General features: G+C 35.9%; 3 protein-coding genes across 5 annotated transcripts; 1 reads left to right on the forward strand and 2 right to left on the reverse strand.

Moving 5' to 3' along the window:
* Positions 1 to 53,577: 53,577 nt before the first annotated feature.
* On the reverse strand, positions 53,578 to 77,752 carry RpL29 (ribosomal protein L29). Its single transcript, XM_081742680.1, has 4 exons — positions 77,662 to 77,752; positions 69,510 to 69,568; positions 65,662 to 65,726; positions 53,578 to 53,832 (listed from the first exon to the last, which is right to left on the reverse strand). Exons 2-4 carry the CDS (start codon positions 69,544 to 69,546, stop codon positions 53,716 to 53,718), a joined length of 219 nt encoding a protein of 72 aa, XP_081598806.1. The 5' UTR covers positions 69,547 to 69,568; positions 77,662 to 77,752; the 3' UTR covers positions 53,578 to 53,715.
* Positions 77,753 to 77,905: 153 nt separating this feature from the next.
* LOC145673203 (tRNA (guanine-N(7)-)-methyltransferase) lies at positions 77,906 to 113,410 on the forward strand. Its single transcript, XM_081742679.1, has 6 exons — positions 77,906 to 78,175; positions 84,265 to 84,401; positions 90,421 to 90,605; positions 94,400 to 94,513; positions 103,857 to 103,958; positions 113,125 to 113,410. Exons 1-6 carry the CDS (start codon positions 78,084 to 78,086, stop codon positions 113,248 to 113,250), a joined length of 756 nt encoding a protein of 251 aa, XP_081598805.1. The 5' UTR covers positions 77,906 to 78,083; the 3' UTR covers positions 113,251 to 113,410.
* A 6,601-nt stretch (positions 113,411 to 120,011) lies between these two features.
* LOC145673205 (calcium-independent phospholipase A2-gamma-like) lies at positions 120,012 to 212,082 on the reverse strand. 3 transcript variants are annotated; one of them, XM_081742681.1, is made up of 9 exons: positions 211,786 to 212,082; positions 181,474 to 181,933; positions 175,938 to 176,075; positions 171,956 to 172,113; positions 166,368 to 166,486; positions 161,548 to 161,753; positions 159,819 to 160,010; positions 122,081 to 122,288; positions 120,012 to 120,563 (listed from the first exon to the last, which is right to left on the reverse strand). In XM_081742681.1, the coding sequence occupies exons 1-9, from the start codon at positions 211,887 to 211,889 to the stop codon at positions 120,301 to 120,303; spliced, it is 1,848 nt and encodes a 615-aa protein (XP_081598807.1). In that variant the 5' UTR covers positions 211,890 to 212,082; the 3' UTR covers positions 120,012 to 120,300. The 3 variants fall into 3 exon arrangements, with proteins under 3 accessions (XP_081598807.1, XP_081598810.1, XP_081598808.1); XM_081742684.1 differs by lacking the exon at positions 211,786 to 212,082 and adding an exon at positions 195,259 to 195,443; XM_081742682.1 differs by lacking the exons at positions 120,012 to 120,563; positions 122,081 to 122,288 and adding exons at positions 137,755 to 146,954; positions 151,892 to 152,099 and having other exon boundaries at positions 211,786 to 212,081.
* Positions 212,083 to 259,840: the final 47,758 nt, after the last annotated feature.

Raw genomic sequence — 259,840 nt, forward strand, 5'->3', positions numbered from 1 at the left:
TATATTAAAAATAAAATTTTAATAAATATTAAATTCATATATACACTGGTTGCCCAAAACTTCCGGGCCATGTTACATTATACGATGTCATACATAATGTATACGATGTATAAAGTAAAGCATGTACTACACAGGTATCACTTATTACGGCTGTGTGCTACATGCTTTACTTTCTTTTCTTAGTATTCTCTCTTCAGATACCGTTGTGGAGGTGGGGTCAGCGCGGAGGATTTATACCGACAAGGTGACCTCCCTTGTATGAGCTCAGACCTAATCCACTTTGATTCCCACAACAAAACATTTTCCTTTGAGATAATACATACACTAGATACATCTACATGAAAAGAAAGTACACTTAACCTAGTCCCTAGCCTAACTATCTAACTAACTTAAACTAAAACATATAAAATCACTTTATTCAACCGATTAATAATATAGCACACACCCTGCTTCTTACCGAGGACGTATGGGACGTCGACCATTCAGCTCTGCTTTTGTATATTGTTAAAACAAAAAAAAAAAGTCTTAAACTATGTGCTTAAAATTTCGAATTTCTGTTTTCTGGTGAAAGGAATTCAAAATACATAACGAACGTGTTGTTGTTGATGAGCATCTCCCATTACCAATAGCTACGCAAGCACCCTTATTATCAATGTGAGCCGAAACTTTGTATACATTTTGTCTCATCGTATTCAAACTACAGTGAAGGTGAGCACAAACCAGAGAATGGATTTAATTATGTAATACAGCAGTACGGAAAAATAATAAATTAAAAAAAAAGAATATATGAGATTACATATTCAAAATATAATTTTGGGGGTGAAATGTATGTTCTCGAGAGTACACACATTTCTTGGACTGTTGGTAACAAACATCCACACTGAAACTCCAAAAGAACAATTTTTACCCCCCCTTCATTGAACGAGTGTTTTACGTCACGTCGCAGATTTTGTACATTGTATAACTTAGGGAAAACTACGCAGCGTTTAGCACATTTTATAAAACATCACAACACTAAAAGAATAAGCCATGACGAAATCCGATAATATAGAAATTTTGCAGGTTAGTACGTCCGAAAACAACTACTTGGATTTTCTGCTTACACACTTATTCGTTTATTCCCTCCATGGAAAATAGAATACTAGTTCCTCTCCTACCTGATTAGTCCGGGTTTGGTATTTTTGAAGAAATAACTTACACCACCGCTATAACTGAGCGGTTTCTCGGTGTCCAAAAAAAAGTATGGGAATCCTCCTTCGAATCCGGGCGACTGATCTGCACCACCAAGATGGCTTACGTCAACCACTCACACCCTGACGTATGAATTTTGCTCTCACAACTGTAGCTTCATCGTCCATTGAGCACAGCAAAACACTCTCTGTATACACAGACTGCCCAAAGACATCAAAGGTATCAATTATTTTGTGTCGTAACCTTTAAATACTTCTGTTTTCACGTTTTTTTATGGACGGAGATTATCGTACGTCCATCACTAAACACCGCTTCCGGTAAAGACCATGACAATGGGAAGAAGATCCCTAATTGGAGGTTCATTGTGACGTAACTCTACGATGATAGGTGTATCTATCAAGATCAAAGAAGCCGAAAAATCTCAACCACACCTGTGATTGCGGAAGATCCAATCACAGATAATTTAGATTAAACAAAGGGATGCTTCAAGAAGCTACTATGGCTGACTTTACAAATGAAAAATTTTAAAGAAGATTTTTGAAATAAAAATTTTGAATTCTTTTGAAGATCCCCTAAGCCAAAAATATGAATGAAAATTGATTGGAAAGGATTAAATACGACCAGATATTACCTTATTTCCTAAAATAATATTATATTTTAGCTAAATATACAAATAATTGTTCAATGTAAAGATATTACTATATATTTCCCTCTAAATATACTAAAATCATTAGTTCAAGGAACTTAACGCAAATTTTGCGGTCTACTTCAAATCAAGTCATTGATTAATTATATATTAAAAATAAAATTTTAATAAATATTAAATTCATATATACACTGGTTGCCCAAAACTTCCGGGCCATGTTACATTATACGATGTCATACATAATGTATACGATGTATAAAGTAAAGCATGTACTACACAGGTATCACTTATTACGGCTGTGTGCTACATGCTTTACTTTCTTTTCTTAGTATTCTCTCTTCAGATACCGTTGTGGAGGTGGGGTCAGCGCGGAGGATTTATACCGACAAGGTGACCTCCCTTGTATGAGCTCAGACCTAATCCACTTTGATTCCCACAACAAAACATTTTCCTTTGAGATAATACATACACTAGATACATCTACATGAAAAGAAAGTACACTTAACCTAGTCCCTAGCCTAACTATCTAACTAACTTAAACTAAAACATATAAAATCACTTTATTCAACCGATTAATAATATAGCACACACCCTGCTTCTTACCGAGGACGTATGGGACGTCGACCATTCAGCTCTGCTTTTGTATATTGTTAAAACAAAAAAAAAAGTCTTAAACTATGTGCTTAAAATTTCGAATTTCTGTTTTCTGGTGAAAGGAATTCAAAATACATAACGAACGTGTTGTTGTTGACGAGCATCTCCCATTACCAATAGCTACGCAAGCACCCTTATTATCAATGTGAGCCGAAACTTTGTATACATTTTGTCTCATCGTATTCAAACTACAGTGAAGGTGAGCACAAACCAGAGAATGGATTTAATTATGTAATACAGCAGTACGGAAAAATAATAAATTAAAAAAAAAAGAATATATGAGATTACATATTCAAAATATAATTTTGGGGGTGAAATGTATGTTCTCGAGAGTACACACATTTCTTGGACTGTTGGTAACAAACATCCACACTGAAACTCCAAAAGAACAATTTTTACCCCCCCCTTCATTGAACGAGTGTTTTACGTCACGTCGCAGATTTTGTACATTGTATAACTTAGGGAAAACTACGCAGCGTTTAGCACATTTTATAAAACATCACAACACTAAAAGAATAAGCCATGACGAAATCCGATAATATAGAAATTTTGCAGGTTAGTACGTCCGAAAACAACTACTTGGATTTTCTGCTTACACACTTATTCGTTTATTCCCTCCATGGAAAATAGAATACTAGTTCCTCTCCTACCTGATTAGTCCGGGTTTGGTATTTTTGAAGAAATAACTTACACCACCGCTATAACTGAGCGGTTTCTCGGTGTCCAAAAAAAAGTATGGGAATCCTCCTTCGAATCCGGGCGACTGATCTGCACCACCAAGATGGCTTACGTCAACCACTCACACCCTGACGTATGAATTTTGCTCTCACAACTGTAGCTTCATCGTCCATTGAGCACAGCAAAACACTCTCTGTATACACAGACTGCCCAAAGACATCAAAGGTATCAATTATTTTGTGTCGTAACCTTTAAATACTTCTGTTTTCACGTTTTTTTATGGACGGAGATTATCGTACGTCCATCACTAAACACCGCTTCCGGTAAAGACCATGACAATGGGAAGAAGATCCCTAATTGGAGGTTCATTGTGACGTAACTCTACGATGATAGGTGTATCTATCAAGATCAAAGAAGCCGAAAAATCTCAACCACACCTGTGATTGCGGAAGATCCAATCACAGATAATTTAGATTAAACAAAGGGATGCTTCAAGAAGCTACTATGGCTGACTTTACAAATGAAAAATTTTAAAGAAGATTTTTGAAATAAAAATTTTGAATTCTTTTGAAGATCCCCTAAGCCAAAAATATGAATGGAAATTGATTGGAAAGGATTAAATACGACCAGATATTACCTTATTTCCTAAAATAATATTATATTTTAGCTAAATATACAAATAATTGTTCAATGTAAAGATATTACTATATATTTCCCTCTAAATATACTAAAATCATTAGTTCAAGGAACTTAACGCAAATTTTGCGGTCTACTTCAAATCAAGTCATTGATTAATTATATATTAAAAATAAAATTTTAATAAATATTAAATTCATATATACACTGGTTGCCCAAAACTTCCGGGCCATGTTACATTATACGATGTATAAGGTAACATCCTCCGGGAGCTTCGAAAAAAAAATCTAACTTAGAAGTCCTAAGTTAAGCTCCTTTTTTTTCTCTAACCTAACATTTTATTCATAAAATACACTAATGCAATGCAATCAATATAGAAAATGTTTTGAAAATTTTTTCAGAGACCTTAATCCTAACAAAGAATTTATAACTACACTAAGCGAACGAAAAGAAAATTGGACACAAAAATAGACTCAAAACAAACAAAAATTACCTTAATCAAAATTTAACCTACGATTCTCTTTTCTTTTTTTTTCTCGACTATGTTTTGTTTCTGTTCAACCTCCCAACAGCTCTCTCTTCTTTTCTTCAGAGCATCGAAATAATTTTAAGTTGTCGAAACTCTGCGTGCCAATATTTTCTCCTTTTAAACTTTGTAATCTCGCTGAATTTCTAGTTATAGCGGAAACAATGTATGGTCCCACATAGGTATCCATAAACTTGGCAAATATTTTCTTTGGTATCGATGACACGTGATGTGTTTTAACCATTACCAATGAGCCTTCAGTAATGGTATCCTGATGTTTCTGCTGTTTACGTTCTTTCTTGGGCACCGTCGCTGGACTAGATATGACGAGTTTCTTGTCTTCACTGACAGGAAGTGACTCTTTTGGCCAGATAAAGTTCTCCTTGAAGCTCTTGGACGCAGAGTAGCATAGGAAACGCTCTGCCGGTGTGCATCCAAGTGCATCACACCAGGAATGGTTACACAAATCTTGGGCGGCTTTTAGAAAGGTACTCCATTTGGATTGATTCTCGCTACAATAGAGGCGGAGAATGCGGTGGAGGTCACGATGTCTGCGTTCGATAATGCCATGGGAGGAAGGATGGTATGGCGTGGTAAGTATGTGCTTGATTCGATGTTTTTGACAAAATTCTCGCCAGACGCGCGACAAGAATTGCGGACCTTGGTCACTCACCAAATACTTAGGATAAGGTAGTTGATAGTAATATCTTCTCTCGAGGACAGCCACAGTCTCCCTCGTGTGAGCCGTCCTAAGGGGGAAGAAACACACGAAGCGACTGTAGACGTCCAAGATAGACAAGATATACTTATAACCCTGACTCCTAGGAAGGGGCCCGACCAGGTCGAGGCATTGTTTCTCGAAGGAAGCAGAGGCCTCAACATGGCAGGGTTCCTTTCTGATCACCCTGTACGAGTACTTAGTTCGTGCACAAGGAAGGCATTCTTGAATATACTTCGTAAAAGTCGCACGCATACTTTTCCAGTGAAACATGGCCTTAGCGAACGACAAACATCGCTTCACACCAAAATGGCCTTTGTTGTGAATCGCCGAAACAATATTTTCCACCAAGCTGGCAGGAATGACCAGCAGCCAAGCAGAATTTTGAGAGTTTCTAATATAAACTAAATGATTCTCCACACGTATCCTGTCATTGTCTCGAGAATCCTTCCAAATGGCGTGTAGCTTTCTACAATACGGATCTTTCCGCTGTTCTCGCCTCAGTTCCGTGACATCCAAGATGTCAGCGTCCTCCGCGGTCAAAAAATTTATAAAATGATCCTCTTCTGCCTCAGGAATTTCTGGGGGATAACGGCTCAATAGGTCAGCGATTTCATTGTCAGAGCCTTTGATGTGAACAAACTGCAGATCGAAACGTTGCAGTTTGAGCAGAAGACGAGTAGTTCGAGCATCAAGATTTCTCAAACTGAAAGCATATGTGACTGCAGCATTGTCACAGTGGACCGTAGTCCGTCGACCCAAAATGAAGTAGGAGAACTTCTCGCAGAGGAAAAGAACAGCTGCCAACTCTAACTGGAAAACTGACAAGGAGGCCTCATGCGGTTTTATTCGCCGACTCGCGTACGCAATAACCTCCGGGTCATCCTGTCCCGGGGGAAATTGAGCCACGTAGCCAGCCAATGACTCCGCAGAGGCATCACTGAACAAATGAAAATCCAACTTGAAATCAGGTTGAGCAAGAGCAGGGGGACTACTTAGAAGTTCTTTTAGATGATCGAACTTTTCTAATAACTCCGAAGAGTATTCTATCTTCCGGTCCTTCTTAAGAAGATCGTAAAACGGAGCAGTTAAACCTGCGAAGTTTGGAAAATGTCGCTTTCGCCATCCCACGAGGCCAAGAAATCTCCGTAGAGCCTTCTTAGTTCGTGGAAGGGGAAAGTGACGGATGGCCTCATTACTTTTAGGATTTATTTTTACAGAAGATCCTGAAACAAGATGACCAAGAAAAGGAATTTCGAATTTGAAGAAGTTGCATTTCCGAAAATTGAGAGAAAGATTAGCCGAACGAAGAGTGTTGAAGACCTTTTCTAAATGCTGGAAATGTTCGTCTATGGAAGATGAAAAACAAAGTACGTCGTCCAGGTAAACTATAAGAAAATTTTTGAAGGTTTCTAATCCAAAAAAGGTGTGCATGACAGACTGGAAAACCGCTGGTGATGATTTCAAACCCATTGTTAAACGAGTCATTTGATACTGACGTCCTTTGTAAACAAAACTAACATATTTGTAAGAGTCTGGATGGATCGGGACACTATGATATGACTGCGTACAGTCCAACGAGGTGAAAATGGTTGCACCACTGACTCGCGCGATTAGATCGGAGATCGGCTCGACCTGAATCTTTGGTGCAATCACACGCTCATTGATACCACGCAAATCAATCACGGGCCTTAGCTCTCCAGACGCCTTACGCACAATATGTACAGGGCATCTGTATGGTGAAGGACCTTCCACGATAATCCCAAGTTTTACCCACTTATCTAAGACCTCCTCAAACTCTTTTTGAAGATGAATGGGTACAGGATACAACTTTCCTACCACCGGGAGGTCGTCGGAAAGCTGTATTCTATACGGCTCGACCTGTATGATACGGGGATTCTCTGTGAAGAGACACCTGAATCGAACTAATAAAGAAAATAACCTCTCCTGAGAATCCGAATCGAGATCGGTTCTCTGAGAAACAAAGTTCCGAAGTTCCTCCTTCGTGACCGATGGCTGAAACAAAGAGTCGTCCTCTTTATCTGAAGTTAATTCGGCGACAGTAACCTGGCAACAATGCTGCTGTTCCATGTCAATAGAGATGGTCTGTCCCGAGTCTGACTGAAGCAAAATTTCTTTAGACTTACAATTTAAAGAAAGGTTATACCGAACGAAAAATGGGAATCCTAAAATACAGTGTGCTTTTAATTTCTGAACAACATAGACTGGGACTTCAAACACACAACCTTGGATAGTGAAGTTTAAGATCTGGAAACCTTTAACTTGGAATGATTCGTCTCCTGCGAAACCTTTAAAAGAGATATTAGTTTTCGGTCGAAGTTTGGCAGAAGGATAGATCTCTTTTATTCGTCTCCAAGCATCTCCCGAGAGCAAATTCGTATCCGCTCCAGAATCTAGGATACAAACCAAAGATAACTCTCCTACCGAACAAGTTAGAGTGGGTGAGGGATAGGATAAGAGAACACTCCTTTCCGCACTGGAGTCACACTCCCTCTCGTCTATCACGAAACGAACCGAGAACAGAGGCGTGCCCGATTTGTTTCCCCGAATTCCGGAAGTTACCAAAACATCTAATTTTGAATTTTGAGGTTCGAAATTGACTACTGGACAGGTTGATGCCAAACAAAAATTTTGATGTTCCGTTACCGAACTTTCTACTTTTCGGGGAGTCGAGGAACTCATATCGCAGTCCACAGTCTCCCCTAATGAGGGCTGCGACATGCATTTCCAGAACTATTCCCATTCGCTTCAGATGACTGCGCCATCGGCGGCATGAACGACGTATACGGCGGAGGCCAACCAGTGGACATAGCCATGTTCACCGCTGGGGAAGGAGTGGATGTGGGAGTCGCCACTCCTCCTCCAGGAGGCAAATTCGGCATGTATCCCGGATAGGCTTGCGCTCCCGGTATGTGGCTCGAACTCGGCGCGCACTGTTGGGATGCACCTCGATGACATCCAAAGTTCATTGCTCCCGATTGGTAGTTAGGGTTGGAAACATATGGAGCATTCTGGTTTCCGTTCCCCCAGTTTTGCCTTCGGTTGTTGAACCAGGGTCTTCTGGCCTGAAAGTTTCTTCTTCGACCTCGGTTCCCCAAGAATTGATTGCCATTTCCATTTTTCTTGGCATCCCCATTCTTCTTTACTTCGTCCTCCTCCGTCTGCGACGAAGTGTCTTTAGTCTGTTGCGCCTTTCCGTTCTTTTCGGTCTTTTTTCCTATCTTCGCCTGCCGAATGTGCAGACGCTTTAATTTCTTATCTGTTACTGGTTCCATAGGTTCCGGATGACCTTCTATTTCGGCTATCTTAACAATCAGATGCTGAATATTCTTGGGCTCCACGGCTCGCAACAATTTTGCATCTCCAGCTGGCAGACAATCTAGGACTATTTCAATGAGTTCTGTCTCATCTGGATGTTGTGCCACAGCATAGTATTCGGCTGACCTTCCAGGCAAAGTCAGTTAGCCGGTTATACTTGGACCGGTCAAATTTCATTCCTTGGATAAATTTCTTCTGCAGGCGTTCCATCCTGGCCGAGAAATAGTGCTCCTTAAATAGACGCACAAAGTCCGCATAACTGCTGATGTCTTTGCAGACCGTTTGGTACCAAGTCTTGGCCCCAGCCGACAAACAACACGGTACCAAAACCATGCGTTCGTATTCCGACGCAGAGATTATCTTAAACGCCTGTTCTAAACTTTCAAGAAAAGACCTGGCCAAACCATATTCTCCAGTGAAGTTTGGTAAGTGATTTAGTTCCGACAGCCTTAAATTTAACGCTCTATTTCCAGAACATCCCTCATACCTGCCGAGATTCAGGGGAGAGTTGCAGCCAATCACAGGGCTCTTTGCATTATTATAATTTTGTCCAAAATTCGAATAAGAGGTATAATTTGGGCCAAAAGGTAAGTTGCCTGGCATCGATACCACTGTGTGACTACATACTCCCTCCGGAATTCCAACAAACGAAGGAGTCCTGTCTGCGGCACTACTGGACACTACATGACTTAAGCTACATACATTGGAAGTCGAGACCGAAGCCTGAGACCACGTCAATAATGGGTTTAAAGTCCTAGAGGCAACCTGACCGCTCATGATATCCCCACAGGTGGGACTGGAATTGTTCGTGACCAACGAATGCGAATTTAAGTCAAACGGCCAGACATTCTTAGTGTGAACTCTGGTCGGCTGACAGACAGAGACTGTCACCGTTGGGACCGTACGAGTCTCCCCAACCGAAGAGACTGGTACATCCACTCGGGTGTCAGAGTCTGTTCCGTCAGAGTCAACCCCCTCACAACCAACAAAGTCACGTGACCGCTTGCGACCGACACGACCTGGTTTACTTTGCTCCTGATCCTTCACCAATGTTTGGATCTTAGCCTCGAGTACGTCATAAGATTTCTGGGTGCTCGACTCGAGATGCGATAGTTCTTTTGCGAGCTGATCACATCTGCGATTTTGCTTTTCTACTGACAACCGGAGATTCTCCTCAACGGTGTCTACCCGCGTTGTTATCGTATCCTGAAATTCCCCCACCGAAGTGTATAAATCGCGAACTTCATTCCGGAGGTCCGATACGTCCTTGTTTACATTTTCGACTCTTTCATTTACAATTTGCTCCATTTCCGACTTTAACAAATCAAATTTTTTATTCATCGCGTACAAATTATTATCTACCTTTTCAAATCTTTGGTTCATAATACTGTCAACCTTTTCAAATTTTTGGTCCATAATACTGTCAACCTTTTCAAATTTTTGGTCCATAATACTGTCAACCTTTTCAAATTTTTGGTCCAAAGATAAAGTTAAAGTTTGACTAAAACGTTCTAACATTTTCGCAAGGTCTGTCACGGATGCAGGGGAACCTGCAGTTCCGACACTCTCTCCACCGTTGTGTAAGAGTTTCTCTCCCGTGTCGTGCGTCGCGGTGTTCCGTTCACTTCCACTTTCCTGTGACTTGGAAAGCGATTGCACAGTCAGCTGTTTGGCCACACATGTTTTACAAAACCAGGGCTCACTACACTTATTCAATTCTTCTACCTGCTCGTCGGTTATACCATAGCAGTGTGCATGCACCCATCCAGAGCAACCGTCACAATAAACACTAAAGCCCTGTATTTCTTCACTACAACATACATATTCATCCGGACTACGGGATTCAGTACTCGACCTGCTACCAGCAGACATCTCCATTTCATATAAATTGTTTTCCCCAAGTTACACATATACAAACTCAAGAGTGACTACACATCGTTCAAGGAGTCGTTTGTCACAACAGTCCCCATTACATTACACTGCTCTTTCAATACGATTCACTTAGCACTCGCGAAAGATTGAAATAACAGATCCTGGCTGTGGAACGCCAATTTTACAAAAAAAAAAAGTCATATAAAATAAATAAATAAAATAAAATGTAAATAAATAAAATAAAATAATGATGATGATACTGATATTGTGTTTCTGTATGACGTTCACTTTCCTTAAGACTATGATTGCGTGAATGTGTCACTGATTGCTGAACGCGAACCCACCGGGCCCAGACGGGCAAGCTGTCAACACTCACTGACCCATCCACTACACCAATCATCTCCGGAAAGTAGAACTCAAATCGTCCCAAAATGTGAAGATTTCTAAGCCTCCCTCATTCTCACTCGCAGTCCAGCATCCCGATCCGCAGGTCATAGCCTGCATCCCATCAAGAGATAAGGTTGCAAACCACAACCCGACAGAACAAGACACTGACCCAAGAGTGAAACTGACGGTGAATGCTTCGAAAATCTAAATGTTTGTGTTTACTAACCCAGATAAAAAAAATTCTCGAATCAAATCTAAATCGCGCAACGGGATGGAATTTCGGAAAAAAAAAAAAACTGAATGCCAAAGTGAATTTAGTTGATCCTATTAACGAAGTGAAATTTCCTGGCAGGTCTGTGATTCCAACCCCGGTCACACTAAGTGAAATCGATTCTGTGAGTTTTCAAGACGCTCTATTTACTTTCGTTACGTACTGCTTTAAACACTTTACTTTCTGAGTACCAACAATACTATTGAAGTTACTTTACTACATAGTTTTAAATTAATTAGCTTTGCACCGGACAATGAAAGATTTTGTTTCGACTCGCACACTTTATTACACTAACTTTCTGTATGATAAGAAATAACAGGAGAATACATTTAAAAAAAATCGCAAAGGTTGGAAATTGAGGAAAATTCTTGACATAGCTGAATGGGTAAGTCCATCATTGCATTACATACTCTCTTCACATATCATGAACAATTCTACATACGTTTGGTTTAGTCAAAAAAAAAACATTTTGAAAATAAGGACATTTACTACCATCACCACATGAGCCTTGTACTACACAGGTATCACTTATTACGGCTGTGTGCTACATGCTTTACTTTCTTTTCTTAGTATTCTCTCTTCAGATACCGTTGTGGAGGTGGGGTCAGCGCGGAGGATTTATACCGACAAGGTGACCTCCCTTGTATGAGCTCAGACCTAATCCACTTTGATTCCCACAACAAAACATTTTCCTTTGAGATAATACATACACTAGATACATCTACATGAAAAGAAAGTACACTTAACCTAGTCCCTAGCCTAACTATCTAACTAACTTAAACTAAAACATATAAAATCACTTTATTCAACCGATTAATAATATAGCACACACCCTGCTTCTTACCGAGGACGTATGGGACGTCGACCATTCAGCTCTGCTTTTGTATATTGTTAAAACAAAAAAAAAAAGTCTTAAACTATGTGCTTAAAATTTCGAATTTCTGTTTTCTGGTGAAAGGAATTCAAAATACATAACGAACGTGTTGTTGTTGACGAGCATCTCCCATTACCAATAGCTACGCAAGCACCCTTATTATCAATGTGAGCCGAAACTTTGTATACATTTTGTCTCATCGTATTCAAACTACAGTGAAGGTGAGCACAAACCAGAGAATGGATTTAATTATGTAATACAGCAGTACGGAAAAATAATAAATTAAAAAAAAAGAATATATGAGATTACATATTCAAAATATAATTTTGGGGGTGAAATGTATGTTCTCGAGAGTACACACATTTCTTGGACTGTTGGTAACAAACATCCACACTGAAACTCCAAAAGAACAATTTTTACCCCCCTTCATTGAACGAGTGTTTTACGTCACGTCGCAGATTTTGTACATTGTATAACTTAGGGAAAACTACGCAGCGTTTAGCACATTTTATAAAACATCACAACACTAAAAGAATAAGCCATGACGAAATCCGATAATATAGAAATTTTGCAGGTTAGTACGTCCGAAAACAACTACTTGGATTTTCTGCTTACACACTTATTCGTTTATTCCCTCCATGGAAAATAGAATACTAGTTCCTCTCCTACCTGATTAGTCCGGGTTTGGTATTTTTGAAGAAATAACTTACACCACCGCTATAACTGAGCGGTTTCTCGGTGTCCAAAAAAAAGTATGGGAATCCTCCTTCGAATCCGGGCGACTGATCTGCACCACCAAGATGGCTTACGTCAACCACTCACACCCTGACGTATGAATTTTGCTCTCACAACTGTAGCTTCATCGTCCATTGAGCACAGCAAAACACTCTGTATACACAGACTGCCCAAAGACATCAAAGGTATCAATTATTTTGTGTCGTAACCTTTAAATACTTCTGTTTTCACGTTTTTTTATGGACGGAGATTATCGTACGTCCATCACTAAACACCGCTTCCGGTAAAGACCATGACAATGGGAAGAAGATCCCTAATTGGAGGTTCATTGTGACGTAACTCTACGATGATAGGTGTATCTATCAAGATCAAAGAAGCCGAAAAATCTCAACCACACCTGTGATTGCGGAAGATCCAATCACAGATAATTTAGATTAAACAAAGGGATGCTTCAAGAAGCTACTATGGCTGACTTTACAAATGAAAAATTTTAAAGAAGATTTTTGAAATAAAAATTTTGAATTCTTTTGAAGATCCCCTAAGCCAAAAATATGAATGAAAATTGATTGGAAAGGATTAAATACGACCAGATATTACCTTATTTCCTAAAATAATATTATATTTTAGCTAAATATACAAATAATTGTTCAATGTAAAGATATTACTATATATTTCCCTCTAAATATACTAAAATCATTAGTTCAAGGAACTTAACGCAAATTTTGCGGTCTACTTCAAATCAAGTCATTGATTAATTATATATTAAAAATAAAATTTTAATAAATATTAAATTCATATATACACTGGTTGCCCAAAACTTCCGGGCCATGTTACATTATACGATGTATAAGGTAACAGCTATGATGCCAATTAAATGATCACTGAAGTTATGATTAGTGCGGATAACGCAATAGAATGCGATTTTGCTTGAGAGCAACACTGCCCAATAAAGGATTAATGCTGATCCTACATCTCTCGAGTTTCAAAATTTGCTTTCCAGAACGTATGACATTGATAAACGTTGTTTTGCCTCATGTGGAAGTATATTGTGTTCATTGTGCATTGCTTAAGAGCCTGCCTTACTAAAAATAATACAAAATTTACCATTTTTTTTGCTCGTTTATTCGTAAGTGAAAGAAGATAATAAAATGCAACTTACCACAATCATAGATAATGTTATTCTACAACAGAAAGTATGAACCTAAGTTCAAAATCTATGGCGAAAAAGGACAGACAACTTCATATCAGTGATAGTGAGAAAGTGGACTTGATGAACATATTTTTAAGTTAAATCAAAAGTCGGTGGTGTAAATTCATCGCTTTTTGATCAGAAAACTAAAAAGTTTGGTGAGATCTGTCCACATTTCTTGCAAATGTGGTACTTTTATTTGATTTGTGCTTGTTAGTTGTTATATTTAGGTGTTGCTATGAGTTAGGCCTATCTTTATTGATATCAATTTCTAAGTTTATGAATAATTGTTCTTCATCATCAGAACTTGTTACAAACATGAATAGCACCTCGCCACTAACGATAGAGATAAATACATTTAATAATTCAAGCTCTCCTGAAATCATGGATATTATCAATGAAGTTGAAATGTCCAATAATGACATTCAACATCAGCAGGATGCGGAAACGGTAATCATGGATAAAGTAAATAAAGTTAATTCTAAGGACAACCCAATATATACAAAACATCAATATCATGTGGTTAGCCTCTATGGTACTGATCACTTTTCACCGTTCTTTGTATTTCTAAAGCTAACAACATGGAAATAGGAAGAAAACATATCATGACAATAAGCAGAAAACTATACTTAGCGGAAATCTCTGGTATCACTAAAATACAAACAATATGTAGAAACCTCCTCAAAATTTCATTTAACACTGCCATTGAGGCAAATCAATTTTTAACTCATCCAATTCATAAAACGCAACATTATTCATCATTCATACCTAATCACGCTTTCACCTAATCCACAGGCGTAATCAAAGATGTGAATGTAGACATTTCTACAGAAGATTTATTGGAAGATCTTGACTCTGGTACACCGATAACATCGTCGAGAAGAATTCTCCGTAAAGGAGTAAATGACACAAAGATACCTACTAAAACTATTATACTCACTTTCAATTCTCGACAGCTACCATCAGAAGTTAAACTTTATTTTCTCAAACTTCCAGTAGAACTATATATACCGGCCATCAAACAGTGCCTGGGTTGCTTAAAATAGGTCATACGATACGTTCGTGTAAAGCTAGGATCCAATTATGTATTAATTGTGGCCAAAAACATACCTCGAATGAATGCACCAACTCCCTTCAATGTTATCATTGTAAATCTAATCATAGAGCTAATTCTGATCAATGCCCGGAATGACTCCGACAAAAAAGAATTGTACAATCAATGGCTAATTTACATATATCCTTTAATGAAGCAAGGACCTTAACAACTCTTCCAAAACAACCTCATACTTCTACATGTTACGTCCCCTCGTACACTTTATAGTGAAATGCTTCGACAATCTCCTGTTGACAATGTATCTTCATCCCCTAACAAATTGATTACAAATCATTCCTCTCCTTCTTCTACTGGCTCCGAAAATCATATCCATTCAAATTTTGACCCCCTTCTTCTACTGCGGCTCCGCCTGAAAAAAGAGGAAAAGGCACTCATAATGAACACTTTCCGCTTTCTCAATCTAATTTAAACAGTAAAAGAAGTCACTTGTACCCTGCAACGGTGCCTTCTACCTCTACTCTTCCATCCTTGAAACATACTCCATCAAAATTTATATCTGATAACAAAGGTACCTTTCGCATAAAAGGTAAAACACATTTTCGCAATCTGTAGGCACAAACTAGTCTGACTGAAACCATACATTCTGTTGACAATTCCATTGTCGGTATTAATACTTTGGAATTTTCATCTGGCCCTATTAACAATCGTCAAAATCATAACTTTCTTACTGAAAAAGAACAACATGCTCAGGAAGAGAATCGGGAATTATCCCGTCTTAATGACAATCTCAACAATCAAATAAAAGCTATAAAACAACTCCTGACTACGGCCTCTCTTAGTTTCACTAATGAACCCAATCCTAAAATATTGGATAATTTAATCTAACAAGTTACTAGTATACTCAACACTAAATAACTTCTTAATGGCTTTACATTCTTTTGAAAATTTATTACTTCTTCAGCGGAACATGCAAAGTGCAAAAGGGAAGGGTTATGCACTGAATCATCTCATTAATTTATTTCACCCACATTTACTTATGTTACAGGAGACCTGCTCTAAACCTCATTTTATGTTACGTATTAAAAACTACCGGATCATCGAACAACTTCGTGAAGATGGGTATGGAGATATTGCCATTGGCATCCGTCATGACATCCCCTATACTGAACTTCCGATACATTTAACTCACACACCTCATACCGTCCAAGTTTTAGGACTACAAGAACAAAATTTTAATTTTGCCAACATTTATATTCCTTCTTCGGTTACTGTTCAAATAGATTCCTGGCAAGAATTATTTCATAATAATAATTTTGATGTCATAACCGGTGACACCAATACCCAAGGAATTTGGAGGGGTGGAGTCCGTACCAATTCAGCTGGTTGACAATTAATCAAAGCTTTATCAACAAGTGATTATCTTCTTCTAAACGATGGTACACCAACTCGCATCTCGTATAACTTAGCTAGGGCACCAGATATTTCACTCATCAAAACAACTCATTACATTTATTCCTCATGGAATGTTTTGTACGATGCTCTTGGAAGTGACCACTTTCCCACCCTAACGGAAGTATCAAGTTGTAAACTACCGAAATTGGTCACACTTCCCCTTTCAAATTGAAATTATCTCATATTACCACAGCTATACATTGGACTTCATATGGCGAGTTCATTACTTCTCATTTTCAAAACAATAAGTTGTTTTACAATTCCCTTTTAGACCAACAGAACGCAGCAAGAAATTTTGATAGTCTTCCTAAAATGAGAGTTTGTCATTCAAAACTTCAGTTAATATATTCTTCTAAATTATCGCCTACTCACCGTCCTTTAGCCAAACCTCCTTGGTGGACATTAGAATGCAAACAATGCATTAACCTCCGACAAAGAACCTGGAAAACTTTTCTGCACACCAAAGAAAAAGTACACTTTATAGAGTATAAAAAAGCGAATGCACTTACTAAAAGAATACTTCGTCAAACACAACGTCAACATTGGCAAGAGTTCTGTAACAACCTTTCATATCAAACTCCTAAAACTAAAATCTGGAAATTTATCAAACACTGTAAAAAAATCTCTTTCTTCTATACCAAGTAAAATACAGCTTTCTGGATATGCTTGGATCAAGGAATTTCATCAACAATTGAAACCGTCTTCTGTGAATAATAATCGCCTCGATCTAATAACACATTTTTCTTCCCGCTCACATTCTACATTAGAACAGCCGTTTACAATGGGAAAATTGATTTCAATTTCTAAAGTCATTAAAAGCAGATACATCTTCAGGTCTGGATAGAATACATTTTAAACATTTAACATCTCTTCCTCCAGAGGGAATTGCTGCATTGCTGAAATTATACAATTTAGTATGGAAAACTTCACAAATTCCATCTATGTGGAAACAAATTTTGATTACTCCTATACGAAAACCTAACAAACCCATTGGCAAAGCGATTAGATACAGACCGATAGCATTACTATCATGCTATTTAAAAACACTAGAACAGCTGATCCTCTCCCGCTTACAATGGTATCTGGAACACAACCAGCTCTTACCCCTCAATATGACTGGTTTTCGAAAACATATATCAATAATAGATGCTATCAGTCCACTCATATTAGACATATGGACTACTTTCCAACATCGTCAATATCTTATGGATGTAAGTATAGATCTTCAACAAGCATATGATTTAGTACAACTAGATATATTGATTCAAACAATGGCACATCTAAACATTCCGACCTCATATATTCGATTTGTGCACAATGTTCTTATAAACAGACAAATATATATTAAAATTAACAAGGCATATAGTACTTCTCGACAAACTTCTCTTGGCCTTTTACAAGGCAGCAAACTCAGCCCTACTCTTTTTAATATTTATATGGTGGACTTCAAGTGCTCTCACAGGAATTGTTTCTGCGTATCTATATGCCGACAACCTACTTATATGCTTAATCACAGAATTTGTATGGTGGACGAAAGAAGCTGGAGCATACGTTGGAAAAAATTTCAGCCTGCAAATTAATTGGACGGTTTGCAAATTAATTGGACCAAAATAAAATATGTTTCCCCCCCCAAAAAAAAAAACTAATAAATTTCAACCTCTACAACTTCCAAATTTTGAGCTCCATAGTACAACATGCATCAAATATTTAGGATTATATCTTGACTACAGATTAACTTGGAAAACTCATCTAACTCAAGTTATACAAGAGTGCAAGAAAGTACAGGACATTCTTCGCAGCTTAAGTTCGAAAAAAATGGGGCATTCATCCTCATACATTATACACCATTTTTCAACAATATATTGAAGCTAATATTCTCTACGGAAGTATTATTTACTCCACTACATCACCACAGTACTATATAGCTCTAGCAAAACTGCAGCATTCCACATTAAAAATCATACTTGCAAAACCTCGATTCTGTCCAAACAAAGTCATCTTGTAAGAAACAAGCACGCTCCCTTTACCTATAAATATGTTTAAACTGGCCTATAAATATCTTTTACTCAGACTCACTATTACTAATTCTCCGCTCTTCAAAAAATTGGACAACTTAGAAGTACAGAATAAACATAAGCTACCATATGGTTCCAAGCTACCATGGCTCTACAAAGCTTTTCTATTTTTAAAAGTCTTGCGCTCAAAAATTATCAAGTTTCCGTATCTACCGTGCTTCAGTTTTGTATATGAAACCAATACAACTACTATCAAACCTATTTTTCCGCCTTATGTTGATACTAAAAATAAACAGCTCTCTCAAAACTTAAATAAAAATATTTGGTATAGTTTTATAGATCGTTTTTCATCAAACATTATCTTTTTCTACACTGATGCATCAAAAGTCGAACATAAACCTGTTGGTGTGGCAGTTTTTATTCCACAACTCAAAATTATTAATCAATTGAAACTTCCAATTTCTACAACCATCTTTGAGGGCGAAGCCTTCGGTATACGGCATGCATTATTATTAATGCAACGTCACAATATCCAGCACGCATGTATATGTACAGATTCCTATAGTGTCTTGAATGCTCTTTCTTCTATTCATTGGAATATCAAATCTACTTGGATCTTACTTAACATCAAATCTATTTATCGCAAATTACTAGCCATGGGTCATACAATAGATTTCATTCACGTCCTCAGCCATATCAACATAAAATCAAACGAAATCGCTGATAACCTATCTAAAAAAGCAAGAGACACAGGAATTATCGACAATATCAAACTTCCCCCTCTAAATTTTAAATATCAGATGATATCTAAACATTGATCAGATGATTTCTGAGCAATCTTTCATTTGGAAAAACAAAAACCGAACAGGTCCTGGAACTTATTATTGGGAAATCAATCCCGCTTGCTCTACCACGTGGAATGCCCTGCATTCTTGGTCTAGATCCAAAATTATTCTATACTATAGACTTAGGTTCAATACAGCAATCACACCTTACCTCTTGTACAAAATTAGCAGGAATACTTCACCTTTATGTTGGTGTAATGAACAGGTAGGCACTTTGGATCATCTTCTCTTTCATTTCTCTCTCTTTTCTGAACATAGGACAATAATTATGAAAGTTTTACATCAACGCTATGGCTACGGCCCATTCTCAATTAAACAACTTTTGACAATAAACGATTTAAACATTTTGCACTACACCATTACCTTTTTCAAGATAATGGTCCTGCACTCTGAAGAACTATAGCATTTTTATCCGGAATCTAATGGTAAATATTATACTTTAACATATAATATATATATATATATATATATATATATATATATATATATATATATAGATAGATAGATAGATAGATAGATAGATAGATAGATAGATAGATAGATAGATAGATAGATAGATAGATAGATAGATAGATAGATAGATAGATAGATAGATAGATAGATAGATAGATAGATAGATAGATAATTTTTTAAAGTATCTTTTCTCCCGGTGAAAAAAATTAATCGCTTAGTTACACTTTACATAGACCTATATTCTTACAAACATAATATCAGATTTTATCACCAAACTGAACTAACTAACTAACTAACTCTATGGCCTGTGGAACCCGGAGGTTCAGTGCCGCGTTTACAAAAGCTCTCCACTGACTTCTATCCTTAGCTAATTGGATCCAGTTTCTACTTTGTATTCCTATCTCTGCGAGATCCATCATAATATTATCCTCTCATCTGCGCCTAGGTCTTCCTAATGGTCGTTTTCCTATGGGTCTACCAGTCAAGACTTTGAAAGCGTTTCTACTTTCTTCCATTCTAGCTACATGACCTGCCCACCTAAGCCTCCTAGACTTGACGACCCTAACAATGTTGGGTAAACCGTATAAACTATGTAGTTCCTCGTTATGAAGCTTTCGCCATTCCCCATTCTCGTTCCTCTTGGGTCCGAATATTCTTCTCAGGATCCTGTTCTCAAATACTTTCAGTCTATGTTCTTCCCTCAGAGTAAGCGACCATGTTTCGCAGCCATACAGAACAACAGGCATGATTATCGTTTTATATATTTTAAGCTTCAAATTCCTCGACAGAATTCGCGACGACAAGAGATTTTGAACCGAATAGTAACACGAATTCCCTGCTTTTAGTCGACATTTAATTTCTTCGTAAATATGATTTTCATCTGTTAATATTGATCCTAAATATTTGAAAGTATCCACTTTATCAAAAGTATTATTTAATATTTTAACGCCTCCACAATTTGCCGTATTACGGTCCCGACGCACTTCCGTGTATTTAGTTTTCTCTGCATTTACTTCTAAACCCATGTCTCTGCAAGCGTTTAATAATATCTCTGCATTTATTTCTACTGTTCTCCTATCATCCCCTATTAAATTTACATCATCAGCATATGCCATAAACTGGTGAATGCCGTTAAACTCTAGGCCCTGGTTGTTATCTTTTATTATCCTTATAGCATATTTCAGAACAAAAGTTAAATAATAATGACGACAACGCATCTCCTTGTTTCAGGCCATTTTCGACGTGGAAGCTCGTGGACAAAAATTTTCCTACCCGGACTTTACTTTGGGATTCACTTAAACATATCTTAATTAATCTAATTAGCTTTCTCGGTATTCCAAGCTCTGTAAGAACGTTGTATAATGTTTCTCTCCTAACCGAGTCGTAAGCCTTTCTAAAATCAATAAATAGTTGATGTACCGGGGTATTGTATTCCCACTTCTTTTCGAGTATTTGGCGAATGGTAAATATTTGGTCGATAGTTGATCTATTTCGTCTAAATCCGCACTGATAATCTCCAATAATTCCATCTGCGTATGGGGTCAATCTTGCTAACAGAATATTTGAAAGGATTTTATAGGATGTTGACAGAAGAGAAATGCCTCGATAATTATTACAGTCAGTTTTGTCGCCTTTCTTGTGAATTGGAACAATGATTGACTCTTTCCACTCTTGTGGCAATTCTTCCTTGTTCCAGATAAGGAGAATGAGTTTGTGTATCTTGTTACAGAATTTTTCGCCTCCAGCTAAAATTAACTCAGCCGGAATTTCATCTACACCCGGAGATTTGTGTTTCTTTAATTTCTTTATAGCGGCTTCCACTTCTATTCGATTGGGTTCTGGAATATACGGTTCTGCGGTGTGTATCTCCTTTTCTCCACGCACATTAGTTTTTGGCTGCGTGTTCAGCAAATCGTCAAAGAAATCTTTCCATTTATTTAAGAGGCTATCCGTATCAGTGAGAACTGTCCCGTCAGATTTCTTTAATATTGTCACGGTATGCCAAAATTCAGTAATATTTTTCATATCAAAATTCATTCATTTTATTAATTGGCTAAAAGAGGAAAAGTAAAGTATTGTTTATAAATTAACTTGTTGTGAGAAATTAATTAGGTTGCAGACAGACAGATTATAACATCAGATTACATACTGCTTATGATTGTTGTTTTCATGAAGTAACAGACACGAGTCTGCAAGTGTCACAAGAATATAAACAAATACTGAAGCAACAAGAAAAATGTAAACTCTGTATAAATTTGTGTTCACAATTACACATTATCAAAATTAGGTAAAATTGTAAAAATCGCAGACGTAAACTGTCTGGAGAATTTGGTCAATGAGAGAAAATGCAGAAACTGCGATTTCAGCACAGTTTCAGCACAGAGATGTATGAGCTGCAGAATTTGGTAAGAGAACAACAAATTCGTCATAATGAAAATTGACATAAAATGGTGATGTCGGACTGAATAGGGTTCAGTCGCAGGAGCTACGTTAGAAGATCAGTTCTTAGGATTATTGCTTGTCTCTGTAGAAGAACCACTTCGAGTTCCAGTGGAAATCCATCCACTGTGTGGGACATCGACGACGAACTCCGTGTCCAGGAGTTCGTATCCAGTTTACAACGAGGTATGTAGTAATGCATCTCTGTTACTCTCAAATTGACTGATTCGCCAACAGGTTTATTAATGTGATCTAACTATTTTACTTAAATCTACATCACAACATCCGACACCTAACTCTACTCAAACTATAAGACAATAAATGCATAATTTAAAGTTAAACGCTCATATTCTAATTTATTCAATCTCCTTCGCATATTAAGTATTGATAAAGTTGATATACGCTCCCGTAAGGAGGTTGAAATGGTGGAGGCGACCGTTGGTTCGAGTCTCGGGAGGCCTAGTATTTAAAATTTTAGTTACCCACCATTGAAATGGTGGAGGCGACCGTTGGTTCGATTCTCGGGAGGTCTAGTATTTTAAAATTTTAGTTACCCACTATTGAAATGGTGGAGGCGACCGTTGGTTCGATTCTCGGGAGATCTAGTATTTTAAAATTTTAGTTACCCACCATTGAAATGGTGGAGGCAGCCCTAGGAACGATAATAAGTTGTCATGGTGCAGATGCTTAGGGTTCGATTCCCGGCGAAAGTAATTTGTAAAGAATTCTAGTTAATAAATTACCTCTCAAAAAGTAAAGCGGTATATCCATGATACTAGGTTGTCATGGTCGAGATGCTGCGAGGCTTACGCCTTTGAAATGATCCCAGTGCAGTGTTAGTTAAACCATAGGTCGTTGGTTCGATCACCGTCAAGGTATTAAATTGTCGTACACATGCGTTAGGTTTAAATAATCAGGTAGTTACAAAAGAAATTAGATTAACCCACACCACCCACCCGGATTAGCATATCAATAGTGTATAAGAATTAGAGCAAGGTTAAAACATGTTATCGCTAATTAATAATCACAAGGAGCATTATCCGGTTTTGCAGGATGATGGCAAACCGGCCACAATGTTGTCGTCAAGTAGATACTATAAGCTAGATCCAGGGGTGCTTAGGAGCTTCACGGAGTATGGACCGACCTATAGTTCGGCCACAGAAGAAATATTTAGAGATAACATTCAAATTTGGAAAAAACAAAGGTGGTTCATGGTTAATTTTAAACAGAAAAATTTTGATGTGAAGAATGTTTTGGAATTAGGGTACCGAAGACACTTTCTGGCGGTAGTGTCAGGAGTGGTTGAAGTTTCATTAAGTTTGAAGAATGCAACGTTCTTTGCATTGAAGTCGGATGACCTGACATATGAAGTATGTGCAATTTTCAGAGAATGTGTAGATCAGACCAGGGTTGACACATGGTTGGAGCGTTTTAGGAACACTTTCGAGTGTTCCAATGCAATTGAAATTGCAGATCTGGTCGGAACTTTTGTTTCTTTGGAGAAAAGATCAAATATCGTAATATCTCGAGAGAATCGATTGTTGGATTTAGCGGCATTTGCTAGTTTCTTTTTAGAAAGGAATAAGAAGCGAAAAAGTAGATTTTAAGTTTAGTACAAGTGTAGATTAAGGATTTATTAGGATATGATTAGGATGTATATAGATTTTAGTAATTATAAGTTTTAATAGTATGGGAGTAGGTAGTATTTAAATAGTCTAGTAATATTATGAATAAATATAGTCATAGTAATTGTAAATAATAGGTTAATTAGTGTTAAGAATAGTTATAGCGATAAGTTAAGTCAAAGGGTTAAGGAGTTTTATATTAGTATTTTTAGTAATAATTGAATAGGTTAGTAATCGTTTATAGCACTAAAAATGAAGTTAAAAGAAGTAAATATTGTAATTTAATTTAACAAGTAAGGTGTATTTACGGCATAATAAACATAAATTATTAAATAAATGAGGAGTTAAATTTTTAAATAAGTATAAATAATGTGATAATGGAGAAGAACATAATTATGAGTAAAATGCTATCTAGGAAAATAAAAAGAAGAAAAAAAGAGGCAAGAAAGAATGAAATGAAAAAAATGAGTGATGAAATTAAGGTTTAGTGATTAGTTAGTTAAAATTTAGTAAAGATATTGACATAATTAGGCAAACATCTTGATAGAGAATGATCTAGGTAGGGAAGAAATCACATTTTCGTGATGTTGAATTGGGCGTTTACCAGACCTCTCACGAAAATTTTTATTTATAAATAACACATAAGTCTTCGGCGGCATTAAGGCGGTACAGATAAGGAAAGAGTTACCCACTTGTCGTTCTGCAAAGCGGTGAAATTTTTTTTGTGAATCTGACCTATTTAGTCAAGGATCTTGAGAGAGCAAAATTTTGAATTGTTTTATTGAAATTTAGGCATACTAGTAAAAGATAGAGTTTAAATATTAGGAAAATAGATGTTTAAGAAATAGAGAGAATAGTTTTTACTATCTAGCTTTAAGTTAGAATAGTTAAGATCTAGGAATAGGAAAAGTAGAAAAAAGAAATACTAATCACGAATACTTAATTCAGGAATGAGAGAATGAGAAGGAAAGAGGAGAAAAGGATAGATCTGGAAAGAGAAAGATGATAGAAAAATAGATAAGATAATATAGATATTGATAGCACATTTAATAGAAGATTAGAATAATGTATTTAATCAAGGATGTGACAGTCAAGATTATGATTAATTTTGAAGAATATTATAACTGAAAATGACGATTATTATATTATTATATTATTATAGTATTATATTATGATTATATTTTATTAATGTTAATAAGAAAAAGAACAAAGCTAGCTAAATAAATAAGTAAGCAAGAATATATACTAGTTGTAATAATGAAGAGTAAGCAATATAGAGAGCTATAGCTATATAAATAGAAATAAGAAATAAATGAAGTAAGCTTACTAAGAAATAATTTAGGGGAAAAATAAGACTTGGCTATATCCAGTCTACAGAGTGACCCTTAAGTGTTATAGAACATTCAGAGACGGATTGAAGAATCATGTTTATAGAAATGATCATAGATGTCGTTTCAAAGTTTAGGCCATTTGGCAAATTAATTATTATTTAGTATTATTAACATTACATTATATTATATTATATTATTAATTATTATTATATTATTAATTAAAACCCGAGAGTGACGATAACTTGAATAGTTTTATGTTGCAAGGCCAGCGACTAAAGACGTTGAAGTTAATGACCAAGAATTGAGAATTATAGAGTACGATATATGTGCTATTGATTATTGATATAACATCTAAATATAATAAATTATCAATTTTATTGATATACCCGATTTTGTCAAACTAAGTAAATAGATAGATAATAAAACATTTTGGAGTATGAAGAAGAGTGGAAATTTAAGTTAAATAATTTTTGAAAAATAAATAATAAATAGTAATAATAAGCATTCTAGGAAAACACCAAAAGTTAAATAAATAAGTTAAGTAGCTGTATTCAAAATGGTATTTATAGATGAATTGCGAGGAGGGCCACAATTTACCTTCAAAAGCCCAATCCCAGATTCGAGGAAATACGAGTCTGCATCGATCAAATCCCTAATCTATAAATATATTTTGTTTACAGTGAATAGTTATAAAATGATTAATATAATAGGAATAAATAAATAGGCGACGGCGACACATAAATAATAATAATAATAAAAACATTTTGATAAAATAAGACATTTGTCGAATTATAAATAAAGTATAGATTTAATAAAAAATAGCAAGTAATAGTAAAAATAAAGTTAGGTTACTTACCAATAACAAGTAGAGGATATTTATATAATGGTCAAGGATGAAAAAAAAGAAAAACACAGTAACACACGTAACATTATCACACAACACATAATTAAAAATGCACATTTTTTTAAATAAAATGATCACATTGATAACAGGTGAATTCATGATTTGAGTAATGAGATTGTATTATTGCATAAATCTTAGTGCAGTAAATCTTAAGATTAAACCGAGTGGACATGGTTTTACGTGGAACGATATGTGTTTGGAAAGGACGTTCTCAGACGTAGAACGGATGCATGAGTTGGTCAAGGTTGAGCGGAAACGAGAGAAGGAGAAAAAGAAAAAGTAATTTTTGCAAACGTCAAAAGTTTAATATAAAAGCGTTGACACAAAGTTGCCAACTCAGTAACTCAATTTAGGTCAAGTTTGTTGCAACAATGGTGCTATTTTAGTATTGGTGTATTGGTGTGTTTGGTGAAATCAATATAGAATAATAGTGAAAGTGCGTAAAATATATTATCGTGTGTGTGAATGTATAATTTAAATGTAAATACATCGTTATGAAGTTCCCTAAGAAAGGACTTAGGATGGAAACAATTGTTAACGTGTTGATAAATGTTGAAGGCAGTAAAGACTTCAAGTAGTTCTGTGTTACAACGGTAGATGGCAGGTAAATGCAGTGAACTGCTATCTAACATATGTTGATTGATATAATGAAAAGGACTAATTGGACTTTTGAAAAAAAACCGTGAGAATTATTAACCACAATTGTTTTTGGCTCAGACTAAACATTACAATTTTGGCCTTCAATTTTAAAATTTTATCTGTAATCTGTTATATGAATTAATAATTTGGAAATTTTTGTATACAGGGAGTTCTCCAAAAGCCGATCTTTTTCAAAATATCTAGTCGTCATCGGAGATGCCTCAGTTTAAAGTGGGGGCGTGTCACGGTATGCCAAAATTCAGTAATATTTTTCATATCAAAATTCATTCATTTTATTAATTGGCTAAAAGAGGAAAAGTAAAGTATTGTTTATAAATTAACTTGTTGTGAGAAATTAATTAGGTTGCAGACAGACAGATTATAACATCAGATTACATACTGCTTATGATTGTTGTTTTCATGAAGTAACAGACACGAGTCTGCAAGTGTCACAAGAATATAAACAAATACTGAAGCAACAAGAAAAATGTAAACTCTGTATAAATTTGTGTTCACAATTACACATTATCAAAATTAGGTAAAATTGTAAAAATCGCAGACGTAAACTGTCTGGAGAATTTGGTCAATGAGAGAAAATGCAGAAACTGCGATTTCAGCACAGTTTCAGCACAGAGATGTATGAGCTGCAGAATTTGGTAAGAGAACAACAAATTCGTCATAATGAAAATTGACATAAAATGGTGATGTCGGACTGAATAGGGTTCAGTCGCAGGAGCTACGTTAGAAGATCAGTTCTTAGGATTATTGCTTGTCTCTGTAGAAGAACCACTTCGAGTTCCAGTGGAAATCCATCCACTGTGTGGGACATCGACGACGAACTCCGTGTCCAGGAGTTCGTATCCAGTTTACAACGAGGTATGTAGTAATGCATCTCTGTTACTCTCAAATTGACTGATTCGCCAACAGGTTTATTAATGTGATCTAACTATTTTACTTAAATCTACATCACAACATCCGACACCTAACTCTACTCAAACTATAAGACAATAAATGCATAATTTAAAGTTAAACGCTCATATTCTAATTTATTCAATCTCCTTCGCATATTAAGTATTGATAAAGTTGATATACGCTCCCGTAAGGAGGTTGAAATGGTGGAGGCGACCGTTGGTTCGAGTCTCGGGAGGCCTAGTATTTAAAATTTTAGTTACCCACCATTGAAATGGTGGAGGCGACCGTTGGTTCGATTCTCGGGAGGTCTAGTATTTTAAAATTTTAGTTACCCACTATTGAAATGGTGGAGGCGACCGTTGGTTCGATTCTCGGGAGATCTAGTATTTTAAAATTTTAGTTACCCACCATTGAAATGGTGGAGGCAGCCCTAGGAACGATAATAAGTTGTCATGGTGCAGATGCTTAGGGTTCGATTCCCGGCGAAAGTAATTTGTAAAGAATTCTAGTTAATAAATTACCTCTCAAAAAGTAAAGCGGTATATCCATGATACTAGGTTGTCATGGTCGAGATGCTGCGAGGCTTACGCCTTTGAAATGATCCCAGTGCAGTGTTAGTTAAACCATAGGTCGTTGGTTCGATCACCGTCAAGGTATTAAATTGTCGTACACATGCGTTAGGTTTAAATAATCAGGTAGTTACAAAAGAAATTAGATTAACCCACACCACCCACCCGGATTAGCATATCAATAGTGTATAAGAATTAGAGCAAGGTTAAAACATGTTATCGCTAATTAATAATCACAAGGAGCATTATCCGGTTTTGCAGGATGATGGCAAACCGGCCACAATGTTGTCGTCAAGTAGATACTATAAGCTAGATCCAGGGGTGCTTAGGAGCTTCACGGAGTATGGACCGACCTATAGTTCGGCCACAGAAGAAATATTTAGAGATAACATTCAAATTTGGAAAAAACAAAGGTGGTTCATGGTTAATTTTAAACAGAAAAATTTTGATGTGAAGAATGTTTTGGAATTAGGGTACCGAAGACACTTTCTGGCGGTAGTGTCAGGAGTGGTTGAAGTTTCATTAAGTTTGAAGAATGCAACGTTCTTTGCGTTGAAGTCGGATGACCTGACATATGAAATATGTGCAATTTTCAGAGAATGTGTAGATCAGACCAGGGTTGACACATGGTTGGAGCGTTTTAGGAACACTTTCGAGTGTTCCAATGCAATTGAAATTGCAGATCTGGTCGGAACTTTTGTTTCTTTGGAGAAAAGATCAAATATCGTAATATCTCGAGAGAATCGATTGTTGGATTTAGCGGCATTTGCTAGTTTCTTTTTAGAAAGGAATAAGAAGCGAAAAAGTAGATTTTAAGTTTAGTACAAGTGTAGATTAAGGATTTATTAGGATATGATTAGGATGTATATAGATTTTAGTAATTATAAGTTTTAATAGTATGGGAGTAGGTAGTATTTAAATAGTCTAGTAATATTATGAATAAATATAGTCATAGTAATTGTAAATAATAGGTTAATTAGTGTTAAGAATAGTTATAGCGATAAGTTAAGTCAAAGGGTTAAGGAGTTTTATATTAGTATTTTTAGTAATAATTGAATAGGTTAGTAATCGTTTATAGCACTAAAAATGAAGTTAAAAGAAGTAAATATTGTAATTTAATTTAACAAGTAAGGTGTATTTACGGCATAATAAACATAAATTATTAAATAAATGAGGAGTTAAATTTTTAAATAAGTATAAATAATGTGATAATGGAGAAGAACATAATTATGAGTAAAATGCTATCTAGGAAAATAAAAAGAAGAAAAAAAGAGGCAAGAAAGAATGAAATGAAAAAAATGAGTGATGAAATTAAGGTTTAGTGATTAGTTAGTTAAAATTTAGTAAAGATATTGACATAATTAGGCAAACATCTTGATAGAGAATGATCTAGGTAGGGAAGAAATCACATTTTCGTGATGTTGAATTGGGCGTTTACCAGACCTCTCACGAAAATTTTTATTTATAAATAACACATAAGTCTTCGGCGGCATTAAGGCGGTACAGATAAGGAAAGAGTTACCCACTTGTCGTTCTGCAAAGCGGTGAAATTTTTTTTGTGAATCTGACCTATTTAGTCAAGGATCTTGAGAGAGCAAAATTTTGAATTGTTTTATTGAAATTTAGGCATACTAGTAAAAGATAGAGTTTAAATATTAGGAAAATAGATGTTTAAGAAATAGAGAGAATAGTTTTTACTATCTAGCTTTAAGTTAGAATAGTTAAGATCTAGGAATAGGAAAAGTAGAAAAAAGAAATACTAATCACGAATACTTAATTCAGGAATGAGAGAATGAGAAGGAAAGAGGAGAAAAGGATAGATCTGGAAAGAGAAAGATGATAGAAAAATAGATAAGATAATATAGATATTGATAGCACATTTAATAGAAGATTAGAATAATGTATTTAATCAAGGATGTGACAGTCAAGATTATGATTAATTTTGAAGAATATTATAACTGAAAATGACGATTATTATATTATTATATTATTATAGTATTATATTATGATTATATTTTATTAATGTTAATAAGAAAAAGAACAAAGCTAGCTAAATAAATAAGTAAGCAAGAATATATACTAGTTGTAATAATGAAGAGTAAGCAATATAGAGAGCTATAGCTATATAAATAGAAATAAGAAATAAATGAAGTAAGCTTACTAAGAAATAATTTAGGGGAAAAATAAGACTTGGCTATATCCAGTCTACAGAGTGACCCTTAAGTGTTATAGAACATTCAGAGACGGATTGAAGAATCATGTTTATAGAAATGATCATAGATGTCGTTTCAAAGTTTAGGCCATTTGGCAAATTAATTATTATTTAGTATTATTAACATTACATTATATTATATTATATTATTAATTATTATTATATTATTAATTAAAACCCGAGAGTGACGATAACTTGAATAGTTTTATGTTGCAAGGCCAGCGACTAAAGACGTTGAAGTTAATGACCAAGAATTGAGAATTATAGAGTACGATATATGTGCTATTGATTATTGATATAACATCTAAATATAATAAATTATCAATTTTATTGATATACCCGATTTTGTCAAACTAAGTAAATAGATAGATAATAAAACATTTTGGAGTATGAAGAAGAGTGGAAATTTAAGTTAAATAATTTTTGAAAAATAAATAATAAATAGTAATAATAAGCATTCTAGGAAAACACCAAAAGTTAAATAAATAAGTTAAGTAGCTGTATTCAAAATGGTATTTATAGATGAATTGCGAGGAGGGCCACAATTTACCTTCAAAAGCCCAATCCCAGATTCGAGGAAATACGAGTCTGCATCGATCAAATCCCTAATCTATAAATATATTTTGTTTACAGTGAATAGTTATAAAATGATTAATATAATAGGAATAAATAAATAGGCGACGGCGACACATAAATAATAATAATAATAAAAACATTTTGATAAAATAAGACATTTGTCGAATTATAAATAAAGTATAGATTTAATAAAAAATAGCAAGTAATAGTAAAAATAAAGTTAGGTTACTTACCAATAACAAGTAGAGGATATTTATATAATGGTCAAGGATGAAAAAAAAGAAAAACACAGTAACACACGTAACATTATCACACAACACATAATTAAAAATGCACATTTTTTTAAATAAAATGATCACATTGATAACAGGTGAATTCATGATTTGAGTAATGAGATTGTATTATTGCATAAATCTTAGTGCAGTAAATCTTAAGATTAAACCGAGTGGACATGGTTTTACGTGGAACGATATGTGTTTGGAAAGGACGTTCTCAGACGTAGAACGGATGCATGAGTTGGTCAAGGTTGAGCGGAAACGAGAGAAGGAGAAAAAGAAAAAGTAATTTTTGCAAACGTCAAAAGTTTAATATAAAAGCGTTGACACAAAGTTGCCAACTCAGTAACTCAATTTAGGTCAAGTTTGTTGCAACAATGGTGCTATTTTAGTATTGGTGTATTGGTGTGTTTGGTGAAATCAATATAGAATAATAGTGAAAGTGCGTAAAATATATTATCGTGTGTGTGAATGTATAATTTAAATGTAAATACATCGTTATGAAGTTCCCTAAGAAAGGACTTAGGATGGAAACAATTGTTAACGTGTTGATAAATGTTGAAGGCAGTAAAGACTTCAAGTAGTTCTGTGTTACAACGGTAGATGGCAGGTAAATGCAGTGAACTGCTATCTAACATATGTTGATTGATATAATGAAAAGGACTAATTGGACTTTTGAAAAAAAACCGTGAGAATTATTAACCACAATTGTTTTTGGCTCAGACTAAACATTACAATTTTGGCCTTCAATTTTAAAATTTTATCTGTAATCTGTTATATGAATTAATAATTTGGAAATTTTTGTATACAGGGAGTTCTCCAAAAGCCGATCTTTTTCAAAATATCTAGTCGTCATCGGAGATGCCTCAGTTTAAAGTGGGGGCGTGTCACGGTATGCCAAAATTCAGTAATATTTTTCATATCAAAATTCATTCATTTTATTAATTGGCTAAAAGAGGAAAAGTAAAGTATTGTTTATAAATTAACTTGTTGTGAGAAATTAATTAGGTTGCAGACAGACAGATTATAACATCAGATTACATACTGCTTATGATTGTTGTTTTCATGAAGTAACAGACACGAGTCTGCAAGTGTCACAAGAATATAAACAAATACTGAAGCAACAAGAAAAATGTAAACTCTGTATAAATTTGTGTTCACAATTACACATTATCAAAATTAGGTAAAATTGTAAAAATCGCAGACGTAAACTGTCTGGAGAATTTGGTCAATGAGAGAAAATGCAGAAACTGCGATTTCAGCACAGTTTCAGCACAGAGATGTATGAGATGCAGAATTTGGTAAGAGAACAACAAATTCGTCATAATGAAAATTGACATAAAAAGGTGATGTCGGACTGAATAGGGTTCAGTCGCAGGAGCTACGTTAGAAGATCAGTTCTTAGGATTATTGCTTGTCTCTGTAGAAGAACCACTTCGAGTTCCAGTGGAAATCCATCCACTGTGTGGGACATCGACGACGAACTCCGTGTCCAGGAGTTCGTATCCAGTTTACAACGAGGTATGTAGTAATGCATCTCTGTTACTCTCAAATTGACTGATTCGCCAACAGGTTTATTAATGTGATCTAACTATTTTACTTAAATCTACATCACAACATCCGACACCTAACTCTACTCAAACTATAAGACAATAAATGCATAATTTAAAGTTAAACGCTCATATTCTAATTTATTCAATCTCCTTCGCATATTAAGTATTGATAAAGTTGATATACGCTCCCGTAAGGAGGTTGAAAATATATAAGCACGAGGTTGATAGCCTTTCTTAAATTCGCTGATCCCCTTATACATGTCCCGAATATTTTTAGTTTTACTATTATCTTCAAGTTCCTTAATTTTAGCTTTCAAAAAATCCCGTTTCTTTGTTCTAAAAGTTTTGGAAGTTTCCCGCCTGATATCTGCGAAATTTTGTGTAGTTATTTCATTCGGATTTTGTAGCCACCGTAATTTTGCCTGTTTTCTCTTCTCTGCTAGTTTAATGCATTCTTGGTCGAACCATGGTTTGTTCCTAAGTATTTCCGCGTGTCCCAATTTTTCTATTGCTGAACTTTTAATGCTATCTAATTTCAATCCAAGTATCCTCAACACTAGTGCAGTCTGAATCATCTAAAACCGAGAAAGTATTCGAAACTTCAATCTGGTATTCCTCTCTTACCTGGCTCTCTTCTAATTTCTTTAAATTAAATCTCTCCGTTTTCGGACATTGAGTATTACCTTTATTCAACGATAATCTCTCCAGTATTATCGCTGCTACCAGGTAGTGATCAGTGTCACAATCAGCCCCTCTAAACGACCGGACGTCAATTATGCTAGATTGTCTACTAAAACGTGATCAATTTGATTATGTGTTTTTCCGTCTGGTGATGTCCAAGTGTATTTATGAACGTCGCGATGTGGGAATTTTGTACTCTTCACGATTAGGTTTTTGGATGTTGCAAAGTTCACGAGTCTAACACCGTTATCATTACTTTGCTTATGCAAACTTTCGTTCCCTATAATCGGTTTGAAAATATCCTCTCGTCCTACCTTCGCATTGAAATCCCCTAATAGAATCTTCATATGGTATCGCGGGAGTTGGTCAAATATCCGTTCCACTTCTTCGTAAAAACTATCTTTTATATCGTCACCCTTATCTTCAGTTGGAGCATGTACATTTAAAACAATAATATCACATCACCGTCCCTTAAGAGTAATAAAAGAAAGTGTCAGTAACAAATTCAACCCGTTTATTTGCTGGTAATATTCGTTTGTGAACGAAAAACCCTGTTCCTAACTGGTGATTTTTATTTCCTTCCCCGTAAAAGAACGTAAAATTTCCTGAATTCTCAGATCCATTTCCTTCCCACCTAACTTCCTGAACTCCTACTAAGTCCATCCTGTATTTCTCTAACTCAAGGCGGATTTTCATGTGTCCTTTACCTCCGTGAGTTGCGAGCGATTGTGCTAAACAGCCAATGAAATCACGCATCGGAGATGGCGCGCTACACTCGCGTCAGAGTAGAAATTTGTTCAATTCTGACGGAAGTAGCGCGCGTACAGTATTGTATTCACTGACTAACATGGCGGAAGTCGCAAACTTTCTATTTTACGCATGCGCATTAGCTAGGGAGTAGTAATTTGGCGCAATACACGCACGGATGTATGAAAACGAAAATAATTTACGGTGAATACTCTACATGTGATGCTTCCGTTCTAACGCGGGCATGAAAATCCGCCTTCACTCGTTACAGATTTTAACGCGCCTGCCCTATAAAGACTTCTAATATTCCATGTTCCAAATCTCATGTCCATTTTCTTTTGCTGATGTCGTGCCAAGTTATCAGTCCTTGTCCGAGGCTTTTGTGAATGTTTCTGAACAAGTACCTTTTTTTTTACAGGATGAGGGTGTTAGCCTTACCCAAACCCCCAAGCTGGAGGACCACTCCTAGTCGGCTGTCCGCGACTGCTTATTCAGTATATTCGCAGCTAACCTCTATATCTAGAGGCCTTCTCCTCGATCCGCAACCTGAGGACGCGCCATGCCGTGGTGACCACCAAACTGAACTGTTACTCAAATTCACTTTTTCAATTTTACCGAAAAAGGCCTAATAGCACACCTTTCAACTAACAATCATAATTTTACATCGTTTCCTATATTAAGGATGTGAGTGGAATAGACTTAAGTCTGCACTCTTCTATTTTTAACACCTTTTGTTAGGTGAAGTGGAAGTATGAACCCAAGGATCTTATAAAATAGAGGATCTGCCTTTACAACAAAATCTTGAAGCCATACGTCACAGTTTTGCAACTTCTACTCTGCCCACTTCGTCCAATAAGATCGCAACAATCATGGCGCAAACGAAAGTAGCCAATCAGACGATGATGAAAACGAGAACAGCCAATCAGACTTACCGGTGTTTGGTTGTTTTTTGGCTTTATTAATTTAATAGGATGAAGATACATATAGGCAGATCCTCTATTTTATAGCATCCTTGTATGAACCTGAGGAATTTTCTGTGTTGCCATCCATAGAAATTACAGTGTTGCCAGAATAACAATTCCCCCAAAATCCAATGTTAAGGCAGCGACTAGAGGAACGAACTCAACTGCATTTGATTACGTATCATGTTTTGGTTTGCTGTGAGCTACTTTTTAAATAACATTATTATTTAATTTTAATAACTGTATGTTGAAACTATTTTGTTTATTACGAACTAACTACAACTATTATTTAAAAAGTAGCTCACAGCAAACCAAAACAACATTATATGTAATCAAATGCAGTTGAATTAGTTCCTCTAGTCTCTGCCTTAACTTAGATTTTGGGGGAATTGTGATTCTGGCAACACTGTAATTTATATTGATGGCAACACTGAACATTCTTCAGGTTCATATTTTCTGTTGTAGAATAACATTATTTATGATTGTGGTAAGTTGCATTTTATTATCTCCTTTCAGTTATGAATAAACAAAGAAAAGAAAAATGGTAAATTTTGTATTATTATTATTATTATTAAGGCAGGCTCTTAACAACCAAGACGGATGATTTGGAATATAGTTTTTCTATTATGCATGTGTGTGTGTTGATGTATGTGTATGTGACATTCGCAGTTCATATGCCGGTACGTCTTTTGTATCAGCTGTTTTGGTTTTTAGTTAGATTCAATTGTATTGTGTCTGCTCTAATTCTGTAAATAACCTATAATTCCTGAATGAATTCTATACCATGGCTTCTGTAAATAACTTACAAAAAAATTGTCCAGCTTTCACCTATGGAAAAATTTGCAATTAAGGCTTAGACAAAACAAGCAAAGGGCAATTCAGGAGAGTGTTAAAAAAATCCGGTTTAAATTCACAGGACATCTTATGGCAGTAATGTTGTTTGCATTAGATATGTTTATACAATTTATTTTAAATTTTCCTAGATAAACTGTCAATAAAGTGTGTTCAATTTACATTTTTTTCATAACACTAATCTCTGCCACGAACTGTCTTCAGTCTATGCTTTAGAGGAATTCGGATCACTGTCAGTACTGGGTTTGCTAAAATGAATTTTTCGCAATGATCTAGAAAAATTATTTAGTGAATCTACAAAATCTACAAAGCTTCTAAAATTAATATTAACTGTGCATATGGCGTCAGCAAAATAAAAAATCTTTTTTTTTTTTTTTTTTTTTTTTTTTTTTACATCGAAAAGAATTAACCCTTTAAGGAATTGAATGTCCCAAGAAAGGTTATAACCATTGGTTATGCTTTCCAGCGAAAAAGACCTGACAATAAGAATACCAGAGTTCAACCAGCATGCATTAGGCAGATTTGCTCCAATCAAAGAGAGGAGAACGAACTTACTAATTAAATAAGGTGACTAATCGGATAAAATATTCTGCATTATTTTTTATTTTTTAAAACAGATTTTTATTTAATTTCACATTTCACATAGTATTTGCATCTAAAGTTATGCTGATTTGTCAATGAGTCCACTTAATATCTTCTGCCTCCGACCGTTCGTACTGCAACACCCGAAACCACAGTCCACCGGCCGCCACTGAATTTAACTATATTAAAGGAAGTGTCAACCACTTTTGTCTTGTTCACTTCTTTGTTTACTTCTATTTCTTTTACTTCCCTTTGTTTTTAACCAAAAAGATACACATAAATACACCCAGCGAACAATGGGTGTGTACCACTTGCGGCTTTGGCGGATAGGCCGGATAGGCACGGGCTTACCCAAAAACTTTTTTTTAAAATTCTTCTTATTAATGAATAAATTTGATAGTGTTGCAAACTCAACATAAAGTTATTTTTAATAGCACTACGCAGAGCCGGATTTAGGTTAAACGAGGTCCTAAAATATTTGAAGTAATGAGACCCTTCATACGTTCAACTTTACTTTGTCAATGACAAATTGTAGCAAGTTTTTGGACATGTCTGTCTGTGTGTTGAATAATGCTATATGTTGTCATGCAACCAGTCAATGCAGAACATAGGCACCTTATATACAGAGATAAGGAGACTACTAATATATTAGGGAGCAGGCTACCAGAAAGGGCTCCATTATTTACATCATAGGAGCTTACACAACAGAAAACATTGTTGCTGAACGTAAGTTTTATTTTATTTGTTTTTTGTTAGATTTTGGAAAAATACATCAGTGGCAGATTTAGCCTTAGGCCGGGGAGTCTAGGCCCCCGATTTTTTTGAGTGTCAAAAATAATTTCAGCTATTGTTTATATATTTTTAAAGTTTATAGTAAACTCATGATATTTTTCTATACCTATCATAGTCTCGGTTCTGGCTGGGCTCCCCTAGGTTTTAGATTCCAGATCCGCCTCTGATATACATCCTGTTTTTAGCTTTGCGTTTTTCGAGGCCCTAAACTCCAGCTAGTTTAGCTTATACCTAGATGAGGCATTTGCACTACGTCAGATTACACTGGTCAACATCGAAAATGCTTCGAAGATAAAAGTAACCAATTCTTACTAAGTTTAGGGTGCTGAAAACGAATATGAAATTAGTTTTTGAAGATTGATTTGGGTTTCAAAGAAATACGTTATCACTGGATGTGCTCCGGTGGGCAAATTAAGGGTTCGTGGCAACAGGAGCTGTCTGCTTATTTCAATAAACTTTCATTGTTTGACGGTTAGTTTCATTGATATTCTCTCCTCAGGAACACACGCAGGAGCGGGATCCTGTGGCTCAAAACCCCCGAAATTCCGACTCTTTTTTTTTGTAAATTAAGTATAATTTCAGGTGCAATTTTACAAATTTTAATTTAATCTAGCCTCAAATTATTTGGATCCCTCGAAAACCTTAGGACCCCTCCCGAAATAAATTCCTGCGTACGTTTCTGGTTATCTTTATTGCTCGCACTTCATCGCTGACAAAGAAACATCAACCACATCACGGTTTAGTTTGTATTGAATAGTTTGCCTGAGAAAATGTTGTATAAGGTTCTTTTGTAGGTATAATTACAATTTGCCATCCCGGACGTGGTCGTGGTGAGATATTGGGTGTGTGTGTGCTGTTATTATTATTATTATTATTATTATTATTATTATTAGTTATCGTTCTATGACTGTACTCAGCAAAAGCATGTCGCGTAAATGTGTTTACAGTTCAGAGCAAATTGTTGTTTATAACGAAGTGAAACGAAAAGTGGAATTTCACACCTATCATAATGAAACCCTATCACTTATACTTTTGCTGTAAAGTGGGAGATATGGACAAGAACTGGGCATTACATATTTCTTGTAATACTTGTTCTACAAACTTGCAGGACTGGCTATATGGAGAAAGGCTATGCTTGCCATTTGCAGTTCCAATGATATGGAGATAGCCGACAGATCATACTTTACACTACTATTTGTGAATAGCTCCTCCAATTAAACGTCTATCGAAAAAAAAAAAGAAAAAAATGGACTACTACTTAATCAAATATTGCTTGATATGTTCGTCACTGTGCCACATTCTGAAGAACTAAAGGTTTTTACATCCTCCCGTACCTTACTCCAGTGTTTCATCCGACGAAAAGCAAAAGGCGGACAAAGTCCACCCATGTTGCTAAATTCTGTTGCAAATTCATGGTCTTCCACCGACCGTGACTTCACAAAACCAACAGATCATTTTCTATTCGGCCAGGACTGGATTAACCCATCTGGAGGCCCGGGGCTAGAAAAATATTTGGCCGATGCTGACTTCACTGAATACATTTCTGCGAAAGTACAGCAGGAAAGGTAGGAATATGTTCCATATTTTTGGTCATATTTTAGTTTATGATAATGATTGTATCTTCATGATTCTTTTTAGATAGCGAGTTGAGACTTTGATCAAGAGTGGAAGCCCCTGTCCACCTGGAGGCTCGGGGCTATAGCCGCCTCAAGCCTTTCCCTTAATTCGGCCCTGTATTAGGTATATGATACTCAACCTGAATTAAATTACTTGTGGTTGTCAGAAAGTGGCGCAGAACTACTGGCATCCAGACTTAAGGAGTGGGGAGCTTATTCTGAAGATCGAAAAGTGTCCGTGTTTTGAACACATCAGAATCCCTTGGAACAGTATTTTCAGTGGAAAGTGACGTAGTATTTTGTAATATTGTAACTGGTCTTATGAGTAAATGTAGCATAGAAGATAATCCACATGAATGGCGGCTATTCATAGACGCATCAAAACTATTCTTCAAATATATTCTACGTAAACTTCCACAAATTGCTGAAACTAAAATCAGATCGGAAATTCTTATTGGCCCTCAAATTCGCTAACTCTTCAATGATCCTGAATTTGATGCAGTGTTAGAAGATACGGAGATTGCGTGAGATTCTTTCCGAAAAATGGTGACGAATGTGTTGAGAAACGAGCGGTCTCAGAACTAGAAGGAAGTAGTGGAGCACCTAATATCTTCTATCAAGCAATGGGGTGTAAAATGTTACTAAAAATGTGTATGTTGCACTCCCACATAGATTTCTTCCCAGAAAATTGAGGAGCAGCCATTGATGAACATGGGAAACATTTCTACGATGGAGAAACGATATTAGAGCCCCTGGAGCAAGTCTGCACTTGTCGATTGTTGTTGGATAATCTCTAGAGATGTTCCAGAACCACAATACAAGAGACAGGCAAAGGAGCGTCATTTGTAATATCCACGTAAATTGTGTTTTATCACTTTCATTTTATATAGTTTTAATTTCTTATTAACGCTTTTATATTCTGTGGAACAAACGCTGTGCCAAGAACACACACATAATCAATTATCATACCCAATAACCCATATGTCAAGTGATTTTTTGTCTCATATCTAGAAGGTCTAACGTTATAACAAAACACATTTTTCTCTATGTACGAACATCACTTTATACATTTTAATTTTATAACTCACTTTTCCCTGTATAAAATTCGGTATACCAAGCATGATTGAGAAATACTTTTCCCTCATAATTGTTGTAGATATTGCAATGAAACTTCGTACACGCATTGCATATGAACCACAGTAGCTTCAAGATATATTGTATTCTGGTACCCGTAGCTGGGGCCGCACCAGGACGCACTACATTTGATTAAAAAAAAAATGTTTGGATTGAAAATTCCCCATTTTACCCTTTTCTCGTACATCACACACACATACTCACATACACATTCTCGTCTTACAATTCGAAAGCCTGTTTTATTCTGAAGAGAATGACGTATAAGTAGGGACGTGAAGTTTTCGTTTTAATGATAACATCGAAAACTTGGAAAAGACAAAGTAAAGTATATAGATATACCTAAATATATGATAGAAGGTCGTTTCTGGTGTTTTTAAATCGCGAAATAACGCGAATTTGGTACTTTTTCAAAATAACACCGAAATACACTGCATAAATCGATAGATTCGCGAAATCGCCATGTTGACCGGTAATACTAATAAAATAACACAAGTTTCCTTTACAACAAAATGTGATTCACAAAAGACCATCAGTCCTGTTATTTTTAGACCGGTTGGTTAGTGAAAGTTTGCCCCTGAGATTTTGCTGCGTGTGCTCTTGAAGCAATGTCTTTGCCAGCTTCCAACGTTGATTCTGAAAGATATTTTTCAGGATACAACTCCGTAGTTACGATAAGGAGGCAAAACCTTAAAGAAGAAAATGTGGAAATATTGACTATTTTGTCCTCTGAAAAATAATAAATATTGAAGAAACTATAAATTCGCCATTAAGTGAAAATGCCTGTTGATGATATGAATTGCATTTTAAATAAGTATATTGTGATTGACTTTTTTGAAGTAAACAAAATGTTAAGAAACAGTATGCTATGAATTACGTTTCAGATAAGTATATTGTGAATTGATTTTTTTTTTGAAGTGAAGAAAATGTTAAGAAACACTGCAGTATGGTTTTTAGTCGATATATGTATTCAAATCATACATTAAATAAATCTAAATTTAGGAGGGATATCGAGCCATTTTTTTTTATCAGATGGTAAGTCCAAAAATATAATTTATTCTTTTAAATTTGAGATGCCAAAATTTAAAACTATTCGCTTAATTTTAAAATTATATTTTATTTTAATTAGCTTTCACAGACCACTTTCTCTATGTTTACAATATACTTGCTTATAACCCCCATTTGCTTGTATTAAATCGCGAAAGATAACACCGATTTTGAGCAAAAATAACACGAATTTCAGGGATAAAATAAAACGAAAATTTCACGTCCCTACGTATAAGTCATGATAATCAAATAGGGCTCTAAATAGCATTCTTTGGATTTTTTAATTTTATATCTCACTTTTTCCCTATAGTAATTTTAGTATTGTCAAGCAGAACTGAGAAATATCCCCCCTCACAAGTATTGTAGATATTACAATGAAACTTGGCACACGTATTATTTATAAACTGTAGTAGTTTTAAAAGTACAGTGGAGTTCCGGTAATCCGAACATCCGGTTAATCCGAACGGGAGGAAATTTTTTGTGGCGAAAATACACAGGTTTTGGAAATTAATAACTAAAAGGATGAAAATGGGTGCATGTTTTCGTAGATAACAAAGTAAACTTTCGTTAAATACAGTTTTTTCTTTAATACCTGTATTTAGGCCTTAAGCCACATTACGACAATTACACAAAGTTTGAAATAGAATACAGTGTACGTACTGTATGTACAACGTTGAAACTTATAGGTTTAGTACGAGTGAAATACAGTAATATAGTAGAATAAGTACTGTACTGTAACATAAAACTGAACGTACAACACTGGTAGTGTACAATACTACTAATATCTACCATGGTACCACAGTACTGTACTAGTATTACTTATTACAAGACATGAACTCACAAGTAAACTTACGTTTGGGTGAGTCGAGTTGCTGACTGAGACACATATGAGAAAGTAGTACTGAATGTGGTCAGTATTTCAGTGAAGTTGTAGGTGCGAAGCTCCAGGGGTTTAGGAGATACAGCTACCAGAACATAACATGGAAGTACAAAATAGTCTTCATACAGTTGGAGGTAAAAGCTCTATAAGACCTCTTGTAACGACAAAAGGTGAATAACAAATATATGGGTACACATTAGGACTAGGGGGAAGTCATATAGTAAGGGTATACCTAACGGCGCCCATCTTGAAATCCGCCATTTTGAATTAAGGTTAAGTTTTTAAAATAGGAATATGGTCATGTGATACATGATTTAAGGAGCAAATTTAATTACAAGAACAATGGCGACGTTAATTTTGATTTACGCGCAATTGATAAAAAGTTACAGGGAAATTAAATATTGTTGCAGCATATGTATTAGTCCTTTACCTCACCTTGTAAATTTTGTGTTGATGATAATAATTAAAGAAAAAGCAGGTGGATAAATATTAGGTCTATGGTAAGAGTAGCCTTGATGACGACAATGTTCAAATCCGCCATTTTGAATCAGACAAAAATTTTAAACAAAACGCATAACATTGACACCTTATTAATAGCAAATTTTACCATAAATCCAATGGTATAACCATTTTTGCTTTATCATTAACCAGCATTTGTTATCGCATAAACAAGTTACTAATTTAAGGAAAAATGACCAAAGTGGAATTGAGTCATAATTGAACTTGGGTCTTTCTTCCAGAAAAGTCCTCAATTAGTACAATCAATATGTAGTTCAGAAAAGAGTGCATGACTTGCACAAATGCTCTGCTCACAGTGAGCACACCTGACAAAGGCAATCGAGTTACACTTGACACATTTGTAGTTAACAATTCCGTCAAAGCAGTAGTCGTAAGGAGCGATCCATTTAATTTTGTGCTGGATAATGATAAAGCAAAAATGGTTATAACGTTGGAGTTATGGTAAAATTTGCTATTAATAAGATGTCACTGTTATGCGTTTTGTTTAAAACTTTTGTCTCATTCAAAGTGGCGGATTTGAACACGGCCGCCATCAAGGCTACTCTTACCATAGACCTAATATTTATCCACCTGCTTTTTATTTAAATATTATCATTAACACAAAATTTACAAGGTGGGGTAAAGAACTAATACATATGCTGCAACAATATTTAATTTTCCTGTAACTTTTTATCAATTGCGCGTAAATCAAAATTAACGTCACCATTGTTCTTGTGATTAAATTTGCTCCTTAAATCATGTATCACATGACCATATTCCTATTTTAAAAACTTAACCTTAATTCAAAATGGCAGATTTCAAGATGGCCGCCGTCAGGTATACCCTTACTATATGACTTCCCCCTAGTCCTAATATGTACCCATATATTTCTTATTCACCTTTTGTCGTTACAAGAGGTCTTACAGAGCTTTTACCTCCAACTGTATGAAGACTATTCTGTACTTCCATGTGATGTTCTGGTAGCTGTATCTCCTAAACCCCTGGAGCTTCGCACCTACAACTTCACTGAAATACTGACCACATTCAGTACTACTTTCTCATATGCGTCTCAGTCAGCAACTCGATTCACCCAAACGTAAGGTTTACTTGTCAGTTATTATCTTTTATCGCAGTGAAAAACTACGCGTCTATTGGACGACGCGTAGTTTTTTCCAACATTTTAACATTTTTCCAGTACAATACATATACTGCAGTCAGAAAACATGTTTTGAAATAATATAGGGCTACGCTATGTATTATCGTCCACTCGCTTCAAACCGCGATTTCACTGTTATTCCGGATAATCCGAACAATCACGTAATCCGAACAGGGTTCGTTCCCAATTAGTTCGGATTAGCGGGATTCCACTGTATATTATATTTGGGTACCTTTAGCCGGGGCAGTACCAGAGGGGTGCTACATTTGAAAAAAGGGATTTTTGGATGGAAAATTCCCAATTTTACCTTAAATTTCCCTCCTCTTATATATCATGTACACATTCGCATAGTACCATTTGCAAGCTTGGTTTATTCTTAAGCAAATGACATATAAACCACGATACTAGTAGTATTGGTCCCGTTATAGATAGCGGAGTCAGCATTTTTTTTTTTCAATTTGATTGATTGAGAGAGGTGACGTGACTTTAGGCCCCGCCTCGCGGAAAATTCAAATTTTAGGTCACGTGGTATGACGTCAAGAGTTACCTTGCGGGGAAATCCCTCACTCTGGATTTTTAAAATTCGTTCCCTTTTATGGGTATCCTCTTTGATGAGTATTTTGGTACCTCGATTCTGATTGGCTGATAGAGGTCACATGATTTTAGTCCCACTCATGCGGGAAGTTCAAATTTTCAGGTAACATGAGTACCCTTGTGGGAAATCCCTCACTCTGGATTTTTGAAATTCGTTTCCTTTTGCGGTTATCCTCTTTGATGAGTGCTTTGGTACCTTGATTCTGATTGGCTGATAGAGGTCACATGATTTTAGCCACGAGATTTTTGAAATTCGTTCCCTTTTACGGGTATCCTCTTTGACGAGTACTTTGGTACCTCGATTTTGATTGGCTGATAGAGGTTACATGATCTTAGCCCCACCCACGCGAGAACTTCAAAATTTCAGATCATGTGGTATGTCGTCATGGGATTGTGTGATCCATCGTTGACAGGGACTTTTGAATTTCGTTTTCCGTTTTATGGTTACCCTTTTTTAGGTACCATGATGATGTACTGAAGTTCCCTTTGAGGGCTCGGACCCCCACCTTAAATATTATCGTTTTCTTTTATGGGTAAGATGGTTACCTACTTTCTTACCTTGTTAGAGTACAGAAGGTCCCCTGGATGGCTCACCTTAAAGAGGAAGTGAAGTATAGATCCATCTTAAGTGCTCTCGTCTGGAGATTGAGTACAGTCTTGGAAGGGGTTGTTGTCTGTCATAGAGCAAAGGTGTATGAACGAACTTTAGCATAGGTCAAAAAGGTCGGGTGTCGGACATAAGCTCACCGGCAAAAAGCTCACCGGAAATAAACTCACCGGCAGTCTTATATTACAGGGGCAGACAAAAGCTTACCGATAGCAAACGTAAGCTCCCTTAAGGGACTTGTAATAAAATTAACCGAAGTCGATCTCGGCCGAAATGACGGTCCCAGCCTGGGTGTGCGGGCGGAAGGACACAACGGACCAGGATCCACACTAAGTGCTCTGAGTGGGTCCTGGACCTCAAGTCAGCACATACAGGACTGTGATATGGCATGGACACGAAACTGAGAACACTCACAGAATACTTCATGAATAACTATTAAATTAGGTCATATAAGAGTGGAAGTTATTAGTGAAGTGAAATGTTAGTGTAAATGTGTTCCGTGACCACAGGAGAGAACCAATCATACAGTGAAAAACCATAGTGATCTGTTTTGCTGTGAAAAGTGAAGAGGAGTGAAGTTTGATAAATAACCATACAGCATACGGGAGAGGAACCATTGTCATACGGTGAAAACCGAAGAAAGAAGATGAAGCAACACATTACTAAATAAAACTTAACTAAATAATATAACAATTTAAATAATTAATAAAGAAATATAAAATTAATTAAACAATATCATTAAACACTCATGTGGAATAACAAGAGAGAAAAAAGGATAAATAGTAACCTAACTAATAAATATATTAATACATGATAATAAATAATATAATAAACCATTAAACAAGAATAGGAAACCATAATTGCAATTTTAAAAAAATAAAAATTAGAAACTAGGTAACTAAAAAAACACAATAAGACTATAATCTTTTTTTTAAAAAAAAAAATCTTAATAATTAAGAAAAGAAATCAATCAGTAGGAACTAAATGGTTAAGAACTACAGGGAAATAAAATATAAAAATAAACAAATAACAGCAAAATAGAAGAGTAGATTAGTTAGATAATATAGATAGATAAGTAGATAAGAATTAATAAAAATAGAATGTATTATTTAAGTATTTTATATCGTATTCCATACTATTACAGTTGTTGGATCAGGAATTGAAATACTAAGTAGTATAGTTCAGGATAGGTGCAGATAGATTTAAGCTGAGTAGCACTTTGCAAGAAAATTGTTGTTATTTTTTTTCTCATAGTTTATTCTTGTTGTTCTTTGTTTGTTTTGTTCTTGTGCTGTGGTTCTTTTGTTCTTTCCTTTTTTCCTTTTCACCTTTTTCCTTTCAAACATGGATACCCAATAAAGATAAGAAAATAAATAAATGGCAATGATGATAACCCGTTCCGGTCAAAAGTTTCAGATGCCGGATCTGAAAGACGGGCCTGAACCAAAAAAAAGAAAAAAAAACAGTACAGAATACCGTTGTTGTATATGCGTTTTATCTTATTTGGAAATTACATTACAGATAATTGTTTCTTTCAATTCTATGGGACCCCCAAGAGAGTGGGGTCCTAAGCTATAGCTTGTTTAGCTTATACGTAAATCCGGCGCTGGGACATACCCTTTCACCAAAATTTCTTTCACCGTTATTTTTGTGCTGCAAAATTTCCTGCACCGGAAGTTCCAGCACATGGGAGGGGGTTACATTACTTCTTCAGTAAAAGAAGGTAGTATTCTTTTGTTTGTCCAAATTTGTTTTCAATTTATATTTTTATATTTAAAATCTGTTTCATTCATTTTTGTCACATTTTTAGTTTGGCATTTTTCCGCTGCTTATTTTTGGGTGGTCATAACTCCCAGGCATTTTTACACTCAGGTTGGTCTATTCTTTTCGCTTTATCTCGGGGACAGGAATCACCTTCCAACGATTACTGCATTAATTTATATATTCACGTTTCTATGGGCGCCCTTTCGGTAGACTTGTCTACCACCCTCGTTAGTATCCCAGCACGGGCCTGATGGACGGGGTACATGAACAGAATTGCCAGACACACTATACGTCAACTCCAGCATGCTATACGTTTGGGCCACTTCACCGCCCCATCCAGATACTGTTCTTAAAACGTTATGTGGAAGTAGTTGTCAGAGAAAAATATCCCTATATATATCACAGCAGACACGCAAATATACAAAGTTATAACGAAGATCAAGTGGTCTGATATTGAGCGCTGGCATCACCTTGTTATTGTACCAGGTATGATGCACACGCTGTCATTCATTGAATCCATTGGATATCTTATGAGAGGAAACGGTTTGGAGGATTTGCTACAGTCAGCATTTTTAGTTATTAGCAACATGCTTCCATGGGTGAGAGCAGTACAAGGATTGCGTCAGTTTGTGGATTGACATGTTAATCATCCGTGTTGTCATTACTCAGTTATTAGATCACAGAGAGAGGGTGACTGGTTAATTGAGCTGTACTGTCTAAAGCTTTTTTTTTTTTTTTTTTTTTTTTTTTTTTTTTTTTTGCAGCTGCACATTTCAACTATGCGAGATAAATGACGTGGCATATTATTGAGATGGAAAATACTACTCTCCTTTCTGAGATTAAAGACACTCTCTTAAAAGGACATTGTGTTTGGCACCACAGAGCTGGACCTTGGAATGGTGTTCATGTAGATTAGTTTGGAGACCAAACTAATATTACTTGTATAATGGGGAAGGTAAAAGGAGGTCTCATTAGAATGACTCTCCAGGTCAAGTTTCCGGATGGATTCTATCTCACTATATCTGCAATACCGTGTCCATTTCACTGGATCTGATGGAAGAGGATTCCAAAAATACTCATAAAGAGGAGGAAGCCAGCCGTATAGTTCTTGATCTATAAGAAAAGCTTTTCAACAATGCATTTATCCACTTAATCTGAAATTAATGATATTGTTAACAAATATTGGATAGATAGGTGACGTTAATGTAAATGTGTAACATGCCCTGGAGATTGGGGATAAAATGGTTTCAGATTTCAAAAATAATTTGCAGCATGGATTCTAACAGTCTAAGAAAAACCGTGAATACCCTTTCGTCATTGAAAAAAGAAAGTCAAACTTCGAAAGTAGGAAGAATATGATGTTTAAAAGTATGTAGCCGCTTATTAGTTGTCACAGAAGAGGCAAATGGATATCATATGTTCTCAATTTTGAACTATCTGCTTTACCATTTAGTCCTTTTGGTGAGTATGGGAACATGGAAAAAGGCGGTAAAAGTGATTTTTATGAAGAAACTAGCTGTACTGTCTTCCATATCTCCAGATGTTGAGTTAATTGATCGGAATGCGATGTTGTATCACATACAGTAGCCGTATATGATCAGTTCAGAAATCTCACTCATTATTGCTGTAGAGAACATATCAGTACTCTGCAGCTACCTCGTATCTCAAAAACAAAAAACAACTTAAAAAAAAAAAAAAAAAAAAAACGAAAAAGTTGGAGATTAGTTGAAAGACAGCGCTTTTTCTGATGGAGAAGTGAATTACGATAACAAATTGACTTCCTCATCATAAGACTTTTAACTAATCTCCAACTGTTTCAAACGTTTGTTGTTCTGTGATTTTTTTCTTTTTTTACATACGAGATAGCTGCAAAGTACCGTCCTGATGTCATTGTTGTTTGATAAATACACTGATCAGCCAGAACATTATGACCACCTACGTAATAGTCGGCATATCCACCTTTGGCACGGACAACAGCGGCGACGCGTCTTAGCATGAAAGCAATGAGGTCTTGGTATGTCGCTGGAGGGAGTTGACACCACATCTACATACACAGGTTACCTAATTCCCGTAAATTCCGAGGAGGATGATGTGCTCTGACGGCACGTTGAATCACATCCTAGAGGTGCTCGATTGGGTTCAGATCCGGCAAGTTGGGGAGCCAGCACATCAATTGAAACTCGCCACTGTGTTCCTCGAACTACTCCATCACATTCCTGGCCTTGTGACATGGCTCATTATCTTTTGAAAAATGTCACTGCTGTTGGGAAACAAAGCTATCATGAAAGGATGTACTCGGTCTGCAACGATATGCTTCGGTACCTTGCAGAAGCTCCACTGGACCATGGATGCCCACATGAACGTTTCCCAGAGCATAACTGAGCCGCCACAAAATTGTCTCCGTCCCGCAGTACAAATGTCAAGGAACTGTTCTCGAAGACGACGGATTCGCACCCTCCCATCGACATGATGATGAAGGTATCGGGATTCATCAGACTATGCAACACTCTGCCACTGCGCCAAGGTTCAGTGACAATGGTCACTAGTCCATTTCAGTCGTAGTTGCCGATGTCGTCGTGTTAACATTTTCACATGTATGGGTCGTCAGCTGCGGACGTCCATCGTTAGGTATGTTCGGTGCAATGTGTTCAGACACACTTGTACTCTGCCCAGCATTAAAGTCGGTTACTTCCGCGACAGTTCACCGCTTGTCCTGTTTTGCCAGTCTTACCAACCTACGACGTCCGACATCTGTAATGAGGCTGGGGTGCCCAATCCCTCGACATTTGGACGTCGTTTCACCTTGGTTTTTCCACTTGTTGAAGACACTCACCACAGCACTCCTCGAACACCCGACAAGGCATGCAGTTTCCGAAATTCTCAGGAAGAGCCTCCGGGCCATTACAATCTGCTCAGTTAAACTCAGATGGATTGTGCACCTTTCCCATTCTACACACTGCCAGCACGCTCACTGATACTACATGCACCGCACGTGTCTCTTGACTAGCAGGCATTCCACGTCAAGTGACGCTGCTATCGCCTGGATGGGTTTGTATCGAAAGTAGGTGGTCATACTGTTCTACTTGGTCAGTGTATAAACTACGGTCTATTAAGACTCATGAACGTAAGGGACACACATATTTCTCCTTTAGTTTGGTCCAATTTGTTTAAATATTTTGTTCACAGCGAATTGTTAAAGTACATTTTTAAATGAATACTTTTCCAAAATTTTGACGTCACTATATTGTTCCCACACCAGGATTGGTCACCAAACTGTCCGAAATCGTGGAAAAGTCTAACCACATGTATCCTGTCAAATATTGTCTTTTTACTGTGTACGGTTGCTGTATTACAGAAATTTTAACTCATCCATTAGCGTTTACTACGTAAATTAGGAGTGTGAAACAGTGATATCATATATGATGTAATATCGAAAACTGCCCAAGGATGTTAAGATGGCATCAATCGGAATCTGCAAAAGAGCATTCTATTTTATAATAAAAAGAAAAGAAAAGAACTTTATACCACATCTGTCCAACTACACGTCTAGAAATAGATCATACAGTCGAACATGATGCAAAGGAAGCATGTGACATTGTAAGTACGTAAATAAGAGAGAGTTTTGAATCTAAGTAAGTATCACGTGCGTTTTCAGTAAGGAATCCTCAGAACATTTCCACTTTGAAACATCCCTTCCCGGAAATTGACTCTGTTCCTATCCGATGCTGAACAAAGAAAAGCTCAAAGCCGAACTATCGGCCGCATACAGCAATGATGCTCTTTGCACAATTAATAGCACCAGTGATTTATTACTATTTTTGCGTGACAATGACTTAACAGATACATTTTCTGACAGTGAGGTGTCAAAACTAGTGGACATAGTGTTGACAATGCCTGTAGCTATAGCAGAATCGGAACGTTGTTGTAATACATTAAGAAGGGTGACAACTTGTCTAAGAAATTCGATGAACCAAGACAGACTCAATGCACTAACAATGTTGTCTACACAATAAAGACTATATTACCAAAATAAAGGAATTTCAACACAAAAGTGATCGAGAAATTCTCCAGACTTAAACATAGAAGAGCAGAGTATATGTACAGATAATTATGTGAATACCATTTATTACAGAAAATATTTTATGCTAAGTTGTTGCCCTATGACTATACTTAATGTGCTAGTATGATAAGTTTTTCTGACTGCAATTTCGACTTTTTTAAGCAATTCACTTAATAGTCAAATAATATCTTAGTAGTAGTAATCAAGTATTTGTCTTGAGGCTTTCCCCACCCATCGTTTGTTCCACGAGCTGACACTGTACTAAATGTCTTGAGACAAGAGTTTCTCAAATATCATTGGACCTTATGCAGAGTCATTTTGACGTATCATTAGCGTCATACTAGAGGCATGACTACTGCAGGAAACATGTTAGTCGAACTCTTTAGTATGGCACTAATCACGCGTCAGAATGACTCTGCATAAGACCTATTATGTTCAGTACATAATAGCAAAAAGAAGTGATGGAAACATCAAATTTTGACATTTTTAGTTAACTCTTTTAATTAAGGAATTAGTTTATAATACTTATTTATAAACTATTTGATATATGTAGATGATCAAAATCTACGAATAATTCAGTCATATATTGAAGAAAGTGAGTGATGTACTGTAATTAGATTTTTCCTATTTTATAAGTTTTGTAATTAGTATGTAAGGAAAATGCAAGAATAAAATGCGAATTTCTGCGTCATGAGATGGAATTTTATAACGTTTCTGACAAGTGGTGGGAGTGACCTCGAACGCTCAGAACGTAGGAAAAGTGCTTATTTATAAATCACTTATCGCCAAAACAGTCGTATAAGTCAGTTCCATGCATAACGCAGCTGTTGTTTGCTAGCGCAATTCGACTGTGGCATGCTGTATCTGCAGTAGGAGGCCTTCTTTTGAAGTGTAGTTGTGGATTAGAGTGTAAAGAATGTATGTTAGTATTGTAAGACAAAATAAAGCAAAAATTATATACATTTGTATCGTTTCGGGTCCTCGTCTGGAGACACGAAATGCTCTATGTGGCAACGTCGCAGCTAAAGAACCACAGAGAAGATTACCAATCCATCAGAAGATTGCATCGATTCTTTCCAGATGACAGTTAAGTCGATAGTGGTCGACACTAGCATCACTTATTAGTGTAGCAATCGATGTAACTGTTTGATGTATTTGTACGGCAATGCTAATGGTTCCAAGTTAATCCGACGTTGCCACATAGTGAAATTTTGATTCCTCATAGCGGCTGAAGGAGGTTATTCCATCATATAACATTTTCACTTTATTTTGACCTGTAGAATAGTGCTGTATGATCCGTAGGCGCCATTTTTAGAACACCCAATAATAAACGAAAGGATACAAACGGCTAAAACGTTATGTAGCGGGTAAATTTGAATCACAAATGTTTTACGAAGTAACAAACAATATTACATAGCTCTTGGCCCTGCCAGTTGGATTAGTAGCTAGTGCGTGCTCCTTTGGTGCACGTGGTCCCACGTTCGATTTCCAACGGAAGAATACTGAAGACGTACTTTCACAATCATTCCCCTCCTTTACCCTGAAGAGTATCATATAAATAGGACAAACTAAAAAAAAATCCTCGTTAGTGCATTGATTAGCACGCGTTCCTTGGTGCACAGGGTCCCAGATTTGATTTACGAATGAAAAACCTTGAAAAAGTTAAACGTGTTGTGGCGATTCGGATTCCACCTTAAACAGTAGACCCACGTCTTATATAGACTCGGTGCTGAAAAGAGACACTAAAACTTCAATAAATACATTTATCTTAATACTACTAATAATAATATACTACACAAGCTTTCCCGCAGCTCAAGTGGCTAGCACGCGTGCCTTTGATGAACAGGATCCTCCTTGTTCGATTCCCAGTTGGAGCCACATGCTCGGACTTCACATTATGCGTAGTGTCATGTCTCATATAGCCTTCGTGCTAAGAAGGGATATGAAACTCAAAATAAACTAAAAATGCACAAGTATCCTTAAACATCAAAGAGAAGAGGCGGGGAGGTCAAAAAACATGGTTAAAGATAATACTCTTGTAAAATACAATAACACAGCGTTCAATGCTGATTACGCCTGTAGATAACCACTGAAAATATAAATACTACGAAGTGCTATCATTAGAGAAATCCCCAAGTCTTTCCACACTGGTCATTGATATTGTATCAGCACCACAGTAAACTCGAATTCACAATTGAAGATTCGTCGAAAAGACTTAACTATAATATAAATAGAATGACTTTCTCTTAGAGAAAATTTTCTATCCTTGCAGGCATGGCGGTCCTCGAATGGGAAGTTCACATGCACTTAGGCATTACTTGTATGTAAAATGACGACGAGTTCTTATACTCATTCGCCACCTATAACTACATAATCTTTTCGACAGATGGCATGCGAAATCAAATAATGGTAGCAATAAACTGATGTAAAAATCGAAACCCTGAATGCGCGCTGCTATTCAGTGACCAAAATAACACTATTGGTTTCTCTCAAATATATTTTAACTCCAATACGCAAATAAACCATGTGTTGTGAATCTTCACCACAGTTTCGCGTAAAAAAGCTAATAATACTTCTAATGAGAATGAGAGAAAATATGTTTTCCAGATGAAGAAGTTGTTTTCCACTCAAATTTCTAACTGCTAATATAAAAGAATTCTGAATGGTAATTTGTGATTTACTATTAATGGAGTATGTACCGCAAATCCCGTCATGGCGTAGACACGTTTCTTGGGTTTTCACTGGTACAGATAATTACTCTCTTGATCAAATTACATACCCAAATATAATGGAATGTGCGTGTAGTACGATAAAGCAGGTTTCTTGAACATTTTTCCAAACCAATCTATGGCTTCTTTAACCGTAAGTCCCAGTGTTCTCTCTTGAACCCGGAAACAGCATATTTATCATTTAGAAAGGAAACAGCACAAAACTTCAGAAAATATTTTTTTTTTATAAGCTTTTACTAAACATAAGGCATTCAAATTACGAAAATGGAGTGAAAAATTCAGATCCTGTAGCAAATTAAACACATGACATACATAAAAAGTAAGTTTATTTCCTGTTTCAACTGTGACCAAACTCTTGTATTGACATTACTTATCACCATTCCATATTTGAAAGGCTTCACGTAAGAGAATGTTCACAGCCGATGAAGTTACTTCTTTTGTACAGATTTATTTCGCCGATTCTGATCCCTTTGCCTTTCGTTCTGCCGCCACTTTTAATTGTTTCTGAGGCTTCAGATTGTGTTTCTTCGCAAACCTTAAATTACGAAGGAACTTGGGATCTACCTGCAACGACAAACAGTAAATTAAATCTACTATTTATACACAATAAAGTTACACATGAAATTTGAGTTTTATATATATTCTTTATGTATTACTTAAGCTATTGAAATTTAACCAAAATATTGAGTATAACGAATGGCTCATAGGGCACATAACACTAACATTTACTACGACTTTTCTTTTGTTCAATATCTAGCGTAGACATTTAATGGGGAAAAGTATGCTGTTTCTTATTTCGGCACAACGCATCTGAAAATCTCTTTAAAATCATTTTGTTCATTTCTTTAAGGATTACTTATTATCTTGATTGATCGCGGCTCAAATCAGACAAGGATAAAAGTGAAATCGAACTCACTTGTACGTTTGTACGAAGCAAATTCCTATAGTCATTTCAATTTGTGCGGAACTTTTAGACAACCCCAACTAAGTATTGCTCTTAGCGCGAATCTTACAATTTCGGTTTATAGCAAACTCATCTATAACCTCTATTAGGGAAAAATGCTGCGTAACACCACGAATGTCTCATCTATCAGACACATGAATTAAACCTTTTTACTTATTTCGAAGTAGGTGTTAATTTATTACGCGATTACGGAAATCTAGCTAGCTGACATTTGAAGATAACATGTGGGGCATTAGAAGCCTGTTGCCAAAGGCTCTGCAACAACAATCAGCAATATGCGCGACAGGCTTGGAACGTTCAAGTTATAATTTTAATAGGTATAAACTAACAGTAATAAAATGACAGGATAATTCGTAGTGTATGATACTTGATATACCTGACAGGAGATTCAGCATTAAACTACCGGCAAACGTGCAGTAAGTGACTAAGTGCCTGGAATGAGCGTGAGAGAATTCTTCACTGATTGGCAACATTCCTGTCCTTCGTTCTGTTTACAGTACTTGTAACTATCTATCACCCTCACAATAGTATAGGTACCGTATTGAATGCTACAAATTGAAGATCCATATTGTTAGGGTACTAGTGGAAGATGCTAAAATCCCATAATAAGAATTAAGAGAAAGAGATCAATGCATGAGAAGTTACTTCTTATTGAAAACGAAAAGTTCATTCTGTGGTATTGAGAATAAAATTCAACTTCTTCGTCTCTATCTTAACTAGGTAAATCTGGTAATACTTTAGACGCTGTGTCAGTAGTCTTTTCTCCCTGTCATCCACGGTTCTGATAACAAAGAGGGAGAGCATTAAGGCTCTGAATCCTAATCACGTATATACAGGGTGTTCCATGAGAAAGGGGCAATACTTCGGAAAATTGTAGTATGGGTGATTCTAAGCAAAAAAGTTCATATGAGCATTGAGGGAAATTGGGAATAAGTGTTGCCATCCAATTCCCTTACATAATCTTAACTTTCCTCAATGACCCCCTTTTCAAATCCGCTATGTCACACCTCTATAGAATAATTACACGCTGAACAATACGCAACACAAAGTCAAAAATGGTTCACAATCTGTAGCTCTCAAACCGTTGAGATTACGGACCAACGTTCAATTGATCATTTTTGCTTTGAATCACCCATACTACCATTTCCCAAAATATTACTCCTTCCTCCTGGGACACCCTGTATACGAAGTGGCCGAACTTTTGTAGACTGCAAATTATGTATAAATTAGTGGTGGGTACAAAAACAGGATCTTCGTTTTTTTTTTTTTTTTTTTTTTTTGGAAAACCGAAAGTTTTCAAAAACACGGTTTTTCTCCAAAACCGGTTTCGGTCTTCAAAACCGATTTCAGTTTTTTTCGAAACTGGTTCTATTTCTAACCAGAATAGTTTCCTTGTTCTCCGGAATCCGATTCCGTTTCCACAGAAATAGTTTGTGTTTTCCAAAAGTTTTCACCGAAACTAGTTTTGGAGAAAACCGAAACCGGTTTCGGCGAAAAGGTCGAACCGGTTTTGGAGAAAGCCGAATTGTCGGTTTCTCGGATTTCGGTTTCTCTAGAAACCGGTTTTGCCCATCCCTAGTATAAATACTTATTTCTATTTAAAATTTATTTTATTAATTTTACTTCATATTTGTACGGAGTTGAGAGAGAACGATCTTCCTGACGGAGAGGCTTTCATACGTTCCTAATAGTTTTGATCAATTCTTGCATACTGAACAAGAAAACGAACTATTATTTTGAAATCATGAAAATTAAACGGGAGGTACTGATTGAATAGGGAAAGGAGAGAGCCCAAGCGGGAGACTTCCAGATCTTGTAACGTGAAATTTCGGTAATTATTTTCTTACAAGGTTATAATATGCATCAATAAAAGAGATCGTATATTGGCATGCAACGACTAATGTAAATATGTTGCAATTAAATGGTTTTAATATTTTTCGTACGAGTTCGCTTCTGGCAGCAAACTATTGTGTTACACCTTCGTGTCCTTATTTAGCCTGCCATCCAGTGGCAGAAGCCAACTGACACACTATGACACATCAATTGTATGGGTAAACTAACAAGGCATAGGGCGATGGAAATGTGCCTACTGCCGCTTGAAAACAGAAGTGGAATGGAAAAGGAATGTGGTTCAATTTCTTTTTAATTACAAGAAGGGTTTATTAAGACAATTCACATACAATTCCACCACAAAACTTCCACTTCGCAAAGAGCTCTGCTCTGAAGTTCACCAAGAAAAAACTTCACGTTATATACTAATATACTGTAGTGTAGCGCAGATCCTGAAAATGTAACCGCATGTTGTTTTTTAAAAAAAAAAATATTAAGTAAAACCTAGTGCACATGCTTCCTTTATGTATATTGTATGCTTCTCAACTTTTTATTTTTTGTAATTTTTATGTAACAAATAATGTATTTTCCAATATCACACTATCCTTGGAATGTACTAATTTCCAGCGGTGTATATGATACATAAGATTTGCATTTCTGGATTTCGAGATTGGATTTTTTTTTTTTTTTTTTTTTTTTAATACAGCAAGAAAGGTTAGCATTCTTGAAAAAACCTGTGTCTCAGTGATTAACACTTACGAGTGTTAAAATAGGCACATATTTACTTATCCACGCATAAACTATAATATTAAAATTTTACTTGTACAATGTTTGAATTAATAATTTTGGTCTATTTAGTATACGGATCATTCAGTCACGAATTAGCTGCAATTGCGTAACACACAAGTTATTTGCCATTCTAGGGTTCATCTATTTGTGCTATACTCAGAGAAGGAATAGTTTGTCGTAGCTCTCAAATGCGAACGAGAAAGACTACCATACTCCCAAAATATAAATTACTTATATTGCATCTCAATAGAGTAATTGTGCGAGTCGATGAACTGTAATACACTCTTGTCATTCGCATACGGAGAAATGTTGAACAATGCATGGCAGGCTTTAATAGCTACTAACTGACCTTCCGGAACAACTATCACAGCTGAAAAAACATCAACACGCACAAGCAGAATTTGAGCTGCTTGGAAAATCTATTGAACCGTATATTCACTTCCAATAACGACTTACACGCAACCAATGTATTTATTTCTTTCTGATATCTATTACTCCCCACATTTCTGACGCTATACAGGTACATGCTTCTTCAGAGAGAAGTGAAGGATAGGAATCAGCTTGATTAGATGTGTTTAACGTCCCTTCCAGCACTGAGCTATGAGACGTTGACCTACAACACAATGTGAGAATCCAAAGCGCATGAACTCTTTCTGGGAACTGAACCTGTGTCGAAATGCCTACGCTAAGAGATTTAGTTGTACGAGATTTCTTCTTTCAAAGCAACCAAATCCCTTTCGAAATATCGATCCTCTTCTTGCTTTAGATCCGAAGAAGCTACAACAAGCGAAATATCACCATGTTAAAAATAACAATGGGAATGCGCAGGTATATCTGAATATAATGAGAAAAAAATATTTCATTATATACTCTTAACTTATTTTATGCAACAGATACTAATTGTAATACTGATGAAGACAACTATAAAATAGGCTAAGTTGTGACTAGAACTCCGTCGTATCTAAATTGTTAAGGTTTTAATTTAGCACGAACCGGAATTGCTTCTCAGTGGGAGTACGTGTGATCCAGACATTGAAAAACATCTGGAATTTCCAGAAATATTTCTTGTTTCGAAGTTTAAAAGACCAGAAGTGAACTGTTTATTTTCAGCTTAACGCTCTATGTTCTGACTTAAAATTACCGACAGTCCATGCCTGCCAGTGAATCTACCTGGAAGCAGTGCTTCTTAAAAAATAACCACTTTTGCAGCGGATCGTTCGTAAACCCAACATTTTAACAGTTCGTTACATTATTTTAATACCTGCTTTTAATTGTGCTGCATTTTGCTTCAGTTTATATTTTATTTGAGGTATTTCATACTCAAGTTCTTAAGTAATTTTCTTACTATTTTGAACCATTACTTTGAATTCTGTAAGACACGATATCTCGTAAAACAAAGCTATCTTATGTTTCTATTAATATGAATTTCGACAGAAGAAAAAAGACTACTATTAAAAGTTTTGTTAATGAAAATAAGTGATTTTTTACTAAATGTGGAATTTGAACATTAAATATAGAAAGAAACAAATTAAGTATCTGTAATTAAAGCCTAAAGGAGATAAGACAAGTAATAAAATTTTACTACCAATTGAAAGCTCGAGTTTAGTAGAAGAACAATAGATAATGAAAATTATATGCTGCTGAATAGCTAATTTTGTCCTTTAGAACCAAATTCGATACAATCTGCCGCATGATAGCTAACCTAAGCAAATTTAATGTGATTTAATTACAGTAGAACTCCTCTAATCCGCGTCACCTTTGGGGCTGGGTGTATGGTCGGAACGCAAAAAAGATCAGATTATACAGAAAAATACGGATTTACAGTAAAATAAACAATCTCTGAACTCAAAAATGGCTGTATTGTCCTCTTGAGTAACAAGAATTTTAGGAGTGATATAAAAAAGATCAGAAGATTGCGATCTTGGCAAGAATGTTAAGAACATAAAAAGACATCAAAAAGATTTCTTGGCCAATGATTAGTTTTTGGATCAGGGGCCACAAAATTTTTGAACGGCACCTAAATCGAGTTTTCCTATTTCTTTACGGAATAAGCACACCATACTGAGTTAAGTGATAGTTTGGGTTTGGATACACAATATGTAGTTATCCAGATATAAGATCTACAAGAAAAATTTTGATTGAAATATACTGGATCTTTTGATCCAAAAACAAACGAACAGTAAGTACTAAAAACTGCACAGTACAGTGCAGAAAACCCACACAATGAAAGAAACGATATAAGAGATGACTGAGCACTACAGCGGATATGCGGTAACAGTAAGTATAAAGTCGCGACGGCAGTAATCGATAATGAGCACCGTGAGCCACCGACGAGTTGGGAAAGTTCGGCTCGAGCTCAGTCGGATCAATCGGAGTGGCGGACCAGCCACAAGGGCAGACGAGAGGGGCTCTATTGTAATTCAAAGTTTGAGCAAGATAGTTATGTACTTCTTTATGCACGTTAACTTCCTGCACGCATAAGCTGTTTGTCAGTATCTGTTAAAATGCACTCTCATGGTTCTGTATTTACTGTTGAAAGCTAATTACTTCTAACTGGTTGTAAGCAAGACGGGGAATACTCACCGTAGCAACGTAATATAATCAATACGCGATTAGAATGACAAAATATCAATTTGTGAAGTAAGACCATTATCAGATTTACGAAGTTGTGATATTCATGAATTTATGATAAATAAAAAACAGTACAATTGTGAAATAAATAATTCTGAAGCTCCATTAACTTGGAACGCCACCATCTCAAAATTCATTGTTTTATATCTCATCGTTTTGCACCCATTTTGCACCTTTTCGCACCTTGACTTAAACATTTTGTATCCTCACCGTTACTGAGAAATTCAAAATTCAAAATGGTGTTCCAAGTTAATGGTATTTCAGTCGCTAACTCGTTTTCAAGATTTAACAATACCATCATCATCTAGTAGTTTTCCACCGTTTTTCAAAAATTTTGTACCATCATCCTAACCGAGAAAATAACGTTTCAAAATTCAAAATTCAAAATTTGCCACAAAAGCATAATTTAATTTTCAACCTACGATAGGATAGAGTACGTTTTGCACCCTCCGAAAATACCAATATTTCATTTTGTACTCCCACAGTTACCGAGAAATTTAAAATTCAAAATGCCGAATTACCATTAACTTGGAACGCCACCATTTTGTACTGAAGAATTAAGAACATCAGCATCTTCTACGAGTTTTGCACTCTAAGAAAATGTCGATATTTCATTTTGTAACCTCACCGTTAATGAGAAATTTCGAATTACCATTACTTGGAACGCCACTTTTTTGTATTGAAGAATTAAGAACACCAGCGTCTTCTACGAGTTTTGCACCCTCAGAAAATGTCGACATTTCGTTATATACCCTCATAGTTAACGTCTTCTATGATTTTTACACCCTTAGAAGAGGTCGCTATTTCATTTTAAACCGTCACAGAAATTCAAAATTGAAAATGTCGTATTATCATTAACTTGGAATGCCAGGAACACATTTTGAAGAAGTAATAACAGCGGCGTTTCCAATGATTTCTGCTCCGTCAGAATATGCTGACATTTTGTTTGGTATCCTCACAGTTAACGACTAATCATAATTCAACATGCCAAAAGTGATGGTGAGTCTACAGTAAAATCTCATATTGCAGCAATAGGATAGTTTAGTAGTGAATAATAAATTAAACTAAACTGTACTAATAGGTAGTGCTTGGGGTACCTGATTCGATCCCAGCTCGCTCCAAGTGAACTTTTTGGTGGAGAAACACAGGTGTGTGAATTTTCTCGGTGTTCTTCCGTTTCCTCCCACTTTCTTCATTCCACCATTTCATTCATCATTTCATCATCATTGTCTCCTTTAACCTAACCGACATAACGTAGGACGTAAAACAAATATTTCATTTCAATTTTTTGCTAATACATAATCGTAGACACCTCCGAAAATATTTAATAATATGATACTTGAATATAATCTGTGACTAAATATACTGACGATGTACGTTATTTCTATATTAGTAGTAAATTGTTACATTAATGTGGAAATTTATAGTCAGAAATGGGAGGGGTAAAGTAATGAAACGATATAGGAAACATAATCAAAATGCTAATAATATATTATTATTTTTGTACAAATACATTACACTAACATTCCATACTCAGTAATAGTAAATAAAATAACACACAACTACTTTATTTTGGGTAACATTTGAACAAATTGCGAACAACATTCAATAGCTCTTGATTTGTTGCAGATAGTAAAACAAGGAATTTTAGCGTCCATTCAAGAATGAAGACAGTTTATTCGTGTTCCCACTTCCTTTGTAAAATAAGATTAAAAAAATGTGAGGAGAAAATTGCTGGAGAATTAAAAAAATGAAAAATATGCTAAAAATTATTGAAAAGGGAGCTAATGTGTTAACCTGACTAAAAAGTATGCAAAAGTGCAATACTATGTCTTCATTTTGCTTCACTTTCAGACACAAAACGCATACCTTGAACTCTTGCTATGGAAATATGCATACCCTTTGGGAAGATTTGCAACTTACAATAACTCATCACTTTGTATTATTTTTATTGAGACAATAACCCCTGTTTATTGCATGGGTGTATGGGAACCATAGCATACCACAACACTGACAAAATCGAAATTACACTCAAAGCTCTTAGTCCTTAATACACATCGAAGAGAGGTTAGGGTGACTTATTATGTAATAAATTTCCTTCTAAAAGTTATTTTTTATAACCGAAAAATAAACACAAGTAAACTTTTGTTCAAAGCCACGCATTGTTGGATTTACCGTAACTATTTGTTTTTGTCCTTAGCAGCCTAATTGTTAGTTCTAATTAACTGTGAGGGTACAAAATTGAATATCCAAATTAATTGAGGGTGCAAAACTCGTAGAAGACGCTGGTGTTCTTAATTCTTCAGTACAAAATAGTGGCGTTCCCAAGTCAATGGTAATTCGGCATTTTAAATTAAGAATTTCTCATTAACGGCGAGGGTACAAAATAAAATATCGACATTTTCTGAGGGTGAAAAACTCGTAGAAGACGCTGGTGGTCTTAATTCTTCAGTACAAAATAATGACGTTCCAAGTTAATGGTAATTCGGCATTTTAATTAGGAATTTCTCATTAACGGTGACGGTACAAAATGAAATATCGACATTTTCTGAGGGTGCAAAACTCGTAGAAGACGCTGGTGTTCTTAATTCTTCAGTACAAAAAAGTGACGTTTCAAGTTAATGGTAATTCGGCATTATGAATTCGGAATTTCTCATTAACGGCGAAGATACAAATTAAAATATCGACATTTTCTGAGGGTGCAAAACTCGTAGAAGACGCTGATGTTCTTAATTCTTCAGTACAAAATAGTGGCGTTCCAAGTTAATGGTAATTCGGCATTTTGAACTTTAAATTTCTCGGTAACTGTGGGAGTACAAAATGAAATATTGGTATTTTCGGAGGGTGCAAAACGTACTCTATCCTATCGTAGGTTGAAACTTAAATTATGCTTTTGTGGCAAATTTCGAATTTTGAAATGTTAATTTTCTCGGTTAGGGTGCTGGTACGAAATTTTTGAAAGAGGGTGCAAAACTACTAGATGATGATGGTATTGTTAAATCTTGGAAATGAGTTAGTGGCTGAAATACCATTAACTTGGAACACCATTTTGAATTTTGAATTTCTCAGTAATGGTGAGGATACAAAATTTTAAATCAAGGTGCAAAACGAGTGCAAAATGATGAGATATAAAACAATGAATTTTGGGATGGTGGCGTTCCAAGTTAATGGAGCTTAATTCTGAATGCTACGTACAATATAGATAATGAATGGTTAATTACTTAATGTTGTCAGTCGACGATTTGGCTACTACAAATCCTGGCGTTTTCTGACTTAATGAATGAATCTTGTTCCTGGGGTTTCTGTAGCTGCTACAACCGTCTATATTTTTATTTATTTATTTATAATAGGTTTCAGATACAGCACTAGGCCATTTTACACTGAAACATTTTAACAAAACGCATATTGCATGTGATTACTTTGTCAATGTTATGTCCTTTTATATTGCATGTTGTGCTTATGACTGGAAGTTCTCATCATTATTTAAAGTGAGTGCACGTATTTAGCTACTTAACTATATGCAAATAGCTTATATTAAACTGCCTACTGATAACAACTCAATAGACTCAATAATGAATAATAAAAGCAATTACCATGAAATATTTAGTGTAATTTGATATTTAGAAATTATAATGATATTGTCTTGTTAGGAATTTTAACTACTACTCCCAATATTGAAGTTTAATTTGACGTTTAGCTTTCAAGGAGGAGTCCCGGCGTTCTGACATGAGTCTTGTGATCTTCCTGCCGGCCCAATGAATTCCTTAATTCGTTTACAACTAGATTATAAACGCTGTGCTTAATCACAGGTCATCTTGGGCAAGTACAGAATGTTCGGAAAACTACATAACATTAGCCCAAAAGGAGTGGTTTGTTATTCTTTGATTTTAGGTTCATTCATTTAATTTATTCTTTAGGTATGGTCACCCTATTTTCAACACTTTTAACGAACTTTGTGCAACTGGGTTTAATGTGTTAATATATATGCACGCCAGTATTTACGCATGGACTATACAGGCCCGGATCTAGTGCGGTAAATTTCGTCATACTCAGGAGCACATTAAGCCAAGAATGTTTCGCAGACGAATATTGTACCATCTATCCATGTAGTATAGCAGTGATCCATCAGCGATGATGGACGGGGATATCTGCTTCGGATTCTGTGCTCCAGAACTGACCACGGATGTTCAATACTGTTAAGGTAAGAGGGTTGGGTGAGCCAGAGGGAAGCGATGTGGCCAATTAAGCTATGTCTCAACCGCTCCAGCAGTATGAATTGACATAGTACCTTGAATAATTGGATCAATGGTCACCGAAAATACCAACGTAATCATTGAGAGAAATGCGTTCTGTGATCTAACCACAGGACCCACAAAATCGGAAATAGTAGATCACAGCATGATAAAGTCACCGCTATATTTCACGGTAGAGAGAAGAGTGTTCGGAGCATAGTTTTCTGAGCGTCCAACGTACATAAAACTAGACTTATTGTTGGAAATAACGAAAGAAGAATTCCTATTATATTACGCATTTCCAATCACCAGCGATGCATTTTACATGTTCTTGGTACCATTTTCTTCGCGCTGAAGCATTATTAGATGTGACCAACAATTTGGAAACTACAACCTGATCCCGGATGTTCAGGTACGCAACTCATGTCGGACTGTGATTTTTTAAGGATTTAGATTACTGGCTTTCGGCATCTATGGCCATTTTGCCCGTCACGTTTGAGGGACGACGTCCCTCGGCGAGTACACCATTTGAAGAAAGGGAAGGAAGGAAGAGGCCTGGGACCTGTATGTTAGGTACAGTCCGCAGCAAAAAAACCTGCAACATGACCATGTAAGTTTATTGTGAAACTACGCCTAACAGCCCAGAGAATCAATATAACGTCTAAGTGGCACAAATCACGCCAGAGAAACCTCGGCGTCCTCCCCTGCACACTTATTTTGGAGCAAGAGAATTCGTCGTTTCACAATGAACTTACATGTTCATGTTGCAGGTTTTTTGCTGCGGACTGTACCATCTCAATATTTGCCTGCTATGAATAAGGAAAACCTTATTCAAGATGGCTGGCCTGAAAAAAAATTTTATGGTTCTTCGACCGAGTGGCCCCACCGGGATCGAACCCGGGACAGCTCTCACCGAAGGCGAGAGCGTTAGCGACTATGCTACGCGGGGCCACCGGACTGTGATTGTGTCAATAGTTTGTTCTAAGTGCTGATTTAAGTTCCGCAGTTCCTCCTCCAGTCTTACTACTATAGATATGCCAGATTGACTTGATCCCTAGTTTTCCATTGTAAGCGCTGCTATCGGCTGAAGGAATTCCACTCGCTTTCTCTCGCTTAGCAACAGCTGAACCCTTATTGGCTCAACGCGTGGGTGTGAGTGTTAGTTCGCATTTTTACCACGGCTCAACATTTTGGCAGCACAATAGGCGATCCTTGCCACTAAGCTTTCTTCCGTTTACTATTACTGTTCACTGAAAATTGACATGAGTTATCCTGGTCGTCATTAGCTTGGATAAAGTTCCTCACGACTGGCCATTTTAGATAAGCTTGGTCAACTAACAATTTGGTCTCGAAGTCAGGTCTCCCATTTTGTATCAGAACTGTATGTCTGCTTGAATACATATTACCATTGTACCTCTGAGCTCACTCGTGGATATATATGGTTAGCGTACGCGTCTTTGGCACAGGAATCCCCCTTCACCTGACATACATAAGCCCATCTGTGGATATATGATTAGCATACGCGTCTTCGGCGCAGAAAGCCCAGGTTCGATTTCTGCCGGGAGGTCACGTGGTTCGGATCCCATATTAAGCTAAAAATTTAAAATTCATTGTACGTCATAAAATCACTAACCCCTAAATAAATTCTCAATGCCGTCTCTGAATGACTCTCCTTAAAGTTGAGGCCAAACTTAATATCTTTCTCGAAGTTGGGACCGAAAACTGCAAATCGTGTCTTTTTTTCAACTTCATCACACAGAAAGTGGGGGGGGGGGGGGGGGGAATCACGAAAGTTGACACCTATCGACAAGTAATAGAGGATCCGAATGAATAATGCATTAAATGCTCTTCAGTGTCCCGCATCGCAAATAAAGCTTGCAGGTTCTGAAGCTAGTCGTCAAATGTTAGGTATTAAACGAATATAAATTTAAAAGCAAATGATCTTACCCCTCGTGTAGATTCATGACGGTAGCGCTTTGGCCTCTTGATTCCATTGCGATGTGCTTTCCTATCTGTTAAAATTAAAAAATAAAAAAATACTTTCAGCATGCTCAATAGCTAACATATTACTATGTGCATTATTAACGTTAAACATTCAGAAACGTATCACAACATGAAAAATCAAGGTGGTTTTAATACAGAATCACTTTTAATAATGACAACAATGAAAACAACACAATATATCTAATATATTAAATAATATTTAATATATTTTCGATACGCTCATCTGAAAATCTGAGTTTTCCATCCCACGGTGATGAGAATGAATTAAGAAAATAGGAACAACCCGAGAAAAGCCACGCACACGGCATTTGTCCACCACAAAGCCCACTCGGCGCACGCTGAGTTCGAATCAGGGACCCCATGTATTAGAGGTGAATGCTCTATCACTTATTCACTATCGGGAGCGCGGTAGCTCAGTGGTAGAGCGTTCACCTCCGGTGCTTGGGGTCCCTGCTTCGATCCCAGCTCGCGCCGTGTTGACTTTGTGGACAAACACCGTACTCGTGGGTTTTCTCGAGGTTCTCCCGTTTCCCTCCACTTTCTTCATTCCACCATTTTCATTCATATCTCATCGTCTCCTTTAGCCTACCCGGCAAACTCAAAGATTTCATTTCATTTTTCTTATTCACTACGGCCCTCTTATCTGAAGATACAACGTAACGACGTAATTACATCAACAAATCTGGACACTGGACTAGCATGAACAAGAATACTTATCTCCTTTGCCGCACAATTGCTTTAACTAAATTGTCTTCAACGACATACCAGTTATTCTGCTTTGGCGCTAGTCAGCGTCCAGGTTTTTCTCCGCAATCATTGAAAATAAACTATCTAAAGAATTATACTTAATTATTACTACAGAATCAAATTTCATTTCTTTCACATACACCCATTTTACATAAAAAATACATACGTGAAATAAATGTTCTCTATAAATTTATAAATTTGCATGTTGTTGTCTATGAAAGCAACCAGGAACTGCTTGCAATTTCTATTTAAGTTTCACAGCAACAACAGACGATGTTTATAAGAAACGATGTTTATTCACTTGCACTAGTCTTAGTATACATCTATCATAGTAACTGACGAAATTTTCAATGAAAACTTCCGTCTTTGTCAGCAATTCTTTCTTAAAACACCAACAGCAAATCTATTACATCACATGGCATCCATCGTTAAGGCATAAAAGTACACAAACAAAATCAGAACTTCACAAGAGCTTTTAAACACTGAAAGAAACGGTTTTGTTTTTTTACTTTTGTACATCAATGACGAGTACCATGTGATGTAACTTGCTGTTGATACTTTAAGAAAGATAAGCGCTGAGGAAGACCCGAGTTCCCACTGAAAATATCGGCAATTACGGGGTGACAGACGTATACCACGATTAGTCCAAGTGAATATCTGTAATCATGTGACAGTTTAGTTCCACGAACCAAAAACATATACACACGTCGGATGGAAGTTAGCAGTGAAATAAGAGGAATGACCTTACGAATAAGCAGTACAGAACAATACGGATAAAGGAGAAAATCCTTGTCCTCCAGGTTGGTAGTTGGGTGTAACGCTAACAATCTTAACTCGTAAAAAGAAAATTGTTGCAGATACCCTAAACCAGCCTCGGAATCGGAACGGCAAAGGATGAGGATAATAAAGAGGAAAAGGGATATAATATTAAGCACACGGAACACTAAAATTTTAAAGAAATCCCGGAAACAAAAAGTAATAAGACAAGAGTTGCATAAATACACAGTGAGCATCGCTGCATTATAGGAGGTAAGATGGTAAAGAAATACGGGCACCAAAAGCACATGATTTTTGTTGCGAAAGTCGCTACAACCACAACCAACTTCGCACCAATAAACGACAGAATGTGTAGCCTAAGAATAAGAGGGAGATTTTCCAATATGACAAATTCAGTGTGTACGCGCCAAAGGAAGAGGCAACTACGGATTTGAAAAAAAAAAAAATCCACACAAAATTAGAAGAAACAAGCAAAGTGCAAAGACATGCAGTTGCCATAACAATAGGAGACCTAAATTGAAAAATAGGGAATGCAGAAATCTACAGAAGCAAGTCAGGAAAAAAAAAAAAAAAAAAAAAAGCTACGCGATAACGGACTAAGTTTAATAGACTTTGCCAGTGGGAAGAATATGGTCATAAAGATCATTTAGCAATCTCAGAAGCACATACAAAAGGAACATGTCATAATAGATGAAAAACAATAAACCAGTCATAATAAAAATAGCAAGCTGTCAAGGGGCAATTGGAGATACGGATCACTTCCTAATTACGGCTACATACAAACACACACACACACACATACAAAAGCGAAAACCAAAGAACAATGAAAGAAAAGACAACATAGAAGGAATGAAAGAATTACTTGATAAACACAAAAGAATGTTAGAAAGCTGAATACAGAAAGGAAAATCGAGAGAAAGTGGCTTCGATGTGAAATGGAACATACCTAAATGCAGCACCAATAACACAGCGGAAGAAATCTAGGAAAGACGAAACGGAAGCAGAAAATTGAATGGTTCGACAAAGAACCTCAAGCAGTGAATAGAGAACGAATCGAAGTCAGAAACAGAATTAAAGACACGAACAAGACAGCGGTAAACGAAAACATGGAAAAGAGAAGAAAATGACAGGAGAAAAAAAAGTAAATCAAAACTGTTATGGGAGAACAAGGGAAATAAAGGAAGGATTCCAGCCAAGAGTAATGTTCTACGAAGATAAGCAACGGAACCTAATTGAGGACAAAGATAAGTCATTAGATATAAGAATACTTCTACAAACGATTAAATGGAGAAAATGAACGATGAAAGAAAAGGGGGACACAGAAAATTCCTCAAGAAAACTTAGAAGAAACCTTACCCCCATCACTACAAGAGGTACAGAAGTAAAAAGGCACGTGGCGAAGTTGTGGCACTGATCAAGATGTTTATTACAAGGTAAAATATTAAACTGTTCTGCGAGCGCCTGTGAGAATATGGTATTCTGAAGATAGTTGGATAACTAGGTGCTTTTGAACAAAACTACAAAATAGTACGTACAATTGCAAATACCGAAAAAACGAGGATTGGCGGAGACTCGAACACCAATCTCCTGATTCTCGGATGATTGCTCTAAACACTTCAGTTACCAGTTATTTACATATAACTACAGAGTGTCTACTGAGTTTCATTTTCAAAATTCCAGTATATTTCAAGTACATTCAGTATAACTATCAGCAAAATTTCACTACTCAATATAATGATTTTTTTAAAAGTTATTAAGGAATAATCACACTCTTGATGATTTTAGGCTTGTAATTGTTTCACCATTAAAAGAATATTTTATTTTTAATAAATTTAGTTAGCCTTCATTTTTTAAAATACAATGATTTTTAACAATTCTGAAGGGCCTCCCAACTCCCCTGAAAGCTCTCCACTCCACCCATTGCTTTAAATGTCTAATTACAATATGTATACAACTCTTGCTGTACAACCTCAATGGATACAAAATTGTTTCTAAGATTATTAAAACAATTACAAAACAGTATTGTTGACAAATTACCAGTTTCATGATTTTTCCAGTATGTGGACCAAAATTTCAGTATGTTTCCAGTATTTCCAGTATCAAAATTAAATTCCAGTATAATTCAAGTATTTCCAGTATCAGCAGACACCCTGAACTATCATTATATTGCACCTTGAAATATCTCAAGAGAGAAATACTGAAACAAATATTTTTCAAACACAAATATTGAAAGATTCACACTGCTTCACAGCTCACATTATACTTACTTTGATTATGATTTGTATGATTCTTCGACTTTGCCATTTTTCAAGATGCTATTAGTAACCTATAAGATAGAAAATAATATTAATACACAACTACAGTAATCAACAGAAACAAATATTCATCAATAAACAACTTTTACAACACCAGCTTTGCAATATTATTACAGATGAAAAAAATGCAGAACATTGTCATACCAAGTACATTACATTTCGTAGTTTAAAAGCTGCAAACACAATTTGTTAAGAAATTAGTCTTACCAATAGTGCTAATAACGGAAATTGCTTAAGGGGGCAGACTACTAAAACTGATACAAAAGCTAACCATTTTTCTTTTACTCGTTTTTCGTAAGTAAAAAGAGATAATGAAATGAAACTTACCACAATAATAATGTTATTCTACACCCGAAAATACGAATCGAAAGACTTTTCAGTGTTGCCATCCATAGAAAATGAAATAACATTTTTGAGCTTTACGTTCCATGGTTATGCCGGTTAGGCTAAAGGAGACGGTGATGATGAGAGATGAATGAAATGGTGGAATGAAGAAAGTGGGAGGAAACGGGAGAACCCCGAGAAAACCCACGCACACGGTGTTTGTCCACCACAAAGTTCACTTGGCAGGAGCACGGTTTGAACCCGAGACCCCAAGCACCAGAGGTGAACGCTCTACCACTGAGCCACCGCGGCCCCCTTGCCATCCATAGAAATTACAGTGTGACCAGAATATGAATTACCCAAAAATCTAAGTTAAGGCAGCGACTAGGAAAATGAACTCAACGGTAAGTGATGACTTATCATCTTGTCTTGGCTCCCTGTTAACTGCTTTTTAAATAATATTTGTATTTATTTTGTAATAAACAGAATGGTGTTTTTTAATAAAATTTCTACCCTTGAAAATCATTAATATTTGCTTTCGAAATTTTAACTGGAATCCCAATCAGAAACAGACCATTAGGAAGACCTAGGCATAAACGAGAGAACGATATTAACACATTCGCTCTTGTATCCGAACCTGGTGAGATTCGAATTGAAGTGTACAGACTAAAATCAAATCATACTAAATTATTATCTAACGGTGCATACAAAATTTCAGTTTTCTTATTTATAATATAGACGTAAAACCAATTTCAGCTGAGGGTGATTTAATTAAAAAAAAACTGGCACAAGCATTTCAATACTTTCGGTAACTGATGACAGTGGACATGTTAAGATGGATCTCACAGAAACAGAAATACAAAGCAAAAACTGGGTTCAGTTGGCAAAGGACAAGAGTTAATGAAGAGCTCTCATGATGCAGCATTAAACCTTCGATTTCCATTGGCTATAGAACGAGCCGCGGTGGCTCAGTGGTACAGCGTTCAACTCTGGTGCTTGGGGTCCCGGGTTCGATCCCAGCCCTCGCCAAGTGAATTTTGTGGTGGACAAACACCGTGTGCGTGGGTTTCCTCGGGGTTCTCCCGTTTCGTTCCACTTTCTTCATTCCACCATTACGTTCATTACTCATCATCACCGGCATAAACGCAGGGTTTGCCCAAGTGGACCCACCTGAAAAAACCCGCCTTAAAACCCATCTGGGTTTTTGAGCTTTTTGTTAGTATATTATTGGTACAACTAAGGTAATCACGTTGAAAGTTATTTTTATCAGATTTTGAACTTTCTTTGGGTGCATTAGATGCTTTCACTTTAAGGTAGACAACAACATTCACCATTATAAAGTTCTGAATAAACTGAATGAATGAATAAAAAAAAACTTCCCTTAGCTTGAGATAATTATAGACCAAATTAATGTGTGGATTATGCTTATACCCTATTTGAAGTAAAATAAGCAATTCTATATTTTAGAAAAATACTTTCCGTGAATAGTGTGCTTGCTGACGCGGCGCCGCCGAGAGACGTTATCCTTCATACGTTGACGGGTTTAAGGTCATAGGTGCCGTTACTAACAATAAATATGTAAATACATTAGTAAAACTATTAGTAATATTTCTTACCTTTAGTGGTAACAAAAGTATTCAGTAAAATTTGGGTTTCCAACAACAACAATTTGGTTTTCCAACAACAGTCATTTGTTGCTACCCTTCACATGAGCATTCTGTAGAATCAACACCAGAAATAGCATAAAAATTCTTGTCAAAATTAAGAAGCTTAATGCTCGGAGCTCCCAAGACTACGTAACGCTTACTATTTCAAGTGCTGAATTCAAACTTAAGTATTAATTGAAGTTTCGATGTACAGTAAAGCAAGCTGCATTTTCAGGGAAAATCTGTCGTGAAAGAAGTGTTCGGGAAATTCCCGCAATTGAATGCGCAAAGCATCGGAAGTGAATACTTCAACAATAAAACTATTTTACGCTGGAAGATATTTAATTTCATTTATTACATTATGAAACATTTATTTTATAAAATATGAATTATAGGCCTATCTGTTAATTGTAATAAATTAATTTTCGGAATAGAATGGGGTTGGTTTTTCACAATCCGGAAATATTGCTGTTATTTTGCTTAAAGCCGGTGACCGGTGCAAACTTCTTACCATCCCATTTATGACCGTTTTTTCAAACTTGTATCTAGTTCAAAGTGTAGATTTAAAAAGTAACTTTCATTCTGTAAATCCAAAACTCACCTTTCACCATCTATCAACCATTAATTGTAATAAATTAATTTTCGGAATAGAATGGGGTTGGTTTTTCACAATCCGGAAATATTGCTGTTATTTTGCTTAAAGCCGGTGACCGGTGCAAACTTCTTACCATCCCATTTATGACCGTTTTTTCAAACTTGCATCTAGTTCAAAGTGTAGATTTAAAAAGTAACTTTCATTCTGTAAATCCAAAACTCACCTTTCACCATCTATCAACCATTAATATATTTTGTTCATCTGCTTACATAATTTTGAAGTAATGACAGGGACTGTATCACGGAAAATTTGAAATTTATTTGAAGGAACTTTATACATTTATTGAGAAAAAAAAAAAAAAAAAAAAAAAAAAAGACGACTTCTTAAAGCAATTTCCTGTAGTTGAAGTGTAAATTTAAAGAATAAATTTCATTTTCCAAATCCAAAATTGTCAAGTAAAGATTAATTTATTCATTTGTTTCGATAATTTTAAAGAAGTGGTGATAAATACAAAAAAATGATCAATGCCGATTTCAGTTTCTCATTTATAGTAAGGATGGCCAATTCTGGAATTCGGAAAATTTTGGCCATTCCTAATTTATAGCATTAAGCTTATTATTGAATGTACTAATAATATGCACAATACAGGTGATAATGCACTTTTGTTCACGATAGTATTTTCCTTCCCATGGGGGAGGGGGTCCGAACACTTAGACCTATATCATAGGGAATTTTGCGGGGGTGCGGTTTTTCTACTTTCCATAGTTGACAAACACTACAAAGAACCGTCTTGCAACAAGTGCTCGGGAAATTCCCGTAATTGAACGCACAAAGCATCGAAAGTGAACTTCAACAATAAAACCATTTATTTTACGTTGAAAAATATTTATTTCATGTAAGACATTTTGATGAATTATGTCTTTGTTTCAAATCAATATAGCTATTTGGTATTCATATTTGCCGAACGTCACTCAGGCTCCTGGGATGATCTACATTTGTTCCTTTGTCTGCCTGTACTACACAGTGTTCAACTTTCGGTCTTTTAAATTTTCAGGATACAAACTGGAGACACTCTAAATTTTCTGCATAGATTTTGGCGGCATACGAACGTAAAATTACAAAATGGCTCTTTAAAAAAAATAGCGGATATCCACGCTACAAAGGGCAGTTTTCGGTCTTTCAAGTTGAAATTTTCAGAGTAAAAGCACGAGAGACTAATTTAGCTGTATATATATTTTGGCGGCATAAAATTTAAAAATGGCGGCCATTATTCAAAATAGCGTGTATCCATGCTACAGGGTACAGTTTTCGGACTTTTTAAGTTCAAATTTTAAGGGTAGAAGCACGAGACATTCTGAATTTGCTGTATAGATTTTTTCGGGTATCCAATAAAAAAATTCAAAATGGCGGCCATTTTTTCAAAACAGCAGAGAATAGAAAAATGTTGCAAGTTGTGACAATGACAATCTTGAAATGTAAATCATATTTTAACATTTTTACCCCAAAGACATTGAAATATTTCGAAAAACCCAATTAAACCCGATAAAACCCAATTAAACCCGAAAATACCCGAAAAAACCCACATGGGCCCAGGTGGGTTGGGTTTTTTCAAAAATACCCGGGTTTTTTCGAACCCTGCATAAACGTGGGACGTAAAATTCAAATATTTCATTTCATTTTTCCCTTTCCTTCCCTTCTAGGACAACTATAAAAAAATCGCTGAAACACGTGTTTACTTATTTTAAATGAAACGTCTAAACAATTAAATGAAAACTAAGTTTTACGTCCCATGGTTATGCAGGCTAGGCTAAAGACGACTGTGATGGTGAGAAATAAAGGAATTGGTGGAATGAATAAAGTGGAAGGAGACGGGAGAACCCCGAGAGAACTCAAGCACACGGAAATAATATATTGTGATGTACACAGAAGTACACTGAAATGAACGCCACCCTTTTAGGCACTTCTCATAGCACGTGAGCATATTACCAAACCTTAGAGTAAAAATACACTGTTTGTCTTCGGGAACTCTTTCATGGTCCACCTTGCACTTCGAAATAAGGAATAAGTTCACACTTTCATTTATGTTGGCTAAAATGTAAGCCTTAACGATTATAAATACACAAGATGGACCATTTATCTTGATACGTCCTTGTAACTTTTAAACTAATGAACCAACAATGCTGGACTTTTGTACGGTGCAAAGTCCAAAGTATTTTAGTCTCTAATACTATGTTCTTGATATGGCAGGTACCAAATAAACATAAGCGAAGTTACAAGGGATTGAAAATGAGACTGTTCGAAAGCCTTTATTTCGAAAAACTGCATGAATAAGTACCTCATACAACTGTACAGATGGTTTATAATACATATGAAGATCACAAAGCCGATTACAGCAATTTGATATCTCAAACCGTTCTGAAGGTATGGTTAAAAAAAAAAAAGTTAGCTTGCAACATTGCTTAAAATTATGTAATTCCGAGAACTTGTAATTACACCCACTAAAAGGTACTCCTGTGATGGTATAGAAGCAAAGTAAGTGTTTCCACAAATACGCCACTTTAAGCAACATATCAAATTTTACGATTTCTTCCATATCTCCAGATTGGTTTGTGATGCCAAATTGTTATAGATGGCACTATGATCTTTAATTCTATTGAAAACCATGTATGTAATTGGATGTGATACTTATCTAAACACTTCTTCGGAATAAAGTCCTTTGAAAAAGGTCAAAACTTCCGTCTCTCTAAAATTCAAAAAGTTTTCGATGTTTGTGATATTCTAGCGTCCTTAGTTTCCAACAGTGCATGACAAGTCTGGTATTTATGTTTTCGTTTTATATTAACTTTTAAGTAATGCAGATATTATTTGATTTTTCAGTTTACTGTCATTTTCAGTAGCGAAGCTATATGAGACGTGAACCTATAGCTTAACGTGAGTTCCGAACATCAGCTCTTGCTGGCATCAAACCTAGGTGTCCCGTGCCAAAGGCGCGTACGTTATAATTTAAAGTTTCACAATAAATACTATTAATGTACCAAGAAATTAAAAAAGAAAATTTTCCAATATTTTCTTCTCAACAACAGAAGCCTAAATAATACTTTCCATGCTGATTTCATAATGTACTATATGTACGAAATCTTCAGCCTTCTCAAGTTGTGATATAAGCCGATTACTTTGCGACCTCAGCACTGCTACAAAAAAATAAGGCTACTATAAATTCAACTGAAAAAATAAATAAAAATATCCCTTTCCTCACAAATTCATGGACTGCTATTTCTCAGTAGAGCTCCAGTAATATAGTAATTTTCGCTCGCAAATTCGCTCTTCCTTTCAATAACTGTAGATACATGCTACCATCACGTACCACATCCGATTATTCTCTCTTTCACCACACGTAATAATAATAATAAAAAGAACTGAGATCACAAATCATAAACGCATGTTCATGAACTAATATTCATAACAATATAATATTTCGAAATCGATTTTCGTGGCAAAGCTGTACATCATTAATCCAGAATTTTTGTGAGAATAAGTGAATTATTCTGAAATGATAAATGCAATAACCACGTAAAACAGCACATACCTGATAAAAGATGGGAGCAATGACTAGGAAATAAACTGAGAAAAGAAACTACTTTCAGTAAACAATATTTTCCATATCCATTTATTAAATCTAACTTAATTAAAACAAATCTAAAGCTATTTTATAACAATTGATCAGAACACATAATGCATAAGTTCAACATTTCTATAGTTAAATACCGCGTTTTCCCGAAAATTATATATATATATATATATATATATATATATATATATATATATATATGTCATATGACACGTAGCATATTTTTTCTTTCATATAAACCCTACCTTCAAAAATTATATTATTATTTACTAGAAGACAGAGAGAGCACACCCAGAGCAATTTCTGAATTCTGATGCTGCAATATTCCCTAAAAATAAATCCTTAGATGGAATGGTCGTTTGTGCCTTTTGCACTATAATTTTTATGGCGTATATCCGGAAGTGACATCACTCAAACAGATCATTCCACCTAATTTTGACAATTTCAAACATTTTCAGGATAGGATTGAGCTATGAATCGAACATTTCCGCCGTGTACTTATATCCAATCGACACTCATGTATTCTGTCGCCTTTCGTTTCAGTAAATAGTTACACATACAATACTTTCACTACCAATTAAAACTGATTTCAATATGCTGTTCACTGACAGAAATTACGGACAATGCTTAAGCAGAAGGGGTTTAGCTATTTTTCAAGAAAAAAAAAAGTTACAATTTCGGTAATTTACGTTCACATTACGTAAGTTTAGGTTACTTTATGTTAGATTATATTAGCTAAACTAAACTAACCGAATGTGAACAGAAATTACCATATTAGTGTAGGGGTCTCGCATAATTTTCCGAAAAATGATAGAATTTCGCTTATTTCTACTAATATTAGGTTACATAATGTTACGTCTAAGTACTTGCATCATTCATTTCTCCTGTAAATTTTGTTTTTTACGTGTACTCCTTGTACTAAACATACTCCGAACCATTTATACAAGAAATTAAACACAACTCTCGCTCTCCTTATACATTACAAAGCACAAACAAGCAAATTATCCATTTCTTCCAGGTAAACTTCCAAAACAGCTAGAAACGGACGACCAACTTTGGAACTTAACCCAGTGTGGATATTGTGATGTCACCAACGACAATGAGGACATAAATGGGTAATAGTATACAACAGTGCCTCATGATCTGTGCGCGTGGATACTTCCTACTGTTGCACTACGTATAAAAATGATTTTATTACATGTAGAAGTAGTAAGAAGCATCCACGTGCACGTGACATGCGATATGTGTTTCAAATCCCCCACATATACTCATACACTACGTACAAGGGCACATTATTATTCTTCGCATACCATAAAACACAACGAAACGCAACGCAAACCGACGTACATTTTATTTTATATTACTCAGTAATTAAATGAAAGTTGCATTTTTACCTCATTTTCAAGTTCCTATATCCTCAATGAATAATCCTTAAAAGACTGCACTTCGTGAGTCCTCGCTAAATGATGAGGCACTCTCGTATACTATATCCCATAAATGAAATAATTAGTTTTTCAACAATCATTTCGAGCGGTATGCCAAAACTTGACCTAAATGTACGTCTCTTCCCAATGACTGAACCTTGTACTTTGGATATAAATAATCAATTTCCTACATATTATGTTGTAACATATTCTCTTCACACGAATTGTGTAAATACAAATTTGAATATATTACTACTTCAGAGCCTACAGCACATTACAAACTTTTAATTGCATCTTTGACATTCCCTACCGTACATTTTTACCAAAATCTTTACTTTTGTATCCTCAATTAACATAATAATTTTCTCAGATATAAATCTGAATTCTTAAACTGAAACATTTTACGTGCCAAAAGCAGTTATATTTATTAAGATGATTTGGATATGATATTGATAATAATTCTAAAATAATCTAACACACTACATACCTTCCTATTCACGTTTCCACACGTCTGCACAGGACAGTGGAGCCAGATCACGTTTAGCAAGAACTCCTAAATACATAACCATTTACCCACAAGTTCACGTGAGCAACCTGGCCTAACCCACAGCACGATTATTTTCGTTTATCTATGTGTAACCTTTCTGTAGATTAAGAAAAAAATTAAACCACAGGCTTTATTTTTCCCAATTCAGTATAATGTGATTAAGTAAATATTTTCAATGAACCATATTTCAGAGATGTGATTACTCTGGTTTGATTGTTCATTAATAGGAAAGTTACACTGTCTTTGAGTTTCGTACAAGGGACATGCATAAGTGCAAGGTTTAGATTGAGAATGTTTACAAAGAAAATGCACCCATTGTGATTATGCTGTAGCTCATTGATTGACAGGTTTTACCAAGTAAAATGTCTAGTGACGAACGCGTATCCCTGCCACAGAAGAAATATTTTCGGCAACGCGCTCATTCGAACCCGATAGCAGATCATTGTTTTGACTAGTAAGTTTCGACGGTACATATTTTTAAACGTGATATCACTTTTCATGAGTGTTTACTTAAATGAAATATAATCTCCTCTTACTAGGAAATGCATTTGTACTTCTTAAAAAGTGTTTCTGGTAAACTTTACAATACACGCTCCAGCTGTGCATCGAAAGGTATAGTAGAGTAAGATAGGGATAAGTAGGGTTGGAGTAGGAACGGGTTAGGTTAAGGTTAGGGAAGTTTTGATACATTTTCATAAAATTAATAGAGTGTAATTTCTCGTTACTGAGTGAGTATTCCAGCTGGAGCGGGCATTGTAAAGTTAACCCACTGGAGTTGTAGGTTGACTTTAGAAAGCCTAAATATAAATACGGAGTATGTTTAGTACAAGGGGTCCAGAAGCACTAAAAAACACAGAATTTACAGGAGAAATGAATGATGCAAGTACTTAGACGTAACATAACGTGACCAAATCTAACCTAACCTAACATAAACTAACCTAAGCTAACCTGAAATAACCTAAATTTACCTAATATTATAAAAATAAGCGAAATTCTATCATTTTTTCGGAAAATTATGCGGGACTCCTACACTAATTTAACATAAACTAACCTAACCTAACCTAAACTAAACTAACCTAAGCTAGCCTAAACTAACCGAATGTGAATAGAAATTACCAAAATTGTAACATTTTTCACAGAAAAGAGCTGGACCCCTTCTGCTAAACATAGGCCATAAATACAGTATGTAGGCATATGCAATAAAAACGAAAATGCTAAAAACACGATTCAATCTATGCGAATGCTATAAAACCGCATTAGGACAAGAGGCAGGAAGAGGGTCCGCCCATAGGAAGCAGGTGCTTCAGTGACGGTGGGCGTATACATGGGAGAATGAAAAAACGGGACTCCTTTAGATGACGGGGACCTAAAGTAGGGTAAGAAATAGAATACTTACAGGAAAAATGGGATAAATTCTGCTTTTGGAGGACCAGAATTTTTTCTAAAAATTGATACTTTTTAAATTCTAAATATAGCCTAATTTTGGTTCGGTTAGGTGTTTCACGGGAAATTTAACTTTGTACTTATCTTCACATTTTGTATAGAACCAAAGGGCTTTTTTTAAAGCATTTTTTTGCTCCTCCCCAGCAACATTTGGTGTTCCTCTCCATTACACATACATCATTTCTTTTCTGTTCACAGATTATCATATTAATTACCCTTCCGTAACAACAACTCGTTTCTCCTGTAAACATTTTTTATACCTAATTTGGCCCTCGAATACAGAATTAATCCGAGAAATTAGTTGGAGTAAAGGAAACCTAATTGATTTATGTTTCATTTATGAATGAAATAGAAGTACATTTTGTAGAAATGAAAAATAGTTGTAGAGATTATATGTACTTACCGGAAGCGCACGTAAGAAAATATGAATACAATGATATAAGTAGTTAACACTAACATAACCTAACCTAACCCAACCTAATATTAACAGAAATTAGCGAAATTGTAACTTTTTTTTTCGAAAAAAAGGGCTGGTCCCCTTCAACTAAACATTGTCCGGAAAAATACGGCATACCAATACAATGCAGCATAAGAATAGCGTGTCAATTTTTTAAAATTGCGCAAGGTAGCCACTAGTCTAAGTTCGTGATTAAATGCCAATATAACAGCGTATTGGGCACAAGGATTCCTTTAAATTATTTTTTTACAAAATAACAATAATGGCATGTGTATTTTCTGTTGTAATCTACAAGTAGAGATATTTCAATATGTCGTACTGTAATATGTTCAATACTTAAGCTAGCTTTTAATGTCGTTTACACCAGTATACGCGTATTTGGCCAAAAGGTGAAATTTGATTTCGTCAGTTAGGAAAACTTTGTTGTGTAAGCCATAGCTGAACCGTTTGTTAGTTTTGGCACAGGCAAGTCGCAGCTCCCTGTTTATTTTATTTATTTGTCTATTTATTGTAACGTCCCACGATTATGTTCCAAGACTAAAGGAGATGGTGATGATGATAGTGAACGAAGTGATGGAGTGAAAAAAGTAAAAGAGAAAACCCATGTGCACGCTGTTTGTCCTGGTTAAAGCTTACTTGGTGCGAGCTGGGATCGAACCAGAGACTACGTGTGAGAGGTGAGCGTTCTACCAGTGAGCCACCACATCCCTAATTGTGATAAATGCATGACCATGGGGCTACTTGCGTCCAGTACTTAATTCTGCGTAGACATACATTTTACCCCTTTTCGTAGAGGGGGAGGAGAATGGAGAGTTTATTCAATTTAGTTTCTGTAATAGTTTTCCTTGTTCGCTGACTTTTTTTTTTCCATCTGCATTAGTTTCAAAAGGGAGACACTTTCTGGTTCATTTCTAATAAAGTTTTCTTTTTTAAACTTATGTACAATACTTCTAGATGTGGAAAAGGGTCTGTTCATTGTTTCAGTTATTTGTTTTTTTCGAATTCGATTATATTACTACTCTAGCCTTGAATTTTTTAAAAAAAATTTATTCCCCAAATTTGTTCTAATGGGAAACTAATATTACAAAAGCGAGAAACTAAACTTGCATCTACGGTTCTTGCATAGATAATTATCCCTTTGGGGATCCGATGGTACAATTTGTAGGCCTACCATACGAGTGTTTCATGGTACATTGCGTTATAACTCTCTTATTTGAGCTTTTTCGTCCGGGTTTTATTTTTTTGTTTGTTTTTCAAGTCCAGAGGCATTGTAGAAGACCTTACGTATGATTTCACACCTTCCTGCGTCGAGACATAGGAGGTGATGACGTCATAATTCTAAAATATATATTTTCTTTTATTAAGCCTATGTTCATTATTTTTGGCGGGCTTATATTTGCACGTAGAAGATTGAAATTTTGCACAAACATTCAGTCCACCGAGTAGTATTTACCAGATTTTTTTTTTTTCAGATTTCTGCCTTAAAACAGGGGGGGGGGGGGGATCCAGAGGGACAAAAAGTTGAAAAAGGGATATTTTTACAAAAAAATCTCTTTCTTCGGGATTTTCCCGCCGTAGATACATGGTGGAGACATGTGAATGGTACCGCCTGAAAGGCAGTTCTATTATGAAGAGAATGATGGGCGAAACATGACCCTAGGGTAATTGGGGATGTGTCAGGGAATTTTTATCAAAATATACTTCTGAATATTGGACATTTTAGTTTTTTTTTTTTTTTTTTTGGCTTATTTTTGAAAATTGAGGCCAAAAAATCCCTTTTTTCGGGATTTTCCCGTCTGAGATACATGATGGAGACATGTGAATGGTACCGCCTGAAAGGCAGTTCTATTCTGAAGAGAATGATTGGCGGATTATAGTCCTAGAGTAAATAGAGATGTCTCAGGAAATTTTTTACCTGAGAGCATGGTGTTTTGCGGTAATTTGGGGCATTGTAGGGATTCTTGATAAAATTTCTCCCACCCTTACTATTCAAGATAGAAACTTGAAATTTGGCACACACATTCAGTCTACCAAGAACTATTTATCAGATTTTTCTGAGATCTCTACGTTCACACAGGACCGCTCCAGAGGGGCCCAATTTGTGAAAAAAAAAAAAAAAATCCCGAAATTTTCCCTTTGACATCACTTTTCCCTCTCCTGGTATATGGTATGAGCATGCAAGTGGTTCTCTTTGAAAGCCAGCTCCATTCTGAAGAGAATGAGGTATGAACCATGATCCTAGGATAAATAGTGACGATGCAGTAGCTGCTTGATTAAAAGTCTAAAAAATGCCCCAAAAACCCCGGATGCCGAAAGGTAAGCCAGACACTCAGCCGTTAGTAGTCATCAGTCTACTTCCGGAAGTTCATGTTTCAAACCTGCGACTGACCGTTCTGACTGAAGTTTATGCAGAGGATTTCCATCAGTTGCATAAGAAATATCTTTAAATATAGACCCTGACTAACTTCCTGCTATTGCCCACTTTTCTGTTATTGTTGTCTAATTTTTCTGATTCCTGTGTAAATTGGTCTTGTTAGCTATATGTGAAAGTAGGTTAAATAAATCAATTTATGCAAATATGTGTAAAATAATATAACATAAAATAAAATACAAATTCAAATCTTGTTATTTTGTGTCATAAGAAAAGGAAATATTATTTTGGGGTTATTGCCCAACGATTTAAGTTAAGATTTTCCTTCTTGTATAATACGTCGTCATTTAAAATAATAAGAAAATAAAGTGACATTATTTTATGTATTTGGATTTGATTAAAAAACCTATAATTTCGATGTCTTGGATACCACTTTTGTCTTTGTCAAGGCCAACGATGCCTTTGAAGTTGTAACTAAGTTACCTAATTTTACATATTCCGTCTATGAATTCATCAAAAAGAATAAACTTGAAACTATAAAATCTACCGGAACTCAAAATGCACTACAATATATATATATATATATAAGTACGAATGAAAGTACACAAACTCATGTATTAACTATAACGAACTGTGTTTCATCTTCAGAACACTGGGATATTTATAATGTCTGTCAAAATCCAATCACCCTATCTGTTATAATCTCTACAAGTATATAAACTTGCTGGAAAAGTTTAAAAATCTAGTATGAAAAATTTTATATGGGAGTATTACCAGATTACAATTTAGTGATATTTTACGTCGTGTTACAAAGCTTGACAATATAATCCCAGTCTTTACCAAGTGAACCATTATGTAGATTGAATCTAGGCTCTTTAGCTAATAAAGTGGGATTCATGTGTAGATGTCTAATTTGCGAAGTAGACTTATGGAGCAATTCTACATATTTAATGGTGTTCTTAGATGTACTGTAGATACATGTTTAGATACGCCTAATACCGCAATATCATAGTCCTTTGAGTCTCGCAAATGTTCATTAACCCTATTTGCTACATGTCATTCCAATGTAAGTTTGTCGAGATTGACACGTTACTAAATATATTCCGAGAAGCTCTGATTGTCCACATAATAATGTTTGTATTCTGTTAAATAACTTTCTAAATTCATCGGAGAATTAATAGTTACTTCGAAATCGCATTTATTAGCAACCTTCTGTAGTTTTTAAGAGAGTTTTGGCTATAATGGGAAGGAAATCCACTTTACAAAGCATACGTTATCCTTATATAGGCTTATACCTTTACTGTCTTTTTTGTAAGTTTTTAACGTGTGATATTCCCATTTACCTAACGTAAATTTAGAACGTTTATTATTAGTAGTAGTAGTATTAGTATTAGTATTGTTATAGGTATTCTGTCATTACTGGCAGGTCACTTGCCGCAACTGAAAAGCTTCCATGTTCCACCGACCTCAGTTAATCCTCTTCGTCTTCATGTACGAATTTTCTGTTTTGATACTGTCTATCAACTGTAGCCTCTTTCGCCCCCCCCCCCCTCCCATCTCCCTGTCTTCCCTGCCACCATACCTTCTAACATGTCTCTCATGATATAGTTCCTTGTCAGCCAATATTCCAACCAATTTCCCTTCCTCTTTTCAATTACATATAAAATCGTTCTTTTCCCCCTTACCATTTCTAACACACACTGATTCATTTTCTGCTCGAGCCAGCTAATTCTCTCCATTCTTTTCCACATCCACATTGCGAAAGCTTCCGGTCGTTTTGTGTCGCTTTTGCATAATGTTCATGTTTCTGCCCAATACAATACAATACTCTGCACGAAGCGTTTTATAGTCTTTTTCTCAACTCTTTATTCGAAGATTTACAAAAGAGACTTTTTTTCCCTCCTAAATGCTTATTTCACCATTTCCATCGGGGACCTGTTTTTACTCTTGTCCTTCTATCTTTGACAGTTTTGTTCCAATCACTATGGCTTTTGTTCATTAAGGAGGAATAAATAATAAACTTTTTTTTTTAGGTATTCCTCTACTCATCTTCTATAGAGACTTCGAAATGTGTTGAATTTTGAAACTCATTTTACATCCTCAAAGGTATTGTTGACCTTGACAGTGATTTTCTCAAGACATCGAAATTATGAATCTTTTAATAAAATCCAAATACACTAAAGTATGTTACTTTATTTTCTAATTATCGTATCAGACTTACTATTATAAAGCAAAATAAGCCCTAATACTTCATTTCTACAAATCTTTACAGCCCAACATGCCCAGAAGAAATGGATTGGTCCAAATTGTATCCAAACTTTTTCTCATCAGGAAATACAGAAGAGGAAGATGTTGCGAAGAAGCAGGTTGAATTTGCAGACATTGGATGTGGTTACGGTGGACTATTAGGTAAAAAATTGCAAGTAATAATAATGTTTTTGGTTATTTCTCTTTGTGTTCACTTTATACAAGGACCTGCTGGTGGAATAATAGGTAATTATTGCAAGTTACCGCGCTTTCTCTTATCATGGTTAAGCATAATGCGAGTGTAAAACGATTTATGATAAGTAAAAAATCTTAATAATTTATGCAAAGAAATGAGGAAAATATAATCAAAGGCAATACAGAAACGGCATATAGAAAGGTTAGACAGTTCGATGAGAAAAAGAAATGCACAGACACTATCATAGATAAGGACGGAACAACGCTAATAGAAGAGGAGCAGATAACAAGGAGATGGAAAGAATACATTGAAGAATTTTACAAAGGAGATAGAGTGAACGAAGAAGAGATAGAGAAGGGAAAAGACGTCGATAAAAATGAATTAGGACCATCAGTTTTACAGTGCGAATTTGGCAATGCTTTGGAGAAAATGCAACATGGTAAGGCCCCAGGAATAGATCAACTACCAACGGAAGTGAGTAAGAATCTCGGAACAGCAACAAAGAAACTATTTAATCTTATTAATAAAATGTACATCTCGGAAAAAATACCAAGAGACTTCGAGAAAAGCATATTGGTACCTATCCCGAAGAGAAAAAGCGCACGGAAATGAGAAGAACACAGAACGTTAAGTTTGCTTTCCCATGCATCAAAAATACTGTGCAAAATTATCGCACAACGAATAGAGGGGAAGATCGAAGAACGTTTATCGGAGGACCAGTTTGGATTCAGGAGGAAAACAGGAACAAGGGAAGCAATACTGAGTCTACGGTTGATCATGGAACAGCACATCAGAATAAATAAACCAATTGTGATAGCATTTGTAGATATACAGAAAGCTTTTAACAACGTAGATTGGAATATCTTGTTCAAAGCGTTGAAGAATCTGAAAGTAGATTACAGAGACAGAAGAATAATATACCATCTTTACTGGAACCAGACAGCTGTTATAGGAAGAGATCAGAAGGAAGCAAGAATAAGTAAAGAAGTGAGGCAAGGATGCGGACTTTCACCTCTCCTGTTTAACGTCTATATAGAAGAGGCTATGAAACAATTCTTGGATAAAAGCGAGAAAGGCGTAGGCTTTCAGCACAGTAAGGTTTGCAGATGACATAGCATTGATAGCGGAGAACGATGGAGACATGCAAGAAGCACTTTCAAACTTAAACGACGAACTGGAAAAAACATGCAAAATGAAGATAAATAAGAAGAAAACGAAAGTCATAAAGTGCACAAGAGCAAGACAGGAAGGGGCAAACGTATGGCTAGATGGAGAGAAAATCGAAGACGTTAAGACGTTCCCCTATTTAAAAAGGCTAATATCCTCGGGCGGAAGAAGTGAAAAAGACGTAAGTTCCAGAATGGCACAGGCTAAACAAGCATTCAATAGGAAAAGAGGACTACTATACCCTGGCCGGTGAACGATGATTTGTGACAGTTTAGCACAAGGCCACGGCGAGCGAGCAGAAGACAGCAGGTCAACCAACCTTAGGCTCAGAACCTGTCGCGTCTCCATGGTAACGGCCGCACATTGCCAAACCTACACTCACCCTCAACGAGGAAGAAGACGATTCTCCCCTGCGCGAGAAACACATGACAACACCGCACTCCTCAGTCGTCCTCGCGAGCTGAGCTGTCAGAAATCATCGTTCGCCGGCCAGGGTATAACAACAAGAAATGTGTCGCTGGACGTTCATAAACGATTTATTAAAACACTGGTATGGAGCGTGGCGCTGTACGGATCAGAGACGTAGACATTGAGAAAAGCTGAAATATCCAAACTGGAAGCATTTGAAATGTAGTGTTGGCGCAGATTGCTGCGCATATCATAGACCGAAAAGAAAAGGAATGAAGACGTACTAAAGGAAGCTAATGAAAGACGACAGATCATGAAGATAATAGGAAAAAGAAGAAACAGCATGCTTGGCCATCTTATTGGACACTCCGATTGAATCACTGTGCTGATAGAGGGAAAGTCAGAAGGAACCAGGAAGAGGAAGACTAAGGATAGAATATCTAGATGCTGTTACGAAGAAGAGGCCTTATCAAAATATAAAACAGCTCTCCCAAGCGAGAGAAAAGTTTTAAAATTTCCATGTTGCCCACCAACCTATGGTTGAGGTGAACAAGAAGAAGTTGTATTGTTAAGGTTAATGCTGTCAACATTATTAGCTAGTGCGATTCTTCAACTTCGGAAGATAGCTTAAGGTAAAGTACTATCATTTCGTCCCAAATGAGACACTAACATAGTTTTGACATCAGTGATATTTTCTTCAGCTTTGATATGAACAATGAAGTCATCATACAAATAAGTGGTAATATTATTTTTAAGGAGTTTGTTATATCAAAACGCCTTTGTATTTTTACTCTGTCCATGTGTCCTTCTGTCCGTGCTGGAAACAAAAAATGTCTGTCCGTTTGTCTGGAAACAAAAAATGTCTGTCCGTTTGTCTGGAAACAAAAAATGTTGATAGAAGTGCTATCCAAACCGGAAATGATAGAAATCAACCATTTTCGGTTTTAATGTTGACCACTAGGGCCTGGGATTTTATAACATTTTATTATTATTATTATTATTATTATTATTTATTTATTTATTTATTTATTTTATTTATTTAATATACAACACAACAGGCTTAATACCCAATTACAGTGTTGTGTACATACAGCAAACATTACATATATAAGTTTCTTAATTATTACTACAGAAAATTTCTTGTTTCACATATGATCTGAATCTGTTTTCTGAAAGACTAAATACATCCACTTTATCAAGCTTATTTACAATATCATTGTATAATTTACACAGCCTCCACATAGGGGATTTATATAATATATTGCTCCTGGCTTTTGCACAATAAAATGTCCCTGTATTTTCTACTCTTGTTTTGCAAGTGGGAATCCGTAATGATATTTTCGAGACCAACTCCATACAGTCAATCTTATTGTTTAATAACTTGTATAAGAATAACAAGTCCAACATCCATCTTCTTTTTTCTAGAGTTTGAAAATTAAAGTTGTTTACTAGATCATTGTAGGAATAATATTTGGGATAATAATTAGTTTTTTTGTATGTAAGCATTTTCAAGAATTTAGTTTGGATGTTTTCTATTTCTTGAGAGTATTTTTTATTATTGGGGGTCCATATTGTAGAACAATATTCTAATTTTGATCTAACATATGTAAAATAAAGTGTTGTAAACGTTGTCTCACTGGAGAAATCTTGCCCTATTCTGTAAATTAAACCTAAGTTTCTATATGCGCTGTTTGTTATCATATCTATGTGTTGATTGAAATTTAGTTCAGGATCAAAAATAACGCCTAAATCTTTGACAGTACTTGGATTAGACAATTTAGTGTTTTTCAGTGTATAGTCAAAAGTGATGGGGTTTCTTTTTCTCGTAAAAGACAGAGATTTACACTTGGATACATTTATTATTAATTTGTTGTCATCGCACCATGTTTGAACTCGCTGTAGGTCTTGTTGTAGTTGTATGCAGTCTTCAGTTGAATTAATTCTAGAATATAATTTGAGATCATCAGCGAATAGGAGAATCTCAGAGTTTTCAATAAAAAGTGGAATTTCATTAATAAGTAGGAGAAATAGCAGAGGACCCAGATGAGATCCTTGAGGAACCCCAGACAGAGTAACAAACTTTTCGGTGAGTTGTTTACTAGATCATTGTAGGACCCAGATGTAGACCCAGATATTATTATTATTATTATTATTATTATTATTATTATTATTATTATTATTATTATTATTATTATTATTATTATTATTTCACGTGAGATCGAATTATGGAGAGGGATCTTGTCGTATCTAGTGAAAATGAACTGAAATAAGCCAATATGGAGGGACATATTCTACTTTTTGTTTTCATATGTTTCCTCGCTTTTCAGACAAGATAACATATTTATCTATAATTTTGTAATTTTCCTCCGTACAGTCATTTTTCTGTATCTTCGTTATACCCTTATTTTGACAGACTCGGAAATTGAAAACATCTATGATTTCTCTGTAATTGTCTGAGCTTGCATGACGTAAATTTGTTCTTCATTTATGTATCAATACATATACACGATAATCGCCTGCGAGAAGTAAAATTAATTTGAACTGCTGTTTATTTATTTATTTATTTCATTTTACAACAATAAAAGAATAACTAAAATCAATCTATTTTCTTAAAACAAAATGTAGTTGCTTGGCTCAAACTCGTCGATAGTCAACAGTCGTTGACTTCTGCAATAGTGCAATAAAGAGAACGGAGTTGAGGAAAGAACCTGGTGGTTTATCGTGTTTGTCGATAACAATTAACAACAATGGTTTGGAAGGAGTGTTGGACAACGCAGCGGCATCTCTTGCAGGCCAAGTGAGTATGGGTTGGTTTATCAACTGTAGTAATAGTTAGAGAGGATCGAGAATCAGTGGTCGACTAAGCGGCGTAATGGATGTCTCGTTGATTACGATGCCTCGTGTAAAGAAATCAGAATTGTTCTAGTTGAGAGGTTATGCTATGGTAGTTTGTAGTGATATTTTCTCCGCAGATGACAAGAGTTTGTTTTGCTAGCTATGTGAAATATCTTTGGAATATTCATAAAGATCTTCAGTATTGCAGCATACAGACATTGCGAAGGAGAAAACGAACATGTCTTAGGCATTGCTTCAACGTGTAGTGGCAGCTCAGTTTAGTCGGTTGTCATCTTTTTCCAAGGATTTGTGCAAAGTGTATATCGCATTTGGTATTCCTCTGTGGAAGTTAGAAGAATCAACCCTTCGTGAGTTTCTTCAAAAATACTGTGATAGACAGTTTCCTCACGTATCCATGCTTAGGAACGCCTACGTGGAAAATATATACAGTGAAACTATGTATCATCCGAGACAAAGTAAAAAAAACTTGGGGCTGTCAGTGGACGAGACGATCAAGTGTTGCGGGCGTTACAAGTGCAAGGTATTCTAGAAACGGAACAGGCGGGAGAAATATTCCTTGTGCATTTTGAAGAGTTGAAGAACATGAACCATTCAACATTCGCTAGCTGTATTCAAAATTAATACTATTTCCAGAAAATGTTTCGTGCGATAGGCTCCTCATAATATATACAACTAATTATATGTTGAAGGGAAGAAAAACTTTAAGCATTCTATATCCGAAAATATTGAACATAATCTGGTTAGCAGTTTCAACTTCTGTAAAATGTTTTGAAAGTTGTAAAAGACAATAAACAAATTTGTCTGTCTATTAAATTATAATATTATGACACTCACTTCCATGTTTCCTGAAGAAAGAAAAAAAAAAATGCATCAACATCTGCAATATTTCAAAAACTAATAGGTTTAGCTTCTGACTGGGGAGGCTGCTGCTTTTTCCACATGTACGGTATTTATTACATATTTTATTTTTCTGGATGTGTGTATCTTCTGTGAAATCCTTCTCAAAAAAATATTTATACCTTAGAAAATAGTTTGATGGAACAAAGTTTATAAAATTCACTTAAAGTTTTTGCTTGATATTAGCAAGCATTTTAAACACCGACACCTTTTTCTTTCGTAGGTGCAGCTAAATAATTTTTGTAACTCATGCTTTGACCCCTTTTTTAAGCTATCCTATGCTTTATTTATATTAACCTTTTAATGGGGAACACATCCTTAAACATGCTCCGAAGACGACACCAAATCGGAAAGAGTTTCTACAGGTGCGCTTAGTAAAAAGACTTGTCAATCATCGGTAAATTCTTCTAGAGACGCAGTTCTTTGGCTCTATGTTCGTGCATGGTTCTACCGTCTCCTAGATGTTAAAAAAGAAGAAAAGAAAAAAAAACTAGGAGTAACTATTGGAAATATGGTCCTCATTAAAGGGGTCAAAAGTACGAAATTATCCGCTATATTTTCCGTTCCTTTTTTCGTGATTACTTTGTAAATCATTGTTGCCAACTCATAGTTGAAAATTGTTCATCTTTGGTGATTTTTTGTATTATTTTATTCTAGTTACTCTGTCTCCTATGTTTCCTGATACTCTAATACTTGGGATGGAAATTCGAGTCAAAGTGTCAGACTATGTTGTTAACAGAATTTCAGCTCTGCGGTCCCAGAGTCCTGGTCAATACGAAAATATTGCTTGTATTAGAACTAATGCAATGAAATATCTTCCGAACTACTTTACTAAGGGTCAAGTAAGTATTGCATATCTCCTATAGATAACCTTTAGTATTAATAATAATTCTTTTTCCTTGTTTGATATAAAAAAGTTTATTCCTACACAACTAGTAGAAACATTTTTTGTTTATTTCTAATCATAGACAAGGTAGATAAAGATAAACCGAAGCAGACATGGGATCTGAGAAACCAAAAAGCATTAGTATATTCGACAAAGTTAACCACTAATGTAGGCACCGAAATGCCTCTGATGAAAGAGGCCAGGTTATTCATTGTATAGAAATAGTAGCCACAGAACAAATCCCTGAAAGAAGTACAAGAAAAAATTCCATGGCGAGTTCAACAGTGATCCACCCGCCAAGTCATACTCATACATGAACTGTAAAGAGGTTTGAGAAAATAGGATCTATGCTTATTATAACCGATAAGTAATTGCTATAAATGGTATTAATCATGTGGATTTATTGTAAACCGTCTAAGTAATTAGATATGATAGTTTCCTAATCACTTTTTCGAAATAAAATCTTTTGAATCTTGTAATTTAGTTCCTACTTATTACAAATACGTTATATCATAGCCATAATATTCGACACTAAGGTACTTCCGATATAAACTGACACGTCCTTCTCGTTTTTGTTATTAATGTTGTTGAGGCGTCCAAAATTTGGTTATTTACAAATGTTTGTGATAGTGTAGCGTCCTAGTTTGTAATGCAGAATAATAAATATAGTATTGTAGATACATGTGAAATATATAATAATCTGAAGTAGCCATTTAAGAAACTATAACTGTATTGTGGTTAGCCACACTGTTAATCAGGTTGTGTTACAGTGTATGTCAAACCATGTCCCCCGGTCGATAATTGTATGCTACAAAATTTCATTGCCTTTTATAAGTTAGTTTAAAAGAGTCATAGATGTTTCAAGTTAAATGGTCTACTCTCTTCTCTCTCTCTCTCTCTCTCTCTCTCTCTCTGTATCCTGTGAACTACTTTTTAAATAACATTGTTATTTAATTTTAATAAATGTATGTTAAAACAATTTTGTTTATTACAAACTAAATACAACTATTACTTAAAAAGTAGTTCATGGTATACCAAAACAACATGATACTTAATCAAATGCAGTTGGGTTCGTTGCTCTAGTCGCTGCCTTAAAGGAGCAGTTCGACTTAGAAATGCATTTTTTACAATTTATTTCCATTTGTAGAGTTGAAAATTCTAAAAGGAATGGTGTTTGTTTGATCGCGATACGTTCAGTCGTTAGCGAGTAACAGAGGAAGAAAGATTTTGTGATGACGTCATAGGTGGGCAAGGAGCGAGAGCAGGCTTACACACTACACAGTGCCAAGCATTTCGTTTGTGAGAGGTGCGGTGGTAGTTCTAAGTGCGGTTTCCTTTTCCAGAACTGATTGCAAAGACTTACAAATATCATCTGCATGTAGAAAATGATATCTGATGGTGGGCTGTACAAACATTTTTATAATATTATAAAACGTATCCTATAAAGCATGAATTCAGCGTTTCAAAAAAAAAAAAAAAAAAAAAAAAATCGAACCCAATATGTAAATAGATGGCGGACGAGATTGCTGCAACACCTAAGTACCTTTTCTTTAATCATTCTTCCGATTCCCAAACATAAGCATGTTCATTTTCACGTTTTGTTGCAATTTTTAACGCTGACCCTATAATTTTGTGCTTCAAGGTATGTACAGGAGCGCAACATATGAGGCAAAAATGAAATAACATCTGTAAAGTTTGCCAGAATACGAAAAACACCTCACCGGTTAAATTTATTTTATTCTCATAGCTGCCCGCGGAACAACTCTCATCGCCCGTTTCATCATTGTCACATGATACAGAGAAATTATACGATGAATCAATATCTTGAGGAACAGTCATCGTCACTGATTCCTTCTACAAGCCGGTATATTTCATTCCCTAATTCACATTGTATAGCTTATTTCTAAAGCAGTATCTTCAGAATCATTAGTGACATCGTCTCTATTACCCTCTAATGCCTCGTCTTGACTACAACCATCAATTGCGTCTTGTACGATATTTGTACGTTGGTAACTGGACATAGATCGGTGCTTGTTCAATGGCTCGGATTTTAAACCTTTCAATAATATACTTGGAACAGCATTCTATCTCAGTTTGCGTGTAAATAATTCTGGCATTAGCCAGAAGTGGATCTAGACGGTAAAAACTCAGGGGGGGAAGTCAGAACCCAGACTATGATATGTATATCATGTTTACTAAAAACTTTCAAAAATACCTAATAATAATAGCTTAAATCAATTGTGTCACTCAAAAACTGGGGGCCCTAGGCCCCCGGCCCTATCCTAGATCTGCCACTGGCATTAACTTTTCTTTCAGTAGACTTGACTTCTCGAAGGCAGGCTCTTCAAGATGTTCGGAACAAGAGTGATTTTATTTGGTACATTTTTTTCCCATTGATTTTCTTGAGCCATAATTTATATCGATCTGGTGATTTCTCACGACTTAGAAACGTAAGTAAAGATACTTTACGTCCTCAACTTCAATTGCACAAGAATTACAACCGAAAACACAGCAGGTGTTAGGCATTTCTACTTCACTTCACAGACACAGCACGCGCTGTACTAACACGTGTTTTCTACTTCACACTAGTGTTTCTTTTAGAAAAAAAATCCGGGGGGGGGGGGGGCAAAGGGACACAGTATTCGGCGAGGCACATTATTTTTACACAGTACTATTATATTTATTACATTATAGACGTAATATTTTGGTCTCCTCCGGGGGAATCTCTCAGAGATCCAGGAGACAGTGCCACCCTAAAAACATGTCTGGAAGAAACACTGTTTCGCACAACAAACGTAATTACTGCTCTCTCTCTCTACTCTTTTTTATACTAATGCTATAGGAAAAACAACTAACAAAAACTTCACTCAAGAATTCAACAGAGCAAGACTGCTAACAAATCCAAAACACAATCTATTAAATCCAATGCACTACTAAAGATTTATCAGCTGCGTACAAGGGAGTGGTTGCTGCCTCACATTGAGTTTCTCGCGTGTCCCACCAGTGACGTCACTATGTACGATTCATTAAAAACAAATGCCTGTAGAAGCTGAACGAGACGGCCTATCAAGATATAAAAAAATACGGGTCTCTTATTTTTTGTTACTCTTTCTATTGCACCAAACTTGTTTTTAACTCGAACTGCTCCTTTAACTTAGATTTTTGGGGAAATGTTATTCTGGCAACACTATAATTTCTATGGATGACAACACTGAAAATTCTTCAGGTTTATATTTTCTGTTCTAGAATAACATTATCTATTGATTGTGGTAAGTTGCATTTCATTATCTCCTTTCATTTATGAAAAACAAGCAAAAGAAAAATGGTAAATTTTGTATTATTTTTAGTAAGTCAGGCTCTTAAGGCCTGGCAACTACTCACAATTTTTGATAAAGACGAAAAGCATGGAATGTTAGTAAAGTAAAGATGTTAACATATTGATTAAAGTATTTATCGTAGGAACTCCAGATCTTGTCCTTCAATTACTTACCTATCACTTACCAAACCCTTAAACTACTCCTAAATTAAAACACTTGAAAGGAGGTAAGAACCTTGACCACCGAAAATTCAGAATCGTACACAAAAAAGTACTAAGACACTGGAAAAGGTAATTAATTTTGCTGAGAATGTGTACTTTGCGAAATGCTACAGGATGTTCGCTTTATTCTCAAACAATTTAAAACAAGTATACGATTTTGTTTCAAAAGATTGAAATTGGAAATTTAATTGCACATATTTGTCTATCTTCAGCTCAAGAAGATGTTTTTCTTGTACCCTGATCCTCATTTTAAAAAAGCGAAGCATAAATGGAGAATTATTAATCAAACTTTGTTGGCTGAATATGCTTACGTGCTAGCAGAAGAGGTGCGTATTATCCTACTTTTTTTTTTTTAATTTTAATCTTGAGGTGATGTAAACATATAATGAATGTAAATATTTTTCCAGAGAAAAAAATATATTATTTTTATTTTGCTTTCATTATTCGCTAAAAAGAGTATAAGAGTAAAATTTTTAATAAACTTTTTTCTGTTGTTAGTTTAATTAAAGTTTCTGTGTATTTTTAATTTTTGCTTGTATTTAATAAATAGAATTTTTGCATTTAAAAAAAAAAAGTTATTATGGGCAACACACTAATCTGGAATAAATTCTCGAGGCAATACTCCCTCTTAATTCCTCTGAGTGTTAACATTAATTATATGAATAAACTGTCTCAACGGACCGTACGTGCACTGTTAACCTGGGGTTTTATGAAATCAGTCTACCATTTTCCAATTACTTTTTTTGTAAACTTAGTTTAATGGCAGCTATAATTGTTGTTATATTCTCGTGTAATAAGACCCTCCCCGCTGATCTAGTGGCTAGCGCGTGTACCTTTGATGCACGTAGTTTCGGGTTAGATTCTGGGTGAGAGAGTGTTAAAATTTGAACGTATTCCTGTGGTTCGGATTCCAAATTTAATTATAGGTCCATGCCTCATATAGCCTTGGTGCTGAAAAGAAGCGCTAAAATTTAACAAACCAATCAACCATGTGTAGATTTCCGGTAAAGGAACAATGTTTTCACTCAATGACGTACTTGAATTAAGAAGTAACAGTCTGAAAATACAGAAATAAGGGTGTTGGAAGTAGATACACTAACCGCGCTTCAGCCTGTGGAATGTGCGTCATCTGGTTGGTCATAACCCTTTTTTTAGCTAAGCACCATGGAGGTAGGCATTATTATTTTCACATTCAAGAATTTCGTTAAATTAGGGATATTTTCCCTTATTTTTGTGTAAATGAAAACATTTTAAAGACATTTTTCTCCTCGATTTACTAAAAATACTGACGCAGTTTCAACTTCTACTTACCAATCAATAGTTCCATCCTTGGAATGTAACATATAAGCTTTTTCATCAGTACCATAATGTAACCAGTCCTTTGCAAACCATGTTTTCTTGAAAAGTGACTTCAATTACTATTTCTTTGCCACAAGAAGCAAAGAAAAAAGGAAAAAAATCGTAGTATTTCTGTTGCTATAGATTGCATTTTTTATTCGACCATAATGAAAGATTTAAAATCAATTGTTTACAAGTGTTTGTGGCATATTATTAGTTGTAGTTACATAAATTGGCACTGAGAAATTATACTCGTAGAAGAATTGTGGAAGGTCGTATTTTCCTAAGTACTGATTCAATTAAAATTGAAACTGGAAATATCTTAAACGTATGTTTTATAAAATTGAAACAGGAAATATCTTAAACGTACACTATCTAATATATAAAAATTAAGCTGATTATGTGTATGTGTAATCAAATTACGGCAAAACGGCCGAAGCGATTGAAGCGATTTTTGGTATATAGTTATCTATTACCTTGAACTAGGTTTCTGATCATTCTACTTTGGTTAAAATCAGGGTGGAAAAAAATCATGATTTTTTAAATAAAAATCATTTTTGTTGATTTTTTTGATTTAAATCGATTTTTTTGATTTAAATCAAATCTTTCTCCTGGTATAATACAAGTCGCGAATTGAAGATAAAGCGTTAGGAATTAGTATTAAATGCTAATTATGCCATTTAAGTGAAAGTATTGGGGTTGAATTTTGAATTATCCCCAATCGTTAACCTATATCAATCCCAAACAATGTTTCTTAACCCTCTTAAATTATGGCTCTTTTTAAAGGTAAATTATAGACTTTCAGTCAAGCAGCTACATCAACATCCCTATTTATCCTGGGATCATGGTACATACATCACTCTCTTTAGAATAGAACAGCTTTTGAAACGGTAACATTCACATTTCCTTATCATGTCCCTGAAGCGGGAAATTTTGAGAGTAATCGGCATTTTTTTAAACTTTTTTTTTTTTTTAAATTTGGTCCCCTCTGGATACCTCTGTGTTACAGCACGGATCTCAAAATCAACTGGGAAATGCTAAGGGGTGTACTAAATGTGTGTACAAAATTTCAAGCTTCTCTTTTGAGTAGTAAGAGTGAGGAAACTATTTAACAATGAGCTAAGAACATTCCCACAATGCCCCAGATGACCCGGATTTAATATAAAAATTTCCTCAGACATCCCTATTTATTCTAAGATCATGATTTGTACATTATTCTCATCAGAATAAAACAAATTTTCAAACAGTACCCTTCAAATGTCTCCATCATGTATCTGGGGCGGGTAAATCACGAAAAAAGGAATTTTCTGTTAAAAATGTCTTTTTTTTTTAATTTTTACTTCTGTGGACCCCTTCCCCTGTTTTAAGACAGAGATCTGAAACAAATCTGAAAAATACTGAGGGGTGCACTGAGTAAATGTGCAAAATTTCAATCTTGTAGGTGCAAAAGTAAGCCCGTGAAAAATAATATTCCCCAAATACCCCAGATTCCCGTATAAAACAGGATCTCAGGTAACAGTTTCCTGAGACATCCCTATTTATCCTAGGAGCATAGTATGTACATCATTTTCTTCAGAATAGAACAGCCTTTCAAACGGTACAATTTATATGTCTTCATCTGAGACGGGAAAATCACGAAAAAAGCTATTTTTTGTTAAAAATATCCTTTTTTAAACATTTTTGCCCCTCTGGACCCCGCTGTTTCCACGTAGAGATCTGAAAACATCTGAAAATTATTAAGGGGTGCACTGAACGAGTGTGCAAAATTTCAGTCTTCTGAATGCAAAATGTAACCCGCCAAATAATAATAATAATACCCATAACAAAAAAATATCTTTTTAAATTTATCACATCACACACTATGCCTCAACGCAGAAAGGCGTTGCAGGGTAGGCAAAAACCGTGGTTTTTATTGAAAAAAAAAAATCTGTTTTTTTTTTTTTTTTTTTTTTGTTTAAACCTGGTATTTTGGTTTAAACCAGTTTTTTTTTTTTTTTTAATTAAATAATTTACTCTATGCATTTATATCACATATGAACAAAAATAAGTTTGTTTCACTTTGGTGTTATTATGCAACAACCGGGTTGTGCTGGAACGGATCACATAAGCTTAAAGCGGAGTCCAAACCGTTTCTCGTCTCTTACATCCGAAACAAATTGTCCTCCATTTGAACTTCTCCATTGTCCTCCATTGTCCTCCAAAACTGGACTAATTGGCCACAAATGCAATACGTCTGCCGACTCACTCACGAAGAACTCCTGATACGTTGTACTGATCTTTACATAATTTTAATATAATTGTCTAATTGTCAAGAGTCATTTCAGAAGGACAAAAAGATAAACAGTTGCACAATTGAAACCATTATACAGAATTACATATGGACAGTTTCAAAATACTGCAGAGTACAGAACTAATTTAGTCCAAATTAGTTCACTACGACTTTGATTAGTCCAAGTTAAAGAAATACAACGACGTAATTTTCATATCAGTAAGAAAAGTGAATAAAAATAAGAATCAGGGTGGACAAAAATCATGATTTTTTTAAAAAAAAATCATTTTTGGTGATTTTTTTTATTTAAATCGATTTTTTTTATTTAAATCAAATCTTTCTTCTCGTAAAGTACAAGTGGCGAACTGAAGAAAAAGCATTAGGAATTAATATTGAATGCTAATTATGCCATTTAAGTGAAAGTATAGGGTTGAATTATCAATTAATCCCGAATTGTTAACCTCTGTTAATCCCAAACAATGTTTCTTAACACTTTTAAATTTTGTCTTTTTTAGAAGGAAAATTATGGATAAGCAGCTACATCATCATCCCTATTTTATCCTAGGATCATGGTTCATACCTCATTCTCTTCAGAATAGAACAGCCTTTGAAACGGTAACATTCACATTTACCTATCATGTCCCTGAAGCGGGAAATTTTGAGAGAAAATGGAATCTTTCTGATTTTTTTTTTCAAATTTTGACCCCCTCTGGACTCCCTTGTGTTAACGCACATATCTCAAAATCAACTAGGAAATACTAAGGGGTGTACTAAATGTGTGTATAAAATTCCAAGCTATTTTGAATAGTAAGGGCGGGGAAAATATTTAACAATGAGCTAAGAACATCCCCACAATGCCCCAGATAACCCGCATGTAATAAAAAAAATTTCCCCAGACATCTCTATTTATCCTAGGGTCGTGATTTGTAATATAAAAGATTTTCAATCGTACCATTCAAATGTCTCCATCGTGTATCTGGGGCGGAAAAATCACGAAAAAGAGATTTTCTGTTAAAAATATCCTTTTTTACTTTTACCCCTCTGGACCAACCCTCTGTTTTAAGGTAGAGATCTGAAAAACTGAAAAATACTAAGGGGTACATTGAATAAATGTGCAAAATTTCAATCTTCTAGGTGCAAAAGTAAGCCCGCGAAAAATAATATCCCCCAAATACCCTAGATTCCCGTATAAAACAGGATCTCAGGTAACAGTTTCCTGAAACATCCCTATTTATCCTAGGATCATGGTTCGTACGTCCTTCTCTTCAGAATAGAACAGCCTTTCAAACGTACCATTCATATGACTCCATCTGAATACCGGAGAAAGCTATTTTGTTAATTTTTTTTTTTTAACATTTTCCCCTCTAGACCCCCCTGTTTTCAAGCAGAGATCTGAAAACATCTGAAAAATACTAAGGGGTGCACTGAACGACTGTGCAAAATTTCAGTTTTTTGAATGCAAAATGTAAACCCGCCAAAAAATAAGAATAATAGGCATAACAAAAAATATCTTTTTAAATTTATGATGTCAACTCACACTATGTCTCGACGCAGAAAGAAGTGAAAGCATATGTAACATGTTCTACAATGCCTTCAATTTTGAAAAAAAAAAAAAAATAAAACGAAGTAAAAAGGTTTATTGGTACTTTTTTAATCGAGTAATGAAGATTCGATTTTTAATAGAATAAAGATAGGTAATATAATTTAAATATTAAGCATTAAGGAAAAAGTATAGCAACGTTTATCAAAATGTCACTTTTTTCACAAAAGTTACTGATATGAAGTTAGTTTGGTAGGGGGCATATTTTTAAAAAAATGGAAATAGCTTAAGGCACGAAATGCATAAATTTCGTCTAAAGTTATAAATCTCATATAAAAAAAAATCGGAGAGTGGATAGGACCCCTCTAAATACGCCCTATTATCTGGGAACAAACAAGCAGACGCGCACGCGAAGGAATTTCCGTCTTAAATGTCGATGGTGATTTCCCCATTGGAATAGTTAACGATTTAAAAACCCAAACTCATTGTTACGAAGAGAAGAAAGCAGCATTGCTCCGTTACCCGTTCAAAACCGGATTTTCCCTAATCATCTTGTGCATGACACTTGTTTTCAAACTATGGTGTACATACTGTACATTTGAGTCTCATTGTATTATGATTATTAACTTCTGTAACCGAAATAACAGAACAGAAACGGAATTTTTACTTATTTTCATTTTAAATTATTTTATTTCGGAATTTGATTTAAATCAACGATTTTTATTTAAAAAATCAAGTGATTTAAATCTTGATTTAAATCAGACTGATTTAAATCAATCCACCCTGATAAGAATTATTTGAGTCGACTTTGGCTCTGACCCATTTATACATAAATAGATACCAAAGATATTTCTGATTTCAGTAAATGCCTCTCGGGGGATTTGTATGACCCCCTTCCCCAAAGTACGATATTTTGATGTATATTATCAATAGTAAACATTACTAAAACGATACAATATTTAGAATTTTCCTTTGATTGCAATTGCATAACAATAATAACAAACTATTAAAAAAATCACAAAAGAAACATTCATAACCTTACAAAAAAGTTGCTTTTGTAGTATAGGGCTAATTTCTTTGAGTAATGAATGGGGAATTTAAATTTGAATATAATAGGAATAATATGCGGGAGTGACATGCGATAACCCACTAATGTGTGTGTTGAAGATTTTACGAAAACTTACACTTTTACAAACAATTTTCGTTTTTTGCATGGTTTAAACCAGCCAACCCTGCGTGAAAGCATATGTAACGTGTTCTAAAATGCCTCCAGCCTTACAGAAAACGAAGTAAAATGCCTTATTGGTACTTTTTAAATTGAATAATGAAGATTCTACCATATCACCTATAAATAGGTGATATAATTTAAAACGTCAAGCATTAAGGAAAAAGTACAGCAACGTTTTTGGCAGGGGCCTATTTTTAAAAACTCAGAACCAGCTTGCGGCATGAAATACATAAATTTCGCCTAAAGTCATAAAATTAACAAAAAAATTGGAGAGGGGATAGGACCCCTCTAAATACGCCCTATTATCTGAGGACAAACAAACAGACACGCACAAAAAAGAATTTTCGTCTTAAATGTCAATGGTGATTTCCCCGTTGGAATAGTTAACGATTTTAAAACCCAAATTCAATGTTACGAAAAGAAGAAACAAGGATTGCTCCGTTACCTGTTCAAAACGGGATTTTCCCTAATCATCCTCTGCATGACACTTGTTTTCATACTATACTTGTCATTTGAGTCTCATTGTATTATGATTATTAACTTCCATAATCGAAATAACAGAACAGAAACGGGATTTTACTTATCTTCATTTTAAATTAATTTATTTAGGAATTCGATTTAAATCAACGATTTTTATTAAAAAAATCAAGTGATTTAAATCTTGATTTAAATCGTGATTTAAATCAGACGGATTTAAATCAATCCACCCTGGTTAAAATATGTATCTTACGCGGAAGAGGATCATAATTTATGCGAAAAATTGAATATCTCATGAGCGCATCAAGTTAGAAACTCGGTATATAAACTTTTCATTAAAAATAAATGGAGACTTTACCCAGCCTTTTTGAAATTCCTCGTTTTAAAGAGTACATTTTATATGATTATTCATTGAACGTATAGAACACATTGTAATAATTAATCAATCACTCACCTAAATAATGTTCCTTCCAATATATAATTTATGTTTCTTTTCAATATTTCAAATGCGTCGCTCGGGGATTTTTCATCAGAGTTACACAGGCTTAGGTCGTTTTAAAATATTGGGAAGAAAGAAGTACAAATAATGGAATATGATTTAGTTAATTATTTTTATATATTTTTTCGACACATTGAAAATGACGTTCTCTGTTGAATATTTTTCGCTATATTGAAAATGATGTTTTCTGTGTAAATTCTTTCGCCACATTGAAAATGACATTGTCTGTTGTATATTTTTTCGCCACATTGAAAATAACGTTGTCTGTTGTTTGTGATCGCATCACGTGACAACGGCTGAATAGTTTGAAATTAGTTTTGTAACATGGCTAGTACTTAACAAAAGCTGTTTTTATCATATGAATTTGATTTGAGTCATATTCTAAGGGACTCAAAATATATGCGAAAATGTATTTTCTCATGAGTCTTTCAAGCTAGGAACATGACATCGGTAAATAAACTCTTCATTACAAATAATCGGGCAGGTGTCCCAGTACTTTTTAAATTTCCCGTTGTAAGGGAGGGAGCATTCTCTGTATTTTTTTGTCACATTAAAACTAACGTTGTATACTGTTTACTATCACATTACACGAAAAGGGCTTATCCATTCGAAATGAATCTTAAAACATGGTAAGTACCAACTCTGAGCTGGGTTTTTATCATTTCCACTGTGATTAAATGGGATTCAGAATGTATGCCAAAAATTTAATATCTTATGAGATTTTATTATATTTCATTGAAATGTGTATCCTAAGGAGGGAAAGAGGGTTCAAATACCATCCACAAATCTATTCTTCCCGTGCAAAGAACAAGCCTTTCAGCTAATATCAAACACAAATTGCACAATAATATTAGTGTACAGTGGAAAACGTTGCGTGCAAAGATGCGACATATATCAATCGACAGATCTCGTCGACTTGGATTTTTTATTCCTCAAATAAAATGTCGTTTGTGTCTAACAATAATAAACTCATAAACACGCCAACTATTAAGGTCAAAGTAAACACGCTAGTTCATTTGATATAATAAAATAAAATTATAATAAACTCTTATACTTCAATTTTAAATATTTTTCAATTAATGTTTTCAGAGTTGCGCATATTTCTTGCAAAACTTCATTACATTTAAAAGCCTACTTACACAAAAACGACACTTTCTCTTTACATTAATAATAAACTTGTAAAGTACAAGAAATGTGCACAATAGATACGGTACAATACAATGTGTTGAATGATAATGCACGTAGGGACCGCGGTGGTCAGCGTTCACCTCTGGTGCATAGGGTCCCTGGTTCGATCCAAACTCACGCCAAGTGAACTTTGTTGTGGACAAATGTGTGTGCGTGGGTTTTCTCAGAGTTCTCCCGTTCCCTCCCACTTTATTCATTATGTCCTTCCATTCATTTCTCATCATCGCCGTCACCTTTAGCCCAGCTGGCATAATCATGGGACGTAAAACTGAAAGATTTCATTTCATTTTTGATAATACACGTAAAGTTACAGTAAAGTCCGAACTGAATGGGCTTGTTGCGAGTTTCATTTAAGAGTTATGGCCTTCGGAAATTTAGATTTGTGGAATCTTTTTGAGAAAGACAGACAGATAATTCTGTTCCAGTAACTTCAAACATAGGAAATAATATGGCAGTATGAAAATCTAGTGCATCACATAGTTCTTGATAGTTTTAAAAGTGTGGACATACATATATCAACGATAATACAAACTAGTTTAATTAATTGGTTTCTACATAATAGGGTGCTTTTGTTGTGTGTGGAAAGCTGTTATATATTTAGATGCACCTAAAAATAATAACTTGTATTTATAAGCTAACTAGTTGGATTGATCGAATTCGAAGTCTGTTGTATAGATTCCTTCACGTTAATTTTCTTTCAAGTTTATTTAAGTTTTTAAGTAAGTTTGTTAGAAGGTACATACTCCGAAGGATGCTGAAGGAATAAAATATATAAGAATACATAGAAACGTAAAATTGGAGAAGGCTAATTAATCTTTGACATATATCGTAGATGATCATTTATAAATATCTGTTGTCAGGAAACATGAAAGTGAGAGTTAAAGATATAAATAAGTTGGTTGGATTGGAATTTAGCCTCCCTTTCAGCACCGAGGCTAAGCAAGACGTGGATCTATAGTGTAAGGTGAATCCGAATCACCATAATACGTTCAAATATTTCCAAGCTCTCCCACTGGGAATATCACTACATAGGGAGGGGAACAATATACGTAAGTGTTCCGTAGTTCTTTATGTAACCGTGATACAAAGTGATGGTTAAAAGGTTAAAACCTTGGTTTGTCTTGTTTCAGGGCATTGTTTACACTGTAACAGATGTAAAAGATTTACACGAATGGATGGTCAAACACTTCGAGGAACACCCTCTGTTCATTCGCTTATCGGAGGAAGAAGTGGTAAGATTTCAATATTGCTTTCAAGTTTCATGACGACTGTTATCAATTTCAAGTGAATTCATATATTTTTTTTAGTTTTCAATAGATAAGATGTATATACTGGTAAAAGCTGAAAAAAATCATTCAGCTCTCGAAAGGACTTTTTGGTACGTAATCAGAGATCAGCTATAGGGTAAAACCAATAATCTGAACCTGGAAAACTAGATCTTAAGTGTAAGTAATTAAGTTAACAGAGAATCGTGTTAGCATTTGACACTGTAAAAGGTAGCAGGATTAACACCGGTATAATGGGGTCTCAACTTTATACTTAACTGTAGAAATAATGTGCGAATAATCCTCCTCTTTCTTTTTTTTATTATAATGTATTTCTTTAATAATCAATAAGAGGACTTGTACTTAAATCCATCTAGAGAAGTACAAATCTCCACACAGTAACTTACATCTTCAGAACATAAATTTATTTGTTTTTCTTCTCCTCAAATATTGGTGGGTTATAATGTTAAAGTCGCAACATTTGGCTAGGTCGACTACAGAACCAAGTTTATTATAGAGATAGAAAGTGTATTAAATATTAAACTGCATTAGATAGTGTCCATTAGTTACAGCATAAGCTGCAACCAAACGAACATAAGTCTGAATCTTCTTGTATTAAATGGTAAATTGTCCCAGAGTAAATTATCCGAAAATTATAGTCATTTTGGTACCGGATATGCTCCAAATGATTCATACAGTATAAAAAGTCAGGTCAGACTATATATAAACTGTCCAAAACAGAACTTGTATTAAATAAGAAAGTTATATTAAATGAAAGTTCAAAACTCTTATATTTATCCGGTTGTCATATTATCTGGAACCTTCATCTGTGCACTCAATAAACAATAGAACCTAATAAAAAAGAACGATAAATACCATCTCGGCATGTGCAACTTTTTGTGGGCCTTTGTACGTACTAACTAACTAACTAACTAACTCTATGGCCTATGGAACCCGGAGGTTCAGTGCCGCGTTCACAAAAGCTCTCCACTGACTTCTATCCATAGCTAATTGCATCCAGTTTCTACTTTGTATTCCTATCTCTGCGAGATCCATCTTAATATTATCCTCCCATCTGCGCCTAGGTCTTCCTAATGGTCGTTTTCCTATGGGTCTACCAGTCAAGACTTTGAAAGCGTTTCTACTTTCTTCCATTCTAGCTACATGACCTGCCCACCTAAGCCTCCTAGACTTGACGACCCTAACAATGTTGGGTAAACCGTATAAACTATGTAGTTCCTCGTTATGAAGCTTCCGCCATTCCCCATTCTCGTTCCTCTTGGGTCCGAATATTCTTCTCAGAATCCTGTTCTCAAATACTTTCAGTCTATGTTCTTCCCTCAGAGTAAGCGACCATGTTTCGCAACCATACAGAACAACAGGCATGATTATCGTTTTATATATTTTAAGCTTCAAATTCCTCTTCAGAATTCGCGACGACAAGAGATTTTGAACCGAATAGAGATTTTGAATCTTTGAGATTTTGAATTCCCTGCTTTTAGTCGGCATTTAATTTCTTCGTGAATATGATTTTCCTCTGTTAATATTGATCCTAAATATTTGAAAGTATCCACTTTATCAAAAGCATTATTTAATATTTTAACGCCTCCACAATTTGCCGTATTACGGTCCCGACGCACTTCCATGTATTTAGTTTTCTCTGCATTTACTTCTAAACCCATGTCCCTGCAAGCGTTTAATAAGATCTCTGCATTTATTTCTACTGTTCTCCTATCATCCCCTATTAAATTTACATCATCAGCATATGCCATAACCTGGTGAATGCCGTTCAACTCTAGGCCCTGGTTGCACGTACTAACTTATAAGAAAAATTTAACTTCTAAGGCAAATGCAATTTAATGTAACCATTGTTGCCCACTAGGGTGCAGCGTTTTACCACTTTTTTCTCGGAATGAAATGTAATACCTGGCAAAAGTGGCCAATCCACATGGACATTTCAAGTATAGATTTTTTTTTTAAAATCAGATAATATCTTCTGTGAGAACTATTGCCTCAAAGTTTCAAAATTTACCTGAAAATTACAAAAAATACCAAAGTTGTTCATTAATTTTAGTTATGTTAATGTAAAATATTTTTGGTTAAATACATGTCAGTTCCTATGAAAACTGATATTGAATTATAAAAATGCCAGTTATATGCCCTTGGGGGGTATAGGGGTGCCTCCTCTGGGGCCAGAAAAGGGGGGCAAATTCAGTACAGTTAAGCGGTTGTGCAGTTCCTCGCTCACCTGGTAATATAGCCTGGCCAAGTGACCCAGAGCCCACCATGTAGAGGTGGCTGCACCTAGGGCTCCTCCGCTAGGCCTATCCAATCAACCAACCATATGTTGGGCCGGATGAACTGATCCGATTAGTCACTGTCAGGAAAAAATGTCACAAATTGGGACTTCGATTGAAATTTAGACGCAGCTTGCCTAGAAAGTAAGGTTGACCTGATCATCCCGTCTCTAGCATCACTGCCAGATACTCGGGAGGCTGCTTCAGTGACTAATTTCACTACCCGTTCTACTGGCACGTGTGGCACGGATGGACGGTGAAGGACCATTCTGACACAGTGTTGTCAGGAAGTGAAAGTTTGACCATGAGCTATTTGTTTGGTACCGTTCATAGAACTTACTGGTAGAACAGTTATTAAAACATCAGTGTTGCCAAAAGATCATTGCGGTGTAATCATTTGCCTCAAAATTCAGTCTGGGAATGTTGTTATATCTAATGGAGTTATGGAGATTCCCTACTTCGTGTTATCGAGCTCTAAGAATCTTATGTAATGCATCTTGTCGGACAGCAAGTAGACCATCAGTCATCATAGCGAGAAGAAATTTTCTGGGAGTGCAAAGAATGCATTCGTCTGAATGGATGAACGGATTACAGCCTGGTATTCCCTTGGTAAGTATCTAGACCTTGAATGGCCTCAAAGACGTGAGAGGACCATCAGCAATGGAAGACTATGTTCTGATACGGCATTGCATAACCACAGACTCTAAGTAGGAATGTTGCAATTTCTATTAATTTCTTGGTAGGTTTTTTGTTGCAATATACAATGTTAAAATTCTTTTTGCACTAGTCAACCAGCTAGCTTTGTTTAGTTTGACAGGGAATATAGAAACAAGCTCTTCCGGGCATGCTCTGGAGTCAATGGCTTGAGATATCTGGAACAAGCATCTCAGGTCCTTACTGAGTTTTCTGTGCTCTTCTGGAATGTGATGAGGTAAGTCATATTTTATTGGTTTGAATAGCAACACTGAAAGCTTTTCACAGTTAGATAGTTTTGAAACTATGAGACGTGTGTAAGAATAGGGGCTTGAATAAGCGCCGTGAATATGCGTGAAGAGAGCTCGGAACAGCAGTTCATTAAAATGCAAGAGACAAATAGCCCATTGCATATGTTTCCTTGTTAGTTTCTCTAATTTTCGAAGAACAACTCCATTCCAAGCAGTGTTAGTGTATGTTCCATCACACCCAAGAGCCTCAACTTTATCAAAGCCCAACTCTGAGTTGGTTCATGATGTATTCGAAAATAGCTGTGGTCTCGTTATGTGCAGAGCCAGAGGATGGTGTCACGTGACCAACGTATTGAGAGTTACGTTCACCCACAAGTGATAAGTGTTCTTCTCTAACGATGTCTGTGTGTATTTTAGTGTCATCCCTTCTATTATCAAAGTATAGGATTTTAATGGGATCATCATTTCTAGAACTTTCTTTTAAATTCCGAGCAAGTTTAAGTTTCGCACGCCTTATTTTGTTCCTGTCTACAATTAAAGCAGATGTTATGTCGCTAGATTTTTGAGAAGTTATAATTCCAACCTTTGAAGCTGCCTGAAGCACAGTTGATGTTATATGTGCCGCAGCCCTCTTGCTTACATTGTATCTCTGAGCAATCATAACAGTTTCAGTCAAATCTACGAAAGTCGTTCCCAAAGTAATGCATCCTTTTTTATGGAAACTAATGGAGATACATAACTAACAACAGCACAGCTAAACAGAGCAATCTGTCAGCTACAGACTCATTTTTCGACATAGTTCTCACCATTTGTTATGCACTTTTTCCAACGATTAACCAGAGCCTGCATGAAGCACTTATAGAAATGGGTAATCTATGGACTGTCTTTTGGATTCCGGCTCGTAGTGATAACACCACGTATCATCTCCAGTGACGATGCTATCCAAAAAAAAATTGTCACGTTCATCTTCATATTAATAATGATTCATAATAATTGGTCCAGCAGGTCCCGAAGGAAAAGGCAAGGACGAAAAAAGCTGTAGAAACGCTTAATTGCACTGAATTTACCCTCTTTTCCGGCCCCACAGGAGGCACCCCTACACCCCCCAAGCGCATATAACTGGCATTTTGAGACTGGAATGTCAGTTTTCATAGCATCTGGCATGTATGTTTACTTTAACATAACATAACATAACATTAAAAAAAAAAAAAAATTGGTATTTTTTGCAATTTTCAGTGAAATTTTGAAACTTTGATGCAATAGTTCTCACAGAAGATATTATCTGATTTGAAAAAAAAATCTATACCTGAAATGTCCATGTGGATTGGCCACTTTTGCCAGGTATTACATTTCGTTCCGAAGAAAAAGTGGCAAAACGACCCACCCTATTGCCCACTAATGCATACATTGAGTAAAGCTTGAATTTCTTTCAAAAAAAAACTTGTGTAATGTGATTAGAACAATCTTTAAAATATACAAATATATTTGTACCACTCATTCGGACAACACCACTAGTGCTTTCTGTTTAATTTTATTGTTTTTGCTTCGTTGTTAATTTAAACTGGTTATTAATGAACAATATTGTAAGCGAATAGTATTGTTCATTCGACAAGCCTATCAATAAACTCAAACAATACTCTTCTTGCTCTTCAAAATATTATGGATTGTTCAAAAAATCATACCAAAAGTCGAATATTCACCGCTAGCATTATCAAGACAGAGATAAGGAAATATTTTTGGTGTGGATAAAGTGTATGGGATTAAAATTTTTTTTAGAGTACTGTGGAGCAGCAAGGATATTCGAGTCAGCTTACGATTTTGTAGAAAGTAGAATATGCAGTGATATATTTAATTTAAAAAAATGTAAATAGAATACGGACTAGTAGGATTGTCATAAATATGGGAGAAAAAGATAATCAGTGTTAACTACGTTATATAATCTGAATTTATATATGTAGTAAGTATACCAATCTGGTTTTGAATACTTTAGAATTAACAGTCCAACAAGTTGCTAACGATATAGCCACTTGTTTTCCAAAGCGAAATTTCTTGAAGAGATTCTTTCCAGTGGACATATGATAACGTTTTTCAAGTAAACACAAGTGTATAATCTGTAGCGCGTATATACAAGGTGTCTCAAAAGTCCCTTGACATAGAGTAACTATTATCAGAACAACAAAATTTAAGAGGGGAAACTGTCTCCAAATATGACGTTTTCAGTCTAAAGTTAAGGATTTTTTTTTTTTTTTTTTTTTTTTTTTTTTAATCGGACGAGCCGTTTGGGCTGTACAGTCTTTATGCGCCTAATGTTAAAAATGAAAGCTTGCCATTTACCTGGTTCCAAGTGAATGAAGTTACTGTGTGTTATACTAACGTGTCGATGGCTAGCCCCCATTTCAAACATGTTCCCATTCACCATACTCTTATTACCAAATTTGTCCACGTCCCATCCTGTCCTGTCCTGTCCTCTCCTCCCCCAGCCCCAGGTAAATCCAAACGTTGCATTTTCATTTAACATTGGACGCATAAATAGTGTACAGTCCAAAGGGCTCGTCCGATTTAAAAACTTTCTTCACTTTAGATTGAAAACATTACATTTGGAGAAGGTTTCCCCTCTTACATTTTATTGTAACTCTGATACCAACAGTTACCCTGTCACCACCCTGAAATTCTCCTCCCTTAAATGCACAATATTTCTATTGTGCATTTGTAGTGATGAAAGAGAGAATATGATAAGATTATTGTTTAAGAGGTTATAAAAACGCTTATATATGTATACATGTCTGTGTATAGAGCATAGCAGTGCTTATTTCCAATTCGACCACTCTCTATAGGATTGGTAGTTGCTTCATCTAAGCTAATTCTGACATTAATAACAGAATGAGTGTTGAAATAAATTTTTATTGATAATTCAAGATTAGTCCTGTTTAGGGCTCTTATATTTCTAGACTAAAAAACCGAGACACCCTATGCTCCTTGATGAAGTATCAAACTTAAATCCTGGCTTAGCCGGAACGTCTGGCAGCCCTGTTTCTAGTGACAATACTGACAAAAGTACTGGATTCTTAATTACTTATACTAAATGAAAACTCTGTTTAAAAAATCCGCGCGCTCCAATTTTTCAGTGGCCAGAAATAGGTTAAAAAGGCGCAAATTACGTGAGCAAATATGATACGTTACAAAGAACCGGTTAATCTTATATTCTATTTATTTATTTGAAGAAAAAGTGAGAAACTATTTGTAAATCATCTTGGTATTCTTACATTGTAATATAAGGTGTTAAGACCCAATGTTTCGATGAAGTAATAAGCTGTGAGAGCACTTCGTTTCTGTATCAAATTTAAATCATTACAATAATGTTTGCATTCCCATATAGCTGCAATGCTATGCTCATGCTGTCTTATTTTTAAAATGACCGATCATCTGATGAATAAACTAAGTATCCTGTTCTAATACTGACCTAGTAACTACTTTATTAGATCTACAGGAAGTAGTGTCTTTCCCGCTGGTGTAGTGACCACGACTCGCGCTTTCGGTGCACATGGTTCCGAGTTCGATTCCCGCTGCTAGAATTTTGAAATATGAGCGCATTACAATGGCTTGGATTCCAGCTTAAACTGTAGATCCACATCTCAAATAACCTTGCTGCTGAGAAGGGACGTTAGTCTTCAACAGAATGTCCACCCAACCACGTACGCATCAACAAAGTACGTGAAAACACTGAATAAGCGGAGAATTTCGTATACCATAAATAAAAAATTAAAAAAAAAAAAAACCCTGGAATAAACTGTGAATATCGGTATCAAAACCTTGAAAATCTAGAAAATTTTCAAATTTCTGGGAAATCGGACCTTGTAATAATAAACCTTTGATAAGCTAAGATAATTTCCTATTAATAATAAAAAAGAAAACACCTTTAAAAGTGTAATTTTGTAATGTTTTCTCGTTTCTTGTATATATAGTTGATATGGTTAGGTTGAACGAGGGCAAATTTAATTATTTCACTGCAACGAACCGACCGCCGCCCACATCTTGCGTCCCACCCACGCATCGGTCCCACATCGGACGATTTTTGTCATGTGGTCAGTAGAGATTATTTTTATAATTCCCGACCGTGAAATCGAAAAAAATTTGGGCCGTAAAAGCCGTGGATCGTATAGTTTGGGTGGGATCCTTGTTCAACAAACAAATAACGAAAAGAAATAAAGGTCAGAGCATTTCAACATTAGTAATTTAAGTTGTTACAAAATTCAAAGCTACCCGGCACATTTGTGCCTAAATTTACTTAAGATACACGTACAACATGAACTGAATTTCATGTGATTCGATGAATTGAAACCGCAACGACAGTGATCCTGTAGGTCTACATGCCATTGTTTCAGTGGAAATTGCCTAATGTAAAATGAAGTTAAAGTAACCCAATCCTTATTTATAAATTTGAATTATCTCCTTTTAAACAAGCAGTAGTCAATTTTAAAAATTGAATTGCATTAAATCAAGCACTCTTCTGATAAAATTAAGGAGTAGTGTTTGATTAGTCTGACGAGGGGAAAACAGACTTTGGTAAGTGCACTTCGGGGCCATCTTTCGCGAGGCAGTAGTGCACATTTAATGTATTAATATTACAGACTGAGAGAGCGCAATAGCCAGAAATAGCGGAGAAAAACGTCTTAAAGTTTCCGACTCGCCGCATATATGATACGACGCGTAAGGTTAACAAGTGACGGCGTGGTAGAGTGAGGAGCATCTTCGATTAATGTGCGAAGGGTCTTGGGTTCGATTCCCGATCGAGTCTACTTTTTTAACCAATAAAATAGCCATTCGTAATTAATTCACCATATGTTTATAATGCATAAAACAATAGAAATACTTAAATAAGTTGTAAAACCTGTCAATGTTCCATGTTAACTAGCAACAAAATGTAACTTATTGCGTAAATATATTGATATCACGAGTTGTGTTATGGTTACTACAGCGGGAGCTCATGTGGTTCGGATTCCCCGTTAATCGGTAGATCCCGTCTCATATAGCCTCGCTGCTGAAAGGGACGTTAAACTCAAAATCAACTCAACTTATGGTTACAACAGTCGTTGTGTAAAAAATGTTCTTGACGCTTCGTGTCTATATCTGTTGATAGTGTGCGAATTACAAGGGGGATATGGGGAAATCCCCTTTGGTAATACTGGATGCATGCTATAACCAAAGGGAATTTTCCCTTCATCTCCCTTGTAATTCGCACACTGTCTATAGATACAGTCAAGAACATTTTTTACTGAACGACTGTGGTAACCACGATATAACTCGTGATGTCAATATATTTACGGAGTATGTTACATTTTGTTCCTAGTTAACATGGAACATTGAAAGGTTTTACAACGGATTTAAATATTTCTATTGTTTTATGCATTATAAACATATGGTAAATTGATATTTTACTTGTAGTTACAAATGGCTACTTTATTGCTTATAGCAAAAAAAAAAAAAAAAAAAAATGACTAGAGCGGAAATCGAACCCAGGGCCCTTTATTCGTGAGTCGTAGATGCTTCGCACTCATCCATGCCGTCACTTATAACTCTACGCGTCGTATTATATATGCGGCGAGTCGGAAACTTTAAGACGCTTTTTCTCCGCTATTTCTGGCTATTGCGCTTTCCCAGTTTGTAATATTAACACTTTAAATATGCACTACTACCTCACGAAAGGTGCCCAGAAGTTCATTTACGAAAGTCTGCTTTCCTCTTGTGAGACAAGTCAGATTGTTGAATTTACACATCCCGGAAAAACCCACCTGCATAAAACGAGGACGGTCAGTCCTAGAGTATTTTAAGTTATATTATAATTAGTCGTATTACTTTTAAGTAGTTTTTCAGTTGTTATTGCTTACATTTCAGAAGTCCGATCCTGTGGTGGACAAACTATTCAGCAGCAGCGAGGAAGGGCAGAAAGTAACAAGAAACAATGGAGACAAATTTCTGGCTGTCTTTCGACGTGTTGCTGATCCTTATGATGAAAGCTAATGTTTTGACTTCGATACGTTAATACTGTTGGGTTTTTCGAAACTATATAAAGAGCAGTTGTGGTCGTGTATACCATATTCACGTTATGTGAATAAAATATATGTATTGAATACTATGTATTCTGAGTTTATAGACAGAATATAATAACTTTGAAAAAGTATATATACAGTAGTATATATTTATTTTCCCTTAGAAATTTGTAACTTACTTTTAATAGAGTTGAGTTGATTTTGAGTTTAACGTTCCTTTCAGCAGCGAGGTATATGAGACGGGACCTACTGATTAACATGGAATCCGAACCACATGAGCTCCCGCCCTTACTTTTAATAGAATTTAGCCACTCGCATAGCATATGTGAACATAATGATCACGTACAGAGTGAGACAAAAGTTTCAATTTCTACACTTTCTTGTTTGAAATATCTTTTGTGGGGTATAAAGTGACAAAACTGCATAGCTTTGTGTCCCATTTGCACTTAAATGGTCACTCATAATATTCCATTGATTTTGCAGATAAAATTGCTCTCGTAAAACCATTCAAGAATTTAATTTCATTTCTTAATGTCTGCGCTTTCTTTTTGTAATTTGCCTCTACATTTAAAATCCACCTTGCTTGAGAATTTGGTCGCGGCTGAGAGAATTACAAATTTCAGGTAACGTGTAATTATGGTATTGTTTTTCGTACACGTTGTTGGATATTGAAATGCTTAGATAAATCAACATTGGCAAAGACTGGCTTTAGTTTTTTGCCAGATAAAAGGTGTCGAAATATATATTTACTAATTGTTATGACGAATTGTATCAGACTGAATAGTTAGTTTATGCTATACATATTGTGATCTGAAAATAAGGTTTCAAGTATTTATGATGTGGTTTGTGAGTTGTCAGAGCATCAAGAATAAATACGTTAAAAGTAAAAGAATTTAGTGTATTGTATGTAGTATTGTATTTCTATGTTATTTTATCATTTTTAGGCTTTACTGTAGTTAGACTTCATCATCTACGCTTATGAATATACATAGTCATTCTGTTTATCAAGTTATCACAGTTATAGGTATTGTTTGATTTCTGACCAAAGGCAAGTTTTACTCCACTTCCCTAAGAAGTGGATCATTAAACCAGCAGAGCAGAAGTAGGATGGCTAGTTCTTTCCTTACTGTACATTAGGAAATAATTGGGCTATTAGAAAATATAAGTAAAAAAGCTTAATACTCTCCGCAGACCAAAGTATTTTACTAAGAAGCGCTTTCAGAAAATGCGATTTCCATCATCAATAGTTCGAAAAAAAAAATAAACGTGGGAAAGAAACATTGTTGGGTAAATAATTTATATATATATATATATATATATATATATATATATATATATATATATATATATATATATGTATAAACGAAATAAAAAGTATGAAGTAAAAGAACTTCTCGTCAAATGTTACTTAACATGTGTTTTAACTTCCGTTTGACAAGTTCTTTCACTTAATATTTTTAATTCTTTTTAAACTTTTTTTCTATCCATTCATGTTTCTTTTCCACGTTTATTATTTTTTTTTTCGAACTAAGGTGGTGATGGAAATCATATTTTCCGAAAGAGATTCTTAGTGAAATATTTTAGTCTGCGGTGAGTATTAAACGTTTTTAGTTACTGTGTAACCACCGCTCGAAATACACAGTGATATATAATCGGGCTATTAGCGTATTTCGAGCTACATTGGAATTCAGTTGGCAATAGTTTATTGTTAGAATGGTCATCCTAGTGACAAGGGTCGGGTAAATAAGGGTAAATAACCAGTGGGTAAATTAATTCTACAATATTATTGAGCCTTAGTGGATAACAGAAATATCTAAAGAAGAGATTTATACCAATCGATAAATCTCATTAAGTTGAACAAAATGGCGTGAGCCTAAATCCTCATGTGTAGTTTTCGAAAAAATCGGGGAAACGAATGATTTGATAAAACCTAAAAATTGAACCATACAATAACCACGCCACCGGTTAAAATGAATCTGATACTGAAGTATACCCTGAAGAAGCTTTTCATTTCTAACCGTCAATATACTCAGTACAACCGTTCTTCAAGTCGTCCAATGTACTCAGTATATCGCTAGGCAGGGTGGGAAAAAAATCATGATTTTTTTTTTTTTTAAATAATTTTTGTTGATTTTTTTTATTTAAATCGATTTTTTTTTATTTAAATCAAATCTTTCTCCTCGTATAATACAAGTCGCGAACTGAAGAAAAAGCATCAGGAATTAGTATTAAATGCTAATTATGCCATCTAAGTGAAAGTACTGGGGTTGAATTTTGAATGATCACCAATCGTTAACCTATATCAATCCCAAACAATGTTTCTTAACCCTTTTAAATTATGGCTCTTTTTAAAGGTTAATTATAAACTTTCAGCCAAGCAGCTACAGTATCATCCCTATTTATCCTAGGATCATGGTACATACATCACTCTCTTTAGAATAGAACATGTTTTGAAACGGTAACATTCACATTTCCCTATCATGTCCCTGAAGCGGGAAATTTTGAGAGTAAGCGGCATTTTATTTATTTATTTATTTATTTATTTATTTTATTTTATTTTTTTTTTTTACTTTTTTTAAAATTGATTCTCTCAGGATTGCCCTGTGTTAACGCACAGATCTAAAAATAAACTGGGAAATACTAAGGGGTGTACTAAATGTGTGTACAAAATTTCAAACTTCTATCTTGAGTAGTAAAAGTAAGGAAACTATTTAACAATGAGCTAAGAACATTCCCACAATGCCCCAGATGACCCGGATGTAATATAAAAATTTCCTCAGACATCCCTATTTATCCTAGGATCATGATTTGTACATTATTCTCTTCAGAATAGAACAAATTTTCAAACGGTATCCTTCAAATGTCCCCATCATGTATCTGGGGCGGGTAAGTCACGAAAAAAGGAAATTTCTGTTAAAAAAATATATTTAAAAAAAAAATACCTCTGTGGTCCCCTCCTCCTGTTTTAAGGCAGAGATCTGAAACAAATTTGAAAATACTGAGGGGTGCACTGAGTAAATGTGCAAAATTTCAATCTTGTAAGTGCAAAAGTAAGCCCGCGAGAAACATTTCCCAAATGCCCCAGATTCTCATATAAAACAGGATCTCAGGTAACAGTTTCCTGAGACATCCCTATTTATTCTAGGAGCATAGTACGTACATCATTTTCTTCAGAATAGAACAGCCTCTCAAACGGTACCATTCACATGTCTCCATCTGAGGCGGGAAAATCACGAAAAAGCTAATTTTTGTTAAAGATATCCTGTTTTTAAAAACATTTTTGCCCCTCTGGACCCCGCTGTTTCCACGCAGAGATCTAAAAACATCTGAAAATTATTAAGGGGGTGCACTGAACGAGTGTGCAAAATTTCAGTCTTCTGAATGCAAAATGTAATCCGCCAATAATAATAATAATACACATAACAAAAAATATCTTTTTTAAATTTATGACGTCATCACACACTATGCCTCAACGCAGAAAGGCGTGAAAGCATATGTAACGTGTTCTAAAATGCCTCCAGTCTTGAAGAAAACGAAGTAAAAAGCCTTATTGGTATTTTTTTTTATCGAATAATGAAGATTCTACCCCATCACCTAAAAATAGGTGATATGATTTAAAAGGTTAAGCATTAAGGAAAAAGTACAGCACCGTTTATCAAAATGACACTTTTTTTCACAAAAGTTACTGATATTTGGCAGGGGCCTATTTTTAAAAACTCAGAACTAGCTTGCGACATGAAATACATAAATTTCGTCTAAAGTTATAAAATTAACAAAAAAAAAGGGGGGGGGTGGATTGAACTCCTCTAAATACGCCCTATTATCTGGGAACAAACAAACAGACTCGCACAAAAAAGAATTTTCGTCTTAAATGTCGATGGTGATTTCCCTGTTGTAATAGTTGGCGATTTTAAAACCTAAACCCAATGTAACGAAAAGAAAAAAGTAGAATTGCTCCGTTGCCTGTTCAAAACGGGATTTTCCATATTTATCCTCTGCATGACACTTGTTTTCACACTATACTGTACATTTGAGTCTCATTGTATTATGATTATTAGCTTCCATAATCGAAAATCCAGAAACGGGATTTTACTTGTTTTCACCTTAAATTAATTTATTTCGGAATTCGATTTAAATCAATTTTTATTTAAAAAATCAAGTGATTTAAATCTTGATTTAAATCGTGATTTAAATCAGACTGATTTAAATCAATCCACCCTGTCGCTAGGTTTACATTTATGGAAATATTGAAACTAAAAAACTGTGAAACAAGCTGTAAGTGTTCTGGCTTGCCTTTTTCTAGGGTCCGTCTGCCATCAGAGAATAGTCCTGTTAACACCTGGCCCTACATACAATGTAAGCACACTCTCACCGTGACTCTATAAATAAATCTTCATTTTCTACCTGTTTACGGCGGACGAGAGAGGAAGAAATTGGATGAAGCTTCTACACTCTGTGTTGATTACGCACGCTAGACACGAAGAAGCGGGAGAGATTTGTTCAGCTTCTCCCAACAAAAAGACTTCTCATATTGCTTCAAGGACTCGAGAACTGCATAGTAGATTTTTCAAGCTTTACGTTTGCTTTCCGTCGCAAAAATACTTGCTTAATGCGTTTTTATTAATACCTGACGTATGTTTATAACTTTCTTGAAAGCATTTAGGAAACAAATGAATATTCTTGAACTCTTGATTTACCTGAAAAATGTTACTGTGAAAACAAGCGTATGAAGCCATAGAGAAATGTGTAAATGTTATACTTGTATTTGAAATAAATAATTATACAATAATAATAAATAAGAAACAGCAAAATATCGAAAAATTAAATGTCAACTTTTACAAAGAAACACACAGTTGTGGAACTTCACTCATACTTTGGACCTTCCTCTTCGATATATGATTATCAAATGTATCTTTAGTATGGGATACCAAGAACGATTCCGGTAATAGCATATGTTTTTTTAGATTCTACGTTAAACAATAGCCCTACATCTTGGTGCTGAAAATGAATGGTCGAATTAATTTATTGGTGTGTTTTAGGAATGAGCAAGATTGAATGCATATTTGAATTTCAATGCACCATGAAAATATTATCGTGTCTTTATTTTACAAGTTAAGAAATATTACAAATATACGAAAAATAAAGCTGGTCAACTTTTCACAGTTATTTAGTTTTTGTTTCAAATTGCCAGAGTTTGAAAATATATATATATATATATATATATATATATATATATATATATATATAAAGAAAACAACACCTGTGCCCATGTGTTTCTTTTTTAATTTTCTTTGAGATGAAAATATTAAAATATGATTTGTATATGATATCATTGCCATAATTTACAACAGGTTTCTCTTCACTGCTAGATAAAGATCTCTTCTATTTTTCCATTTTTCTATTCTAGTAGTTGAATTGCGTAGGTCTCTAAGTGTTCAGCGTTTGAGTATATAGGGATATCAGTGTATTGATTTAAAAAATATATATATATATAATTATTACATTTTGTCATCCTGCGCCAAGCTCAATTCACTTACACTTTTCCATAGTTGAAGCTAAAACTAGAAAAGATAAAACAATCAAGCTGTTGTCGCTTAATAATACTAAATATAAATTTTCGGCTTCATGCTCCGCATACTAAACTGAAAATATATACAACTTTCTCAGGTCGAAGATATAACCATATGCAAATTGGTCAAAGCCACTTTCGCATGTTGATGCAATACTTGAGTTGTGTGTTCGTCCTGTCTGTAATTAATAATATACGAATCCTTCGGCACCGAAGGTGTAATCTTGCCCCAAATTTAGTCCAAATCCATCAAACCGGTTTTAGATGATGCTGCTGAATTTGTGATTTTGTTTACTTGCTGCTAAGGTTGAATTCGGTTCCACTCGATCTCGTATCTCTCTTTGTGCCAAAAATGGTCCACATCAACAATTCCTACATTCTAGGCCGCTGTTATCGAAATGTTATTCCCCTTTCCTCTGATCTAGTGTTTCCTTTGGTGCAGGGGTTCTAGACATTAATTCTCTCATATTAAAGTCAGTACGATTTTTTTTTTCCTTAAGAATTTCACGATGGTTTTAGAAAGTGTTTAATTTTCCCAATAACAGTCCAAAATCTTATTTAAAAATGTTACGTGATACTGCTTGGTTGTACCAGTAATATGCTTATAAAAAAAAAAAAAAAAAAAAAAAAAAAAAAAAAAAAAAAAAAAAAAAAACTCAAAAATACCCAGATGAATTTCAAGGCTTATTATTATTATTATTATTATTATTATTATTATTATTATTATTATTATTATTATTATTATTATTATTATTATTATTTCACTGTTAATATATATGTATGTTAATGGGTGTGTAATCAAATGATATTTACAGAATCAATTGAGAAATTCAAATTGAAAAAGTAGGTTCAGCAACGGTGGCAATATTGATTGTTTTTCAGTTCTTGAACAGTTTGAATTTTTTGTAAAGTAATTAAAATTAGGTTCAATATTTCTATACGTAAGACCTATATTGGATGTGTGATTATGTAATAACAAATTCGTTGTTATTTTTCCTGCAATATTTGTGTCTCACATCAGAAATAATGCTTTCAAAGTGAACAGTTACTGGAGGCCCCAAAGTCGGACTTTCCGCCACTGCCGATATGACTTCCCTCTTGTAAAACTGTGGAGCCCCCATTGGATCAAAGATAACAAAGGTAAAGAACCAAAACTACTAAAGTACTATGAATTTCTTCATTGTCTTATTTAATAATATTTTTTTTTTTTTTTTTTACAAATATATTTTGATATTATATTTGATGAAAGAGGATGTACTCTTTCATAAGATGCTGTTGATAAAAAAAAAATTTTAAAAGTTATCAATTCGTATAAAGAATACAAATTGCACTATAAAACATGATCTCCGTGTACTGCGTATTCCAAGTAAGTCTATACAAAATTAGTCCTTCATGAAGCAATATCATTATCTAACAAGCAATGATAAGCTGGTAAAATAGCTATGTAAGGGATTACTTGCGTTGAATATCACAAGCACAAAACGTTTTTCTCATCCAATATTTAGCTTTGTCTAGATAACTTGCATCTTGAACCAACATGTCACTTGCTTTCTTGAACTTATGTTCATTTTTACGCATATACATATTGACAGATTCGTATAACATCTCTAGTTTGTCGGGACGAATTTCATCAATCGCCACGTATTCTGGAACTGCTGGGTTGAATCTGAAGTATACCTCTGGTGCTAAAAGATCATTCAGCAGAATATGAACACCTGAAAGAAAGAGAAAAATAAATTACTATTAATAAACTGTAAAATATATAGCCTGTATGTTCCCTTAGAACCTCAAGTCTTTTTGCGTCTAATATATAAAACTAAAAGAATATTTACAAAGATAAAACATTAAACCAATTACATTGCTTCTAATTTAGTTGTCCTAAGGTAAAAAGAATTATCGAACAGTAAGTAGTAATAACATTAATACACGTACATCTAAAGCTGGGTTTCTCAACCTGGGGATCGCAACCCCTATGGGAGTAGCGAGGTTTCAGGGAGTCGCGAAGATCAGCGGAAGAGATAAATATATAATTAGAATCTAATACCGAAAAATATTTTTAAATATTATTTTGAATTTTGTTCTGATAAACATATTTTTATTTTTATATATAGTGTTAAGAACAACAAAAAATAGGGTTTACTAGACATTTTCAACAGGTGCAGAGTTGTTTAAAAATCAATTTAAATGAAAGAGGTACGATATGAAACTAATGAGAACTGCATATTGAAATACCAGAAAAATCCAAATGCAACAAAACCTGCGTATTAAAATATAATTAAAATTGAAAGAAATTGAGATACCTGAGCATGGTGTGATTTGACCAGTGCGGAATGTCAGGTTCAATCTTTGTGACGCACATTATTAAGTCATTTAAAATACTCAATAACTTTTTTAACAACTGTCCCAAGTTTTTTAAAACTAAAATTAGAAATCACTATTTTTTTATCATATGACCCAAAATTAAGGGATTTATGAAGTTTTAAAATTTTCAAACGGACTCCATTTTGAAACAGTATGACGGATCGGATTCGATATTTGCAATATGAATGAACTGACCAAATTTGGTTTTAATCCATTCGCTTTTAAGGAAGTTACTGTATCCACTATATACAAGAAATGGATTTTACTGTTTTAAAAAATATGTGGATACGGTGAGATCTCCGCAGGTTACTGGCAAGATAATGTGATAAAATGGGGGTCATGATAGGAATTAGGTTGAGAACCACTGGTCTAAAGTGTAGGGTTTTTCTTTCTACAGAATTTCAATAATTTATATATAGGCCTAGTTTTCGAGTATCAAAGCAAAATACTTTGTATGACAATTGTTCTGGCTTTTCCATTTTCGTCTTCGAATCACCTTTGGATCTTATCTTTTTCGAGGGATGAAGTATTCGACGAAGGCGAGATTTCATATGGATTATATTCTTGGTGTTGATTTTCTGTTATTCCAAACTTCTGGTCCATTATCCCATTCTTAAAAAATTCCTTAAAAAACTACACCCAAGCTCTTCTTTATGGTTCATATGGTGAGATGAGTCATCGTTCATCTTTTTCAAACTACGGGCCTGTTTGCGGACGCCCAAAGAAACATATGATCACAAACACAGACACAGAGAATTCAGTAACGAACTTTTAAAGTTCGTTGAAAATGAGAGGAAGAAAATTTAGTATGGTACCTTTCTTTCTATTTGACCTTTCATTCTATTTGAAAGAAAGAAATGTTCAACATTACCTTCTGTGTCCGTAGCACTATCAAGTATTGCAAAAAATTTTGCCTTCCAACTGATATTCCGAATTTCGAGTTGTTTCGGATCTAGTTTCGCTGGACGCACTTTTCCAGTTCCACAGGATATAACACACTGGATTGGAGTATAGGGCCACAGACGTTTGGCCTCGTGAATTGCAACCGCTGCAGGATTATTTACTAATATGCTTCCATCCTGAAATAAAATATAATTGCGGCACTTATTAGAAAAATCATAATAAAGAAAGAAAAATAGGGTATAATTTCTAGGTTAACATTGCTGCCTTTAAAAATCCACAGGATCTGAAAAGTCAGGGAAATCAGCTCTGGTGAAGAAATGTAACTGAAAATTTCAATGAAACTTATCAGAGAAGTTAGTTTAAGGTTAAGCTATGCAAGCGTTCATATAATATGATCTCTTTCTTTATAAACTGGAGAACAAAACTAGAAGAAAGGATGGAAATGTAAATCAAGGTATATAAAGTAACAGGTAGCCCCAATTCACGTTTAGCGTTCTGATTTGCTCCCTGTCCATGTCATCATGAGGAGAGACTTTTGCCCATCTTGAAACAGTATACCAACTAGCGTAATTGTGTATACAGTAGTTCACTTGTTCTCTTGAAAGATACCTCGCGATACCCAAGGATGTTATAAAATAGAGAATCTTCCATATGTATCTTCATCCTATTAACTGAATGAAACCGAAAAACAACCTAGCACTGACATGTCTGATTGGCTACTCTCGTTTCCGCTATATACTGTATGTTGGTTCAAAACATTGTGATCTTTATATGTAGACATGTAATGTGCCTGTCGTTTATTTTTATTAAAGTCATTGCTTTAGATTTATATTATACAATGGTTACATGCTGAACGTATGGGTGTACACATAAGAGTGAGAAGAAATTACTTGGAATAACCTTTCATATGTAAGAAAATCACCTATCATAGGATATGTATGGCTTCACGATTTTGTAGTATGGGCAGATCCTCTGTTTCATGACATTCTTGGCGATACCTCCACGTGACGTCACCGACCGCAAAGTATCCTGGAAAAAATGAGAGCAGAAAGGCCGAATTGAGTGTCCCCTGCTGTAAATGTTTTATGTTTAAACTGCTCTTTAGTCAGCTGAATGGAATAAGCATAAGTACTGTCTCTTCAAATCGACAACAGTGCTCGACGAGCTAGTCATACTGCATTAACAGAAGCACGAATTTTCTCTAGATGTTTTTCTTCTTCTTCTTCTTCTTCTTCTTCTTCTTCACAAGATAAATACAGAACGTTGATTGTTTAATGAAAGCATTACTTATAATCTACATGATCATGTTGAAAACTGTTACTGAAACATCAACACAAAAAAATCGATGTTCAACCTCTCGTAGGGGTGATGAGCAATTCAATCCTAACGATATAGCAAACTGATTTTGAGAGCTTGGAATTTGTACCCCTACTGAAATTTCAAATCACAAAGCAGTTAATCCCTTTCTTTTATACACACCTATTACGTTTAATCATAAAGTTGGTGGGAAGCAATGGGGCTCGTGATGAAGTCATATAGATTTATAAAGTTATTGCTTCAAGGTAAATGAGGAAAACTTATCTTATTTCTTAATCGTCATATACAACAATTAGGATATTAGGTAAGTTTTCTTCAATGAGCTTGTAGCAATAAAAGTGTAATTTTCACCGATGTTATTTTCCTCGGGAGCCGCCACTGAAAGTATATGAAACCTGAGAAATTAAGAGAAGTTGATACTGTGTTAAAGTTGTTAGACTTGTCAAACAAAACACATTCTATTGATACAGAATTAATGCGATGAAAGTATTGAGAAACAGCAAAGGTTAGACACAGATGTAGCAAATGAAACTGATTTATCTTTATTGTCAAGTTAAAAGCCGAAAGTTCACTGAAGCAATCTTTTGCGTATGACGTCATATCTTTTGATTCTAAAATATAGGCACAAAAGTCAAATTTAACTAACAGGAGGTTTAAAGTAGAGTTGGAGGTTTTAAATGAGATAAACATAATTAAAGATCAACATCAAAAAAATGGAAGTGTCTGAAACGTAGTATGCTGTTCCTAACTGGTAATGACAGAGAAATTGGCAAGTTATGGCAGATGTACAAATTATAGTTCTGTCATATGATAATACTGGTGACGAAGCAGTTTTCAGTAAATAAATTACTGTTTGTTGAAAAAATACTTAGAAGAAAGTCTTGCACCGAACGAGTTGTGCAGAATTCTTTACAATATATTGCAAGGTTTGAGCATGCGCCTAATATCAGGAAGTTACCAGTGAAAGCTGTTGTTAAGAGGTAAGAGGTATGACAACAAACATGAAGAAAATGGATCAATGAACGTAAGCAAAATTTAAAATGAAAAATTTAAAAGAAAGAACTTGAGGAAAAAGAGTTATTAAAATGAACAGGGTAAAATAAAAAATTGGAGTATATAGAATGATTGCAGAGCTAAAAATGAAGTTGAATAATGTGTGAGTAAATTTAATATTTCATTTTAGAAGTGTAATCTCTACTAAAAACTACGTGAAAACTTCTCAAATTGTATGAAGTGTAAGAAGGAAATGCGAATATTGACGGCTAGGGAATGATGGTCTACCATACTGACAACTATGTTGCCTTCCTATCTTTCGTCAACTTTCATCAGGCCCGGGCTGGGATACTAACGAGGGCAGTAGATAAGTCTACCAAAAGATATATATATAGTTGTCACTATGTTAGACCACCATTCCCTAGTCGTCAATATTCGCATTTCCTTCTTATATATGAGCCGTCAATATATATAAGCGCCAAATCACCAAAATTGTTTTAGTAACGTAAATAGATAAACTGAAAACTTCTTTACTAGAGAAACACTTTTTAGTTGTAACAAAATTTCTGTCAAACAAAATAAAACTAAATGTACCAACAAATCAATATAGCTACATTTTAGAAATGCAATAAGCACTGCTGAGTACTGCTCTAAAATACACAGGTAAATCAATATGCGCGTATATATGGATGCATATTAAGACCGTGTAATCTACGATGCTATAAAAATCGTAAATTAGGCAAAAATCTACTGCTTCAATGAGTATTCTATTAATTCATATGTTTAATTGTCCAAACTATTCTTGATTTCTCAGAATATTTTGTTTTATAGATACGTAACTTTATACATATTTTTAAAAAGTGACTGTACTTGTTCTCTGCCAATGGCATCTGTAAGAATTTATAATACAAAACTGATATACAGAAAATAATAATAAATCTATAATGTGATGTTTCGCAGGGCGCCTTACATGAAGGGAAGGCTGTACCCTTCATAGGTTCTTTATAAATAGCCACTGTAGACACAAAACTAGATACAGAAGAACAACTAAAACCACTTATTTATAATGTGATGTTTTGTAGGGCGCTTTATGTAAAGGGCACATCAACAGGAACTTCTTGTATTTATTGTACAAAATTATGGTATACAAGAAAACAAGAATTTTAAGAATGATCCAAAAAATGGATCAAAAGATTGCGATCTTAGCCAATAATCAGTTTTTGGATCAGGGGCCACAAAATTTTTTAACTGCTCCTAAATCGATTTTTTTTTTTTCACGGAATAAGCACACCATACTGAGTTAAGTGATAATTCGAGTTTGACCACACTATAAGTAGTTCTCCAGGTATAAGGCATATAAGAAAATTTTTGATTGAATTAAATATATTGGATTTCTTGGATTAGGGGCCACAAAATTTTTGAATGGGTCCTAAATCGAGTTTTTGTATTTTTTACGGAGTAAGAACATCATACTGAGTTAAGTGATAGTTTTGGTTTGGCTATACTGTATGTAGTCCTCCAGATATAGGGCATACAAGAAAATATTTGATTGAATGAAATGTCATATATATATATATATATATATATATATATATATATATATATATATATATATATATATAATTGCAATGGATAGTTGATTAAAATCATATTTTCAGTGTACGTATTTTTGTACACGGAAGGTGAAAAATAGTAAATACAAAGCGACAACATATGGTCAAAGTTAGTTGTGTGAATAGGTAAACAAACTTTCCCATCAAAAGCAACAACAGCCAGTTGACCTCTACGTATGCTTCTCGGCCCGTTGCTTTTACCAAACAAACACATGTGGTGACATGATATAGAAAACGAACGCACGGACTTTCCAGAAGAAAAATAGCAGCAGCAGAAATACTTATTGTAAAACAATTTTCAGCATTTTTCTGCATAATACGTCAGAAGGTTGAATTATATAAAAAGCACGGGAAAGAGGCGTGGATCATCACAATTCACTATTCGCTTCTCCGTCGAATTATATGTTCTGAGTCAAATCTTCAGTAACTGCCATGGAGTTTGGGACGTTTGCTTTGTAAGTACCTTTTCTTTTTCCCATGATATCCCTTCTCCACTTTGGGGAGGAGTTTCAGAAAAACTCTGTCATCTGGCATGTATGAGTAGAAACGTCATTCATCATTGTGCGTACAAGTCTCCTAGTGACACGCAACCCACTGTACAATTCACTTTCAAAGATTTCATTTTCATTTTTGTACAATTCAGTCATAATAAATTGTATTTTAAATGGGACATCTAGTCCTCATTTCAAGTCCCTGATATTTAACCACTCAGAAATTTAAGGAGGTTTAAATTGCACTGCATAGCCTGACTTTAAAGAATTCGGTTTTACCTATCTACTTATTTACAATGTATTACTTTTGCATTTTTTAAATATTTTAGAATTTTTTTTTTTTTTTTTTTTTTGATCGGAGGACACAAAATTTTTGAACGGCCCCTAATCGAGTTATATATATATAACTGAATAAGCACATCATATTGAGTTAAGTGATAGTTCGGATTTGGCTACACTATTTTTCGTTCTCGAAATTAAGACCAAGAAAATTTTTGCCTTAAATATATTGGATCTTTTGATCCAATAAATAAGACTGTTTATTATTGGTGTGGTTTCGCAAGGGCGCCTTATGTAAAGGACGCACTGTATCTTTTACTGATTCTTTACCAATAATTCATTTTTTTTTAAAATATACCTTTATTTATAATGCGATATTTCGTTCGGCACACCGAGACATGTCCCGGTGGACCAGTCCATACCTGCTTTTAATGGTCACGAAAGTTCATTTCGAAAGGCCACGAAGAATCAGCGAAATTAGATTCACAAATTTTGTGGCAAAACCATTATCCAAAATTGGTTAAAATTTTATTCGAGTTCATAGGCAGCAATAGTATTTAGTATTTTCAAAGGATTTTTTTTCGTAAATTTTATGAACTTGGACATTCTGGATTTAATGAGTTTTAAAATGCAGTTAACTACAACTACTATATGTTGCTCATCATCTCAGTATATTCTTTAGAGATAAGGCCATTAAAACTATTATAATTCGTTTGTGTTTCGAAATTAGGTGATAATATTTGTCGTTGCACAATATTGTTTTAATAATGAACAGTTCATTTTCAACACAATTTAAGAGTTTTTACACAATGATTATTACTCATACGTAGCTTCTATTAATAGTGTATTAGTCTGTTGTCATGCCTTTTCACCTTCGGCTCGAGAGGTTTTATTACTAAATATTGGCGCAATCTTAAATCACTTTCGCGCAAGATATAATTATTGATAAAGATAGTTCAACTACATTGATTGGTTCAATGGTGGTTTTCTCCATTGTATTGTTAATTGACTCCATTATTTATAATTAGTGTACGTGTCTTTGGCGTAGGAGAGCCGGGTTTGATTCCCGGCAGGAGCTCATGTGGTTCGAATCCCACGTTAATCAGTAGGTCCACGTTTCATATATAGACTCGCTGCTGAAAGGGACGTTAAACTCAAAATCAACTCAACTCTATTGTGTATAAGGAAATATAAGTTTATTTACAACCAGTAGATATCAGATTTATTTACGCTTTCCTTAAAATTAGGCAATGCAGTCCACTTGGTAAAATCCTATTGGATTTTTGTAGAACTGACAAGAATTGGACTCAGTACTCTCGGACGTCATACGAAGATACTAAATATTGAGGAGTTTAAATAATTTCAATGTTGAGTAAAACTTTTTATTTGAATATGATATAATCTATTAACCGTTCCTTACACCAACCAATAGTGATTCTTTGTCAAATTTTGAGTAGTTGCATGGAGGTGGAAACTATATGAATCGAAGGCGATATGGTGAGATTATTGTTAATCGGCTCAAGTTTTGATGATGTTCCAACATTTTGAAAAGGAATATCTGCCAGCTGAAGTTATAGACCCAGTTTCCTTTTTCGACGCACATATTTTGTTTACATATTAATGAATTGTGTAATGAAATTTTCGTATTTTGATATTATAACGAAAGAGTAAGTTTGGAGATTCCTCACAATGCACAGTTGGGACATGAGTGTAATTGTTTGATTTTTTGTGGCTGTAAATATATGAACTCAATTATTAATCGTGTGTGTATGCAGAGGGTTTTGTGTTTTCTGTTAGACTGCACGTAGCGCAATGCTAACTGTTGGGGGTTAATTCATTGCTTCTGGCCCCTCTAGAAAGGATTTTCGACTAGAGTCAAAGGAAGTAGTTCTGCGTCAAGTTTTTAAAGCTCATCATTCCGACGGTTTATATATATTAAGAAACTTATTGACGGATGATAACACTTCTGCTTAGAAGAAACTATGTGATGCTTATGTCATAAACTGAGGCAAGCAAAACCTTTCTCAATCCATGACCTAATTTTTTCTCAGGCTTTCGGCCAACTGCTGGATAGCATACTTTGCTGAAACATTTTGTCTGGCATTTGGACACCATCATTTCTTTGAACAAACACGGAAGAGCCAAAGGGCTTCCAGGAGTACAAAACGCCCGGTTACCTGGAGAAGAAAAACAGAATTGGAAAAGACAGATGGGAATTTGGTCGTCTCTTCCCTCTGAATTTCCGACATCGTATGGCTCATATAGAGCCGTGCTAAAGTTAACCAAGGAAGATCTTAGTAGAAGTCAGCCAGGAGATGGAAACTATAGCCACAGCTTGGTTCACAATTAAAACAAATACCAGTACGATGAGCACTTCTAAGCTCTCCCCTAAAGCTATTCCTTCTCACCCTGTAACTCACACCTTATACTTTGCTACTTTTAAGGTATATGGAATTTGCGCCATTTTTATAAATTCCTAATATGAAGTACCAGTCTACAACTGAAAACTGTAAATTCATTTCCATCACAAGTGTGTTTTATACTTAACTATTCGCTCTCTAAACTCTTATAAATATAAGAGAAGAAAGTCAACTAAGACTGATGGAGATAATACCTTCCTTTTTTGCACAAAACCCCGTAAAGCAAGAGGACAAGTGCCATCATACCACATCTGCCGCCTGTTATAGTATAACGGTTGTAGATACGGGCGTAAAACAATGGTACCATTATAAGCTTGTTGAATGCCCATGCATCCATAAAATGGTCCCTCCATCGTAATTCAGCTTTAGCTAAACGAACTAGGAATATTGATTCCAAAATATTAAATTTTGTATTCAATATATAACGAAAAAAAGTATTTTTTATAATGAAAAGAACTAGTTCTATTGATGAAGATTAAGACCGATCATAAAATTATTTAATGTAATAAGACGCATATTAATAATGAAGAATTGATGTACTAACTGAATTACCCAAATGTTAAAAGCAAATTGATGCTACATTTTAATGACCCCTTGTTGTCTTCTTCATGCGTCTTTATTTTTTATTTTTAATTACGTTGCTTGTAGAACTACTTGTTCTGATCAGTTTCCCCAATTTTAGAGACAATTTAAAAGTTCCTTGAATCACAGCTATAAAAATTCGTTATTGAAAGCCACTTCTCCCTCTTCTAATTTTTCGAAAACACGTCAACAACCTATCACAGTGTTTATAAATTTTGTGTTTCTTTTCGCCAAAATTTTCAAACTGCTGATTTAACCAAATTATTTACTGAACTGTGAATCAATTTCTCTTGAGAACTTAGTTTTAAAATCCTAGCATATTCGAGTCTCTACTAATTTGTAGTTAGACTGATTCCTTGTTTTACTTTCCTATATAGAAATTAACTTTATAAACTAATTTCCACACTATGTAATATGCTGAAATCAATGCATGTAAAACCTATTTCAGATTTATTTCCCACATTTATTTCGAACCTACAGACAAAGTCTTTGTTTATAAAATCATTCCCTATGTTGCATCGCAGTTTAAGAACTACTAGAATACGATGTTCGAACACCAAATCAACTTCGTCGTTTTTACTACTTCCACAAAGTCGTAATTCACAATGGAGCAAGATTGTACAAATTATAAAATGTACTTGGGTTTTCTGACAATTTTACATATTTACATCATTTTGAAAATTAAAATCCAAATTACAGGTATCACGGAATCCAAGCGTGCATTTTAAACAGGTTGTAAAGAAAAATTAAAATTACAGTTCAGCAAAGAAATGTTCAAGTACGGCTGGAGCATAGATAATCACATGTCGATGTATATTATTTCATTCATGGAATACTATTCAACAATATAAAGATACTCAAAACTACGTTATACGAGGGTCAAGTGAAAAATAAGATGCGGAAACTTCCAAATAACTATCACATCTTGGTATTCCATTCATGCTCTATGCGGTTTTGAAACAATGACTCACCAATACAAGTTTCTTTCGGATATGTTTGCAACTTATTGCCGCGCCGATGCTCTTGAACAGTATATTCTACATTGCCAAACAGTTGCCACCAAAGATCTGCTTTCGGCAATTAAAAAGGCATATGGTGCCAGATGTGGGGAAAAATGATAATCTGCACGTAATTCCAGAAATTTGATTGGCAGTATTTCAGTGTATCCAGAAAAAAAAGAGTGAAGATTCTTCTTTGATAACTTCTCATTGATTTTCTCAAATTTCTGAGGTAAACTGTCGCATGCCAATCAGCATTAACGTCTTTATTTACCATATGTTCTCCACATATCCTTTTTTGTGGAAGAAGTAGCCACCGATGTTTTGTCCGCGCTTCATTTATACAGAAGGCGCCTTTGGAAAGATCCAAAGTGTCTATTAAGGTTTTGTTTCGAGATCACTGGTAAATCGTTTATACCTGCTACATATAGTGAGGCCTCATTTTGAAATCTGTGGATCATATAGTGACAGAACTTCACCCGAGGTTGCTGCTGGTCTTGTTACGCAAATGTGGACCTGCCGGGAACAAACTCTTCTCTCAAGGATATGTTGTGCAGAGTAGTGTGGATTCATAGTACGTGATATCTAGAATTTATTCTTGTGTGCCCATATATCGTTTGTGGAGTCTTGTGAAGTATGTTCTCAACAGCGTCCGTAAGTTTTCACCAGTCACGTCCATGATAGGGCGCCAGATCTCCCTTCACCTTTCAATGACGTTCTACCGCATCGAATGTATTCGTGATGGAGCAGTTTGCAAAAGTTCCCTGAATATGCTGTAGTGATTGTGTTTCAGTTATACAGCTTATAAAATTATTTAAAAAAAACATTGCACGCTTGTTTCAACTCAGATAAAAGAAGTCAAATTTTTCACGCCAGAATTGCGTGCATGTAAATGCAGGGATAGTACCGTCTATTAATGTTAAGATCAACCATGAATGTTCCTCAAAATTCGGCAAGATCATGAGCTGCCCATAACCAGAAATTAAATTAGTGTTCATCGTAACCTTTTCGTGTTATTTGGTGACTAGCCGCATTCTCAACGATTTTCATGCAGTCGTTCTTCGCAAATCTGTTTTGATGTTAGAATTATCTTCTTTAGTATTGTCCATCAATTAAAACTTCCTTCCTTTTTCTTTTATCTTCTAATGTACCTTCATCATATGCCAAATAACACAATTGTTTTTCTTAAATAGTAAAATTAATATTTGATTGCTTCACTAAGAAAAAGTGATGACTCCTGAACGAAGCCATATCGGTAAAAAATTGAATTTTCTCGCTGAAAGCTAAGAGAAAAAAGCTTGGTACAGCTTCAGTTAGCACTATACAACAATTAGTACGTTAAGCTTCTTGTAGCGATAAAATTACAATTCTTGATCAATGATGTATGTTCCATCAAGAGCCACCATTGCTAAGAGGTTTAAAGCAGACGTCGGTATTTGAGACTGTTTGTTCCCATCACCATAGCAAACCAACGACCTGAATTTCATAAACAAATGAACTTCCAAGCTAAAAATTAACAACTAAAAGTGACATCTTAAATAAAGATAAAAGCAGCCCAAGAGAATGTAGCAAGCACGCAAATTAAAAGCTAGGGAAAATATAACAAGCAAATAACAATTTACTTAATAAACTGATAGGGGTGTATATTTAATATTACATATTAATCTGGAACTCACTTCAACACTCGGAATATTAATTTCTTATCATTAAATAATTTCAAGAACTGGAAATCTTTTTTTGGAAATTACGTTGCAAAGTGAATCTCCCCTCCCCTCCCCCTTTATGGATAGGAATTTACCATTAATATGAGTGCATCCTTAATAGACACGTACTGAGGATAACGTCATTGAAATTTATAAGAATAATATAATAATATAGGTGATTAAGTGAGTTCTAGACTAATATTGTGTTACAAGCATATAAGAAGTTCGGAAAAATACGTATAGCAAGACTATGAAAAATCAATAAGTGATAAGCATAAAGAAGAGAAAAATAAAATATCGACCGGTATAACTAATATGGTTAGTCTTTGAACTAATAGACACAATGATAAATAAAAGTGAATGATTTATGGACGTATTGGTGGAGAATGTGGAAGGAAACAAGACCACCTCGAGACAACTCAGACAATGAATGTCAACCACAATTCGCGGTACAATTTTCAGTTTTTCCAACAATCATCACTGTACATTTTATAACAAATACGTACAAAACAGTTTCTTTTTCAATTAAATTCTTAATTAACAGATATATTGCTTCCCTAGTTACTTTCCCTGCCTTCTGTCCGATGAGATTGTTCCTTTCCAATCGTCAGTTTTGTTAACTCTTTTTTTACTTACCATGTATTCCAGTCTCAAACCCATTACAAGGTCGATTCCTTCTATCATAATTCCACAATATATTCCTTCCCTATATTTAAAACTTCATTTTCCTTACTATTTAGCTTTTCATTTTATTTTCCACTGCCATATTTGTTATATTATATTATATATATATAATTTCCATTCATTTTACTGAAACAAATGGAAGTTGTTCTAAAAACCAATTTTGGGATAGAGTTATTTCCCTGTGCGTCTTTTCTGTCACCTTTGATTTTAAGATTAGACATCCCTTTTCAAATTTAAGATTTGCTCCTGGTAGGGTACTAGATGGAATCGTAAGATCAAATTGAACAAAAATTGAAGGGTTACCACTCAAGTTACTATATTTCCTTTCTTAAAGAGGAATTGCCGTGACATAAAATTAGTTATTTTCTCCTTTTATCATATACCATATAGAATTCAATCTTGAGAGATATTCTGAAATGCAGATACCTGGTTGTCCAGGCACAATAGAAATTGTGTTACAGTCCATGCGGTGAGTGGCTGAGCATAGACTTGAAAAGCGATAAAATTTATGGCTGTTCAAGGAACTGGTTAGATAGTATAGTGGTTAACGCATCAGTGCGGTAACGTGGAGACCCGGGTTTGATTCTCGGTCCAGTCATGTATCTGTTTTCAATATTTTTAAGAAAAAACTGCCACGCATACGCATAGATGGATACACATTTACTGGCAACTACAACTACCTTTTTTTTTTTTTTTAATTTCCTGTACCATTCAAATATGAAAGTACAGAGTAAAATTCGATGAAACTCGTAAGCCTATAAAATACTTGAACACAATGTACATCATACAATGAAGCAGAGAACTATTTTGTGCAATTACCTAAAGAAGTGAAGTATCTATTTTAAGAACTGCTGATGTATAGTGAATACTAAGATTCCGTGTTATAATTCACTTACATCCCCAAAATAGATAGGTTTTGAAGATCCTTCAACGTTGGGGATTTTTCTTTTTCTCTCACATATGAAAGGTTGATTTGGACAACGAGTCATGTAACTGATTTATGCTCATGTAACTATTTGAAATTTTACGGAATAGGTTTTCTTTTTAGTTTTCGTGTCATATTATACAGACTATATTCTGTAATTTAGATTTTTGGACGTTTCCACTATTCATCTCAATTACTAATATACTCTGTAAAACATGAGAAAAACTAAGAATATAATAATATCAGTAATAATATGAAGGTAATCCCAAACTAAGGTCTATTTTTTTGGAAATAGAAAGATTTGTATAATGTTTACATCATTTTAAAGCTTGTACATTTTTTTCTTTTTTCATAATCGCCATTTCGTCGATGGATTTTTGTAGGCGTTGTGGCAGTTTCTGCATGCCCATAAAGCACTGAACCTTATCTTTCACCTCATCGTCGTTGCTGAAGCGCATTCCAGCCTAATGTTCTTTCCATTTAAGAAGCATGTGCTAATCAATGGCTTGCTCAACCATCTTGACTGTCTCGTCAGAAATTTATGGTCCCCTACTCCTGTTTCTTCGTCGGGAATTTCAATACGAGTAGCTGCAAACTCCCTACGCCACTTACGAGAGTTTTAGTAATTCATGGACGGCTTGCCATACACTTCAGTCAATTGGCGATTAACTTCTATCGGTTTAACACCTTGTACTTTCAAAAACCTAACAACTGCGCGAATGTCACACTTGGAGGTAGCACCAAGAGGGGACTCCACTACAAACGGCTGCCATTCTAAGACTAAGCGTCCCCAGGAAGGTGCAAGCATGCTTGTTTAGGAGTGGGGGAAGGCAACAAACACAAAGGTTACTAACAGCCGCATGAACAGCTTCCCTGCGTCCTCGGTGCTTTGGAGATTTACTTTTGGGATTACCCTCGTAGTAATAATAATAATAATAATAATAATAATAATAATAATAATAATAATAATAATAATACAGACACAGACTGACACACACACACACACACACACACACACACACAAATAAAAGTTCTATGCAGCGAACCCACGACGTTACACAGAATCCAAATTTCGAAACCCTAGGACGACTGACATAGCGGAGTTAGGAATTGTCTGCTCGGGAAGGGGGGAGGCAGACCTAGGGGGGCAAACCATCAAAACAACCGTGGGATTTTTATTTTATTATTTATAGGTGGAATTTTTACTTTTTGTCAAAAAGTTGGGGCGGCAATGTCCCCCATAACTCCGCCTATGACGACTGACCATGTCGATTTTGTTTATGGGCGAAAAAGTGTGTCTTCCCTATCCAGAATGGTTTAAACTTTTTGCCCATTAAAAAAAATGTCAATCGTCCTGCGGTTTCGAAGTTTGATTCTGTGTAACAAAATACATCGAATCCATATTCTGAAGTTCCCTGAACGAACTTTTTTAATTGTGTTACGTGTATCCTCCCTATCCAAGATCGTCCATAACAAAAAACTGACACGGTAGATCGTCCTGGGGTTTCGAAATTTGGATTCTGTGCTACAAAATACAGGGTGGGCCATAAGTCCCTTACCACCCCGTGTAAAATCCGTGTTCGTGGAAAATAGTGAACAACCACCATATAGTAATATAGTAGGCCGAGGAGGAAATCGGATTGTGATGGCTGCCATCTTGAATTCACGTCAAGATTTTTAAATGGGTACATGGTCATACGGCACATCATTTTAGGCTAGAATTTAAAGACGAACACAATGATGAAATCGGTTTGTTGATATCTTAATGTATTCAAAAGTTACAGGCATTTCAAATTGCTAATTTTACCGTACTGCTTCTGTTGTTGCAGGTGAATAATTATGCCGCTAACGACAGCAGAGAGGAAGGAGTTGAGGGCATGAGGAGGAAGGAGTGCAAGGGCTGTAGCAGCTGAATTCAATGCCAGGCACCCAGATCGACATCCTGTGTCCCATGTTAGTGTCGCCCAACTCTTACAGAAAAGCAAGTGGCATCCGTACAAATTGCAACTTCAACATCATCTATCTGAAGATGACCCTGATCGTCGTGTGGAATTTTGCGACTGGGCCCTTGCACAGTTGCAAACGGATTCCACATTCCACACACAAATTTTATTTTCCGATGAGGCCAATTTTTATGTCACTGGGGAAGTGAATAAGCAAAACTGTCGCTATTGATCCCCGACAAATTCTCAGTGTGTTGAGCCTTGCAAAATGATAGGTACAGGCAAATTAATGGTGTGGTATGGTCTATGGGGCACCAATTAAATGGTCCATTCATCATTCCTCGTACCCTCATTGCTGAACGGTATTTGGATATCCTCCCTTCCATATTGTCCGAGGATGGTACATTTCCACTCTTTTTCCAGCAGGATGGTGCCCCTCCGCATTATGGATTACAGGTCCGTACCTGTCTGGATGAACAATTTCCTGGACGTTGGATTGGGCGCCGTGGTCCCATTGAATGGCCAGCACGATCACCAGATCTGACGTCTTTGGATTTTTATCTGTGGGGTCATCTGAAGGCAAAGGTATAAGTCGAAAAGATCCAGGATCTTGAACACCTGGAAGAACGCATATTTGCAGCCTGTGCCGATATTTCACCAGAAACTCTTTTGAGGGTCATGGACACTTGGGTTGAATGACTTACCTTGTGCATAACTCGGGATGGGGGCCACGTAGAGCACGTGCTCCGCCATGCGTGACAGGTAAAATTAGCAATTTGAAATGCCTGTAACGTTTGAACAAATTAAGATATCAACAAACCGATTTCATCATTGTGTTTGTCTTTAAATTCTAGCCTAAAATGATGTGCCGCATGACCATGTTCCCATTTAAACATCTTGACGTGAATTCAAGATGGCGGCTTTTAAGATGACCGCCATCTTGTTCACCATCACAATCCGACTTTCCCCTCGGCCTACTATATTACTACATGGTTGTTGTTCACTATTTTCCACGAACACGGATTTGACAAGGGGTGGTAAGAGACTTATGGCCCACCCTGTACATCGAATCCATACTCTGGGGTCCGGTGCACAGAACTTTTATGTGGTGTGTGTGTGTGGCTGTGTAAGGAATCACTCCAATAAACTTTTAGGTTTATTAAAAGACCACTTATCCAAATCAACCCTTCATATGACAGATTATAATATGTATTTATCTTACAACTATATTATGGGAAAAGAACTGGTAGAAATATAGCAGGTGGTAACCTGTGGACAAAAGGTAACTTTAGACTTTACCTGTACACACAAGGTGTTCACGGAAGGCAAACCATAATAAGTACTTCAGGAAATGCATTCAACTCGGACTCATTACATTTCAACTAAGTAAGCCTAACCTTAATAATAACTGAGTATTTATTTATCTCCTATAGTACGAACATTAATTGTTTAAAAAAGTCAGTGGAAATTCATCCGCCATCTTCTATCATTATCCATGTTTTTTTATCAATTTTTTATATTAAAATTACTACATTACAAAGCTATTATTATTTTAAAAACCCAGCTATATAGGTGACCGGGATCTCGATCTGAATCTGAAGATATAAAACCAATGAAGGTTAAAAATAAAACGTTGTAATGGAACGCCTAAGGTAAAATCTTACCAAATGGGCAATCACTCACGAAAACGACAATTAAAAAAAACGACACATTTATTTACAAGCACTTGTTTGATCAACTTTGTGACAACACTATAAGTAAATATACAATTACAATAATTCAACTTCATACGCTTAACAATAAATATTTTGTAAAAAACTGCAAAATAACAGAACTTGACTAGCTACGATTTCATCTTATATGAAACAATGCAACAATGAAACGTACATTACATACGGGAACGTTTACATTAGTATTACTTTTAATAAATAATCATCTACTTACAATATTGTTGAACAATAACTATATCAAAGACAATTTCATTTGAAACTCGTTATAATTAAAAAGTTCAATACTGACAAGTATTGCTGCCCCATTTATATATATCTAGCGCAAAAATCGGCAAACGATTACACATTTTTTTTTCTTTCTTTTTTGGGGTTCTTATTTCAACTTGAAAACCTTATCATAAATTTCGCACGGTAAGCTTGAACTGCTGCTGATGTGGTCAATCTTTAATAAGAAATGAACGCACAACATTTGGTTGTACACTGCTTGTGATCATATTAGTGACTTTTTTTTTTTTTAATACGCATTTTTGAAGCATAGCACTATTACTCTGACACATTCACGCTTTCTGCGATTAATTATATTCTGGTTATTGCATGACTGTCGCCACATAAAATATTAATAACAAAACTATCGTCACTAATGTTTCCGCAATTTTACCGCGTAAGATATATATTAACGTTATGTTACAGAAAGCTGTATATTAAACTATATACAAGCAATGTTTTGGTGTCAGTTCCGTGTAGCTTCTACGCTACACAATACAATTCCTTCTCAACGACGTTATTTACGAATCCCTGGTATCCTAACCTTAACTTTCCAATATATATGTGAACTGTACTACAAGAGTGCGCCATCACCACAAAGAACTGAATGATGAGATAAAAATTAATTATTACAGTTCAAAAGTCATTCGTAGGGCTACACGGAACTGCTGTCACTTTTAATTTCAGCAGAACATTTTCTTTTAGGCAAGACAATATGCTGAGAATTGAAACAAAGGCTTCATACATTGAAGGCTATACAGCTTCATCATACAAATACACACAACAGAAGAGGTCCTATGCTGATACTACAGGACATTAATTTTGTATTTTTATAAATAAATTATATTATTTCCTTTTGACACAATACAAATGTGTAAGGGATAATGTTCTTAAAAATGTAAACTCTTATCATTAGCTGAGAAAAATCGAACTCTATTCTAGTAGTATATTCCCTATACAAAATAAATGTCAGCAGCTCTTTGTACTTAAAACTCAAGAAATAAGTATCCAAGAAAAGCTGACCTGTTGCTGGTAGCTTTCTGTAGACTACAATACCAGGGTTCGATTTCATATCAGTCCTGTGTTCAAATTTTCCTGCTTACCCAAAAGTAATTTACACTGAATCGTCATTGATTTCCTAATACATTATGCAACAAACAAATGCACTTCACAATTTAAACATCTGTAACATATGAAACAAATAGTTATTACACTATAAAGAACATAATAAACCGATACATGATTCGATTTATATACATTCAATATGTACAAATTATTATATCACAGAGTTACCACTAATCATAACATGTAAAGTGAATACTTGCAACAACTAAGGTTACAAAAATGAAAGCTTGAAGTGCAAGTATTTAAGTTATGAATGATCCAAATTCAAAGTCAATTGTATATAATTACTTGTAATAGCATCATACACAACACTTTTATTATTAAAGTTGACCTATAATCAATTACTGTTATTTTACACAATATTATGAATAATTAAGACACACAATCGGACAGTGACTAATAGTGTTACAGAAAGCAGAACACATACTGAAAGTATGACCAATTCAATCCATGTACTTATCCCCAATATTAGTGGATTACTACGTAGGGAGATGAGAATGGAACTTATATATGAAACAAACGACAGTACTTAGCAGTTTCGTCAATACCAGACAAACGTTTTCATCTAATCACTTCAATGACATTATCACGCGACAGTTATTATTGCTAAGCGAAAAAACACAAGGAAATTAATACAATATTCCGAGCATCGAACATCTTTGCACACATGATCACAAGAACATTTTAGAATATTTTTCCTCCTGAAATAGGACATTTACAGATTTTCTTCGCACTGCATTAAATCCACTGTGTTGGATTCTTTTTACTAATTCTTCATATGCTAGTAGTTTACCTACTTTGAGCTAACTTCCTTGTCCTTATTCCCTTCATAATGTTAGCTACATATTTGTCTCGAAATGATTTAGTGGAAACTTTTCCTAACCGGTTTTAGCGGAACTGCAAGTACAATATTCTAGACCAGTTAAGGCTATGATCCCTTTCCATTTCCTTAATAATTCAATCGTAACGTCAGGGTAACTTCCGATAAGAAAAATTAGTTTAATATCAGGCCACATGAATTTATCCGATCGCATTAACTTCCAAATTTACCCGATTCGGCTGCAGGCCGGGGTCACCAGGAAGGGGATGATTCCGAGACATGTAAAAATAATCCAAAATGATCGATATTAGTGTCAAATCCATAGTTTTCGCGGTCGCTGAGATCAATGGTGACACTTCCATTAGCGATGACTTTCAAATTCAGCTACCATTGTATGCGGGCCGGGGGTCACCTGCGGGGGGATTACCGAGACATGACCAATATTAATGTCAAATCCATAGTTTTCATGGTCGCTGAGATGAATGGTAATACTCCCACAGGCGTTGACTTCTAAATACATAGAGCTGGGGGCACAGGCGCTTCTCAGGGGGAGTTTACCGGGATATTTAAAATAGTAGAAAATAACATTTTTTTTTTTCCTTTCGTTGTCCAGTTTGTTTACATACTGTAGATATTTTATCTGACCCATGCGAAGAATGTGTATTTCAGCTAGTATTACATAAAAGTGCTTACTGAGGAAAATCTGTAGTCATCCTCTTTCTGTAATAGATGTCAACGAGAGTTTACTTTTGTTGATTGACTCATTTCATATTTAACGTCCCGTTCAGTACCAATGCTGTATGAGACATGAATTCTACAGCTTACCGAACACGGATCTCCTACCCCGAAGGCGCGTACACTAACCATATGGTCACAAGGGAGATTTAATTTACTTTTGTGTCCGTGTTACTGTTTTAATCACTTTCTGGTAACTTCCATTACGTGATTTCTTGTGTTAGAAATCGTCATTTGATTGACAGACATCACAAAAATATGTAACTCTCAGAGGGTTACCGAAGCGAGCTAAAATTGAAAATAAGACAAAACCATATCACGCAAACACAAATTAAATACGTAAGGAGAGGAAGTCATTCTGTACGCTTCTTGAGTCCTCATCTTTTGTTGGTGCTTTGAATTGGGGGGAGGGGGTAGCGTCTCTTTCACCACCGAGGGCTATACGAGACGTGGATCTACAGTTTAATGAGAGATCCGAACATGGTGATTCGATAACCTAACTAGGTCAGTATTCTGCAATTACTGGCAGGTTCAGTTACCGCAACTGAGAAGCCTCCACGGTCTTCCGTTAACCTCTTCGTCTTCACGTACGATTTTTCGCTTTTGATATCGTCCATCAATTATAGTCTTCTTTGGCGCCTCCCTCTCTTTCCTGCCACCATACCCTCTAGCACGTTCCTCATGATACAGTTCCTTCTTAGCCAATGTCCCAACCAGTTTCTCTTCCTCTTCTCAATAAAACCTAAACCTGTTCTTTTCTCCCCCACCATTTCTAACATCCTCTCAACTGTTTTCCGCTCTACCCAGCTAATTCTCTCCATTCTTCTTCACACACACATTTCGAAAGCTTTCACTCGTTTTTCGTCGTTTTTGCGAAATGTCCATTTTTCTGCTCTTTACAATAAAATACTCCACACGAAGCATTTTATGAGTTTTTTCTCACCTCTTTATCCAAGTTCCCACAAAACAGATTTTTCTTCCTCCTGAAGGCTTCTTTCTCCATTCCTATTCTTGCTTTTATTTCACGTTCGCACTTCCTATTATCATGAAAAATACTATCCAGGTGTCGAAAACTAGTTACCTGTTCTATTTTCTCTCCTCCTATTTCTATACGCGCACATAAGGCACTCATATTTTCTGCACCATCTATTTTCTCTTTTATTTTTCTCGTCCCTGTATTCGAAAGCTTATTCAGTTCTTCTAATTTCTATTTCCGTAATAATGTTATGTCTTACAGAAGGCTGTTCAAGATATGATGAAACAAGTTTGCTGTGGCGTCATGGTGAGTCAAATGCATGCAGGGCTGAACCCCTGAATTGTGAGTGAGGCGAGGCCTGCTGTATGAACAGTCAGCAGGAGAGTGCGATAGTTGCAAGTATGGTAGATTACTAGAAGAGCTACATTTGTGGACTTTCCAAGGCGCACAGGAGTCTGTTTGCGATAGTTAAAGAGTGTAAGGAGCTTGGTTTGGAAATCAGTAAAGCCAACGTGCGACGTGTAATCAACCAACGTGTCGCATTACCGCCAGAAGAACGAGGACGCCCCAGAAACAAGACGCAAAACCGATCTTAGCCGGTGTGCCCAGCTGACACAGTGCGTGGCATTCGCTGTGAAGTGATGAAGGAGAACCCCCAACTCAATGGACTTTAACCAGACGACACGGCATCTCCATCTGCACTGTCCACATCATCATTCATCGTAACCTGGGATTGGAGGTGTGACAAACCGCGCAGACATGGTCTGACAGATCGGCACATCCAAGAAAGGTTCGTCAACGCCAGGAAACTGTACGAACGGTACTTCGCAGGTGACAAGTGACAGTGGGTCGTCACCCTGGAAGGGTCGCTGCGACTGGACAATACAAATGAGGCACCAACCATTTCCTACCGAACCAAGGGCAGTGTGATCACATCACAGTGGGTCCACCAATGCAAGGAAAACTTTCTACGCGGTTTCATAGTGGTTGATCGGATCAGTCGGGTGCACTCCTTGTGTGGGTGCCGTTCAATGTGAAGGTCAATGTGGCCCACTTCAGGGAGTATGTTATAGACTGTTATCTATGTGGCCCCACATCCCTCGAGTGTACGGCCTGGAAAGCATGACGTCTCCATCCATATGAATAAGGCTTCCAGCCACATTGCCGTCTTCACTGGCCTTCTACAAACAGAGAGAGACTGAATTGGGTATCACGGTGATTCCATTCTCGTATGTTCCTGACAAGTTCCTAGATACATCACCTATGGATTTCTGTAGTTTTGGAAATCTCTCTGGAAATTTCACTCTAAAGCGACTTGAAAGGCTGTTCCTCTATATATCCTCCAGTGAAAAATCCGGTGCAAAGCCATCGTCCCGAGTCCGTGAGTGTCACATCGAGCACAATCGATGGTGGAGGTAGGACATCTCTACCCAGGTAAGTACTTTATATCATTTGATCTTATCTTGAACAACTTTCTGAATTTCTAATATAATCAAAAATGAACAAAATTTTAGCTGGCACGGTGTTGTGTTTAACAATTGATGTGGTAATTATTAGTATACGGGACAATTAGCTCAGATATGAATGTGAAGACAACATTAATAGTGACGAAGTTCTAGTGTTGTCAGATTGCAATTCATGAAAAGCGAATGAATATCAGATTTTGTATCAAGCTCGGTAAGCCATTTTTTAAGACATGTGCCCTGCTACATCAAATCGTACGGGAAGAAGCAATTTCGCGAATCAAAGTTCACGAGTGCCGCTGCGATTCCACTAAAGATAATCAACATCTAGAAAGAAAAAGATTACAAGAAATAAATGATTGCCAGAGTTTATGACTTGGTATCACGAAACTGCCAATTACTACTACTTTTGAGTTTGAGTGTTTTACGTTCTTAGTCAACATCCTGGTTATGAAGAATGGAAACTACTATTAACATGGATTCCGAACTACAAACAGAGCTCAAATTCGGTGCAGCTGGTGGGTACACAGACTATCATACATGATCAATCCCCCCAGAATAGGTCATTCTTTACCACACTATATCGCCAAGAGAAGCTGTCAGAATTTCGCTTTAGCTGAAGAAATCAAGACATACACGGGAAGCACCCCCTGAAGGTGGCGTTGAAATATGGCCTGTAGAACTGTTTGGACAAGTAGTATGCATGCAGGCAGAAGTGTGTCACTGTGTAAAGTCATTACTTTGAAGATGGTATGTAAAATCTTCTATTTAATTTCCAATAAAATTTTTAAAGAAATTTGGTTTGATGTACTGTAGAAAATTAGTTAAGATACCTGCGTGTTATTTAAGCTCTTTTACTCGAGTTTCATCAGACGAGAAAGGATGAAATACAAATAAAAAGAAATTTTAAATAAGTTACTGAAGAATATAACGTTCAAAGCAATACTGACATAGAGCATACAGGGGTTGGAAAGAATAATGTGAATAGCTCAAAAAACTAGTAAAAAGCACACTAGTATAAGGGTACGACCACATTTTCCGGCCAAAACAGTTTGGATCTAACGAAGACTGATGCAGATGATTAATCGTGGTTAATGGAATGCTGTACCACTCTTTCTACTAAACACTCCAGTTCCTTTACAGATTATGACGACAGAGGAAAATGAGACCGCACACTGTTTCGTAAAATAAACCATAATGGCTCGATGATGTTGAGATCCGAGATGTAAAACACACGGGAGGTATGAAAGTTCTTGTTCTTGCTCCGTAAACCATGCTGGGACCGTCCTAGTCGTGAGACAGGGAGCCGAATCATCTTCATAGATGCCTTCCTAGCACGAAACACCTTTTGACCCATGGGAAGAATTGGTCTTTTAAATTTTGCTCCTAGGACTTGGCAGTCATTGTTCCACACAATACTACAATCGACCCTACAGAAAACCACGATATAGCCGTGTACACTGTCACAGAACTACTCCAATGCTTCACGGTTGGCTTCGGAGCGTACACTTCAGACCGTTTTCGGCACAAGAAATAATGTGAATATCCAAAGTTCGACACGTTACCACTACATACTTTCAGTCTCCATGTCTGTTTCTCTAACAACAAATATAACTGTTTTCTGTGTGTGATGCCATTATTAACAAGTATTTTATCTTAAGTCGATTTCTGTATTAATTACATAAAAGTTGCTTGTAGAACAGCTCACAGAAATATACTGCATGCTCATTTGTTACCTCGTGTACTATTTCAAAAATCCATAAATAATAGTGAACTGATGTCACCTTCGTTTTGTACAGATAAATCGAATCTCACGGCTCACCATCTGATGTCGACCCTCGAGAGTTTTCATTTTAATTTTTTATTGCCACTTGCTTAGTGAGCCTTTTCTTTTTTTCTCTCTCTCTTTTCTCACCAGATAAAATCTAATACGGTGAAGTAAATATTATCAAGCTTTTTTTTTTCATACTAGGACTTGTTATATCACCACTTGATTTTATCCGTAAAAATACTGAATTTCAATTTAAACAAAATTATTACTGATACAAACAGTAAGTTTGAATGCAGCTGTAAATATGCAACTACCCTTGGTATTCAAATAAAAACTTTTTCTCATTCAGTATGACGAGCTATGTGGAGTTTAACTTTCATTTTCTCCATGGGATCTGTGCCCCTCCCCAACAGTTTACCGGAGTCCGGTCATGTACTCTAACTTAGAACAGATTGCACGTTTCCTTAGCAAATACGAAGACTAATAATCTAGTCATGAAAGCTTTAAATTTAGTTTGGCTTCGCATATACTCTCGCCAGGGATCGAACCTTTGATCATATATAGAGAAAGCACGCACTACGCTAGTAACTCACCATCATTTCTGAGTCACTGACTTATAGTTTTTGGCAAATTATCCTCCAAAAACAATGGTTGTTGTAGAAAAAGGTACTTTCAAATTCTTAATTCACTTTATTACACGTTTTCTCGTAATTGTATACCAATTCTACCATATCTTCAATTCTTATCTACTTTGTCTGGGAAAAGAAAGTCTCGTCCATTGATTTTAATCAAATCTTCATTAAAATTATTTCGTGAAAATTTTAATACGTCCACATTCTACATTTGATGGCTCATAACTCGAAAGCCAAGAGCCAGAAGAATATATATAGTCTTTTATTGATTTTCAGTTTCAGACTTAAATCTTTGGCTATGAAACAAATATTACTAAAACTGAATACTGAGGCACGAAGAAAAATTCTCATTAGTGCACTAGTGTATCCAGAAGATTAGCGTGCGCGGCCCTAGGTGCGACTTCCATTGATACAATTTTCGATTTTGGGCCAGCATCGTGAAGTTGCTTGGGAGCTACTTCAATTTAATAGTAGTAGATGTGATCTATTGTTCAGATTTTACCGAACACTCGTCACACGACATTCCACTACTTTATTATAAATGCATACCAAAAGCATCAAGCTTGTCTTCGTATTTTGCCGTGGCATTGAACCTAGATTTCCCAACATTTCATTCATGTCATAATTAAACAACCATGTATGCCCGATCCCAGCATCATTCACTATATCTGGGACTTTGTACTGTACTGATTTAATGACTGCGCAAAACTTTCCTTGTGTTACTTATTATTTCACCATTTGTATCATAGTCTTCATTAACCAACATAGCTTGCGGGATTCATAACTAAATAAATTAATGGTGCTATTCTATCATTTACGTGATGTACACGAGGACTAATGCCATGCATAATGATGAAATTCGACCACACAGCGATCGATGTACCACTGCAAAATCCCACTCAGTGAGACATTAATTGGCAAGCTTTTCTATATATATTTTACTGAAATGGGAAGAATAACATGCTTCAAATAAGTACAACGCGAAAAATCTGGCTACGCGAAAAATCTATTATTTGCAACAGTAAGATCAATGGTGGCTGTTTTACAAACAACTTTCATGGTAACTGTTTTCCTTTCTAAGTACTGTACATGTATTTATTGAAGCATCTACAATTCTAGCTTTAGACCCAACCGAAAGAATAATACATATGACGAAGCCATTCTTTGCTTTGCTGCACTGGCGTTTTTTGTTGTGTTAATGCCTCGGCGCATTGTCTAAATTTTTCCTCATTCCTTCGTACATATACCGCAGCTAACTCCTCCAAACTCTGGAATTTCTCTGGCCTGATCTCGTCCATCACAACATTCTCTGTTAAATGTGGGTTGAATCTATAGTAGACATTACGTGGTAGAAGATCACTTAACATTATGTGCACACCTGAAACGAAATAAGGTATGAAGTAGTAGTAACATTCAGTAGAGTTTACAGAACTTTCACAGTACGCTAGATCAGCTTACTACGTTACCAAGATTTACCTTTACAATCATAGGTAAAAGAAAACCATGTAACATCATCCAGAAAATGTACCAGTTTTAGTATTATGAATGAATAACGACAGAAAGGGGAAGTTTTACATCAACGTAACTTGAACTACTAGTTTATGTGATCCTGCCACAGTCAAGCACTTATCGTAACGTATCTTATCGCCAAGTTTCAGTGATGTATCTTCGGCATTGAAGCACTTAAAACACCTCTTGCTTCCTTCAACTTGCTTTATTCAAAAATTGTTTTATACATATAAGTACAGTGAATAAAAAATTCGACCCAACTTTCTCCTTTAAAAGTAACTAAATACCGGGTAACACCGTTTCTGGCCTCCGTTCTGCTTCGAAGTGACTCCACGAGGCATTGTACGTATGCTACACCAAAATGAATTTACTCGCTCATGTAGTTCTGCAAAATACATGGACGCCTGCTATTAGGAGCCATGGTGTATGTGTGGTTGAGCGCTCACTTCTTAGCATGGAATGCCTGGTTCGATCCCAACTTGCGCCAAATGGGCTTTGTGGTGGATAAACACTGTGCGCATGGGTTCTCCCGTTTGCTTCCACTTTCTTCATGCCACCACTATCATCCATCTGATCATCAGAGTCTCCTTTAGCGTCGGCGGATAATCGCGGGATATTACACAAACAAAACCATTTTCTGCGTTTCATTCGACGTTCCAAATAGTCACTCAGATTTTCAACTACATTTTAAACCTGGGAGTTTGCAAGTGAGATCAGGCTTTAAGCCCTATGAATACGGCAATGGTCATCTTGGAAGATGGGATAGTGAAATGAAATGAAGTTTCTAGTTTAATGTCCTACGATAATGCACCAAATCTAAAGGAGACTGATGAAGGTAATGAATCAAATGGTGAGAATGAAGAAAGTGTCAGGAAATGGAAATATCCCAAGAAAACCCAATGTGGTATTTGTCTCCCACGAAGGAGGTAGGATGGTATACGACTCATTTTTATATATACAGGGTGTTCGGGAACAACCTCAATATCTTTTAGGGGAGTGATTCCTGACACCAAAAGAAAACAAAAAGAATAGACCAACCAGGGTTCGGAAGTGCCTCCTATCGGCTCTATAGCCAGTCAAAAATTTGTTGGAAAAATGTGAAAAACAGTAATAACTCGAGAATGGAATGTGAGATAGAAATCTGATAAAAATGGAGATTTACTATTTTTAGTCATAGATGTCATCAATGCACAATTAGATGTGCTGTGGCGGCGAAAGGGAAACACTACAGAAATTATTAAATTCCTTAGGTATTGCACGAAAAGTGAAGTCAGAAAGTATTCATTAAAGGCAGAAAAAGCACTCATCCATGAGGGGCTACATGAGGCCCAAATTCTGGATACAGATTAGTCTTCACACATAAAATAAGTCGGCACATTCAGAAGAAGGTGTACCGAGGTAACACTAAAGAACTGTGGGAAATGATTCCTTACATGAAAGAATGAAAAAAATATACATCATCATAGGTGCACAAATGAGTCAATTCATAGCTGTAGCCTGCTAAAAACTTGACGGAACGATGCCTGAAAAGCAGTCGAGAAAGAAGGTGCTGGATCAAGGTCGGGTAAAAAAAGCTTCGCAATTACTTTCATCCCTAGATTCCACTAATGTGTCAATAAATGTATAACAGGGGCGGCGCAAGGGTTAATCTCAAAGACAAGGAGGACATTTATGAGGTCTCCTACTAACAAGGTTAAATCCAAAACAATTAACATTGAAGTGTTTCGAATAAAAATATTTACTAATAGTGTGAGTAAGTAGAGAGACAACGACTGGAGATGGACATTAGTGATAAATCGATATGGTGTATGTATGTAACAAATTATTATGGTAGGTGGTACGATGGTTCAAGTGTCAAAGTTGGTCCGTGGGTTTCCTACTTCGATCATAGAAATTTGTGGTGAACAATATTCTGTCTATGGGTTTTCTCGGAGCTCTTCCATATTCTCCCATATTTTTATTCTAATTATTTCGTGGTCATTCACTTTCACCAATCTTGTCTTATTTTGACTAAAGGATATAAGCGCAGAGCGGTAAATTTTGTTTCATTTTTTAAAATTATTTGACGAAACAGACTGAAGGAAGAAAAATAAATGTGAATGTGCGATGTATGCAACACGAAAGTAGGCACGTGAAAATTCATAGAACAGTCTTCGCCCAGATTAGGTACGTACTACTGCATATGTATGTGGTAGGACATAGTGGTAAAAATGTTGCAGGAAGTACATTGCAGGACTGTGCAGGTATCTAATGGCCCGTATGTATCCCTGTGGTCTTATCCTTCATATTGCTGCCTCGGATTGTATGTAGTTGTGTATTCTCATAGATAGATTAATTTAGCCTACGTATTATTTTAGGCTTTTGGTGTTTAGTAATTTGGTTTTCTATTCCATACAAAACATATAGAATACACCTGTTTAGTTTCCACTTTACATTGTATTGGATTGGTGAGACAAATGTCTAGTTTGTATTTTGTGATACACCACCCTATGTAACGCAACCACTGGATGGGCCGAGGTCATGCCTACAGATTTCACTTCTTAAATGTTCAGAGAACAGGTAAGATGCCCATAACTCAGGAAGCAGTGTGTTGTTGAAAAAGCCTGCATACAGTTATATTATGGAGAACACATAACTGCTAGTCAGTTTTCTTTACGAGTTCAAACTGGAACATTCCGTACATCTGCTATGGTGGTGAATGGTGAACGAATGCACAATACATCCTTGGTTTCTGAAATTATGTCGCTGACAACACTGACAAATGAGCTCTATGGACACAGACAGCATTCTCCTGATAAGCTCTCAGAACCACCGTGGAAACAGGCCCTCGGAAAACTGTTCTTGCAATCGCAGACGAGTTAGGCGTTTACCATACCACTGTTGTCGGCTCTGACAATCGCCAAGGCGGAAGTTATACCTTCAGGATGCCACATGAATTACACCAGCTAATAAGGATCCCGGTTTGGGGTGTGATTTTTTTTTTTTTTTTTTTTTTTTTTTTTTTTTTTTTTTTTTTTTTTGTTTAATGTATAGAATAACCGGAGATTTATGCATCGGGTGCTCACTTCTGATGAAAAAGTCGATCGGTTACGACAATCAAAACCGTTGATCAACGAACGGGTTTCCCAAAACCACCACTTTCCCCGAAGATGTTAATGCTGATGCGGAACGTTACAGTGCAGAATATCATTAATGCATAGCAAGCTGTTCACAATTCTTTAGCAATGATCACCAATGGCGGTCCTTTGGAAGAAGAACAAGAATTTCCTTCTCCTCTTTGAGGTTAACGCTTGCGATGCCCGTTCAACATTCACTGGTTCATAACTAGAAGCTGGGGATGAAAATAATTGCTACACCCTTTTACCCGACTTTGATCCGACACTTCGTTCTCGAACTACGGTTCTTTCTAGTATCATTCCGTCAAATTTTCGGCGAACTACACCTATGAATTGACGCATTGGTTCACCCATAATTCTATATATTCTTTTTTTTTACATATCCTCGTGTAGGGAATTCTTTCCCGAAGTCCTTGGTGTTATCTCCAATCATTCTCTTCTGTATTTGCTAGTCTTAAATGTAGAGACTCATCTTCATCCAAAATTTGTTTCTCATATGGCCTATGATGAAGGGTTGCTCTTTCTGCCTTTACCTTTCATAGAATATTCAAGGAACTTTCTAACTGCTTTAAGACCACCCCTGCGCTGTCCTACACAATATCCAATTGTGCATTAATGACATCTACGACTAAAAATAATGAATGTCCATTTTTATGTGACTTCGATTCGACATTGTATTCTCAAGTTAAAGTTATTTTCGCATTTTTCCGACAAGTTTTCGACTGATCACAGAGCAGATAGAAGGGATTTCTGCTCTCAGATTGGTCTATAATTTTTGTCCTATTTTGATGTCAGGTATCACCTCCCAAAAGGTGTCAAAATTGTTTTCAAACGTCCTGTATAATTTATTCCACCCCAAGTCGTACAAACGTGGTGGGTGATCCTAAGCAAACGAAACAATATTGCTACTTTGTAAGAAGCATGCTATGGGGTACACATCTTACAGCCATACCTGGTTCCCATTTTCAGCAAACTTTCCAAAGTTGATGAAAACGGACAGTACATTTTTTTAAATGAATTAAAGTCAAAAATGCACGTGAATACAGCAACATATCATAAAATAAGGTAGGTGCCTATATTTCTAGGATAACTGCGCAGAGAAACTACAGGATGCATGTGGATAAACTACATGATGTAAAATTTACCTTAATGAATTTTCTATTATTTATTTCTAATTCTAACACGGGTACTACCTTCTGCATGATTCTCGTACTTACTTAATGGCATTTTAATTACAATCGAAAAAAAAAAAAAGTTGGGGATATAAGTTCACTGGATTTTGCTTTCGTGTTTCAAGAAAGTACACGGCACTAGAACAATTATTTTTACAAGAAAGTAAACTGAAGAAATAATAAACACTTCTGACCAGAGTATATACACTTGTTTATTAAAAACTAAATTCCAGTGTAACAGTTTCAACAACGTAACGTTGTCTTCATCAGACACCAACTCCAACATCAGAGTTGGTGTCTGATGAAGACAACGTTACGTTGTTGAAACTGTTACACTGGAATTTAGTTTTTAATAAACAAGTGTATATACTCTGGTCAGAAGTGTTTATTATTTCTTTAGTGAGCTCCAGAGTCGTGATGGATAGAGTTGAAAGTAAACTGGTTTCGAGATACTACAATACGGAATGAATTTAGAACATAACTGATATTCTATCAAAGAAATAATTGTAATGATTTACCTTCTGTATCTGTAGCACTATCAAGTATCTTAAAAAACCTATTTTTCCAAGATAGGTTATCAGCAGCTACTTGGTCCGGGTCCAACTTCACAGGATGGTATTTTCCAGTACCAAATGACACAACACACTGAACTGGATTATTTGGCCACAAAAGTCTCGCTTCATGAATGGCCACAGCTGTAGGGTTGTTTACTAAAATGCCTCCATCCTAGAAGAAAAAATATGAACTATGAACAGTATCAAATATTATATATATATATATATATATATATTGAAGAAAACTGATATCACAAACACAAAAATAGCACAAGCAATATTACAAATGCAGGAATGCCAAAGTACTTAACTTCAACGCAGAAAAGCGTTAGTTAAATATAGCAACTTATCATGTTTATAAACGGGTATGTGGAGAAAGTACCGAGAGAGGACTATATGTATACGCCACTAAACAAATAAAAAGAATATGTAAGGAGACTGGAATACTGACTTTTAAATAGATCAAAATAAATTACGGGGTAATATGAAGCTGATCTCAGAGACGGATAATAACTCCTGCATTGGTAGGATATAGAATCAATTAGCTGACTTTTGTCTCTGTGGTGATGATCTTCCGCCATACTAATGCCATACATTAGTTAGTGCGACGTTATACATAAAACATCTCTCGTAATGTAAACAAATTATGGCTATGTTTTTGTAAATGCTACTTCATTGTTGTTTGTATAAGTTTAGAGGTGCTTTTCAGCATCGAGAATATGAAACGTACACTTACAGTTTAAGGTGAACCCGATCCACCGTAATTCGTTCAAATTTCAATGTTCTCCCACAGGGAATCGAACCCGAGATCCCATGTACTAAGGGTGGGCGCGACAGCCACTGGACCAACAGAGAAGGATAAAAGCTACTTCACGTTGCGTTTGTTTTGCGATATGTTCGACTTATTTACAACAATGCACATACGCTGTCTGTAAACTATGGGTATGATATGAAGATCATCTGTCCCTATCAAACAAATATACTGCTATAGCCATGGAATCCAAACGTGATTTGTAACTTCATGCTTGTAAAAACAATACAGGAATCGACAAAGAAAATTCATTTAATCAAATATTTAATCTGAACACAAAATTACGTATTATAGACGGTTGATCGAGATGGATACCGGAATGAAGGTCTATAACATCAGAACAGTTGGCTAGTATGGTCAAGCGGTTTAAAGCATTGAGTTCAAACCCCAGTGAGAGCATGAATATTGCGTATTGTTTTTTCACCATTAATTTAATTATTGTTCATTCTACTATAGCCTACAAGACAATCGTGAGACGTAAAAGAGTAAATAATGCCCTCCTCGCTGCACTAGTGGCCAGCAGGTACGTCTTTAGTACAAGGAGTTCCAAGTTCGATTCCCGGAGAGAGAACCTTGACATTTGAACGCATTACTGTGGTTCGGACTTCTTGAACTGTAGGTCCGTATCTCACATGAGTGGGGGAAAATCATGACGACATAATTAACATTTTGGTCAACATTGAGATTAGTTCATAATTGACAATTACACAGAAGAAAGTTAGTGTAGCAGAGATTAAAGCAAAATAATATTTGCCACAAACCTAATTGATTATAATTGGAGTTTTCTTAAATTTGTGAAATTTAGAATTTAATTGGAGTTTTTTTTCAACTTTAAACTAGTTTCTCCTTGGAAACACGGTTTATGCACTTATACCTTACGATTTTAACCCATTCATAAAGCCTCGGTGCTAAAAGGGACGCTGAAGTCCAATCATTAGAAAATAAGTCGACTCCTCTACATTTGAGGATGAGCCGTTGCCAGGTTCTAAGAAGGAAGCTATTCAGTGTTACAAAAGCAGATCAACGAGAGAGAACTATATCACTTGCTACATTATTTATAACACAGAAACAAAGCACACAGTACTATATCAATGTCAATTAAAGAAATACTAAGAACTATTTTTAAACTCTACATCTGTCTAATGTTTCACTTTACCAGAAGACTATAAAATTACAAGTATTAGATTGGTAATGAACGTGTCTCTTTGTGGCACTGATTAAAATATTTTTAAGCTTTACCTACTTCCGAAAACAGTACCAATTAGGCACATAGTCTGTAAGTAAAATGTAACATTAACCAAATGGAGCGATCTGAGTGTACATTTTCTTGATGCAGAAAGGAAATAATTTCAAATTATTGGAGAGGGAGTACTCGAATTGATCCATTACTTCTGGTTATTGGCAAAAGGGATATACATTTGTTTACCACTGTACAACTTGTCAAACAATTTGCCCGTCTTTCGAAACGATTACAGGACATACATCAGTCAAATTGGAATATGAAATTATACCAAGAACTCGATTCCATGAACACTGTAGAGCATTGACGACGTCACTAAAATCGAGGATTCTGTCACGAAGATCATATCTAGAAATCTTTATTGCCATGACAAACAGTCAATATTTTACATTAACGTATGCAACTGCTAAAGCATAAGCATTAAGTTGGTTTATGAGAAAATCAGAGTTTTTATTTATTCAACAATTTAATGTTACATAGCACATTTTATTCTATTTTCGCGTCAAGTCCAATCAAAACTTAAGTACAGGTACTAAGAAATTTACCTTGTGTAGAGTCAATCACGAAAGATGGTCAAAACAAGGTGTCTAGCACTGTTTCATGTAAACCTGCTTGACATGTATGTCTCACCGTTCTGAGTTATTACCAAACACACACACACTTGGAAAAGATTTGTTCGTTTCTTCTTACGAAAAAATTTAATTAAGAAATGATAAGTATTTTATATTTTCATCATTGCTGCGTTCTATATTGTCTTTACTCATTACTAATGCATAATTGCTTTATAACAGATTTTCCTGATACAGCACAAGAAATAAGATAAATGCTAACTGCAGGAAGACCAAGTAAGCGCCTAAAGTGATACGATAAAATATTAGACACAAACATACACTGGATGTTTCCTATTCTTCTGCTGTTTAAGTTTAGTGAACGTGGGGAAGTAGTGTGATTGTATAAATACAACCATGGGGCGTAGAGGATACCTCACCGTTTGGTAACTAAATCACTACTTCTCAAATTAATACCTCTGTACCAGCAAAGCTAACAGTAACAAAGAACGTGTGACTTCCGAAGAGGCATCAGCCTTTCACAAATACTCAGGGCTAAAAAATATGGACAAAAATAGTAACACCGCAAAAAATACTGTGTCAAATGATTGACTTAAATTATAAAAAATATTTTAAAAAATAGGAAAAGGGTACACTATGTGGTTTAATACTCGCCGACTAGTGCTAATATAGTTAACATACTGCCACTTGGTAATGAACAGAATGTTAGCATTTTACTGTGGACGAATGACAGTATCAGCTAGTCTGACCAATAGAACTCTCAGCTATTTCAAGCAGATCAAGTAGAGAAAAACGCATGACGCAAATGATTCATAGTGTCATGCAAAGTTGGTAATCAAAATGGCATGGAATTTTTCCGTGTTTCATTTTGCAAAAACCCTAATAAAATTGGACTGTTTACGTTGACTAGTGTAGAGTCCTGTTCCCTAGTGATGATGATTATATATATCAAAATAATGCAATTCAGCATTGCGAACAGATTATACGAACTACTGATTCGCTTCAAAATTTGATTTCTGAATAATCCTTGGACTTTTGGCTCTCTCCTACAGTCGAAGGGCAAACGTTTTACTCCTATTTTTGTCATTCGTGATTAAGACTGTTACAGCTGAGTGTGAAAAGATTATTCAGAGATAAATAAACGAAATCTGTAATACTCCTAAGCATCCACTGAACAAGTTCAATGAACTATTTATTTCGTGAGAAATAATGTGCAAACTCACTCCATGTCTTGCACAAGCCTTCTCTAAAGACAATTGCACTATGGATGTTCATTAATTGTACACTAGAGTGTAACTTCCTTAACACTATAGCATGTCAGGTAAGCAAGCAAAAGAATCAGAGGTCCTATTTTTAGCTAATGTGTCTAATATATTATCATATCCGTTTAATCAGTAACATTACTAATTAGCCCCAAACTACTATACTATTTAAGCACCACACAAAAACATTATGCGAAGTACGAAACATACCTTTCATGCATTTTACCGAAGTTCTCGAAGAATTCCACTATCAAAGCAATCCAAACCACACACAATTTCTATAAGATGTATTCTTGCAATTCAGAGTTTCTCTTTCTTAGGATCCAGTTTCGAGAAATCCATACGCTATGCATATCTCAATAAATTATTTAGTTATTCCGTTAGGTATAAAATTGCATACGTGCGATATATATTTAAAACTGGGCCATTCTGTTTCAAGATTTTATGTATTACGACAGTTGGAACTATATTTACGATAAGCACTACATTAATATAGGTATAATGAACTCCCTCTTTTAGAGTATAGCCTCTACATTTTTGTCATCTTCAATGTATTAAACAAATTCCGCTTTAAGAACAATACCTTTGTGTCTCAAATTTTTGTGATTTACCTATACGATTTCACTGTTTTCTGACACTTTCTTCGACATCTAAAAATTGCTAAACTGGATGCATTGTTCAAATTCCTCCTTTCCTCCGGAATTCTTCGAGAAAAGAGTGGATACCTTACTTCTCAAAAACTATAGTAAAAATTTAGCTTTTTGAAAGAAAAAATACTTGTATTTTATAGTTATGTTTATTATTAGTCTTAGATCATTATTCTTTCTGTAAGTAAAATAGTAATAAAATTCCAGATAACTGTTTAGACCTTCCCACTACTTAAACAAGACAGTCTTCTTAGAAAAAGTATGATTCACGAATTAAATGCTACCTACTGGATGTAAAAACTTTGTACATCATCTGTGCTGATATTGGAATAATTTCTAGATAATTCTAAAAATGTACTTTTATGTTGGTTGCAGAAATTAATATATTCTAAAGTGACAAGCAGGTAGGTCATATATTTTATATATATATATATATATATATATATATATATAGCGTGATTTAAAATGATGTGAACGATTACAACTCCCTATAACTTTTTTTTATTAATCATTCAAATAGCTTTAAATCTTACAGTTAAATGCTAAAACTCTCCAAGTTTTTGTGATAAAAAAATGAAAATAGTACATCACAAATGTTCTATGTGAGCCCCCTTTGTTACCCTGCATACATCCATTCGGTATTCCAATTCCACCCAGACCCATTTCAACATGTTTGCATCAACAGTTTGCACTGCAGCAGTGATGCGCTCTTTCAGTTCATTCACATCTTGGGGTAAAGGGGGTTTGTAGATAATGTCTTTTAGATGTCCCCACAGAAGAAAAATCGCAGGAGGTTAAGTCCGGTGATCTTGGTGGCCAACGTAGAAGCTAATGATCATTTTTACCTGAATGCCCAATCCAGCGGTGTGGCAGTCTGTTGTTGAGGAAATTTCTGACATTGTGATGAAAGTGACATGGAGCTCCATCCAATTGATAGATGAAGTTTGCACTGTCATGTTCGAGCTGTGGCATAAGCCACGTAGTAAGCATTTGTACAAATGTTTGCCCAGTCACAGTTCCTTCGTCAAAGAAGTACGGACCATAAACTTTTGAAGATGAAATTGCACAAAACACATTCGTCTTCGGTGAATTACGCACAATTTCACAGATTTGGTGAGGCTTCTCAGTTCCCCAAATGCGAACATTTTGTTTATTCACTCTTCCTGTCACATGGAACGTAGCCTCATCACTGAAACAGTTTGCCCAAAAAATCATCATCAACACTGCAGAACTCTTGAAATGACTCACAAAAAGTCTTGCGACACGTGTGATCATTAGGTGTTAAGTGTTGTAACAACTGAACTCGATACGGATGCATCTTTAAATGTTTACGCACTACACGCCAAACAGTTGTTTGAGGCATTTGAAGCTCTTTGCTAACTCTCCTTGTTGACTTTTGTGGGCTGCGCTGAAAACTGGTTCGAACCCTTTCGACATCTGCCTCGGAAGTGGACGTCTTACCGGGCGATTTTTCTTTACAAATACATCCCGTTCTGTTGAATTTGTCATACCACTTACGTATGGAGTTCTTTGATGGTGAATCTTTACGAAATTTTGTGCGGAACTCGCGCTGAATACTAACAACAGACCAACAAACGTAAAACTGTAAAACGAAAAATGCTCTCTGCACAACAGGTAGCCATCTTGGAACTAATCACTCTGCCACCTAGCGGATAAATTTTAAACTACTACGCTCGTTCCAAACAAAACTTGAGATAATATTAAAAGTATTTCCATAGAGATTTCATTGTTGGTAGAGTATTATCACAACTGCACGACTTCTGAGATGGAATGGTCCATGTGTTCGGCCGCCATCAAATACCTCGAGGTCTCGTGTCTTATCCATCCTGTATTTCACTGTTGCTCATACAGCCCATACGAGGTCTGATGTCCTCACTCTTACGTACCACGCCCTCATATTACGTTCACCGGGACGACCACAGCGCCATTTCCTCAGAACGGCAGCTGTCTCTAATTCATTTGCTCATTATATATATATATATATATATATATATATATATATATATATATATATATATATATATATATAGATATATATATATATATAAGGTATTCGGTGAAGAAGTGCATATATTTTGGGATGTGTTAGGTGAGGTCATACTAAGCCAAAAAGTTTATATGAACATATGGTCTATTCACCCTGTTTTTCTACGATAGAGAAGGGTCAGGTAACTGCGTATAGTGCATCCTGCAGTTGATGTAAAGACGAAAATTATCTCTCATTCGAAAGGTACTGAAGTAAGCTTTCCGACGGTGTACAGATTATTGCAAGTATGTCTAAAGGAGGGAAGCAACAAAAGGAAAATTTCCTTTTTTTTTTTTTTTTAAACAATTATCGCTGTTATTGAGTAGAAACACTGTCACTAGGGGAAAAAAAAGGCTACTACACTCTATGTCGAAGATGATGCTGAAGATTCACACTGTTGGCATGAACAGATAATAAAACAAATTTGTGTCTTTCACAGCTACTTACATACTTAATAAGCGTACATTAAAGTATATTCCGATCATTACTGGGGAACAAATAGATCTTGACTTACTGGGGAGAAAATAAGTTTCCAACATATAAAAATTGTCAATAATAATCTTTACTAGGTACTAACTATCCTTGTTGCTATGAAAAGACAAAGTTTAACAATCTTTGTCCTCAAATTCCAGATTACATACAGTTTTCCTAATTTCCCATTTGCCATCTGTTACACAGTGAGGACTCCATTTTAGCACCTTTCCAGTAGCCGTAGCTTTCTCCCATACAGTAGCAGTTTCCACAAGAAAAAAGTACTATACATTTTGAAAATTCATTTTTGCTACTGGAAAAAGAAACAGTGGACTTACAGTGATATTTGTTATGTGGAGTTTGAGAATATCAAACGAAATTCTGAGACAACACACTTTCGTACGATAAATGTGACAAATCTTAGCCAACATACCCTGTGGATGTTTCCTTGAAACTATGTTCCATAAAATACAAAATTTTGGAAGTATTTCCTCTTCCGTGTCATTACGTGATATAACGATTAATAATATTTTTATGTTTTGCAACTAGCTGCGCTTTTATAAGAATGAAAACCATATGAGTGGATCATCTCACTCGGTAAATGTTAAAAGATACTGAAACTGTTAAAGGAATGCAACTATTCTACAGGTGGTTAAATGAACAAGTGGTTGACACACATGCTTTCTATGTGCGTGGTCCGGAGTTAGCTTTCCGATGAGGCTACTATTCTCGGATATAATCCGAGTAGTGGTCCAGACCTAAGTTTGTACTGCAAATCCTCTGTGGTGCTGAAAAGAAACACTGTACAGGATAGTTGTGAATATTTTTACTTTTTTAAACTAACCTGATGAAGATAATCCCCAGTTCTGAATTCATCAAAATACGACGGAGCAGCTGCCGATGCCCTCACTGCCTCCCACAACTGGTATTTGTTGGAGCCTATGTATTGAGACTGCACTTTGTATGGCAATGAGTAACTTCGAAATACATGCGCCATTACTTGAGATTGATTCACAACAGTTGACACTGCTGCCAGCTGGAAAAATACAATGAAGAAAATTCTGTAAAAATCGATATGTACAGTTACAATCGCAACCAATATTTTATCGTATTAATAGACATCCTGTTAATTCTGTAATCTCCTAGTGTCAATATTTCTATTGGTTAATTTCAGAAAACAGCCTACTTTATTATCGAAAAGAAATTACTTTCTAAGATCACTCTATACATTATTTTTGAACAGCATAGGAATTTTGGTTGCAATTCTACAGAATCTATAATTCTTGTAAATTGAATACAGATCTTCTAAACTATGTATCAAGATTTCATACTTGGAAACTTAACTGCACAACAAATATAACAAATATACAGGATATCCAAAAATTTACTGATCATTATTGTTTTAAAAATATTTTCAATACATAAATTGAAAGCTAAAGAAAGTAATTATGAAATATGGGATGTAAGAAGAAATGGGCAATGATTAGGGACACCAACCATAGAAAACTGGCATGATGTATGAAGTACTGAAAATTATGGGGCAAAGATCAAGAATTGGATTTGGAATGAAAGTAGAGTAAATGTGAGATGGTTACAGAAAGTTAATCCACATTCACAGTTGGTGGACAGCATGTATGTTCCATTTCTTTTAGTAACAAAGGAGTTTCAAGATGAACGGTAAATACTAGTGAAAACTGGTAAGATTGTACTAAATTCAAATTCAAATTATAAATGAATGAAATGGTGGAATGAAGAAAGTGGGAGAAAACGAAAAAACCCTGAGAAAACCCACGCACACAGTGTTTGTCCACCATGATGTTCACTTGGCTTGAGCGGGGATCGAACCAGGAACCCCAAATACCAGAGGTGAACGCTCTACCACTCAGGCACCGCGGCCGGAGTAGTAGAGGAGATCGGAGGTGGTGTCAAAACCAAGACAACTTGCTTTGTAGCCTAAATTTTATTTAATTTCAGAACTTTTTTGCAGTTCTTAAAAGCATCATCGAGGCATAATTGAAGTTCAATTATGCCATTTCGAATAAAAAATTATGTTCGCCCGAAAATTTCATGGATGCCACCTTCGCCCTAAAGCTCGGCTGTAGGTGTCCCTATTAGTAATGCATTAGCAGTAACAAGAATAAATGAAACTCTTAATTCTGAATGGCTAGTATCATCAAGATCTTAAAAAGAATTGCTTCTCCGTTTTAACTGATCTCTAATTCTACACGCAAAGTCATACCCAGTTGCTACAGGTTATTCTTACTTCTCTAAGGTCCAACTGTGCATACATTATTAAATTATATGAAAACATGGTATTTCTTCATGAATTATATTTTGTAATTCTACAATTATGTTCCATATTTTTAACTTACGTGAATAGATTTTCCTGTGAGCCATCGGAGATACAGCACAGCAGCCAATGTGAGTAGCATTGTAACCCAGAGAACTAGGTTTGATTTCTGCAGGAGCTAATGTAGTTTAGATCCTATCTATCATATAGTCTTGGTGCTAAAAAAGGACTTCAAACCTCCATCAAACCACCTCAAAAGCTTGAACACAGCGATAACACTTACCTTTGGACACTCTGGATCCCTCGCTGTTTTCGTCAACCGGACTTCCCCAATATATTGTTTAAGTAACTTCTCCCACATGTTTGTATCGTAATAGGAATGAGTCCACACTAAATTACTTGTCCCCCAGAAGCGACTTTGGGTAAAAATTTTCGTGCTTATTTCTTTATACATAGTAGAGCACTGTTCCAAATTTGTCTTATGAGGCCCTGTAAATAAAGAATATATATATGAACAAACTTAAAACAAAACACTGCGTAATTCAATATTAATGTTATCAGCACATCCTCTTAAATATTATTTTTATCGCGCCAAATGCTGCAAATTTAGAAGATTGCATATACTATAGTTTTCAGATACTGTATTTTTGTTTGAATATGTAGTAAGAATTACTGCCTTTAGCATGATTGATACACCTAACTTCCTCCCCACCTAACCTTTCTTCCAGTCACTTTTCAAACGCTTGTTTTTCTGGAGGGGGGAAGAGGCGGCGGCACTGTTTTGTAAGGTCAAAGTTTCTGCTTCATACAGCATAATGCTCGTCAAGAAACTTTTTCTGGTATTTTTTTCTTAATTCAGTATCCCACAAACTCTTTCCTTCACGATGGACATTTCTTTCATAGTTTCTTCCTGTTTTTATTTCCATTTTACATTTCAGATTTTCACTATTACTACTATTATCTAGTGTTATCTACATAGAAAGATGGAAAGAATACGTGGAAGACTTATATGAGAGTAGGGAGAGACCGTGTAGCCTAAATGTTGAAGTAGAAAATGAAGTAGGCGAGGATGATAAAGGATTTAGTATTCTTCGGGATGAGTTTGAAAAGGCTATATCCGAGATTAGGAATGGAAAGACAACCGGGATAGATAATATATCAATCGAATTCATTAAAAATATAGGAGACAAGGGAAAGAAAGAATTGTTCCGACTATGCAATGAAATACATGAGACAGGGGAGTGGTCAAAAGATTTCCTGAAGACTATCATGATACCGATGGCTAAGAAATCGAGCCCAAAGAGATGTGAGGATTATAGAACTGTTAGTCTCATGTCTTATGCAGCTAAAACTCTGCTCCGAATACTGAACAGAAGGTTATATGGAACAAATGAAAAAGTTAAGGAAGAGCAGTTCGGGTTCAGAAGAGGTAAGGGCACAACAGATACTATTGGATATTGAGGGTGATCGGTGAAAGATTTATAGAAAAAGGGAAAGAGGTGTGTGTTGTATTTATCGATCTAGAAAAGGCTTTTGACCGCCTGAATTGGGAATTGTTGTTGGGAGTTCTAAAGAAGATAGGGTTGGAATGGAAAGATCGAAGACATGAACCAACAAGTAAGTGTTAGGATAGGGGAAGAACTGAAGGAAGAGAGTGCAATTGGAAGGGGAGTTCGACAAGGATGCTGCCTCTCGCCAACACTATTTAATGTCTATCTAGAAGGGATAGTGAAAAAGAGTTTACATGATGATGAAATATTTCGGTAGGAGGTAGAATGCAGACGATATGGCGCTTGTTGCTGAATCTGAAAAGGAAATCAATAAAATGTTAGAAAACCTGAGGATGGGCTTTGAAGAATTTGGGATGAAAATAAGTGTTAGAAAGACAAAAACCATGGTGATTGGAACGAAGAGGTCTGTGTCAAATATAAAAGTGGGAGGGGAGAAAATAGAACAACTGAATAGTTTTCGATATATGGTAGTGTTCTTAGTAATGATATGAAGTGCGAACGTGAAATAAAAGCAAGGATAGGAATGGCGAAAGAAGCCTTTAGGAGGAAGAAAAGTCTGTTTTGTGGGACCTTGAGTAGAGAATTGAGAAAAAGACTCATAAAATGCTTCGTGTGGAGTGTTGTACTGTATGGAGCGGAAACGTGGACATTACGTAAAAGTGATGAAAAACGACTGGAAGCCTTCGAAATGTGGGTGTAGAGAAGGATGGAAAGAATTAGATGGGTCGAGCGGAAAACGAATGAGTGGGTGTTAAAAATGGTGGGGGAGAAAAGAAAACTTTTAGATATTGTTAAGAAGAGGAAAAGAAACTGGTTGGGACATTGCCTATGAAGAAATTGTATCATGAGGGACGTCATAGAGAGTATGGTGGCGGGAAAGAAAGGCAGAGGACGAAGGAGACTACAATTAATGGATCATATAAAAACAGAAATATCATATGTGAAGACGAAGAGGGTAGCGGAGGACCGTGAGCATTGAAGCTTCTCAGCTGCTACAAGTGACCTGCCAGTAAGGACAGAACACCTATGATGATGATGACTATTATCTAAGTTAAGTACTTAAATTTAGTCTCCTGTTCTATTTTCTGTCCTCCAACTTCTGTACTTTACGCAAATCTGTCACTACTGCTATCGTTTTTTTAACATTTATTTTCAGTCACTACTCTTCAAACTTTCTTCAAATATTTAACATATTAATTTTCGTTTCAGTTTCTGATTTAAGAGTCGCATCATTTGTAAAGCTAATACACTTAACCCTTCTACTTACTATCAAATCACCATCCTCATTACTTAAATTAGTGATGTGCAAACTTGTTTACGAGGGGAACAAAGAAAAAAAAACTTTAGGCGGGCCAATGTAATTTATTAAAATTAATAAGGATAGAAATTGGAGCAGTTGTCTTAAAAAACATTTCCCTACTATCCTAAGAACTTGCCCAACCACTTTTTAGGTCCCCAAGGAAGATTTTGGTAACCTTACTCTTTCATTAGTCAGATTAGGAATTATGCGGTGGAACATGGTTTGTCCAACTTCTTCATTTATTCTGGTAAACATATATTGAATAATGCTGAAGGACAACACTCCTGTCGAAACCCCTTCCAATTTTTCCCTTTTCTAAGTCTTACCCGTCTCGATTCTAACCAAATCTTCATTATAACTTTTGTGCCGTTTCCCTTCCGAAATCCTGAGGATTTATTCTACATTACCTCATTTGTTCCGGCATATTCTGCTCTTCTGAATTCAAAGTAACCAAAGACTGACAACTCAACAAGGATCTACTGTTCTGATCTGCAGGCGAACAATTCACTGTACCTCCTTTAAGCTAAAAATAATGCTCTTTTTTGAAAATTCTTGCTTCGTAGAAGTGCATCTTCGTGATTGACGCGCATGGTTCCACGTTCGATACCTGGGGGAAAAGGGGGTATTTGCCTTGGATACAAACCTTTGTAGTGGTTCTGACTTCATTTTAAAATAGTAGGGCTCGTCTCATATAGTACCAGTTTTCAACTGTTGACAGATTCGCTGATTTGTATTCACGTCCTTTGTTAGCAGCTAGGCTATGTAGAATAAGACCTACAATTTGGAATCTGAACCACTACAGCGCGTTCAGTGATCCTCACCAGTAATCGAACCCTGCACCTTGTACACCGAAAGTTACATCCACTAGTCACTAGGCTAGAGAGAAGGGCAATAGTTCTTAAGTTGCCGAAATTAGTATGCAGAAACATAACGTAGGAACACCTGCTAATATTCTAACGAATTTTCCTGTATTTTACCCATTTTAACCTAAAACAATACACATCTTGAATACTTCTCCGCAGAATGTAGCTGCTCCTCGATTACAAAAATTAGTAAGTACAATACTGTAACATTTGTAAGTGTGTATTATAGTTTAAAATGATGTATTTATTCCGTGCTCTATCGAGTTTCTTGAAAGTGGCTTAGAAGTGCATGAGAAATCTTGGAAAGGAATGCAGAAACTGCCTACGGCTATGTTGTACTGTCACTCATTCTGTACACTAGAGGTAAAAGTAGGAAACTGATTGCTTATTTCAATAGATTAAAGTTTTAGTTAGGACTTCAAAGTTTAGTTTTGGTAACTGCTACACCGAATTCAATCCTATTAGTTAAATTACTAGAGCATTACTGTATTTTGAAGGATCCAGCTTCTAAGTGCCATTTCGTAAATTCTAGAAAACAGAAAGTTAACAATGATGTTTATTCGTTTACTCTCAATGGGTTTATATTTATCTTCCTCAAATATTCAAGGATCCTCTGACTATTGGCCCATTTTTTTACTATTTGCTAGGTTTAATGAATTACGGTACATTTTACGCGAAAGATGAAAAAAGAAAATCTGTGAGCACGTTCCTACTTTAAATCCTTCAATTATTTGATAATTTTATAAGTCTGTTTGTTGGCATGTTGCTTAGTCCTGTTTGTCGAGGATAGTGAGCAGTTTACACAAGTTCGTTAATTATAATTGCAAAGATGATAGTACTTCGATGTAGGTGTGTAAAATTTTATAACTGAATAATTATGATTAGTACCAAATGAACAGAAGAATGAAATGCGAATTTAACCACAAAAACGCACATGTAGAAGAAGTCAGCACAACTCTAAAATCCATAAGTTTCGTTTAGCTAAGTTATATGGATTTAGTCACATGATGGCAGTCATCAGGTTTACTGAATATTGATGGAATGTAATCTTATGGAGTGACTATACTATTCAATACCACTTAGGCAACAAATTAGAATACTGTAAGAGCATACGAAATTTACATGGATTTCTCACAGACTAATAAATTGGTGACTCTCTGTAGTTTCAGATACAACATTTTATGTTCATCTTTGTACATTTGATGTAAAACCCGAATAGTAATTTCGATTCCAATTTAATATAGATGTCTTTCATAATCCCGCAGTTGAAGAAGAGTAAGGAAAGCCACATTATAATGAGTCAATTTGGAAACTAGTAATTACAATTTAAATGTTATTACTATTCTGTAAGCAGAATCATCTTAATAATAATAATAAAAAATGATCATGTTAATAAATGATCACAAATTACTCTACTGTCCCAACTTACCTAAGAGACATGCCAATATGGCACCCGTACTGACTCCACATATGTAATCAAAAAGCTGATGAACCTTCTTTCCTGTAATCTCCTCAAACTTTCTCAGCATTTCAATTACTATTACTCCCCTGATACAAAAGAAACAGTATATCCATTAATTAAAATAGAATTAAAACACAAACGTTTCCACATATACAGGGTGTTTGAAAATAAAATAGTGGAGTTTCGTGGCACCGCTGTGCACGAGTGATGGCGATAGGGTAGTTGAATGATTTATTGTTTTGTTTAGAAACTAAAGTAATTTATTCAGTGCAAAAGCAAATGCAATGCTACCAGAATACAGTATATTAGACCGAAAACAAATTTAAGTGGAACTTACATGTCAGTATGTTTCTACTCGTGCACCGTTCACAGCACGACACACGTCCAGATGGAAGCATCTATCTTTAAAATAATCTCCAGCACGATGATGAGGCAGCCTCTCCCTTTGTTCGTATTGTTTTACGTGCTTTGAATGTTACTTTTGGAGATAAAAGACTCGGATGTCAAGGACACATTCCCCAAGAAACCTCGACCATTGGATTTCTTCTTGTGGGGTATTAAATTTTTATCAAAGCCATTGTGTACAGAGTTAAAATCAATAATGTTAACTAACTGAAAGCACGAATCAACGAGCCAATTGACACTGGTAGGCCAGACATGCTCGACAGGGTCTGGTGAGAAATTATTGATTACAGCTTGGACGTGTGTCGTGTTGTGAATAGTGCACATATAGAAATATAATGATATGGAAACGCATTTTAACATCTTTTGTCACAATAAAGTGATTCGCTACAATTGCACTCGTTTTTGTCTTAAATAAACTATTTGAGTTGCCAAACAAAATGGTGTATCACTTAACCACCACGTACCATCTCTCCTGCACAGCAGCCCCTCAAAATTCCACCGTTCTTTCTCGAATACCTTGTATTTACGATATACATTCAACACTACCAAGTTGTTACTAAATAAAAAATATTATTTGAAATAAAATGCTCAATTTCAGCAATTAAGATCTTGGAACAAGCTCCTTGACTTTTTTTTTTTCCTTCCTCAGAAGAGCTCCGGACGGTATCTTGCTTTGTGCCACTTTCTCAGCGATTCAGAGTATATCGGAAAATATAAGCTTATTTTCCTATACTTAATCGTAACTGATCTCCTGAACCTACTTCCCATATCCTTTTATTTGAAAGCTGGCACCAGCTTTGTGCCACTGAAATTATTCACAGGATTCTTTTCTACCTTTTAAAAAACTGAAGTAATTAGATATGTTTCATGTACATCTATATGTTATTTAAAAAAAAATAATAAAAATGCCTGCTCCCCATTACTCTGCATACTGCATCATAATTTTCCTTGTTCATATCTTATTTTAGTAAAAGGTTCTTTCCTAGTAAGATAGTGAAATCGGCCCTTGATCCAAATTCGGTCGCTATTGACCCAAAAGGTTGCCCTTGACTTAAAACTACCTCAAAAAAATTTGACCACCTACCCCACCCCTTACCGAATCATCGTATCATACGTGCTCAAAATTGAATATTTTTTTAAATTTTAGTGGGGGTGGTCGAAAAATTTTGAAAGTTTCACAGATTGTAGATACTATCTAAATGTAAATGTTCATTTTTTTTCGAAACCATCGATCCGTATTTTCTTAAGTTTTTTTGCGTGTTGAAAATTTCAAAAAATTGTAGAAAAAAATTTGGGGGGACACGTTGCTGATTTTATGGTTAAAAATTTGTTATACCTTTAAGTACAACATATATTATTTTGGGGGCCTGAAAGTGATGCAACATTGTCAAAAAGAAATAAAATTGAAGACAAACGTGTTTTTTCGCAGTTTTCCCACCATTTTAGAGCCCTCAAGGTTAGGGCCTCTTCAAACAATCCTTTGTCAAAGTTCACAATTTTCGATTCTCTTGCGCCCCTTCCGCTTCTGTCGTTTTTCGGCTCCTTCGATTGTGTCAATTTCAAAACAAAAACACCAAATATATCTCCGTAACAGTGCTTCCAATTCAACAGACTCTTACACAAGGAAGTTGCGTCGGTCTTCGTATCTATCAGTGCTTGCTTCACTGGCCGCACCAGTGGCGCTCTCTACCGCGAGCTGTGTGTAACTTTGTTGTGCAAGAGTCTGTTGAATTGAAAGCACTGTTGCGGAGATATATTTGGGGTTTCTGTTCCGAAATTGGCACAATCAAAGGAGCCGAAGAACGACAGAAGCGGAAGGGGCACAAGAGAATCGAAAATTGTGAACTTTGACAAAGGATTGTTTGAAGGGGCCTTGACCTTGAGGGCCCTAAAATGGTAGGAAAACTATGCGAAAAACGTTTGTTTTCAGTTTTATTTCTTTTTGACAATGTTGCCATCACTTTCAGGTCTCGAAAAATAATATATGTTGTACCTAAGGGTATAACAAATTTTTTAACCAAAAAATCATCGACGCCCCCCCCCCCCCCCAAATTGTTTTCCTACAATTTTTTGAAATTTTCAATACGCATCGATGGTTTTGAAAATAAAATGAACATTTACATTTAGATAGTATCTACAATCTGTGAAACTTTCAAAATTTGTCGAACACCCCCACCAAAATTAAAAATATATTCAATTTTGAGCACGTATGATACGATAATTCGGTAAGGGGAGTGTTTTTTTTAAGTCAAGGGCAACCTTTTGGGTCAATAGCGACCAAATTTGGATCAAGGGCCGATTTCACCATCTTACTAGAAAAGACCCTTTAGAATAATTCATGCCGTAGTTACTACGATTAGTGACGGAGAGAAGTGGCTCAAGTAGAATACTCATATTTAATCTGAAGGGATGACACATGGAACTTAGATGTCCTTGCATTCTATCATTTTCCCGAAACTATCGGTGCAACCCTCGTACGTCAATTAGTATTATTCTTCCAATATACGCCACTTATACTGCTGATATGAAGCAATCAGGTCCTTAATGATTAAATGAGACCAGCAATTAGAAAATACAAACCGCTTGCATAGTGAAAAACCTACAGAGTTAAATCTCCACTTGATAAAATGAGACACACACAACCTGGCCACTATGAATGGACGTACGTAGTCATGTAATGCTTCCTATTCAAAGCATTTGACTAAGACTAACAAAAGTTCTAAACTTTCGTCAGGCTACTACATTTCATTCTCGTTCTGCGAGTTCTGTCAGGCAGCACGTTTTAGCCAATTTAAGAATTGGCGAGCTAATAAGGAAGAACAGAGTGACCAACTCTTTCTCTCGATTGGTGCAAAGTGTAGATAAAATTACTGAACGTAGCATTAATGAACTTCACTAACGCTCGAATTCAACCCATACATATATCCAGACCAGGGCAGGAGGGCAGGGATCCTTGTCAGGGCCCTCTCTAAATATTATATATATATAAAATAAATATTGAATAATATGGAAAGTAAGATAAAACATGTCTGCTGTGTTGGAACATAGTTACTCGTTGTAGTTTGTTCCGTTTCCAGAGTTCGGTGCGCTCCAGCATTGAACGTAGTCTTGGGGTCCCATTATTAAAATGAAACTAACAGTACTATAAAGTTCTACTTGGGGCCCTTTGTTTGTGGCCTAGTAAGAATATATTTCAACAATACGAAGAATTGGGGCCCCAGCATCATATTGTCTAAATGTGTATTGGGGTCCCATGAATGCCGAAATGAGACTAACTTTTATAAAGTCCTGTAGGGTTTTCTGTTTGTCATTTGACAAGTTATTGCAACATCATAAGAAAACAAAGGTCTCCCCTGGGGTACCATTACCACGCGTTAATGAAACTGACAGCTTTATGAAAAGTCACACTGTTACCCACATTTATCAAGGGAAAGACCAAGATGGAACAATCTTCTAACGCAACCGATTTCTGACTCTTCTACTGTTCCTGAACGACGTTACAACCAGCAGACAGTTCGATGGAAAAACGAAGTTTCAAGCCCAGACCTTGTTGCATATAGGGTACGAATTCCAAACCATTGTGATGTGTGCTGTGTATGATCTATTTACGTTAACAACCCCCCAGCCTCAAAATATTTACAGTTCGCAAGCTCAAATTACACTATTGCTTGGGATTTAGTAGCAAAATTACGTGAACGGCTGCGCGAGAAACTTCAACACCAGGGTGAAGAATTTGCAAAAGTATATGACAAAGCAAAATACTTTTGCAAAGCAACAAATCTGCAATTAAAGGAATATTATACTGACATTGAGATTGAAGATTTTCCTGTTCATCGGGTATCGAAGAAGAAAAGAATGGTGAAAAGTCATCTGATGAGAGATTAAGAATTCTTTAAAGTGGAAGATTATGATGAAATTTTGAATTTAGCAGTAAACAGTGTGGAAGAAAGATTTGAACCTCCCTCTGAATTACTTAAGGATTTGCGGTTGCTAGGTCCTAAATGCTTCAACGAAATAAAAGAACGGCTCCCAGAGAACGCATTTGCAGCACTCACAACAAAGTTAAACCTCGATAAGGCTCAACTATCGAAGAACTTTTACAATTCGCAAACAAGTACCAAGCTTTATCTCTTGGCGTCGTAACCTTAAAAAATAATGGACGAATTACCAAACAGAGATGCATCGAAGGAGACTTCAATGATGAAGACTCCGAAGAAAAGGAAAGGCAAGAAAGTGTGAAAACTGATAGAGCTTGTGGCATATGCTTGTCCTGTACAGCAGTTATTCTTTTTGACTTTATACAACAGACGAGCTCATTAAATGAACTCTATATCGCTTGCTTTAACATTACCATGTAGCCAAGTGTGCTGTGAACGAGTATTCTCAAAACTGAAATTATTTAAAACAAAATTGCGCACTCTCCTGTCTCAAGAGATATTGGAAATGTTTATGTTAATCAGTATGGAATATGATATGTCTAATATTATCGATGTAGAAAACGAGTTAGAAGAGCTCTGTGAATCTCCGTAAAACTGGAGAGGTTGTTGCGCTGTTAACTTAGAGAGTGGTTGGCTTCTTGTGTTTTCTTTAAGTCTACCAGCAGTGCCATAATATGATTCAGTAATATGTCTTATATACTGTACTTTAATACTTATGATAAACTATATGCCTGTATGTTTATAACAGCTTTTGGTTTCGTAGAGACATATAGACTATAAATAAAATTTAGTACACTTATACATTACGAAACATAAGATAAAATCTTAAAATGTTTTAACATATAATTGAAGGCTTTTGTGCGTCCACTGAAATAACATTCGCAAAGCAACCACTTCATCTTTGTGTTATAGCTATTCATAATACTCCAGCTGTGAGTATTAACTCTAATTTCAAGTTATATTGATAATGTTTCAGTTAGCATTTTATAAAACCCTATTGAAAATAGTGTCATTACAATAAGCAGAATTAAAAAAAAAAAAAAAAAAAAAAAACTTAGTATACTTTTTGAGGCTTCTACATGCCTCATGGGAAGGGAAGATGGAGCCCTCCAAGTAAGGCTCCTGCCGGGGCCCCTATACCCCCAGTCCGAGATTGCATATGTCAAATTATTTATTCCACACATTAATCTGAAAACTGTAAAGGTAACTAACCTTGTACCACCTCCATCTATCGACAGTATTCGGATTCCTCTCCCAGGAACAGGATCTACATAACCTAACAGAACTAAAGCTTCTCTTAAGACTCCCTGGAATTCTGGATTGTCCTGCATTTCGTTGCGAAGACGAAGAAAAATCTGAATAGCACCTTCCTACAAAAAAGGTAAATATCAGCTACTAATCATAAAATGTATTATTTGCTTTTAAAAAAAGAATACTTTCTCAAAATTTATTACAGGACAAATTTCCTTCAAATTTTACCTTTGAATTATCAGTATTTAAATACGATATTTTCAATAAGACGAACATTTGTCAGGTATTTTAGATAACAGTATACTACAAAGGCATTTAACTGAGAGTTAATACTTTTTTTTTTTCAAATTTACATTTTAACTGCAGTTTAACTTATACTAGTACCAATACCATCTTGCAAATATGACTAAAAATGGGAATTTCAAGTAAGATTATGTATTCAATGTTGTCTGACATTTATTGAATGAAAATTGCTGCCTAACAGAGAATATAATATAAATATGAAATTCGCAATTACTCCAATGATTATCTGACCATCTCTATCAACTGCACTTGAATCACTATATTATAATTACATATGGTAACTGTTTAACAACACTGTAGGATATTATAGGACGGTACTGTTTATGCGATCAGTTAGCTTAAAATGGAGTACAAAATTGTAGGTGTGAATTGATTTAAGTTGATATTTAGTTATTCTTTGACATGCGTATACAATGAACGATATACAGCCAACTTGAAGAAATACACGTTGAAGCCCATTTGTGTTAATCTTCCTGAATAAATAATCTGTGAGTGTTAGCTGAACTTTATAAAGTAAATCTTGTGTCATATTATATATATCCCTTCATGCCATTTTGATTCGTAACTTTTATTGGAAAATACAGCATAAAATAGTATATAAGCAGTTCACTCTTGTAGATAAATAATTACTTGATTCTGGCGCCCTGAATCCACTTATAAGCAGGTATTTTTCGGAACTATGTCACTGCTGACCATAATGGGTTTCCTGAACTCCCTCGCCACTTCATTATATATGTTCTTTCACACACATGTAAATATTTACGCTTAGAATATGTTCGATATACATACTACCCAGAACTTTTCTATCCCATGCACCTATGGAACATTATAAGAACTGTTATTTTCTAGTACAAATGGAAATTGTTTCTCCTACAAGAAACAACATAATATATTTGATATAATGAGTCGGTGCAAGATCAAGACAGCAGCCATGCCTTTATGCACTTTCATGGCACACTTTAGTGGCGTGTCTCTTGCGAAACACAAAAACTGGAGCATAGCCTGCCAGACGAGTAGTTTCTTCACATAGAAAAACTGCGGTTGCGATATATTGCAACTTGCTTTATTTATAGTTAACGACTTTCACAGAAATTTGAATACCTGTATAATATGAACAACATTTATTTTAGCTTCGGAACTTCTTGTATAAAGTTAAAAAAACGAATTCTAACCAAAGCATATACTATTTAATAAATAATGTCGTTACAGTTTCGGCAAAGTATCTCTGCCTTCATCAGATAATTCATAAGATATTTTGCCAAAACTGTAACGATATTATTTATTCAATAGTATATGCTTTAGTCAGAATTCGTTTTTTTTTTTTTTTTTTTTTACTTTACATATAATATCCGCATCCAGTTTTAGTATGGTTGCTGGTTTCTAAAGTCTTGAAACTTATCTTTTTTCGTATGCTTGAACTGTTAGATTCTTCCTTTTGATTAGCTGCTCAGCCGAAATTGCTTTATTAATTGTGCTGCCTGATAGATATTGAACAGTTCTTAGAAAACTTAGATTTGATTCTGTTTAACTTTGTCTTACCACTGCTGATGGAAGTCTAGGAATTTCCTTTTATTACATCCAATTTGAAAGCCCATGATTCTAATTATATATATCACACAGTATGGCCATGGCCCTTTTTAATTAAAATGACTGACACTGTGTCAATCCTGATTTTATTTTACCCAATTCTGAACTATAAAATAACGCGCCGATTTCATATCGGTTATGCTATCGTTCAAATTCAACAAGGACATGGGTATCATTTTTCCAAGGTCTAAGATCAAAGACTTCAAAGGTACGTTTCCCTCGTGTCCTACCATAATTTGTGCGAACTTCATCGTGGCTATATGTTTCGCGTTCGCAACTTCGGTCCGGGTTCGGATCTCACGTTAAGCTGTAGGCCCAGGTCACATATAGACTCGATGCTGAATGAGATGGTAAACTCCAAGTCAACCTATCATAATTTCTGCTGTTATACATCGCACATCCTTTCGTACATATTCGTACGCTGGATTTTTTAGATACTGAACTTTATAATATGTAACAAAAACAATCTGGATTTCCTTGTTGCAAAACCTAAGATCACAGAAAGACAATGATAATAATACAAATAATACGATCTTCCCAGTCCTAGGCCTGAATCGAGAACCAAACGCGCCTTCTACTTATCATTCATACAGGTTTTATAAAACAAATAGCAAATAAAATATTACAATATACAAACAAAAATGGCCCATCATGTCTTTTACGGCAGTATAGAAAAAAAAAAAATCCTAGACTATTCAACAAGTGTAGGGATTTTTTTTTATTTATTTATTTTTTTGACAAATATACGAATACAAACTAGATGTTCATTCTCGTATTTGAGTCCTTATGCTCTTCTAATTTAAATGCAAGACGTTTCTCAGTCGAAAAAAATACTTTAAAATGTTTACATGCGCGCCGGCTACGTGGGTGTTCCGGGCTCCAGCACCCACAAGCTTTTTAATTTGGACCCGAGTTTGAACCCGTTTCTCTTCCGTTTGTCAGCCATGTTACCGACTGAGCTAGGGCAGCCCCAATTTATCCTTATAGTACCGGTATATTTTACTTTATCACAGCACAGCCCTTTGTGACAGTGTTTATAGAAGATTTTAACTAAAAATAATGAAATATGGAGACTTCCTGAAACCACGTAATACGTCCCGCCATTGATATACACTCACATAAATTTTGAAAAGTCGGCGCCGTGGAATGTTTATGTTTATAAATGACATGTATGTCTTCATTAGTCTTGCACAATCCAATTGAATATACATGGGATGAATTTTAACTATCTAAAAGGAACAGTACTCCTTATTTTAAGCAGCCAGTAACTTACTGCATACTGTTTCGGAGTACTTCTTACTTCTCAAACTCCGTTATTAAAAGTAGATAGATAATATCCTCCTCCTATGCACTTAAATCCGACCACCCGACTATAATATTTTTTTTTTTAATTTGTCATTCAAAAACTATGAGGTCGCCTTACAATCGTAGATTAAACTGTGGTAATTCAGGTTGATTTTTTTTTAAATTGTGTAATAGATTATATCGAACGTTAAAATATACCAACAATGTTGTAGTGATTTTGTATACGAAAGAAAAGGAAAAAAAAAAGTTGTGGAAATAAAAATTAATGTACCACAAACTACCGTACTTGTTTTTATTTATAGTACTGTACTTTACTGTATTTGTTCTTTTATTACCATAATTCAAACAACTAATAAATGGCGTGAGTTTACAGTAGGTGTAAATGTCATAAGTATCTTAAGATATACCAAACTTTTGTGTATATATTTCCACAAATGATTTGTAGCACTAAACATACTCCATCTTTTTATTCCAGAAGAATTGTTTTTTCAATCAAGGAACAAATGAAAGTCAGTGAAGGAGCTTGTTGTACGGTAACAAAAGTGACTAATTGATGTTTTTCTTTATTTATTTTTTCTTTCTTTATAATTATGCTGTCCCATCTCCTGTCTAACACTGCATGTTTTGTTCTAATGACGATAAATTCAAAAACATTTAGAAACCTTTGTGTAAAAACATTCAATTTGGGATGAACCTCTGTGCAAGATGTTTACATTCGTGTGTTATGTCATTTTTATAAATCACTTACCTTTACGGCTAGATTTTGAGTCTGAGGATACTGAAGCAGGTGCTCAATGAAATCTTCAAGTCGGTTTAATTTAGATTTTTCATTATACGCAGACTGTACAGCATGAATCACATGTTTCGTTCTGGCGTTAATACTAGCCTGCAACAAACCAGTGATAATAAAATTTATTATCAAGACATACATAGTAATACTACACATAGGATGCATGTTTGTAACAATAATGATTCATAGCTCTACCTCCTTAATCCCATTAATGGAAAACGATAGAGCTACTTCGTGGTTAAGCAGTTAGCGCACGCACCGTTGGCGTGGGAGACTCGGGTTCGATTCCTGAAGAAATTCTAAGCCAAAGCCATGAAGGCAGGTGTCTGCGAGAGTACTTGAAACGCTGGCTACGAAACACATGAAACGAACATTATTTTGGTGTTCCATACGCTTAATAACCAAATCCTTACAATACCTGGAAACAGCTGTATTATGAAAGATCAATCCAGTGTTACAAAATGTGTCCGCAGATGAATTGGTTGGCATGATGGATATTTTCAGCACATAAAAGTTTGTAAGCTTCTAAATATGTTATAAATTCTGAAAATTATTTTGTCGCTTAATAATGCAGGACTGATAATTATTACATTAGCGTACAAACAAGTCGTGATATGTTTTTCGAATGATATTGTGAACATCAGCCAATACGTTTTAGCTTTTCTGCAAACACAGATGTGTTTTCTGACTTGATTTTAAAAATGTGGAGAATGCGGTTAATACTCAGGAGTCATGTTCTTTCCATAAAAGGAGTATGTTACATCATCTGAAATCAATCAACAGGTAGCGTTCTACTAGTCTCAGAATTCAAAAGCACGTGTTTCTTTGGGTTCATAGTTTAAAACTGGCAGAACACATCTAGGAGACTATTCCTGTAATGAACGCCCGAACACTTGTGAACAATACCTGGGATGGACAGCGAAGGAAGTTGTGTAAAGACATAGCACTGGAATTACTCCAGCATCCACCTCATTAGCCTGGTTTAGCTGCAGGAGAATAGAAAGCAGCTACGAACTGTCTAAGTAGACGCCATCTTGAAAGGTAGTCAATTGATAGTGTAGCAAGCGGGAAGGTGCACAAAGATAAAATTGACGTTTTCTGGTCAGTAAGAATACTGGAGAGCAGTGGCGGCGATTGGACGTTAAAAGGGGGGGGGGGCAAGACATGATCTGAATATTTGTATATCAATGTTAGTTTCCCTGGTTGCTTCTAACGTTTTGTTTTAAGAAAGGTTGTATAACTAATAGGATACTATCTTTTTCAGTTAAAATACCGTATATCGTATTTCAAATTTTATTAAGTAAATTGATAAAAGCAACGCAAGTAGGTACTAGCCCTTTATATTCTTAAACGAAGATGTAAGATTTGATTCTTTGCTCATGAATATCTTAAAATTGTCTGGAAGATTGTGTGATCACATTATTTAATAACAAATTGCAAAACAAATAAATACAAAGGATAATATTAATCATAGTAATAAATAATGAGGCTTGTTTTGAAGAAGTTATATTGAAACTGGGGATTAATGAACAACTTAATTTTTAGTTCCACACATGCTATTAAATGTATTACTCTTAGAAATTGAAAGTAAATACTACAAGCGTATGCTACGACATTTAAAGAAATTTCGAAACATGTTCGTTCTCGTACACCCCTAAACACACCACTGCAAAACAATGGAAAAGGTTGAAGCGGTTTTTTGTTACTCTCCTTTTAATTAATATTTCTTACTGAGCTCGTTTGTGGCTAAGCTGTTAGCGTACACGCCTTTGGCGTGGGAGACACAGGTTCGATTCGCGGGGGGAGCCCATCGCATTCCACGTTAATCAGTAGATCTACGTGTCTTATAGCCTCGCTGTTGAAGGGGATGTTAAACTCAAAATATTCCAAATCAAATCAAAATATTCCTTACTATTAGAAAGAAGAAAAGGCATTTTACGAACTGTCAATTTTGTGCAATTAAAGAATAACTTCTGAAAGCTTTTTTTTTTTTTTTTTTTTTTTTTTTTTTTTCATAATGTTATCTCAATTAGTTTTAAAGCGGCTGATTAATTCATATTGGACTTACATTGAGCCCTTGTAGGAAGAAATGAAAGTATGCTCGAAATGTTGCGCTCCAATAGATTAATTTTTGGACCACATTCGTGACAATTAAAACGCAATTCCTCTAGCTTTCTTAACTCCACGGGAAGACAACCAATACGTACTCACGCAACGGCAAATATTATAGAGACTATGGAACATTTTTTTCTAAATACATACAAAAAAATTTACATTTCAAAATGGAACTATATACATTAATAGGTCATTTCAGACAAGTGGAGGGGGAGGGCAACTGCCCCCCTAATCGCCGCCCATGCTGGAGAGAGAAGACTTATTATTATTATTATTATTATTATTATTATTATTATTACATAATATTTTATGTTAGTCTTTACAGCAATTAATACTCAGCAGGAAATTGATAACCAGAGTTAGTAGAATAGTTTCTCTTTGTTGATAAAAATCGTAATTTGCCAATATGGCTGGGTCTAAAGGCATAAAAAAGGGGACCTTGAAAGTTACTTTTGCCAGATATAAAATGAAAACTGTGTTCAGCACTCACTATGTATAACTCATGGAAATTTTAAATTTAAAAAAAAAAAAAACGTATTAATTATATTAATTTTACTTTTGAAAAGATGTAACTACTAAAAAATGCATTCATTGCAAAACTTCGAGATCCCAAGTGCACTCTCTTAAATCCGCTAGAAAGCGTTTGGATCCAAATTCAAGTAAAGCTAAGGTGTGGGAGACCCGGATTCGATTTCCGGTGGAGCTCATGTGGTTCGGATTCCACGTTAATCAGTAGGTCCACGTCTCATATAGCCTCGCTGCTGAAAGGGACGTTAAACTCAAAATCAACTCAAGTTAAAAGAATGAGAAAGTTTTCAACTATTTTGGCGTATGCAATTCTACGTTAAATGAAACCACATATCTGATATTGGAAGCCTCGTCAGAAATACAGTATCTAATAGAGTAAACCTTTCGAGGACGGTTTTGTCTTAAGATAAATAGCAAGAACACCTATTAAAAGTAGTTGAAAAAGGTGCGTAATGCACAAATGCTATTTTATCGCGTGTAAACTTAAGGCTTCTGGAAGCGCAACTTTTGACCATACATATTAGTATACTTGATCATCGTAATATTAAAACCATTTCATATTTCATAACATTCGCAGACGGCACGATCAAGCACGGAATTTATTGAAAACATACTACGTACTAATTAATGAGTGCTGCACTTTTTCTATAGGCTATCATAAAATTGTTACCCATGTAATGTGTGCTAATGTTGAGTTGATTTTAAGTTTAACGTCCCGTTCAGCAGCGAGGCTATATGAGACGTGGACCTACTGATTAACGTGGAATCCGAACCACATGACCTCCCGCCGGGAATCGAATCCGGGTCTCCCACGCCAAAGACACGTACGCTGACCGCTTAGCCACAAAGGAGCTCTGTGTAAGACATGTAATTTATTAACTCGCCTCGCATCCCAGTCGGCCACACAGCTAGGTGATACAGTTTACGTTTTCATGCTATAATCTCAAATTCGCATTGCCGATTAGGGTTTTCTAACGAGATATGGATGTAAAATCCTGACTTAGCATTTAAGGACTTTGCAGTACTATGTGCACTAAAGTGAAAACAGAAATATTGTGAAATCTCAGTTTCAAACTTCACGTCTACCTTGATTCTAAATACCTTTGTTGTCTTTCTGTGTTCATCCAATGTTGGTAGAGCCGAAAGTTGCTACTGATTTCTCTTTTTCGCTTATATTATCTTTATTTCCCACTTTTTTTTCATATAATTTTAAAGAAATATTAGTTACTAACTTCTTTCTCCCATGAACACTCAAAAAAAAAAAAATATATATATATATATATATATATATATATATATATATATATATATATATATATAACGAAAACGAAGTTATTGCGGAAAAATGTAAGTTGCAGTATACGCGCCATTTTTTTTCTGGGTACGGTTGCACAATGTTGGCAAATTGAACACTATTGCATATTAATGTTTAAATTCAACCTTTTCTTCTTTTTCATTTTTTTGCATAGGCTAATTTTCTTTTATTATTATAATTGATAAGATCATATCCCAGTCCTTCTCAAGGTTTCTTTTTTTAATATTTAATAGCAGGTTTATAGTCCATAGATAATTAGCTTCAAATACATTCATTTCAATATTAGAAGTGATTCGATGCAGGAGTTACACCTTCTGAGTTGTAGGTTTTGTAGTTTGGAAATGTTTTGACACTTTACCAACTACAGTTTTACAATGTACTAAAATTTGGGTTGCCCAACTTTTCGATCAATATTGTATAAATTCTTAATAAATTGCTTAGAAGACATTATAAATAACTTACCTCTGTACCTTGTACAGATTTCCAGTTAATTCATGTGAATAATTACAATCCATGCTAGGCCCTCTTTCAACACTTGTTACAGTTGTAAATTTGAATTTATTTCATTGCTGAAGTTACTGCCGTGTAAATATTATAGAGACTCAGAAATCATCTGAAAACAATAACTTGTACATTACTTGTAATTCTCCCACTATTTCATTTAAGAAATAGTCCTTGAACTTTTTCTCCACATTCTTCTATCTCAATGTTAAAAGAAAAATACGTAGTTGTCCTTTTATTACAGCATTTCTGTGACAAATATTATTATTATTAAATAGAAGCTTTGTTGATCTTCGACTTAAATGTTTATTTTAACATATAAAATAATTTGCTTTAAATAGCTAATTTACCATCCTAAAGATCTAATTAAAATTAAAACATTAGTATTTGCATATTTAGTTACGTATTCCTATTGCAGTTTGTAGTGCAATTCAAATAATTTATAAGGTATTGTGCTGAGATGATTCTGTGCTTCTATAATTTTTATAGGGCAACAATTTCAGCAATGAAATATATTTAGGTTTACAACCAAAACAAGTGTTATAAAAGAACCCAACGTGGACCTAAATCATTCAGACGGAGTAACAGTAAATATTTACGAGATTCAGAGATGAGTTAAGTGTAATTCACTAATATGCATCCTATAGCATCCATCAGCATATACTTAAGACAGTTCAAATGTAAGAACACCGATCTGATTGCACCAATATGTATTTTGAACAAGAGAATTTGGTACATCAGGCTTTACTGTACTTACTAATGAAATAAATTGGAATTGATGCGTGCGGCTGGGCAACGGGACAAGCACTACCGAAAAGAATATGCAGAAGGGGTAATTTTATAAAGCTTCAGCTCACGCTCGTTCAACTAAATAGAGCACCAGGCATTATCTAACGATTTTAGATTAGAAGACCACCATAGAAAAATTAAATTTCAATGTTACACTGAAAATCCTAGCTTTGCTCATGTTGGCGCTTGTCCCGCTGTTCGGCCACACGTTTAAACTAATGCAAACTGTAGGAGTGCAATACTAACCTTTGAAATGGTTTCCTTTCTCGATTTCCCGTTATTTTCATCCGTTTCTTCCCCGTTCTGTTTCGCAGAAAAGAATTTGAAGTCCGTCAGGTACTGTGGCAACCAGTAACTACCAGTGTCTTTCACCTCAAGTTCCTGAAGATTCACCTCTGCCGGCAGCCGAATGTCTTTTCTTTGTATCTCAGCCACTGGCGACGACGATGACGTTGGTGGTGGCTGTGCTGTGGTCTCCACTTTGGACTCCGTCTTCACCGTTGGCAGCTGCCGGAGAACTCGATCCCATTCTCTGCTTAAAGCTATCAGAACGCGTCGGTCAGAAGCTGCTTTTAGTAGAAAGTCTTTCAACTGGACTAAAACCTTCCACTGATTAGCAGTTAAACTTCGAACCTGTGATCCGGCGGCCATTTTGTTTCGGTTGTCTATTGTCCTCTCCGGTGTAGCGCTATGGCTATTGAAGCACCTGTCAGGAAAAAAAAAAAAAATTATAAGTGAAATGCGAAATATACTGAACTAATAAAACAGGAAGGGCACATGTAATATGATGCCGAATCAATAAGTAACGCACAAACATTTACGTAAAAGGAAAGTCTAATACATAACAGCAAGAATATATAACGTAGAGGGCTCACATTAAAGCTATTTTTCAACATCGGTGCAAAGTCTTTCAACACATTTCTTCCATCGTGGTACAAGTTTCAAAATATACTTATCACAGAAATCCGTCTTTTGGAAGTATAGTCATCTGCGCACAAGCGATTTTTACGAAATTTCAGTTTGTCATGTATCACCTAATACAATGTACCGTACGAAATTTGAACATATTCGACAATGTTCGAAGATTGATTCACCGGTCATTACGAATTGCCTGTTCAATGGCCATGGCATTCTGTTCGCTTTGACGCCGGCACGTAGCAAATCCGCAAGGTTCACTGAGCCCTCTTCAAAGAATTTATACCACCTGGAGATGTTACGGTCCACATATTCTTCCCCTTACACGCACATCATTTCATTTGAATTTCACACGGGTTTTGTCTTTTTCCCCACAAAACAAGAACTACACTATTTTGCTCACAAGTAGACAACTGTATCACACACACCATCTTTGCTCTGTACTTTTACTTTACGCTTCCGGAGCTAGAAGTTCACCAGATCGAGTGACTGCTAACTATAGTACGAACTTCAAAGTTATTCTCTTTCAACTTTGGGTCTCAGATTAGCACAATATCTTACTGAAGTATAACATTTAATTGAAGTTTAGCATTCCTTTACAGCAACGAGGCTATATGAAATGTAGAACTACAAGTTAAAGGTGTAAACCGAACCACCGCTATGCATTCCAGTTTCAATGCTGTCCTACCGAAAATTGAGCCCGGGAGGCCATGTACCACAGGCGCACACACTAGTCACTACATCAGCGAGGAGGGCTACATTCTGTACAAGGATTCTCGTACGTCTGGGAAGCAGACATCGACACATGTGAGCGAAGTGGCACACTTACGTTTAACCAGCATATTGCTAATAATGTCACTAATTTCTGTACAAGAATAGCTGTGCAATTACAATGCAATAGATATTTAAACACGTAAAATTCAATCCTTATGAATACAAATTGAACGCGATCTTGTTTGTGATCGCATCACGGGAAAACAGCTGAACCATTTGAAATGAATTTTGGAACATTGTACCAAATTTCACAAAATTAAATCCCCACGTTAAGCGGGTTTGCATATCCAGGCTCCTAACTATGAAAACATTTACGCTCACTCCAACCTCAATCATTTCACGAATTCAACCTGTTTTACGTATGTTATTAGGACATAATATCGATTGTGATTTATTCTAAAAACACTTTTATACATTGCAAGAGCTGTAACGTCCAAATATTTACTGAGAACTCATAGTCGTATCGGAATAAACAAAAGCGAGTATGGAACAGTAAACTGCTTTCACAAGAGGCAAAAGAAGATGCGCAAAGGCATACAAAACGGTCGAGTGGTTTGGGTCGATACACTATCAATCACATGTTTGTGTGTTCAAACCCGGTAGTAAGTTGTTCCTTTTCTAAGTGTCTTCCTATTTTCATCCGGAGGCTGAAAATATTTCTTTGAGTAAGTCATTGAAAACTTCTTTTGTTTCAAATTCGATTAGAAAAGAACATTATATGAATTGCGAATTTTAAATCCATTGCTTAAAAAAAAAAAAAAAAAAAAAAAAAAGTATACTCACTACTCCATTATCCTCTGATTTGTAACGAAAAACTATTTATAAACAGTGGTGACTTCAGAAAATTATCCTCGGGGGGAATTTCAATATGCGGAAATTTCTTACCTCGAAAGGGGTCTCAAATTCTCCGTCAAATCACGTCCTGAAAGTATCATTGCTTAAAAGCTTTTCGTAGCAAATATAATATTACACTTGTTTCTCGTTTTACATTTAGAATTGGTAAAATCATAACTTACAGAGGATTATGATAAAAGCATAAAAATTACAATACCAATCATGTATAAATTATCCTGTAAGTTACCAACTTTGGGTCAGATTAAAACTCAGATATTTGTTTTCGGATTGCACTTACAAGTAAGTCCTCTCTATATAATCCTGATTGGAAAGCCATGTATAACTCTAATTAATCAATATTTATACAAATATTTTTTTATTTTACTATTTTTACTATTCAATATTATATACACTTCATTTCCAAAATCAAAATCTCGAAAATGTATATTGTACGAGTGCAGATTCGGAAATAAATGATTATTTATCATACATATTGATCTCTATTCGAAATTCTATTTAATCGAATCCGACAAGAACACAGACAGAAACATTGAGAACAGGTGAAAAAAAGAGAGGAAAAGGTGCTGTACCCGGCGGAGACTCGAACTTACTTCAAATAGTGCTTTATAAGCCGAACGCCTTAGACCACTCGGCTATGGTAACAACTAGTGATTGTAGCAAAGGCTTCGAGTAGTAGTTCTTATTACAGAATAACGTTTTCTATTGCCTAAAATTTAAACCTAATTTACTTTGATATAATATATCTATTAATTTGTTTCATGAACACGTTTTCGTTACTTTGATGAATGATGTATGTTGTTGATATAGATTCTATTACACGTTCTTTCGTAAATATTATAGAAAGTATCAGGGTTATTTATGATCTTTCATGGAAATTGACTGGCGCATGCGCAGTACACAGACAGTTCAATTGGAAGGCGAGAAAGGAAACGCTAACACACTGTTAGAATGTTTCCCTCACAAGCAGTAGTTCCCAACCGAGGGACGGCGGGACGCACTTCCTCCTCCTGGGGTGGCGTGAAGGGTTTACGAATTCCCTTCGTTGTGTTATATTTCTTGAATAATTATGCACAATATACAGTCACATCTTCGACACATTTGGAAGTGATAAATCGTAGTATAAATAAATCGTCCTCCACACACAATGATTGTTGCTTTTCCAAGATTATAAACTGGAACACTTTTTATTTCAATAGAATATAAAAGTTTCCATGGGAGGGGTTACAACCCCCTGGGTCTTTGATATGTCACCGCCTAAACTGTAACTTTCAAGTTAGAATCGAAAAATGGAGACATGTGACCTACTAAATATATTTTTAGTTCATTATACATTTTCATAAATAAAATATCTACAATTACAATGACAGTAAATGCTAAGTAATTATTGTAAATGTTTGTACTTTCATTTTCCCTCTTCTCAACTGAGCTTGAAAAATGTAAAAAATGGGATGTTAAGAATTTCAAATATTACGTATATTTTAGCGTATTACGAAATTATAATTAATAGAATCCGGCAGGATCACAAACAGAAACGTCAAGAAGAGGTAAAACCAAATTGTACTGTCGTGGGATTCGAACTACTCTTGAATGGTGCCTCAGAATCTCTAGCCGAATGCCTTAGTCCACTCGGCTAATGTCACAAGTTGAAAATATAGTAATCGTGTTTCGTGTTCAATCTTTTGTTACAGTATGAAATTTATTTTGTATTCTCTGAAGTTTAAGCCTATTTTGGCCTGATGTAATAGTCTGTTGAAATTGTTTTATGTTTACGGTATTCTTTACTTTGACGAATGATGTTAATATAGGTTCTATTACGTATTCGTTCATAAATATTACAACAATTGTCAGGATTATTTATGATCTTTCATGAAAACTGACTGGTGCATACGCAGTAGAAACAGAAAGATGCACTTTACCGACATTTGTCATACACGCCAGAACGCAAATTTCTAACAGGTTCTGAAAATGCCTCGCTCTAAAGGTTGTGGAGAACTGTCTGTTGCTCTGAGAGGAGAAATCATAGGCCGAGCAAAAATAGGACAAACTGTGCCTCAGATTGCTAGAGATCTGGGATGTGACAAGAAAACGGTCAAGAAATGGGTTCAGCGACATGAAGAAGGTGGTGAATGGTTCAGGTCTCGGTCAAGAAGTGGAAGGCCAAAAGTGACAACTGCAGCTCAAGATCAAGCTTTAGTTACAGAAGTAATGAACAGACCTCTACGCCACACGTCAATCCTCTTGGACAAAGCCAGAGAATATAATTGTTCTCACGAAACAATAAGAAGAAGATTATTGGGGCTGGTCTACACTGTTCAAGACCCGCTAGGAAGACTCTCCTGACAAACTCACAAGGCCAGACGAATGGAATGGGCACAGAATAACATAACCCAACCTCAGTCATATTGGGACTTAGTCATCTGGACCGACGAGAAGGTTTTCAAGTCTAACCAACAAGGCAGAGTTATATTGTATAGATCGCGCGGAACCAGGTATGCTGAACAAAATATTATCAGAACTTCTTGTTCAGGACGAATATCAGCACACTTTTGGGGATACATGACGGCTGCTGGTCCTGGAGATTTGGTTGCGGTGCCTGAGAGAATGAACAGCAGTGTTTACATTAATATCCTCGAAAATACGTTGTTACCGTCCTTAGAAAGAAACTTCCCCGAACAGGAAGAATATATATTTATGCATAACAACAGTGCTGTTCACACTTCCCGGCAAACACGAGAGTGGCTAAGTGAACATCCAGAGTTAATTTGTATTGAGTGGCCCCCTCTATCCCCAGATTTGAACCCAATTGAACATCTCTGGGCCTACATGGTGCAAGAATGGGAAGAGAGACGTGAAGACAGAGACCAAACGTTTCTTCAAATCATGTTATGGAACTGTGGCAACATTTTCGTGACACACCGTCGTATTGCTCGAGACTTGTATCTAGTATCCCCTCCAGACTTCAAGAAGTTATTGACTCTGGAGGTGATTACACGAAGAACTAGTGTGTTATTTTTTGTGTAAACATTTATTTAAGTTTCATTTATTTATTATATTTTTTCAAGAGCAATACTTTCGTTCTTCATTCTTTTCCTTTGCTTGTTTACTTATTAGTTCGTTAAAACGTTAAGGAAGAGTAATATATCTTCAAAAAGTATTTGTGAATTTACTTTGAACGTTTCTAAGAATACATTTACTTTTTTTTTCTTACTCTATATCATGCCCAATATTACTTTCATTTCAGTTAATTAATAACTTTATTTTACATCTCGGATAAAAGTATTATTGCCTTTTTAACGATTTTTTTTTTTCCTTTTGATTGTGTAATTTCTAGTTTCATTGAATTATCTCAATTCGAATGAATAAATCACATTTTGTTTATTGTCCCTTCCTTAGCTAGGTTCGAATTCGAGAACAATGTGGTGTAATTTACGTTCTTTATTCTTCATATTGTGCAGTAATGACAATATTAATTATTTTTCATGAGTCCAGTTGATCAGTGAGAACTTGGACAAACATTAACCTGGTGATTATTTACGCAATGACAAGACTAAAATTCATTTTAGCTGTTCTTTATACTTCACAGCGATGAAACATTCTAACAGTGTGTTAGCATCTCCTTCCTCGCCTTCCAATTGAACTGTCTGTGTACTGCGCATGCGCCAGTCAATTTCCATGAAAGATCATAAATAACACTGATACTTTCTATAATATTTACGAAAGAACGTGTAATAAAATCTATATCAACAACATACATCATTCATCAAAATAACGAAAACGTGTTCATGAAACAAATTAATAGATATATTATATCGAAGTAAATTAGGTTTAAATTTTAGGCAATAGAAAACGTTATTCTGTAATAGGAACTACTACTCGAAGCCTTTGCTACAATCACTAGTTGTTACCATAGCCGAGTGGTCTAAGGCGTTCGGCTTATAAAGCACTATTCGAACTAAGTTCGAGTCTCCGCCGGGTGCAGCACCTTCTTCTCTTTTTTTCCCACCTGTTCTCAATGTTTCTGTCTGTGTTCTTGTCGGATTCGATTAAATAGAATTTCGAATAGAGACCAATATATATGATAAATAATCATTTATTTCCGAATCTGCACTCGTACAATATACATTTTCGAGATTTTGATTTTGGAAATGAAGTGTATATAATATTGAATAGTAAAAATAGTAAAATAAAAAAATATTTGTATAAATATTGATTAATTAATTAGAGTTATACATGGCTTTCCAATCAGGATTATATAGAGAGGACTTACTTCTAAGTGCAATCCGAAAACAAATATCTGAGTTTTAATCTGACCCAAAGTTGGTAACTTACAGGATAATTTATACATGATTGGTATTGTAATTTTTATGCTTTTATCATAATCCTCTGTAAGTTATGATTTTACCAATTCTAAATGTAAAACGAGAAACAAGTGTAATATTATATTTGCTACGAAAAGCTTTTAAGCAATGATACTTTCAGGACGTGATTTGACGGAGAATTTGAGACCCCTTTCGAGGTAAGAAATTTCCGCATATTGAAATTCCCCCCGAGGATAATTTTCTGAAGTCACCACTGTTTATAAATAGTTTTTCGTTACAAATCAGAGGGTAATAGAGTAGTGAGTATACTTCATTTTTTTAGCTATGGATTTAAGATTCGCAATTCATATAATGTTCCGTTCTAATCGAATTTGAAACAAAAGAAGTTTTCAATGAGTTACTCAAAGAAATATTTTCAGCCTCCGGATGAAAATAGGAAGACACTTAAAAAAAGAAACAACTTACTACCGGGTTTGAACACACAAACATGTGATTGATAGTGTATCGACCCAAACCACTCGACCGTTTTGTATGCCTTTGCACATCTTCTTTAGCCTCTTGTGAAATCAGTTTACTGTTCCATACTCGCTTTTGTTTATTCCGATACGACTATGAGTTCTCAGTAAATATTTGGACGTTACAGCTCTTGCAATGTATAAAAGTGTTTTTAGAATAAATCACAATCGATATTATGTCCTAATAACATACGTAAAACAGGTTGAATTCGTGAAATGATTGAGGTTGGAGTGAGTTGCAAACCCGCTTAACGTGGGGATTTAATTTTGTGAAATTTAGTACGTACCTTGAACTGGGATTTATCGTGTAATTTTGATGTAAGATGTGTACAAATGGGAAGAAGGGACTCAAAATATATACCAAAAATAAGGTATCAGGGGAGCCCCTCGAGTTGGGGAATAGAACTTTGTCTATAAATCTGTTAAAAAATAATTGGATCTTATCCCAACGTTCTTGAAACTTTCGCACCTAAGCGGAATGGGGCAATTTCTATTATTTCTTTTTCCTCTACATTCAAATCGACGTTGTCTGTCTCATTATCACGAGAAAAAGACGAAACCGTTTGGAATGAACTTTTGAATATAATATGCACCTGGTTCTAGCAAAGTTTTTATAATGCTATTTTCATTAAAATGTATATCTTATCAGAAGAGGAGGAGTTTGAAAGATAGAGTATCTCATGCCGCTCAAAATATACAGATGAAACTATATTATATATCTATACACACTCCTTATCAAAATCACACACGTCCACATACCCATACACATATATACATGCTTTCGTAAATCCCGTCCTTAAAGGGGGAAAGGGGAGGAAGACAGTTTCGTTGAACAGTTGAACCGTTTAAAAGAAATTTTTAGAATATCGGTAGTTGAGTCGATTTGTTTATTTTACCATTATTTTAAAGTGAAATACGTACTCTAAGGGGAGAAGTGTTACAGTTCAGCAAAGAATAACGCCTCCACCGTTTGAAATTAATTTTTTGAACAGGAGGCCCGCTAGATCAATGGCAGGGTGCTCACCTCTGGAATGGAGTTCATAGTTCGATCCCAGCTTGCGCTAAGTGGGCAATGTGATGGATAAACACACTGTTCCTAAGTTTTCCAGGAATTCACTGGTTTCCGTTCAATTTTCTTCATCCTACCACTTCATTAATTATAATTATCACCATCTCCCTTAACCTCGGTGCAAAATCATGGGATGTTAAACTAAAAGCCCTAGATTTTTGCACGAGGCAATTTGTTTCGCGTAGTGAAGTATTGGGAGACGACGTCTGCAAATAAACAATATTACATATACTGGTATGTTTGTCATGACTGCCCTGAATTTGATCTGCATCAAGTTAATGTGATGTCATATTGACCACTACAAATATTGTTCTAAATTATACACAAATAATTAGTTAAAATTATTTTCATTTTTGAACATCCGCTGCAATGGATACTCCTTATTTATTATGCAACTTTTACTCTTATAGAAATCGGGTTAAGTGCTGAGAACAGGGTTGATAAGAACCATGTTTTACTTTTTTTCAAGTGTTTTTGTTTAAATCTGGTTGTCTTGGTTTACATCACTTTTTAAAATATATATGCTTTATTTATTTAGCTTACATATGGATAGAAAAAGTTCATCTGATCTTAACGGCTTTATTCAACAACGGGGTTACGGAAAACATAACCTGCAGCTTAAATAGGGCTGTCAAATCTTACATTCTTCCCATAAGTTTTCTGTTAAGTTATACGTTTTGATTTTCCTCGTAAAACTATTTCTTGGGTTTTTTTTTTTTTTAATAAATAAAAGAAATTACAATCCTGGACATGTTAAAAATGTTTTTTCTAGGATTTTTTTAATTACATGAAGTGATTTTTCACATACCTAACAACGCAGCCCAGGGACGTAAATTCATCTTTAAATAAAATATCACAGGTTGAGTTTTTCCCTGCTATCTAGCCCGCACCCCAACCTTATAATAAAGAATAATTTGGTTTTTGCATTTGTCAACATTGTTTCGATCTTGTCGTAGTTTCAATCGATGATAATATACTGATATGAGAAACAAAAGCAACTCTTAACTATTAAAACCAGAGTTCAAAGAGCTTGTAATGTCCTGCAAGTATTTTTGAAAGCTATAAAAATAAATAAATAAATAAATAAATAAATAAAAACTGGTAAGAGATGCAACATTAAACTACAGTTAAAAGATAACAATGAGTTGTATAATATTCTTGGTTGGTTGGATTTGAGTGTAGCGTCTCCTTCAGCACCGAGGTTACATGAGATGAGGACGTGTGGGTTAACGTGGAACCCGAGCCGCCTGACCTCCCATTGGGAATTGTAGTATGTGTTTTGTGTTTCAATAGTTCTTTAATGAAACTGCTTAGTTTCCAATCAAAATTATTTTGCGTTTCTATGTGAAACTATATACCAAGGTAGTCAGAAAGTTTCCGGAATTTTGTTGCAGCTCTTTATTGCAACAATATAAGTACAGTGAAACCTCCCTTAACGGACACCTCTATAATACGGACACATTTTTTTGTCCCAGCAAAAATATAGGAACAAAACCGTCCCTTTTACGGACACACTCAGATACGGACACGAACAGTCCTATTCCCCGCAAGACGTTTCAATAACCTCTTCACAACGGACAGGAATTATTCTCGGTTCTGCGATGTATTATTCCTCACAAGCGTATCTAGACCTGGTGAACCATCAAACAGAACAGCTTCAAGCTGAACTTGAAATTCTTTTCTCTGCCCGCAATAAACTGCTTTCTGGTGGAAATCCTAGAAAACCTTCAATACGCGATAACACTCATGCAGGGTCAGTCGTATGGCCAAGAATTCTATGCGAACTATCTTCCCTTTCCTAACAAATTTAGTCCTTTTGCCTTTGGACCTTGCATTTTTCCCGACAATTTCATAGATAACAAAACAAACATTGTTTGTTTTACAATAATATTTCCAATGAGCAATGTTTCATTTTTTTAAAATTTTTTTAAGCAACATTTTTCTTTTACTTATGATACAGGAACAAGTCTAGGTTGGAGTTTTTCCGGCTTCCTTTTTCACTTTCTCTACGAGGATATTCTTTGTGATTGGGGCTGGGTCAATAAACATATGCACTCCTATATGCCTTTTCATCTATTCCGCCAACGAAGATACCGTGCCAGTACACAAACGCACCTGCACATACACACACACACACTCTCTCTCTTACTATCACTATCACTATCTCTCTCTCTTACTCTCACTCACTCACTCTGTTTCTTCCGCAACCGTACTGAGGATTCTCAGAGGATACTTGCTAATGAGTTTTATTACCTTTGTAGGGGAAAAGTATGCTTTTTTCGCTAAACAAAAGAGTTTAGCCGATTAGTTGGTTCCTAACGCATCTTTTGAGAAGGTCCTGAGAATTTGAAATAAATGAGAAACGCTTACAGGATGATGACATGTACTTAAGAAAATTAACATACACACATTATATTTTGCAGTATCGGTATACGAATATATTAGCACATCCCCCAGCAAAATTAATTTCTCCTTCATCCCTCCCAGTAATTCAAATACTTCGCTACTAAATAGAGTATTTGCGTATTGAATTTTACGTACTTACGTTCATACACAATGTATTTACTGTATATTACAGCACGCAATTAGCGTTGTGAGAAATTAAATTTCTGCAACCTCTCTGTAACGGACACCTCTCAATAACGGACAAAAATTCATGTCCCATTGGTGTCCGTTATTCAGAGGTTTCACTGTACATATTTACCTAATCTTCGGAACACACTTGTTCAACTGCACCTGCTATTGCTGGAAACACAGACTAAAGTCCTCTGTTGGTATCTTCCGAAATTTAGCTGTTACTTTGATTTTGATCATCTAGTACGGTGGCGAAACGGGTAACATTGAGGCCAATTTTTCTTTAAAGTATTGTCACCCTAAACCGTTGTAAGGTTATCGAAGGCTTTGAAGCAGATTTCCCCAATTCGCACATGAACCTTATGTTTGCGAGTTGCTTGAACTGCGACATTGGACCAACTGATCGCTACGCACTCCTCTGTCCAGCTACACTACTTGTATACTGCTTGTTATGACCTGTTCACACTTGTCAAATTCATAATTAGACAAACCAAGGAGAGTCATTGTGATTGCACCATAAATGCCACAACCACAACATTTTGAGAAGTTTTTGGCTGCCCTGGTATGTTTGTTATATGTAAAATGGGATTCGAACTACTACTCCGTTTGGACCAGAGAAAAATGGTCCTCCAGCTGGATTCAAACTCGGGACCCTTTGATTACAAAAGGCCGACAAATCTATGGACTTACCCACGGAGCACACCTGATAAAAATACGCTGTACTGATCTTGCCTTCTTGAGAATATCTTAAGACTCACTTTCGGACAAACAGATACATAATTGCACAAGTGATTACTGTACAGAGTTATACACGTTAGTGAAATAAATGAGCAACTTCAAAAGATTGCAGAGTATAAAAAAATCAAACTTAGTCCAAGTTAATTCAACAAGTCAGAAATATGCCTTTCATTCAATTTGCTTATCAATAAAAGAAGTGAATAAAGGTACACATCATTTGAGTTAATTCTGGCTCTTAACCATTCATACATATACGTATCCAGAAAATACTTTTGATTTACATTCATGTTTCCTGAGTTTGTAATGTATCAGCAAAGACCTTCTAGGTGGTCTTGAGATTTCACTATGAAGTTCAAATTTGTAGCATTTTTGCTCTTAAATTTATTTGTTTTGGCTTAGCCCAATTAGGTTAGTTTTCTTTAAAAACCCACTTCGATTAAACCACTCAACCTAAGCCTTAACACATTAGACCTATTCTGCGGCACAGAAACCCAGAAATAGGTTTCTTATAAATCCTTTTGGGCGCAATATTGGATTTGGGGAGCCACAATTTTTTGGGTTAAAATTTGTACTTTCACGCTATATTTTCTGTACTTTTTGTTGGTCCAGGTTAGGTTAACTTAGGACTTACCTTTACTTTACCACCTGTAGAGTTCGGCTACGGCTTTTAAAAAAGTTCTGCAGTATATTATCTTGGATTAAGATGTACTCTTCCGCTAAGTGGAAGTAGTTCGTGCAACAATTACCCTTTACATAGTAATTATCCCTCCGTAACAAACTCATTTCTCCTACAAATATTTTGTTTGGGTTCAGTGGTGTATCGCAGGGCCAATTCTAGAAAATTTACCAGATGAATTGGAAAATTTATTTTGGTTTGTGAGGAAGAATAAGTGAAAGACAGATCAGGGAAACAGCTGAAATTAACAAAATATTTGTTGTCGTTAGTTGTTTCTGATGTTGTAAGCGGCACTATACATGGAGGCGGATCGGACTATTTGGCGAAGAGGTACGTACACTTATGATTTATGGGGAAGACAGTGTGGAAATGGTGCGTAAATGACGAGATTGTGACATCTCGTGGTTGAGTTTTATCCAGTAATAGGCTACAAAAATAAGGACAATCAGTTGCTAAAATTGTGTATAAGGCATGGTCTACTAAACAGGCGAACAGTTTATCGTAAGTGTGGAAACGAATTGAAACTACAGAAAAGAAGAGGAACGTCTAATCAAACCGAATTTAGTACATTTGAGTACATTTTTCGGATAGCATTTAGTATCTCCCCCAAATCTGTGCAACACATAACCCATGCATTTATGACATATAGTGTTTTTCCACCATCCTCGTTTATGCGTATACTCACTGCAGTTGACGCGCCTGTTCCCTACGGACGGTCGCCCCCCCCCTGTTCCGCTTCTGCCCTGACTCGGTTATATAGCGTTCGTGCTTTTTAGTGGCCACCTAGCACAAGTTCGTATTTTATGAACTAGCTCTTGTCATACGTTTACACTGTATTTCGAGCAAGAATCACTACTAAGTGAGCAAGGGTCACAACCTAGTATATTGGGGGAGAAACTAAAAAAATATTCCTTTTTTTCGATTTTTGTGTGGTCCGGCGATACAGCAGCAATGCCTATATAAATGCCCCTAAACAGTTCCACAATTTGTTCCTTTTTATTAAGTGATATTTATAAATAAATTAGCTAAACTATACTCTAGCCATCATATCTGTTCACGTTCTTGACTGTACAACTGCCATTCAAAATTCACGACTAGCATCGTTAATGAAAGAATGTTTCACGAAATTCCACCCTTGCAGTCATCAACAACTGCTTATATACACACATTATTGTGTTCTTTTGTCAATAACATTGAATTAATTGGCCATATGAATACATTTTAGTTCAATATTGTACAAAAATTACGCTATTCCTACATCACAGAGAAGTGAATTAAAATAGTCATCTTACTTCAAACTATCGATAGTCATTCCAACTTTTTTTAAAATTTAGTGGATTTAAAAAACAATGAACTAGTGGATTTGAAAAACAATATCACTTGGAAAGTGTATACTAATTTTTGGTGATAACTGTATAAGAACTAATGACCCGTAACATACACATGTCTTAGTTTTAAAATATAAAGAACTAACTAGAATACAGGTTCCAAACTATCAAGCTATTTTCAAAATTTGTAGCTATGAAAATAGTATTAGTTCTCAGTGTAAACATACTCGAATCAAAGGGTTTTGTATTTTAAAATAAGTTTACTCACTCTTTTATCCTCTCATTATCTAGTAACTACTATGAGCCAAACAGTGCATGTAGTGATTCCAAGTATTCACTCGCAAAAACTGATTTGTATTTCATTTTATAGCATCTTCCTTTTCTCACTTGTTCTGCAATTATATGTTCTAACTGCTGATTGTCCCATTCCTGATCGGACAGTAAAGGAAGAAAGGTAACGTTCGGAATCGGAAACAGTGTTGCTAATTAATATCTTTATTAGTCCCGAATTTGTGTGAGATTCAGACTAAATGGTGACAGAGATTCTGAGTACGATATTAAAATACTGTTCGAAAATCTTAGTAACACTGAATAATTATAAAGCGAAATAAATATATATATGTATGTTTTTTTTTTAATTTTCTCAATATTTGTTTTGCTCCACCTATTTTTGATCCAAGGTTGCAACGATGGACTAACAAAACAAGACTCAAAATATGATTGGATACAGCTGCATCAGGCGACAAATGCTGGTTGGCCCAAAATCAGCTGTTTCCAAAGCTGGCTACGTCGAAAGTCGATTATACAGGATGTTTCTAAACAACGCGGATAATGTTTTGGAGATGATTCTCGACACCAAAACAATTCGAGTAAGGCAGTAATTAGTACGTCACCTATCTCCATGTAACGGATTGGACGAATTCCCTCGTTCAAGAGTGGTGCATTGCAGTTTAAACTGTTCTTATGCGTTCGTGTTTAGTGTGGTTGCTCGCAGTGGCGGCTGGTACTATATGTTGCATGGTTGTGCAACCGGATATTTTTTTTTAATACTAAAAATATTTTTAAGTGTTAAAGTAGTGTATCAGTAAAAAATAAACCTTTGCTCTTGAGCGCAAAACAGTATTGATGCATTTCTGAAAAAAGTCAATTAAAAAACAAAGAAAAAAAGAGAGATTTACCTTTCCAGTGGCAGCGAACGTTGCCACTGGAAGCAGCAACATTGAGCATATGGCAGCGAGCTCCTATCTCTTAACATGGGGAAGTGGATTTATTCTTGCAACGCTCCTATCTTCCCGTATTGGTCCCTTGCGGTTGTATTTTCTCCGCAACTGGTCAGCTTCTGTAATAGTTACGAATTCCTCCGCTTAGCAGCGCTTGACTCAATTGATAGGGTGAGGAAGATAGAGACGCGTGGAAGAAAGAAGTTATTCACAAAACATAAACTCGCAAAGAACAAATATAAGTCTGGTGGTAGCAGGGACGGATCCAGGCTGAAAGTTTGGGGGGCGGTCGTTCGAAGTCAATAGATTTTATTTAACATTTATAATACAAAGGTGAAAATTCTTGGGATAAGATTTATTTAAAAAAAAAAATCCTATTCTGGGGGGGGGTCAATCGAGTCTCCAAGAAGAAAATGTCTGACTACTGGTCTAATTCCTAGCTCTGTGTCTTTCGTGCACATGATTCCGTGTTCGAAATCCGGCGGAGAGCATAAATTAATATCAAATCATTCACTTCCAATACTCATCTGTCTTCTTTAGCCTAATTTGCTGGAATGTTAAACTATTTTTTTTTTTTCATTTTCAAAGGAAAATATCTTAGATTTCATGCTTCTTTACAGACAAAAAAAAAAAAAAATACGTGGTTCCTGAAAATGGACTTTTTGTTCCGTATATTTATACAAAGAAATGCTAACAAAATGCATATTGTCGGAGGAGAGAGGTGTTTCTGGACCCTAAAGAAAATAAAGCGGAAAATATTTGCGGTAGCGATGCTTTCTATTCAGAGAAACTTGGCGAGCAGCATTTCAGATTTCAATAAAGTCATAGAAAAATTTGAAGCCCGAAAGATCGAAGAAAGACCTTCCATTCTAAAATAATGCATAGTTTATATAATTAAATAATTTTGTTTAACTGCGTGCATGCAATTTTCTTGCTTTTTTTTCTTTTCGGATTAACGCCATCATTCATGGCTTACAGCACATACTATATATTCGATTTATCTCGTGTTCAATAACATGAGTGTAGAGGTTTTGTATATAAATAATGTATAAACGTACATTGATAGTAGTTGGTTGAAAAAAAAGGAAATAGCTTATATATTAAATTAATATTAGAGAAATAATTTAATCAATAATATACAAATAGAGCTTAAAAGACTTTCCTCTTCATATTTCCTGAATATTTCTTGGATAAGACTCAAGAATGCTGGGGGAGGGGAACACTTGCGCGTACCTACATACCTTTGATATTGCAACTTTGCAACCTGTGCTTGTACAGACTACGATCCGCTACTGGTTGCTCGTCTTAAGATATCTTCCTCTACTCGCACTCAGCACTTACCCATATAAGTAGACGTATTGTCCGTTTACTGTAGCTTGGAGGTGTGTTTTGACACAAAACCTGGCTAGCGAATCTTAGCAGTCCTTCCCCTTCTTTCCCCTTATCGCAGTGGTAACAGTGGCACTAACTCATCAACTTTAGCACTAGTAGGGCTTGGTATTTGCAAGTTGCGTAAATTTCGAAACAGTTTACTTCTTCTCTAATCAGGGCCCGTAACATGTGTGGGGCAGGGGAGGGGCAACTGCCCCCAGGGAGGTTCTCCGCCGTTCGAAGGGGCCCATTTTGAGGCAAAATTTTCTTAATCCATATACGATACGCACATGAAATTATAAATGAAGCATCAAACAGTTTCACTACATTACATAAAGCAGCGCACAAAAGGTAAACAAAACAAAAGTGAGTCGTGGGCCCACTTCAGTAAAAAACGTGTACTATTAGGGGCCCTAGAAATAACATTTATTCGTATGGTTTTGAGATTTGTCAATATTGTCCCCTGAAGTAATTTGTCATGTATGGAAGGGGCCCAGGAGCGTAAGTAACGGCTCCGCAAACCCTGTCGTCAGGGAGGGCCACAGGCTCCGGGGGGACATAAATAGTAAGAAAAAGATAGAAAGAGGAGGGCCCTAGAATGAGAAAAAAAATTTTCTAGGAGGCCCAAATACACGTACTAATGCTTGCCCCCAGAAAAAATCTAAGTTACGGCGCTGTCTCTAATGTGAATTTATTGGTACAGTTCTGCTAATAGTTAACTATATCAGGTTGGTCTCTTTAAACCTTGGGTCGTGGAGAGAAACAATCTTACAGGAGGATAGTATTCAGATTTTATGAAGGTGGGGAAAAGAGAGCGAGGATGAGAAAGATGAGAAGAAAGAAAGAAAGAGAATGAAAGAAACAATTCTACACTTACTTCATAATGAATTTAAACACACATAAACGAAAAAGGGATATCGGAACCCACCACCATAGTTTTGGCAACATTCTGCCGTAATATATTTCCCGCCAATTTTGGGGCCTCAGCGTTTGGCCCATTTCTGACCTTTCAGCAGTGGCGGATCTAGGGGACGATCGCCCCCCCTGGAGAGAATTTTTTCTTATTTTATATATTTAAATAAAACCCATCCCAGAGTTTGGAGCTCTTAAAAGTACTAAAACCCACCGCCGCCCCCCCAGAAGTCCGTCCTGAATCCGCCCCGGCCTTACAGAAGCTATCGTTTAGGCATTCACCTTGTGGGACTGAGGAAAACCTTAATAAGGAATACCAGCCAGAGCTGGGATCATGCCCACGCTCGATCTACCTATTTTAATGCGTTTTTTGTGTTGGACAGTGTCTGGTAAGGGCACCCAAACAGGGTAAATGCGTACTGCTTTAAAATATTTACATGTTAAAATTCGCTTTATACTGTACTTTGAACATTGAACACGTAATTCTATGTGTATTATATTCTTCTTACAGCAGCATGCTTTATTTCCTAATACTTTAGGTCTATGGTTGTTAGTATTTATAATTATTGCATCATACTAATTCTTCTCAAAGCTCGTTCAATTAGTATGAAATTCTAGACTTGGCAGTTTGCAACATTGCAAACCTTCACCAACAGGCAATAATGTTGCGAGAATATTTCCACCTAAACTCGCATCGAAATTTCCAGCCTCTGTTTACAATCAGTACAAGATGTTTCTGTCGCCTTATCATGAAAACAACGCTGTCCAGCGAACCTAACGGTCTTCGCGATCCCTGTTTATTGTTTACAATACAAACTGCATGATTTCAATATTGCCAGGCGTACAAGGTTTCGGCACACTTTCGTACAAGAACACTTGTACAAAATTGAGTGTGCATTATATGTAAGATTGTATTACATAATAACTAACTCGATTTGTCATAACGTTAATATCTCAGTCATTCGAAAAGCAGCAATTTATATAGTAATAATAATTGTTCTATGACTGTGCAGAAGTAGGTACATTCGGTTCGGCGATTTATGTGCCTGGCAACCATGAATTAACCATGTAGGGGTGAGAAGCAAGGTGTTGACGCTCGCTCTACAATTGTTGTTTGTAAACAATTTTCCATCCTAGAGTGAACGGACAATAAATGGAATATGCCTATTTAGTGCAATGATCCGAAGACTATCTTAGAGAAAACTCTCCTAGCGAGTGGGAGTCCAACATTTGTAGCAGTCCCGTAGCCAGCCCTGTTTCTTAGAGCGGGCAGAAATTAATACCGAGGGCAATGACAGACCAAGAAAGATCTTAAAACTGCTTATCTATTTTTGTGGCATCTGTAAGACCTGTAGAGCCTTTTCATCTTACATTCTGGACTGCTTATTTTTTGAACATACGTTTGTCTTGGCAAACCACTGAAAGTTTCAGGAGAGCTGAAGGTGGCCGCATGCAGGGCCCCCTATAAGAAAAGGCAACACCTATAAATGTCGGGAGACCCAGGTCTATATGGGGCTCGTGAAACAAAATGTTTGTCTATTATTTAGTTTTCCTACAGTTGTGATTCTTTTAGAGTTTGAAATTCCCATCGAATTGTCCGTGGTACCCGGTCATACATATGGGCAATTTTGCCAGCGACTATTTTGCACATAAGCTAAGTTCCTAAATTTAATACAATGGAAAGTATATCGATAAAACAAAGGGATTTTAACCCTACAAATATTGATATCAATTTTACAACAAATATTGTGCATCGATTTTGTTTTGGTGACTGATTGCCAGTAGGTATAGCATCGAGTTCGAGACCAAATCCAGTCTCGGTCTCGTCTCGAATATTGAAAAAAAATGACATTATCTTTACGCAAAATTCATGCACTAATAATTACATATAAGATGGTGGAACAATATTCTTTAGGTAGCTATCGTCATGGGAGTATACACTTTATTATTCAACTAAACCAGATTATATTATTATTTATTTATTATAAAAAATAAATAAATAATATTACATATAATTATTTATTTAAGCACTGTATATGTAAAATAAAGTTAGCTAGTATATTACATCATATAACGGTGGCACACACACTACAAAGTGACGCACATACTACTTACAACAGGGGTAAAAGTGGATCTGAAAAGGTAGGGGGACGCACGACGTCACGCCATCTCCCGTGCCTATCTATGCCCATTGAAATTTTTAGGAAATGGAAGGACGCCAAGATGTTCCCCTCGATCCCCCTCACTTTTAAACCTGTTTTGCAATATATGGCCTGTTTATTTGAAGAGTGGCATAACTCAAAATTAACGTATTGAAAACAACTTGGCGCAAGAACGACACAAGTGCTCTCTAACTCCCAGTTTTGGAAGCACATCTGCGAAATTTTTACCAGAGATAGACATGAAGATTAGCTTTCATTTTCTGCCCACAAGTCAATAAGGGCAATTTTTGAGTTAAGTCACTCTTGAAATAAACAGGCGAATGTGAAAACTCAATCCAGGACAGGGATTGCGGAAGGCTTTTCACGCTTTTCAGCCCTTACTCACCAGACACTAGAGACCTGCACGGGCTTGGGCGGGCCGACTCTATTATTTCTTTGGGCAGGGCCGGGCTTGGGCGGGCCGACACTGATTTCTCTTGAGGTCGGGCCGGGCTGGGGCCGATTAATTGCAATTCTTTAATAATTATTGACTTTCGTTAAACAATAATTAGAATAAAGGCAAACGTTGAAGAAGTGTGCCCGTGAAAGATGTTACAAAATGAAACTTCGAAAATTTATCGGGCCCGGGCCGGGCTTGGGCCAAGAATATTAAAAAACTTACCGGGCCGGGCCGGGCTCGGGACGAAAATCTCCAAAGCTTTTCGGGCCCCGGCTGGGCCGGGCCTACATACATCCGGGCTGGATTGGGCTCGGGCTGAAAAATTCGGCCCGTGCAGGTCTCTACCAGACACAACATCAAAAAACAAAATAAAATAAAGCAAAATTCACAGGGGAGAAACAAACTACAAAGGTGTCCAAAAATATAAAAACGATTAAATTAGAACAAAATCACGCATTATGGCGGTAAACCAACTATGATGGAAGTTATCAGGTGAAAGTAAACTATTGGCTGTATATAATTGTGTCTGTTGTGTGTTCTGTGTGTCATGTTGTGTATATTTTGTGTCTTTTTTTTTAATATAATATAGTACAAAATAAACAAATTAAAATCATGGCCTAGATTAAAGTTTAGATGCCAGGCTGACAAAAATGTAAATATAGCCCTCAAGTTATTCAGGATCAATAAAGACAAAAATGAGAGAGAGAGAAAAAACAAGAGAAGGGATTTCATCGAAATTGTTTGGGGCAAAAGCGACTGCCTTAAGTCTACAGCTATTCAATGTGTTCGCAACGCGTTTTTTTTTATGGCTTATGCGTACGCTTGGAATACGCTGACCATGTATTTAAATGTGAATGGCTAATCTCAACGCCCTGCAAACGCGAAAAGAATAAAAACGCGCAGAATACGTCTCCTGGTGCAAATTTGATGCGTTTCGGAACAATAAACCGCCTGCTGTTTTGGAATCAGTAAAATATGTCTAAAGGAAAGAGAAAAAGGAAAGACGTGTTGCCAGGCAAGGGAATTTTAACAAGAAACAGCTGCTTGGAAGATGCCTTGTGCAGAGTATTGGAATTCTACTATTATAAAGTACATGCGTGTATAACAAAAGAAAATTCACAAAAATACGAGGAAATTCCGAAAAATTAGCTAATCACAGAAAAATCTACGGTTACATAGAAAAAAGACCTGGAAACCCCGACTGGCTTACAGTATGACTTATAACTCTGGCGAAAGTAAGAGTACTGAGTAGCCACCTAGATCGCGTTCGCTACGGGGTATAACGTATCGGAAACGCATCCTTGCATAGCCATAGCCTAAGTCGTTAAGCAAAACGTTCCTAGGAGTGAGTGGAGAATTTAAAAAAAAAAAACAAAAAAAAACATATATATGGTCTACTGGTATTCTTCACACTATCACAGATATTTCCTCGTGGCTATATTCTTAGAGTACGCGTCTTCAGCGCGGGAGACCCAGGTTCAATATACAGTGGGAGCTCATGTGGTTTGGGGACTCCACGCTAAGTTGTAGATCCACAGCTGCAGTGCTGAAAGGGAAGCTCAACTTAAAAAAATAAAACAAAACTGATATTTGGAGTTCCAGATCTTAGTATGGTAATCCTAGTTGGTGACATGGTCCTGAGATCAGTTCTCTTGGAAGGAAATACTGTAGTTGGGAACGGCTTTATACTATGAGATCGTTACTAGTATCCAGTCACGGTTGGGAGACTACGTTACTAGTAGATAATGTCCTTCATAACCACAGTGTTGCATCGGAAGGACGCAATAAAACTCAAATGTAGTGTCCATACATCATTCATCCTTCTGTTAATAGCTTCCGCGTTCCTATTAACGGAAATCTGTATTATTAGTTATTTCTGAGAAAGAATGAATCCCAAATCGAGGAACTAGCGCATATAAATATTGTTTATTTTTCAGCTTATTTTCAACGAAGATCTTTTCGTTATTGTATTACTTGGAACCCAGGATCATTGAAAAGAACGTCAGCCTTAAATCAACATCATCCAGTAAAATTCCTGAGAATAGTCTACTGACGACAGCGTTCATTAGCACCACGGTGTTATAAAGTATCGCTTACAAGAACAAAGAATCAAGTGCAACGCAGTGATGCCAATTCCTTCACAGCCGTTTTCCCTTCACAAGCATCAGAATTTCCCTTTTCCGGACAAAATTTCCCTTCATCTAAAACGTTCAAGTACTGTATTTAGTAAGCGTATTTTTAATCGTTTTCGCTTCCACCCCCTCCCCCCAATCTTATAACCACATACAAGCAGATACCTGATGGCCTTCCTTTGAGCTTACGAAGAATTTGAACTTGATTTGTTGTTTAGGTATCTAAGGCGTCGCGATAGAGGAGGGGAAAGGTGATGGAAAGGTGTAGGCCAGGACCTATGTTAAAGGTGCAATCTGTGCATTTGCCTGGTGTGACTGAGGAAAAACCCTATAAATACCTCGGTCAGGACGGACAACCTAAATAAATCATAAAAAATATATAATAAATATTATGTTAATTTTTATCCTAGATATCGTGATAGATTTTAATATTAATGTAACCTAAGGTACAAAGAAAATATTAAGTATATATTTGGTATGTATTTACTTAAGAACAGCACTCCCATATTTATTGAAGTGAATACGAAGTAACAAAGAAAACTCTAGTTACTACTGTCTTTGGCTGTACACGAGAAATGTTCGTAAGCACAATACAAAGTTTAGAAATGTGGAATTCTTAAGAATTTATAATTCTGTGCGCACAATCACCAGAAAATTTGTAAACTTGCACAAACACACATACACTAATGACCCAGTATTCGCCCATATATACATATTTACATTCACGACGCACAGATTTTCTTCTCTTACATCGATTAATCCTCTTCACAATCAATTTTCTTGTTGAGAAATACATCATCTGATTGGGAAAACCAAACTGTTATAATAGTTGGAGTGATAATTTAATTGAGAAATATTTCATCTTATAGCATTGCATTTAATTCAACAATGGGAAGAATTATTTTGATAAAAGATCTTAAATAAGCATTGTTGTAATGTTTCGACTTTAACTGAATATGTTGATCGATGTGTAATGTTGATAAATATTAACGAATGCAAAGCAAGATAACTTGTGAGAATTTATGTGAAATATGTGTAACGGATTACGTTTGGAACAAATAGGATGTTGAATTTATACTGAATTTTAATTAGATACGTAAATACATTCAATCTATAAATGATTGAAGAGAGGTTCAAATTTCCCTGCAATATTGAGAAATTACAAGCAATTTCCCTTTTTCCCTTTTCTCCAAAATCTACTCAAAATTTCCCTGCGCCAAGGGAAATTTCCCTTCAATTGGCATCACTGGTGCAACGTGATAAGGAGAAAGTACGTGCGCAGAAGATATGCATGAGCTGCGTCATGTAATTTTAAAACGAACTGAAATCTTATCTTTGAAACAGAGCCGTATTTCTTTCTTTTCACACGTATATATATTTCAGAAGATATCAATTAGTTCATAACCCGTAAAAGCTTAAAGAAGAAACGTAATATTTCAAAAATGAATTAACAAACATATGCACTTACAAAATAATAATAATAATAATAATAATAATAATAATAATAATCAACGCCGCCGACTTCCCAAACTTTATGTGGGTGCACTGTCGTGCCATGGGGAGGAGGCAAGCGGGGCGACTTCCCCAGGCGCCTAAGTAAGGGGGAGCAAAATTCGAAAGGAAAGAGAAAAAATAAGGAAATAAAAAAATAAAGGAAAAATTACTTGGAATATGTTGGAATATCTCCTATAATGTTACTCATGTTAGGAAAATGCATGTGCACATATAAAATAAAAAGGAAAAAGTAATAAAAATTGCTCAAAATCAAGGAAAAGCAGGATTTAATTTTGAAAATTTTCTCACACTTGACGCCAACAATGGTGGCGCTTCGCGGCTGGTCTGTCGAGCCCACTTGTATGTAGTGGGTACCATCGCATACTCTAGCGCCGGGTGCTGATTTTCTACGGTACGGCACAGTGTGGGTGCACATATATGGCGGAACGTGTTATATGTTTTCGGGGGGAGTTTGGAAATTATTTATTGATTTCCTTTTAGCTAAAATCTTTTATGAACATTGTCATAAAGGGCTATGCTGTGATAAAGTAAAATATACCGATAGTATAAGTTGTATTGTAGTGTACTGTAGTGTGTCAATTGCAAGGAAACATCAAAGCAAACCAAAAATATGCGATTCTATTCCATATATATAGTACCATATTTTATTGTTGTGACTGCCTTTGACTAGGCTATAAACAGGCCAGGAAAGGGGAACTGTGTTGCTTGATTGCCTTTGCACAAACATATTTAGAGGTTAGAACTTTTAACTTCCATCTTAATGTTTTAATTGCTTATTATTTTTTGATAATGGAAAGTGAGAAATATTTATTTCATTTTGTTTCTGTCAAACTAAAAATAGTGTGGGTGCGCCACATCCACAAGATTATTTGTGTGGATGCTGGAGCCCCGGAGCACCCAAGTAGTCGACGCGCATGCACTTAATATATGTCAAGAGAGTATTCCCAAAAAGTAAGACGAAAGTGTACTGCTTAAAAACGAAACCAAGGAATCTCTTTACAAAGATCTAAAGATGACAAACATTCATGGAAACCATCTAGTCATTCTGCTGGCCCAAGATATCCATGGTAACGTACTGTAGTCAAAGTGCGTAGCAGAACATGCGTCCGAAAATTTCAACTTGAAGCGGAAATTACTACGTGACGAAAGTTCCCATCCATATCTGGAATGGATGAAAATTCCATTTTACGCCTGTAAACCTGTGACTTTCGGTTTGCTTTCATTTGATTTTAACATCCTTTCAGCACCGAGGCTATATAAGATTGAGACCTGCAGCCTAACATGGAATCCGAAGGAAATTAGCTCCCACTGGGAATCGAACCTGTAATTCTTGTGTCAAAAGTGCGAACACTAACCATTTAGCCACGCGGGAGCTCTGTGAATTTCGGACTGGAGTGTAAGCCCTAACTAGAAACTTAACTAAAAGTATTTTTCTTTTGGTAAAAAAAAAAAAAATAAATAAATAAAAAATAAAAAAAAGCATTTTAAAATTGAATTTTATCTAGCAAAGTTATTTCTATTACTTCTTGTTTATCAACAAATTCTATGTAAATCACGGGTAGCATATTATAAACGTTTTCAGCATGTTGGTAGAAAAAAGTATGAAGCGGCTTAAGACTTGCCTTTGAACAAATGGCCTCACATATTAAATATTTCTTTGGAAATTTGGTCACACAGCAGATCTTGAATCATGCACGTCTCCTCGGTGGTTACTTAGCAAGATTGACCATGTAGTTGTTTGAAATCACCTTCACAATACACTTCATCATCTATGATACAAGACGAAAATTTCGTCAGATATTGTTCAAAAAAAGCTTTCGAGCGCGCTAGTTGCAAATAATCTCTTGGGAACGATCCTGTACATTTCGGACTTTCCAATCACTTAATTGTACTTCTCTCTTTCTTATCATTCTTTGCATAACTTGATTTCGAAATCTTATCTTTGAAATCGAGCTGATTCTTTTTTCACACGTATATATATTTCAGAAGATATCAATTAGTTCATAACTTTCGGTTTGCTTAGAACCCAGGATCATTGAAAAGAACGTCAGCCACAAAATCAAATTAAATTTGTCATAAGATGATTTCGAAATGTGGCCCCGCGTATCGTAGTCGCTAACGCTCTCGCCTTTGGTGCGAGCGGTCCCAGGTTCGATTCCCGGTTGGGGGAGCCATCCTGACTGAGGTTGTCCTCATTTACACCAGGCAAATGCCGGGATGGTACCTAACATATAGGTCCCAGACCGCTTCCTTCCTCCCAAATCCTTTCTTCCTTAACTTTCTCCGGATAGTGTGCTTGCCGACAGACGTCATCCCTCAAACGTGACGGGCTACTATAGCCATAGATGCTGGAAGACCAGAAATCTAAGTACTAAATCCTTAAATCATTGATTTCGAAATGTTTGCTTTTGCGGCCTCATCCCTCATCGAGAGGTTTGGATTTCGTCGTAACAACCGTTTCACTTTTTGTTCAGCTTATTATTATTATTATTATTATTATTATTATTGGCGTATTTAGGGGGGCTTTCGGGCTTAAGCCCCCCGAAATCTTTTTTACTATAGTAAAGTATATGAAATAGGGCCTACCTTGCAGAATTTTCATATTTTCAGGCAAAGCCCCCCCGAAAGTTAGCAAAGCCCTCCCCGAAACAAAATCGTAAATACGCCACTTATTATTATTATTATTATTATTATTATTATTATTATTATTATTATTATTATTATTATTATTATTATTACATGATCACCGTTTTCGTCCCGATTTAAATTTTCGGTTCACAGTAGACCGTTGTTTAAATGCACTAATCACGTTTTGCATCGTAGCTTTTGAACTCTTCAGCACTTAGGATGACTTTCTCTGCGATATGTCCGGATTGTTCGTGTTCTAGAAAATAATTTTCGCCTTTCTTCTTCTTCTTGTGATGCCATTTTACCTGCAAGCACAGACACACAACCAGCAATGTTGCTAATTTACCAAAAACCCGTGCGAATTTCACCTCAGATCCTTCGTACGTTTGTCATTCTGTAGCAAGCCAATCTCTTAATGATTTTTTTTAAAGGGGGGCATGCCTTAGAAACCGGAAATTACTTATGGTGGTCACTCATGTATTTGTGACATAGGGAGGAGGCAGAGGCGGATCAAATGGGGCAATCGCCCCCGCCCCCAGAAGAGGAAACTTTCTTATTTTATATATAAATATAACCCATCCCAGAGTTTGGAGCGCTTAAAAGTAGCTCTATGTAGCAGTATTACAATCCACCCCCCCCTCAGAAGTCCGTCCTGTATTCACCCCTGAGGGGGAGAGTCGTGATTGATTTAAAATGCAAAATGTCTAGAAATAATCATGTATGAAACTGCATTTTGAAAATAATAAAACTTGAATGCTTCACGTATTTCATCTAACAGAGGTTAAGATTATATTTGAGAATGAGAAAAATAAGTTTTAAATTGCTCTTATTCTTCTAAAATAGAACAGAATCAGGGGCGGATCCAGGACGAACTTGTGGGGAGGAGTGGGTTGTAATACTGCTACTTAGAGCTACTTTTAAGAGTTCCAAACTGTGGGATGGGTTTTATTTATATATAAAATTGGATGTTTCCTCTTCTGGGGGGGGCAATCGCCTCGATCTCCCCCCTCTGGATCCGCCACTGAATAGAATATACCTCTTCTGCTTTATAATCATAGAATCATTTTATCATCACTTTGAGTTACGCAATAGTGCTTTGGCATTGTGTCAAATCAACTTGAAACAATGACGTATGAGTCCATAGTTCAGCCTCACACAATCTTGTAATCAAATATTTATGAAATCCATGTAAAATAAATTTATTCTTCACATATAAGCACCATTATACAAATGTAGTTGTACATACAATGTACAAGCAGTAAATAGAAATAATACTAATGATCATAGAACAGTGGTGTTATTGCAGGTTTTACCAATTACTCCCTCTGCCCTCTCCAAATGACACCCCTGCTACGGAATCGATAGATTGTAAACAATTATGGAAAATTTTATTCTATAGTCATAGCTTGAAGCAACTAATTTGATTAATTTGACTATGGACTGCAAGACTATCCTCCTTAGGAGCCGCGGTGCTCAGTGGTAGAGCGTTCACCTCTGGTGAGTGGGATCCCGGGTTTGATCCCAGCTCCCGCCAAGTGAACTGTGTGGTGGACAAACACCGTGTGTGTGGGTTTCCTCGGGGTTCTCCCGTTTCCTCCTACTTTCTTCATTCCACCATTTTATTCATTATTCATCATCACCGTCTCCTTTAGCCTAGCAGGTACAGGTATAATCGTGGGACGTAAACCTGAAATATTTCATTTTTCATTACTATCGCCCTTAGTTTTCCGTAAATAGAAGAAAATATTGAGAGTTAAAAAGAGGAAGCTGAAGGTCGAGAAATGTGAGTGAAATACATATTCTGGCAGAATAACAACAATATTAACTGCATCCGATCGACTACAAACAACATACTTTTTAAAGCTATAAAAATGGGTTTTTGTCCGAAACTATGCATTACTCTCAAGCTTATCATTTTGTTAAGTTTAATGTGATTTATCAATTGATACAAGTCTTATCTTTGACAATAACATACTTAAATAACAAATTAAAATCGGATATATTTTAGTATACATGAAGCTGCATCAGTTCCCGAAGGAGCAGGACGCTCATACTTTTAGGGATTATTCATTGAGTATGTACGAACTTACAAAGGGGGTAACAAACCGACTTTTACTTACTTATCGACTGATACGAAAATAAAAAAGAACGCACCTGTACTTCGTATCTGCATGTGTAGTGCCCTTCTACTTTATCTAGGACTATGTGTGTGTGGGGGGGGGGGGGTTAACGCATATCGCATGTCTAGTGCACATGGATTCTTCTTACTATTGCACTACGTAGAAAATTTATGGTATTTCATGTAGAAGTGGTAATTAGAACACAGAAGAAACGCAGATCAGGGGGTTCTCAGGTATGCTATTACCTTAAAATTTTATATTTATTCATAACTATCTGAAATACCCACACTGGGAGGGAGCATAAGGTTTATGCAATATGTCATATTTCAGGGAAAAGAAATGACTGAAGTATAAGAAATAAGAAGCCTCAATGTCTTTGGCATTGCCCCTGTCAACATGAGTGTAATAAATAAATAACGAACAACGATGTCTGCGGCATCATTGCCGTCGAACTGCCATCGGAACTGTCACCAGTCAGCTTAGCTACCTCTAAAACTGTCCGTTCGAAAACTAATATCGCCATTTTTGACATGTTACTTTTTACACATCCCATGACGACGCGAGCTAAAGTTATTAGACTTGAACGGCATCGGGAAGTGTTGCTATTCATCCAGATCTCGAAAACTACGAATTCGACACTAATATAAGTTATTTCCGATTATTTTTCATATCAACCCCTTTCCACCCTTAGGGGTGTCTTACCTCAACAGTATTTTTTTCTAGATTGTGTGTCATATGAATAAGTCAACTTGATTTTAGAAATGGGGCTACATATCGAATTTAATCTTTCTAACATGAACAATTCGTGAAATATTCTATTTTTGAACATAAACTTTAAACCACTTCTTCTGTTTTGGAGCTCCTCCCCTCCTTAGGGTACGAACCAAAAAGTTTTATATAGCCTAATGTCTCTTCGATAAAATCGATTTGAAGTAGGGCCTATACCAAGTCAGCGGTGAGGGTTTGTACACCGAACAAACACACACTGACAAAAATTTATTTTTATGCATAAAATTTTTAGCTATACCTCATTACCCATACTGTATGCTGTTATCCATTACCATAATGAGATTGATTAGTGTATCCTTCAATATCAGTTCCATCTTAATAAGTGGCATAAAGGTATAAGTAGCTTTACAAAAACATTCGTTTCCAGATTTTTTTTTCGAAAACTACGCATCAGAAGGATTGGTTTCCAATTCAGTGAGATCTATCGATTATTAGTGTATTCTCTTTGAGTTTTTTTTCATTAAAAGCTAATATTGCAGAATTTATTTATTTGCTCATTCATCCATTTAACTCAATAAGCTACTTTACTGAAAAGGCTGAACGATGATAAGGTCCCTATAATCACGATTGACTAATAGCGCGAAAGGTAGAGTATGGTGTATGAAGAATCGAATAATAACCACTTAAAAAAAAAAAAAAATGTTTACCTAACAAATTTTCATGAAAGAGGTAAACGTTGTTGAAGGCTTACCTTTCCAGGCATGGGAAAGAGATTTAGCTAGATCTTATTTCGTGAAAAGAAATTTAAGTGGTTATACGAAAATACATTACGGGTAGAGAAGAGCTAACAAAATTTTCGTAAACAATGATCATGATATGACGCGAATCTCTTGTTTTTCGGATGTAAAAGAAATCGATTTAAGCATGTCTTTACTTTCGGACGATAACTACACATCTATTAATATAAAATTAATACTGCTTTGCACACTTATCAAGCCTTCATTATGGCACTAGGAAGAGAATAGTACACAGTAAGTTTAATGAGATGTAGCACAGGGGTACACTCAGAAATTTTTGTCGGGAGGAATGCAAGTTTTTTTTTTTGGGGGGGGGGGTGAGCAATACTACAAGCTACTATGTCTATGTGGTATTGAACGGGTATTATTCTGCACCCGAAAAGACGATAAGTAATTGTAAAATGTTTCAACCTATATTTTCAGGGGAAACAATGACAGAACTAGATTGCTTTTATAAGAGTACAGATGAAGTGTAAGACCAAATTTTCATGCTACGTCAATCATTTCCCTGTTAAACAAATACAATTTTATTGAAAAAGTGCACAAATATATGTTGAATTAAGAAGTTATTTTTTTTTTGGGGGGGGGGATCCGGTCCGGACCCGGTGGATTCCCCGTTGGTGCGACCCTGCTTGTACCTAGGTAGGTAAATTGTCATGCATAGTTTCCGAGAAAAACTATTTTTTTTATGGCGTTAAAAGGTATGTCGTTCGTTGATATGTTTATAATCTGGAATAGATTAGTTAAAATACATAAAAAAAGACACTTACCTGGATGTTAAGCAGACACATCGCCTGTAATGTTTCAGATTTTTCGAAAGAGACATCACGCCTGCATTTGGAACTCGAGCAAAGAAATAAACACAAAACTTCATGTAACCAATTCCAACTTCCCGTTCAGTAACTGACAGATTAATTCAAACACCACAATAAAGCGAACTAAACTGAAGGAAGGCACAGCCAGCTGCTTTCTCTCTGACGGAGATAGACCTTTCTTTAAATCGCTCGACCGTGGAGATTTGTTTACTTCTACTGCATCACGAAAGCTCACCTCATATGACGTTGTGAGAAGTCATTGGCGAATTTCCAACTTTCGACGTAACAGCGTGAGCAGACGAATTCTGCTTGTAAACCTTGAACGAAATACACAACAGTATAACCAACTCCCTCAATTTTAACGTTCTCTGTGCGCTGGAATTAAGAGTCTAACCAAACAAAGCGAACTATACCAATTTTTTGCGGTGTAACCAGGACACAAAATCATCACAGTTGAGTTGGGGGCAGACAGAAGTAATAAAGAAAAAAAATATTCGCCTTGGAATGCTTTGACACATAGAATTCATATATTTGAACATTTATAATAATTATTAAGTTATGTGGCGCAAGGGATATCGTTCCTTTAATAGAAAAGTAACGCAACTTTCTTTTTCAAGAGAACGATTTGAAATGTTTGCATTGCTGTAGTATATACACGAACAAATAACGCAACTACTCCCTGGGGAAGGAGGATGTTCACCTTCATCTGCGAAGTTTTTTTTTACAAAAGTCTCCTAGCCTTTAGGAGGACAAATTTCAACATCGTAGATGTCAATAAGGGTGTGGGTCACTTTTCTATTAACACTTAAAGGCCGATGGGGATTTAAATTTCAAAACTGTTCTGTCCGGCAGAAATCAAGGGTTATTTTAATACATCATATCTTGCTTATTTTTAGTAGTTGGACACAGAAGTTTTGTGAAATGTTTGCTAACATACTGGTGCATCAAGATAAAAATATTCATTAACTTACCTTTCTTTCTTCTCCTGCTTTAACAATTTGAATTTAGCACAAAAAATTCACCTCAGTCACTCCAATATATATTCACATAAGCACATAAATAACACAAGTATTTGCATATAGAGCTATGATACACTGAACAAACTGAATGTTTTTCTACAACAAATTACACTGGTGTCTTCTAAGTCTCACTAACCTTCCCAGTATTTTTCTTTTGTGTGATACAACTGAAAACATCTTCCGACACACAGCCCGACATCACACTTTGGGCAATAGTAAGTTGTATCCTTTCTTCCGGCCTTCCCTGTGCGAAATTTCCCACTATCATAGCACACTTTACATTTCCTTTTTCCCTTACGTGTTGGATCGGATTGTGATTTTGGTATTTCAAACGGATAATGATCCTTGGTCAGTAACCTGCCCGCGGTCAGGCTCTCCGATTCTTCAGTAATTTCCAGCCCTGCACTGCTGACTAATCCTTCAGCTACGCAAATTAGAAACTGACGAAGCGTGATCTTCTTCTGGGATATTTTGCTGTACAGTATATGTGAATTCACAAGAACTAGATCAAAGAAATGAAAAAATAATTTTTTCCACCATTTTACTGTTTTTCTCTGGAAAGCGTTGTATGATAAGAGCTGATCAGATTTATCAACTCCAATTTTGTGTTTGTTATAGTCTATTACTGCACACGGCTTTCTTTTTTCGTGCTTACCTCTAGATGTTGATATTTCAATGAAATCGTCGTTATGATGAGTTGAAAGCATATAGACATCTCTCACATCCCTCCATTTGATAGCAAGAAGATGGCCTTTTTGTCTTACAATATGTTCCCCCCTTTTTAGTTTTCCAGCAAATGCTTGTTTTGGCATATCTTTTCTTGTAGCCATGACTGTACCTACAGCTTTTATCTCGCACATCCACAAATGTTCAAAGAGTGCAGGACTAGAAAACCATCTGTCCATATACACAACATGCCATTTATGTTTGTAATGTTGGCAAAGTCGATCCACAACTTGTACAGCTGTATTATAGTCTGGTTCATGCGCGTTTGCACCGGTATACACCTCAAGATTACAAACGTAACCACTTGAAGATTCGCAAAGCATAAAAATTTTCATTCCATATTTGTGAGGTTTTGATTTCATATACACGCGGAATGAAATTCTGCCACGAAATGCGCAAATCGCCTCATCAACAGTAAGGGATTCCGCGGGAATGTATGCTTCACGAAATTTGGGAGTAAGGATTTCGAGTATTGGACGAATTTTGTACAGTGCATCATATCCTGGGTCACCTTTTCCTTTTTGCATTTCATTATTATTGAGATGCAGCATTGCAAGAATTTGCAGGAACCTATCCCTGCTCATCCCAATAGCAGTAGCGTAACTTGTTTTCAGAATGGGGTTGGTGCTCCAGTAATCCCGAATATTACGCTTACGCACAAGACACATGTGTATTACGATGGCAAAGAATTTCCTTAGTTCTAAAGAGGAAACATTTTTCCACAACGCAAAAAGTGATTTCGGTTTCAGGGGTCCCTCCTGTTTTTTCTTGTCAATTTGTTGCTGCGCATACCTATTTGTTTCAGTTTCCAAAGTACCAAAAAAGTTTTGCCCAAAAAAGTATGAAAATATATCAAAAGGGGAATTTTCGGGAGCAAGATTCACGTTTGGATTTACGCTAGGTGCACCACAGAAAGGGGGTTTAGTTTTTCTTTGAATTTGATCAACCCAACCCAACGCTGCATCACCCCTGGGAACAAAAACGCTTCTCTTCCTTTTTCTTCCAACAGGCATTTCAGTTGTAAGTTCGTCACCACTGCCGGAAGACAATTCTTCTTCAGATTCTTCCCATTCATTTTCGGTATCTGTGTAAAAACCGTCCGAATCTGAATCATTCATTATTTCCGCGATTACCTCATCACTTAGATGTTCTTTACGAGTCGAACCACGTACCGCGGTTATTCCCGTACTTGTACTCGGACGTTCCATCACTGCCTATAGAAACGAAGTAACCGAGAAAATACAGAGACAAAAGCAAAACACACACACACCAAATGCTAAGGCCAGACTATATGCATGCTGCAATGAGCTATGCTTTCTTTGCTGTGGTTCCTTATCACAACGAAGAAGAAACATGTTACCTCTGCGACACCCACGTAAAGGGCAAGAAACAAAAATATGAATGGAGCACGAATGTCTGGACACCAAGGACAAATGTTTTGCCTATGACTAAATATCACGAGCAAAATGTTAGTGTTGCCATCCTGCAACACAGAATAGAGTAGGGAATCAACTAATTTTTAAAAAGTGTGAAATTAAGTATATATACCCTTTCCTTTTAAATGTTTAAATGCCAGGACGCTCGTGAGCGTCCAGCGGATTCAACGTTAGTAAAGGGTTGGACGCTCAGGATCGTCCATCGGTTTTTAAGTGTTAAAAGAATGATTTATGAGGTATGGTTCATAATACAGAAAAATTTAGTACTTAGGCCTACTCTTTAGATATATATGAGTACATGTTAATCAGTCGAGGATTTAAGGAGCTTCAGCCCCGGGCCTCCATTAGGAATGATGAACGCTTTGAAAATATGATTACATACAAAAGTGAAATGAACTTTTTCACGTTTATGCCCGTTAGGCTAAGGAAGACGATGATTAAGGCAAAAATTATCAGTTTTACGTCCCACGGTTATGCCGGCCAGACTAAAGGAGACAGCGACGATGAAAAATGAGTGAAATGAAGAAAATGGGAAGAAACGAGAGAACCCCGAGAAAACCACGCACACGATGTTTGTCCACCACAAAGCTAGCTTGGTGCGAGCTGGGATCGAACCAGGGGTCTCATGCACCAGAGGTGAACGCTCTACCACTAAGTCAACGCGGCCCTCCTGTGAAAATGATAGAAGAGGGTACTCCGAACTGTTTTTAACGAATATCACAGTACGGTTTCCTAACAACTTACGTTATATCTTAAGCGTAAACGCTGTTTTGTTCATTTATGAACTCCCGCTGTTGTTTTATAAATAATCCGTATTTTAAGTTCCGGGTCATTACACCTTACAAATTTTTATTTGATTTGTGTTACACTCTTTTGAAAAATCAAGAGGTGTGCAATATTATTAGAGTTTTATGGGAAATAAAAGGTACGGGACACCGCACTAAATTTTCTCGCTCCAATTCTTTATACTAAATCTTATTGTTATGCAGATATTAAGGAAACATTTTGCTGTGAAATACGAACAAACTTATAAGGCATTTTTGGAAATTTTCACTCGAAGAAAACTCGCCTCCAAAAGTAAAGTATCCTTTGTACATTTTTCCGTAAGAGAATGATTTATGGAATATGTTAGGGTTATATATAAAATAACAAAATCGCAGAAGCGGTATTTCACAAAACTGTCAAAAAAAAAAAAACACCCCAAGAGTAAACTATCGCTTGTGGAAATTATTTATGAGAAATTACAAGAATATTAATGAAATATTTATTTATGAAATATAAACAAAGTTGACTGAGTCGTTTCTGAGAAAGTAGTCTGAAAAGAAATTCGCCTCAGCAGTAAACTACCCCTTGTGAATTTTATGAATTATATGTGTCTTATGAATAATCCATATTTTGTAAGTTCCAAGCCATTACACCTTATAAATTTTTATGCAAAGGAGTAATTTACACAACATTGTAAAGTTATTAATGAAATATGAACAAAATCACCTGTATTATTTTTGAGGAAATTGTCCGGAAAAACTCACCCCCAAAAATAAACTACCCCTTGTACATTTTTTTTAAGGACAAATGAGTCAGCTAGGTAACGAAATATTTATTTATGAAATATGAACAAAATCGCTTGTGTTGTTTATGAGAAAATCGTCCGAAAAAATTCACCAGCAAGAATAAATTGCCCTTTGGAAATGTATTCAGGACAAATTAATTATAGCATATTATCAAGTTATTATTTACATATTTATTTATGAAATATAAACAAAATCACCATAGTCATTTCTGAGAATTGTCCGGAAAGATCTCATCCCCAAGAATAAATTATCCCTCTTACATTTTTCAGAACAAATGAGTTATGCTATATTATCAGATTATTAATGAACATTTACTGGTATTTATGAAATATGAATAAAATCGCGTGACTCGTTTTTAAGAATATCGTTCCAAGAAAACTCACCCCAAAAGTAAACTACCCCTTCTTATCTTTTTCTAGAGAAACTACTTATACCACAGCATGGGGTTGTTATTGAAATATTGATTCATGACATATAAACAAAATCAATAGGGCCGTTTTTTGAGAAAATCACAAATATTAATTTTCGCCCTTCAGTAAACTACCCTTATTTTTAGTTGTAGTAAGAAAATACGAACCTTCCATCCCTGAAGAATCACAAAGAAAAAAAAAAGTTTAAAATTTGGTCTCGATACCTAGAACGGTATTACCTCTATGCAAATATACATCAGGACGAACAGAACAGATGTCGAAAAATCACTTTTTGTGTATCTATATGGGCTTTGAAACGCGTATTAAGCTTGTTAAAGTGTACCAAACATGTCAAATTTTGTCAAGTGGAGATCTTTGGTTCCTGAGTTATTGACTACAAAATTTTAGGCTTGGATTTAACAAACCTGCTACGGAAAGAGCGCTATGCATTTATAATCAAAAATTTGTAAAAATCAGTGAAGGAAGATTTATTCCGCTATGGGGAAATATATTAGTCGTGAGAATCGATATGTATACAGAGTGTCTCAAAAGTCCCCTGACAGAGTAACTGTGTTATTATCAGAATTACAACACAATTAAAGAGAGAAAACAGTCTCCAAATATGATATTTTCAATTTAAAGTTGTTTTTTTTTTTTTTTTAAATCGGATGAGCCGTTTGGGCTGTAAACTCTTTATGCGCCCAATGTTAAATGAAAATGCAACGTTGCCATTTACCTAGACCCACAACGTAAGTGAATGAACTTACTGTGTTTTACACTAATGTGTCGATGGCCAGCCCCCATTTCAAACAGTAAATTCATTTACTTATGTTGTGGATCCAGGTAAATGGCAACGTCGCAGTTTCATTTAACATTGGGCGCATAAAGAGTGTACAGCCCAAATGGCTCATCCGATTAAAAAAAAAAAACTTTAAATTGAAAATATCATATTTGGAGACGGTTTTCTCTCTTTAATTGTGTTGTAACTCTGATAATAACAGAGTTACTCTATGGCAAAGGAGGGGGTGCTGTGGCTCAGTGGCAGAGGGTTCATCTCCGATGCTTGGAGTCCCTGGTTCGATCCAGGCTCGCGCCGTGTGGATTTTGTGGTGGACAAACACCGTGCTCGTGGGTTTTCTCGAGATTCTTCCGTTTCCTCCCACTTTCTTCATTCCACCATTTTATTCAGTTTTCATAATCACAGTCTCCTTTAACCTAACCGGCATTACCGTGGGACGTAAAACAAATAATTCATTTCATTTCATTTTCCATGTCAGGGGACTTTTGAGACACCCTGTATATTTGCAAACCTAAAAATTGATTTTGTACCACCATCATGCCGCTTCTTAAGATCAAACTGACACTGACGTGTAAAACTAATGAAGCCTTACATTACACTAACAAGAGGACAGTACACAGTATGGTTAATGAAATAGAAACCAAAATTGTGATCAACTGTTAATTTTTTTAATTTTTATTTTATTCATATATTGTCCAAAGTTAGAATATATCTTAGTCGATAGATTACATCGAGCTGAACAAGACAGGATAACTGAGGGTAAATTATCATGCGTAGTTTTCGAGACAAACAAATTTTTAAGACGCTGAAAAAGCATACAGTTGATAATCTTTACTCTGCTGAAATAGATTATATATTTATTTATGAACTGTATGTGAAAAATATAGACTGTTAAGTAGATTATTAGGTCTATTGGATTTGATTTCTCTAACAGTGACGCACATACCACTTGTAATAATAAAGGGGTAGAAGTAGATCTGAAAAGGTAGGGGGTCCGATGACGTCAAACCGTCTCCCGTGCCTGTCTTTGGCTACTGCATTTTTTTTTTTTTTTTAAGAAGTGATGGGACGCCATAGATATTTTTGGAAGTGGGGACCGACGTCCTCCCGCGTTTCCCATCACTTTTACGTTTACCCCTGAATATAACTATCGTTTTAGTTCTGAAAATATATCCTCTTTGCCATGTAAGATATGAACAACAAATACTTTTTTTATCAGTTCCGCTAACTAGTATATATTCGATGAAGATAATTCTTTTTTTGTAATTATTTTAAAACCAAAACCTTTGTACTCTCAGATTATGATTTTACTTTGTACTCTTACAATTGATACAGATACTACTATGGCATCGTTTTATGTGTGTATAACTTTTATCATTTCTTCTTTTCACTAAATACATTGATCCATATGGACTTTGCTACTGGGTTCGTACAGTACAGACAGTAGCGGACATAGCCCGGAGCCAGGGGGCCTTGCTCCCCTCAGTTTTTTGAGTGACAAAAATATTTTAAGGTATTATTTATATATATTTTTGGAAGTTTATAGTAAACTCATGATATACCTATCATAGTCTGGGGTCTGGTTGCCCCCCCCCCCAGTTTTTATCTTCTAGATTCGCCACCGAGTACAGATTAGTTTAAACAATTAGGGAGAGATGTTGAAGTTTTGTAATTATGTTTTAAAAATGTTAACATTGAACAATAGTTTCTGTATGTTATTCACATTAATAATGTAAAATATTACCAGTGTTGTCTGGTGCTCAGTCCTTCACAAAATTTACCTAATCTCAGGGGCGAATCCAGGGGAACGATCGGGGCAATCGCCCCCCCTTCCCAGAAGAGGAAACATTCTTATTTTTTATATATAAATAAAATCCATCCCAAAGTTTGGAGCCCTTAAAAGTACCAGTATGACAACCCACCGCTCCTGCCAGAAGTCGATCATGGATCCGCCCCCTACCTAATCTAATGCTTTCTACTAATATAAAATACACACACATATAAAATACGGATCGTTCTAACTTCGAAATTCTTTGATTCAATTATATATTTTGTGTGAAGTTTCCGCAACTTCTACAAATCATATCAAATTTCAAATTAAACGAATTTCGACAACCAATTCTCACAATATTATTAGCATGAAACGAAAAAAAAAACTTCAATGACGAGATATATATCAATCGATATAACTTATTGGGGTGAACAAAACGATATCCATGTACAAAACCTCATGCGTAGTTTTTGAGAAAAATGGAAGAAAATTAATTTCTTTGTAAACCTAAAAGTTGATGCTGTACGACACCCATGCTACATACTAAGGATAAACTCACACAAAAAGATACCCTCAATATTCAAATCTATACACTAACATGACGAGAATATATAGTACGGTCAATGACATGTATCCTAAAAGTATAGGCTAAATAACTCTTAAATTTTAATTCCTGTTAAACTTAAACTATTGTTCAAAAACTAAGACATACGGTATATCTGTCGAAAGACCACATCAAGCTGAAGAAAATAACATGTTTGAGGAAAAATTCTCATGCGTGATTTTCGAAAAAAAAATGAGAAAAACGATCTTTTGTGGCTAAAAGAAAGTATAAGAACAAGTTAAACAATTTTTTATGAATCGAAAAATTTTCTGTCGTGTATGGAAAAATTCAAAAACTTTTTATAAGTAGGTAAATTTTCATCGTTTTGTACAAAAAAGTAAAACAACTTTTTATGAATCAGAAAGTTTCATTGCTCTGTAAAAAACAAGTGAAATGAAGTTTCATGAATCGAATAATTTTCATTATGATGTAGAAACAAGTGGAGAAGCTTTTCATAAGCCGGACAATTTTGAATAGTACGTTATAGTGATATTAGATGGAATTTTTTTCCACTATGTTGAACTGCACATTGGGCTATAAAATTAAATTCCTGTAGAGGAAAGTTACACTGAGAAAAATCCATTATCCGGACAGCGGTATATTGTACAAATACAAGGATTCGTTATGTTTACTAAGGAAATCTGTACGGAGCGTACTTTATCCATATACTACAGAGGTACTGCCTTTTACCCGCTTAGATGTTACATCATGTCGCTGCAGGATGTCTGACATCTAACAATTTTCCGTATTTTACATACGTATACGTATGTTAAATACTTCAGCTATACGTTATATACGTCCATCTGTGTGTAAGATCCAGACCGCCTATAGACACTCTTTCTTTCGCCATGGCTGACGTCATTGAACTACCGTCTTCTGCTTGCGAAACGAGGTTGTTTACAAACGGAACAGAAGAGAGGAAGGAAACAAAAGCCTGGGTAAGTACAATAGTTAACTATTACTTTAGTTAAATATTCCATTAATTATATATTCTTTTAGTGTAACTTGCTTTAATATAGTACTAAGTAAGTAATGTAGTTTATGACTACAATTCTTACTATTGTAACTCGTAAATGATTGAGGAGAATGGAATGGGTGAATCTGAATTTTGAAAAAACTTTGAATATTAATGTTTTGAAACATATTATGTTTCAAGGTAGCAAAATGAATGTTATGTGTTTATTCATTCCATTTTATATGTGACGATTTATTACTTGGTGCAGATTTACTACAGGACTGCTTAACATAATTGCTAATAAACCGTTTTCAGCGCGGAAATTTCCTTGTGTAGTGAAGATTTAGGATTTAGATTTCTGGGCTTTCGGCATCAATGGCCTTGTTACCCCATATGAGGGATGACTTTCCTCGGCGAGTACACTATCCGGGGAAAGGAAGGGAAGAAAGGATTGGGGAAGGAAGAAAACGGCCTGGGACCTATATGTTAGGTACCACTCCGGCATTTGCCTGCTGTGAATGAGGAAAACCCAAGGAAACCTCATTCAGGATGGCTGGACTTAAAATCTTTTGATACTTTTTCGACCGAGTTCTCCCCCGGGATCGAACCCGGAACCGTTCGCACCGAAGGCTAGAGCGCTAGCGACTACCCTACGCGGGGCCACTTGTGTAGTCTAGAAAACTCATTTTTACTAGGATATTTGCAAATTTTTTTTTTTTTTTTTTTTTTTTTGCTTTTAGTTTAACGCCCCATGATTGTACATCAATGTAAGAGAGAAGGTGACAATGAGATACATGATAATGGTGGAATCAAGAAAATGTAAGGAAACTGGAAAGTCTTAAGAATAACCACACCTACAGTGTTCACCAAAAGGCTATTTGTCGGGAGCAGGAATCGAACCAGGGACCTAACGCGTCAGAGGTAAGCGCTCTACTACAAAGCTTTCTTTTGTTTAAAGAACTTGTTTACATTGAAATATATATATTTTACGAAGATACTGACATATTTTACAGCCTCACTGAAATTTAAAAAAAAAAAAAGTAGTCAGGGAGAGTTTACTTGTCAGATTTTTATTTTTTAATTTAATTCATTTTTATTTTTATTTATTTTTGCTTTGTTATGTTCCCTAGTTAATTAATGTTTGGGTTACTGAAAATTAAAACCTTTTTAGTATTATTGTTATGTCATCACTTTGGAACCAAAAAAGTTAGATTTTTTTCTTGTGTTTTCATATAGGAAGTTGGTAAGTTTGTGCCTTAGCATTGGTTTGGTTTCTAGAACGTAATTGAAGGTCATGTTGAGTTGAGTCTTGGCGGGTTTAGAGTTCGTGAAGTGTCAGGCACTGCTTGTGCCCCTGTCTTCTGTCTGTGATGTTTCCTGGCTTTGGGCTGTGAGGTATTTATGTTGAGGAGTACCAACGCAGGCCGCGTGATATACAGGTAGCTACAACACAGCTTCAACAGCTACATTACGGCGTGACTAATGCAGTATAGTACTAGGTTCAAATTCTATGGGTGGTAAAAATGGTCGTGGTGTGGTAAGAAATACAACGTAATTGTTATTAGTTTATTAGTGTTTCTTCATAGTATAGTTTCACTATTTCTAGAAGGAATTAAGTATTAACGAAGTAATAAATAAGCAAAAGCACACTTTGATTGGCGTTAACTATTTCTCATACTCCATTGAGAATGTTTTGATCCTCAGTTGCGCAAACATCCAGTGTGCGTTTTTTTGTTTGCTTACACTGCCTTATAGATGAGCTCCCTCGTGGCTAAGTGGTTAGTGAACACGCCTTTGGCGTGGGACACCCGGGTTCGATTCCCGGCCGGGGGCCGCGGTGGCTCAGTGGTAGAAGGTTCACCTCTGGTGCTTGGGGCCCCGGGTTCGATCCCAGCCCCGCCAAGTGAACCTTGTGGTGGACAAACACCGTGTGCGTGGGTTTTCTCGGGGTTCTCCCGTTTCCTCCCACTTTCTTCATTCCACTATTTAATTCATTACTCATCACCGTCTCCATTAGCCTAACCGGCATAACCGTAGGACATAAAACTCAAAGATTTCATTTCATTTTTTCGATTCCCGGCCGGAGCTTATGTGGTTCGGATTCCACGTTAATCTGTAGGTCCACGTCTCATACAGCCTTGCTGCTGAAAGGAACGTTAAAATCAAATCAGCACTGTTTTACAGATGCAATTGTTCGATTCCGAGTTCGAATGAAGCTTTTTACGGGCAGGGAGCGACTTTTATTTATACAATCCAAGGATTTTAGTTATTAGTCAGTGATGCAATATATAGACCTATATATATTACAAAATTGAAAGTGACTATGTTTGTGACTCTTAATCTCTTAAGAGCTGCGGTGGCTCAGTGGTAGAGCGTTCACCTCCGGTACTTGGGGTCCCGGGTTCGATCCCAGCCCCGTCAAATGAACTTTGTGATGGACAAACACCTTGTGCGTGGGTTTCCTCGGGGTTCTCCCGTTTCCTTCCACTTTCTTCATTCCACCATTTCATTCATTGCTTATCATCAGCGTCTCCTTTAGCCTAACCGGCATAACTGTGGGACGTAAAACTCAAAGGTTTCATTTCATTTTTTCTTAATCTCTTTGGAATCTTGTACTTAGGTTCACAGCGGAAGCGACGAAATAACTCGACTCATCCATTGTAGCTCTCTTCGCAACCAGTTTCCAAAATGTTGGCAATAAGTTTGCGAAACGGGATATGACGACTCCAATTTTGGGTGAAAAGTCGCTATAAAAAATAATAGAGAAATTCATTGTCTATAAGCATTGTTTTAAAGTTGTAGATGTAAACTAAACAATATGTTCTACTCACTGGCGCAAATCCGTGGGGGGGGGGATGACGGATACATGTCCCCTCCAATCTTGGAACTGAGGGGGACTTCTCCCCAATAATCCGATTTGAAATGTGTTTTTTGGGAGAAATTTGATTATTTTTGTCCGATTGCTACAAAGGAACGTGAGATAAAATAGATGTCCCCCAGAATAAGCCTCAAATCTGCAGCCTCCCAACGCTGAAGACAACTCTGATCCTCCACAACATTGTTTTTCAACTTCATAAGTATTTTGGACATCGCCAAAAAAAGTATGGTAACGGTCTTACCCCCCCCCCCCAATGTTGAAGACAGATTTGCGCCGCTGGTTCTACTCACATCTTTGTAAATAGGGCGCAACCAATCCTTTAATTCAGGGATCATTTCAGGTTGTTTCGGGTACTTTTGTTCATATTGTGGTCAAAATAGTTCCGAAATAATTAACACTACAGTACTTACGTTAAGCAATTTTTTTGTAAAAGAAAAAGTGCAGAATAATTAAAAGACCCCAAAGGACAAATATAACAAACATCTTCTTCGCCTTTATTCACGCAATCTATAGCTAAACTTGTTGCTATCGGTAATGATGTATTACGTGTGTTTCTCAACGGAAACTCTGCGAACTAAAGGACATCAAGTTTGTAGTTGTTCTTCGTTAGAGGGCAAGGGTAACATAACAATGCAGGATTGTGGGGCAGTGAGTATGCTGTATTTCCAAACTCTTCATCAGTTGCGCTGATTAAAACAAACAAACAGAAAAAAAGAACGTAAAAACTGTTTTGAACTAATAATGCTTCTCTACAGATGAACATTTTGTTTGGAGCAAAAAGTCGCTAAATGTGTAAGTAGGTAAATTGTCATTTAAAAATCACCCAAAAAAGTCTCCAATCGGAAAAAAATATTTGTTGTCGCTATCGTAGGGCGACCATACGTCCCGTTTTGACCGGGACAGTCCCGTTTTAGTGGCGTGTCCCGGCCGTCCCGTCAGTAGATGGAAAAAGTAGTATTCGTCCCGTTCTATGTAAATGAAAGAAGTAAATAACAAACCCAGTATCTTTACTCCTTTTAAAAGTATTAATAATTAATAATAACAAAGAGGCAAAAATTGAACTGAAATTCCCTATATTAAACATACTCTATAGTTCGCAGTACTGCTCGAAAGGCAGCAGAGGTTTTAGCAGTTGGTTGTGTGTTGAACAAATTTCAACGTGTCTTTCCTTTTTCATAAGTACCCGCTCTGTAACAAAGAGAGAGAGGAGGAAATCTGATATCAAGGCACTGATAAGAACAAAGGTAGATCTAAAAGTCTAGGGTTGCAAGAACCTGTCCCGTTTTTAACTGAAAATTTTATGGTCAACCTACGCTATCGTTGAGGTCGAATTCCCCTTATTTAGCGACTTTACCCAAAATTGGCAACATTGACCCCCACCGAACAACCAGGGTTGAATTCAGGGGGTAGCCCGGGGGGGAATCTCCCCCCCCGAAGAAAATTCATTCCCCCCCGGAGAAACTCCCAAAATTTCAGTCACAAAATGTAGAAATTACTTCACCCAATTATTTGCTTTTCTTTCCGTGTACGTGCAGACGAAATCCGATCTCTCAATATACATATAAATGACGCAGACCCATTCTATATAAATGTTAACATGTAACATCTAAGATAGAATACCAAATAGTGAATAAAACTTGTATTTCTTTACGCTATGACTGAGTTTGGCAGAACATGAAATTGTTAACTGTTGAAGAAAGGTTTGTATTTTAGTAGGTACTATACTCTCGCCCTATATTATATATTAGTAGGTAGCACTAGCACAGGTTGAGATACGAAAGGAAAGATAGGGAAGATCTTTCGATCATTCCATATCATCTCTCATGTCAGCAGACTTCAGTTCTTGAAAATATACAGTTCCTACATTATTTGAAATAGGGCGCCTAAATCCCATTTCTCGCATCGGAAGTAATGGGGCGTTTACACTTAGTCGATTTGCGTTCGATTCAGTTGAATTGACGTCACTTTCAACTTAATCGACCGTGTAAACAGGACTTCAACTTAATCGCTTGTTGATCGAAAGCGACTAATCGACTAGCAACTGAATTGAAAGACGTTCTATTTTCTGTGGTCGATTCTATTTTCTTCTGCTATAACACCGCAAATTGTACCAATTACTTTTTGCTTGGACATCTTTAAAATTGCTAGCCGATTTCGAATCGACCAGAGGAGAGCGAGTCGACAAGCAGCAATCAATTTCGGTTGAAACAATTGAACATATCCATCGATCTGATTCGGCTTAGTTGCTTCGATTTAGTCGCAAATGCAGCGAGTCGATTTAGCCGTGCGACTAAATCGACCAAGTGTAAACGCTCCATAACAGACGTAAATGTGTTTTACGATTGTTAAAGTAAACACATCTTTCTTTAATTAAAAATAATTCAGTTAAAGGGTGAGATTCAGTGGGCGTCATTTAGAGGGATCAGGGAGGAACAGTTATCCCTCCTTGATTAGAGACTTATATAGAATTTATCAATATGATAATAGTATATAAGTGAAAGATTGCTATTGAAGGTGGCCAAGATCCTGCTCAGTGCCGTTCCATGGGGGAGGGGCAAGCGGGGCGACGGCCCCGGGCGCCGAAGTAAGGGGTGAAAAATTCGGGAGGGAAAAAGAAAAGAAGGAAAGAAAAACAGAGGAATGAAATACATGTGGACATATATAAAATGAAAGGAAAAAAGTAATGAAAAGTGCTCAAAATCAAGGAAAAGCAGGGTTTACTTTTTAAAATTTTCCCACCTTTGGCGGCTGGTCTGTCGACCTCACTCATATATACGGGGATGCCGTCGTATACTCTCGCGCCAAGCGCTGATTTTCCACGACACGGCACTAATCCTACTGAAGATTTCGTCAACTAAACTATTGATGTATATGCAGTGAAGAAACCAAGGCTAATATGTTTGATTTAGAATCAGAAGTGTGAGAAAGAATGATAACTTTTTATTAAGATATTCCTAAGTATGTTTGTTTTAGGAGAAAAAATATTTCAGTTAATTTAAATCTTTTTAAAAATTTTTACATTAGTAACAAACAGTAATTACTGAATATAGGAAATAATAAAAATAGTTACTGTAAATAGCAGTTAAAGTTTAGTGTAAACTATTTTTGCCAGTCTTTATTTAATGTTTTAGATGAAATCAAACGATTGTTTTCTTAAAATTATAATCTCATTGAATATTTATCAGCAATTAGTCTCAATATTAGGTAAGATGTGTATGTGAATGGAATTGTTAAATATGCTGCTTTCTTGAAAAAAATACAGAAAAATAACCCTCCCCCGAGCAGTTGACATTCCCCCCCGGGTGTAAATGTCTGAATTCAACACTGCGAACAACACCCCGTTATCTTTAGCCTAGCCAGCATAATAGTGGGACGTAAAACTTAAAGATTTCATTTCGAACAACACTCCCAGAAACCTATTGTTATACCATTCCCAAAACACCCTTTTGTACAGTTCTCCCTATTCGAAAAAAAAAATTGTAAATAGCAGTGTTCATACATAAATATGGAACTCAATTTCCCTGAATTTTCCAGGTTTTCCAGGTATTAATTTTTCAATTTCCAGGTCTAGTGGAAGAAACTAATAGTACGAGAACACATAAATTTTAAGAATACTATATTTATATATTTGAGAATGGCCACCCTTCTCCCCAATGAACGATTGCAATTAAATATTGAGTCACAAGAAAATAAATAATTAAAATAAATAAAATTTAAGTTGAAAAATATGAAGTTGAGAAACCTACTAAGGGAATTATATAATACTTTTGTTCCATACTTGAATACATTCAAAATATACAAAAATATTGGCTTGGGGAAGAAAAAAGGGCCCGCGAGATTTTAACTGATTCTTATAGTACTCGACAACAGAAATAAATTACTGAAAGAATTTTCAAAATCGGCGCAGGTAAACATGCAGAAAATCGCATTTTCATGTACCGGTTCAAAATGGGGAAGAAAAGACGACCGCGAGATTTTAATTGATTCTTGTACACGACGAGAGAAATCGATTAGTGAAGGAATTTTCAAAATCGGCGCAGGCAAACATGGAGAAAATGGCATTTTCATGTACCGGTTCAAAATGGGGAAGGAAAAAGGTTCCGCGAGATTTTAAATGATTCTTGTAGTACTCGTCGAGAGAAATCGATTAGTGAAGGAATTTTCAAAATCGGCGCAGGCAAACATAGAGAAAATCTCATTTTCATGTTCCGGTTCAAAGTGGGGAAGAAAAAAGGGCCGCAAGATTTTAACTGATTCTTGTAATACTCGACGAGAGAAATCGACTAGTGAAGGAATTGTCAAAATCGGCGCAGGCAAGCATGGAGAAAATCGCATTTTCATGTATCAGTTCAAAATGGGGAAGAAAAAAGGGCCCGCGAGATTTTAACTGTTTCTTGTAGTACTCGACGAGAGAAATCGATTAGTGAAGGAATTTTCAAAATCGGCGCAGGCAAACATGGAGAAAATGGCATTTTCATGTACCGGTTCAAAATGGAGAAGGAAAAAGGTTCCGCGAGATTTTAACTGATTCTTGTAGTACTCGTCGAGAGAAATCGATTAGTGAAGGAATTTTCAAAATCGGCGCAGGCAAACATAGAGAAAATCGCATTTTCATGTACCAGTTCAAAATGGGGAATGAAAAAGAACCGCGAGATTTTAACTGATTCTTGTAGTACTCGACGAGAGAAATTGACTAGTGAAGAATTGTCAAAATCGGCGCAGGCAAGCATGAAGAAAATGGCATTTTCATGTATCAGTTCAAAATGGGGAAGAAAAAAGGGCCCGCGAGATTTTAACTGTTTCTTGTAGTACTCGACGAGAGAAATCGATTAGTGAAGGAATTTTCAAAATCGGCGCAGGCAAACATGGAGAAAATGGCATTTTCATGTACCGGTTCAAAATGGGGAAGGAAAAAGGTTCCGCGAGATTTTAAATGATTCTTGTAGTACTCGTCGAGAGAAATCGATTAGTGAAGGAATTTTCAAAATCGGCGCAGGCAAACATAGAGAAAATCTCGTTTTTATGTTCCGGTTCAAAATGGGGAATGAAAAAGAACCGCGAGATTTTAACTGATTCTTGTAGTACTCGACGAGAGAAATCGACTAGTGAAGAATTGTCAAAATCGGCGCAGGCAAGCATGAAGAAAATCGCATTTTCATGTATCAGTTCAAAATGGGGAAGAAAAAAGGGCCCGCGAGATTTTAACTGTTTCTTGTAGTACTCGACGAGAGAAATCGATTAGTGAAGGAATTTTCAAAATCGGCGCAGGCAAACATGGAGAAAATGGCATTTTCATGTACCAGTTCAAAATGGGGAAGGAAAAAGGTTCCGCGAGTTTGAACCGCTACGATGTATGTTCACGAATGTCCCCGTCTTCTCAAATTTAGTTAATTACTGTGACACTGAAACATGTGACAGAGTCACATTGTGGATGACTGCAATCGGCAACCACTGCACATATACTCCTCCCGCCCCACAGTTTGATTATTTCGATCCATTCCTCACGTGCTAACGGCATGGTTCAACATCTGCAAGAAAGAGGTAAATGTAACGTTCAATTGGCAATAGCTTTTCACCAAATTAAGCTGCATGAAATCTGATTGCATATTTGACATACTGAGAAAATTCTAGTCCGTGGCCATATGTATCACATATCCCATCAATTCATAAAAATTTTGAACACAAAATTACGGTCGTCCGTGTGACGTACTCCCAAAAGGCCTAATGTGTATCACCCACCTCACATTCAATGAAACCACATCCGTGTAGAATTTAGAAAGGAACTTCTTATGATGTATACAGGATGTCTCAAACGTTCCCTGACATAGGATAACTCTGTTATTATCAGAGTTACAACAAAATGTAAGAGGAAAAACATCTCGAAATATGACGTTTTCAATCTAAAGTGAACACTTTTTAAAAAAAATCGGACGAGATGTTTGTGCTGTATACTCTTTATGCACCCAATTTTAAATGAAAATGCAACGTTGTCATTTACCTGGACCCACAACATAAGTGAATGAAGTTACTGTTTGAAACGGGGGCTGGCCATCGACATGTTAGCGTAAAAGACAGTAACTTCACTCACTTACGTTGTGGGTCCAGGTAAATGGCAATGTTGCATTTTCATTTCACATTGGACGCATAGCGAGTGTACAGCGCAAACGGGTCATCCGATTTTAAAAATTCCTTCACTTTAGAATGAAAACATTATATTTGGAGACGCTTTCCAAAGTAGTATAATTTAATTTGTTTAAATTTACAATTTAATACAAGTAGATTCGGATTTATATGCGTAGGATTTTGTATGCATCTAACTAATGAATTCTTTATTTTCATGCTTAACTTAGTGACTTGGCTTTGGACTGCAACTGATTATTGTAACCCATTATTGCTTGAGAAGAAACAAGATATCCGAATCTTCATTTGGAGAAATCAAACGTCTATTGGAAAGCTGGGGATTACAATCATTAATTTCTACATTTCAAGGTGCGTAAATTATATATTCTGTGTTTGTTGTTAAATTACTATTACTATTATTGGGTTTAGAATCAATCAAGCACTTCATGATATTTTATGGGGATCAAGATGGGTGCCGGATAGATAAGTATTTGAGCGTCAGGCTCTTATTTCTTTTCAATTTAATATTTAATCAATGATTATTTTTCTCCCTCATTATTCCACCAAATCGTATTCCAAGATCATATATCCATTTTTGATCGATATATCCATATTTTTGATCTCTTTCATATTTCTATATTTTCGATTTTTGATATTGTTTATATTTCGATATTGCTGTATTTTTCGATATTTCGAACAAGTTTCGATAGTTTGTCAATATCGATTATCTATATCTAAATTCGGATATCCCAAAGCCCTATCGAACCCCCTCCGAAATGAAGTTTTTGGCTATGGACCTGATTAGGGATGCGCACGAGACAAGACGAGACAGAATTTTTGTTACGAAATTCGAGACGAGATAGAGCTCTTCCAATAGAAACGGATCCAGTTTTCGAGACGAGACATAACTTTCGCGGCACCTTTTCGAGAGGAGACAATCTCAAATCTTTTCTCTTGCGCATCCCTACACTTGATCATGAGGTATCAAAAAAAAAATTAATGAGAAATACCGGTAACATGTAAATACAATATAGGTAGCTAAAACATTTTTGTTTTCATTCTTCAGTAATGCATTATTATTAATCTCAGGGGGGCGCGGTGGCTCAGTGGTAGAGTGTTAACCTCCGGTGTTTGGGGTCCCTGGTTCGATCCCAACTCGCGCCGTGTGGACTTAGTAGTGGACAAACACCGTGCTCGTGGGTTTTCTCGGGGTTCTCCCGTTTCCTCCCACTTTCTTCATTCCACCATTTCACTCATTTCTCATTATCTCTGTCTCCTGTAGCCTAACCGGCATAATCGTGGGACGTTAAACTTAAAGATTTCATTTTTTATTAATCTCTGTATTTTATAGTGTATTCTCAAGCTTAAGGTGATGTATAATTAAATTTTGAATTCAGTTAACTTATTTTGTTTCTCAGATTGTTTTTAAAATGTATGTACAAACGTTAATTTTCATTCTTGAGAGTTTAAAGTGACGTATAGTTATTAAACATAGTATTTAATATTGTACTCTTAACGTGGAAGTGATATACAGTTAACTTTTGAATTCAGTTAACATTTTTCTCTCTGAAATTGCTTTAAGAAGTATGTAAAAACGTTTTTATTTTATTTCTTGAGTGCTAAAAGTGATGCAAAGTTATTAAGCTTACTACTTTATATTGTATTCTTAACCCTAAACTGATACACAGTGCGTTTTTGAATAAATTATGTCAAGTTATTTGAGTGACGAACACTGGTAGAAAATCCTGACTACTACTGGAACATTTTGATTTTAAGGTGACGACTACTGGTGCAAGGATTTTAAAATATTGTTTTTCCTCCAACGGCTACTCCTTTTTTAATTCTAACTACATGGTCATTATAGGAAGGATCAGTGAGTCTTTCCAACTATGGTACAGCTCCGACAGATTCACGATGCTCAGAGAAGAGACAAAATAGTATGTTTTCAACCTTAAAGTGAGAACCACTGGCGTTTTTACCCTGCTATGCAAAAGTAAGTGAGTACTCCAATGGAGTTCCAATGCGGTACTTAATTTCTGCGTTTTAGATATATGGAAATACATGTCTCTAAAATGTAAAGAACTGATATTTTTTTTTTATATACTGAAAACTGCAACTCGGTAAGCCTTATGGATACCGAGGTATGGGAAAATAAACTATAGGTATGTGGGGCTTGCATACTTGACGCTACAATTCGGAAATTGAATTAAAATATGACTAACGGCTATCAAGATGTTGTCAAATAAAGGGAGGACCAACACAGTTAAGGGGTTTTCGTGTTAGATGCTAAAATTTCCGAAATCGGTCATGGAAAGTTAATAAACACCAGTAGTAATTTCATCTTAAAGTAATTAGATATCTTCATGGAGTGTTAGAACATCATGGGGTCTACCAAAATTAAATTTTAAAAGCTTTTGAAAATATAATCTGACATTTGTAAACAGTATTTGAAATATGTGTTTACCCAAAACTTCCAGCTACTACATCTAACATCTGGAGAAACACTGTGAAATAAAAGCGTACGAGATCTTGAAATTTCGGAAACAATTATTGGTGGCAACAAAATTAAATAAGATGGTACTTCTATGGGTTAAATGAGTATCTCAGTACAATTTCGATCGAAAGATTATTTCAGTCCTAGGTTTTCTTCAGGCAATTCCAAGGGTTCATCGAGCTGTGCAAAAGAATGAAAATTCGCTGTCAATATCTAAGATAGTAACCAAGATATAAGGAATTATATATTTTATGACGTAAAAATAGAGATCTTTACGGATTTGTACTTTTGGCTCTTTCCTATAAGAAAAAAAAATTCAGAAAACTACTGTATATACCTTAATAGACAATTCAGTGGGCGGGGACACAGTAGCTTAGTGGTAGGGTATTTAACTAATCTTTTTTTGCAGAAACTATTGGAGTATTCACTTAACCTGTAGAGATACGATCATACTTAACTAGCTATTTAATTTTAAAATTAAATAAAAGGAAATATTTAAGTGGAGCGACCCACGATTATGCATTTTAGTCTCAGGGAGATTATGATTAAAGCAAGTGAATGTTGTTGACAGAATTGATGGAATGCAAAGGTGGGAGGAAAGAGAGTACCCCGAGAAAACCCACGAATACGATGTGCACTACAAACTGACTTGACCGTGGATCGAACCAAGAACCCAATACACTAGAGGTAAGCACTCTACCCCTAAGCCATCGTGCCCTCGCCCATTTAATTGTCTATTAAGGTATATACGGTTGTTTTCTGAAATTTCTTCTTCTTACAGCAAATACTCAAAAGTACAAATCCATGTGGGTCTCTATTTTTACGACGTCATAAAATGCATAATTCCTTATATCTCGCTTGCTATATTAGATATTGACAAAAAAATGTTCACTTTATTTCAGAGCCCGATGAACGCTTGGAATTGTCCAAAGAAAATTTAGAGCTGAATTAATCTTTCGATCGAAATTGTACTGACGAGTCTGAGGTACTCACTCAATCCATATAAGTACCATCTTATTTAACTTTTGTTAGGATCAATAATTGTTTTCTGAAATTTCAAGATCTAATACGCTTTTATTGTATGGTGTCTCTCTAGCTGCTAGATGTACTAGCTGGAACTTTTAGGTAAATACATATTTCTAATACTCTTTACAAATGTCAAAATATATTTTACAAAACTTTTAAAATTTAATCTTGGTAGACCCCATGATGTTCTTAAACTCCATGGAAATACCTAATTATTTTAAGATGAAATTGCTACTGATGCTTATTAACTTTACATGACCGGTTTCGGAAATTTTACCACCTAATACGAAAACCCCATAACTATATGGATCCTCCCTTTATTTGACAATATCTTGATAGTCATATTTTAATTAATTTTCTAAATTGTACTGTCTAATATGCAAGCTCCACGTACCTATGGTGTCGCTTTTTATTTCACCATATTTCGGTAACTGTTAGGCGTACCGACTTGCGGTTTCGGTAAACACACACCTCTAACGTTCTTTAAAACGTTATTAAGACATATTTTAGAATATTTAGAAATGAGAGTTCTGGGAATATCATGGTACCCGAAAACCCCCATCAGGGCGTGTGTGTAGTGTATTTAATTGAAACTACTTTTGAGGTTGTTGTAAGCCCTCGTAATTACGTTTCCGAAACTGCACCATCTAGTACGCAAACTCCACAGTTCTGTAGTGTCGCTCTTTATTTTCCCATATCTCGATATCCATAAGGCTTACCGAGTTGAGGTTTTCGGTAAACAGATGTCAGTTCCTTACATTTTAGAGACATATATTTTCATATATCTAAAAAATACAGACATTAGGTACCCCATGGTAGCCCGAACACCATTGAGGTACCCACTTACTTTTGAATGGTAATACATTTTGAGTTGTTGTTCAGCATCAATAAACACTTCATAGTTTTTCTACGTGCAACCCAAAAGTCCATACCTGACCGAACAGATTTTGTCCATTTAATCTCAAAAATGTTAAGATACTTTGTATTGTTAAGTACAACCAAATTAAGCACACAGAATATAACATTTTAAATATTTTCTGATTTTTGTTGCAGGTATTTCGTGCATCAAACCAGGATTCTGCTTGAAAGACAGTCAAAAGAAGCAGTGTAGGTTGTGGCTAAAAGTACGCCCTTTCTGAAGACAGACTCAGTTGTACTTACATTATTTTGTACGAATATATAACCCTAATAAAGATACTGTACTACAAATTATTTCTTTCTTCCATAAATTATAATAAAATATTATCTCTGTTTAAAGAAAATGATTGTTAATGTTAAGTCATTTTAATTCTTTTTCTCTGTAATAAGAACATTATCCCTAGCAATATTTTTTATCTTTGTGCTATTGCGATTGGATGAAGTAAAATTCTATACGAAGCACTATTATTTCAGACATGCATTAATAACTAATGTATTGTTCTGTATGTAAGACAATGTGTATACTGAACATGTCTAGCGAAGGTGTTGTTTTAATACAGAATCTATAACTCAGCTTTTCAGTAGTCAACTTTATTGGGAATCCGAAGAAAGAAGTTAAAAAAAAAAATGTTGGACTTACCAGCGTGTGTGTGTTCGAATTCTGGACTAATCCAAATTATCCAGAGAAATCATTATATATTTCTTTGTTGCTATTTCAGATGTATCCTTTATCCAAGTCGTATGAAACGGAGACTTCATACATCGCTATACTTTGTATGAACTATGTTCCGTATTTACTTAATCACTTTGTAACTTTCTCTAGTGTTGACAAGGCCGCAGGTGTCAATCGAATAGTTTAGTGTTTCACTCATGTCACCTTGTGACTAAGGTACGTCCTGTCGGTATATATATGGTACTGGGTTCAATTAGCGATAAAATACATTTTTAGCGTTAAACAAATGCAAAAATCTACACGAAATGAGATACCGTGATCTCTGACTTACGGATAACACCAAGCAACTAATGGTACTGAGTGTGATTGAGTTTACTAATTACTATTTGGCTAAAATCAGTGTTCCTTTATCTATAGTTCTTTTCGTGCTTTGAATTGCAAAGTTTGAAATAACCGTTTTAAATTATTGTGTATATATATCTTCCGAGTAATTCTGAGAATCATTGCTCTTTCTTTAAGCAATGTATGAGACTGTTAAATTGCTCTTTCCTTAAAATGTTGCACTAAGAAGGATGCATCCAGGAAAGTCCAAATTTGCAGAATGTCTATAGCAGGGAAGAATAAATATGTTTAGTCGATGGCTGCACAACGCCTCCGCTGTCACACAGCGAATACAGCGGACGTTTAAGAGTATTCTGCACTTACTATTAGGTATCGGCCTGGGAACTTTGGCGCATCTACCCAGTCTCCTTCTTGGTGTTGCATTTTTAATGGTGAGTACTGAGTAGGAATCATATTGTAAGCGAATACGTTTCCGGCTGACACCACACTTTTAATTATTGCGACATTAAAAAAAAAAAGACATACCTGTTAATTAAAATGTACAGAGAAGTTATTTCTGGAAAATTCTATTCAGGCCTCTTGTGGTAACAACTGCACTTTAGTAGAAGATACTATTAAGGAAAAGAATGAGGTAAAATAATCTTTATATCGTACAAGCAATGGATGATAACAGCTTAATAAATGATTGTATCCTCGTCGCCATAAGTGCCTTTACATCGCAGTGACGGGTATGTGACCGCGCAGTACTCCAAGGAAGGGATGGTTGTATAAGAATTTGTGATTAATTTTGAAGAGTTTTTATTTTGACTAGGGAATTAACATAGGTGAAGGGAGTAAAGACACAGATTTGAAGCATCAGTTCACTGCTATTGAAGCATCAGTGCACGAAAAGATTCGTATTCTCAGTTTTTCTATTTATTGTTTTATATGTTAAGTTAAACACCACAATATGTATCACTGATATCGCAGATCGTATTATTTTTTAAAATCGTGTTTGTAACCTATTGTCAAAACATTAACCTCCAGACATGATGTAGAGAGAAGAGAAAGAGATACGACATCTGTAATATATGTATATGTGATTCACTAAGTAACTGTAGAAATTAGTTAAAGGACAGATAAGAGAGCGAAAAGAAACTCTAGAAGTCTGAACTTTTTAGAAACGTCCTAGATAGGTGAAAATATAGTTAAAAATTGCCAAAGGTATCATGTAAATTACCTCTCTTTTCTTATATTCTAGTATACTTTTCCTTTCACATCCAAACATCTCTATTCAGAATTACGAGATAAAGGTGGAGAGAGAAACATTCCCATTTCAAGAATTATATCAGGAAAAAAATCTTTTGACTTAGACTAGATTCGAACTCGCAACCCTTGCATCCATGGTTCAGCGCTCTACCGATTGAGCTAGCATCCATGGTTCAGCGCTCTACCGATTGAGCTAACAACTACTGTTGGAAAAGCCAGATTTCTACAACTACCGGTTGCTGAATGGTGTGTATTAACCAAGTTTGCCGAGATAATTGCTTCATATAGCTATAATAATAATAATAATAATAATAATAATAATAATAAAGCAGAAGAAGAACAGAATCTAAAAAGTCACATATGTTAAAAGTTTGACGTGCAGAGTAAGTCCTAATATGAGATTTTATTAATTATATATAATAAATGTAAGCGTGGTTTATTCGTGTGTGCTACTCAAACTGCGCAACTCACTACCTAGTCCCATAAGGGTTGTACGCTTATGGTACAGTAGCCTTGCGTCCTCCAACCGTGAAGAATGTTTCTGTTTGAACCTATGCGTGCCCAAAGAGGAAGGAGATTGAAAGAAAGAAAACTGGTTTAGAAGCGTGTCTTTCAGCTACTACTCTATACAAGACGTGCATCTACGACTTAACGTGGAACCCGAACCACACGACTCCTGACGGGAATCGAAACCCATATCACCTCTAGTTCTATCATGGGAGACACAGGAACATGTAAAAATAATCGAAAATTTCTTCTATCTTTCTGATAAAGAAAACAAAGTTGATACCAGATATAAATAACGAAAAAACATATGAATTTAAGTAATGTAAAATTTGAGTCCAAAATACCCACTTATAAACAACTGCTGAATTTTAGAAAATAAAGACATGTAAATTGAAGTTATGTGATTAACTTGGAGCTTCAAAAACCAACACCCAGAAACCGCCGTGTAAAGTCTAACTGATGCAAATTTTTTTATTGCATAACTTGCTTTCGTCTAGGCGGGAGTCCGCCCCCAGACGCTTGCATTTGCTCTTTCTCCGACCTCTCACTTCTCATATCCCTAAGACCTCTGATCTTAAGTGGTTTCGAGATATGGCTATCTTATTGTAACAATTTCAACTCCCAACTTTGACTTTCTGCTGTTTTTCTTCTAACCGTAATATATATACTCTTAAGGGATTTTGGAATATGGCCAATCTATTTTACCAATTACAATTTAAACATTTTTTTCTAAGGAAAAATGAAAAAACGCAGAAACATGTCTTTAATTGTTTTACTTGCAAAACCTAAACACCAATTTTAATTCCCGGCGGGAGCTCATGTATTTCGAATTCCACGTTAATCAGTAGGTTAACGTTTCATATAGCTTCGCTACTGAATGGGACGTTAAACTCAAAACCAACTCAACCAATTTTCATGTCAATAACCTTAACGATTTTCGAGTTATGACCATCCAATTATAACAATTGTAACTTTACCCTATTTTCTTCCTTTCTAGGGCAAATATCATAAAAACGCTTACATACATATCTAATTATTTTAAATGAGAAGTCCATATACCAAATTTCATGTCGTTAACACTCAAAGATTCCAAGGTATGGGCATTTTAAGATAATTGCCACTCCTCTTTCTCCCTTTTCCCTTCAAATTTCCAAATATTTTTCTTTTAGTGGAACCTTACATTACAAATCATATGCCCTTTCTAAACTTCAAGTTTCTAGCTTAAGCGGTTTGGCCTAGCGTTGATCAATCAGCCAGCCAGAACTTGTTATTTTATATAGAAAGATACATAATAAAGCAAATTAATGACAAAAATATTACTACAAAAGCAATATAGCAAAGAACTCATATACTGTGTTAAAATATGTAGATATTCATTCATTTGGTAAATTTCATAAAACTAAGGGCACAAGCTTAGCGTACGTGCGTTTGGCGTGGGAGACCCAGGTTCGATTCCCGGTGGGAGCTCATGTGATTCGGATTCCACGTTAACCAGTAGGTCTACATATCATATAGCCTCGGTGCTGAACGGGATGTTAAACTCAAAATCAGCTCAGCTCTGCTAAGGGCATAAGCAGCGTGGACCTACGGCCTTTTGGGTCCAACCACAGATGACAAAATTACACTCCTATTGCTTTACAATTGCTGTAAATCTCCCTGCTTTGGAAATGAACGGAACTTGACATTCGCTTCACCAACTTTTCTATTTCGTGTGTTCATTTTAAAGCCGTACACAGCGCATGAGGGCATTGCTAAAGTTTTCAAAGTCAATGTAAGAAATACAGATGAGTTCTATTTACACAATGTGTACAGTAGAAAATATTCAATAATATTCCACATAGAAAATATCATACACAACAGTGTGTAAGAAATTCATCAAATGTTTAAAAATCAAAGAAAACGTACTTCAACACAAATGCAATTAAAACCTGACTCTGAGAGCGCAATAATGTTATCTTGTTCGAAGGGTCAGTGATTTTGTGCCGAACAGGCTGAGCGTGGGCTTACCCTGCCTTATGTTTCGCAACATTGCTCTTGGTCAGGTGGTTTATTGCTTGTGCCTTTAGGTATTTGCCCTAAAGCTATACAGCGAGTTGTGTGCGTTCTTCCTTCCCTGCCCCTCGCTGGCGAAAATATTATTTGCTTTTCATGCATTAGGATAAGGGGCAAGACAGCTTGCGACCTTGGAAGGGAGCTTCAAGCAACCTTGGGAAGGGAGTAACATATAAAATGATCGAAAATGACAACCGGTGTTCATGTAGAGTTCATAGTTTCGAGGTCGCTGAGATGGTTAGGCGTAAAGCTATCAGCTATTTTCTGTTAGTGATTTCTTCATATAACCAAGTTAACGAATCAGTGATAGAACGTTCACCTCTGGTGCTTGGGGTCACGGGTTCGATCCCAGTCCCCGCCAAGTGAACTTTGTGGTGGATAAACACAGTGTGCATGGTTTTTCTCGGAGTTCTCCCGTTTCCTCCCACTTTCTTCATTCCACCATTTCATTCATTATTCATCATCACCGTCTCCTTTAGCCTAACCGGCATAACCGCGGGACGTAAAACTCAAAGATTTCATTTCATTTCATTTTCAAGTTAACGAACCTTGACTTACCTGCGTACAGTGATTGGTTAGTGTGTCCTCGATGGCTATTTTTACTTTTTCCATGATCATCCCATACCATACAGTATTTTTTATGTTTTGAAAAAGCTTGATTCTATCAATTCGTTAAACAACAATGTTTCTTTTTTTTTTCTAATCATGTTTCTTAGTATTATCCTCTTCATTCTAACTAATTTAAATATTTTCAATAATTCAGAATTTGGACTAAAAAATGTTACAATGATCAAGAATTGTATAAGAAGAGGACTCTTCATTTCTAATCATTGTCATAACCGGAAGGGAAAGCTTTAAAAAAATTGAAATAACTTAGCAGACGTAGAAAATCGACGGAAATAATAAACATCAACTATTAGTTGACTCTTAGAAGCATAGTATATAGTTCTCAACCCAAGTAGAAGATGCACTCTTTGCTTCATGAAAATAATAAACATTTTCCAAAAATAATTACAGAAAAGTAATTTCATGACATTTACTGAGCGAACGTAGGTTACTGGTTAGCGTTGACCTTTGTAATTGGGAGTCTCCAGGTTCAAATTTCGATACGAGGCATCCTGACTAGTGATTTTGCAGTACCACTGGGCGAATACCGGGATACTTTTAATACATAAGCTTTGGGAAATTTTCTTGAAAACTTTGCTCTTATGTTGTTAATGTTTCAGTGTGAAATGGCATTTTGCTGCATGGAAAATATTTTTAGTAAACAAAATATAGTAGATGAATGGTTAGTATAAGGGACTCCTACTTGTTTTCTTTAGGTTCAAATCCCGACTGTTCTTATTGATTTTTTCTTTTAGTTACGCTCATATGTTGCGCTCCAGAAGTTCAATTTTGAATTAAATGTAGTCGCAGCTAGTTTAAACTGAAATTATTTTCAAAACGTTTTGCTATTATATGTTTTTGTTTTACTTGCGATGTTTCAACTTTGATATTAGATCTTAGACCTTAATGTAACTCATTTTCCTACGTCATATTATGATGAATGTTTTCACAACAACGATAGTCGGGCGGTAATACAGAATTCCATTGTTACTGCAGGGCCGGATCTTGAATCCTGCGAACTACGCGTTCGCAGGAGGCGCCAGGTGAACAGGGCACCAAATTAGAAAAATGAATTTTGTTTTAAATGTAAATATTCATTTTAAAAATGTTATGATGAAAAATTTTCCTCATATAGCTTCGAATAAATATTGTACAGACTGAGATACAGATAAAATACATCAAAAGGACAATAAAGTCGAATCTTCGCTTGGTTGGCTGTAAAACACACCTTTACAAATGAAATGGACTCGCACATCAATTTCTTGCTGTATTGTACTGTGGAGTTACAACCACAGTTATTTGCTCAATTATCAGTTCTTTACTGAAAGAATGTGGGGATAGCACTTTGCATGGCAAGAGAGAAAGTACGTGGGGATCTGAGCAGTACAGCGCTGAAGTAATTAATTGGGGATGAATGAAATGAAATGCATGTTTTCTAATAGAAGAAATCACAGAGACACAAAGGTTAGGAAAGGAAAGGGTTTTACTGTACCTCAGCCATTTCGATATGATGAGCCTCTTCAAATATCGGGTGAAGCCTTATCCTCCAATTCGTTGAGTGTTTCCGTCTGGTATCGATCCCGGACCTCACGTTCGAGAGTGAAGAACCTCTCGACCTCAGGGCAACAGCTCCCAGATGTCCTGGCCTCTTCAGAATGACACCTCTGTCATGCAATGGTTGGTGAGGGCCCAGGCGTGCCGACCGTCTTTCAATTGCTGCTACGACGACTCTTCTGAATAGGGGTCCAAAGTGTGTTTCTGGCGGCTTCTGTCACACTTCTCACCTCGAGGGTCCCGTGTCCCCTGGTTTTGTTCTACTTCTTTGCTTTCGCTTCTTCCTGGTGCTCCGCACGTGGGTGACCAGCTCATCACAATTATCTTGATCAATAGGGAAGTTTGTTAATTGCTGAAACGGCGTGGCTGAGCTTGTTTTGATGAAGTTACGGAAACTAGGAAGAGAATGGTAAGCATGAATTTGTATTGGGATGAGGTGACAACATAGGGAAGTCTCTTCTTTATTATTTAATAATTACAATTTCTTGTTTGAAGAACAATAACAACATACAGGGAGAATTCAAAATAGGCGCTAAGCCTGATATCCTCTAGAAATTGATGCCAATGCCACACTCACAAGAGATGCTAGTTTGAGGAAAATTTCCATGGCACAGGATAGATCTTTTAAAGAGGGAAAAGGGATATTTTACGAATATGAGATAAAATCAATGTAAATTTAGCTTTCCAATAGATGTTGTATTAAGCACTATGACCGTAGAGCTAAAGACTGGTATTCTTTCCCCAATCCCACCATATGCACAAAATACAAATATAACAGTCTCTTCATTCCTTTCTCAACAGTTAAGGGTTGAGAAAGATCACCGTAAATGAAATGCACATTATCAAAGTTGAAGCAAGCATGGGCACCCAAAAGGGGACGAAAGGGCCGGGCCCCACCTGGCTTACGATAAGTATAATGTATATGTATAATTTCTTAAGATTTTCTTAATACAAATAAAAATACCAAACGTAATATAGTAACGAGGGAGATGACCCCCCTAAAAACATTCTTCGGGCCCCCATGCAAGCAAGTAGGCTTTCTTGTCCATTCGTCCAGGGAGTGGAGCGAATACTAAGAAAAGACGGGCGGTACAAATGGGTTCTTTAAAAATCATTTCTGAGGGAAATTTTAACTTAAGTTCCTAATGACTCACAATCGCTGTCCAGTGCTTAAAGCTCACTTTGTTAATATCTATTAGTCATTTGTCATTCGTCAACATTTTCATTTCTATCCTAAGTCATTTTGTTTTTGTTTATATTTTTAATTTATAATGATGTGTGCTTTCACTTTTTAATAGTACTTTGTTTTTCATGTAATAATAATGACCAACAATATAAAACCAAGTGAGCATTTTATCGGAAAAGAAAGCTACAAAACGTGAAAGAAGATAAGAGGCAACCGAAGGCTCTAAAAAAGTTTCTTTCGAGTGCTGGACAAAATTAGACAAATATTGAGGTGGGGAGTTGTCAATATCAGTCACTGTTAACGAAGCATTTGCAGGTCGACATTCTTTTGAAGCTGACAAATTTATTTTAACCTGATTGCAGTAATTTAATTGTTGAATTAAAATGGAACGATACGGTCATTTCGGTTACGGATCTGAATTAAATTTCATGTATTTCAAAATTTGTTTGAATACAATTAGTTTTCACGTGGCATATAAGTATATAACTTGAAAGGATATAATCGAAAGCGACGAAAGGTCATTTGGATGACAAGTATTTTTTTTTCAGTACTCTCACTTTCAATCACAGCAGCGTATACAGATGCTCGTTTTATTATGACAGATAACAATAATTATTAATCCATTCTCTGCTAATAAATTTAGATGGAGCGATATTTTAAATTAGTAATAATTCTAATGCAAAGTAGAGTTTTGATTATTAGTTACTTGTGTTCAGGGATGTAACGACATAGGTGCTACGGATGCGCAAGGGGCCAGGTCGAGACAGAAATTTCCAGACAAAATTCGAGTCGAGACACGGCTCTTCCAATAGAGAAATATACATTTTTCGAGTCGAGCCATCACTTTTACAGCACATTTTCAGACGAGACAGCCACAAATCTTGTATCGTGCGCATCCCTAATAGGTGCAGTTTTCTATTCACAAAACATCTTCCGGGGGGCACACTTAGTAGGGCCACTGCTGGTACTCTTTTATTTATTATTATATTATAGACGTATTATTTTGATCTCCTCCCGGGGGGAGTGGCCCCCTAAAATATGTGTGGACGAAACACTGAACAGGCAGTCTGAGAGTCTGGATCCCCCAATTAGCATAATTTCAGGGGGCAAATACACAAAATTATTTGCATTTTGTAGGCTATTCCGAAAAAATCTTCGGACCTCAATCGGTGCATCATTACTTGTGTTTACATTGTGTTACTGCCTGATTTCGAACGTCTATGTTGGAAAGAAACATGAAAGAATTGAATTGTTCTATAGGCATAAGGGGTCCTGAAAAGAATTTTTGCGGAGAAACATGATTTTAAAGTTCTGCCACTGATCGGGGACAAATTACATATAAATTAAGACACACTTTTGTCATTTGTTGTGTATTGAACTAGTTTAACTAAAATTAATAAAGAATTATTTGAAATCAAGTATATCTCAAGAACGATTAAATGGACTAGCTTTGATGGCCATTGAAGATGACATTCTGAATGAAATTGATATGGATGCAATAATAAGAGATTTTGCCAAATTGAAAGCCAGAAAAGTGTCTTTATAACATGAACTTTACAGTAACAAAGAAAACGAGAAATTAAGCTAATTACCATATTTGTATCACTAGAAAACACTATTTAAATATGCTTTTAATGAAGTGTAAGAGCATATCTCTTTGTCAAAATCAAACCTGTGATAATGGTAGACTTGAAGCTCATTAGTTTTATTCTATTTCGACTTTTATGTTTCAACTGTATTTGTCAAAATACATCTTAGGTATACATTTTAGTTGTTTCCTGTGCTTATTTAATAATAATAATAATAATAATAAAAAGATATAAATTATTAAAACTGGAACTTTGGTCATGATTCATCCACAGTTAATTAGGTTTAATTTTGCCATCTTCCTCTAATACTCACTGGAAGACTGAATTATTATATATTGAAGAAATTTGTAATTGTAACAATTATCTGATGAATTTTTGTCCATTACAGCATTCAATTCTTTTATTATCATATAGGCGGGGCGCCTAAATATTATTTGCTCACAGTTACGAAATGTCTACAACTGCCCCTGTTACTGTTATATATATATATATATATATATATATATATATATATATATATATATATATATATATATATATATAGAGAGAGAGAGAGAGAGAGAGAGAGAGAGAGAGAGACAAAGTTTTGACTCAGAAAAGGTACTGTTGAACGTACGATGCTACATGGGCTCCTGGAGGGTGCACAATTTACCCCTAAAAATGCTTTCGATCACTGAAATAAATTCCTGCCTACGCCCCTGTAAAGCAGTAACTTTGAGTAGCACGCACGAATAAACCACGCTTACATTTATTATATATAACTAGCAGCGTTCACCCCGCTTCGCTGCGGTCACCCCGGAACGCTGCGGTCACCCCGGAACGCAATAAACGTTGTTACTTAGATAATTTTTACTTTTTCGCTTTCAAGTGATATGATAAAAACCATAGAAGATTGCAGTAAATGTTAACATTATATCGCCTGTCATTTATGTTAACCCGCCCCGCTTCGCTGCGGTCACCCCGGAACGCAATAAACTTTGTTACTTAGATAATTTTTACTTTTTCGCTTTCAAGTGATATGATAAAAACCATAGTAGATTGCAGTAAATGTTAACATTATATCGCCTGTCATTTATGTTAACCCGCCGAGTGACACGGTCATGCGGGTTGCATATAAATACGTTTATTTTTATACCTATGATGAACTAACAAAGGATTTGTACGTTATGGACACTTGAATGGTCAATTATCTCAAGACACTGGTAATTAAAAATTAAAGTGATATGATAAAAACCATCTAGGGTCCAAATCCTAATAACCCCCCAAAAATGAAAGAAATTGGTTCAGCCGTATTAGCGTGATGAGCTAACAAAGGATTTGTGCGTTCTCTTTTATATAATAGACTAGCAGCGTTCACCCCGCTTCGCTGCGGTCACCCCGGAACGCAATAAACTTTGTTACTTAGATAATTTTTACTTTTTCGCTTTCAAATTGCAGTAAATGTTAACATTATAGCGCCTGTCATTTATGTTAACCCGCCGAGTCACACGGTCATGCGGGTTCCATATAAATACGTTTATTTTTACCTATGATGAACTAATAACAAAGGATTTGTACGTATGGACACCTGAATGGTCAATTATCTCAAGACACTGGTAATTGAAAATTAAAGTGATATGATAAAAACCATCTAGGGTCCAAATCCTAACAACCCCCCAAAAATGAAAGAAATTGGTTCAGCCGTATTAGCGTGATGAGCGGACAAAGGATTTTGTACGTTCTCTTTTATATATATAGATTAATAAAATCTCATATTAGGACTTACTCTGCACGTCAAACTTTTAACATATGTGACTTTTTAGATTCTGTTCTTCTTCTACTTTATTATTATTATTATTATTATTATTATTATCATTATTATAGCTATATGAAGCAATTATCTCGGCAAACTTGGTTAATACACACCATTCAGCAACCGGTAGTTGTAGAAATCTAGCTTTTCCAACAGTAGTTGTTAGCTCAATCGGTAGAGCGCTGAGCCATGGATGCAAGGGTTGCGAGTTCGAATCTAGTCTAAGTCAAAAGATTTTTTTCCTGATATAATTCTTGAAATGGGAATGTTTCTCTCTCCACCTTTATCTCGTAATTCTGAATAGAGATGTTTGGATGTGAAAGGAAAAGTATACTAGAATATAAGAAAAGAGAGGTAATTTACATGATACCTTTGGCAATTTTTAACTATATTTTCACCTATCTAGGACGTTTCTAAAAAGTTCAGACTTCTAGAGTTTCTTTTCGCTCTCTTATCTGTCCTTTAACTAATTTCTACAGTTACTTAGTGAATCACATATACATATATTACAGATGTCGTATCTCTTTCTCTTCTCTCTACATCATGTCTGGAGGTGAATGTTTTGACAATAGGTTACAAACACGATTTTAAAAAATAATACGATCTGCGATATCAGTGATACATATTGTGGTGTTTAACTTAACATATAAAACAATAAATAGAAAAACTGAGAATACGAATCTTTTCGTGCACTGATGCTTCAATAGCAGTGAACTGATGCTTCAAATCTGTGTCTTTACTCCCTTCACCTATGTTAATTCCCTAGTCAAAATAAAAACTCTTCAAAATTAATCACAAATTCTTATACAACCATCCCTTCCTTGGAGTACTGCGCGGTCACATACCCGTCACTGCGATGTAAAGGCACTTATGGCGACGAGGATACGTAAATCTTGTTTGAGTTTGAATATAGGATTGTATAAGGCTGTGCATTTTGCATTATTATTGAAGTGCTGCAACTAACTAACTGCAAACCATATGATAAATTCTTACAGTAATATATCACATATTGATTTACTCTGTATGGAAACGAAAATAGTTTAATATATGGTTAACCTCCTTTGTGCCAGGGGCGGATCCAGAGGGGGGCGATCGGGGCGATCGCCCCCCCCACAAGAGGAAACTTTCTTATTTTATATATAAATAAACCCATCCATAACAAGTTTGGAGCTCTTAAAAGTAGCAGTATTACCGCCGACCGCCCCCCCAGAAGTCCGTCCTGGATCCGCCCCTGCTTTGTGCCCATAATTTTAAAATTAACGCTTGTGTCACTTTTCAACACTTGACTTTGCAGTAGCTTTCCAACGAATTAGCAGGAAGCCCAAACTTATAGGACACCCTGCAGGTAAATACATTTCTTTGGACAGTTTCACTGATCCAAACTAAGATTTGAAAAGTGTAGTATTGTTAATTTTATTATTATTGGCACAAAGGAGATCAACCATATTTTAAGCTATTTTTGTTTTCATACAGAGTAAAACAATATTTGACAACATTACAGTAAGAATGTATCATGCACTTTGCAGTATGTTGCAGCACTTTAATAATGGTGCACTATACGTACACTCTAGATCCTGCATATGTCCGATCCATACATTACAAGAAGGCAATACGTATTCGATACAGGTAAAATCTGTATATTTCATATGGACAACCTATTAGCTATATACATCCAATCTATACATTACATATGGCCAACCTGTACGCGACATACGTATAATCTATATGCTGCATGCAGACAGTCTGTAAGCTACATATATGCACTCTGTATGGTGCATACGGATATTCTGTATGCTGTATCTGGACAAGCTGTGTGCGACATAAGGAAAATCTGTATAATACATACGTACAATACGTATACTGTATCTAGTCGTGTACGTATGGGGCACAAGTACAATATAGATGCTGTCTTGGGGTTGAACGCAAGAAACATACGTACAGAACGTATATTGCATACTTCTTGAAATCATGCTCCGTCCTGATAGTCAGTGTATGTCGTCATTATTAACCCACATGCTACATACGACCCTGACGTCACAAAGCTAGATATTACCTCCGTACAGGGGTGCCCATCCCCCCCAAAGCTGATGGCGCACTCCCCCCCAAAACTAATAATCTCTTCCCTCCTCAAAACTCAAGTCCTCTAAAAACAATTGCCCAGTGTAGCAGTAGTTTTTATAGTACTAGTAATTGTTATTTTTGTTGTTGTTTTTATTTCCTGTAGTAGTATTATAGAATGCTTGTAGTAGTAGTAGGGGCAGTAGTAATTATAAAAATGGCATTACTTTTATTAGTAGTCTTGGTAGCGTACAATACTAAATATGTTCTATAAGGATATTGAAGGGTATAAAAACTTCTACACACTGTGTATGGCACAGGTATTCTTTTTTTACAATTAGTAGTATTATTTTTTTCTTTACAAAATATTGATATAATTCCCTTGTACATGAAAAGCAAGACGCAAGTTACAAGTTATTGAGTTTGATACCAAAAGAAAATGTTATCCTCAAAATTAGCCTACAAAAAGAAGTGATATCCAACAAGAAAAACATTCCTGTAAAAGAGCCAAGTACGAGTGGCCTTAAAAAGAATTGAAATCACAAAAATATGCGCCAAGTTCTGGTGGACAACAGTTACAAACACTCACTGGGTCACTTCAAATTTAGATTTGAAACTTTGCTGTTGTCTGTATGGTTACCACTAGCTCACAATTATGTCAAACTACTTTATAATTTGCAACAGACAACATAGGCAAGTTTCAAATCTAAATTTGAAAGTGATTCCTTGAGTGTTTGTAATTGTTGTTCACCAGAACTTGGCGCCATCCTTTCATATAGCAACTTGCGCGGTACTTCATTCATAGAGTTTCTAAGCAGGGGGTAGGGAGATTCATTCTCGAGATTTAAAAAAAAAATCGCATCGTGTTCCAATGTTATTCTGACGACAGCAAAATTACTTATTCGACATTAGAGTAAAATTCTTCCCCAATTTTTTTATTCCCCCCAATTTTTTTCTCGATGGCACAACTTGCGCCATTCATCCCTCCTGTGGGCGGCCCTTCTCTCTTAAAACGAATCAACCTTTTCTTTTACAGTATACGGCTATTTGCGCGGTACTTCATTCATCGAGTATCGAAGCAGGGGGTACGGGGATTAACCCCGGAAAAATTTTGAAAATTAGCTTCTCAAAATCGTGTTTTAATGCTATTCCGACAGTAAAATTGCTAGTTCGAAAGTAGAGTAAAATCCCCCCCAAAATTTTTCTCAATGGCGCAGCTTGCGCCATACATCCCCCCTGTGGGCGGCCCTGCCTCCGTATATACTTGTTACTGCAGATAACGTCACACGAATGACGTCATTGCACTTGTGCAGACAGTACGTATAATACATACTTTTTCAGCTATACGTTTGCTGAAGGATGTTATATACGGTTGTACGTTAAGTCCAGAAACTACAGGAATTACGAATGTAACCTACGTTTTTAAGTATGCCACCTACATTTTTTTTTTCTCAGTGTACACAGCAACAAATTAGAATTTTCCAATTAGCTTTCGGGAACCGGAAAATTTTCTAATATTTCAAGTTGGAAAGTAAAAATTTACACAGTGTTTCTCTCTCTCTCTCTCTCTCTCTGTGTGTGTGTGTGTGTGTATGTGTATGTATGTATGTAAAGTGCAGAGAACATAAATTGAGTTCGTAGAGTACAAATATCCTATCTCATTATTTAAAATGTAACAAAAATTAAAAAAAAAAACTTTTGTGAATGTATTAAATATTTCAAAAACAGAAAATTCCACTATTTCTTCACATATAGGTCTGCCTATGTAATGAAATAACTACTTAAAAGTTCCTTATGAAGATTATTTTTGTAACAGAAAATAAGAAGAAATGCATTGATTTTATTGTGTTTAAAACCTGTGAGAAAACTTCGTCTTACCCGTATTAAACAGTCGAAATATGATTTTGTGAGATCAAAGGTGAATTCGAATTTTTGCAGAAATGAAGAATCTTTAGATTTTCACCTCATGAAACTTTTCTTTTTCAGACACCCTGCTCCCGCCAAGTGAACTTTGTGGTGGACAAACACCGTGTGCGTGGGTTTTCTCGGGGTTCTCCCGTTTCCTCCCACTTTCTTCATTCCACCATTTCATTCATTTCTCATAATCACCGTCTCCTTTAGCCTAACCGGCATAATCGTGGGACGTAAAACTCAAAGATTTCATTTCATTTTTTTTCTTTTTCAGACAATGTTTATTACAAATAAATTTTACGGCTACTCAACGATGTAGAAATAAGTGCAGTACGTTTTTATGAATCGGAAAATTTTCATCACTGGGTGACACACACACTCTTTTACGCACAAACTACTTGTAATATTCGGTTTATTAAAGTTAAAATTCTTTCAGTTTAACGTCCCACGATTATGCCCTTTGGGCTAAAGCGTGAGGGATGATTAAGGCGCGTGAACGAAGATGTAAGAATTAGTGGAATAAAAATGTTGGAAGAAACAGGAATACCCAGAGAAAACACGACACAATGGTGTCCACTATAAGCTTACTTGGTCGTTGATCGAACCAGGGAACCCACGCACCAGAGATAAGCACGCTATCACTGAACCATCGTGCATCCCCTCCTTAGTAAAAGTAATGTGAAGGGAATAAAAAAAAAATAAAATAACATTATGTTACTACAAAAATAAAGAAAAAGAGAAAATCAAAGAAAAGAAGTTAGAATCTATATAAACAGTATTGCATTAACACTGCCCTCCTAAGCGAAAAGACCTTAACTCCACATTTTTCGAAAATCGAGATATTGGTATGGGAATGTTCGTAGTACAATTCTGCATCTATCTAAAGTAAAATTGACGTGTGGGGATGGGCAAAACCGGTTTTTATAAAAACCGAAACCCGAAAAACCGACATTTTGGTTTTCTCCAAAACCGGTCCGGTTTTTCACCGAAACCGGTTTCGGTTTTCACCGAAACTGGTTTCGGTGAAAACTTTTCGAAAACACATGAGACTATTTCTGTGGAAATGGATTCGGTTTCCGGAGAACAACGAAACACCATTCTGTTCAGAAATAGAACAAATTTTGAAAAAAAAAAACGGAATCGGTTTTGAAGAAAACCGAAACCGGTTTCAGTGAAAAACCGATAACCGAAACCGTTTTTTTTGAAAATTTTCAAAAACCGAAAACCGAAAAACCGGTTTTTGTGCCCAAAGTATGGAGTAATGACGCCATGAGTGTTTACCTTATGTTCAAAATTGTAACTGAAAGTAAGCAAAAAAGACCTTAAGTGGCAATTCATAAACAAAAATATTTAACTGTATTACCACACAAATTTTAGTTCGTGAAAATATATCTAATAACGTTTTACTGAAATACAACAAATTTGAACGTACAGCCTAAGCCAAAACGCGTTTTGCTTATTTTCTCGAAAGCATGTGAAATGGAGATAACGCCTTTTCGCTTAGCAGGGCAGAACTATTCTTGAATTTTTAAATTGTTTTAGATCGCGTTTACTTCAATACTTAGGTTTATAGAAGTTGTTCTGTGCCAAGGCCGCGTAGCATTGCCAGGGGAAAAAAAAAAAAAAAAATGTGACGGTGCACGAACCCCAAACATCATTTGTTGCCAGAACAAAACATTGCGGAAGTCGCGTCTATTTTTAAAGTATAACACGCCACTTTCTACGTAATTTTCAATGAACAGTTTAGGTATTTGATAAACGATATTTCCTTTACGTTATGTTAGCATTTATTTCTAATATCAAGTATGATGTACAATTGTTCACATAATACATTTATTGACTCATGCAATGAAAGAATACATTAACTTGAACTTTCTATATCAGTGTTGCAAACTTCTAAGCAGAATTATTCTTTATTCAAAATGTTTACGATCCTTTCCAACACCGAGGCTTTTATATCGATCATGTAGATATAATATGCTCAATTTGGCTTCCTTTTCTATCATGAAATATATATGGGGTCTGCAGTATAACATTGCTGATCATTGTCTCCTATGAAAACTAACAGGGATCCTACATCAAAATCCGAAAAAAACTAACATGATTTCATTCATGAGGAACTCCGTGCTATGGTATGGTATAACAACGCATTATTTCGCTACCAAAGGCACGTATGTTAACCTACACGAAGGATATGACATATTATAAAATTACTCCCACGAAATACGCTCCTTTTTCTCTCTCTCTCTCTCTCTCATTATAGTTTGTAATACAGCGTGTACAGTAATTATAACTAGCACGCGCCCTTTCCGTGAGCGCGGGCCTTAGGTGCAACTCTCAATGGGAGCACAGCAATTTCAATGTATACCCAGTTCGTAAGGCAGTTATAGAGTTTCATTTTTCTTTTAGTCTTAATGTTGTATCAAGAAATAGAAGCAATAGTTTTACTATACAATAACACACAAATTTATTTGAAAAAAAAAAAAAAGACTACACCTGAATAAAAAAAAAAAAAAAAAACTATTAGTTTCATAACGAGCAAAAAGGTAAACTACTAGTTTTGTATTTGAAAGGTTGTCGGCAGTGTTCGGTTAGGAATTAATGGCGAGATTTAGTTTCTGTAGCGAAAAACCTTCGGATTCCTCCAGGGCCGTGCCGTAAGGGGGGGGGGCAGTTCACTTTCTTTATGTTTTCGGCAGACGATAACTCCGAAAAGAAGCATTTGTGCACCCAGATTGGCCTATACTTTTTGTCTTATCTGCGTGTCAGGAATCAGCTCCCAAACGTTGTCGGTGTTGTTTTGAAATATCCTGTATATATCGTGATACCGCGCGTTGTTCTGCTCAATGATGATTTCAGAACATTTTCCCCGGGCCCGTATCCACGGGGGGCATGGGGAGCCAGCCCCCTAAATTTTTACTGGTTCCCTAAAATTTTCGCGGTAGGCTTGCAAATGAACTATAATATATTGATGAACTATAATATGCTTGGATCGCCCCCCCTAAATGTTTGGGCTCTCTACGGGTCTGTTTCACTCAGAGGTGTCTTTCACCTGAGGGGGGTAAAAGTAGTACTGCAAAAATACTGGTAACCCACGTTGACAACTACCAGAGATCTGATCCGCTCAGAAACACCACAGGGTTTTTCCAAGCGGGGAGGGTGAGAGAGAGAGGGCTGAAACTCGGCATACAAGCAAAGTCGTGAATACCTTTATAATACTTCATATACAATATTGTATTTCCCAATCTTGTTTACATGGCGCTTTGGCACCCTTCGTGAACCCTTCATAATTCACGCCTCCTTCTTGACGCTTATTGGTCTCACCGCTTTTGCAACTTAAGATGGAACATTGAATTTTCAAATCTTCAATAATAATAATAATAATAATAATAATAATAATAATAATAATAATAATAATAATAATAATAATAATAATAATAATAATAATAATAATAATAATAATAATAATATAAATCTATTGGTATTATTACAATACAACGTAACCAAAAAAGTTGTTAGCGTTCGTGATCATCAGAAACAAACAGACCATTCAGCACATGATACTTAATATAAGATCTCGAAATAACCTTCACCGTCACCCAGTACTCTTTGCCAAAGAACCTGCAGCTGCACAATGCCCTGATGATAAAACTCAGAGGTATTGGACGCAAGGAAATCCATGAGTGTGTACTGCAGTTCTGTCTCATTTCCCACGTAGGTTGTTGTCCAGGGAATAGAACAGGCGATAATCTGATGTTACTAGGTCCGGTGGGTATGGTGGATAACACAATGTCTCCCTCTCCCAAGTCGCTGAATAATATTCCTGGTCGTCCTTGCCATGTGTGGTTTTGTATTGTCGCACCCTTGCGATTAACACACGCTGTCATTTTTTGCAGCAATGTATGTTAAACCCGTCGCAACTGCTGCGAATACAAATCTGCAGTGGTGGTGTAGCTGGTAGTAGGAGCCCGTAATGCATCACTTAGCGACTAGTCCACCAGGCACAGAGCATTATCTTGCGTGGATGCGAAGGTAGTCTTGAGGTGCGACGCACAGGATCACGTGGTGTCAACCAATATCTGATATGCTTGGAAGTGTTAGTCTTCGTCACTTGTGAGCACTAGAGCAAATTCAGGTGTGTTTCAATGCCCAGCAATGACAAACAGGCTATCACTCATTGTTCCTTGTTGGCTGCCGACAGTGTGGGTAACAACTTGTTTAATTTATACATCTGCCCTATGCGGTGCACTTGAACTATATTTTGTCGGAAACTGAAGCGTTCAGCAACATCACCATATTTTTTACTTGTGTCCACCTTTATGTTTGCCTTGATGCCTCGTCATCCAAGACCTGTAGTCGCCCACTTCGTGTTCAGATATCCACCAGATCTGAAATCCTGGAACGAATCCCTGGCGAAATGTTCGTTCACAGCATCCTCTTTAAATGCCTGACATATTCGACGATTTGAGGCTGCTGCTGAGGACCATTTTAAAATAATACATCTTGTATTCCTCCATTTCTCTTCAATACTGGACAAGCTGTGATTGTTCTGTATTGGTGCAGGACAATAACCCCATTGCTTTTCCAACAGGAAAGTCATTTACTTTCCTCTCTGTGAACGCTTTGTGAAATAAGACATCAAAAACGACAGCAACTTTTATGATGATGATGATGATTATTATTATTATTATTATTATTATTATTATTATTATTATTATTATTATTATTATTATTATTATTATCTTGTAGTAATAACAATTTTCACAAATTTATATTTATTTCCAGCAGAACTTCTGCATATCATGTGCAGTATTACGTAGTGCAGTATTATTTGATGTATATATATATATATATGCACATTGTGTAATTTTATTACTTACAATAAATATATTAAAACTATAGTGTGTGAATAAATATAAAGGTAACCAGGAAAGTTCTGTCGCTTTTTCACCCACCACCTTCGAACATCGATGTCACCTACGACGTACCTGGAAGATCAAAAATAGTACCAATCAGCATCGACGACGACCTTCTGCCAATGTTCTGGAAGGCCATGGATTCCATCACGGTAGAACTTGGTGGGCCATGAAGCGAAGAAAGTATCAAGTGCATTCACCTCTACTAGAGATTTGAACTGGCACTCTCTAAGCTGATTGTCCAAGGAATGGAACAAGTGATAATCCGACGACGCAATGTCCAGGCAGTATGGTGGATGCAATAGTGTTTCCCATCCAAGGCGTAGAATGGTGTCCCGGGTGATCCTAGCCGCGTGGGGCTTAACGTTATCTATCCTGTAACACGAGAACCCCTTTGCGATTCAGAACTGCTGGCTTCAAAGTTTTGAGTTTTTTTTGAACACGGTTCAACTGCTGACAGTACATAGTTACATTAATGCTCTGATCAGCAAGTAGCAGTTCCAGATGCACGATGCCACGAACAGTCCACCAAACACACAGGAGAACCTTCTTCTGGTCCAGTGCTGGCTTCGGCTGTTTTGGAACAGATTCTTGGAATGCTAACCAATCATAACGGCCCGTCACCGTCCTTAAACTTTTTAAACCACCGCTGCACTGCCTGCGTTGTCACGACACCCTCACCAAAGGCCTGACATATCTTCTGCCTCGCTGCAGTGGCGTTTGGCCCCAGTTTGAACTCGTACAGCATACATGCCGTTATGACGTTTTGTGGAGGTCCCATGTTCACTCTGTTCTTAGACGCAATTTCACTGTGAAACTGAACTGCCACAACCAGCTAGTATGTTGGATATAACCACACCAACCACTGACCTTCGCCATATTTCCATTCGCGTTCAACTCACGGTGTGAGGGCCAATTGAACAGAGACCTCCACATAAAGCGACAGAACTTTCTTAGTTACCTTTATAAATCTAATATATTTTGATGTGTATTTCGAAGAACTGTACTTTTAAAGATCCAGATGGAGCAATTGTCCCTTCCTCCATTGCCGACGCACATGGAACTGGAGGAATTTAGTAGCCTCGGGGATTTATTTTTTTAGCATCCACTAAAATTATCACTGGTTCTGTTCATCCAAACCACTGGAATTTTGTGGACCCTCGTACCGTAGTCGCGAATGCTCTTGTCTTTGATGCGAGCGATCCTGGTGGGGGCAATCTGTCGAAAAAGTGTAAAAACTTTTTCAGGACAGCCATCCTGAGTTAGGTTTTCGTGTTTTTTTTTTCATTCACACCAGGGAACTACCGGAATGGTACCTAACATATAGGTCCAAGGCCGCTTCCTTCCTTCCCCAATCCTTTATTCCTTCCCTTTCCTCGCATAATGTGATCGCTGAGCAACGTCATCCCACAAACGTGACATGGCTATAGTTTCCGCTTCACTGGATGCCCTGTATTTTAGAAGAAGATCTATAATCTGGTAAAATCAACAGCAATTCATGCTTGTTCGTTTCACCTTAATTTTCTGTACATCTTAATACGATTAAAAGAAAGGAAAAAAAATCATCGTAATAGTGTTATTATGTTCTGCTGACAAATTCCTATCAAATTGGAACGTCTTAAGATGGATCACTAGGAGTTCCCAGTGCTATGCTAAACGCTGCTTAAACAGTGTGGCGTTGCCAAATAGTGTCCATGTTTACTGATGCCAGATAATAAAGGAAGTAATCATGGAATTCTGCTTGGATACTTACTAGAGAAATTAGTTTTCGACCCTTACCACAATTCCGCTTCTCGAACTGCAACGCTAGAATCCAGGTATTTTCTTATTGTGACTACTACAGTAAACGCACAAATTTGGCAACAGCGCATTATTGCATTCTGCGCAAGTTTCGTCTCAAAATCTATTTCCTTAAACGTAAATTAATATTTAAATAAAATATGAAAAATAACAGGAAAAACGGTCAAACAATATATCAGTTTCCTAATAAGATCCTTACTCTAAAATACTTTATACATACAAATAAACATTTCGTAAAACTGAGCACTTCTTGTAAGATCTTACAGCAAGTGCCATCTTATGTGCTCATTGTAAAACGAATCAAATATTTTCTTTCATTTGTTACATTTTTCGATATCAGGAGACACAAACAAATGAATCAGTGTCTTGTGCTGTAGCTGAAACATTACTCTATCTCAGCGTTTCCCAACCTTTTTCAACTTGCGGCACACTTCAGGGTAACTTGAATTCTCGCGGCACACATATTATTATTATTATTATTATTATTATTATTATTATTATTATTATTTGAAAATATAAAATACTGTAGTATTTTTTTTCTGATTACTGACATCCTTCTCACAGAGAAGAAAGCTAGACCACTGTTTTTTCTAGGGATGGCCAGAACCGGTTCTTGGTGGAACCGGTTTTCGGATCTGAACGGATCCGGTTCTAGAAGATCCGGTTCCGGAACCGGTTTTTCGGATCCAGGTCTGGAACCGGTTCTTCGGATCCAGGTCTAGAACCGGTTCTTCGGATCCAGGTCTGGAACCGGTTCTTCGGATCCAGGTCTGGAACAGGTTCTTCGGATCCAGGTCTGGAACCGGTTCTTCGGATCCAGGTCTGGAACCGGTTCTTCGGATCCAGGTCTGGAACCGGTTCTGAAAACAGAACCGGTTCCCCGCGGAACCGGTTCCGCTGGAACCGAAACTTTGTTACCATCCCTACCTAAACGCGAGCTGCTGGCAAGCTGTGAACACTATGCTGGATGAAATGGTGGAAGCGACAGGCAGGCCCCCAGGCGGCGGCAGCTTGTCTCGTTTGGCTAAATAAACTGGGTAACTGGCAAACTCATTGGCTAAACAGGCAAACTGGCCAACTCATTTGGCTAAACACCCACTGATGGACCAATTTTTTTTTCTGGGGGCACAAGCGGGTCTGGGCCTTGAAGGGACAAGCGCATGGTCCTCTTTGCATTATTTTTGAAGGTGAACTTTGTGCCTCCTTTACGGGTCTTTGGGGGCTTTCGGATCCAGGTCTGGAACCGGTCCCTAAGATCCGGTTCTGGAACCGGGTTTTCAGATACAGATCTGGAACCGGTTCCTAAGATCCGGTTCTGGAACCGGGTTTTCAGATCCAGATCTGGAACCGGTTCTTAAGATCCGGTTCTGGAACCGGGTTTTCGGATCCAGGTCTGGAACCGGGTTTTCGGATCCAGGTCCGGAACCGGTTCCAGAACCGGTTCTGAAAACAGGATCTCCGAGAACCGGTTCCTCGCGGAACCGGTTCCGCCGGAACCGGAACTTTGTGGCCATCCCTAGTTTTTTCCCCGTGGTAAATCATTATGCTTATTTTTCATTTTAATTTAAAAATAGAAAACAATTACAATCAGATATAGGGCTCAAGTTGTTAAAAATACACTTTTTTTTCGAAAACTGTATAAAACCTTTCATTAAGAAGGGGGATCACTAAATAACGAACGAACAAACGAATTTCTTTTACTTTTAAAACACAAATATAGGTAATTCGTATGCATGTTTACTTTGCCGGAAGGATTGAATAATATTTTAAAATTTCAAGTTACAAAATAGTCTGCAACAATAAAGAAGCAATAATGGTCATAACAATGATAACAAATACTTTTTTTTCAAAATTAGAAATGTACAGAAAAATGTTCTACAGAAAAGTAACACAGTATGAAACTTTAAATTTTAGATTCATAGTAGTAATTTGAAATACAAATATACATTTTTCTGTATGTCTTGCAATTTGATTGCTATAGAATTAATAATTTTGTTCCGATTTCCTCGCGGCACACCAGCGACCCATTCGCGGCACACCACTGTGCCGCGGCACACCGGTTGGGAAACGCTGCTCTATCTTATAGTACAAGATTTATAATATGTAACGTTTCATTGCGCAGTAGTTAAGGCAATCAGCTAAAATATGTACTGACTTCCGGGTGGTGATCCACCTTAAAACAGGAAGTTAAATCCCTCAAAACCGCGGGAAAGATACCGGTATTGTTTCATCACAACAATTGCTGTTAGACTATTTAATTTTACTTAAAAACGTTAACTGTCTGTGTCACACGAATAAACTATATCAAAATGAATCAAGCTTAAAGTGAAGTTTTACAATTTTGAAATTTTAAGCCTCGTTCCAAAGTTACCATCGAACTTCATCTACAGAATTTTCACTGGAAATTAAACCGAATCTTCCGCACCTAGGGTGCATGTTCTAACCAGACAGCCAACAGAGAGCTGTAAGACAAAAATTTTTCATATTTTTGCGTGGAATGCTTATAAGAATTTTAGCAAAAATGTAACTTTCTTTCTCAGATTAATGGGGAAAATAAATAAATAAATAAAAAGTTAACAACTTAAAAATGTAAGAAAATTTACAATCTTCAGTCAATTTTACTATTATTATTATTCGCTCTGTGTACTAATGAACGGAAAACGTTGAGAGGTGTTAAAAATGGTGGAGGGAAAAGGACAATTTTAGATGTAATTTAAAAGATGAAGATAAATTGGTTGGGACATTGGCTGAGAACAGGGAATTGTATCATGAGTGTACTAAAAGGTACGGTGCACCAAAGAGAGGGAGGACATGAAGGAGACTACAGTTGACGGATAGTATCTAAACAGAAAGATCGTACATGAAGACGAAGATGTTAGCTGAAGACCGTGGGACATAGAGGCTTCTCAGTCGCATTAAGTGACTTGCCAATAATGACAGAATTCCTATGATAAAGATGATGCAAAGCCCCGAGAAAATCCACATACACGATATTGTCCACCATGAACTTACTGGGCTGGAGAACAAACCAGGGACCTCACGTACCAGA

Source organism: Thermobia domestica, chromosome 16 (assembly GCF_964235325.1).
Source record: "Thermobia domestica chromosome 16, izTheDome1.hap1.1, whole genome shotgun sequence".
In the NCBI taxonomy this organism is placed as follows: Eukaryota; Metazoa; Arthropoda; class Insecta; order Zygentoma; family Lepismatidae; genus Thermobia; species Thermobia domestica.

Coding starts and splice junctions, on each gene's coding strand:
- LOC145673203 (XM_081742679.1), top strand. CDS start 78,084: ATGTCTAGTGACGAACGCGTATCCCTGCCACAGAAGAAATATTTTCGG. Junction 78,176..84,264: donor GCAGATCATTGTTTTGACTA/GTAAGTTTCGAC, acceptor AAATCTTTACAG/CCCAACATGCCCAGAAGAAA. Junction 90,606..94,399: donor ACTACTTTACTAAGGGTCAA/GTAAGTATTGCA, acceptor GTCTATCTTCAG/CTCAAGAAGATGTTTTTCTT.
- RpL29 (XM_081742680.1), bottom strand. CDS start 69,546: ATGGCAAAGTCGAAGAATCATACAAATCATAATCAAA. Junction 65,727..69,509: donor TCATACAAATCATAATCAAA/GTAAGTATAATG, acceptor TAATTTTAACAG/ATAGGAAAGCACATCGCAAT. Junction 53,833..65,661: donor GTCATGAATCTACACGAGGG/GTAAGATCATTT, acceptor TTGTCGTTGCAG/GTAGATCCCAAGTTCCTTCG.
- LOC145673205 (XM_081742681.1), bottom strand. CDS start 211,889: ATGAAGTTTTGTGTTTATTTCTTTGCTCGAGTTCCAAATGCAGGCGTG. Junction 181,934..211,785: donor TGTGTCTGCTTAACATCCAG/GTAAGTGTCTTT, acceptor TTTTCCTGACAG/GTGCTTCAATAGCCATAGCG. Junction 176,076..181,473: donor GAAAGGAAACCATTTCAAAG/GTTAGTATTGCA, acceptor GGTTTGTTGCAG/GCTAGTATTAACGCCAGAAC.